General features: G+C 52.5%; 3 protein-coding genes, 4 long non-coding RNA genes and 1 other non-coding gene across 9 annotated transcripts; 3 read left to right on the top strand and 5 right to left on the bottom strand.

The window, feature by feature from the left end:
- Positions 1-20,591: 20,591 nt before the first annotated feature.
- GPR157 (G protein-coupled receptor 157) lies at positions 20,592-38,141 on the bottom strand. The gene is made up of 4 exons (XM_023635848.2): positions 37,580-38,141; positions 25,918-26,131; positions 21,706-21,900; positions 20,592-21,245 (listed from the first exon to the last, which is right to left on the bottom strand). The coding sequence occupies exons 1-4, from the start codon at positions 37,960-37,962 to the stop codon at positions 21,030-21,032; spliced, it is 1,008 nt and encodes a 335-aa protein (XP_023491616.1). The 5' UTR covers positions 37,963-38,141; the 3' UTR covers positions 20,592-21,029.
- Positions 38,142-53,979: 15,838 nt separating this feature from the next.
- On the bottom strand, positions 53,980-54,042 carry MIR34A (microRNA mir-34a). Its single transcript, NR_032803.1, has one exon. It is a non-coding gene; the product is annotated as a microRNA mir-34a (primary transcript).
- A 354-nt stretch (positions 54,043-54,396) lies between these two features.
- Positions 54,397-70,585, bottom strand: LOC111772457 (uncharacterized). Its single transcript, XR_002806340.2, has 3 exons — positions 68,862-70,585; positions 68,024-68,165; positions 54,397-56,032 (listed from the first exon to the last, which is right to left on the bottom strand). It is a non-coding gene; the product is annotated as an uncharacterized lncRNA (long non-coding RNA).
- A 3,635-nt stretch (positions 70,586-74,220) lies between these two features.
- LOC138923228 (uncharacterized) lies at positions 74,221-77,399 on the top strand. The gene is made up of 2 exons (XR_011436560.1): positions 74,221-76,842; positions 77,039-77,399. It is a non-coding gene; the product is annotated as an uncharacterized lncRNA (long non-coding RNA).
- A 31,268-nt stretch (positions 77,400-108,667) lies between these two features.
- On the top strand, positions 108,668-141,234 carry H6PD (hexose-6-phosphate dehydrogenase/glucose 1-dehydrogenase). Its single transcript, XM_023635847.2, has 5 exons — positions 108,668-109,306; positions 118,688-119,324; positions 120,442-120,559; positions 132,493-132,762; positions 133,975-141,234. Exons 1-5 carry the CDS (start codon positions 109,302-109,304, stop codon positions 135,336-135,338), a joined length of 2,394 nt encoding a protein of 797 aa, XP_023491615.2. The 5' UTR covers positions 108,668-109,301; the 3' UTR covers positions 135,339-141,234.
- On the bottom strand, positions 112,880-116,573 carry LOC138923227 (uncharacterized). The gene is made up of 3 exons (XR_011436559.1): positions 116,388-116,573; positions 115,432-115,849; positions 112,880-114,960 (listed from the first exon to the last, which is right to left on the bottom strand). It is a non-coding gene; the product is annotated as an uncharacterized lncRNA (long non-coding RNA).
- A 20,554-nt stretch (positions 141,235-161,788) lies between the features above and the next one.
- On the top strand, positions 161,789-230,459 carry SPSB1 (splA/ryanodine receptor domain and SOCS box containing 1). 2 transcript variants are annotated; one of them, XM_023635846.2, is made up of 3 exons: positions 161,789-162,037; positions 218,572-219,421; positions 228,412-230,459. In XM_023635846.2, exons 2-3 carry the CDS (start codon positions 218,728-218,730, stop codon positions 228,537-228,539), a joined length of 822 nt encoding a protein of 273 aa, XP_023491614.1. In that variant the 5' UTR covers positions 161,789-162,037; positions 218,572-218,727; the 3' UTR covers positions 228,540-230,459. The 2 variants fall into 2 exon arrangements, with proteins under 2 accessions (XP_023491614.1, XP_001494686.1); XM_001494636.6 differs by lacking the exon at positions 161,789-162,037 and adding an exon at positions 201,922-202,056.
- On the bottom strand, positions 183,791-201,853 carry LOC111770413 (uncharacterized). The gene is made up of 3 exons (XR_011436558.1): positions 201,720-201,853; positions 187,814-188,005; positions 183,791-186,200 (listed from the first exon to the last, which is right to left on the bottom strand). It is a non-coding gene; the product is annotated as an uncharacterized lncRNA (long non-coding RNA).
- Positions 230,460-247,876: the final 17,417 nt, after the last annotated feature.

Raw genomic sequence — 247,876 nt, 5'->3', positions numbered from 1 at the left:
TTTTTCTTATTAATTTTTAGTAGCTTTAATTACATATACTAATTAGAATTTTTAACCTTTAACAGACCCTAGTAAAAAACTAAAAAGGTAAGCAATTATGAACTGTCTTTCATATCAGCATTCTAAATACTTTTCATAATTTCTAGAAAACATGCTACTTCATAGTAATAAAACACAGGCATGTTTACTAATAGACCCAAACATCCTTTAGCCTCTCTGCAATAAGAAGCCCAAAGTAGATAACTTAGACATGTTCAGCAATAATGTTTCATGTTCCATCCTATCTGAAAATGACCCAGATACTCAACAGATTTTTATCATTTAACTTAACTTGGCAAAACTCTAAAGTTTTAAGTTACCAAAAATAATTTAGAAGCTGTTTTTTCACCACTTATACAGACCATAAAACATAATTATCGTACCCAAAAACTCTTACCCATTTTAATCTATCTAAATCATTTGTTTCCAACAATTATGTTCAGATTACCCCCCAAAACTTCATGAGACATTAGACAAAATTAGCTATCATTTAAAGCTATTATTTTGCTGATGAATTTCTAACAGACAACACGAGTTTATTTGACTAGTAAACCCAGGCTGCATGCCTGCATCATATCCAAATACCAACAGCTCTGATGACATGCCTATTTCAATCAAGCCAAGAATCTTAAACAAGCTTTTGTTTACCAAAGATTAATTTATCTCATGTTAACTTGAAAGACACTTGGGTTAATTTCTATTACATTTAGAATTTATGTAAGTGCTTACTTTAAGCCAATTAAACAGAGCTCTTGATTTTGGCCATACAATCTAGAGGTAAAATATCACACACATATAACATACATATAGACACACATACACAGAATCTCCACAGCTATTGTTTTAAAATTACTGCCATGAATCAGGTACAGTAATATAAAGCTCCCTAGTTATGAATCCAAATTTTGTTTTGAGCCTTTTTACTAATATTTGTGGAGAAGACATTTAAGATGCTAGATTTTTTGGCAAGGGCATGCTTACGGCTGTTTTTTGGCCTTTTCCCCTTTTTTTCCTTCAGTCTTAGGAATTAGTGATGGGCTAGACAGTCCCCAGAGGATTTGGGAGCTCTTTGAGATGAGGGAAATGGGTGGAACCTGAACCACCTCCAGAGCTGCATTTCCAGCCTTATAAGGATTTTCCAAGGACAGTTGCTCTTGATTTCTCAGAAACTGGGTTGTAACTCAAATGACAGTATAGGTTGATCTACCTGTCCAACGACATCATAAAGGCACAGAGAAACCCCTCAAGTTTTCTCCAAGATGGAGTTCCTGGGACATAACCCATCCAGTTGAAAGTGTTTCCAATTAATTAAAATGCACCCAAGGGGTGAGTCTCCAGGGATGCTTGGGGCATCCCCCATGGCAGTAAAACTCTGTCAGCATCTGACTGACAGTGGGCTGGAGAAGGGTGCAGAGCCTGACTGTGGGCATCAGTATAGTTATAAGATTTAGTCAAATCCCGCTCAACCTGGGCACTTAGTCCCTGAACCAGCACAACACAAGCCAGGGAAGCAGGAGGCAAAGGCCTGGAGCTGGAAGGAGGCTGGGTCTCCTAGTGCCAGAGTTGAGAGTTAAGTCCCTGGGAAAAGGTTTTCAAGTTTTTGATTTTACAGAAAGTCCAAGCTCTGCTTAGGTGTGGCCTGAACTTAACCTCGACTTGGTGACAACAGAGGAGGTGATGAACGAGACAGACAAAGAAAGGAAAAGAAGAGATCAGGCCTCGTCCTCATGGCCTCTTCCCAAGGGTTATCAAGACAAGGGTCACACGGGGCTGGCCCGGTGGTGCAGCAGTTAAGTACACATGTTCCGCTTCTCGGTGCCCCAGGGTTCACTGGTTCGGATCCCAGGTGCAGACATGGCACCACTTGGCAAAAGCCATGCTGTGGTAGGCGTCCCACATATAAAGGAGAGGAAGGTGGGCATGAATGTTAGCTCAGGGCCAGTCTTCCTCAGCAAAAAGAGGAGGATTGGCAGTAGTTAGCTCAGGGCTAATCTTCCCCCCCCCAAAAAAAAGAAAGATAAAGGTCACACAACAGTTCCCACACTGGAGCACACAACCCCAGTAGGACAGTTCACAGAATAAATCACAGGTTGCTTATCCTCATAACCGACTCAGTAGGCGCCTAAAATACTCAACGAGTCAACCGCCGAGAAAGGGCACCCCACTTGGGGTCGCCTGGGGTGATCAGGCCTGGAAACCAGGGGCTCAAAAGAAGCCCAAAATGGCCACTACAACTTTAAGAGAGTTGAAAGAAAAGGGTCCATTACCTTGAAATTCCCCCCTGAACCTAGGGCAGTGTCCTACTCATTGTTCTGCCTGTGGGGTTCCTATAGCAAGGGGTGATGGGGGCGTCCCCCTGCATTGCATCCATTGTATATGTTCCCTATTATGCTTGACAGTAATAGGGGCCTGGTGAATAGTCTTAGAGGTAAAAGAGTAGAAGAAAACAGTGAAGAATTTTCTGCCAGTCTAGGGGACATTCTACTCAATTGCATCCTGGAGCCGTTCTCCCAAGAAGGGGTTTCCATACTCAACCAAAGGTTAGAGTTCAGTACTTTTGTTGAACTGGAGTCCCCATTGGGACTTTCCTATGGTTCAGAGTGTGGCCAGGAGCCATAGGGAGGGATACCAATCCAACCTTAGGAAAAGAAACCTGCCATGGGAGTCTTGGAGATTGGTGACCATGCTAATAACTTAAGTGGTTGACCTGTGCCCATGTAAAATTTATATATTAGAGACAGCATTAGGAAGGAATGGATTAATTCATCTTCATCACCCTCAGGCTTAAGGTACTGATTCTCTTCAGGTTGAATGCCATGGTTTGCCCCCTAGAGTAGCCACGGGCAGCAAACGTGGATTCACACAGCTGTCCGAGAAGGTTTCTGATGAAGAAGTGAATTTAGATCCATCCTTGAAAAAGAGGAAGGCACAAGGAAGAAAAGTGCACTTACCAGAACTTCAGCTCACAAGCCAGTGAAGCAAGATCCCGGTATGGGCTACCAGAAGAAATGACGTGGGCTTGGTGAGCTGAGGAGTCAAAAGAAGGATTTCTTGGCCTCTCAAGGTCTGGTAGTAGTGCTCCTTTATTCAGAGAATAGCAGGGGGACAGGACCCATGGGCAATGAAGAGCTGCAATGGGTTGAGGGTAGAGTTAAATTTATAAGGCATAGGTACGTGGGTTATTTCTTTATATGACAAAGGAAAGATCACGTAAAAAAGTTGTGAAAATGGTATCAGTGCAGGTGGGGTCTGGTTATCCTGATCAGGTCAGGACGTCTTATACTTCCCGGATGGAGGATGCTATGGATCAGCATGTAGGCCAGAACACCTTGGGCTTCTCTCCCTAGGGCAGCCTTGATCCTCATCAGAGATCCTGCAGGATCAAGAGAAACTTTTACCTCTCCCTTAAAGAATTTAAATTGGAGGCCTTGCCTATACTAAGAGTTATTACCAGAAATAACTTTTTATCACCTAGCTATATGGCACAGCAAGTCTCTAATTATGGAACATCTGCTCTTCTTATCGTCTCATGAATTATTTTCCTCCCCTCTGAAGCCTCAGGCCCCTATCCCATTCCTGAGCTCAAGATGGCATACGTACCTCATTTTACCTTTTTGTCACTGACCCTCTCACATATGTGGGGTTCCAATACATATGAAATTAATTACGCTTTACTTTCTCCAATTAATCTGTCTCACGTCAATTTAATTCTTAGAGCAGCTGGAAGAGCCTAGAAAGGTAGAAGAAAATTTCTTCCTCCCCCACACTTTTTACCTCCACCCCATCATCTCACTGTGCCCATTAATCTGAAACTGTGATATCATGATTCTTGCCAATCCCAAGTGCATTGAAAGACCCACCTTAAACCATACCTCAAAAATTATCACTAAAGGGGCCGGCCCCCTGGCTGAGTGGTTGGGCTCACACGCTCCGCTTCAGTGGCCTGGGATTTCTCCTGTTTGGATCCTGGGTGTGGACATGGCACTGCTCATCAGACCATGCTGAGGCGGTGTCCCACATAGCACAACTAGAAGGATCTACAGCTAGAATATACAACTATGCACTGGGGGGCTTTGGGGATAAGAAAGGAGAAGAAGAAAAAGATTGGCAACAGATGTTAGCGCAGGTGCCAATCTTTAAAAAAAATTATCACTAAACATTCCAGTGTTGCCCCCCTTCCCCTCCTGCCCCCCGCCCCCGGCTCTGAGACCCTGCTGAGGCCCTCTTGCAAGAGTGCTTTTCCTGATCCTGGCAAGCAAGGAACAGCTTTGTCTTATCAATAGGCCTGGGTTGCTCCATGGGCCTGCACTGGTGCAGTCACTCAGTGCTCTGCACTGAGAGGGGCTACCTCATTTGGCCCCACTCACAGTAAGAGCTCAGTAAACATTAACTATTAGCTATTGACAATGTCCTGATCCCACAACATTGGACGAACCCTTTCTTCTTGGGGCCTGGATTCTGGACTCTGCTCCAGTAAGTGACTCTGAGAGGTTTTTTTTTTTTTTGGACCCACATGCTTCATTCAGAAAGTGGGTCACCTCTTCCCTAGAGCTTCTAACTTTTCAGTTGGGAAAGGCCTAAACCCCAGGTGCATGCTGGGCTGGTCCTGAGAGGGTCTCATTCTGTGCCGGGAACCCAGCAGGCTCTGGGGGAAGAGGCTCGTCAAGTGGTCCCTGGAACTTCTGGTTTCTGCGGACAGCATCATCCAGAGGCCTGCTTAGAAGGCCAAAGAGCAGAGGGAGGTGCCCTTCAGGGTGTCAGCTGGTTACTGGCAGAAGCAGGAAGCCAGGCAAGAAGGGAAAAGGAGAGCTTTCCAGGGAGAGGGAAGAGCATAGGACAGCAGAAACAGCATTGTGACATATAATAAGAAATATATTTGATCTTCTTCCCATTCCCAGCACAAAGACCCTAAAATCCTTGGAATTCCCTGAGTGTTGAGAGGCTAATAGTGTCTTTGTTATGTTATGTTTTGTCATATTATATTATGTTATGTTAATGAGGTGACTTTTGGAAAAGCCCCCAGGTAAGCTAAGTATGGTACTGGTTGCCAGGGGAAGTAACCATGTGATTGGAAGGTTGGAACTTTCAGTCCCACCCACCAACCTTCTGGGAGGGGAGAGGGGTTGGAAATTGAGTTCAATCATCAATAGCCAATGACTTAATCAATCCTGCCTCTATAATGAAGCCTCCATAAAAACCCCAAAAGAAGTGGTCTGGAGAGCTTCCCAGCTGGTGAACACACAGAGGCTTGGGGAGAGTGGCACTCAGAGAAGGCATGGAAGCCCCATGCTGTTTCCCCAGACCTCGCCCTGTGCATCCTTTCCATCTGGCCGTTCCTGAGTTACATCCTTTATAATAAACCAGTGATCTGGTGAGTAAATGGTGCTCTGAGTTCTGTGAGCCAATCTAGCAAATCAATCAAACCTAAAGAGGAGACCATGGGAACCTCCAATCTATAGATGGCTGGTCAGGGAGTGATGTCAGCATCATGGCAGAGCGAACTTGTCTGGAACTCTCTCCCCTCCACCATACAACAAAAAGGGGCATCCATACTCCAACAAAAGATACCCTAACAACACAAAAACCTTGGAGAGACATGCAGCCACACGATAGAGGGCAGAGAAGTGGGAGTCCCCTCAGAGGAGCTGGAACGGGGTAAGACAGATCTTTGCTCCCTCCCCTAAGGACTGAGATTGGGGCCAGGGGAGGATCCATGAAGGAAGAAGGAAAGGAGGGGTCACTCATTCGCAGGATCACCAAGGACAGCCTAGGGCCTTTGTAGCCTAGAGGGAAGCCCTCTAATGAGGTGAAAGCTTTCCCCGGGAGGGGTGAACTCATCAAGCCAAGACCCCAGGAGACCAGATAGCGAGAGCTGATGGAGAAATCCTGGAGTGCACGCAGGAGAAGGCACCCCTCCCCCATCCACCCCCAACCCACAGCTCCAGCGCCTGGTATCTCAGCTGAAGGCTGAGGGCTCAGACTGTGTGGCTCTCGACCCCCACCCAGTGGCGATAGGCTGTAACTGCAACCGAATGATATCAGAATGAGAAAGACCTGACCTTCCAACATCAGGCACTACATCAAATCTGCAGACCAGAGAGAAAATGATAAGCACCCAGAATTCAGTCCTGAGGACACAGAAAAATGTAAACTAAATGGCAATGAATTCAAAATAGCTATCATCAAAAAACTCAACGAGGTAAAAGAGAATGTAGAGAAACAATTCAGCGAGTTCAGGAACTACTTCACAAAAGAGATTGAAACTCTAAAGAAGAACCAATCAGAAATATTAGAGATGAAAGACACAATGGAAGAGACAAAACAAAATACGTATTCCCTCAACGCTCAAGTGGACATCATAGAGGAGTGAATCAGCATAATCGAAGATAGACATGTTGAAATGCTCCAGGCAGAGGAAGAGAGAGAACTGAGACTAAAAAGAAATTAAAAATGTCTCTGAGAAATATTCGACTCAATGAGGAATGCAACATAAGAATTATAGGTATTCAAGAAGGTGAAGAGAAAGAGAATGGAGCAGTAAGTGTGTTCAAAGAAATAATAGCAGAGAACTTCCCAAATCTAGTGAAAGAGAGGGAAATATATGTGGAAGAAGCTCCCAGATCTCTTAGATTTTTCAATGTAAAAAGACCTACTGCAAGGCATATAGTAGTAAAATTGGCAAAAATGAAGGACAAAGAAAGAATACTAAGGGCAGCAAAGCAGAAGAAAATAACCTACAAAAGATCCCCTATCAGGCTTTCAGCAGATTTCTCTGCAAAAACCTTACAAGCTAGGAGAGAATGGAATGCCATAGTCAAATCTTTAAAAGATAAGAATCTTCAGCCAAGAATACTCTATCCAGCAAAAATATCCTTCAAATATGAGGCAAAAATTAAATCTTTCCCAAACAAACAAAAGCTAAGAGACTTCATAGCCATGAGACTCCCCTTACAAGAAATCCTTAAGAAGGCCCTCATACCTGAAAAAAGAAAAAAAGGGAGATAGGGGTCACAAAACACAGAGTAGGAGATAAATAGGTAGACAGAATCAGAATAGGATAGCAAATATTCAACTATAGCATTAGGCTAAAGGAAAGGAAAACACAAAAAACAACAACAATCTTGTCACTTTAACCACAAACTCACAACACAGGTTGGATAAGATATGAGAAAAACAACTTAGGAGGGGAGGAGGAAAGGGACTGAATCAGCTTAGACTAAGGAAATAAGAGGTCATCAGAAAATGGACTATGTTATGCATGAGATTCTGAATACAAACTCCAGGATAACCACTAACAAAAAGGTAGAACAGAGACACAAAAAATAAATAAGGAAAAAACAAAGAAACATTATAAAAAACTACATAATTCAATGGGTAGACCAAAACACAGGACAAGAAACAAAGGAAATACAGGAAAACGGGAAAACGAGTGATATAATGACAGCATTAACCCCTCATACATCAATAATTACCCTAAACGTAAATGGATTGAATTCTCCAATAAAAAGACAGAGAGTGGCGAGATGGATTAAAGAACAAGATCCGATAGTTTGCTGCCTCCAGGAAACACATCTCAGCTCCAACGATAAACACAGGCTCAGAGTGAAGGGATGGAAGATGATACTCCAAGCTAACGGCAAACAAAGGAAAGCAGGTGTTGCAATACTTATATCAGACAAAGTAGACTTCAAGATAAGACAAGTAAAGAGAGACAAAGAGGGGCAGTATATGATGATCAAAGGGACAGTCCAGGATAAGATCCAAGATGGCGGCGTGAGCAGACTTCTTTGTCTCTCCCCCTTCTAGTCTACAACTAATTGGACATTCATCGCTTGACAAAGGATATCTATATAGCATCTCAGGACATCAGAGAGACCCACACTGCTATACATTGGAAGGCAGAGGGACTTCCCTCTGGGAGGAGGTGGAGATAGGTGAAAACTCTCTGACCCTGACCCCCAAACAGCCTAGAGCCTGCGGGCGGCTTTCGTCCAGCGGACGCCCCCAGAACATCGCCACACGCCAAGGGCAGGAGGGAGCACACACCAGAGGAGCGACAGTGGAAACAGGTGAATAGAGCCCTACCTAAGCCCCCCGCAATTACACCTGAGCCCAGAGGGAAGCTCCAGAGTTACACACCAGAGGCCATGGGGAAAACCCCTACCTGCCATTAGTGGAGAGGTCCCGCCCAGCATCCACAACACCTGGGGGCCCCCGGAGAGAATCCCAAGGGGCGCGCCAGCCTGCCAGCCACCGCCGTGGGCTCCTCTGACCGGGCTTTCGCCCAGGAGGGGATCAGGACTACCGGAGATCTCCTGGGAGAGGTCCAGGGCTGGGTGGAGCTCCAGCGGCTGGCTACACGGCCTGAGGGAGAAACTCTGAAGTCCCGTCTGGGCAGCAGCCAGGGTCTTTGCCTGCCATTAGCAGAGAGGCCCCGCCCAGCATCCACGACGCCGGGAGGGTCCCAAAGAGGAGAATCCCAGGCTGGGCAGCAGCCAACCAGCTGCCACTGAACTCAAGGTATCCGGCTATCCCCCAGTCAGGGAAATGGGCTCCCCGAGATCCTAGGGGAGAGGACTGGGGCTGGGTGGAGTTCCAGCGACCTGGCTCTGTGGCCCAGGGGGGAAACTCTGCAGTCTCACAGAAGCCTCAGCGATAGCCTCTGCACAGCACTAGTAGAGAGCACCCATCTGGCAACCACAAGGCTGGAAGACCCTGGGACAAAAGTAGCATAGCTAGGGGAGCTAACCACAGACTGTAGAAAATGCCCATAGCTCTTCTGTGACCCATAGTGGACAAGCAAGATTTTGTGGGCGCCGACAGTGACAGAGCTGCAAATATAAGTGATCCTGCCCCCGGCCGCTGGGAAAGCCCATAAAACCGCTGCAGAACCTAAGGAGGGAGCATGTCTAGGTGGTCTGCAACAGTAGGCACCAGCAGTCTGAAGCCCCCCTGTGACGGCCTCCACAGCTGAAGAGGGAACCCACAGGATCACTATGACTGCATGGAGGGGCCCAGGCCCAGTTAGCAACAGCTGATAGGGTTCCTGGTTGGAGCAGTATAAACAGCTGTCCCCCCACCACACCAGTAGAAACAAGTGGAAGCAGTAACTAAACTCTATCTCTATGCGGAGGCACAAATCTACACCATCAAGCAATATGAAAAAATATATTAAATCTCCAGAACAGAAGGAAAATGACAAACACACAGAAAACAATCCCAAAGACAATGAAATATACAACCTAAATGATGATGACTTCAAAACAGCCATCATTAAAAAACTCAATGAGTTAAAAGAGAATTCAGATAGACAACTCAACGTGTTCAGGAGCTATGTCACAAAAGAGTTCGATACTATAAGGAAGAACCAAACAGAAATACTGGAAATGAAGAACACAATAGAGGAGATTAAGAAAAATCTAGACACATTGAACAGTAGGGCTGATAATATGGAGGAAAGAATTAGCAATTTGGAAGATAGCAATATAGAAATGCTGCAGGCAGAGGAGGAGAGAGAGCTAAGACTAAAAAGAAATGAAGAAACTCCGAGAATTATCTGACGCAATTAGGAGATGCAACCTAAGGATTATAGGTATACCAGAGGGAGAAGAGAGGGAGAAGGGGGCAGAAAGCCTATTCAAAGAAATAATGGCTGAGAACTTCCCAAACCTGGGGAGGGAGATGGAACTTCATGTGACAGAAGCCAATAGATCTCCAAACTTTATCAATGCAAGTAGACCAACCCCAAGACATATAGTAGTGAATCTAGCAAAAGTCAACGACAAGGAGAGAATACTAAGGGCAGCCAGGCAGAAGAAATTAACCTACAAAGGAACCCCCATCAGGCTATCAGCAGATTTCTCAGCAGAAACTTTACAGGCTAGAAGAGAGTGGAATGATATATTCAAAAATCTGAAGGACAAAAACCTGCAGCCGAGAATTCTCTACCCAGCGAAAATATCCTTCAAATATGATGGAGAAATAAAAACTTTCCCAGATAAACCAAAATTAAGGGAGTTCATTGCCACCAAATCTCCTCTTCAAGAAATACTCAGGAAAACCGTCATTCCTGAAAAATCAAAAAAAGGAAAGGGACTACAAAACCAAGAGCAAAGGAGATAAGTAGAAGGACAACAACAGAGAGCAGCAGCTCTCCATCAGAACAGACTAAACCATGGGACGAGAAACAAAGGAAATTGAAGAGAACCGGAAAACAAGACATAAAATGGCAGCGGTAGGCCGCCACATTTCAATAATCACTCTAAATGTAAATGGATGGAACTCTCCAATCAAAAGACACAGAGTGGCAGGATGGATCAAAGAACAAGACCCAACAATATGCTGCCTCCAGGAAACACACCTCAGCCCCAAAGACAAACACAGACTCAGAGTGAAGGGATGGAAGACAATACTCCAAGTTAATAATGAACAAAAGAAAGCAGGTGTTGTTATACTAATATCAGACAAAGTAGACTTCAAAGTAAAACAGGTAAAGAAAGACAAAGTGGGACAGTATAGAATGATAAAAGGGACTCTCCACCAAGAAGACATAACACTTGTAAATATATACGCACCCAACACAGGAGCACCAAAATTTGTAAAGCAACTCTTAACAGAACTAAAAGAAGACATCAACAACAATACTATAATATAGGGGACCTCAACACCCCATTAACACCAATGGATAGAACATCCAGGCAGAAAATCAACAAGGAAATTATAGAATTAAATGAAAAATTAGACCAGATGGACTTAATAGATATATATAGAACACTTCATCCAAAAACAGCAGGCTACACATTCTTCTCAAGTGTGCATGGAACATTCTCAAGAATAGACCATATTTTGGGAAACAAAGCAAGCATCAATAAATACAAGAGAGTTGAAATAATATCAAGCATCTTTTCTGATCACAATGCTATGAAACTAGAAATCAACTACAAGAATAAAGCAGAGAAAGGTGCAAAAATGTGGAGACTAAACAACACGCTACTGAACAAACAATGGATTATTGAAGAAATTAAAGAAGAAATCAAATATTATCTGGAGACAAATGAAAATGAGAATACGTCATACCAAATCATTTGGGATGCAGCAAAAGCAGTCCTAAGAGGGAAATTCATCGCAATACAGGCTCACCTCACAAAACAAGAAAAAGCTCACATAAGCAACCTCAAATGACACCTAACAGAATTAGAAAAAGAAGAACAAACAAAGCCCAGAGTCAGTAGAAGGAGAGAAATAATAAAATAAGAGCAGAAATAAACGATATTGAAACTAAAAAGACAGTAGAAAGGATCAATGAAACAATGAGTTGGTTCTTCAAAAAATTTAACAAAATCGACAAACTCTTCGCCAGACTCACCAAGAAAAGAAGAGAGAAATCTCAAATAAATAAAATTAGGAATGAGAGAGGAGAAATCACAACAGATACCAAAGAAATACAAGGGATCATAAGAGAATACTATGAAAAACTATATGCCAACAAATTGAACAACCTAGAAGAAATGGACAAATTCCTGGACTCTTACAACCTCCCCAAACTGAACCAGGAAGAAATGGAGAATCTGAATAGACCAATCACAAGTAAAGAAATAGAAACAGTAATCAAAAATCTCCCCCAAAATAAGAGTCCAGGACCAGACGGCTTCTCTGGAGAATTCTATCAAACATTCAAAGAAGATTTAATACCTATCCTTCTTGAACTATTCCAGAAAATTGAGGAATATGGTGTACTCCCCAACACATTCTATGAAGCCAACATCACTCTGATCCCCAAACCTGACAAGGACAACACAAAGAAGGAGAACTACAGGCTGATATCACTGATGAACATAGATGCAAAAATCCTCAACAAAATTCTGGCAAACCAAATACAGCAATACATCAAAAAAATTATACACCATGATCAAGTGGGATTTATACCAGGGACACAGGGATGGTTCAACATCCGCAAGTCAATCAACGTGATACACTACATTAACAAAATGAGAAACAAAAACCACATGATCATCTCAATAGATGCAGAGAAAGCATTCGACAAGATCCAACACCCATTTATGATAAAAACCCTCAATAAAATGGGTATAGAAGGAAAGTACCTCAACATAATAAAGGCCATATATGACAAACCCACAGCCAACATCATACTCAACGGACAAAAACTGAAAGCCATCCCTCTGAGGACAGGAACAAGACAAGGGTGCCCACTTTCACCAATCCTATTCAACATAGTGCTGGAGGTGTTAGCCAGAGCAATTAGGCAGGAAAAAGAAATAAAAGGAATCCAAATAGGCAATGAAGAAGTAAAACTCTCGCTGTTTGCAGATGACATGATCTTATATATAGAAAACCCCAAAGAATCCATAGGAAAACTATTAGAAATAATCAACAGCTACAGCAAAGTTGCAGGGTATAAAATCAACATACATAAATCAGTAGCATTTCTATACACAAACAATGAACCAACAAAAAAAGAACTCACGAACTCAATCCCATTCACAATTGCAACGAAAAGAACAAAATACCTTGGGATAAATTTAACCAAGGAAGTGAAAGATTTATACAACGAAAACTACAAGACTTTCTTGAAAGAAATTGACGACGACATAAAGAGATGGAAAGACATTCCATGCACACGGATTGGAAGAATAAACATAGTTAAAATGTCCATACTACCTAAAGCAATCTACAGATTCAATACTATCCCAATCAGAATCCCAAGGACATTCTTTACAGAAATTGAACAAAGAATCCTAAAATTCATATGGGGCAGCAAAAGACCGTGAATTGCTAAAACAATCCTGAGTAAGAAAAACAAAGCCGGAGGCATCACAATCCCCGATTTCAAAACATACTACAAAGCTACAGTGATCAAAACAGCATGGTACTGGTACAAAAACAGGTCCACAGATCAATGGAACAGAATTGAAAGCCCAGAGATAAAACTACACATCTATGGACAGCTAATCTTCAACAAAGGAGCTGAGGGCCTACAATGGAGAAAAGAAAGTCTCTTCAACAAATGGTGTTGGGAAAACTGGACAGCCACATGTAAAAGAATGAAAATCGATCATTCTTTTTCACCATTCACAAAAATAAACTCAAAATGGGTCAAAGACTTAAAGATTAGGCCTGAAACAATAAGTCTTCTAGAAGAGAATATAGGCAGTACACTCTTTGACATCAGTTTCAAAAGAATCTTTTCGGACACTGTAACCCCTCACATGAGGGAAACAATAGAAAGAATAAACAAGTGGGACTTCATCAGACTAAAGAGTTTCTTCAAAGCAAGGGAAAACAGGATTGAAACAAAAAAACAGCCCACTAATTGGGAAAAAATATTTACAAGCTACTTATCCGACAAAGGATTAATATCCATAATATGCAAAGAACTCACACAGCTTAACAACAAAAAAACAAACAACCCGATCAAAAAATGGGCAGAGGACATGAACAGGCATTTCTCCAAAGCAGATATAAGTATGGCCAAGAGACACATGAAAAGATGTTCATCATCGCTAATCATCAGGGAAATGCAAATCAAAACTACACTAAGATATCACCTTACACCCATTAGAATGACAAAAATATCCAAAACCAAAAGTGACAAATGTTGGAGAGGTTGTGGAGAAAAAGGAACCCTCATACACTGTTGGTGGGAATGCAAACTAGTGCAGCCACTATGGAAAACAGAATGGAGATTTCTCAAAAAGTTAAAAATAGAAATACCCTATGACCCAGCTATCCCACTACTGGGTATCTATCCTAAGAACCTGAAATCAGCAATCCCAAGAATCCCATGCACCCCAATGTTCATCGCAGCATTATTTACAATAGCCAAGACGTGGAACCAACCTAAATGCCCAGAAACTGATGACTGGATAAAGAAGATATGGTATATATACACAATGGAATACTATTCAGCCATAAAAAAGGACCAAATTGTCCCATTCACATCAACGTGGATGGACCTTGAGGGTATTATGTTAAGCAAAATAAGCCAGACAGAGAAAGACGAACTCTATATGACCCCACTTACAGCTGGAAGTTAACATATAGACATGGAGAACCGATTGATGGTTACCAGGGAAAAGGGGGGGGTGGGGGGAGGGCACAAAGGGTGAAGTAGTGTACCCACAACATGACTAACAGTAATGTACAACTGAAATCTCACAAGGTTGTAATCTATCATAATCTTAATTAAAAAAAAAAAGGGACAGTCCAACAAGAAGAAATAACGCTTATGAATATCTATGCACCCAACACAGGAGCACCAAAGTTCATAAAGCAACTATTAACAAACGTAAAAGGATATATTAAAAATAACACAGTAATAGTAGGGGACCTCAACACTCCACTCACATCAATGGATAGATCATCCAGACAGAAAATCAACAAGGAAACAGTGGAATTAAATGAAAAGCTAAACCAGTCGGACTTAATAGACATATATAGAACACTCCATCCAAAAACAGCAGAATACACATTCGTCTCAAGTGTGCACGGAACATTCTCAAGGATAGACCATATGTCAGGAAACAAGGCAAGCCTCAATAAATTTAAGAAAATTGAAATAATAAGCATATTATTATGATTTTCCAATCATAATGCTATAAGGCTAGAAATTAATTACAAGAAAAAAGCTGAGACAGGGACAAAGATGTGGAGACTAAACAGCATGCTATTGAACAAGCAATGGATCATTGAAGAAATTAAAGGAGAAATCACAAAATATCTGGAGGCAAATGAAAATGATAACATACCATACCAACTCATATGGGATGCAGCAAAAGCCATATTAAGAGGAAAATTCATTGCAGTACAGGCACACCTTAACAAACAAGAAAAATCCCAAATAAGTAATCTCAAATTACACCTAACTGAATTAGAAAAAGAAGAACAAACAAAGCCCAAAGTCAGCAGAAGGAGAGAAATAATAAAAATCAGAGCAGAAATAAATGCTATTGAATCAAAAAAGGCAGTAGAAAGGATCAACGAAGCAAAGAGCTAGTTCTTCGAGAAGATAAATAAAATGTGGATGGTTGGTCAGAAGCACAGGTGACAATCTGGAGTTGCAGCTGGCCTCTGAAAAGGGGGAGGCAGTCTTGTGGGACTGAGCCCTGAGCCTGTGGGATCTGATGCTATCTCCAGGTAGATAGTATGAAAATTGAATTGCATTGTAGGACACCCCGCTGGTGTCAGAGAAGTGCTTGCTGGTGTTGGAAAAAACGCAGCCCAAGTGTGGAATAGTGTGCTGTTGACTGGTGTGGGGAGGGTGGAGAGAAGTCCAAAGAGGGAGACAGGCGCCAGGTCAGAGGCGGCCTGAGCGTGCCAGGGGCATGCAGCCTCTGGAGTTCTTTGGACCGGGGTCGCCTGGCCAGACCATGCTCTGGGTGGTGCACAAGAGCTCCTTAAGCAGGACGAGGCGGCCAGTGGGAAGGTCAGGGAAGAGGAGGCGAAGGGTCACCGGGGAGATAGGAGGGACAGGGGAGAGGCACATGGCACCTGGGGAGGAGTGGAGGCTCATGGGAAGGTGTCTCAGCACCAGCCAGAGAGGCTTCCTCCATTTTCTCAGAGATAAGCACGCACCATCTCGTTCAGAGACAGGGAGGCAAATGCAAGAGAGAACAGCTAAAACACCTCCAAAGTGGCCGCCTGGAAGAAGCAGGACAGGGCACTATTTTAGCATTATTTAAGTCTGTGCATGTTGCTTATTTATTTTTTTATTTTATTTTATTTTATTTTATTTTTGAGGAAGATTAGCCCTGAGCTAACTACTGCCAATCCTCCTCTTTTTGCTGAGGAAGACTGGCCGTGAGCTAACATCCATACCCATCTTCCTCTATTTTATACGTGGGATGCCTACCACAGCATGGCTTTTGCCAAGCGGTGCCATGTCCACACCCGGGATCCGAACCGGCAAACCCCGGGCTGCCAAGAAGCAGAACGTGCAAACTTAACCGCTGCGCCACCAGGCCGGCCCCATGCATATTGCATCTTAATAATAAAATTAATATAAAAAAGATGCATCCATTTCTAGGGCTAGTCAATGTATTTTTAATTAATTAATTAATTAATTTTATTGACTTTATTTATTTGAAGAAGATTAGCCCTGAGCTAACATCTGCTGCCAGTCCTCCTATCCTTGCTGAGGAAGACTGGCCCTGAGCTAACATCCATGCCCATCTTCCTCTACTTTATATGTGGGATGCCTACCACAGCATGGCCTGCCGGGATCCGAACCAGTGAACCCTGGGCCGCCAAATCAGAACATGCGCACTCAACCGCTATGCTACCAGGCTGGCCTGAGACTTTGTTTTATCAGGGTAGTTTTAGGTTCGTAGCAAACTCGAAGGGAAGGTACAGAGATTTCCCATATACCCCCTGCTCCCACACACGCAGAGCCTTCCCCGTTATCAACACCCCCTTCCAGGGTGGTACATTTGTTACCTACGATGGCACATCACTGCGAAGTCCAAAGTTTACAGCAGAGTTCACTCTTGGTGTCGAACATTCTGTGGGTTTTGACAAATGTGTACTGACAAGTACACATCATCGAAGTGTCATACAGAGTGGTTTCACTGCCCTGAAAACCCCTGCGCCCTGCCTAGTCATCCCTCCCTTTCTCCTCTCCCTGGCAACCACTGACCTTCTTACTGTCTCCATAGTTTTGCCTTTTCCAGACTGTCATATAGTTGGAATATACGGTATGTAGCCTTTTCAGACTGGCTTCTTTCACTTAGTAATATGCATTTAAGGTCCCTCCATGTCTTTTCATGGCTTGATAGCTCATTTCTTTTTAGTGCTGAATACTATTCCATTGTCTGGATGGACCACAGTTTATTTATCCATTCACCTACTGAGAGATTTCTTGGTTGCTTCCAAGTTTTGGCAATTATGAATCAAGCCGCTATAAACATCTGTGTGCAGGTTTTTGCGTGGACATAAGTTTTCAACTTTAGGTAAATACCAAGGAGCATGATTGCTGAATTATGTGGTAAAAGTATGTTTAGTTTTGTAAGAAACTGCCAAACTGTCTTCCACAGTGGCTGCACCATTTTGCGTTCCCACCAGCAGTGAATGAGAGCTCCTGCTGCTCCACACCCTGCCCAGCATTTGATGTTGTCAGTGTTCTGGATTTCGGCCATTCTAATAAGTGTGTAGTGATCTCTTATTGTTTTAATTTATATTTCCCATGATGTGGAGCATCTTCTCATCTGTTTATTTGCCATCTGTGTGTCTTCCTTGGTGAGGCATCTGCTAAGGTCTTCGGCCCATTTCCTAATCGGGTTGTTTGTTTTCTTATTGTTGAGTGTTGAGAGTTCATCGCATATTCTGGATAACAGTCTTTTATTAGACGTCTTTTCCCCCCAGTTCTATTGAGAAATGACTGGCGTACATCACTGTTTAAGTTGAAGGTGCACAGCGCGATGGTTTGCCTTACATAAATTGCGAAATGATTACTACAATAGGATTGGTGAACACCCATCATCTCACATAGGTACACAGACGTGTCTTTTGCAAATATTTTCTCCCAGTCTCTGGCTTGTCTTCTCATTCTCTTGATAGTTAATGTATTTTTAACTTCACAAAATCCAGAAAGTGGAACAAAGAAACAAGCAGCACTTTTGGGAGCAAAGTTCCCAAGATTTAGCTGTTTAAAAAAAAAAAGACTTGAAGGTGGGGCTGCACGGGCGGTGCAGGCCCCACAAACCAAGGCTGCCGTCTCCAGTGGGTGGTTTGGGAAGGCTGCTCCCTTCCGAGAAGAGCCCTTGTGCCCCAGTGTCCCTGACCACCAGGAAGCCCGCAGCTGCCACTGCAGTGGGTCTCGGTGCGTCATGATAAAACGATGCAGAAAGGGCGACGTTGGTTGGTAGCTCAGTGCTGAACTATCTCGCTCGTGAGTTCAGCCTCAAGCCCTGGGTCCTTGGAACTTGGACCTGTTGAGCCTTATATGGGACAGGGCCCAGGAATCTGTATTCTAAAGTCCCTGCACCCCCAATGTGATCCTATCAGGCAAACTCAGGAGCAGCTGGCTATGCCGAAGGGGTGGCTGCCCCACCTGACTACATTTGCCACAGAGAAGGGCCCAGACGTTATCTGTCTTCAGGTCTCGGCCGTGTGGAAGGCTTTGGAGCCACCCCCACAGCACACGCCAGTCTGAGTCACCTTGTCCCCCCTCCCCACATCACGGGAATCACTTTACCACACGTGCAAAAGGAACATAATTATTTTAATTAAAATAGCAAGACTTTGGCCTTGACCCAGACAGTCAGGGTTTTCATTACAATTTTGCATGTGCAAAAAAACCCTCACGCTATGTCATTATGCCACCACGGGCACGTGACAGGCAGTTTGTAAATACGTCTTTCCTTGTCACAGACCTATGAAGAGCCCCGTGGGCACCCTCAGCCTCGGCCAAATAATAATCTATATTAAAACACAACACAAACAGAGAAACAAAAACAACTCAGAAGCACAAGGAGGCGAAAAGTACCGGGTAAACCTGATCAAAAGACCGAAGTTTGGAAAGTACCCGAGAAGAAGGGGCGCAGAGCTGAGAACACATTGTAATGGGACCGCAGCACCTGTTCAGGCTGAGGTGACACATCTGTAACCAAGGGGTGGAGGTGGACAAACATTTGTGACACTGAGAAGAGAAAGAAATCCAGTGGGGCTCAGCAAACTGGAAGACAAGCACCTTCGTCTTGCTCTGATCAGAAGCAAGAGCCCTTTCTGGACCCTGAGGATGCGACTTCATTCCCATACATCTTCAGTTCAGAACTCTACCCACTTAGCTAGACTGATCCAAGAAAGAGGCGACACTGTTTTCAAAGTTGGCGGGCCAGACCTTCTGCCGCTGTCAGCACTGGACCTGGCCCCTGACCTCAGGCCCAGGTATTGGCCAAGCCCCTCCCCTGCCCACGCGGTCTCCACCACTCACAGTAACACACTCAACCGTCTCCAGAGACAGGGTGGGCAGCACAGGAAGCTGAAATAGAAATACCCAGGTGTAACTTCAGGGCATTACTTTTGGGAAGTTTTTACAAAAGCAGACAGCACAGCAGCATCAAATAAGTGGAATGAGAATTTGAGGGAGCCCTAGGCAGCCAGAGATACTCTTCTCTGAGTCCGTGACTCCCTCTGCAGGCCTTTCCTGGCTACAGGCTGTCTGAGGAAACCCGGTCTCGCTCGGAGGCAGCTGGCATTGCATCGTAGGAGCAAAGGACTCTGGGACCCGCTTCCGAGCAGGACTTATTCTAGCATGTCACACAAACAACCATCCATACTCTAACTCAGCTTATTCTAGCATCAAACACACACACACACACAAACACACACACGCCCACACTCTAACTCAGCTGTGAATCACTTTTTTTTTTTTTTGCAGGACACAACTTCCTGAATTTTTGCTCCATTCTAGAAGCTAACGTGAGGGTCTTTACCAGCTACGTGCCCACGATCCCCTGTAACATCTTTAGGAGAACCCAAGATTCCCCTAACAGAGGCTGTTTCTGTAAAGAGACTGCTTTACTGACAAGGAGCTTTCTGTGGGGCAGCCCAGAGCTTTCTTCGAATCCTAAGGGGATGTTCACCTCCTGTTGATTTTCATAAAGAATCCTTTTTTTAACAGGAACCAAAAATGAGCATTTTGGACCTAGTTCTGTAGATGACTATTCCTTTCAGATTCTCTTCCTGTTACAGATTTTGCTTTTGAGAGTAAAACAGGAATCAACAGGATGGTTGCCTTTGGTTTCAACTCAGAACCGTTTTCACTGGTTCTGAGAATCATTTCAGTTTGCAGAGTCCTTACGGAGTCCCACAGAGGGACAGCTGTGGGGAACAGTTGAGCTTTTCCTCCCCAGGCTCCCGCAGTGACCTTTACACCTTCCATTCTCAGCCAGTGGCTTCTGTGACATAACAGAGAAACTGTTTTCTGCAATAAGAGGAAAGTACTGGTGGGAGGGCCATAGAATACAGAGATGGAGATGCTTATTTCAAATCTCTTTTAAATGTAAATAATCACCCCACGACGCATGTGTCCCTACTCCCCACACCTTCCCCTTCAAGGGAGGACTTGGTGTTTGGACCATTCACTAACTCCCTGGTCACCTTTCCTATAAAAATGAAACTAGGCTGTGAATGAGCAGATGCCCTCCCCTCACCCTCGTTTCAGTCTTGACACGCACAGACCCAAGAGACAGTGGGGCGTCCGGGGGAGTCCCTGCAGTGGCCTCTTGTCCTCGCTCCAGCCTTGCCATGGAGGAGGGAACGTGTACCTTAACTGACTGGCCTGGCCTTGAAACTCAAACACCATCTCCATTGAGGGCTGGCAGCCCACAGAGGGAATCCGGAGGCCCCACGGAGCCCGGCGGCCCTGAGCAGCTGTGTTGGGCTGTGCTCACGGCGGTCACCAGAAAACCCAGACAGAACCTTCCACCTGGTTAAAGCACACTGGCTCTTGGAGTGACCAGCAAAGCCACCTAAGAAAAGCCGGGCTCTCCGGGGAATCTCCACACCCTGACAAAGCAAGAATCTGCTGCACGCTGTCTGGGTGGGGGACACATCTCTGGTACCCCGACATTTTATTCAGGATGGGGGCACAGTGTACATATCTCTTCGTGCTTTTCCCACGGCGGTGGGTCCCTTAATTGTAAACAGTGCTGTGTGGTCAAGAGGCCAGTGACTCCTGGACCACGAGGCAATGTGGCAGTGACCACAGGCCGCTGGTTTCCCTGAATCTCAGTGCCGACCTCACGCAGACAGACACCCCTGAGGGCAGCGGGACGCGGTGTGGGCAGACACGCCGCCTGAGGGTGAAGGAGGTAGGAGAAGCTGAGAGCGGCTGACCCCGCAGGCGTCCAGAGCTTCCACAGTGGACGGCTCTCAGTGCAGTGGACGGCCACCCTGCTCCCTGCAGCAGGGACTCAGAGACCACCTGTCCCCAGGTAGGCAGTACCCATGCACAGAACTAGGAAGGGAAGAGCTCAGGTGCTTGGAAGTTCGTCTGGGGTCCGTGTGGGGCCCTGAGGTTGCCCCGGCTTGGATGATGCAGGAGCCTTGGGAGGGCCAGCCGGGCTCGTGGCAGAAGGCTGCGGGGAGCAGCAGAAGCAGCAGAGAGAGAAGAGCCGGGTCCGGACGGCACGGGTGCAGAGGACGAACATGATGCAGTTGGCGCCTCCCTGAAACGTGTTCCCGATACCCTGTGAGGGAGAAAAGAAGAGGCATGGGTGCAAGGGCTGGTGTGGCTCCTACCAACACACACAAGGAGGCTGGGAAGTGCTGCGGACCCCAGAGCCTTGTCCTCCACCCCTTGAGCCTGGTCTGCAATGACCTTGGCCACGTGGGCCTATGGCAGAGCTCTGGGCAGGCCTGAACTTGCAGGCCTGGCCCAGACCTGTCTCTAGGTCTTCCAAGTTGGGAAGGACCCAGGATTAGTCAACTCCCCTGGGGCTACTCCTAGGCCACCAGACAGCACCCCAATGTCCTGGGTGGTGCTGGAGCCACAGCGACCCACCTTCTCTCCTCAAGGCTCCCTGTCTTGGGTAGGGAGGAAGGGACAGTGGAGCCGAGTGGATCCCCAGTTGGGATGCGCTCACTCCGCTGGGGGAAGGGATCTGACTCTGCCACCGGGACAGCAAGGGCTAAGGAGGGCAGACCTACATGCAGGACGACCAGCACCGGCGTCCGCACCGCTGGGGAGCCACAGAGGGTCAGGACGAATCGCACGGTGCTCCAGACCCGGAGGAAAATGAAGATGAGCGGGATGAGGACCAGCTTCTTATCGGCCACGGAGGTGTGGCGCTGAAGCTGGTGCGCCTCGGAGACGATGGGCCGGTACTCAGAGAGCGCCTCGTGCTGTGCAGGGAACACGGAGAACAGATATGAGCAAAACGGGCTGCCTGTCTTCCCAGGACTCAAACTAGCTGCAGACGGAAGAAGTGAGCTGTGCAGCGCCTTCCGACCTGGACGCTGGAGTCCCGGGTTCCCATCTCTAGCCTGGACCCTCTTCCTGAACTCCCATCTCCTCCATCCGTGTCTGCTCCACATCTCCACACGGACGTCCAAAACACATCTGAAATTTCTCATGGTGAAAACGGATCGCCCGATCTCGACCCCCAAGCCTCCTGCGCGCTTCCCCATCTGAGCTGATGGCAACGCCAGCCCTCCAGCTGCCCAGGCCAAAAACTTGGGAGTCGCCTCTGATTCCCCTTTTTGCTACAGTCCACGTCGCATCCACAGGCAAGTCCTCCGGGCTCTACCGTCAAGAGAGATCCAGAATCTGGAAGCCCTGTCCATCACCGCCGTCACGAGCTTGGACCAAGCACCATCACCACCTCTCTGGGGAATTGTTACTGCCTCTTAGCGGGTCTCCCTCCATCCCCCTTACCACCCAAGCCCCTCCCCACTACAGTCTTATTCTCAGCACAGAAGCAGCGCAGCTCCTGGAAAACCTAAGTCGGATCAAGCCAGTCTTCCACTCAAAGCTTTCGGTGGCTCCCCCTTCACCATTCCTTACAATGTCCCCAACCCCAGTCAGCTCTGACCTCATTCCTACAGTCTTCCTCCTTGTTTACTCTACTCTCGCTACACAGGCCTCCTCATTATGCCCCAAACATGCCAGGCACACGCCACCCCAGGGCCTTTGCACAAGCTGGTCCCTCTGTGGAGCGCTCTTCTCCATGAATCTATGTAGCTCACTCCTTCACCCTCTTCAAGTCCTTGCTCCAATGTCGCCTTCAGAATAAAGCCTATCTTGACAACCCAAGGTAAACTGCAAAGGTATTTCCCACGTAGTCCCATCCCATATCCAGCTCTTTATTCCCGTCTGTTTTTCTTTGCTCTAATCATCCTCCTTCCTAGACAGCATTCATCCTTGTTTATCAGGCCTATGGCTTATTACCACCCTCCCCCTACAGAGCACAAGCTCCCCAGGGAAAAGACCTGCTGTGTCCCTGGCCAGCCTCCCCCACAGGAGAGGCACCATTCAAAGCTGGAACAGAAAGAAAAGGTGGGCAGGCACCAGTTTTGGCTTCCCTGCCCCTGGGAATGCCCTTCAGTGAGAGGAAGGGGGAGGCTCCACTCCCAGATCACAACTGAGTTTGTAAAAATAGGTGAAACGACATAACAAAGATACGTTTTTGAGCCTGGTCCTGTGTCAGGGACGCTGAAGGCCCAGGGCAGGGGAGAAGCCACACACCTTGGTATCTCTGGGCACCCAAGCTGTGCAACTCATCTGCTCAGAGCACCTGCCTCCTCCCCAGAGCCTTCAGCAGCAGCCCAGAGAGCTGCGTGCCCAGCACCCATCCGGAACCCAGCCGGGGCCATGGGGGCAGAGTGGGGAGCTGGGCGCCAGCTTGGGCTGCCGGGCTGCCCCTCCGCAGAGCGCAGCCTGCTCTGGCTCCTTCAGTTTCAGCTCTCCTTTCAAGCCAGACACAGGGAGCACCGTTGTGGGGCATCAGAATTGGCCACCCCAAAAATGTGTCTCTTTGCTTTGCCTTGATTATTTTTTTTAATTAAGATTATGATAGTTAACAACCTAGTGAAATTACAGTTGTACATCATTGTTAGTCATGTTGTAGGTACACCACTTCACCCCTAGTGCCCTCCCCCCACCCCCACTTTCCCCTGGGAACCACCGATCAGTTCTCTTTGTCCATATGTTAACTACCACCTATGAATGGAGTCTTACAGAGCTTGTCTTTCTCTGTCTTTTGCCTTGATTGTTATTATTATTTTTTAAAGATTTTATTTTTCCTTTTTCTCCCCAAAGCCCCCCAGTACATAGTTGTGTATTCTTCGTTGTGGGGCCTTCTAGTTGTGGCATGTGGGACGCTGCCTCAGCGTGGTTTGATGAGCAGTGCCATGTCCGCGCCCAGGATTCGAACCAACGAAACACTGGGCCGCCTGCAGCGGAGCGCGCGAACTTAACCACTCGGCCACAGGGCTAGCCCCTTGCCTTGATTATTTTTAAGAACAAAAGACTCTGAAAGAAACTTGGACACCCATCCCCTGAACTGCCTAAAAGAATTTAAGATAAAAGGCCTGTCCCCAGGACAAGCCAGCACCATAGACAACTCTGGGTATGGCAGGCCGGGAGGGTCTGTTTGTACCAAAGTTCTGTCTGCCAAACATCTGCTTCCCCATCTCCGTGCGAATTGTCTTCCTCCCCTGTGAAGCCCCAAACCACTACCCGCACCACCCTCCTCTGTCTTTAGCTGAAGATGGTATTTACGATGAGAGCCTTCACCATTTTGGCAAGTTGCTCAGTTTTCCTGAGTGTCTCCCATGCATACATGTTATAGCTTTGTTTGATTCTCTCCTGTTATTCTGTCTCATGTCAACTTAATTCATAGCCCAGGAGAAGGACCCAGTGGGTAGAGGAAAGCTTCTTCCTCCCCTACACTGTCCTCATTCCCTGCCCACCCTTCTTCCTTTTTTCTGGTAACATTTGCAGAGTTGCGAGAGAGGACCCAGGCTTCCTGCCCGACTACACAAGGACACGGAAGCAGACAGACACACAGAAGGGCAGCTGCAGAGGGGCGTCCTGGGCAGAGCCGGGTGGAGCTGCTGGGAGCCTTCACCAGGGACTCAGAACTTCCCAGGGCAGCAGAAAGAGGAGGAGGTGAGCCAGGTGCCCTGGCAGAGACCAACCAAAAGACCACAGGCAGACAAAGAGGACTCAGACCAATGGGTAAGTCCTGGGGGCATCTATGTCAATAACTCCAGCTGAGTCAGAAGGTGGGGGAGCAGGGAGGGGTGAGGATTAGTTGAATTTCTCAGTAGAAAGGGAACCAGAAGTCTCGACTCAGAAGACACAGATGGGAGTACAGGGCGGGGATGAGGTGTCACAGACAGCTGCGAGGAGGGGTGGGGAAATGGCTGCTGAACCAACGGTACGCCCCGAAACACGAGGACACTCTCTCCCACAGTCTCGGCCTTGAAAACTCAGGGCACCGCCCCAGCCACCCTGCAAGTGAGCTTGAAGCCCGTCTTCAGAGCTTTTCTGTGAACTTGCCTGACTGCTCCAGCCACTGGTCCATGTCTGAGTTCTTGCTATAAACTCCCACTGCCACACAGAGCTGTCACGCGTAGCAGATGCTCGATACAAATGTGTTGACTAAATGACCCAGTGGGTCCACGGATGGGTTAACCTGAGGCTTGTTTGTGGCAGTTGTAGCTAGGGGGAAGCCCATACTCTATATTTGCATAACTGTAGTTAAGAACAAGAATAAATCTGGCCAGACTGTCAGAGGAAAACCATTCCTTCCTAGAATTTCTGGCCAGCCCAGCCTATTGATTTATGAATTCCTACGAGCCCGAAAAGTCTCCACTTAGGATATAATTTTAATCACCAAGGACGATGAGGAGAGTGACTGGTATCACTGATTATGAAACGCCCCGCCCTCCCCTCCCAGCAGCATCCAGTCTGTTCTTACTGGGACCTGCTCATCTTTCATCTAAATGCCTCTCAAGGCGGAGCACCCGCGGCGGTCTGTCCAGGAGGGGGCAGCAGAGGGCCGCGGCCGGGACGCAGGCTGAGCGCGCAGCCTCCCTGATTGCACAGCAGCTCCCTCCTCAGGAGCTGCGGGAGTTCGGGGAGCCCCTCCGAGTCCCCGCTTCCTCATCCACCAGCGGAGGAGCAACAGGACCCACCCCCGACAGGGCTGCGGAATTAAACCAGACCCCCCACGAGGCGTGTCATTCAGCGTACGGGACGGTGCCTGACGCACAGCAAACGCTCCATCACTCTGGCCTGTTACTAGTTCTGCCCCCAGAGTCGCAGCCTAAGGTGGCCGACCCCGAGGCCGGCACGCCAGGCACAGCGGCCACACAGAGCTTCGGGCCAGGGCCCCGGGGCGGCCGTGCACCTACCGCTCTGTTTATGTGCTTCCTGATGAGCAGGTAGAGCACGGGCAGCGTGACGTAGGCCAGCATCTCCCACAGCTTCCCGGTGAGCAGCATCCACAGGATGTAGTCCTCCGCCTCCAGGTCGATCCAGCACCAGCCCACGGACACGTCCGAGGCATCGTAGCCGATCTTCTTTAGAGCGACAGCTGCCACGGTGATGGCCAGCGGAACTCCCCAGCTGAGGAACAACGAGCAAACAGGAGGTCGTGAGGTCAGGTCCCAACACCCAGCAAAGCGAGGAAAGGGTGCACTGACTGCGACGCCCTGCGGAAAAGGAGAGCGGTGCTGTCCAAGGCCTGGATCAGACAGTGTCCCTGGAGAAAGAGGGGCAGAGTCCTTAAATCCCCCACGCCAGCCCCACCAAGCCCACGCCAGCCCCGCGGAGCCCAGGTGAGAGGGCACAGGGGATGTCCTGGCCTCCTGCCTGGACAGACACGCCCTCCCAATGCCCAGAGGCGGGGTTCAGCATCCCCGGGCTCCTTGGAGGCTGGTGCTAGGATGCTGTGGCATGGAGAGCCACTCCTTCCTGCCCCTAGGGGCCTGTGCACCAGTGAGCAAACACCAGCTACGCGTCCATGTCTCATCCACACACCCCTGCAGTCAGCCAGTCCCCGTGGCCAGCAGCCTAGGTCTAGGGGTGCACACAATGGTGGCTTGGGGTTGTCTGGGCGGGGAATTCCAGGATCCTGTGTACCTGCAACAGGATCTAGGAGACAGAACATGGGCTTTGACTGGACACATCTCCTTGGTCCTAAGGCCTCCTTGCTCTAGGGGAAAGGGGTGTCCCCTGGCAAGGGTCAAAGGGGGCCCTTCAAAGCACAAAGCCCAGGGCAGGGCCCTCCCTCAGGGCCTAACTTTTCTAGAGTTTACCCCGACAGCAAACCAGCCATGATTCGGGCTGAGCCCCAGGCCCCTCCTAGTCATCTCTGCCCAGTCTCCTTGCAAAGCATTTTAAATCGCTCAGGAGGACACACACAAGCTCCGTGGCGGCACAGCAGAGTGATGAAAAGCTTGGACTGTGATGCATGGGGTGGGTCCACATCTCGGCTGTCTCCCACTTGGCCTCAAGAGATCACTGTTTTTCTCTGCAAAGTAGGGGTGACAACAGTGTCTATAGCAGAGCATTATTGTAGGTCGTTAGGAGAATAGTGTATGTCCAGTGCTCAGGACTGGGCATGTCAGTACCTATGAACCCTGTTGTTAGTGAGCTGTGTCCTGCGGTCCCACGATTTGGGACTGTGGTGCAGGCGCCAGGTGTGCGTGAGGCCCATGCAGTTTCTGCCCCCAGGAACAGGACACGTGGGCTTATGTCCTAGGTCAGTCACCCGGAGGACAAGCAGTATGTAAGCAGGACAGTGTCATCAGTAAATATTTAGTTCAGAAACTGTCCTTGGAGGGTTCTGTGTAAGGGATTTCGGCTCTTTGTGAAGACAGTCGTAGAGTACAGACCACAGCCACAGCTCAGTCCGTTGGCAAAGCAAGGCCAGGAGAAATGCTGTTTCTCCCAGGGCTGCAGGGCTGTGCAGGATGCGGGGGTGGGATGGCGATAAAGGGAGAAAGTGAACTCCTTTTCCCTCAGCATCCTCTCCCCTAACAGCTGGGAGGCAGAGGCAGCATGTCCTCCCCAAAGTCACAGAGCCACAGAAGGGGCAAAAACTCCACAAAAGCTAGAGTTATGAGAAAGGGACCACGTTACACTCGGGAGTGTGTCCATTTTACACGCTTGTTCTAGCCGAAGTTATCTATCGGGTAAGTTAACATATATTTGTGTCAAACCGTCTTGTCATAATAAAAGATGACCGTTTTAAAACTCACGCCACCCCGGGAGTTTAGGACAATGTACGTCACAGCTATAAGCTCCGCCAGGGCGAGGCCATGTGGGCGCTCTGCTCTATCTCAGCATCCAGAACAGTGCCTGGCACATGGTGGCGGCCTGCCGAGCGAAGGAATGAAGTCTGAGCCACCCTGAGACTGCAACAGCTTTCCCTATTCACTCCTGAAATTTTCACTGCAAGGACACTGTTAAAAAGCAGATGAAGGCTCTTAAAGTGGCAAAACTGCAATCCTGAGGGTATACGTTTTCTCATTACCTTATGGTTTACAGGAGTCCTCCAAGAAATTTTAGGAAGGAGAAAAGCAGTGTGTGGGGACTGTCCCCCTGAAGGAGGCTGGACTGGAGTTGAGGACTCCCATTCAGGCTGGAAGGCAGGAACGGGCAAGGCGTGGCGAGAGGAAGGCCTCTGTGCTGGGAAATAGCCAGAACAAAGACCAAATAGGCTTTGAAAGAATTAACAACGTGGGTTTGTTCAATCAGAGTCACTGAACATACGCACAGGATGGCAGGGGTGTTGGGGAGGTATTCAAGCAGGAGGGGGTAAGAGGAGACAATATCAGGGAACCGGTGGGACTGGAGTGGGAGGGACCGTCTAACAATCCCACAGAGCAGGCTCAACCAGACTCGTAACTCCCGGATACGGGTCGTGGTGTGCTGGTAATGTTTAACAACCGGCTCTCCAGAAAAAATGTGTATGTATGTCTACACACGCCTCCAAGTTGATTACAAATTGTACTGATATAAAGGATGAGAAGCACTGAATTTGTAAATAATAATAAAATGCATAGTACTCGTAAATTCCACACAGCCAATTAATTCTCACAGAATGCTTTTGCTGATTCTTGCTGAACTTTGGCATCTGCAGCCAATCTGTGGTTGCAATTAGCAAATGAGAGAAGTTCTATGACATGAGGTTGGGTGATATTTTCATTTTCCTTAACAAGTAAGATGAAAGTGAAATAAGGAAGACACAGGGGACAAGACGAATGCTGGAGATGCAACGGTTCGATAGTGACGTGCAACTTCTTTGCAGGATCAGATAATAATTTTCCAACACTGGAAGAATATTTCTTTTTTTGGGGGGGCTCCATGGAACGTGTCATCACCTCCCCCTTAAATACCAGGCTTACTGCTCACCCCTATGGCTGCCACCTTGGCTTAAGTTCAGAGACAAGTAACACTTTTAACCTTTACTATTAACATTTTCTCCATCACTTTCTTAAATCTAACCAGGGGTCCAGCAAACTATAGTCCTCGGGCCAAATCTGGCCCAAGGTCTGCTTTTTTTTTGTGAGGAAGATTCGCCCTGAGCTAACATCTGTGCCAATCTTCCTCTACTTTGCATGTGGGATGCCTCCACAGCATGGCTGATGAGTGGAGTACGTCTGTGCCCAGGATCAGAACTCGCAAACCCGGGCTGCTGAAGCAGGACGCGCAGAACTTTAACTACTCAGCCATGGGGCCAGCCCCTCCTAAGGTCTGTTTTTTTAAATCAAGTTTCATTGCAACACAGCCACACTTGCTCATTTGCACGTTGTCTGTGGCTGCTTTCAAGCTACAGCAGCAGAGCTGAGCAGTTACAACTGAGAACACAAGGCCTGCAAAGCCGAAAATACGTAACTATCTGGTCCTTTACAGGAAGAGTCTGCTGACGTCTGCTCTACAATCAACAAAACGAGGAATCAAGCCCTGATTTGTAGTGTTTGCCCATTTCTACGGTGTAAATATTCCCACCATGGCTAATTTCAAGCCTCCAACACACGCAGTTGGGGACAGATGCACAGCACCACAACATCAAATAGTATTTCCATCACAGAGACACAGTAGATGAAATAACCTCAAGGGCAGAGATAATAGTAAAATAATTAGGACACAATGAGTTTTGAGTATTTTTATTACTTTTGTTTTTAATATAATTTATTTAACTGTAAGTTTATATAATTTAATTTTTTATCAATGGTTATACTTAACAATCAGCTCATAAAATGCCCTGAAATTTAACAATCCGGTCTCACAAGCTGGCTCCAGGACACTGCTGGAAAGAGGACAAGAATAGGGAGCTGAAGACCCCCAGGTTCTGATCTATAGAATGAGGAGAAGGTAGGTAGGTACTTTTGGCAACCTCAGATAAGCCGAGCTGTTCTCTGGTCTAGTGGCCACCCTGGCAGTATGAATCTGGAAGGCACCTGTGTGACATAATTCCTGCTTTCCAGAAATGTATACTTCCAATTTCTGACATGTATCATGTAACAGTTTTTTATCCCTCCAAAAGAAGCCATCAACCAAACATAAACAAAATCAGAACAAATAAGATACAGCTTAATAACAGCAAATGTGAAAAAGACCAAAGGCCTTAGTTGATTGTGACCAAGAAACTCATGTGGTCAGAGGGGGCACCCTGATGTCCAGATGTGGGCAGTTCAGAACGGCCAGTGAACTGTCCTGCCTCTGTGTGGCTGCCTGTGACCCACAGCCTAAACCTGAGATTATGTGGAAAACTACTCAGCCCTAAAAAAGACAAAGTTGTGTCATTTGCAACACCATGGATGGACCTTGAGGGTATTAGGCTGAGCGAAATAAGTCAGACAGAGAAAGACAAGTACTGTATGACTGCGCTCATGTGGAAGATAAACAAACACACAGAGAAGGAGAACAGATTAGGGATTATCAGAGAAGAAAGGGGCGGGGGGAGGACAAAAGTGGTAAAGGGGCACATGTGTATGGTGATGGATAAAAACTGGACTGTTGGTGGTGAACACAATGCAGTCTCTCTAGAACCTGAAAGAGAGTGACGCACATCTGAAATTTACACAATGTTGTAAGCTAACATGACCCCCTCCACCCAAAAAAACCAAACCTGAGATTGTGAAGTTGGCACCAGAGCCTGGCATGTAAGGAGATGTGGGGCCTTAAGCTAAGCTCAAATGTTTAAAGACTCTTGACGAGGTCCTGCCAGTGGAGAAGGAACCGGTTAGATGGCTGGAGGAAAAGGCAGGGTGTCCTGCTCAATCCTAAAACCGAGGGCTGAACGGGGAGGTTCCCGGGAGAAGCCTCATGACCACGTGCAGGGGATGCTATGAAAGGCACAGCGGGAGGGACATGACTAAAGCAGGCCACCGATACGGCCCCTTCTCTCCAAACCTATGACCCTGAGGTTGAGGAAAAGCAGGGTTGGGGTCACCTAGCTGGAGGGAGCCTGAAGACCACACTCTGAGCAGAGTCCCCCACTTGGAGGGGCACCAACAGCTTCTCCCTGAGGTGCCCAAGCCCAGCTCCCACGTGGTTTTGCTTGCAAACTGAGACCAGATTCCAAGTTGGCTTTCTCCCCCCTTGGAGGCTCTACAGGCTAAGCTTGTCCCCCCAAAATTCATATGTTGAAGTCCTGACCCCCAGCACCTCAGAATGTGACTGGATTTGGAGACAGGGCTTTTAAAGACGTGATTAAGGAGCTGGGCCGGTGGCAGAGTGGTTCGCAGGTTCAGATCCTGGGTGCGGACCTACACACTGCTTATCAAGCCACGCTGTGGCGGCGTCCCACATACAAAATAGAGGAAGACTGGCATACATGTTAGCGCAGCGACAATCTTCCTCAAGCAAAAAGAGGAAGATGGGCACAGATGTTAGTTCAGGGCCAATTTTCCTCACCCCAAAAAAATAAATAAATAAATAATAAAGAGGTGATTCAGGTAAAATAAGGCCTTTAGGGTGGCCCTAATCCAGTTTGACTGGTGTCCTTATAAGAGGAGGAAATTAGGATACAGACACACACAGAGGGATGAACATGTGAAGACACAAGGTGTAAATGGCCATCTACATGCCAAGAAGAGAGGACTCAGAAGAAACCACCCTGCCCGCACCTTGATGTCGGACTTGCAGCTTCCTGGGCTGTGAGAAAAATCGATTTCTGTTGTTTAAGCTGCTCGGTCTATGGTACTTTGTTAGGGCAGCCCGAGAAAACTACAGAGGCTTTCTACACACTGCGGGGAGAGACATGCTCCGGAAAAGGGGTCGCATCCCAGCTCCTGGGGACCCCCTCCCAGAAGCAACAGGATGAAGGGGAAATGTCCTCCCCCACCTCACCAGACTGGCAGAGCTGGCAGGGACCCTCAGCCAGCTCGGGGAGGGTAAACTAACCAAGAGCCATTCAGACTTGTCACACGCTTAGCTCTTCTTGGAAGCCAGCATCCTTTTTCTTTTTAATCTCCTCCAGAGAAGGGGAACTACAAATACCACAGGAGGAGCGAGGACGCGAGTGCGCCATCTCTGACCCTGAATTCCCTGGCATTTGTCAGATGACCGCAAGCAGGTTGCCTGTGCCCAGAACAGCAATGCTGTGGGTTTCCCTCAGAATTCCCAGCTCTGCCCAACCGGGAATCTTCTGAAACCTCTCCCACCAGAGCCAGGGAGGGGGACGCCCACGGTGATGAGAGCCACGTCCACCTCACGCACTGACGGGATGCCCTTCCCCACTGCTCCCAGGGCCGCAGGCTCTGCTCGGTCGTTTGCTCCCACTGTTGGATTCCTGCACCGTTCCCTCACCCCAAACCTCACCCTTCCCACAGATCTTTGTGGGGGGAGACTGGCACCTGCTGGGAAGGAAACAAAGGGGTCTCCTCCTTCTCCTGCTGGCCGGACAGCAGTGCCTGGTCTGCGTGCGGCCTATGGAAGACCTTGAGTGTGAACGTAACTCAAAAAATGCTCTGAGAACAAACCATCAGGCAACAATGTGCCCATTTAGAAAGCTCTGGGGAGCAGGACAGAGCGGGCCTGGAGGGGGCAGCTGCAGCGAGCAGGCCTGGTGCAAGGCGTCACAAGGCTGCGGCCACTGGAGCCTTCTCCCGGAACAAAGGGCACCTATTGTTAGGTGCGGGGCAGGACGTGGGAGGACTGCAGGGATTCGGCCACTGGCCAGGCCACCACGAGGTCACTCTGCAGCTCTGGCCACAGAAGGGGGGTGTCCAAAGGCACTTTTATACACAGAAACCTGAGCGGCCCTCTCTGCAGCCCTGGTTCTGGGGGCACCAAGGAGCCACTGCAGCACTCAGAGCCCACCTGGGGCCGGGCCAAAGGGGCCCCGGTGAGCACGGGCAGGACCTGACCTCGCCTTGGCAGAAGGGTTAAGGGGCAGCCTCTGCTCTCGGGCCCCGGTGCTGCAGTCAGCTTCCCACAAGTGCACAGACGCACAGAACCAACCCCGCAGCGGCGTCCTCTGGAAACTTTTTGCGGGGAACAAACAAAACGTTTGTTCATTATCTTCAGCTCTTGTTATGTTGGGGAGCACTGACCAACGTGGGGTGCTGTTCATGCAGCTACTGCGTCCCTCCCTCATTCAGAGAGCTCTGCCTGCAGCCTTGTCACGGGGCCCCACGGTGAGCTGGTTTCTGAGGAGAGGGCGCAGATGACCTTCTCTTTCAAGGCCACAGTTCCCCTTTTCTCTGCGCGGGAAGTTCCCACTCCCCACAGCAGGGTGGACCTGAGATGCCACAGACTCCTTCTTCCTCAGGAACCCCCAAGCAAACTCCAGAGAGTGGGTGGGCACGTGGGCCGGGGCACAGGGCCCATCCCTGCCAGGGGTCATGCCCACGCCCACTTCAGCAGAGCTGAAGGAAATCCTAAGACTGCCTGAGGTGGCCAGTTTGGCAGGACCCTTACTTCTGGGGAGATAAGGCAAGATGATGAAGCCCAGCCCGCCCCCCCGTGCTCACAGGACACGCTGGCTGATGCGAGGCACAGTGGTGGCCCGGGGTGTGCAGGTGGGGTAGGATGGTTCATGACCCTGCCCCGTATTCCCTCCGAAGGAGCCCACCAGCTCGCGGGGGAAGAGCGGCTGTCACTGCTTTTGAAAGGCAGGTCACCTCCCCCAGGGGCACAGGGATGGTTTCACGCCAAGTTGGCTTATGTTACTAGAAGGGAACTGACCCCACCCACAGCAGCTCTGGGCCCCGGGCTTCTCAGCACCTTCTTAGGTGAGTATTGTAAACAGATGGCCAGGAGCACATCCACATCAGTGTCAAATATGGGGCCTCTGCATCTTGCTGCCTCAACAGCCAGGATACAGGGTGGGACACCGAATATTCTCACACAACCTTAAAAAGGCAGCCACCACCAGGAAATTCAGGTCAGAATACTGTCAGACTCAGTGATGCTGAACACTTGGGTGGAAGTTCAAAGAGTAACAGGCTATTTCTCTCAACAAGATATGTAGCAATTGCAAAAGGAAAAATAGTAACTGCAGTGGAGAACTGGCAGATAACGCCTTAACCAGCCCACCCACCTCAACATCACCAGTAACGACACAAACCGGGAGGAAGCGAGGAGACGAACACGCTTCTGCGAGATTCCTGCCAGAGGCGCGGAACCTGAATCCACTCACGAGGAAGCATCACACGAGCCCAGCAGAGGCACATTCTACAAACAACAGGCTGCACTCTTCAGAAACATCAACGCTATGAAACACGAAGAAAGACGGGAGAGCTGTTCCGGGCTGAAGAAGGAGACATGAAGACTAAGTCAACCCATAAGCCAAGATCTTTCTTTGCTGTCGGGGACGTTGTGGGAAGACTGACAAGCCGCAATGACGTCCACACTCAGGTAACAGCAGGGTTCCAAGCTAACCTCCTGCTTTTGGAACGTGTATGTGGTTCCGTAAGAGACTTCTGAGGATACATACTAAAGGATTTACGGGTCTGAGGGCATCAGGTCTGCAATTTGCGCTTAAATGGGTCCAGAAAAAATAACTGGAGAGGAGAAAGCTCACATGATAAAATGTTAATAATGGGCGAAATCTGGAAAGTTAAAAATAAATCTCTATTGAATTTTATCTCAATTTAAAAAATTATTGTCAAGGCCAAGAGACAAGACGGAATCATAAAAGGAGGACTGACCTTGAAATTCTAAGGCTGACGCTCCTGCTTGGCTATGTGGCCTCGGGCAAGTCTCATCTGAGGGTCAAGTCTCATCTGAGGGTCACGTCCTGCCCATTCCCTTGGGTTTCTGGTGATCAATGAGCTAAGGAATGTGCCTCAGCAAGACCTCAGGAGCCAGAGGCAGCTCGTGATGAAATAAATACAGTTTCCCTGAGGATAAAGTCTAAGCTGCCCTCCTTCTCTAGGGGAAAAAAAAAAACATCTTTCTGTAAAGGGAACCATGTGTGCATTTCGAGGGAGCCCTCAGGGGCCCAGCAGGCACTTTCTGGGAACTTGTGTGACTGGTGCGTTCTCTCCAGCCTCCTGTCCTACACAGTTGCATTGTTTTACAGATGCTTTTTTCACTTAACATTGTACCGTACCATTTAAAATATGACTTTTGGAGTTCACAGCCAGTATCTAATGGCTACACATTTCCGGGTGAGGCGTAGTCTATAACTTACTGTTCCCCTATTTTGTGGATGTTGAGGTTGCTTTCAAATTCTCGCCAGGAATACAGTGCCACACAAACTCCTGTGTACACACAGCCTGGCGTGCATTATGGATTATCTCCTCAGACTAGGGCCCTATAAATAGGATTAATGGATCAAGGGGTATGAACCAAATACTTTCTACATGGATTATTCCAATTTACACTACCAATAATAATGTAGGAAAATACCAGTTTCATTGGCATTCTTCACGTTTAGTATTCTGCCTTATTATTGTTTTCTTCTAAATTAATGACAAAATGGTACCTTGTTGTTATAACTTGTATCATTTTGAGTATTAATGGGGCTAAACTTTTTCCCATATATATTTATCAACTGCTTGCACTATTTTGTCTGAATGTGTCCTTTGTCCATTTATCAGGATATCTATCGGGTTTTTTAAATAATCAATTCATAAAAACTCTTTACAGAATAGAGATAACCTTTTGTTTAAATACTTAAAACACTTTCCAAGACTGGAAGGTTTGAAGAAGAGTACTGGTTATCAGTAGTCTGAAATGGTTAACAAGCCGATGGCTGCAGCCCGCGTCTGAAGATGAGACTTCTCACACCAACCAGATCCTTCAGCAACAATGAACTAATACTTCAGAGAAAGACGCTGGAGAGCCCTTAACAAGGTCATTAGCAATATAGTCTGGGAGGATCTAGGTTATCAGATGAACCTGCTAGACAGGTTTTACCAATTCTCTTGGACTAGCACAGCCATGAGTGCTAACTTCTCAAAGGGAATGAATTATCCAAGTCCCTTTCTAGCTTGGATTCAGGTAATTTTCTTTTAAGAGGCAGGTGCATCACATTCAACAGACAAGACGAACAATTTGCTTTTTTATGGCCAGACTTTCATAGGAGACCTTTCCTAAACATCACAGAATACAGCCCTAGAAGTGAACAGAAAGAACTCCCTCTCAGGTCTCTTGGGAAATTTGTCTTTTCTATAGGAGCTGCACCAGGTTCTCTTTATCACTTAAAAACTATATGGTATTCAGTATCTTTAAGAAAGTGAGGGAAAAGAGAAGAGATTCTTGCAAAGAAAGTCTTGGGCTCCTTCTCCAGCACACATGAACTCTGCGGTACACGCTCCCCACCCACAGCCCACCAGCCTGCCAAAGACGGGGTCTCTGAAACGCCCCGACAGAGGTCAAGCGGGATGCTGCAGGGGAGGACCGGCAGCCTGCTCTCTGTGGTCTCAGCAGCGTCTGAGACACCGTTCAAAGGGCTCCTTGCAAAAACTTCGACCTGAACAGCTGAGAAGCAGGCCCCTTAGTTTTCCAGGGACCAGCTGGCCTCCATCCAACAGTTCTGAGACCTGGAGGTCAAGTGACTCTCGCAGGCTTGTGACCTAACTGTTGTGATACCCAGGTGACCTGTCTCCACCAAAGTGCTGACTGTCCTCAGTCCCCTGGAAAGCACTCAAGTATTTAACAGAGAGGACCTATAATTGGCAGCATTTGGTGCTCTCACTGCAGGGAGGCACAAGAGGAAACAAGCCCTATAAGATTCACCCTATAAGCCTCGGGTTCAGCACAGGACACTAACAGATGTTCCAGTCTTGAAATTACACCAGGAAAGACGCAACCCTCTTCCTCAGCTGAGGAAGGAGTCTCTGCTCTCAGAGACTCCAGGCAGCTGGCGGCCGTCTTCCAAGCAGCCTCTGCCACCGACCTCAACTTCAGAGATGCTGAATTCTAAAAGTCAAGATCACCTAGAACAGAGATAAGAACAGACTGGGGCCTAAGGTCTAGAGAGGGGCAAAGATTAAAAAAAAAAACAGAAGACAGTCCTTTGTAGATTTTACAGCTGAGGCACTGCATTTGGCAGAGACCTGGACGGACTGGCAGCCTGGGAGCGGCCACACGCACCACCTCTGCTGTAGCATGGGATGGGGGTGGGGGCATGCGATAGGGAGCCGCCTGCCCTCCAGCCTGGGGCAGCCACCTAACTCATCTCCCAGCCTGAGAACCAGGCGCTTCTCCCCATGGGCAGCAGAGACGGCCAGAGCGCAGTAAGTAGGAAACTAAGGGCCCAGAGTGTCCTCGCCAGCTCTCTCAGGGCTGGGCTCTGATGGGCAAGCTCTGGCCCATCCTCCAAGGAGCTGCGCTGAGGCGCCCACCTCGCTGAGGTTCGGGCTGGGGCAGCCACAAAAGGGTGTCCTCTGCGGTGATGCTCAAAACAGGACCACCTCCCGGAAAAGTCTAGCATCTTCCCTCTGGCCCAGGGCTGCCCTCGGGCAGGAGCAGACACTGCCCGCCTGCCGCCCAGCCAGGGGTCCGACCAAGACGCGGGCGCCAGAGGGGCGTGAGGGCCACAGGGGCAGCAGGCAGGGCCCAGACGGGACTCAGGAGGGCTCGAGGGAAAGCAGCGAGGCCACCACTCACCTGACGATGTGGAAGGCCCAGAGCAGGCGGCCGGCCCGGGGCCCACGCGCGGCGTGGACGATGCTGAGGTACAGGTAGAGGGCGATGGCCACCGTCCAGAAGAAGGAGCTGGTGTTGGCGAAGGTGGAGAGCGCACCCTGCAGCACGCAGTCCCACGAGGGGCCCGAGAAGTCTTGCAGCACCCCGTAGAAGTAGGAGGCGGCCGAGAGCAGGTCGGCCAGCGACAGGAAGAGCAGCAGGCGCCGCGCCTGGCTGCGCAGGTCGGGCCACAGGGCGTGCGTGGCCACCAGCAGGCCCGAGCCGAGCGCGGAGAGCGCGCACGACAGCAGCACCACGGCGCGCTCCGACGGCACCAGCTCGGTGGGCGGCGCGGGCGACGGCATGGCCGGACGGCGCCGGGGCCGGGGCGCGCGGGCGCCGAGAGCAGAGGCCGAGCCGCTCGTGCGGCCGCCGCCGTCTGGGCACCGACTCGACCGCGGCTCGCGTACTGACGCCCGCCCCGCCCGCGTGCCGGCCCCACAGGGCCCGCGGCCCCGCCGCCCGCCGCTGCTCCCGGGCCCGGCTCCACGCCCCGCCCACGCCACCAAGCCACGCCCCTGCGCCCGCCCCGCTCCACCCCGAGACCCCCACGTCCCCGCCGCCACCGCGGGCCCCGCCCACGCGCCCCACGCCCCGCCCATGCCCTCCACGCTCCTCCCCATGGCCCACGCGTCTCGTCTACGGCCCCGGGCCCCGCCCCGAGCCTCGCCCACGCGCCCCCACGCCCCGCCCCACTCCCACGCCCTCCATTCTCCACCCCGAGGCTCTCACGCCCTGTCCGCAGCCCCGAGCCCCGCCCTCGCGCCCACGCGCCCCATGCCGTGCACTCTGCACCCTGTAGCCACCGTGACCCGTCTGCAGCCCCGCCCTCCTTCCTCACCCCTCCCCTCTACTCCGCCCGGGGCTACCCCTGTTCTTTCCAGATGGCCAGGACATCTCGTCCTGGAGAGGGAAGGACTGGCATTTTTAGGGCTAATATTACCTTCTTTCCTTTCAGCCAGCTTGTGCGCGGGGCGTGTGCGGTGTGTATGTGTGTATGTGTATGTTGGGTGAGGGATGGAGGCATTATTTCCACTGGTAACAAAAGCACTCTAGAGTGTAAGCCTGCTTCCTTAAGCTGTAGTACCAGGGGCGGGGGTGGTTACTTTGGGAAGTGGGTGTTTCCAATTTTCTTTACGAAGAGCACACTTTTTTAAAATTAAACTTATTAGGTGTGATTTTTAAAAAATGAAACATTAATTCCCCAATTTTTTTCTTTTTTGAAAGTTTCATATTTCTTTAATTGAAATATAATTTATGTACCATAAAATTGGCCCTTTTAAGTGTACAATTCAGTGGGTTTTAGTATACTCACAAGCTTATCTCACCATCATCGACTAATTCCACATCTGCATCACCCCCAAAAGGAAGCCAGTTAGCAGTCCCTCCCCGTTTCTCCTTCCCCCCAGCTTTTGGCAACCACGAATCCACCTTCCGTGTCTACAGATTTGCCTCTTCTGGACAGTTCACATAGACGCAATCAGACAACAGGTGGTCTTTTGTGACTGACTTCTTTCACTCGGCATGTTTTGGAGGTTCGTCCACATTGTAGCATGTATCAGAATTTCATTTCTTTTTATGGCCGAATAATATTCCATGTATGGATATACCACATTTGTTTTTCCATTCACCAGTTGGAGGACATTTGAGTTGTTCCCACACTTTGGCTATTATGAAGAATGCTGCTATGAACATTCATGTACAAGTTTTTGTGTGGACGTGTTTTCGGTTCTCTTGGGTCTATACCTAGAAGTGGAACTGCTGGGTCACGTAGTTACTCTTGTGTTTAATTTTGGGTGAAACTGCCAGACTGTTTTCCAAAGTGGCTGCACCATTTTGTGTTACTACAGCAATGTATTAGGGTTCCCACTTCTCCACAGTCTCCTAACACTTTATTATCTGTCTTTCTGATTCTAGCCATCCTAGTGGATGTGAAGTGGTGCCTCATTGAGGTTTTGATCTCCATTTCTCTGATAATGATATGGAACATCTTGTCACGTGCTTATTGGCCACTGACATATATGCTTTGAAGAAAGGTCTATTCAATTCTCTTGCCTATTTTTTAACTGAGTTGTCCTTTTGTTATTGAGTTGTAGGAGTTTTTTATATATTTTGGATACTAGAATCTTATCAGATATATGGTTTATGAAAATTTTTTCCAGGGGCTGGCCTGGTGGTGCAGCGGTTAAGTGCGCCCATTCTGCTTCGGCAGCCCAGGATTTGCCAGTTCAGATCCCGGGTGGGGACATGGTACCACTTGGCAAGCCATGCTGTGGTAGGCGTCCCACATATAAAATAGAGGAAGATGGGCACAGCAGCAAAAAGAGGAGGATTGGCAGCAGTTAGCTCAGGGCTAATCTTCCTCAAAAAAAAAAAAAAAGAAGGAAAAGAATAAAGAAAAGGGGGGAACAAAAAAAATTTTTTTTCCCATTCTGTGGGTTATCTTTTCACTCTCTTGATAGTGTACTTTGACGCACAAAAGTTTTTATTTTGACGATGTCCAAATTACCTATTTTTTTTACTTTGGTTGCTGTGCTTTTGGTGTCATATCTAAGAAACCATTGTGTAATCCAAGCTCATGAAGATTTAATCCTATGTTTTCTTTCTTGCCACTACCACACTGTTTTGGTTACTGTCGTTTGTAGTACGTTTTGACGTGAGGAAGTGTGAATTCTCCAACGCTGTTTTTCTTTTTCAATATTGTTTCGCCGTTTGGGGCCCCTTGCAATTCCGTATCAGTTTGAGGATCACCTTGTCCATTTCTGAAGAAAAAGGCCAGCTGGGATTTTACTGGGGATTGCACTGACTCCGTAGATAAATTGGGGGAATGATGCTATCTCAATAATACTAAATCTTCTTGTCCATGTACATGGGATGTCTTTCCATGCATTTAGGTCGTCCTTACTTTCTTTCAATGATGTTTTGTAGTTTTCAGTCTACATTAGATTTGATTTTGCATTTGATTCATAAAAGGCAAAGGTTATCATAGGTGTAGATTATCTTTTTGTGTCTAACTTTTAAAATAATTGTATTGTGGAATAGGCATTCTGCAGAAAGCCTAAAATACAAATGCACAATTTAATAAATAATTATAAAGCAAATACTCATCCAGAGCAAGAAATATAACATTACCAGCACACCAGAAGCCTCTCCCTAAACCTCTTTTTCTTCCCTTTCAGTCATTTTCTTTCTTTCTTTCTTTCTTTAACCATTCATGCATTCATCCCTAAACAAAATACTACAGTTTGCCTGTCACTGAATTTTATATAAATGGAATCATACTCTATGTTCCCTTTGTGTCTTCTATTTTTTGCTTAACATTATATTTATGAGATTCATCTGTGTTCTTGCATGAAGCTGCAGTCCATTCATTTTCATTACTGTATCGTATTCTGTTGTAGAAATAATATATTTATCCATCCTACTGTTTTTGGACATTTGGGTTGTTTCCAGGTTTTGGCTGTTATAAGCAATGCTAGAATGAGCATATATTCTTTTTTAATAAAAAAAAAAGTTACTAAAAACAATTCTCTTGAACTTGAGCAAGCACATTTATGGGCTTTGCTCTGCAGAGAGCTGAAGAGCAGCTGTTTTCCTTCTGAGTCACTGCAGAAGCCCCTGACCCCCTCCTGAGAGGACCCCAGACCATAAACAGACCCGGGCCAAGTGCTGTCAGTGAAGCCTCTCAGCTTCTTACTGGCACGACTAGTTTCATGCCTGAATTGTGCAACCAGCCCTGGGCTTTGGCACATGGCCGGGCAAGAATGGACTGGGATGGACTCCCTTCCCTAATGATAGTCATTTAATCCTTAGAGTATTTGGGGGTGGGGGGGCAGCAGAAGAGGTCTTCTGGCAAGCAGCTCTGTCGGCAGATCAAGCCTGACTCCATCTTTCCTGCTTTATTGAGATGAAAGCACTCTGCCCGCCCCCCCAGGTGCGTGGTTGGCTATTTTACAGCTAAGTTTGATCGGGAGCTTACTTGGTGTTCAAAGAACTTTCATACTTCCCACTACTTGGGAAGAAATAGGAAAGACATGCAATGACAGAGCTTCAAATTGTTTCAATCTAAGTTTGAAGCTAATTTCCCATAGTCTGAGCTCACTGATGTTCCCGGGAGGGGGCCAGCTCGGGGGGCGGGGGGGGGGGGGGGCGCGTCCAGACATTAAGCGGGAGGCGAGAATCGTGACTCCCAAGTTGCTGGGTGACCTTAAGCCAGCCAGTGTGGCCTCAACCAAAGGGAGTCAGCGACTCGTGACCCCCGGGCTCTCAACAGAGTTCCTCGGCTCTGCTTCTTCCATCCCAGGGGCTGCTGGTCCTCTGGGGAGGCCTGACAGAGAACAGCAGGCCCAGAGAAACACCAGGCCCCAGCTGCCTCCAGCGGTGCCCACCCCATGTGGAATGCGATGGCCTGTTAGCCACATTTTTTATTTCTGGTCTTCTGGTACCCCCTCCCCCTCCTTGGGGGAATTGGTAAGAAACTCACTGGATTCTTCTTTAGACCCTGATTCACCTCTCTAGCGATTGTGCCAGGCCAGCTGGCAGTTGTCTGCTGCTCCATGTCCAGTGTCCAAAGGGGCCATGTCCACGGTCCTGACACATTGTGACGGCCTCCTTTGCACCCTAATTATCCAGTGGCAGAACTAGGGGCCCAGACCCAGAGAGGACCCATAACCGTGGCCAGTGACCTCAGCAGCAGATTGGCTTCAGTTTGCTCTTTCCTCCCTCCCCCCACCCCAGAAGCTAGCACAAGATTCTCCACCTCTGACAACTGCAAAAGGGTGACACTGTGAGTCTCTAAATTGGAGGAACCCTAAATGACTTCTGAGCTCAACTCCACCCTAAGTCACAAGCCACGTATGTGATTTTTAAAACTAGAACAGAAAAGAGACTTTCCTCCTGTTGTTGGTAGAAATGAGGGCTGGCCACCTTTCTCATTTCCCTGTTTGAGGGTGAGTAGGGCTCATCTTCCTACCCAGGTGCCATGACAAGCAAAGGCTGTGAAGAGGAACCTTGCCCCGGCAGGCCCCTGTCTGTACTCCCCCACCCCCAGCATCCCCAGAGGAGGTTGTGCAACCCCCAGCATGCTCATGTGACTGTTGGGCCCCACAGAGGAAAGACTAGGACTAGCCTGACCAGCCACGTTTCTGGAGTCAGAGGCCTTCTCTTCAAGGGACATCATCTAGTGGGTGTATTTTCCTTTAGAAGCTGTCAGGTCTCAGTGGGATGTGTTTAAACTCGCTCCCATCACTGAGCCTTCCCCTCCCCACTCCCACTCTGAAGGCTGTTGCCCCCACTTTGCTATGCATGCAGCCCTCCTGCCTGCAGAAACTCTGAAGACGCTGGTTCTGATGGGCTCTTCCATTGCAGCAGCTCCCAGGGTGGCCACGCCTCCACTTCCCAGCTGCCTGGGTCAATTAAAGAATAGCAAAGCCACTAAAGGGAAAGGCTATTTTCCTCTATATCTCCACCCAGATTCACTTTGCAGGTAGGACTGGCTTAAAGTACACGCTGGCACCAGAAGAGAGGTCTTACGATACTGTGAAAGACCCAAGCTCCAGTCTCTGTCCTGGCCACGTCTGGTGGGGAGAACTCTAAAGACCCCCCAACTCAAGATTCCTGTCCCTTGGTTATTTATTCAAACACTAATCTAGGTACTGCTGTGAGGGAATTTTGAAGATGTAATTAAAGGCCTGTTATGGACTGAATGTTTGTGTCCACCTCCAAAATCCAAACTAGCCCCCAATATGATGGTATTAGGAGTGGGGCCTTTGGAAGGTGATTAGGGTTAGATGAGGTCATGAGGATGAAGCCCCATGATGGGACTGGTGTCTTTGTAAGAAGAGGAAGAGATGCTAGAGCTTCTTCCCTCTCTGCCATTCGAGGATACAGCAAGAAAGTGGCTGTCTACAGGCCAGGAAGCGGGCTCTCTCCAGGAAACAAATCAGCTGGCACTTTGATCTTGGACTTCCAGCTTCCAGAACTGTGAGAAATAAATGTCTATTATTTAGGGTGCCCAGGATGTGGTATTTTGTGATAGCAACCCGAGATGACTAAGTTAGGCCCCATGTTGGCAGACCTTAAGATACAAAGATTACCCAGGTTGGCCTGGCCTGATCAGGAGAACCCTTTAAAAGCAGAAAGATTTCTTTGGCCAGGAGCAGAAGAGGAAGTCAGAGAAATTTGAAGAGTGAGGGAGATTCTGTATGAGGGGGAATGGGCGTGAGGATCCAGCAGCTAGATGCGACGTCGTGACAGGGCCTGTGATCGTGGGAAGGAAACATGAGTGGCTGCCAGGAGGTGAGAGCGACCTGAATCCTGCCAACCACCTGAGCGAGCAGAGCACAGCGGCCAGCACCTGGAGCGTGAGACCCTGCGCAGAAGACCCGGCTGAGCCACGACAGACTTCTGACCTATGGAAACTGCGAGAATAAGTGGGTGTTGTTTTATAAGCCACCAAGTTTGTGTAACTTGTTACATAGCAATAGAAAACTAATACACCACATGACCTAAAAGGGGCTGCATAACCTTACTAAGCTTCCGGTGCCTCATCCAGAAAATAAGGACAGAAAATGCACAGGGTGGTTGGGAATAAGAGGGCACTGGGCTTGTAGACAGAGCCTGGACTTGTGGCCAGAGGCCAAAATTTGCTAATTGTGTCACCTTGAGCAAGTTACTTAACTTCTCTTAGTCTCAGTTTCCTCACCTGTAAAATGGAGGCAACAGCAGCTATTTCCTGAGTAATTGAATAGTAGCTGGGCACATGGCCACCCAGCCAGAAACTACGTTTCCCAGAGTCCCTTGCAACTAGGTGTGGCCATGTGTCTAGGCCTCACCAGTGAAACATGAGTGGAGGCACATGGGCTCTTCCAGGCCTGGGCCTTAAATTGGCACCTGTTCTGCACCTCCTGCTCCTTCCTATGACTGGAACACTGAGGTGCCAGGCACACAGCTTCAATGTGCTCACAAGGAAGACAGCCTATGGGATGTTGGAGGGATAAGATGGAGAGAACCCAGGTCCCTGAATGACAGAGATTTCTTCACCCCGACTAACCTGGCATGCTCATCTTTGCTGGTGTGTGAGGGAGAAGTAAACATTCAAATCCTCAGGGCCATTGGATGCTGAGGGCTCTGTCACAGCCGCCTGGTCTCTGCCTGAACAAACACAAGCAACCAATGCGGGGAAGATAGGTCCAAGGGTCACATGGAAGACTTGGAGATGGCGTGCAAGCCTTAGCCCAGCGGTCCCTTTTAGTCTGAGGTTTTGTTTTGTAAAACAGAGCTATTATTCGTATGTCAAGTAATTTATTAGTGCTTATAAATAAGTATTAGTTGAAGAATATTCTAGAATTTCAGTGGATCAAGGGGTTCTAGTAATTTATTCATTTCACAAATATCTATTGAGCCCCTACTAATTGTCTGAAGATACAGCATTGAACAAAACAAAATCCCTGCCTTTGAGTTTACCTTCTGGTCAGGAGAGAGACGATAAACAATCCATGAATATGTAATGTGTCAGTGGCAATAAGTGTGGGAGAGAGCGAGTAAAGCCAGGTCTCAGGGCTAGGGTGTGCTAAAGGTGCTTTATACAGGTGTGCAGAGAAGATCTCTCTGATGGCATGGCATTTGAGCAAGATCCTGAAGTGAGAGTGAGTCCTGTGGACATCCAGGGGAAGAATATTCTAGACAGAAGAAACAGCATGTGCAAAGGCCCTGAGGGGGAGCATGGCCAATGTATTCAGGGAACAGCAAGGAGTTGCTGTGGCTGGAGCAGTGTTGGAGGGGGAGAGGAGGGCAGAGAGGCAGGGAGATCTCTTGGGGCCCACAGTCAACATGAGGAGTTTAGCTTTTACACCCTGAGTGATACGGGAACCATTGGAGAGTGTGCTATGAAAAGAATAAAGCCTGGCTTAGAGGCTGCTGCATCGTCTAGATGAGGGGTTGTGGGTATGTTCCAGAAGCAGAGATGACAGGATTTACTGAAGAGCCAGATGTGAGTGTGAGCACATAACGAGTCAAGGGGGATTCTAGACGTCTAAGAGTAAAGGACAGAGTTGCTCTTCACTGCGGGGAGCAGGTTTAGCAGGGGGCAACGGCAGGAGCTCAGTTCTGGATGCGGTAGATTCCTATTAGACAAGCCAAGTGGTGGTTGGGGGCCGGAGTTCTGGGGGAAATCCTATCTGGAGACAAAATTTGGAGGGGGTCAGCATAAAGATGGTGTTTAAGCCTCGAAGCTTGAGAGCGCCTGGGGCCAGAGTGTGGAGAGACGTGGAGGGAGCCCGGCTCTGCAGTGACTAGGGGTGGGGGATGGGTCAGCGTAACCAGAAAGATGTCTTTAAGCAGTGACTCTTTTTTTTTTTTATTGTGGTAAAATATATATCACATAAAAAACTGCCATTTTAACCATGTTTAAGTATACAATTCAGTGTCATTGATGACATTCACAAGATTGTGTAACTATCACCACTATTTCCAAAACTTTTCATCACCCCAAACAGAAACGCTGCACCCCTTAAGCAATAACTCCCTGTTGCCTCCCTCCCCAGCCCCTGGCAACCACTCATCTGCTTTCTCCCTAGGTTTGCCTGTTCTGGACATTTCACATCAATGGAATCAGACAATAGGTATTCTTTTGTCTCTGGCTTTTTTCACTTACCATAATGTGTTTGAGGTTTATCCATGTTGTAGCATGTATGGGCATTTCATTCCTTCTATGACCAAATAACACTTCGCTGTCTGAATAGACCGCACTTTGCTTACCCATTCATTTGTTGATGGACACCTGGGTTGTTTCCACCTTTTGGCTGTTGTGCATAATGCTGCTATGAATAAGCAGTGACTTACTACAGGTTTGGGAGGAGATAAATGGCACGAGCGTCCCTCCTTCCCAGCATCTTCTAAAGATGTGAGATTTCTTTTGCTTTATAAAAGAGACAATGGACTAAACTAGGTTGAAAAACGTGGCTTTGAAGCAACTGGGATTAAAAGAAAACTTTCAATAAGAAGAATTATACATCAATTATGGAAGAAACATTGTTAGATAATATATTCAATAGGAACATGGGACTTTAGTGCTGAGCCTGTAGAATCTGTTCTTTTGTTGTTTGTTAATCATTTATTTCTCTGCAGGATGCTCTCTTGATAAGGGCAGGGACCTCGTCTATGTTGTGCACCGTGTCCGTCAATGTTTGTGGAACCAATGATGGGAATATGGAGCAGTCAAACGACAGCCATTTGAGCTGTGGTGAGGGAAGAGCAGTGGGTCCCCAACTTTCTGAGGCAGGTTCTCACCTGCCGGCCAGTAACCTAGAGGGCGACCAGGTGCATCTGTTGTCACCAGCTTCCCACAGGAATCTAGCATTTCCTTTATTGACGAATGTGGGCAACAAGTACCTGGGATTCTGTCAACAATAGAAATTTCAGATATTTTCACAGCATGTTGCAGATTTCTCAAAATACCAGTCGTGCTCATCACCACTTTTAAATTATAGTCTTTATTAGACCAGCTATTGCTGGATCTTATTTAATGTGCTAATAAGGGGCACATATACTACCGTATAATGAATTTGGTTTTATGAACTAATTTGATAATTATATCACACTGTAATTGTTCTGCTTCGTAATCCCATACATTTCATTTTTTGCCTTTATCTTTTGGGTCCATAGACTTCGCTAGACTGGCAGAGGGGTCCGTGGTGTAACCAAGGTCAAGAGCCTGCTCTGAGGGCTTGCTTCGTTTCCCCGTCTACAGCCATCCCTGGGGGACACTGTGTCCTGGTCCCAGATCCACACAGCCACTCCTCGCCATCTTGACCTCATCTGTGTGCCTGGTGCCGCCTGCTCACCACCAGGAGGTGCTGCTTCCCCCTCAGTCAGAGGAAGCACAGGGGCCTTCAGGGCTTCCTCCCTCTCATCTTTGTCCTAACCAGGGCTGGCATCAGAACCTCCTGGGAGCTTGTTTTCCATTTTCTCTCTCCCTGTCTATTTTTTTTTATCTTGTTTCAGAAAATTTCAAAGGTGAGCAAAAGTATATGAACCCCCAGGGAGCCATCAACCAGCTTCGATAATTATGGCCTCATGACCAATCTCGTTTCATCCACACCCTGCCTGAGGAAGCTTTCTAAGTGCACAGATGCCCAGGCCCTGCCTCAGATGGGGGAATCAGAGTCTTAAGGCTTACGAAGCTCCAGATGTTGAGGAACCACTGTTATGAACCTGGCACCGCCTCCTGGACGCCCCAGGTACTGAGTGCGGGTCCCCAGACGACCCTCCCAGCTCTCAAGACCTCGGCCTTAGACCCCCACCAGCCTGAAGGTCTCTTCCCATCTCTGACCCGCATCCTCCTGCTCACACTCATTTCCTCTCACTCAGGCCCCACAGGACATGGGGAGCAGCTGGCTCTCGTCCTCTGTACAGTCACTCTTCCTGTGTCTCTCTGAAAGCCAGCATTAAGTAGCCCACGCCTCACGCCTTGAGCAACCACCCACAGCCACATTCTGCTGGCGGCCGAGCTGACATTCCCTCTTCCTGTGGATGGAGAACAGACCCTGGAGTTGACAACTTCTCGGCTTTTCAGACTGGAAAGATACTGTTAAGCTATTAATGCTTGATTGTGAAGTGTCCAGAAAAATCCCTGTGATGGGCTGCATTGCGTCCCCGGACTTAGAAATTCATGTGTTGAAGTTCTAACCCCCAGCACCTCAAAATGTGGCTGTATTTGGAGATGGGTCTTTCAAGAAGTAATTACGTTAAAATGAGGTATTAAAGTGGGCCCTCATGCAGTGTGACTGGTGTTCTTATAAAAAGGAGAGGGGCCGGCCCCGTGGCTGAGTCGTTAAGTTCGCGTGCTCCGCTTCGGTGGCCCAGGGTTTTGCCGGTTTGAATCCTGGGCGCGACATGGCACCGCTCATCAAGCCACGCTGAGCTGGCATCCCACATGCCACAACTAGAAGGACCCACAACTAAAAATACACAACTACGTACCAGGGGGCTTTGGGGAGAAAAAGGAAAAATAAAATCTTTAAAAAAACAAAGGGAATTTGGACACAGACATGTACAGAGGGATGACCGTATGAAGACACTGGGAGAGGACAGCCATGTGTAAGCCAAGGAGAGAGGCCTCAGAAGGAACCAACCCTGCCGACACCTTGATCTTGGACCTCCAACCTCCAGAACTGCAAGAAAACAAATTTCTGTTGTTCAAGTGGCCCGGTCCGTGGTACTTTGTTAAGGCAGCCCAAGCAAACTACACAACCCCCAAATGTATAAAATTCACAAAACCAACAAACCCTCCCTGAATTCTGACGAACTAGTTTCTGATCACCACCAGAGGCAGCCTCATTTTTGTGTGTCCCCCGGGCAGCCCTGGGTTCAGCAGGAGGGAGGATTCTGGTCCCACTCAGCCTCATTCATCCTGACTCTCCCTGTGAGTGAGTTGCCATCTTTTGCCAGAGTGCCTGCTCTGTGCCAGGCCCTCTTGGGGGAAGTGGGAGCCAAGTTCTGATCCCACACCAGGTTATGAGTTTTATGTGAAATGACAGAGTCCTCGTGACCTGCATCCTGAGGCCTGTGGAAGGATGTTAGGCAGAAGCGGCTACATTATTCATGGGGCCCAGTGCAAAATGAAAATGTGGGGTCCTTGTTCAAAAAGCATTACCAATTTCAGTTTGGCGGCAGCCCAAATGCAGGCCCTGTTGAATGCAGGTCATGTGACTGAACAGGTCACACACCCATGAAGCTGGCTTTGCCACTGGGGAACAGCAAAGGGAGGAGCAAGAAGGCCAGAATGTTCAGGGCACAGGGATGTCACCAGGAGCCACTGACTTATCACAAGGGCCTTGAATCAGCTGTCTGCCCCCTCTGATCTGAGCCTCATGGAAACTTCCAGATCATGACATGGGAGAGACAGTTTCTGCACTGCTTCTACATTGTGTCGTCTCTCCTCTCCTACCTGGATTCCATGTTCAGGACTGACTTCAAATAGAAAAAGACAACTCCTCAGTTACTCATTTAGAGACAAGATAATCTGATTTCCACGTGTTATGAAACCTAGACTAACACAGGATGTTTGCTGTAGAACGATGCAACATCAAGCGTCGTGGGGACGGAGAAAGTGGCACCAGCGCGAACAACTGCTACAGAAATACTTCTTGGCTAATGAGTAAAAGGCCTTCATATTTGGCAGTTTATTTTGACAATCCCAGTTCCAGCGAAGAAAGATGAAGGGCCTTGTCCCAAGTGGCCCCAGGTAATGTCCAGCCCTAGCAGATGGACACAATTGAGAGGTGTATGGGATGAAGAGTGAGAATCCTTTCTGCTCCTCCTCCTCCTCAGTGGTAGTCATATCAGTTAGTTTGTGAGTTTCAAACAACAGATGGGACTGGTGAACTCAAGAAAAAAGACGTCTAGTGGAAAATAAGGCAGCTCCTAGGATGGCAGGAACGCTAAGGCAAGGACGGGGACCAGGGAGCCAGGGGGACCCACATGGAAAGAGTGACAGGATCCCACCTTGAAGGCGTGCAGTGGGACCAGCGAACTGCAAGCATGTTTCATCTGCACACCTAGCTCACGGTGACTCACACTGCCCAGGGGCGGGCAGGCACCTTGGTGGGAGCCCCAGGCTGCGCCTAGTGGGGTGAGTGGTTCCCCCAAGGACTAGGCAGGGCTGCTAGGAGAGGATGCTGGGCAGCAAAATACCCGATGCCCACTAGTCCTTGGGTGCCCCTGGTAGCCCCCTGCCAGGTACAAGGCACAGACTAGGTGCTGAATCCATACTTTCATTTTGACTAGATTCCCCACCACACTCACCAATTTTAACCATCGATCACGAGGAGAGCCCCAGAAAAGAGTGGCAAAGAACCTATCTTTTTTTTTCTTAAACATTTAATAGTTATATAGATTATTTTGTATGTTTGCAAGCAGAAGCTTGGAAAACAGAAAAGAATTTGGTTTTAAATATTCCAGGAAATCTCGATCTAGTTACCTCAATTCTCATCCATGCTTCAGTTTCTGATCTGGAAAACAGAATTGTATGACGATGAACTCTCCCTGATGGGTAATTCAGAGGGGGCAGAATTCAGGGCTCCTATTGGGTTTTAAGAGCTCTGTCCAGTTCCCTTTGGCCATTCAGCCAAATTAGGGAGCAAAATGGTCCTGCAGCTCATTTGTTAAAAGGGCCCTTAATTACTGATTCACCTCAGGGGCATGATTTGAGGCCTCATCCAAAGAAAGAGTATGTTTTAAGGGCTTTGGGTGCCCAGAGGTGTTCAAATATAAATAGAATACACACATAAATGCGTATATATACACACTTTCATTTTTAATAACCTTTTTATTTTGGAATAATTTTAGATTTACAGAAAAGTTGCAAAGAACAGTACAGAGAATTCCATTATACTCTTCACCGAGTTTCTTTTAATGTTAACATCTTACACAACCATGGTACATTTGTCAAAACTAAGAAATTAACATTGGTATATTACTTTTAACTAAGCTAAAGACCTTTTTTTGGGTTTTACTAGTTTTTCTACTCATGTCCTTTTTCTATTCCAGGATCCAATCCAGGACACCACACTAACATCTAGTCAAATATAAATATATATGTTTTGATTTTTTATTTTGAAATAATCATAGATTTACAGGAAATTGCAAAAAAGAAAAATGTACAGAGAGGATCCTGTGGACCCTTCACTCACTTTCTCCCAGAGGTAACATCTCGTGTAACTACAGAACAATATCAAAACCAGGAAATTGATATTAATACAATCTGCAGAGCTTATTAAATATATATGTATATATATATATTTAAAGCAAATATATATTTTAAATCCCACTTTGCCTCACAGTCAAGAAGATCAAATACTTTCCCCCAAAACATAAAATTTGCACCTAACTCCACCTGCCTCCAAACTCAAGTCCCACCGCGAAATTCTCGATCCCTCTCTCCCACCCACCAACTACTGACGAAAATCTGCCCGGAAGTTCCCAAAGCAGAAGTGCACTCTGCCAAGGGTCTGGACAGATGTCCTCAACTTACTGGACCTCGAACTCCACAAATTCATGGCCAGTGGGCGTGTGTGTGCCTGTGTCTGAGTGAGAGAGAGAGATTGAGAGAAAGAAAGAAATAGCCCCTCTTTGTCCCAATCCATTCTAAACTCACTCCCATGGAGCCAGCGCTGCTCCTCCCGTCTCCACAGGAGTGCTGGGAAGATAAAGAGCCGGATAGACACCCGAGGACATTTCTTCTACTACTGTCAGGTAGAAGGATGACAGAATATATCCTACACATCTGCTCTGAAGACTGCAGAAGTAAACTGCCACAAAGAGATCAGTTTTATCAAAGACCTGAACTGAAGCACAGACGGTGCCGTTTCTGTTTCCTTCCTTATTATCCAGGAACTTCTACAGGTGAACTCTATTTGAGAAGCACCTTTTCCTCGTTTCTCGTTGGAGTAACCAACAGCAAAGCTAGAGGGGAAAAGGGGTTACTCAAAATGCTTTTACCTGAACTCCAATAAAGGGGCCTGTTAGGTCCTACTCCATGAGTGTAGTCCCTTTAATGTAAAAGTTCAAGACCCTGAATCAGCTGGTGGTTGGGAGAAGGCAGGCATTCTTTACTTCTGCCTAAAATTGGGAAAAATGCAAAGACTTCCGCTCAGAAGCCATCCCAAGTGCTGCCTTGGCCAAAACTCCCCTGAGGGATCTGAGCGTTGGTCTGTCACTGCAGCTGGCATTCCAGGCATTCCACCGGCCCCACTCCAGCCCACGCCTGGCTCCACGGGCCTGGGGAGCAGAGGGGAATGTGTGGCCAAGTGGGCATGGCGTGGTCAATCCAACATGCGTTACAAAGGGACCCTCTCTGCAGCAGGTTCTCTGAGCTCTGAGGAGAAATAGAACAATTCCCACAGGAATCCAGTTTGCTAAAGGGAGCCTGGCTGCCTGCTCTGCTCTCCAGCATTGAGAGAAAGAGGTGGACTGGCTTAGACTGGATGAGGGACCTATCAGCCGGTGTGTCAAGGCCAATGTTAGACTCCGAATCCTAGAAAACCTCTCTACGGGGCCTCTGACTTTCATAAAGGGGTCAGAATGGAAAGAGGCTCCTCTCCCCTCCAGAGTCAGGAAGCACCGAGATGGCAAACAGAGCAAAAGATGGGGTCTAGGCAGGTGGGCACGAGCAGGGGCGGTGGCTGGAAGGGGACAAAGGGGGCATTCGGAGGCTGTCCTTGGCCTGCATCAAAGGTACCAGAGGCCCCGTCACCTGATGGAACCCGGAGGCTTATAGCCACCGACATTTGGCTCTACCTTTCGGACTTGGGTAAATTCCTATAAGAGCTAGAGTGGAGAACTTGGGAAAAATCAGGGCAACAGAGAACTAGAGTACTCATGGCTCAAGGTCAAAGGGTACAAAGACACCAACAGGAGAGAGGCAAGGACCAAAGGTTGGTTTAGTGGGCTCTGTCAACGCGCAGGGCCCACTCAGGGGTTCTCCCAGGCTCACTGGAGGCCACAGGTGTGCCCTGTGGTCCAGGACTTGGAGAAGCCACCACTGTGTGCTCGTGCTCCCTCCTTTGGTGGCTTGGGTCCAGTTCCTGTTGCCATGGAAATCCAGCTGGCCTCACATTCACTGGACCCAGAGTTGGCATCTGCAGGTGGAGCTGGTGGGATCCAGAGAAGCGGACTCTCTTCTCAACCGAGCTCCCTTGGAGGAACCTTTCTCATCAGCCACTGGAGCAGAAAACACCACTAACTTCTCATTCCCGTCAACATCCAGGGCCTGGCTTCAGCTGAAAAGAAAAATTCTCCCCAAGGCAGACACATCTTCCAGTGCCCACACAGGCACATTCTCCAAAGCGAATGATTGCATTTGAAATTTGTCTCACGGGGAGAGAAAGAATGTACGTGCGTACAGGTTCAAGTCGCTCCGCAAAGCAGGTCCGCAGGGTAGCGATACCGCCCTACGCCCATCTCTAAGGACACGAGCTGGTGGTTAACAGTACAGATTCTCAAGCCGGACTGCTTGGGTTCAAAACTGCCCCCACCCCCCACTTTCTATCAATTGCATCTTCAATTACTTTTGCTCTTAGTACTTCTGTTTTCTTCTAAGAGAAAAAGAACAGTAGACTCTTGCTCATGAGAGAACACATTTAGAATGCTTAGAACAGCGCTTCCCACCGAGTAGATGCTCTGTGAATGCTGGCCACATGCGAGCCCCTCCCAGCCCGGAGCTGCCCATGCACAGCCTCCCGCCTCTCTCCTTCAGCATCTGTGAGCCCGGTGTCTCTCACCTGTCCCTTCCTCTCGGGCCCCACAACGTGCAGCAGTTCTAAGGCAGTATACTTGCTGATTGCTTCCCGCACTATTACTCACAACAACCAGCTAAGACACTGCCAAAGAAACACGCACAGCTGGCCCTGTCCGTGGCACAGCAGGCACACCCGGCCTGCCTCTCCCTGGGACCTGTGGAGAAGGACATCTGAGGAGGAAAGACAGGATGGAGGATAAAGTTAAGACCGGCAGCAGATCCCAACAGGGTTGGCCCACCACTAGCTGACAAAGAGAAAAAAAACCAGTCGGCACTTCCCTGGAAGAGAAAAAGTTAAAAAATGACAGTCATTTAAAATCCACATGTCTATGTGAAAAGGAAACCGTGGAATAAGCAGCAGTGACTTGTCCCCCATCCCGGGCACTGTTTAGAGAGTGTATCAGTCAGAGTTCTGCCAGAGAAACGGAACCAGAAGGAGATATAGACTAAGATTTATTTCAAGGAATTGGCTCACGTGATTGTGTCAGCTGACTAGGCCAGGCTGGAAACTCTGAGGCAGGAGCTGACACTGCAGCCCACAGGCAGAATTTCTCCTTCCTCAGGGAAACGCCAGCTCTGCTCTAAAGGCCTTCAACTGATCGGATGAGGCCCACCACATTATCAAGGATAATTTTTACTTAAAGTCAACCTATTGCAGGTGTTACCCACATTTGCAAAACACCTTCCCAGCAGCACCTAGATCAGCGTTTGGTTGAATTACTGGCTACTACAGCCTGGCCGAGCTGACACCTCAAACTCACCACCACAGAGGCTGCTTGAAGATCTAGTGACTAACTACTTTGGATGAAGACCACCGATGGGACAGTTCCTCTTCCATGTGGGTGTGGGGATGTGCAGGGGTGTTCCTGGGAGGGTCAATGTGACCTCTACCCCAGCACAGGAGGTCCCACAAACCAGAGTTCCAGGCAAGGTGGTGCAGATAAGAGCAGCTCGTGAGCCAGCACAATCTCTCTGCCCGGGAGGAGAAAGCCCCTCGAGGCTTTCCCACACGCTTGGCAGGATGCGGGGCACTGAGCCGTCCTCTCTGGGCTCCTAAATGTCCAGTGGGAGCAGATGGGAGTTCACTCTTACTTTAGTCCTCTGCCCCCAAGCAGGCAAATCCGTGATGCTCTGCCAAGAAGCCAGCCAGACTGGACTTGAATTACAATTTTTCAGTGTGGGAAAAACACTCCTAATACATCCAATTTTATCCCAAAGGTGAGTTCCAGCAGAGCACGTTTATCAGATTAGAAAGAGTCACCTGGAAGGTTGGTAAAGTGCAGTTTCCCAGCTACGCTCTGGAGCTTCTGATCCAGCAGGTCTGGGGGCCAAAGGCATCTTCTGCTGTGACCACATCCTCAAAAAGCACAGGGACAAGCAGGAGCCTGAATAAAGGCTCCCCCTCTCTCGACTCCCAGACTGGAGGACCCTCGAATACTGACAACAGAAGCAGACTTCCCAAGGTAAAGACAGCTCCACAGTGCAAACAGAGCCACAGGGGCACATGTGGTCTTGTGAGCACGGAGTCGCATTCGGATGGGCTGGCCCGTCAGGAGACGGGTGTGAGGGGCGGGGATGGCTCAGGAGCTCACTGGTTTAAGACCGGGCTCGTGGTACTGCTGTGGCAGAGAGCAAAGGCCGGGCTGTGACGGTGGAAGGGCCTGTGCATTCTCGGGGATGGGGCTCGGTCTGAACCCCAGCAGAGGTCTCAACAAGCACTAACGGAGTGTGAGAAGGATGAAGACAAGAGAACTGCCAAGTCCTCCATCCAGCCCCTCCTCCAGCTCAGCAACAGTCCCCAAGGAAAAGACAGCTCAGAAAGGCAAGACCAGATGCGCCTTCTACTGCCACACAGCCCCGGCCCCTGGTTTCCACAGGGAACTGCATTTTCTGAATCTAGGCAGTGACCCGAGGAAGGGTCAGCCTCCACAGGCCGGGCACCAGGGCTGGTCTGGCAGTTCTGGTGGCCAGGAGGGGGTCCCTCTTCCTCCTGAGTCCAGGATCCTCGGATACAGAGACAATCTTCCCAGTTAGACAGAGGAGGCCTGGACCTCAGGGACAATCTTCTGGTCAGAGGACTGTAGGAAAGGGCGAAGAATCAGTCAGTGCATGAAACTTCACTGTGTTCCATGAGACACAAAACACACCTAGTCAGCAGCCTTGAACCAAGTCCTGGAAAGCCGCACCCTGAGCTCAGAGTGAACACACGCAGACTGAAATGGACATTCCTTTCTACGCAAAGGCCTGTGGTTCAATCACCAGGCAAGCTTCTGCCACATGAACACAAGATGCTTAAAAGGCCTGGAGCTCAGTTCAGAGGCCCGATTTGCCTTCACTTCACTTCTTACAGGGGCCCTTTTGAGCCCCAGGCCCGACGCATCTTGCTGTGGAGCTGCTGGTCCAGGGAACCAGGAGAAATGCAAGAAAACCAGAAGTTATTTTTACCAGGAGAATTTTAAGTTCCTAGTGCTCAACTTTTAAGTGCTAAAGAAAAAGTGAATTGTCGTAACAAGGCTCTTGGATGTTACGACTCCGGGGAAAGCGCAGCCCTCTCCATCCAGGAGATGTGGAAATCCACTCTGGAAGCCTTCCTAATCCGACAGCATATCTTTCAGGAAGCAAGACCTCACCTTCAGGCATCCATCACCGACTGAGCGCCTGTGACGCACTGACACGGTGCTGGGTGCTGAGGACCAGACAGGGAGGACGGCAGCCGTCCAGGACCTTGGGGGTCCACGGAGACAGATGGGCAGAAATCGCAGACATGCAAAATTACATCTGCCAGCAGTTCCGAACCAGGAGAACAAGGGCTTTTGAAGCGCCCGTCTGGTGGAGAAGCCCATACTGAGAAGCATCCTCTGCGTTTCACAACGACGTCGAAAGCTATTAGGAATTTTTCTGCCATTGCATTGATCCCATCCAGAAAACCTGAGCCAGCGGAAGGAAGGTGAGGTGGCTCAGAGGAGCTTCCAAGACTGTCCAGGATGGAGCCAGGGGGGAGAGAAACCTGCCTTAAGAGGGGGTGTCCCAGGGACAGGGCCAAAAAAGACGGACTTGGATGTTTTCAGCCTCAAAAATTACCATCAGGTCTGTGTCTACTGGAACTAGCTTTCCCAGCAGGGCAGCTACCACCCTCATCTCTCCCACAGCCGCCTGTGCCCGCCCTGGAGAAAAGAGAAAGCTCCAGGAAGCCCCCAGTAGGTGATGGTGGTACATGCCTGTCCCTCTGCTGATCCCGCAGTGTCCTGGTGAATGGCAGGCATGCTTGTTGGTTCTGGGGAGCTGCCAGCCAGAAGGCTGCGGCCTCTCGCTCTGCAGAGCTGGGAGACCTGTTCGTCTAATGCCTCTCAATATTCAGAACTCTCATTTTTCCCTATTCTGGTTCTTAGGGATGGAGCCTTGAGCAGCCAACTCCGGGAGGCAGCAGGTGCATCAAGAGGGAAAAAAACTCAAACACTTGAAAACCACCAGTCCAGATGCTTCCTGGGAAGAGGGCCTCCCTGGGAAGTGAAAGGCTGAGTAGACACCGTGGTTGTCTAAAACTACCTTTGCATTAAGAATTGAGTATAGAGGCCGGCCCCAGTGGGTTCGTGCACTCTGCTTTGGTGACCCAGGGTTTCACTGGTTCGGATGCTGGGCATGGACATGGCACCGCTCGTCAAGCTACGCTGAGGCGGCATCCCACATAGCACAACCAGAAAGACCCACAACTAAAAATATACAACTATGTACCAGGGGGCTTTGGGGAGAAGAAGAATAATTAAAAAAAGAAGACTGGCAACAGATGTTAGCTCAGGTGCCAATCTTTAAAAAAAGAGAAAAAGAATTGAGTATAAAGTACACGTATTTTAGGAGTAAGAGTTACTGTCTTACCCCAAGTCAGTTAGAAATCTGAATAAATTTAAATTTTCCACTGTAGCAGATACTGTTGGTTGCCTGCCCCAAATTCACACCCCGTCTTCTCCAGCTCGGAGGCCCCGATTTGGTTCGGGTGATCCACTCCCCTCTCCCTAGTTATGTGCCTCATGAATTCCATCCCCACACCCTTCTGGTGCCTCTGATTGGCTGGGGCTGGGCACAAGGCATAATTCTGGCCAATGAGATTTGTAGGAAAGTGAGCAGGGGCTTTGGGAAAGGTTTCCTCACTCACAAGAGACCCCCAGGAAGAGCCGGACGGGAGCTGGCGGGAGATGAAGTCAGTAGGTGGAGGATGGCAGAGCGGAAATGCGGAGAGCTTACTCCTTGGCATGGCTGGGCCGCTGGATATTCCCCATCACAGGTGCCCGATCTCTGGGCTTACGTTTTATAACATTTTTAACGTTCTGATTACTTATATCGTTTCGAGTGGGGTTTTCTCTTACTTGCAGAGGAAGGAATCCTAACGATATATCCTATAATTTAAGCAATTTGAGCAAGAGAAATTACCTTGGAATTTAAAAAAAAAAAAAAAGCAAACCACTTAAGAAAAACAACGTTTCTGTCACAAAACGTTCAGCCACAGCAGAAACAGCTTCCCAGTCCTCTCCCCACAAAGTATAAGGTGCAAGGGCAGCTTTAGACAGCTGTGCTGTCTGCTCTCAGCCTCCCACTCCCAGGGGGGGCCCTCTTCCCAGTGAGCATCCGGCGGACACCCCATAGCGGCAGCAGGTAGGAGAGAACACGACTGGACTGTCGAGAGGAAGACAGTGAACACATCCTCAACAACATCAAATAAGACAAAACCAGTGCTTGCTTCAGGCGGGGAGTCCTGGCTTGGCTCTTCAGACCTGGGCTCCTTCCCGTCCTGTCCTCAGGCCAGAAATCCCCCAAAAGGAGGGCTAAGGGCACATTCACTGGCTAAACACAGCGCGAATGAAAATGCTGGAGCCTGGTGTTCAGAAGTCCAGTCTTAACAGGAGAGGTGATTTCAAAACTTCAAACAATTTCAAAATACAATCCAGCCCAAGGGGCTGTAATATAAATTTGAGTTTTGGAGGAAGCCCAGCACTGCCCGTGCTTCTCCGAGTAGGGCTTGAGGGAGCTGCCCCGATACAGCCGAGCCCTGGTGCTGAGCGGAGGCGGCACCCCCCACCCCCTCCTTATGGAAACGTAACAGTCCACCTAACCACAGCCAAGCCTTCCACGGTGTGCCATTTGCAGTTACAAAAACAATCTCGCCGTTTCTGGACCTTGTCTTACATTTGCCATTAAGCATCCAGGCTCCGTAAGAAACTTACTTTTCAGACCAAAGGACCAGACACTTAGAAATGTTTCTCTAACGCCAAGGCCAGATTTTGTACACAAAACTCTCTCAACAAATCCACGACTTTCCTCGCTAATCCCAAAAGCCTTCTCCTCAAGTGGTAAGTGTTCCCTGAAGTTGACCACAGACTAAACCAGCAGAAAAAATGAAAAGTGGGTTACCTGCTTTGTGGGCTGAGGGAGGACCCGGGATGAGACCTTCAACTGTGGCCTCGCAGCCGCAGGGCTGGCTCCACCTGTCGGACCTGTCAAGCCTGCTGCCACCTCCAGGTCTGGCACCGCTGCCAGTGGCCCGACTCACAGCCAGCGCCTCGGCCCCTCCATGGATGTGCAGTCACCTGCAGAGAGGTGCTGGCACACAGGGCCCCTCCCCTCCCTGCTCCCACCGTGACCTGCCCCTCCCCAGCCAGTCAGGCACTGGAACATCTCTCCTGAGTCACTTGGATTGTAAACCTAAAGCTGGTGGAAAGAAAGAACAAAGGGAAGAGGAAGGAAGGAGAGAGAGAGAGAGAGGAAAAACCCTGGCCCCCACATCCACCAATAGCTCCTTGGAGATGGTCAGGGAGGTGGGGCCAGGTGGGACCAGGAGCCTGGGCAAGGCCATCACGGTGATCACCAGGGTCGAATTCCAGGGCTGCTCCTTCCCTCTGGATGGCTATTTTGGGAAAGCAGCTTACTCCAGCAGTTGACAGACTGGCTACCGCAGACCCTGGAATCCGGAAGACTCCGAGCTCTGCCAGGCCCAGCGCAGGTAAAGGCAGCGAGCACAGCCCGAGGGAGCAAAGGGCAAGTCCCAGACGCCGCGAGACTCTGCTCTAAGCATGCATAGGCCCACCCATCCCTCTGTCTCAGCCCTTCAATAGGATCTCTGAGCACCCGCGGTACAGTCCGGTCTATAAGAGGGCTTGGCTCGATGTATTAACCAGGTGCTGGTGGGCAGGTGGTGGGGCCAGTGGCATCGGGTCCAGCAGCATCACTGCTTATTTTCCTGCCATTCAGGACTCAGAGCCCTTGGCAGCCAGATCTAGCTTCTCCGCCTTTTCACTTCCTGGTCCCTGATGCCCATCAAGTGCAAGGTGACAGTGTGCATGGGAGCTCACCGCCATCTGAATATAAGGTCACAGGTACTGCGTGGGGAGGGGCGGGCCCGGGCATCCCAACCACTGCTCAAGTTCAATCGCATGCTTCGGAGGCAGCCAATTAAGCCGAGCCTCTGGGGGCCAGTGAAGAATGGAAACAGCAATGCCTGAGAGGAGAGCTGTGGGCACAATGATCTTTTGATAACTAGGTTTTCAAGTACAAGGTGGATGCTAAGATATGAAGCCCCTACTGGGAAACCAGAACCCATTTCCCTAAGGAGACAGTGAGGCGGGAAAGGAGCCAAGAGAGGACCAGAGACGGAATTCAGACAGAACCCAGCCTCCTCCCCCTGGGGTTACAGCCCCACTCACCAAAGGCAGGAGGGAGAAGGCTGCTGTCACTAGGCGTGGCCTCCGACCTCAGGGTTGTGTCAGTCCTCAGAGCAACACTGTGCTTTGTGAAGCCCCATCTCAAAGCCAGCGGCTCACTCTGTGGCCTCAAGAGGGGCCAGCAAACAGGCTGGGTCTTGCTCAAGGGGCCTGATGCACAGCAGTGGGGTGTGACCCTTGGTTGGTCCATCCTGGGACCTGGCTTCTCCCCTCCTCTCCCTCAGGCAGCCCGGTCCTTTCCCTTCCTCCCCCCGCCAGTCCCGCGTCAGAGGCCTTAAGAAAAATCCCCCAAGCACTAGCCAACTTCAGAAAGCCCTGGCCTTTAGATCATCTGCTAGTCACTGGGCCAAGACCCAAACTAAGGGGAGAGAAATGCTCAGGGATTTCAGAAAATTGAACTGCAAAGGTGCTCACAATAAAATCGCCAGTGGCAGCTTGGCATGCCCTTAAACACTTTTGGGAAGTTATTTACCAACTGGAGCTAAAAAAGAAGTTGAGGGTTTCTGCCTCCAATTTAGTAGACAAGAATCTTTTAAATTTACATACAAAGTCCCATGATAAGTCACTTGGGATCCCCCAAAGTAGGAAGGCTGCTTGTGGTTAGAGCTGGGTGAGTCAACGAAACAAACAAATGAGCCCGATGAGGTCAGCCTTTTGGAAAAGGAACAAAGAAAACTGCACCCGAGCAAGAGGCAGCTTACGATGCCAAAGCAGGGGTCACAGAAAGCCCAGTTCTGAATCCTCAAATCTAGTCGTTCTCGATGGGGACAATTCTGTCCAGTGGGGGACATTTGGAACGTCCAGAGGCATTTTTGGTTGTCACAACATGGGGTGGGGGATGCTACTGGCATCCAGTGGGTCCAGGCCAGGGATGCTGCTGACCATCTCAGAGCACAGGACAGTCCCACAGCAGACAGTTATCCCTCCCCAAATGTCAGTAGTTCTGCAAATGAGAAATGGCTCCAAAACAATGAAAAATATTTTTCTCTCCTCTTTAAAAGTCCTGGGCAAATGGTTACCTTCAGTCACTGGACAGACATGTCCCTCAGCCCAGAGGGCCACTGGTGGGGACACCTCCTACCTGCAGCGAGGCCAGGCGATCACGGGGTCGGTACTTTTGGCGGGACCTCTGGGAAGGGACCCCAGCTTGGATGAGCTGCCTGGCTGCCCCAGGACTCTACTCGCCCTTGGCCAAGTGTTCCGGTCCTCAGAACTTAGACCCCTGCTGTTCAGCTCTGAGGAGCTCACAGTGACGCTATGGAAAGCTATGTGAACCTTGTCAGAGCAGACCACCTCCCTGTGGCACATGCTGCACAGGCATCAAGGACCTTTCGCATACTTTCTCTCGCCTGAATAAATAAGAGCCTGGGCCGGCGAAGCCGTCTTTCTGCGTTCCTGACCTGCCAGGCCAGCGGAACATGCAGAAGCCACATGGCCAAGTGCGCGGGGGGATAGGGAAGGGAGAGAGGGGAAGTGTCCACCTTCGTATCACATGAAGGCACAGCACAGGGGGAAGCTGAGAGCTGACCAAGACCCCCGAGCTGAGAGTGGCTGGACCCCACTCCGGACCTCCAGAGACAAGCTGAGTGTGGGGGGCACTTGAGTAACAGGATCCGCAGCCTGGTGAGCCCCCAGGGGCCAGAACTGAGTGGAAGGCAGCAGCATCTGGGGTCACCCTAGCTCTTAGCTCCAGGCCCCTGCCATTGAGGGTCTGGATGTGAGTCTCGCAGAGACCAAGGCTCCGGAATTATAAGGAGCACATCAGACTCCTGGAGTGTATTCTGGTCTGCCACAAGGCTCAGCAAACAGTTAACAAAAACCACCCCCAAGAGCTGAGTGGATGGGAAGGACACACAACCAGGGAGGACAGTGGCTGCCTTTGGGGAGTTGGGAGTTGCGGGGAGAGGCAGGCCAGAAACGGGCCCAACCCATTAACTTCATCTACCTCGGGACTGTCATTTTTTATGAACATTATTATGAATTTTATAATTTTAAAAGAATATTAAAAACCAAAAACCATGAGGGCAGAATATGTCGTATCCACGCCCAGTCTCCTGGGAATACATGCTCTCCACTGCAGTCTTGCACCGGCTGCTGAGCCAGGTCACCAGACCCCAGAAACTGCCCCAGGTGAGACTCTGCGAAGGCCGAAGAGAAAAGGCAGAGGCGATGAGAGAGCGCCCGGTGCTGAACGAGCATCTCCCTCCAGCTATCTCAGGAAATGAGAAAAACAAGCCGCCAGGAGCCCAGGGAGAAGGGAGGCAGCAGGCCTGACACCCCACATCTCCTCCAGCACCCCGAGTAGGTAGCCTGTCGCCACCGATGGTCCCCTCAGACCAAGACAAGGTTGTGGATCCATCGCTCACCCTGAGGTTTGCGACGAGGAAGAAAGTTATGGACAGCTAAAAGGCTTTGTCCCCCATCCCCACCTTTAAGCTTGGTGCCTTCTCACCACCCCACCTGCTCTCAGTTCCAAAAAGGCACAGCCTCCTTGAGCCGCCCATGCCTACCTCCATCGCACCCCACTTCCCTACCCTCGAACCTGAGCTCTGGTTTTCCATTGCCAGTCTTGCCTCAGCCTCAGGCCTGAGGCTTAGCATTGTTGCTACTGCTCAATCTCTCACTTCTCTCTACCCTGAGAGTTCTGGGCTCCCCTCTGCCAGCTCTGTTCCCTACAGCCTGGTGAGTAACTCTCACGGGTGTCCCCAAGACCTTCCACTTTCCCAGGTTCCCCCTCCTGCAAGAGGCACTCAGACATCCAGAGACAGGGCGGAGCTGGGCAGACAGGGCTGACCCAACAGGACAACTCGCATGCTCTGACATTCCTCAGGGCATCGACTTCCCCAATAACATCAAGAGCAAGACTAGAAATGCAACGTCTGGCCATGACAACATCACATTTTAACAATATAGTATACCCTGTCAAATGTAAAGAAAAATAGGTAAGTTGATAAAATAATATTCAAAATAATAATCTAAAGTTTGTGTGTGTGTGTCTTTAGCTTAAGAACATACAGGAACAAAGGCAAACAAAAGCAATATTCCCAGTGGGCCAGATGGAGAAGTCACTTTGCTGCCACAGCTCCCTGAGCCGCAGTCTGGGGTCCTGGCACTCTGTGAAGGCTGCCGGCTCTGGGGGTTAACTGGTGAGCTGGGATGCAGGAGGGAAGAGAGTCAGAAGCCAAGCAGATACGAATTCACTGCACCAGGCAGTAAATTAATGGAGGAACCTACTTCCTGCTCTTCGAAGGGAAGGCTCAAGCCTCGAGTCTGTTTCCAAGGAAGAGCACCAGGACCCAGCGTCCAAATATGGTCAGATAGCTCGAGGCTGGTGAGAGAAATTCTAAAGGAGGGATGTTTGTGGACCCCCAAGTGCTGTCCCCCCTGCTTCTGTCCCCACATACTGATGGCCACTCTCCACCCATACCTCAAGTATTCATCATCCTCAGACCTGCCTGACCCCTGGTTCACTGAGAAAACCTGTCCTTGAAGAACGCCAGACACCCTGCTACGTGAAGCGGCTGGCCGAGCAGGAGCCTCGTCCCGTTCAGGGGACTCTGCATCTGAGTGTAGAGTAAATTTGCTACCTGGCTAAGCCAAAAGAAGCTCTAATTTTTAAATTCTGACCACAAACCAGCTCACTGAAGGAGGCTGGGTGGGGGTGGCAGCGTAAGAGGAGATTTCCCAAGATCACAGACCAGGGCCTTCTCCTCACTCGGATGCTGGCTCTCCTGCCCCTATGAGGCCAGTCTCTGCCTTGAGCACCCTCCCTGCCAGCTTTCCCAAACCCTACTCCTCCTTCTGCCTCGGTCAGCACTCCCCTCCTGGGGAAGCACAGCGCACCCCAAGTACTGCCCTATTAGTGTATTGTTGGTGTCCCCCCGCACACGCTCAGGGCAAGTTTCTGTTTGCACTCTCAGGGGTTAGCACAGTAGATAGGACACAGCAGACACTAATGAAGGTGTGTTGAAGGAGCAAGGACTGCAGGGAGAAGGAAGACAGGCAGGGCTGCTGGCCAGCCTACGCTCAGAATCAGGGACCCAGGTTCCCCTGCTTCACTAGCTTAATGATCTGGCTGAGCCAAAGGTGTATCATCTGTACAAGACAATGCACAACACAGGTGAGGCAGCAGTGTTTTAAAAACTATAAACATAAGGAATTATGCTTTCACTTTAGACTGCCTTTGAGCACATCTAATTTGTAAGTTAGTGATTTGGACTTTTCATAAGTTTATTTGTACATTGGGTGCTTGGAACTAGGAATACCATGCCCCAAAGCAACAACACCGTGAAGGGTGGGCAGGCGCACAGACTCAGCCAGGTAAGTCAACTGTGTGCATGTGCTCAAAGTAGACCTCAGACATCTGGAAACACGGCTGGTGCCCCCTCGAGGGCATGGCCATGCCTCACTTCACTTTTGTATCCTTGGCACCCAGTGTGGTGGGGGGCCAGGGCAGATACCCAGACACTCAGTGAATGAGTAAAAGAGTGAGGAATACAGCAGCAGCAGTGGCAGCAATATCAAGTGGCTCCGTTATACACCAGGTACTTTCTAAACCCTTTAGCTGCATCCCTCACATAGTAGGCTGACAAACAGACCACCAAAAGATATCCACGTCAAGTCCCTGGAACCTGTGAGTGGGACCACATTTGGAAAAAAAAGTCTTTGCAGGTGTGACTAACTAAGGATCCTGAGATAAGGAGATCATCCTGGATAATCTGGGTGGACTCTATAAATCCAATGACAAGTGTCCTTACAAACTGAGGCAGAAGGAGATTTAAGAGGCAGAAGACACAGACACAGAGAAGGTGACAGGAAGACAGAGACTGGAGTGATGCAGCCACAAGCCCAGGAATGCCAGGGCAGCCACCAGCACCTGGAAGAGGCCAGAGAGGATCGTTCCCCTGAGTCTCAAGGGCGACTGCAGCCCTGCCGGCCTCCAGAACGCAGAGGGAAGAAATTTCTGTTGTTTCAAGCCACCCAGTTTGTGGTAATTTGTTAAAGCAGCCACAGGAAACCAACACTCTCCTGGAGTCATCAATTAACTCCTTAAACTGCAGCAGGAGGGGAAGGAGGAGGGTATGGATTTGGGGGGCCGGGGGAGAGAGGAGTAAGAATGAGGCTCTGAGCAGCCCAAACTCCTGTGACCAAGTTCCTGTCCTTCCTCAGAAGTATTGTTAGCCCTGCAGAAATTAATGAAGGAAACCTTAACTAAACTGGAGCCAAGAAGGCCTGCAGGGGGAGCCCTCACACCCTATCACACATCGACAATTACCCCAAACAGGAAGAGACAGATGCTTGCATCTTTCACAGAAAGTAATCCTACTTTCCTACTGCAAGATTTCTCTCCCTACCTGGGAACGGCCCAGCCAATGAGAAACACCACAGCTCAGCCAATGAGAAACACCGCAGCTCAGCCAATGAGAAACACCACAGCTCAGCCAATGAGAAACACCACAGCTCAGCCAATGAGAAACACCGCAGCTCAGCCAATGAGAAACGCCGCAGCTCAGCCAATGAGAAATGCTGCAGCTCAGCCAATGAGAAGCCGTTGCCACCCTGAACTGTTACTTTGCCCCAATGGACTTTCTTGAGAACAGTGCCTCCCTGCTCCTCCTTTTTCTCTATAAAAGCAGCTCCCCTCCTTTGTTTTTTGGATTTGCTTATGATTTCCCACAGCACGCACATCCAGAATTGCAATTCTTTCAGCTATTCCCAAATAAACTCATTTCGAGGGTAAAATAACAGACGAATTTGCTTTTTAAATGGACATCCCCAATACTGTGTTCATGTACTGTTAGTCTCACATCTGTTAACCAATATTCTCCTTGAATAAACAGAGTCACCCTAACGTTACAGTTAGCTGAAATTCAAAATCAAGTAAATGAATGACTAATATTAAACAAAAGCAATGAATCAAAGTAATGCTTTGTTTTCAAATGACACCCACTTCCTTATTCTGATACTGGGGTGGGGGCTGGCTTGCCCTTGAGATCCGCTTATTAACTCGCACCTGACACACAATGCTAACCTGGATATAGGGATGGGGGTTTCTGACTCCACAGTAATTTACAAGCAGCAACTCAGACAGGAGGAAAAGGTCTGATGAAGTGAAATTCACCGAGAAAACCAAGCAGAGACAAGTGAGGGGCAGAGAACAATAGAAGAAATGGAAATGCTATGAAACACACTCGCCAACACTAAAAAGCCTTGTGCTCTGAGCCTGGGGCCTTCAGGCGGTTGTTCCACGCTACACAGCCCAGCCGCGAATGTTCAAAGTGATATTCTGGCTCAGCAGGAAAAGGTAAATTGTGTTTACTCTGTTTTAAAAACTATACTGTTCCCTTTGTCTGCCTGTCCCTGCAGTGAACTCCAGGGTGGTCCCCTACGCACGAGGAGTGAAGCCGCCCAACATGTCCCAGGCAGAGGGTGTCCCACCCTCTCCTCTCTGTTAACTCTGCCCTGGATGTGGTGGAAGGACATGGCCACGTCTGTGTCAGTGGCCAAAACTGCACTGGACACAAAACACAGAAAGACTCACCAAAATGTGCTGGACATGTGAACACAGGAATGAATGAATAAAGAAAGAAAGAAATGAATGGACGAATTTTAAAGTTTTGATTAAATGTCTGAATTCTTCACTGGACTCTCTGTTCTCTCTCTGCTGATTCCTCCTCCTCAAGGTCCTGTGGCTCCATTTCTCTTTCATAAAATTCCTAGGACCATTTAACCATGGAAACAGCCAGGACTGTATTAATTCCCTGGAGGGCGGGTGCTCGAAATCCAGGGGGGGTCAGGAAAAAATCTAAGAAATGCTGCTCATGTCCTAACTTTTTTTTTAAGTTGTAAATTGCTGACATGATACCAAACCATAAGGACAAAAGACCCACAGATAGAATTAGAGACTGTGGTGGACAGACCCTCCGGTGGTCTCTGTGATGGTGGCCTCGTGGTGTTCACACCCTCGTGTAGTCCCCTCCCCTTGAGCATGGGTGGGACCCATGACTTACTTCTAACCAACAGAATACGGACCGCAGTTCTCAGAGTGCCTTCACACCCGTGTCTGCTCCCGGGGCACCCAGCAGTCACCCTCCATCTTGGCAGCAGCAGAGTGACGACTGCAGACTGAATCACACTACATGCATCCAAGCTGGGGCTCCGCCATAACCACACTTGTGCCCAGCGATGTAACCCCCCTGAGGCTCAGTTTCCTCATGTGTAAAATGGGGACAATAGTAGCTACCCCATCACGTTGTTATAAGGATTAAATAAAGGAAATATTTGAAACGTGCTTAGCACAGTGCACAGCACACAGCAAGAGCTCAATAAATGTTTGTTATTTATGCATTCCTTATTTACCTTCCGTTGTCGTGACTGGACTGGAAAGTCCGGGAGGGCAGCAGTGGTCTGTCTGGCCCACTGTTGCAGAACCTTGAACATGGGGTGGATCCAGGAGTATCTGTGAACAAATGAGGCGTCTCACACCATCCTCCTAGCGACTCTGTGAGGAAGACAGAATGGGGATGATTTATTCCAAGATAAGAAAATGGCTTGAGAGATGTTAAATTCTTGTCCAGTACCACCGAGGAAATGAGGGATAAAATGAGGACCATCTTACTCCCAAACAATCTTCTTTATATTTCCCCACTGACTTAACTACAACTCTAACGAAGTTAATTTGACACATATTAAGGATAAATGTAAGTGTTAGCCTCCAGTACAGTAATTAGGCTTAAACGGAAACAATTCACACAAACGCACATAATTAGCACTGTGTGTACACAGTCGAAGCTTGTGTTTCTGGAAGCATTTGAGAGAAGGTGTGATTCTTTGGTGAAGGAGAGAGAATGAGAGAGGCAGAAAAGCGTTTGCTTTTTTGCCTTAAACTCAGCATGGACTGATGTGGCTTATGAGTGGCTCTAAGGGAACGGGAGTTTTGAACTGTTCTGGGGTTAAACGGCTTTTGAGGGGTTAGGACAGACCTCAGTGGGTGCCAAAGTGGGGTGCAGGCTCGGAACTGTGGGACAGTGGGCGAGGGACATTATGCTTGAGACAGAGTGGAAAGGGGCTGAAGGCAATTCTCCCTGGTCTGACATATTCCTCTGGGCCTGTCCCGCCTTCTCTCCTGCCCAAAGGCCAAGGCAACTGTCCTCTCACCCTTGCTGAGTCTCTCTACGGCCCAGCCCACATCCCTCACCTGGTTCTGCCCTGATCAAGGAGGTGGGTGTTCAGGACAGGGAGATGGCTGGGTCGTACCCAGGGTGAGCAAATTCAGCACAGGTCCTCGAGCAGCTGTTTCTCAGCAGATTCTCAGGAATTGTTTCTCTGTCTCTCCGGGTTAAGGTGAGGGATCTGAACCTGCTTCAGGGTTTGGGGAGACAATTCTGAGAACCCCAACCCGCCTTGTGGTGATCCTGGAGGAGAGACTGTATGGATGAAGGGTCGACTGCATGCCTAGGATTTTAAACCTGCTTCACCCCAACCCCAGTGGTGGGCTTCATAATAAAAGCGGGTTATAGCAACAGTAGCCTCATCCACTTTCATTCCAAGACCATTTTAATTAATTTTGTTGTGAGAGGATGTGACAGCCTGGGAATATGTTTAGCCAGGAATCAATTTGTTTCAAATCCACTAACACTCCTCCCCCAAAGTGGACACACCCCCCTACTGTCAGGTCAGCCCTTTCTCGGCTGGACGGACCCTCCCTTCCTCCGCCCACTCTCCCAGCTACTGAGCTTGAAACTCCACTTTCCTCAGAGGGAGCTGAGGCACACCCAGCCTGCAGCTGATCTGGCAAGATGAGGATGAGCCCTCCATCCAGAGGAGGCGATGGGAATCAGACAGGAGCTGCTGCCCGGTGCTAGGGGAGGCTGGAGAAGTGAGTCAATGCTGTTTTCAGGAAGGGACAAGACAAGCATCAAATGACAGTGCTAGCACAGAGGTCAGGGTGGGGCCCCAGGGAAAGACAGGTCGGTTACCGGCTCCATGCATGGGAGCTCCCCACAAGCACTGGGTCAGTTACCATTGCCCACAGACATGGACGCGAGAGCAGAGTGTACTCTTTTTGCATCAGCCCAAGGCATTTTACTCCACTTAAATATCTGCAATACTAGTTAACAACAAGAAAAAATGAAAGCATCAATTTTTAGGAAGGGGAAGAGAGGGATATTTGCAATGCAAAAATCAAACAAACCCAAAATTCCAAAAAGTTCTCCAGATTATACTAAGGGTAGAGAAAAGTTCTTCTGACTTAGTGAAGGTATTCAATATCTGTGAAAGTGAAGCCCTTTATCACAGATGATACTCAGAGCTGCCACAGCACCCTGCCCCATGCTTACGTGCTTTAGGTAACTGATTTTCTACTGTGACTGTAGGAAGCGAGTCCGAACACAAGCCCAATTTTACAGATGAGGAACCAAACTCAGGAAGCCATACCATCCTCTCGTCCTCAAGGTGTGGTATAAACAGGTGTCTCGGTCCCCTGTCCTAACACAAGAGATGCAGGCAACTTCTTCAGCAATGGCCACAAGTGCGCACTCAGCAAGAACTGCTCGAAGGCTTTGGAGTGAGATGCGCCAACATCACTGCCTAACGAGGGGACGCCCGCAGCCTTCCTGAGCTTCACTTTTCATCTATCAAAAATGAAGATCATGGGGCCAGCTCCGCGGCAGAGCAGTTAAGTTGGCGTGCTCCGCTTCAGCGGCCCAGGGTTTCACGGGTTCAAATCCTGGGCGCGGACATGGCACCGCTCATCAGGCCACATTGAGGTGGTGTCCCACATGCCATAACTAGAAGGACCCACAAATAAAATATACAACTATGTACTGGGGGGATTTGGGGAGAAAAAACAGAGGGGAAAAAAAAGATTGGCAACAGTTGTTAGCTCAGGTGCCAATCTTAAAAAAAAAAAAAAAAAAAAAACACCAGTGAAGATCATAATCCCCACACCCTCCCTACCTCCCAGAGACCAGAGAATGTACCGTCAGATGCTACGCCTAGGCTGCTTGGCTCACCGGCGTGGGTGACAGGAGTGGGCCCAGTGTGCTTGACATGGTGGAGTCACCCAAGATCCGGCAGGGTGGAGGTCAGGGAATGAAAATGAGGCCTTCGGGGCAGGTTCTCTCACTCTCCTGCCTCTCCCCCTGCCCTCTAGCCCCTGGGAGGCCTCAGCCACTTCACTCCACCAACGCCCCCTTCGTAAGAACCTTCCACCCAGTCCAACTCTGTTATCTGTAACAGACTCCTAAATATGCCTCGTGCATTCCAAATTTGGCTAATGCCATTCCCTTCAATTTACCTTTACTTTCTCTACAAATGTCTCAGACCCTGGCTGCTCTCCCAGGCTCAGATCAAATCCATTCCACTTCCACAAAACTGTCTTGGTCTCCAGCCCCATAAGCCCCTGAAATCCCAAACATTTACTAACCTGTTACATTCCCCAGTTGGCCTTTAGGTATTCTGCACTCCACAGCAGTCCTACAACAATGCAGGTATGCATGCATTCGCCCATCCATCCATGCATCCACCCATCCATGCAACTACTCACCCATCCATGCATCCACTCAATAAATATTATCAATCACCTGCCATATGCTGGGAACTGTCCCACCACTTCCCTTTTCCATTCTCTTCCCGTCTCCAAGATGGCTATTTCCCACCTTCTACTCTCCCTCAAACCTCTACCACTCACTCCCTCAGCAATCTCACCCAGTCTCATAGCATTAGGTACCACCTTAGTCACTGAGACCCGCCCTGACCTCTCTCCTACACTCCAGGTTCCAACACCCAATACCATCTCCACTTGGGTGTCTAACGGGCAACTTAGTGTAGCCAAATCAGAACTCCAGATCCCACAGAAAACCCTATGGCCTGCTTCTCCCAGTTTTTCCCATCTCAGTAAATGACTCACCCACCTGTGCAGGCCACAAACTTCGGAGTCATCTCTGTCTCCTCTTCGTTTTGCTCCATCCCGCCATGTCCATCCAGCAGCAGACTATTGGCTCTACCTTCAAAACCTGCTGCCTCTCTGCCCTCCACACTACAGCGCTAGTCCAAGCCCCTGTGGTTCCAGTGGGACAAAGGACAGCCTCCAGTAGGTCGACCTGCTGCCACTCTTGGCTCTGTATATTCTTTGCACAACAGCCAGAGTGATAGTTTTAAAACACGAGACCACGACAGAACCCTCCAAAGGCCGCTGAACATCCCCTATTGGATTTCCTGCTACGTCCTCAGGGCATACAAGCCCTCCGTGATCCGGCCTCTGCCCGACTTCACCTGTTGCCACTCGCCTCCACCCTCACTGGCTTTCTTGAAAATTTGTCAAATGCACCAACACAGGACCTCTGCCCTGGTGGCCCTTCTGCCTGAAAAGCCGCCGCTCCCCTCAGTGACTTACCCGCCTGCCTGGCACTCCTCTCCCTCCTACCCCTTCAGAGCACTTATCACAACCTAACATTGCTTTAAATATTTATTTTGTTCATTTTTCACCTGTTTCCTCCACCAGAAGATCAACTCCACAAAAGCAAGGATTTGGCTATTTGGTTTGATGCTGTATTCCCAATGCTAAAATAATGCAGAGACAGGGTCGGGCCCAGTGGCTGAGTGGTTAAGTTCACGCACTCCACTTCGGCGGCTTAGGGTTTGCCAGTTCAGATCCCGGGCGTGGAGCTATACGCCACTCATCAAGTCATGCTACGGCAGCATCCCACATACGAAGCGGAGGAGGATTGGCACAGATGTTAGCTCAGGGCCAATCTTCCTCTCCAAAATAATAATAACAATAATGCTGGTACATAGCAAGGACTTGATAAATATCTACTGAATGAATGAATGAGTCCTGCCTAGTTGTTTCCTTACTAGATATGTCTGATCTCCCCTCACCTGAGGTTGAGCAGCCTATGACCAGGGGCAGCATCGTGTTCATCCTTTCATCTTCCTACGCCTCCTGGCCCGGGAGCCAGTTACAAGAGCAGGTACAGGCCTGGGAATGACAATCAGGCTGCACGATCAATGGGAAGTGCTGCCTGGCATGATGTGACGAGAAGGACCCAGAGGCCAGTCTAGGTATAGCATTATCGATTTCTGATGTGGGCCAAGGGCCGGAGGTGGGAAATAAAAGTGCAGTCTTTGGGGCTGCCAAGCCTGTTAACCCGGGGATCCTTGAGGCTGGAGAGAAAGCTGAATTGGCAGGGCAGGGCAGGCCAGTCCTGGCCAGTCCTCAGGTTTGGGAAGCTAAGGAGATAGGCCACTAACCCACAGGGCAACAGATGCCAGTGGGCCCCAGGATACAGGTGATGCTGCCCCATCAGCCCTCCGCCCCTGGAGAGACCCTCAAGCCCACCATCTCGGCCATTACTCCACAGCACTTGTGGCTCATGCAAGACACAGAAGCTGAGGGGAGCAGCCACTGAGCTAAATGTCTCTCAGACCTGGGGACAGAGGCAGAAATGGCCCCACATAACTTAGAGTGGGCCACTTTGGCCTTTTGATGTGACTCTTGGCATCTGATAAGAGTTCCACAGACACTTATCCAGGAGGTCTAGCCACTCCTTCCTGCAGGAGACCAGCCTGGATGTAACAGGAGGGGCAGGCCCTGGGGTGTTCTGCACAGCCATGCTATCCCCTTGCTCCCAGCCCCCCACCAGGCACAGAAACAGTCAAGCTGCTGGGGCACATGCCCTACATCCCCCTAACCTGGGGCCACCACACTGCCACCTGCTCCTCCCTGCCAGCAGGGTGAACTCCCAGAAGGCCCTCCCTTGCAGTCTCCATCCTGGCCTGCAGCTCCCTGGCTGGACAGTGCTCCGGCCAGCAGGGGGGCTTGTGGTCACTTGGGGACAGGAAGGCTGAAACCCCTTTTCCTGTTCTTCTCTTTCAAAGTTGGCAGACCTGACCTCTTTCATAACATTATTTTAGTGACCGAAGCACTTTTGCATCTGAGACTTTCCGCAACCACTTTGTGGAGCTGGTCTCAATGGCCCCACTTTCAGGAAATGGAGGTATTTGCTCCCTTCTCGCAGGGTAAGCAGCGGCAGGAAAGCCAAAGGCCCCGTTTCCACGCCCAGAGGAGCGAGCCCTCCCGCACCCACGACAGAGCTGGGAAGAAAGAACCAGCCATGCAAAAGCCAAAAAAGGAACCCTTTCTCTCCAGAGATTATGAAATCAAAGAGCATTTTGTTGCTTCTTGGAAATTACTCTCCTTATGACTTGGAGGCCACACAATTCAACAGGGCTTCCATCATCATCATCATCATCATTATTAAAACATTTGGTTTAGTTCCCGCCTCCTTTTCGAACTTTCACACAGAGAACACAAGCGTTTACCTGCGCTCACCCAGGACCGGACGAGCAGGTCGCGCAGGCTTCCAGCCCCCTCCTTCCCGGGGCTTGGCTGCAAGACTCCCGCAACATCTCGAAATCCCCCCAGATCTGCGCGGTCACTGTGGGAAGGAGGCCGGCTCTGACAAGCCCAGGCAAGCCCAGGCAGAGCCCGCTTCTGGTCCTCCCTCCTGCGCTCACCACCCGGGCCCGGGGAGGGAGAAGCCTCTCGCCCGCCCAGATCCGGGGAGTCAGCTCGCACCCGGGACGGGGCGCCGGCATCTCCTCCACCAGAAAAGAAAAAGGGCCAGGTGGGGAAAAGAGGAGCGGGTGGGGGCGGCGCCAGTTCGCGCGGGATTGGGGTGGCGGCGCAGCGGGCGCCGCGCTCACGTCGGGGGATGGGGTATGCTCACTGCCGGAGGCCAGGGCCGCCGCGTCGGGGCGCGCTGCAGGGCAATGGCGCGCGCCTGGCCGTGGAACAGGTTTCCCGGGCACAGGGTCCGGGCCCCGTGCCCCTCCACCGCCGCCGCCTGCCCGGGCTGGCGCTTCCCTGGCCAGAGCGCCGACTTTGCGCAGCGCCCCTCGCCTCCGCCCCCCGCCGAGTCCCGGGGCGCGCCTCCCAGAGCCGATGTCCGGGGCTCCACGGCCATCGCGACTCTTGCGCAGGCTCCTCGCCTGTCCGCGGCGGGACCGAAGCCCAGGCGGGCCGAGGGGGTCCTGTAAAAAAGCAAACGGAAACCACGGGGACGCTCGCCGCGACGCCCAGCCCCCGGGCCTCTCCCCGGGAACAGGGAAGAAGAAACCTGCGTCCCGGGCGCGGGTGACGGACGTGTCCCGGGTCTGGACCTGTCGTCTCCGCGACATTGTCAGCCTGGAGAGCTCAAAGGTCCCACGCAGCCCCAGATTCAAGGAGATAAGAAAGGACTTCTAGTGCCAGAAACGGGCACCCCACACGGCCACCGCCTGCCGGCCCGGCGCCCCGCCCCCACTCACCGCGCCCCCAAGTTCCGGCGCTGCGGGCCGCTGGGGTGACACCGTTCCGTGCGGCCCGGGGCGCAGGAGCAGGCGTGGGGCACGGCCGAGGCGCGGCGCTGGGGAGCCGGGTGCTCCAGGCGGGGTCCGTGAGCTGGGCAGGGCCCTGGCGAAGCGCCCCGCACCCGCCTAAAGGTTCCCAGAAACAAAAACGCGGACGCGGGTCCCAAACTTGAAGTCGCAGGAAGGCACCCGGCAGCGCGGGAGATGCACACCTCCCATTTCTCGCCGTTTCCGCGCTACCCTGCGCGTGGAGCTGGGCGCCCTCGGGTTTGGTGGGGACGCACGTGCAGGGGCGGCCCTGAAGACCCCGCCCCCCGCCCCGCGGTGCGGAGAGGGGTCTCCAGCCGTCATCCCGCCCCCAAGCATCACAGATCCCACCCAGTCCGACCTGGTCGGGACTTCGGGACCTTTGGGAGACAAACCACCACGCAGCCCGCCGCGCCCAGGTACGAAGGGGCAAGGAGTCCCCGGGTCTCCCTCTGCTCCAGGTGTTTCTGCCCTCGGGGTTGCTGTAGGACAGAAACCGCTTCATCAGGGGCAGACCCTCCTCGCAGACGCACACCTACACACACTCGCGGGAGTCTGCGGGATGCGCCGGCGACCCGGCAGGACGGTCTCCTCCACACGGACAGAACTGAAGGGCGAAGGCCTCCTTGGCCTCAGGAGGCAAGGGCTCCCTGCAGGGAGAGCGGAAACTCATTCGTCCTGCACTGAGAGAAAACGGTCCTGAGAGGAGAACTGGAAAGGGCTGTTGCCAGATGTGTAATCCCATTTGGGCACACCGGAGGGAGCGAGTGGAGGCCAGCTGTGAGCTGCCGCATCTGACACATTAGGATCCCGAAGCTCACAGGGATGAATCTGTGTGGAGCTCGTGTTTCCCAGATTTTTCCAGGGATTCTAGAACAGTCCTAGAGAAGGAGAGAGCCAGCCGGCAGGTGAGAATGTCCAGGTACAGGCGGATGGCTGCAGGTCAGGCCTACCTTTCCCCACCACCAGCAGTGCGGGGGAGGGGACAATTCCCCACCGACCCTTGCCTCCCGGGGTGGCCATCACCACAGGGTAGATGGGGTGGAGAAAGCCTTCAAAGATCCTCAAAGACTCAGGAGGATTAAGTGAGGCAGGTGGCTCTGGAGGCAGCACGTGGCGAGGGAAGGGAAAAGCAGGTTCTAAACCTGGCTCACTGTGTGACCTTGGGCAGTAATAATAATAACAGCTAACTTGCCCTGAGCACCCTGTGTGCCTGCCATCATCCTAAACCCTGCCCAGGGAATCTCACCCAATCCTCAAAACAGTCCTGGGAGATGTCCTAGCACTGCCCCATGTACAGATGAGGAAATGGAGGCTCAGAAACTTGGCTGCCATCACAAGGAGGAGAGAGAGGTGGAACCAGGACCCAGACCCATGCCTTTCAGATCCCCGAGCCTCACTCTTTAAGCACCTGCCATCTTGCCTCAATTTGGCAAATTGCTTAGCCTCTCCAGGCCCCGGTGTCCTCATGTGTGCAGACAGCGGTCAGGCTCATGGTATGGATTCAATAAATAATATGGAATGAATGAGTGAATGAATGAATGACTACCCCCCCCCCCCAGGGCAATTGTAAGGACTGCGCTCGAGAGAGCGTCTGCACACACGGGGCACTTTCAGGCATTCACCAGCTCATCTAAGGAAACTCTGGGACACTGGGCCCTGAGGAAGCTTGGGTTCTCTGCTCCATGTGTGTAGACACCTGGCAGCATTCACGTCCGAGAGCCTCTGCCCTCCTTTGTCCTTTCCTCTTGCTTTCCTTTCAGAGCCACCAAAATGCCTTGACCTGGACAGCTAAAAAGGTAAATGAATGCATTTGGAGACACCAGACTTTGGCAAACAGAGAACTGAAAGAACCAGATTCCTATCCACTTTTCCATCCAGAGAAGCCAAACCACATCCAGGCCTCATTTTTTTTTCTTTAAGCATTTTTGTGTGCGTGAGGACTGTTTTACAAAGGCCTCTCTCTGTGCCAAAGTCTGTCTCGTCTCTCCCCAGCCCTGCCAGGTGCACAGCCCATCTGTGTTTCCTGTAGAACCCATCCAGCACGTGGACACACATACGCCCCTGACTCACAAGCCGGAGAGCAACGGAGGTAGCGTGGACAAGCCTCAACTTCTGCCCCCCGCGGGGCGCTGCACCTGCGTCCCCAGACCCAGCGGTGAAACAGGGCACCCAGGAGGCATTCAGGTCTTAATTTAACCACAGAGACCCGAGGAGTCCTGCTTCCCAGTCAACCTACCGATGGATCGCGTCCAAAAATGTGAATGACAAAAAGGAAAACAATGTCCTGGGATTAGATCATGGTGATGGTTGCACAATTTCGTGAATATAATAAATCCCACTGAATTGTACACTTTTTAATGGTAGAATTTATGGCATGTGAGTTATATCTCAGGAGAAAACAAACAAACAAAAAGGAGCCCCCATTCCTCCTTACTGGCTAGACATACTCGGCATGAAGCCGGCAGGACGGAAAGCCCTGCACCTTGGTCAACGCTACCTCCCTCACTTAGAAGATGGAATCCTGGTTGTGGGTGACTCAGGAGGGTCAGCATCCTATGGCTGCAGTGGTTTTCAGCCAGGGCCCTGAGGCCAAAGCAGCCTGTCTCTTAGGCCCTTGAAGATGGGACTGTAGCTTCAGGGCCTCGGCCCGGACCCTGCAGAAGAAAGGGGTCTTGCGGGCTGGGGCTTTCTTCATTGTGGCCCCAACATCAGAGACTTACTCCGTGGGGTGATGGTGTACAGGCCAGTGTGTATTATGTGGCATGGGTGGGGGGGTGCTCCAGGGAGCCCATCTAGCACTGACAAAGCCCTGTGTCGGCAGGCACAATTTTCAAGGCCCCATCTCTGAAGAAGGAAGCACAGCTTGGTGAAGAAATCACCACCGGATTAAAAATAACAAATAAATGTAAAAAGTCAAAATGCTGTACAAAGGGGAGAATTGCTTTGAAGTATTTCCTCATTGCTATGCTGACTAGACATTTTAACTAAACATAGCTTTAAGGTTCTGTTTATTTTCCAGCTCCTAAAGTCACTCTTTGGCTCATGCATCAAATCAACCTTTTTCCTAACTGAAGACAGAGAGAGATCAATTCTTAGGAGTTATCTATACTTGGATGGACCGATCTACAGCTATTTAATACATATACATACATACATTATTTAGCTCCCATTTGTCAAGTCCTCATTATGCGTGTGACAGACTTACGGGTTTTGCAGACTTGCTCTCCTTCAATCCCCAGCAGCTCTATGAAACCCCCGGTGTTAGGCCCGTTTAGCAAGTGATAAACTGAGTCTCAGAGAAGCTTCAGTCCCTGTCCTTGTCTAAGGTCCTACAGCTTGAAAGCGACAGATCTGGGATTTGGACCTCTGCTGAATCCCAAAGGCAGGGTGGTTAACCTCAGAACACAGGAGCATGATTTGACAAGGTGGCCTGCACCGTGGGAAACTCCTCCATTGTTATTGGAACAAGTGAAAACTCCCCGACCTTGCGTGCGCGGAGAAGTGAGACTTGCCCAGGTCTCTTGGCTGCTGCAGCTTTCAAAACTACACGTGACTGGTACCTCCCATTTCTCCAGCTTAAAGTGGAACATAGGGCCAATATCCTATTAATGTCCAAACCGTTGATGGTCCCAAGGTCCCGCCCTAAGGACTGTGGGAAGGTCGAGGATCCCAGCTGCCCAAGAATTCTGGGAGCAGCAGCTCACCCCAAGGATGCCAGTCGTGGCTATCACCCCCACAGTCCCTTCAGAAGAGATCTGGGACGGTCAGGTAGCAATCGGCTGGTTTTCCCAGGTGCAGTTGGGCAGGGTGATGGAGGAGGATGTCCCCCTGTCCCAGACAGGGCCAACCCACAGCCCTCCATGTCACAGCTCTTTGGAGACATGAGTCTTGCCGATCCACACATTGGACGATTCAACAAACACAGATTAGGGGTCTCTCTTGGCCAAGCTCAGGCCCAAGTGCTTGCAATAGTATCTTGTTTAATCCTCACAGTAACCCTAGGCTTTTATTCTCCCTGTCTCACAGATAAAGAAACTGAGGCACGGAGGGGTTAGAGAGCTCACCCAAGGTTATGCTGCTAGTTAGCAGCAGAGCTGGGTTGTGAGCCCAGGCAGTCTGGCTTCAGAGTCTGCTGTCAATCACCAACAAATGCTGCCAGGGTGCTGAGTCCACCCCTTCTCTAGGACTTCCTAGTCCCTGGGGTCGGCTTCAGATGATTTCGTTCCCCAGACACCTCGCCCTTTGAGGTGCCCTCCCGCCTGTCGGCTGACATCGGGGCCATCCCAGTCTATCCGAGACGGTCCAAGGTCTGGGACTCCACCTTCTTTTCCCCCAAGGCCCATTGGCCCCACTTCAAATTTCCAGTCACCTTCTCACTGGGGGAGGGAACGCAGCTCACCTGGCTACAGCCCTTCCTCAGCCAAACACTTCCAGCCTTCCCCTGTCCTCAGAACCCAGTGTCAAAGGGACGCTTGAGTGGTTCTTCCTGTGACAAAGACGGCCTGCTCCAAGACAGCTGCAGGACTCCCCTGCCAGAAACAGAAGCAGCACACAACTTTTAAAGAGCAGTTTCTCTTGCTAAATAAAAAGGGCTGGGGGGCCCAGCCGGTGGCGCACTGGTTGAGTTCGCACGTTCCGCTTCTCAGTGGCCGGGGTTCGCCGGTTCGGATCCCGGGTGCGGACGTGGCACCACTTGGCAAACGCCATGCTATGGTAGGCATCCCGCATATGAAGTGGAGGAAGATGGGCATGGATGTTAGCTCAGGGCCAGTCTTCCTCAGCAAAAAGAGGAGGATTGGCAGTAGTTAGCTCAGGGCTAATCTTCCTCAAAAAACAAAACAAAAAAGGGCTGTTCTATCTCACCAGGTACTGTCCCACAACATATAGGATAATATCTATTACATAATATATAACACATATCATATTATATGTAATATACATGTTTAAGTATATATATATTATCTATTGCTCAAGATTGGTGGTTCTCAACTTTTTTGGGGTCACATAATCTTTTGAGAATCTGATGAAAGCTATTAACTCTTTCCAAGAAAAAAAAACACCAACTTACATCACACAAAAATTTATGTACAGCTTCAGAAGATTCCTCACCTGTCTCCTCCCGACCCCCTCCTCCCGACAAATTTAAAAGGTTAAAAACATCGTGGTGCCATCCAACAGAACTTCTGTAAGGCTGGCAAAGTTCTGTCTTTGCTGTCCAATACGGCAGCCACCAGCCACATGTGACTATCAGAATAACGAACTAAATAGATGTAACGTCCAGTTCCTCAGTGCATCAGCTCGTGTGGGTAGCAGCTACTGTAGTTGCCAATGCAGCTCTGAAGTCTATCCTGAATCATCAGAAAATTGCAAACCTGGGCCGTGTCACAGGTTGGCTTGTTGTCACTGGCTTACACTGAGGGGCCTTATGAGAAAGAGCCCTAGGACGGCAGCCTCCCACCACTGTGCTTGCTGTAAGACACTGTTCATTATGAAGCATAATAGGTTTGGTAAGAGTCTCTCCATGACAATCTACTTTTGGGGTCTGGGATCCCCAAATGCAACATGGTAAGGAGACTTTTATTTGGCCACCAAACTGTCCTTCAACTAATTGTTGAAGGTTGAAGGTCTTTCAGTATCAAGCCAGCCAATGTGCTTTGGTTATAATGCAGCTGTCTGCATATGAACACGAGTGTTTGAAAGGTAGTGGTGTGACTGAGTTTGGGCAAAATATTTTGAAGTCTAATGGGTCACTTGTGCCAGGCAGCCCAGTGCTGAATGCCTGGCAGCTCACAATAGGACCAGAACTAGATCTGGTTAGCCCTGTAGACTAACGGCCTGGGGGCTGTCTCTGCAATCGCTGGAGACAAGAGGACAGGCACCCTGGCCCTGCCGCTGCAGCTGCACCTGCTGAGACCTATGCAGAAGCGATGGGCTTCCCCTGAGACTGTGAGCCCTTCAAACTCTGAAGGCTGCTAGGCCAGTGCCACCTGCTTTTTGCTGCCATGAGCCTGAGTCTGACAGATCCTCTTTCTTGCCTACTGGGTCCAGGGAGGCAGCATTAAAGCTTGCTTTCGTTCTTCTCATACCTTGTCAAGGTCACCGATGACCTCCACATTGCTAAACCCGATGCTCAATTCCAAGTCTCCATTTTGCTTGACCCATCAGCATCATTTGATACAACTGGTCCCTCCCTGATCTTTGAAACTCTTTTTTCCTTTACGTTTTTGGATACCACCCTCTCTTGGTTCTCACCTACTTCACCGACCACTTCTTATCAGTCTCCTCTGCCCGTTCCTCCCCTCACCTCTACTGTCCTGGGGTTGGAGGACCCCACGGCTCCACCCATCCGTACACACTCCCTGGGTGATCTCATCCAGCCTCATGGTTTCTCAATCACATCTGTACGCTGACAACTCCCAAATTAATATATGTAGCCACAACCTCTCTGCTGACCTCCAGACTCTGATGGCTGACTGCCAATTCAAAGTCTTGTGGATGTGGACTAGGAATCTGAAAAATGTGATATATGCCAAATTAAAGTCCTGATTGCACCCTGACTCCCCAGATGCTCCTCTGAAGTCTCCCCCGTCTCCATACGTGGCAACTCCATCCTTCCTTTTGCTCTGGCAAAAGTCCTTGCAGTTCATCCCTGACCTGCGTCTCTCTCCCTCTACATTCAGTCCATCAGCAAATCCTGCTGGCTCCACCTTCAAAATACAGCCTTTCTCGGCTTTTTTCTCATCATATCGTGTCTTCCACTCGTGTCCAGCCACTGTCACTCTCGCCTGGATGACTGATGTTCAAGCCACTGTCATTCTTGCCTGAATGTCACGGCCTCCCAAATGGCCTCACCTGGCCCTCGTTCCCCAAAGTCTGTCCTCAGCGCAGCATCCAGGAGTGACCTATTTAGAATGAAGTTTGATCACATCGCTCCTCTGCTCAAAACCCTCCAGCAGCTCCTCACTCAGCTCAGAGTCAAAGCCAAGGTCCCTTCTGTGGCCTAAAAAGTCCCTTCTGTGACGCGACTCCCAACTAACTTTACCTCATTTCTCGCTGCTCTTTTTTGCTTACTCTGTTCCAGCCACACCGGCCTCCTTGCTGATCTTGGAACATACCAAGGAGTCCTCTCCTCCTCCCTGAAGCCAAAGAGACAGCACTAGGCCCCTGGGGGCTGACATGCACCATCATTAGTCACCACCTCCTCATCACCACGCGCAGTGAGGACCAGAGGCTGTAACCATCAAGCCAGTTTCCATCCCGGGCCCCCAGGTAGACATCAGAGGTAACAATACTAAGGAGGTCTTTAGGCCCATGGTTATAATACTTATTTCTTACAGCCAAAGGGCTATAGAGGCAACAAGTAACAATCCTCTCCTCATTCAGAAAATATTAACATAAACACTTTATTTCTATTGCAGATAACCACATTATTCTATTGATTAATCAGAAAGAAGAAAATAAAGGAAAAGTAACCCATGCCAGTAGGAAATGTGGATTGTTCTATGGAAGATAGGGTCATCCATTGGAGTGTGGGTTGAAGAGCATTCCAAACCTGGGCTTTGCGATCGTGGAGCAGGGAATGCTATAGAAATGCCAAGGACGGCTGGGGCCCTTGCAAAACAGGGCAGATGTTAAAGAGACACAGTAATTGGTGGACTGGGCTGTCCATCTAAGGTAAGTCTACTCTAAAAGATAGCTGAGTCAACAGAAAAAGAGCCAGAAAGAAAGGCACCCTGATCCTAGAGTATATAAATATTTCCACCATGAGGACCATGGGGGTGATTCTCATGAATGATGCAGGTCAGTGTTCTCGGTGGAACCCCTTTCTCTCTACCCAGCCACATCAACACTCATCCTCAATCCTTTTGGCAGACGCTACTAAGTTATGTACTTGTAGTCATTGCCCCTTCCATTGTAGTTAGCTGCGGATTAGCACCACCCAGGTCTTTCTAGAAATAGGAAGAAGGCTAACACAGCCCTCAGAAAACTGTGTGTTGCAGGCATCCAGATTCCTGGCTGAAAGATATAAGGTACTCACAGGACTTCTTTGCTGGAGCCGTGTCTCTTCCACTTGCCTAGAGGGAACACCTTGGGAGAGCAGCCACTTTCGGCCTCCAGGGACCTGAAGAAGCCAAGAAAAAAAGCAGTTATGAAAAGCAAACTAATTCCAGGGCCAGTTGCACAGGAGGTGGCTTGGAGACCTGGCAGGTCTGCTCAAGTATCCCTCAGCAGCCTTCACTCCAACGCGGGATTTTGCTGGTAGGAACCTCTCCTTCGAGTCAAGGCACTACGGTCTTCAGGAAATGGCTGAGAGGAGCCTGTGCCTTCCAGGAGCTTATGTGCACTTGGATCCCCAATAGAATTTGCAAACTTCTAAGGCAGAAGAGAGGGACGAGATGGCTCAGACACGACACAATGTGGTGCTCAGGCTGAGCAGAGGTGCTCAGAAGAGGTTCATTGGTGACCTGAGGTGCCTCTGAACCTACGGGGTGGCCTGGGAGGCCATCAGGGTGAAGGCGAGCATCAGAGACAAGCTTGGCCCATTTCACAATGCTATCATGAACCAGCCTTATCTTACTCCTCCCGTTTTGAAGGAAAAACAAATTTGTACTTTAAAAAAAAAAACAACACTTATGCTTGGTTCACTCCCTGTTGTGAAATAAGCACTTATTTATTACACTGTTGTGAAATAAGCGCTTATTTATTACACAGAAGGAAGCCTGATATCCCTGAGACCTTGAATGGACCATTTACAACCTTTGGGCCGCAGGGCAAGGGGACCTTCAGACCACAAAGGGGCGATGCCTTGCGGTGGCAGGGCCCTTCAGGAGGCATGAGAAACCCAGGCTACGGCCATGTCTTAGCAGACTTGGGAGTTTACAAAGTGAAGAAATAACAAAACAGGGTTAGAAAAATGCACATTTTAAACATTTAAAATTTAAAAACAGAACGCTTTTAGCGCGCACACACACAATCCAAATACAATAGAATCATGCTGTTTACTAGAAACGGTGTAAAAAATCTGAAGGCCCTTTTTGGACAAGAAGTTCAGGCCAAACACCCCACCCCCCAGCAGAGAGACCCTGAAGCAAGATGCCCCAAGAAAGCGAGCACCAGGCCTTCAGCTGGCCCTGCAACGGGACCCTGAGCCCCAGGACTGGATGGGGCAACTAGCGATCCTTCTAAACTCAAGTGACCCAGCACCCTGGCCCAATCTCCAAGTGTCCACTCTTGACCTGGACTTGGCTCAAAGAGGAAGGAGGAAAAGGCAGAACCGGGACCGTCAGCTCTATCATTGAAAAGTGTCCCCACGCCTTGTTGCTTTGCCACCCTTCTGTCACACAGTGAAATGCTGTTGATTTTTAAAGGCAGGGACCATATCCTGTACTGTTCGTACCTACTCACAGCCCACATTCTCACGTCAGTGGATGCCCAATAAATGCTTGTTGGGTTGAACCGAATTATCAAGAAGGTACCATCAAGAATTCTTTGGGGGGCCGGCCCGGTGGCACAGCAGTTAAGTGTGCATGTTCCGCTTCTCGGTGGCCCGGGGTTCGCCGGTTCGGATCCCAGGTGCGGACATGGCACTGCTTGGCACACCATTCTATGGTAGGCATCCCACGTATAAAGTAGAGGAAGATGGGTACGATGTTAGCTCAGGGCCAGGCTTCCTCAGCAAAAAAGAGGAGGACTGACAGTAGTTAGCTCAGGGCTAACCTTCCTCAAAAAAAAAAAAAAAAAAAAAAAGAATTCTTTGGCAAATCTAATGATTTTACACTGCCAGAGAGTCAAAAAGCTATAGGTTGCCTATGGTCCCATTTGAGACGACCCTTGTCAAATTTCTTGGTTAACTTTCTCCACTCCTGTCGAGTCAACCTAAACACCACCTACATCACCACAAGGGGTCTGGGAGCTCCCCTGCTCTGCAGCAATGACCTCAACAAGCATTTGCTGTGTACACACGAACACGTACAACACAGCCTTGTACTGCCCTAAACTGGAAGACTAAGGAGTTAGCACCTGTATGGTCTACACAATCTACGAAACAAGAGCAATCGATAAAATGTATTCTACCATGGAGAAGAGAGATAATCTCATGATACAGGAAAACAGGCTGTCTTCTGGATAATGGCAGAAATTCCCCCCGAGTAGCTGAAGGGTCTGAGCACGCAGCATTTTAGCTTCAAGGGTCTTCAAATCGGTTCTACTCACAACACCAAATCAACGTTAAACAAGAGGAACTGTTTGGGAGGAAAGAAGGAACTCACTGGGCACAAAAGTCAGCTGAGATTCCAAATAGAAACCCCCAAACAAGGACAAAAAGGCAGACCACCAAGGGAGAGGCTGGTAGGAAAGAAGGGGACCAAACCCAGTAGCTGATCTAAAGGTCTGGGTTTGCGACCATCCTTCTGTAACACTCCTCAAGCAAGAGACAGGCACAAGGCCCAACATGAAACCCAAGGGTGGCCTGAAGACCTTGCAAATGGACCAGAATGCTCAGGTCAGCATTGCTGGTGGCCCATCCCAATTGTCCTTTGGTACCCTGTTCAAGGATGGCCAGCCTTCCCTGGGAATATTGCTAAATTTCCTCAGATAACAGATGTACAAATGACGCATCAAGCCTACTCAAAGAAAGGATGACAATGAAAGCCACAGCGCACCCCTGTAGTGTGTTCAACAGAACTTTATAAGAGGCCAAAATGAAATGTGGAGTGACCTAGGAGATGACACACATCCTGAATGGCAAGGAAATTTCTAAGTAAACTTTCTGTTTTTACCAGTTGAAAATTCTTCTGCCTGAACGCATGGAACTAAAGAAAGCTAAAACCCGGGCTCTGCAAACCACCCAGCTGGGCAGGGATCACTGGGTCTCCTTCCTGCGTCCTCTGGAGCCCTCTGCTGGAGGAATTCTGAATTACAGCACCAATAACCCACCCGGGAGCCCCCAGACTCAAGGGGCCCGGATTTCGGAGAATTGAAAAGAGGAACAACTATAAGGAAGTCCCATGTTTTCTCCTCTTGGGACTTTGTACAGTGAGAGTTGTAAACCAGAGGTGCTGCAAACCTGCTCAAGGGCACTGTTCAGATCTCAGAGCAGAACTACCTGACGTCCTGTAAATTATGCCTCTGGTTCTTAGCACCCCAGGTCCATGTCACCTCCCAGTGCCCAATTTCCTTACCTTGTCCTACTTCACCTGAGTTGGGGCGCCTGATGGGTCCAGGGCTGATGATTTCATCCTTGTCCCACATGCCAGGTCGGAACATTTTCCAGGGACTCCCAGGTCTGCCCTGAGCGTCCCATGTCCTTGGGCAAGTCAGTTAATCTGTGAGCCTCACCATCCTCATCTCTGACTCTGGGCCTTGGACCAGATGATTTCTAAGTATCTTGCATTTGTGGGGTTAAAGTTCACATGCACAAAAGGAAAGACAAGTTCTGATCCTTAGTCAGATCTGCAGAGAATGAGAATAGCAGAGAAACTGCTGACTCTGCATTGGGCGAAAAGCAAAAACAGTCCATGGGGAAGTGTCATGGGTCAGGATCCGGCCCTGGAGCCCTGGGATCCCAGCAGCACCTGGAGCCTTTTCCTGCCCTCCCCCACCTGCCTCCCTGGTACTCCTTGTCTTCGGGATTCAGGGTGCTGCCACCTTGCCAAGAGAGCCTCACCAGTGTCCCATTTCCAGTCGATGCCCAGGCCCATCATTTGTTCTCAAGGCTCTCACCTTTTCTTATGTCTTAGTCCCCGGAGAAGCCACAGGGACTTGGCTGGCCAGTTGGCTCTGCCTGGAGGGTGCAGGCAGTCCCCCGGAGAGCGGCCTGTCCCCATGTCCTTGGCAGGAAGACTGGCAGCCGCAGTGCTGTGCCTGTCCCAGGTTGAACAGGAGGGCTCCTGGTGTCATTCTGGACAGGCCTAAAAAACTAATGACATCAGCACAGAGCAGGGTCTGCAGGCCCCACGACCCCTGCCATCCCCTGCCCCTTCTCCGCTTCGACCTCCCTCCCCCTCCCAGCGCAATGCAGGCTCCCAGGGCAGCCTCCAAGGTGAAGACACTAACGCGAGCGATGGGAAGAAGCGGCCGCCAGTGCCAAGGCTCTTCCTCTGGAAGTCCAAGGTCCAGGTCAGTGAGAGGCAACAGTCTCTGAACTGTGTCACACCCGTGAACATCCCCAGAAGAGCAGGCTCCTGTGCGCAGCGTGACATCACTTCCCATCTTGTCGGGAGACAGGGCTTCTGCCAAGGAACCAGCCCCTGGGGACAAGTCGGGCAGCATTTTCATGCTGCTGGCATAATTGAGACCTGCACCAGAGGCTGCTATTCAGGGCACAAGGTGCAGTCTGGACCCCCTGGGGCTGCTCTCTCTGTCCCTAGGCCCCTGGCTCCTGCCACCTAAGCCCCTCACATCACTCAGGAGGGTTAGCAGCTACTGCACCCCACCCACATTTGCTGGCTCAGCTTCCCTCTGCAGGGGAAGCTGGACTTCCTCTGGATCCAACCTTAACCTTCCACAACTAACTCCATGACACTGGGGACAAAACCTTCTCCCACCGCCTTTGTACCCCAAACTGTCTCCATAGGCTTTCCCAGGAATCCTGAGCGGGAGCATTCAAGGGTGTGGTCCCAGAGGGTCCCTTTGCCCTCACCTAAGAGGATGCCTGAGTTGGGAATCCTTTCCTTACCCCCCAACTGGAATGGCAGCCCCGCTTTCCAAACTGGCGTCCACGATTCAAAGTAGGAAGTCCAAAGCCAGGGCCCTGGACACAGCTTCCCTGGGTTCCTCGCAAAGCCTTCACCCTCCTAACCCTTCCGAGGAGCTGCACATCTTGTTCTTCTCCCGAGGTTCCCAAAAATCACGCCCCACACCTGGTGGGTGCTCCATACAGAAGCATTTGAGAAAACGGCCCGTCCAAGGATGCCCGCCCGAAGGCAGTCGGTACAAGAGCTCCGTTTGTCATCCTTCGCGCGGTGGAAGACTGCCTCCTGCCCCAGCCCTCAACTCCGGTGAAGTAGAGTCGTGAAGAAATCGTTGTATAAACAAAGCCAGAGTCTCACTCACGCACCAATCAGGGACGGGGTCCTGTCTCGGCGCGGGCTGCGCGCAGCCGCCGGGAGGTGGCCGTCGGGACGTGAGCGCGCCGCCGGCAGCCCGGAGCAGTGGTGCAGGGCCCCTGCGCCGCCCGCCGCTGCAGCCCCGCAGCCGCCAGCACTGCTGACTTGGCCCAGGAGGGCGGGGGAGGGCCCGCAGCAGCTTGGGTTCCAACTGTCCCTGCGCAAGGAGACCGAAGAACCGGCAGCACGGGCTCAGCTGGCCAAGGCTGGGGCAGTTGATGGGGTGCGAGAGGAGAGCGCTAGAGCAGCCCTGAGTCAGCACTGGTGCATTGCGAGGTGCCCAGGAGCCTCGGACCAAGACGTACACCCCGCTCCGTGCCCCTCCAGCGCACCCTCACCTAATGCCAGGACCAGGCCCGCCTCATTTTCTCCCCTCAGCAATTACTGGATAATAATAATGTGCCCCGCAGCAAGTACTCTGGGGGATGGAAAGATAGAGAATTCTTTTTAAAGACCTATCACCTCCTAGATGTTACTGTGGGGCAGGCACAAGGCCATGGGGATCTGACCTGCGGACAGCCAGGGGAAAATCTTGTCCTCACTGCCCAGTGGTTCTGACATGGGAATAGCAGGGTGTGGTGGTTGTCAGCAATGCGTTGGATTTTCTGCCTGGCAAGACCTGGGAAATGCTGGCCCCTCGCCGTCCAGGGCCAGCTCTTGCCTTACCAGCTCCTCCCAAGCTGGCTTTCCTGTTCTGTGGCCTGAGAGATGAGGGCATCCAGGGGCCTGCAGGGGCGGAGGCCCTCCCTCCGCCTATCCACCCCTGAGGGTCTGTGTCACCTTGGCTGCTTCTTCCCCGGCTGTCTTGAGTGGTCCCTTTGGTCCAGACAGCGCCTGCCTGAGGGAAGGAGCTGGGAAGCTTGTGGCAGCTTCTCGTTCAGCTCATCCTGGCAGTGTGTGCAGTTCATTTCACAAGCTCCAGTGACGTCACAGCGCTGGGCTCAGGGGTCACCTGCTCCCCCTCACAGCACATTTGTGAAGTTCCTGTCTCACCTGACCTCCCCATAGGGGACCAGAGACCAGTGGACATGGACAGGATGCTGGGGGCCAACAGCAGCATTTGCTTTGCAGTCATTGACAAGAGGTCTTTCTCTTGGCTAATTCCAGATATAAAGGAATTAATTCCAGATATAAAGGATGATTATTTGTCATCCGGGCTGGGTAGGGAGGCACTGAGTGGGAGATGAGTGTGCCTGGGCATGCCAGCCCTGTCCTCCAGCTCCCCAGGGTGGCAATGCCATGACACCTCCATCCTACTGATGAGGGGAGACTCATCGTTTGTCCAAACGGCACATCCTAGCAGCTTCCTAGAGTCGGGGGTCAAGCTCTGCCTGATGCACACAAATTCACAGATATCACGTGGTGCTGACCTCAAAGACCCCAGGGTGTGGGACCCTGATGACCTGTCTGGGTGCACTGGACATGAAATCTTTCACATCTAAGGATGGTAGTCTGAAAAATTAGAGTTCCGCATAACATTCAGGGGGTTCTGCAAACACCCGCCACAGATTTACGAGCAGAGGTCAAAGATGGTTTTAAATATACAGGGAATGTATAAAAAAATGGGTGGATCAAGACAAAGGGTTGTGAGGGACAGAATGGGGACTGCGAAAGTGGCAAGTAGAAAGACACTCCTAATTAGGGAAATAGGGGTTGCCTCTCCTAAATCCTGTAGGGCTCTCCCAGTCTAGGCAACTGTGTTGTCTAAGACCCTATAAAATATTTGTCTATGAGCCCGCATTTCTCCAAATGGCTACGGAAGCTTTGATTGGAGCACCTCTCACGCCCCAAGGAGCTTCAAAACCAGCAGCCCCAGGTGGAGTACAGGCACGGTCCTCTCCAGATGAGCCTTCAAGTCTGGCTCTACAGCAAGGACCAGAACACAGTGCAGGAACCCAAGGAGGTCACGGTGCATCGCCAGCCTCGGCCCAGTTGCTGTTTCGGGGCCTTGCCTGGATAATTTATCTGAGGGGTTTGCTGCACACCCTTCAAGCTGATTTATTGCAAGACCGAAAGTGGGTTTTTTTTGGTAAAAAGACACATTTTTGCTTGAGAAGGAATTTTGAGGAGCTCAGCCCTTCCAGTGCCTGGGACCACCTGGGTAGATGCCACGTTGGTCCTGCATAACGTCACCCCCAGTGCAGACCTGGATCCAAGCACGGCCTGTCTGGAAATGCCATGCCAGCAGTGCCAGACTGGGAGCTCTTCCAGGAGGCACCTACTGAGGCAGCAACTGCCTTTGGGGCAGCCCTTTTGCCAGGTAGGGGGGGAGTCTGGTCCCAGAGACCAGGGCTCAGGGGCCTTGGGCTGTTTGTGCCTTTCCCCAAAACAAGCTGCTGCCCAAAGTGGGCTTTCTGCTGCCTCTGCGCAATCTCCATCTGAATGAGCCCCTTATGGAGCACACCCCCAACTGCCTGGCGTCCCAGGCACCATCATTCAACACCTACTACTAACACAGAGGAAATTCATCCCTTCTGAAATGCTGCAGCCTCTGCCCCCATAGTCACAAGTCAAGTCCTTGTTTTGAGTTTCCCTCCAAAGCTCATCTCATTAAACCCAAAAAACAGAAAACCTCCACCCCCAATTAATAAGGCAGTGAAGACTGCGTCTGTGTTCCCAGAGTTCAAGGCAGACTGGAAAGATCACAGTAGAGATCAGACCCGAATTCTCCAGCCCAATTCCACAGGGCTGAAAAGAGCCAGTAACCAGACAACGCACGCACCAAGGCAAGGACCAAGCTTAAACTCCTCAGTAAGTCTGTGGAGTCCCCCGCCCCAAGCATGTGGGAGAGGGAAACCAACCCAAAGTAAGGTCCTGATTGCGTTTGGATATTGCCTGGGGCTGAGCGCTCCCCAGTCCGAGGTACCCAACGGGCTGACCCCGGGAGTGAGTATCCCTTCCTCTCTCCTCCTCCTCCTCCTCCTCCACATACTCCTCCTCCTCCTGCCTCCTCCCCATGCTGCTGCTGCGGTTCTGCAGTCACTTGAAGGAGAAAGATTTCGCAGTACGGCATTCTTAAAGCTGCAGTGTCCAAATTCTCCTTCAAACCCCAAGTGTCACAGACATCAGCTCACTTACCGGGGTCCTTTGCAGAGGGTGGGTGGGCAAGGAGATGGGGGACGGGGAGCTTGGAGAAGCCAGGCGGGCGGGAATCAGAGACTCAGACTCCAGCAAGGGTAAAGAGGAGAAGCCGACGGCACCGTGGTAGCCTCTGCAGTTGACCAGGTTGCTGGGACTGCAGCAGGACCGCAATGGAGGAGAATTTTTTCTTTTATCATAAAACCTCCACCAGAATTTCCTCCACAAACTTATATTCATTGTAGCTTAATTAAAACAAAGTGCAAACACGAAACCAACATGAGAATTAAAAAAATAATAATTCAAACAGCATTTAAAAATTATTTTGAAAAATGTACTCCTGTTAGCAACTGACTCAGCTTTCCCTACACTGCTCGGCTGGAAAGCCATGCGGGGAAGGACCTCGATGAACTTCACGGAGCCCAGAGTTTCTGCAAAGTGCAGGGAGAGGGCCACAGCTTCTTGGAGGAGAAAGCTTTTTAAAAACCCAAAGAAAAGGGGATATTTCTGCTCTCTGCCTAGGGAGCAAGTAAAACAAACTGATCTAGCATCAAGAAATCAACACACCCCTCCCTGAAAGTTACCTCTCTCCTCTGCTCTGTGGCCGCCGTCCTGCCTGGATGCCGGCAAGTTGCAGACTGCTGCTGGGGAGGCAGGACCCGAAATAAGAAGTGTCAGCTGGGTCCCTGCACCGAAATGATGCCGGGAGACAACGCTGCAGGCGGCGGCGGGATGGTCTCTCCCCCTCCCCCCGGTTTAATTTAAGCCCCTGACACTGCAAGATGCCCGCTCCTAAAGACACATCTCCAGACAACCTCCTCCCTCCCCACACTTCCTCACAACCAGGTCCAACGCTTTGCCCCACCTCCCACATTTTGTTCACCTGAAGATGCTTTTCTTGCAAAAAAAAAAAAAGACGGGGATTGCAGAATTCTTAATTCCTTCCTTTCCGGGACCACATTTTGGAGAAGGTGCGACTTGTTCAGAAGTTTGAGAATTGCAGCCTGATGCCCAGGAAGGAGCAGAGGCAACGAGTGACCATCTGCTTGGCTTCAGACAAGTCCACACCATCACTTTACTAAAAAAGGACAGAGGTAGACCCAGGGTGAAAAGAATAGGAAAATTCCTCTCTGTCCGCTGGCAAATTTTCAACAGTTTGGGGAAATCTTTAGTTTTGCTTTCCTTCAAGAAAATCCCATTTATAAAATCTGCATGCTTATGAAATGTACAAGATGGCCAGAAAGTGTAAATTTTGTCCTGACGTGTCTATGATTCCTAAACTTTTTGCTCCTGCCTCTATGTGACTTAATATCTTTTAAGATTGAGACAGGGATTTAATTAGGAAAATTCCAGGAGAGAGGAGCGCTTTAAATTACAGATACGGTTAAAACAGTGCATCCTAATATAATCCACAAGAGAGAATGCAGAATAGATGAACCAAAAAGTAGAGAGAGTGAGGAGACAAGAAGGTATTCCCAGATTTTGAATTTAACTCAGAGTCTGAGAAAGGACAATAAAGGAGAAAGTCGGGGCACCGCAACTAAGACTCCTCTTTTAAATAAATTGGTCAGAAGGACCAACTGCATCAATTTCGTGTACATTTCATTACTGAAGTAAGAGCTGCTGTGTGACTTGTTTCTAAACAGACTGGGAGGAAATACTCTGCTGCCTGCATCCTGCCTGGGACACGCGCGGCCACGCTGCTGCAGTGCACCACGGCCGACGTGGGCACCGCATCTTGCCGGCCGCCCTCACCCACCTTCCTCGCTCTCGGGCTTTGGCAGACAGGTAAGGATGGGCAGCAGGGCTATGCTGGCGGACAGAGCCAAGGACTGGCCACAGTGGGGCTGTCAGCGCTCTCCTCCTCTGCGCTGCATCCCCAGCTGTGGTGGAGGGTGGACACAAACTCACAGAGTGTCGCAGTGGAAGGGACCTCAGAGAGCACGCAGCCCATCCCTCCATTTCACAGACAGGAAACCTGAGACCTAAGAAATGGTGGGGCCTCACCCAAGGTCAGCCGGCCAGTAAGATGCAGAACCTGGATTAGAATTTGGGTCTTCAGATTGTTCATTTTATGATCTTCTTGCCATACCTGTCATTACCCCCTCTTAAGTGAGCCCTCTGCCTCTGCCACTTCCTCACATGACCATGAGGATCACCCCTCTGCTCTTCGACTCAATTTCCCCTCCCTTGATGATACGCAGACTTAGGCCAAGGAATTTCAGCTCTTTGAATGTGGGAAAAATACCAAGTCATTTTCTTGTTGCCAGAGACAAGACTATACATAAGGCTGAGAATCCAAAGTAGGCTTTCTTCAGTCTCCTCCAATTCTGAGACCCAGCATGTCACCTGCATCCATCTTCTAGGGCTGCTGTAACAAACTGCCACAAACTGGGTGACTTAAAACACCAGAAATGTATCGTCTCACAGTCTGGAGGCCGGAAGTCTGCAGTCCGTGCGGCAGCAGGTTGGCTCCTTCTGGAGGCTCTGAGGACAATCCAGCCCAGGCCCTCTGGGGGCCGCCAGCCGTTCTTGGTGTTCCTTGGCTTGTAGACGCATCACTGCGATCCCTGCCTTTGTGTTCACATGGACTTCTCCTCTGTGCATCTTCTTCCCTTCTCTTTTTGTCTTTTGTCTTGTAAGGACGCGTGTCATTGGGTTTAGGGCTCACCCTAATCCAGCATGATCTCATCTCAGAGATCCTTGATTTAATTACATCTGCAAAGACCGTTTTTCCAAATAAGGTCACATTCACAGATTCCAGCTGGACATATCTTTTGGGGGGGGCTGTCATTCAACCCACTACATCGTCCAATGAAAGCTTTCATATGAGAGCCAACAGCAAAGAAATGTGATGGCCGCAGCCCCACCTCCATCTTTAAAGATGCCATAAGCTGGGTCCCTTTGGTTAGACAAAGTTAGTAGTTACGTCTACAGAACGCTTGGTGTCTTTCTAAGTGCTTTCTCATGTTGATTTATTCCATTCTTACCACGGTCCTCTGAGGCCGGTACTGTCAGTATCACCACCATTTTATAGTCAAGGAAACCAAGGCCCAAAGAAGTTTAGGTCACACAGCTGCTAAGTGGCAGGATTTAGGCCACCTGGCTCCAGAATTTGTACTCCTAACCATGCTTCTGCTTAATTGTGCTGGGGTTGCAGATTCTTCCCTCTCTCAACTTGACACCATTGATTTTCTATCCAACCCACATCTCTGATTTGTGTCTTTTACGGATATTTATTGGGCATTTTTGGATGTGTGCTCTGTGCTGATCTAACTTCGGGCATCATCCTTTGCCCTCCCTACCAGGGACGGCTCCTCCAACCTTTAGACACACACGGGGGCTCAGTGAAGTTAATCGTGCAGATAAGCGCACAAGGTCATCCTATGAACGGAGGGAGATGTCACCACACATCTAACTCTGTCACTAGTGATTAACAAAACACCTGTCAGGTTAATAATTAACACAAAACAAGCATTCATTTTTAAGTCAATAAGGAAGAAGTAATGGAGGAATAAGGAAGAAGGAACAACAGTGGTCTTTTGGATCTGCCAACATTATGGTACTTGTTTTTTACCTGTTCTTTCCCATGCTGTTTTAGCAAATCTCATATCCTTTCCCTTTCTTCAACAACAAGTTCTAACACATGTTAGATTTCTTCTTAGCGCCTAAATCCTTGTAGCTTTGGCATGCCAATGACCCTGTCGACTTAGACCTTGAAAAAAATGCGTACTGGCTGAGTCTCCTGCACTGGCACTGAGCAGCAAGCATACACGGGGGTGGAAGGCAGACACGGTCCCAGTTTTTGCCATTGGCTCCCTTATGTGGAGTTGATAGGCAACGATCCCACTGTCTCTTATGTTCAGTAACAGCAGGAGAAAACTAGGTTAAACCTATGGAACGTGTTCATCCTGGAAGTTGTTCTAAAATGTTACCCTATAGCTGATTTCAGGGTCTTTCCCTTTCTGAGGATGAGGCGGAAACCCTGAAGGGCGCAGAGCAGTGCTGCCTGGAGAGAAGCTCTTTATGGCTATGTGACTTGGGAGATTCCCTGCCTCTTAAATCATAAAAAGTCCCTCGACCTTTAGATAGCAAAACATCTGGGTTGGGACTGGAGAACGTTGAACGCATCACAGGGGCTTTTCTTTCCGGATGAGTAAAGCTTTCTGTGATGACTTCCATGTGCTTGGCCTTTTCTGCACTGACACAAAACCACCGTCGCCAGGGAGGGGTTCAAGAGGGCGGCTTTTGTCTTCAACAGAAGACAGAGGCTTCTCCTGCCTTGAAGCTGCTCCACTGTTTATGTTGATAACTGCGACGAGGGGAGTTCATTCTGCTCTGAGCAATGCCGTGAGAGGACACAGGGAAGACAGAGCCGAATGCATTTTATAATTAGTAAGAACTGTAACCGCGGACCCTCTAGGCCCCGTTCAACTGACCCCATCTTATCAACAAAGTAATTAAGAGTTGTCTTTCAGGAATGGAGAGTCCCCCTCTTGTCCAGTACAGGCCCGTTGAGACCACCAACCCATTAACTGGGTCTCTGCAAATGCTCAATGCGACCTTTGCCATGTCGAGAAGCTAAAAATTCCCCCCTCAGATCATGGTAATGCTGCCATTTCGTGAACAGGCACCCTGTGAAGAGCCCTGGAGCCCCCTATGCTTGGCAGACCATCGATTACCTCACTCCTCACCTTTAATCATCTACCTCCGCTCTTCAGACAGCCCTGCCCTTCACCCCATACATTTTGCCCCAAGCCCTGGATCAGGGAGACAGATCTGAGAGCATACGCCCCTGTCTCCTTGCAGATCGATCTGGTGATAAAGCTGTTTTCTTTTCCCAAAAGCTGATGCTGTCATAATTGGCTTTTTTTACGTGCATTGGGCAAGAGAACCCCAATTTTGTGCAGTAACAGAATCTTTCCACCCAGAACAGTCTCATTGTTTCTTCCTTCTGCTTCTTCATCGTCAGCTATGGGATGGCAATCTCCTACCCTCTCAATCTGCCTCTTGGTATATTTAAACAGAACCATAAATGCTCAAATATTAGACCTGTGAGCTGACATATGCACTCTGTGGATTTTCTCACTTGTTCATTGAAAAAGTGTTTACTGAGCACCTACTAAGTGCAGGGCAGTGGAGAGAGACAAACCCTGTCCACACTGGACTAAAGCTACGGCTTGTTATGTGTCTCTGCCTCGACGCTGGAGGTTTACTGGTTTGAGCTAAGATTCTTCCCAGAAGAATGAAGACACTAACTGCAAGAGGGTGACAGGGCACCTTCAGACCCTGGCAGTCAGATGAAAAGTATTTTCAGCGCAAGGAAGCCTTCCTGGGGTCCTTGAAATTACGACCTTGGCCATAAGCACCTTTCAGTCTGCCCATGGAACCCACATCTCTTGGTCTGTGTCCAAATGTCCCCTTATCAGAGTCCCTCCCTTCTTAAAAACAGCACACCAGGAGCCAGCCCCATGCTCTGCTTCAGTGGCTGGGGTTCTCAGGTTCGGATCCTGGGTGCAGACCTACACCACTCGTCAGCTGTGCTATGGTGGCATCCCACATAGAAAATAGAGGAAGATTGGCACAGATGTTAGCTCAGGGCGAATCTTCCTCAAGCAAAAAAAGGAGGAGGATGGGCAGCAGATGTTAGCTCAGGGTGAATCTTGCTCAGCAAAAGAAATGAAAATGAAAATGAAAATAAAAATAAAATAAATAAATTTAAAAACCCGGCACACAAGTACTATCTTCCTTGCCTGGCTTTATCTCTCTTCTGAGCAGGCATATCAGCATCTGAGATTGTACACTTACTTGTTTATTTGTTGTTATTTGTCTCCCTGCTCTGGAATGCAACCTCCCCCAAAGCGAGGAATTAGCTGTTTCATTCACTGCTGTGTCCCCAGCACCAGAACAGGGAGCTAGGCTCCTGCTACCTTTCTGTCCTGTCATTCTTAGCATGTGACTTCCAATCTCACAGTCACCTCATGAGCCAAGAGAGTTGCTGGAGTCCCAGCTGTCATATCAGCATTCTAGGCAGGAAGCAAGGAGTAGCTGGAGGAAGAATGTGGAAAAAGCACATGCCAGCCACCTGTCTCCCTTTTCATCAGTTTTACTTGACAACTTTTGCTTACATCTCATTGGCCAGAACTTAGCCATGTGGCCGTCTTTAGCTGCAAAGAAAGCTTGGAAATGTAGTGTTACAGCTGTGTACATTGCCACACTGAATAAAATCAAGGGTCTGTTACTAGAAAAAGGAGAAAAGGATATTGGGTAGGCCAGTAGGCTCAATTGAACACCATGTCTTCCTTCTTCGTATATTCAGGACGCTCAGACTTTTCTACAGGAGGATGTTAGGGGCCCACTTTTTAAAAATATAGGCAAGTTTAACATGCCTGCCGTTTTGTTTTATAGACTTCACTCATGATATTTCTAAGCCACCAAGGGCACAATTTAATATAAGAGAAGAGTAATAAAATAAAGCAGCAGATTGATTTTTTTAATGTCTAAAATCTAATTTAAAAGAATGTTTTTAAGGAGAAGAGTGAACTCCTTGAAGAATAAACTCCTGGTCTCTGTGGGTCTCCCTGCTTTATCCTTAGATTGTAACGCAGTTCAGGCTTTGTTTAGATCCTATGTGCCAGGCACGGTGCGGGAGAGGGGATGGAATGGTCTCATGAAGGAGAATGCTGGTTCGTTGATGCTCCGAGTGGGGCTGTAAGGACCTTCCTTAGCTGCTGGAGCTGTTACCAGTGACGTGTTTTTGAGCAATTTTCTGGGCGTCTTGAAGTCACTCAATGATTTGTATAGATCCCTTGAGTCCTGCTGAGAATTTTTCACCTTTTAGACTTAATATTAAGCAAAACTCTTAAAGACAAGAAAAAGAAATCCTGGCTTTGCTCTCAGTGTTTTGGTCCTTAAAGACATGTGTCATGGGACGTCCAAATGGGGCCTGGGATCCATTTCAGTTTCGGGCCCAGTCTTTAGAGGCCACCATTCCCACTCCAGAGGGGGTGTGGACGACTGGATGAACACGCAAAGGAAGAGGCAAGTGATAGTTTGCAGCGATTAGCTCAATAACTGTTTTGAGGAAGTAAGAAAATGCAGCACATTTGAGGTTAGGGAAAGAAGGTGTTTCAGTGGTGGGTGTGTCGTGAGCATCGCCCAGGCGTGGAGGAGCAGGGGCTTGCCTCCCCCTCACCCCCAGCTGACTGTAAGGACCTTTATGGAGAGGACTCAGGGAGCAGGCACTTGTCCCCCAGGGCCAGGGACGAAATGGCCTGGGGCTCAACTCCCACCTGAGAAATCTAAAGGTGGGGAGGGGGCGCCTGGCTATGTGGCCCTTGGCAGTGACATCCTTTCCCTGACAGCCAGTCTAAGGTGGGAGGTTCTGGGGAGCAGGTGTGGGTCTTGGAGAGTCTTAGATCTTCTCAACAGGCGCCTGGAGGAGGAAGGCAACCTCAGAGGAAGGGGTCTGATCTCTGAGGGCCGGGGTGGAATTACAAATGACAGAAGACCAGCCAGAGAAGGTGTTGCCCCTGGAATCAGAAGGTCAGCAGGTGTGAGCGCTTCTCCAAAGCGCCTGGTGTGATAAGCTTGAAATACCTGCTGAGCCTGGGGAGCAGTGATGCCAGTGCACAATCTCCCAGTCCACTTAAAACGCAGCTGTCCCCTCCTTGTGTCTTCTTCCAGCCCGGCCGTCATCCTGGAGACTACAGCCAGCAAGCCGAGGATGCACCCGCGGAGAAACAGTGTCCCAGCCCCTCCCCACCAGGAGCTGGGGTGGGGTGGGGAAAAGCTGTAACTTTGGGGTTTTGACTATTACAGGAGAGTCGACATTTTAATCCCAGCTGGAGAGAGAAGCCAGGAAAGTCATCTTTCGCCCTTAGGTTTGGTCCAAGGGTGGAGCTGGAGCATCTCGGCAGGTGTGAACCGGCAGCGGGGGAAGATGAAGTTGTTCTCTTTTGTATCCAACGAGCCCCCTTGTTCACCAACTACACACAAAAGCTTTACAAAAAAGTCAGAGTTGGTCTGTCAATTGCGGAAAAGCACAATCAGCACATGCATTAATTAGGGCTCCATTTACACTTCCTGCCTCACCTCTAAATACTAGTTCTTCTAACGGCTGCACTCATTGGAATTCTATTTGTAATCTGGATTTCTTCAAGTACCTGGGAGCCTCGCTCTAACATTACCCAACATCCTGGAACTTAATACAGATAAGCTCATTTGGGGCCTCATCCATGAGAGGCTTAATTCTAGAAGAGTTGGGAGAACATCATTGTCGTGTTACACAATTGCACGGGTTCTGGGAGTGCCGTGCTCCAGAGACCCTGGTGTGTGTTGGAATTTCACATGCCTTTAATTTGTAACAGGGACTCACAGGAACTCAACATTCTTCCGTACTGGACTGACAATTAAGGCAAAGTGTCTGACTTAAGCTAACACACAATTTTCCTTTACAATAAAGTTGCAGCTGGACAGGCGTCGTTGAGGAGTCAAGAAGGACACAGAAGTGGAGACAAGATCTGGACATTTGAAGGGGTTCTGTTTTTGCTGCGTAGACATTGATTGCTGTCCCACCTCTGACAGGTGTGAGCCTCAGGGATAAACCTCCACGTGTCTAACCTTCCCCGTACACACACTGGCTTGTCCTTACCCCCAGAGACAGGCCAGCATCCTGGGTTAAGTGATACCACACAAGCCAAGCCCCTCTTAGCTCCTCAACCACGGGATGCTGTCCCAATGTGACTGTTTTGTTCTTTTTAGTGATTTTGTTTTTATTGAGATAAAGTATATATAACGTAACACTTCTCACTTTAATCATTTTTAAGAGTACAATTTGTTAAGTATTCATAATGTTGAGTAACCATTACCACAATTCATTTCCAGAACTTTTCACGTGTTCCCAAACAGAAACTCTGCACCCAATAAACAGCAATTCCCCATTTTCCCCTCCCTCTGCCCCTGGCAACCACCATTCTACTTTCTGTCTCTATGAATGTGCCTATTTTAGGCATTGCATATAAATGGAATCATACAACGTTTATCTTTTTGTGTCTGGCTTCTTCCACTTATAATGTTTTCAAGTTTCATCCATGTTATAGCATGTGTTAGAATTTCATTCCTTTTTGTGGGTGAATAATATTTCATGGTGTGGATATACCACATTTGTTTATCTATTTGTCTGTTGACTGACACTTGGGTTGTTTCCGCCTTTTGACTGTTGTGAATAATGCTACTGTGAACGTTGGTGTACAAGCATCTGAGTCCCGGCTTTCAATTCTTTTGGATACATACCCAGGAATGGAACTGCTGGATCACACAGTAATTCCATGTTTAACTTTTTGGGGCATCTCTAAATTATTTCCCACAGCAGCTGCACCATTTTACATTCCCACAAGCAACGCATGAGGGTTCCAGTTTCTCTACATCCTTGCCGACTCTTGTTATTTTCCCTTTTTTGTTTTTTTGTTTGATTATAGCCATTCTAGTGAGTGTGAAGTGGTGTCTCATTGCGGTTTTGATTTGCATGTGCCTAATGACTAATGATGTTGAGCATCTTTTCATGTGCTCATTAGCCATTTGTATATTTTCTCTGGAAAAATGTCAAAGTCCTTTGCCCACTTTTGAATTGAGCTGTTTGGTTTTTCTTGTTGAGTTGGAAGAGTTCTTTACATATTCTGAAAATCAATCCCTAATCAGAAATATGATTTGTGAATATTTCCTCCTATTCTGTGGGTTGTCCTTTCAGTCTCCTGATACTGTCCTTTGATGCACAACCAAATGTGACTTTTTGCAAATGTAAAAAATAATAAGTGGTCTGACAAAGATCTGCCAGCTAACAACTATGTTATATTAGTTAATTCATCCATTTAACCAACAAGTATTAAGAAGAACCTCGTGCTGGTTGCTGGGGAGGGGTTTATGTTCATGGGATATAACAGCCACCAGACAGCTCACCTTCAAAGTGTTTATAGTCCCGTTGACAAGACGCTTCCCATAAAACAGAGAGGCTGGAAAACAATAACAACGGATGTTTGTGGGTGTCCCAAACGTGTGAATTCCAGCTGATATGACAGAGTGCTCCAGCATCAAGGGAGGTTGGTCAGGGAAAGCGACACAACTCTTGTCATCACCTGGCCCAAACGACACAATCAGATTTCTCACCGGCAATCAATACATCCACCACCACAGTAGATGCTGTGTGACATCTGAGTTAGCAAGAACTCGAGAACGTTAACTCTAGCTGTTATAACATCCCCAGCTCACTTGGTCCCTTACCAGGTCAAGGTTATATTCTGGGGGAGAGCTTCCACGTGCCTTTGCGACAGATATGAAGGCATCACCAGTCCCCCCCTTTCGTGGAGGCTGCACCATCAAATCAAATCACAGAAAATTTTTTTATTGAGCACCTATTTTAGTGACCTACTTTAGGTCTTGGGTGCCCTGTTTGCTTAATCTTGATTTTAAAATAATAATAATAATGAGTTATTTACTGTTACATATAATTGAATTTAATGAAATTAGATCTTACAAAACAAAAACGTTAAAAGGCAATTATTTACATGGTCAAAGAGTCTATATTTTTGAAAGGCTTCATCTTAAATTCTTATGAAGACATTTTCTAACACAGATAAGATGGGGTTATAGAAGCATGAAATTCAGCAGAAACCCTCATCACAGAAGGGTCCAGGGCCTGGGATTGGAAAGCCAATCAGAAATCACAGTTGTCGAAATGATCATATAAGTACATGGGGGAAACATGATTTCTAAATGATTAGCATAAATTTTTGCATTATGTATTGCTTTTCAGCCACATTTCTGTTATTTAAGGCAAGCTACGCTCATACTTCAGGGAGCCTAATGCCACTGACTTGACTTGACAACTGTCCCTATTTGAAGCCTGCCTCCTGTATGAGAGTTTAAGGTCCCTGAGGGTAGCTATGTCTCCTGGTTCCTCAGACACCTTCTTCGAGATTGAGGGGACCTACTGGCTTAAGCCAAAAGCCTGGCAGCATCCCTGATTCTTCCTCCCCCCTCATCACCTACACCTAACCCATTAGCACATCTTGTCAATTTCCTCTCCTGAGCCTCTCTCCACAGAATACAGGTGCCCCTGTGTGTTAACCATGTGTTTCTGATGCTTTGACAGTCGGGCCTTGCTGACCCTTGAGGGACTGCCCCTCCCAGGGCTAGCCAACTCCTAGAGATAGGAAATGATTCACCCTGAGTGTGCCTTTCACATGCAAACCATCCAATCCAGAGCCCACATCCCAACCCCTCCTCTGTCAGGCTCTCGCACTCAGGGCTGCTGTCCACCTGCCCTCATCACCAGGTAACAGACAACTCGGGGGCAGCCCCTATGCCTTGGAGCCTGGTGATACTATTCACACTAACCAATGCTAACCTGCTTACCCTGCCTTGCCTGTGCCTTCCCACGGAAGCCACAAGAAAGGCGCTTCCCCACATTTCCCTTGGTTCCTTCTGCTCATGGCTGACCCTGGTACCCCGCCTTGGCACTGTGTGGGTGGTGTGCCGTGCCCCCTCTTCTTGGGTGAGAATTTCAAAACACCCTGGAGTTTTGCCACTAGCCAGTCTGGACCCTTTGACAACCCCCATCCACTCAATGTGCCTCTCCTCTAGGCCCACGGCCCAGGAGCCCAGGGGACTTCTCCAAAGTGAAAACTGGTCTTGTCGCTCTCTTATTTAAAATTCCCCAGAGCCTTCCATTACAAATTAGAATCAGATCCACCATCCTCGCCACGGCCTACAAGGCCCTGTGTGTCCCAGCTCCGTGACCTGTTCTTGGGCTATCTCTTGCTTAGTGCTCCAGCCGCACTGGCCTCCTTTCACTTCTTCAGAGATGCCAAGCTATTTCCTGCCTCGGGGCCTTTGTATGTGCCATTCTCTTGGCTTGGAACATCCTTCCTCCAGCTCTTGCACAACTGGGCTCTCTCCCTCTAGTGTCAGTCAAATGTCACCCCTTGGAGAGACTTTCCTCCGTTATTCTGTTTTATTTTCTTCATCTCACTTGTCACTCTGTAATTATTCTTTTACTTGTTTATTGTCCATCTCCCCACCACACCCCCCTCCCCAACTTGGAGTAGACTATAAGCTCCTTGAGAACAGGCGCCTTGTTTGCAGCCAAGTCCCCTGAGTCTAGCACAGCCTGGTGTGTGGTATTGGATGAACGAATGAGGAGTACCCTACCTGTATCTCCAGGACTGGAGAAGGGAGGAGTGGAAGGGGCTTATGAGTGCCCAGTTGTCCCCTGCTGTGACCCTGCAGCCACTTGGGAGCTGCTGGCTGACCAGAGGCTCCCAAACTCCTGGCCCGAGACCAGGCTACTGCAGCGTCAGAGCTGGGAAAGGCAGACAGTGTCTGCTTCCTGGAGAAGCCAATGAGAAGCCGGCCTCCGTGTCTTGAGGTCCTGCTGACCACCACGTTTCCCCTGCAAGCATACCCCATCCTTCCCCCAGACCCCAGGCTTACCCATTGCCTGCTCCAGAAGCTTTGCTGTCCCCAGGCTGCGTCTCCACTTGGCCTGAAGGATCTGATGCAGCTTTTGCTGGTGCAGAGATGTCTGGGTGGCTGCCAGCACTTTTATCTTTTCATTTCTTCTGCCAGCCAAGAGCTTTTCCCTGCTTTTGCCTCTTGAAGCTGAAGGCAAGAAATGTTGACCTTGAGTACAGGTGTCTGTTGCTTCGTTACTCAAGGTCCTCTGTCCTGGTTCCCATCCAGGCCAGCTGCTCCCCAGTGTCCTCTCTTCTTTTCCCTTGACCCCTTGTCCCCTGGGCAGCCTCAAAACAAAATTTGGGATTTTTTTCTGAGCTCTAGCTCAGGCAGTAGTAGCACTGCGAGTTTTCCCATTTTGCCCAAGGGAACCAACGCACCTCTTCAGATTGTAAGTGGCCACTTGGAGAAAATATTCCTAGAGTCATCATAGCCACGTGCGGAGCAAAGGGGACTTAAGCACTTGAGCTTGGTGGCTCTGGCTCCCCACCTGGCACCATATTCACTCGACAAACATTTTTTGAGGGTCTACTGTTTGCCAGGCATTGGTCTTCCAGGGTCTGTCCCACTGGACCGGGTAGGGACTTTGGTCACGTCACTGTTGCATAGCCATCCAAGTAGATGTTTTTGAAGCACACACTTTGTTGACAATTCAACAAAGTATGCTGGGACAACTGATATCCACACGCAAAGGAATGATGTTGGACCCCCTACCTCTCACATCATGTACCAAAATTAACTAAAAATGCATTAAAAGCCTAAATGTAAGAGCTAAAACTATTAAACTCTTAGAAGAAAACACGGCATAAATTTTCATGACACTGGATGAGGCAAAGCCTTCTTAGATATAACACCAAAAGCGCAGGCACTGAAAGAAAAAATAGATAAATCGGATATCATCAGAATTAAAAGCTCTTGTGCTGCAAAGGACACTCTCAAGAAAGTGAAAAGACAACCCACAGAATGGGAGAAAACTTTTGCATTCGTATACCTGGTAAGGGACATGTATCCAGAATATACGAAGAATTCTAACAACTCAATAACAAAAAGACAGCCCAATTGAAAAATGGGCAAAGACTCTGACTAGACATTTCTTCAAATAAGATCTACAAATGGCCAATAAGCACATGAAAAGATGCTCAATGTCATGAGCCATCAGGAAATTGCAAATCAAAACCACAATTAGATCCTACTTCAGCCTCAAGAGAATGGCTATAATCAAAAAGTCAGATGATAACACGTATTGGTGAGGATGTGGAGAAATAGGAATCCTTGTACATCGTTGGTGGGAATGTAAAATGGTACAGCCACTGTGGAAAATAATCTGGCAATTCCTCAAAAGGTTAAACATAGAGTTAGCATATGACCAAGCAATTCTACTCCGGGGTATAACCCCAAGGGGAATGAAGACATACGTCCACACAAAAACATGTACACATACATTTGTAGCAGCATTATTCATGATAGCCAAAAAGCGGAAAGAACCCAAATGTCCATGAACTGACGAGTGGATAAGGAAAACATGGTGTATCCATACAATCAAATATTATTTAGCAATAAAAAGGAATGAAGCACTGATACATGCTAAAATATGGACGAACCTTAGAAACATTGTTTATGCAACAAACATGTGTCTATATAACACATATATAACATACGTGTGTCTACATAACATACATATGCACAAAGGCCACATATTGTATGATTCCACTTACACGAAATGTCCAGAATCAGCAAATCTACAGAGACAGAAAGCAGACTGGTGGCCTAGGATTGAGAAGATTGGGAGGAAATGTGGAGTGACTGCTAATAGGTACAGGGTTTCTTGTTGGAGTGATGAAAGCGTTCTAAATTGATTGTGATGATGGTTGCACAACACTGTGACTATGCTAAAAATCATTGAATCGTACACTTTAAATGGATGAATTGAACAGTATGTGAATTATATCTCAGTAAAGCTGTTATGAAAAATTCATGTGATAAAGATCCTGGACAATTAAGAGGTTTGAGAAGCTACAAACTTATAATTTGTGGCAGGCAAAATAATGATTCCATAAAGATGTCCAGGCCCTAATGTCTGGAATCTGTGAACATGTCACCTTACATGGCAAAAGGAACTTGGCAGGTATGGTGAAGGGTCTGGACTCTGAGATGGTGAGTTTATCCTGGATAATCTGAGGATAATCCAATCTAATCACGCAAGTCCTTGAAAGCAGAGGCCCTTCCCCACTGGGTCAGAGAGATGAAGCTGCAACAGAAGGAGGAGAGACTGAAAGCATTCTGCCTTCCACTGCCGGCTTTGAAGATGGAGGAGGGGGTACAAGCCAAGGAATGTGGTAGTCTCTGGAAACTGGGAATGGCCCTCAGCTCACAGGCAGCAAGGAAACAGGGATCTCAGTCCTCAAATAGCAAGGAACCCAATTCTGCCAACACCCAAACGAGCAAGAAAAGGGCTCCCCTAGAAAGGAATGCAGCCCTGTGACCCCTTGCTTTAGCCCAGTGAGACCCACATCGGACTTCTGATCTATAGGACTATAAGATAACACATCTGCATTGTTTAAGCCACTAAATAGTGGTAGATTTTTATGGCAGCAATAGAAAACTAATACATAGCTACTTTATGTAGACTTTGTGAAGCCTATGTTAAAAAAAAAAAAGAGTTCTGAGCTTTCTCATGTCTGGGGATGAAAAGACCTACTTGTGGTTGAAAATCCACAGCGCCTGTTCTCTCCTTCCCCCCGACCCCATGCAGAAAGCAAAGAGTGAGCGAGTAGTAGAGCTGACTTAGTGAGTGGTGCCTGAAAATAGAAACTGCAACGTGATTTTATTTCTAACTCTGCAGACATCTCTTGTGAGTCATTCATCGCTCTGGGTCTCACTTTCCATGTCTGTGAAGCAGGCTGAGGTAACCCTGACTTCTGCCTAGCCCACAGTTTAGGAGGAGGAAAAATAGCTTCACGAAGAGAGCTCCAGGGCGCTCCTTGACAAGTGTGGGATAAGCCACAGATACAGTTCGGGTCACAGGACCCCCAAGGGGCATCTTTCTTCCGGCTTCCTTCAGAGGGTTTGGGGCACACGCAGATCCTTGCGATGTGGCCTGGCATGTCTTGCAGCTACTCTTAGTGCAGAAATGAGAAAAGCTTCAGGTAGGCAAATGTGCTGAAGCCACTCACAAGGCCCACACGCACGAGGTTTTAGATTTTGGGGGGCAATACTCTCACACCTGGATGAGACCAAATTGTTTTCATGATGGAAAGAAAGCAAAACAATGGTCCGGATCAGACCAGAAGGTACAGAGTCGGGGGGAGACTGAGACTGGCACTAAGGTGAGGGAGGAGGGCAGAGAAATGAAAACATCTCCATGATGTGTGCGAGTGGAAGAAACAGTGAGGAGAACAGCTGTGACACCTAGGCTCATTTCACGTCAGTCCTCAAAACCCACCCCACCTAAGTGACACCTAAGGGGACACACACATTTTCTTAATAAGCTGGTTGCAGTTGACTTGGCTTTGGGATATTTTAAAAGATGGCCTTGTGATGGCTGCACAGGGATCTGGGGAAAGTCCCCTTGCCTCATCTGAGTCTCTGCACGCCTGACTCCTCCCATCTCCCTAGGCCCCAGTTTACATAGTTGTGTGGGTGCCGGGTGCACCCAGGGTTATGGAGCATGAGAAGGGCTCTCGGCCAAGAGTCCTGGCATCGCCCAGTCCGGTTCTGCTGGCCCCTGCCCTAAACCCTCCTGCCTACTTGCAGCGTGGAGGCAGCCCAGCGGGCACCTAGCTCCTTGACCCTCTGCACAGGTCTCACCCAGTATGGCCCAAATCCTTTCTGAGGCCCAGCAGCCCGCTACAGGCCCTCAGATGGCCCCTGGCCTTGGTGATATGGGGGCCCAGCCCCCTCAGCTCTCCAGCTTTCCTGGAACCCTCTTGCCCAACATCCTGTGTGGTAATCACACCTGTTGGCTCCACTTAGTTCTGCTTGCCACTGCCAAGTTCCCTCTGCTGGTTGCCAACGCCCCTAGCTCGATTGTAAGCTTCATGAAATAGAAAGCTGCTATAAATTTTCTCTCTCTGGTGAGACTCCCCTCTCTTTGGTGGCCCAGCGTCAGCAGAGGTGACCATGCATTCATTCTCCTGTCTCCGGGGTGGGAGGAAGGTGGGTCTGGAGAAGGGACACATCTAAGATGCCCTAGGAGTAGGGAGGTCCAGGAGGTGGCCCTGGGTGGTCTGGCTGGTCAGTGCAGCAGTGGCCCTGTCTTATCAAACCCACAGTCACTCAGGGCTTCTGAGAGAAAGGGCCACGGCAGTAAGGAACAGCTGCCTCCCTAATGGCTGAGGCCCCACTGGGGGCACTGACAGCACCGTAGGGCTGGGAGAAAAGTGGGCACAAGGTTGCTGCAAGATGAGGGTCACACACTGAATGATAAAGGCAGGAGCGGGGAAGAGGATTGGGCTGCCATCCACTGAGTGCCGTGAGAGGCAGCTGACCATTTTATCTCATTTATACACCTCACCGCGCCATACAGAGAAGGCCTTATTCCCATGTACTATATTTCTATTAAAGCCGCACAGGTGCAAGCTACCGTTTCCCGAGCACTTATCAGAGGCCAAGATAACCCCTGAGGCGGGTACTCCCATCGCACCCATTGTACAGATGAAGAGACAGTCTCAGGTTAGCGTCTTCAAGGTCACAGGGTGTAAGCAGAGATTTGAAGCTGTCTGGTGGAGGCGTGGCAATAGTGTGCTCCCGGGACACTTCGATCACTACTTGTGAACGCTGAAAATGCGATGAAGTAAGCCGCTGGTTCTATAGATGGAGAAAAGCGAGGCCTGGGGAGGTCAGGTAACCCGTTCCAGGTCCCACAGCTGATGCCAGGTCCTGGGGAGGAGCCAGCAACCCGGCTCCAGGTTTCCTCCACGACACAACTACTTTCCTGGGCCACTTCTGGGGCTCTCGTGCGTCGCAGAAGACAGCCCCTACTATGTACAGCAAAACGCAGGGCCGGAGAGAAGGGCTGCGGCTGCGAGGGAGGAGGGCCAAGTGCCCGCCCACTTCACTCGGAAGTCCCGCCGACCCACGCGAACCAAGGAATCATTCGCTAGGCCCCGCCTACTACCCCGGCGACCCCGAGCTAGGGGGCGTGGTCTCGCCTGCACCTCGGCCTCCGTCTCCGCCGCGCGCCCCTCGCCCCCTGCGCGCGCACCCCTCGCCCCCTGCGCGCGCACCCCTCGCCAGGGGCTCCAGTGCGCGCGCGCCACGGCGCCGGTGTTCTGAGGCCTGGGCCGGTGGAGCCGCGGAGCTCCGGACGCTCCTGCGGCTCGGGCTGGGCAGGGAAGGGGCAGCCGGACTGGCCTTGGCCTCGCGCCCTCCCCGCTCGCGCCCCCGGCTCGGCGGGCGAAACCCGAGCGCGCGTCCAGCGCGGGGCCGCGTGACGCGCACCTGTCGGGCAGGCCGCGCCCGCGGAAGAGGATGCGCGGGGCCCGCGCTTGGCCCGCGCCCGGCCCGCAGCGCCGCGCCGCCCGCAGCGTTTCCCGGAGAAGCGGCCGGCTCTGACGGGCGAGATGAAGTAAGCTGCCTCCCCCTCTCTCCACGGCTCCTCTGGCCTCGGGCGTCGTTTCCAGCCCAACAGCGGCCGCGCGCCCGCGCTGGGCCGGCCCAGCTCGGTGGGTCGGGCGGCCGGCCCGGAGGCTGGCCACGCGCGGCTGCAAAAGCCTCGGGCATTTGCTGGAAGGTGTCACCTCGGCCACCACCCAGCTCCCGCCGAGCTCCGGCCCCGGCCGGGCAGAGCCCGCCCCGATTCCCAAGTCTTCCACTTTCTCCCTGCGGATGCGGGCGGCAGGAGGCAGCCCGGCCCTTGGAGGCTGGTCCAGATCAGGGTCTGAATTCGGGAGTTCAGTTCAATGAGAGGGGGATTTCAGGGCTTTTTTTCTGAGATCTGCTTCATCTTTGGCATTTGCCTTCGGGTTCCAATCAGCGTTTCCGATGCACGCATCCAGGGAATGGTGTTCCAGAAGTGAGCTGTCTGCATCCCTGCAAAGCAGCTCGCTCAAACTTGAATGTTTAGCCGGAAATGAGAACTTGTGGAAAAATCATAAGCCTAAGCTCCTTGTCGACCCCCCATCCCCACGCCAGGCCGTGGCTCCTGAGACCCAGCAAATGAGGCAAAACTGATGAAAGTGGGCGTGTTTTAAATTATGTTCTACGTTCTCTGCAGCCATGGATGGCTGATGGAACTTTTGATCTCATGAGGCTAATCTTTTGGAAAGTTTTAGGAGAGCCTGAGATAAAAATGCTCGGTGTTTGGCCTGAACAGAGCTCATTTTTCAGTGCTTTGTGTAACTTTCTTTGAGGTCCACGATTGCTCAACCAGTAACCGCTCTGGGCAAACATTAACGTTATTTTTATCCAAAGACTGGAGTTCTGCTGAGTGACTCTTCCAGTCAGGTGGCCTTTTAAAAGGGAAACCAAGGGGCACCTTTGGTCCTCTGTGGTCTTGTCGCTTCTCACTTTATTGATGGAATTTGAATGAGGCAAAATGTGGCTGAGTGTCCCGGGCTTCACCATGGGTTGGGCCGGGCCAGACCCTAACCCAGGGGCAGAGCAGGGAGTCTGGTTTTGCTTTTTGCTGCCCTGAGTTGGGAGCCAGGTGACAGTTTGTCCAGGAGAGTTCTCACCTCCATAGCCTCCCAGAGTATTTTCACAGCCATAATCTGTGTTTTTTTTGCCAGACATTAACATGAGGTGGATGACCCCCATTTTACAGCTGGAAAAAGGCCCTGAGCAGTTGAGTGGAAGGCCTAGGCCTACAGAGTTGGGGGTCTCCTCTTTACCCCGTATTCTTTGGGCCACATGATAAACCCCTCTAGGGCTGGGCTGGGGACTCTAACCAACTCAGCGTTATGTCCCTCTGGTTTTTCCTCTATAACTGGAAGGTCTTGAAGCTGTCGATGGAGCTACTCCTTGGCATGTTTTCTGTTGTGGGATGGTTGACTGATTTTGCAGCAGTTCCAAGAAGCTAACAAGAAAAGTCCCTTTATTCATGATGCCATTGGTTTAATGATAGAAGCTCACGCTTCTTGGGTGCTTACTGTATGCCAAAGCATCGTGCCAAGTGCTCTAGATGGATTATCTCATTTTGTGCTTCTTATCAACTTGTTTTTCCGCTCTGTGGTTGAGGTACAGAGAGGTTAAATAGCTTGTGTGAGATCACACAGCTACTAAATGGGAGAGCAAAGATTTGAACTCAAGTTCTCAACTTAAACAGTTCTCCAAGAAACTAGCCACGCTCTCCTCCCCCCACCCCCCGGGCCCTCCAGTTTTAGCAAAGCAACTCAGGCTTAAACGCAGGTCTTCATGACGTCAGAAGGAAGGAGAGTGAATCACTGTTAGGCGAAGTGGACACGTGAGGCCGGGGTCATTCACTGCAGTGAGTGTTCAGGGCAGCTCGACCTCAGGGGGCAGAGCTGCCTGGCAGCTTGGCCAGCTTACGTGAGAGAAATAGCCCATCTGTTTAAACCACTGTGGGTCCACGCCTTTGGAGGAGCAGTCAGTGTCCGCACTTAATACGGTGTTTTAGAGTTTGCCCTATGGGGTTGTCGTCACTCATTTTGCAGGAAGGTGGGAGGTGAGCGTTGGAGCCAGTCTGCCTGTATTCAGATCCCGTCTCCTCTAAGCCGCCTGCCTCTCAGTGAGTTACTTTGCCTCTCTGCACCTTAGTGTCCTCCCTACTCGTTCTAAGATGGGGCTGCTAATAGCACCTGCCTCACAGGTTGTGGCGAGAATTAAATGGCACGGTACGTGTCAAGCTCTTAGCCTCACATTTGGCATGTAGTTAAATACTTTATAAACACTTCTTCTTATTAATGGTGTTGTTGCAAGTAGTAAGCCGCTGCCACTGCGTGCTGTGTCACAGTGCTGAAGTCACCATTAGAGATCTATTCCTTTGTGCTGTCATTCAAATCCGGGTAGCTCATATACGAGTGACAGTGGTCTTGTGCAAATGGGATGTACTTGTTCATTCAGCACATATTTATAGTGCGCCTTCTGTGTACCAGGCCCTATTTTGGATACTGGAGATATGCAGTGAACAAAACACAAAAACCCCTGTCCTTATTGGCACTTAGATTCTAGAGGGGAGAGGCGACAGACTATAAACAAAGTAAATATACTTGTCACATACAGTATATTAGAAAGTGATGTGTGCTATGGAGAGAAGTAAGGCAGGGGATGAAATGGGGGTGGCAGGTTCACAGTTTCACACAGAGTGGGCTGAGAAAGCCTCACTGACAAGGTGACATTTCGGCAAAGAATTGAAGGTAGTGAGGCAGTGAACCATGTGGACATCTGTGGGGTAAAGTAGGTCAGTCAGAGAGAACAGCAAGTACAAAGGCCCTGAGGCAGGAGGATGGGTGGCTGGAACCTAGACAGGGGCAGAGTAGCAGGAGAAGAAATCAAAGAGGTAACAGGCCAGAATGTGTAGACCCTGCAGACCACTGAACAGAGGAACGACTTGACCTGACTGATGCTGTGAAAAGATCCCTGTGACTGCTGTATTCAGGCAGAGACAGAAACGGGAGCCAGTTAGGTGGTTCCTACAGTAACTCCGACAGGGGTGATGGTGGCCAGGACCGAGTGGAGTGGTGGTGGGTGGTGAGAAGCAGTCGTAGTCTAGGTAAATTATGAAGACAGAAACTATAGGATTTGTTGACAGACCGAATGACTCCAAGGTTTCTGGCCTGAGCACCTGGAAGGATAGAGTTCCCATTTACTGAGGATGGGGAAAATCTGCATTTGGAGCAGGTTGGGAGATAAGTCAGTTCAATTTTGAACACAGTAGGTCCTCTATACATCCAGCTAATGATGTCCGAATAACAGTTGATTCTATGAATCTGGAGTTTAGGGGGAGAAAGTCCAGACTGGAAATAAAGACTTAGTGTGTAGGCAGTTGTGTGCTGGTGAATATTTAACAACTAACTTTGCAGGGGGTGGGGAGCATTTGCCAATATCTGAGATAAGTATTCCCATGCTGGCCAGTTCAAAGACACCATTGTAGAGTATCCTCACCTTACGGATACAATAGATGTAAATAAAGTCAAGAGCATACGTAACAGCAAAATGTAGTCAAATCATTAGGCATTGATGAGTTTTGAGGGTTTATTACCTTTGTTTTTAATATAACTTATTTGGTTATAAATTTGTATCATTTGGCTTTTAATAACGGCACTGTTTAACAACTGTCTTGAAAAATTCTGGGAAATTTAGCGGTCCAATCTTGTGCGCAGGTATGAGGTGGCTCCAGCACTCCATTTGGGGCATAGGGACCCAAGACGGGTATCTAAAGAGGTGATGGGAATAAGGATTCTCCAAGATTAGGGAGGAAAAAGGGCGCTAGAGCCTGTGATCTCGCGGCTTTTGTGTCCAGTCTAGCCCTGAGGGGAACGAATGCAGATCACAGTTCTCTGAAGAAGGGTTTGACTTGCTTCTGCGTGGGTGTGTTTGGCACACATGGACCAGAACAAGAAGGAAAGAGTGCAGGAGAGATACTTGAGTTTGTGATTGTAGAAGGGACTGGGCACATCCCCTTGTACTTTAGCTAGAGATGATCTTAGTTTGAACTCTTGTTTTACTCCCACATATTCTTTTAAAAATTCCAAGCTAAGGGCCAGCCCAGTGGCGTAGTGGTTGGGTTCACACACTCTGCTTTCTCAGCCCAGGGTTCATGAGTTCGGATCCTGGGCGCAGACCTATGCACTGCTCATCCAGCCATGCTGCGGTAGAGTCCCACATACAAAATGGAGGAAGATTGACACACATGTTAGCTCAGGGACAGTCTTCCTCAAGAGGAAAGAGGAAGATTGGCAACGGGTGTTAGCTCAGGGACAATCTTCCTCACCAAAAAAAATAAAATAAAGTAAAAAATTCCAAGCTTATGGGCTGTCATTTGAAGAAAATTTCCCTTCTTCCTTCCTGCCTTGCAAATAGAAGGCAGAGGTCAAAGGTGCCGGTGCTGTGTTGGGAAAGAGCCCCAGCCTCTGACGTTCACCTGCCTGCTCCTTTCTCCCACCCTCGTCTGCTGGGAGTCGAGGACCAGAGCTGCTCCTCCAGGCTCACCGGAAGCCACTGTGCCGCCGGCGTGCCAGCACGAGCTAGCTCAGCTAGGACGCCAGGCACGGCTGCATGGGTGCTCCCCACATCTTTCTCTTCCCCTTGGGCAGAAACAGAGACTGGAACCCTGATTCTGACCCAGGCCCTCTGGCTGGCCAGGTCAGTGTTCACAGCTTGGAGGATGTTAGCAGAGCCGCACTTTAACAGGTGAGCCTCCCAGGAGGTCTCTCAGCCTGGAGTTGGGGGCAGTGAAAGGGGCCCTGGATGTGGACACGTGCCCAGCCAGCCCTGACCCTGCGCTGAGCCTGTCGGCTGATCGTCTTTGTGGCTCCCTGGAGGATGCCCCCCAGCGCCTTGTTTTGTAGTCTTGTGTATTTCCAGCAAGTATCTGGATTAAGAATTGTTGTAAATGAGATCCTGTCCTCCACACACTGAAGTTAGAGCATCAGAAAGTTTTACCCTAAGTTCTGGAGGGCGCCCGGTCACGCCCCTTGCTTCATGTTTTCGTCTTCTACCCCTGCCCTGCCGCGTTGGCCGCAGGCTTTGCGCACTTCACTGCCCTTACAGAAAGGCCGCGGGCGTCTCCCTGAGCCAGAGAGGTTGTCTGTCTCCTTTCTCTGGACACTAGGCCTTAGACGCCTTCCCGGGTGAGGGAGCTGAGGCCCAGCGAGGGTGAGCGAGTGTTGGAGGCCGTGCCTGGAGAAGACTGACCACGCGCTGCAGTTCACAGTCTCACACGCTGTCCTTCCGTCCCGGAGCTTCTCAAACTTTTCACGAAGGGTTTTCTTAGTTATTTATTAAAAATAGAAGCGATTTATAGCAGCATCAGCCCTTGGAATGCCACTTCCATGCTTTGGGCTAGCTTCGAGGATGTAATTTTGGAAGAGTTATTTCACAAGCCCATTCTTCTCAGAGCAGAAGGGAGGCGGGTGAAGCGCTTCAGAAAAGCCTCCGAAGCAGGGCCTCGCAGCAGGAGAGCGGTGTAGACCGCGGGAGTGGGGGCGCGGAAGGCTGGAGCCGGCTGGCTAACCTGTGACCTCATCTCTGCTCCAGGGGCCGGCTGGGCCCTGCTCTTGCCTTGGACGCCACTGGGCCTCTCCGGGCCTGGTTGGTTCCCTGTTGGGGCCGTGGGGAGGATAACCATGCAGTCTCCGTGCTCCAGGGCGGGGCGTGAGCGTTAGGTAACTATGGGGTGCTGCCAGGGGTGCTGCCTGCAGGGCCGGCTCGAGCCCCGGAGATCCGGGAACTGTAGTTCCTCCTGCCGCGATGGCGTCATGCCACCCCTGGGGGCCAGGAGCCACTTTACGGTGGGTTAACTTAATTAGCCAACATTCGGATAGGGTTTTTGTCACATGTATCCCCTCAGCTAATCTCGACCCCCCCCCCCGCCCCATTTAGTTTGGTGGTATTAGCCCCGTTTATAGATGAGGAAACGTGCTCCCAAGCTGACTAGGTGGACTTAATTAGGTCATACAGCTGGGAGGTGGCCCTCAGCCCGGGTCCTCTGACCCAAATGCCACGTTCCTCTAAGGAAGCTACAGTGACGGGGGGCTCGAGCTTTGTGACTCGACAGTCGGCTTCACCTACCAGTTTCCTCATCTGTAGATTGGGCATCGTTGCTGAGCCCCCTTCACAAAACTGTTTTGAGGAAAGATTCAGACAGTGCCTGTGAATCCTCTGGACACGCTGACGACTCGGTAAACGCTGGGTGTTTTTATTAGGCTCTCAGTAGTTAGTCTGCTGTTGCAGGGGGATGGGCAGGTCTAGAGCATTCGAGGCTGGTGGGAAATACCCATGTTTTGACCTACCGAGTCAGAAGTTCAGTGCCTGGAGAAGCGGGTAGGAGGCCAGGTGTGTGTATTTTGAAAAACCCTCCAGTTGATCTTGATGCCCCCCTCTGGTGGGAGCCACTGCTCAGTAACCCAGAGTCTGCTCCTCAAACTGTGGCTTTGAATGAGCTGTCAGCACCTCAGGCCCCTACCTCCTGGGCCCTCTGCATTAGAATCTGCATTTTAAAAAGATCCCCAAGAGATTTGTATGCACGTTAAAGTTTGAGAAACACCGTTAAGGTTAAAAAGCATGGTATTAAAGGGGCCGGCCCGGTGGTGGTGAAGCGGTTAAATTCACACGTTCTGCTTCGGTGGCCCAGGGTTCGCTGGTTCAGATCCCGGGTGCGGACATGGCACTGCTTGGCAAGCCATGCTGTGGCAGGCGTCCCACGTATAAAGTAGAGGAGGATGGGCAAGGATGTTAGCTCAGGGCCAGTCTTCCTCAGAAAAAAGAGGAGGATTGGTGGCAGATGTTAACTTAGGGCTAATCTTCCTCAAAAAAAAAAAACAACACAAAAAACACATGGTAATAGAAAGACGAAATGTGCACACACACCACCCACACAGTTTAGGAAAGAGTTGTTGCCTGGTTATGTAGCACCACAGAGTAAGCAACCACGTTACAACAACTGATGTTGCGGATTTGTACTTGTTTAAAGGAATTCTGGGGATGTAAGCAATAGGGGATGTAAGCAATAGGTAAGAGCAGCTAACCTGAGCACTGGGCACCTGGAACAGCACTGGTCAGGGAAGACTGCAGCAGACTTCCGAGTCAGCACGGGGTTAAATAGAGGGCCGGCATCGGAGTTCAGGCCAGGCAGCCATCCATCATGGCTTCCTGCAGTCTTCTGGCTGGGGGTAGAGGTGCGGGCCCTTGGGGCTCCCTCTTCTGCGCCAGGCGCTCTGAGGTTCCTGAGCTCCTCCCCTTGTACCAGGCACGTCCGGAGCCCTGGCCACAGTATCCCGTCAGGAGCTCTGAAATGCAGCTTGCCAGCTGGCGGCTCCTCCTTCTCCAGGCTGTTCTCTGGGCTTCACATTTCTTGCTGCCTCTCTCCCGCACTGACCTTGCAGCTTTTCCTTCCCTCCAGACAGGGGCAGTTGCCACTTGTGAAAGAAATGCTCGGCCAAGGACAGGGATTGGAAAGCAGGAAAAGAAAGTAGAATGGTCCTGTGGTCCATTTGTGGATTTAGGGGGGAGAGCCGATAAAGGGAAAGTGGAAGAAGGCTTGGAGGCCACTCAAGTGGTCCCTTGATCCTCCAGTTAAAGCTCCAATAATGGAAATGTCTGGTGTCCTGTGGCTTCTGGTGCAAACACTGTTGTTGGATCCTCTTCTTGGTTTGGCCAGTAACTGGGGCCATCTTGGGGATGGACCACAAGAGAGATGAGGAAGAGGCAAAGGGAAAGTGGAAGGAGGGGGTCTGATGTCAGAGTTGGGGGGTAGCTCTGGTCCCTCGATGTAGGGGATGATATAGGGATGCAGGAAGGAAACCTGGCCAGGTCTGCAGAGCCTTTTGTAGATTCCTGTTATCTCTTAAATCTCAATTTCCCTATCTGTATAGCAGCCTCATTGTTGAGGATTTTGTTAATTCTTTATGTGGTGGAATGCCTGCCATATAATAGGTGCCAAATCAGTAATCTTAGTTCCTTCTTCATGACTCCCTCCCGTGCCCTAGGCTGGGCCCCACTTCCCCCATCAACTTCTGAGAGCCCCGTCGCTGGCATGATTCCTTTCCTCCTCACTTCCTCTACCTTTCCCTCCAAGCACTGGCCTTGCTGGGACATTGGAGAATGGGAGAGCCGTGGGGTAGGAATTGGCACATCAAGCCCTACAGCCTTGATCAGAGCAGAAGTCCAGAGAAAGCAAATCCTCTGTGCGTTTGTGACAGGTCCGAGGCCTCTCGCCTTTCGAACTGTCAGCTGCTTCAGATTAGGCTGAAAACCAGCCAAGGTGTTCAGCTTCCCTCAGGGAGGCCCAGCATGCAATGGCCACGTGTCAGCCCAGGAGGCAGGGAGCCTGGTACCTGTCCGGCTCCCCCACCTTCTCGCCATGGGACCTTTACCTGCCTGAGTCTCAGCTTTTCTGTCTGCACAAGGGGGACCCTAATAGTACCCACTCCACTGGTTCTTTTCAGGGTTCTTGTCTAGATTCAGTGAGATCTAATGCACAGAAGTACTTAGTTCTGTGTTTGGCACATGCTAGCATTCAGTAGTCATTGCTATTATTAATATCCTGTAATAAGAGCCACCACTTATATAGTGTTTAATAGGTGTTAGGCGCTGTCCTAAGCATGTTATAAATATTAACTCATTTTATCCCTATAACAGCTCTATGATGTAGGTACCACTATTACCTGTGTTTGAGATGAGGAAACGGGGGTACAGAGAGGTTAAATAACTGTCCGAAGTCAAACAGCTAGTAAGGGGTTGAGCTGGGATTCAGACTCAGTCAGTTGGTTCCAGAGTCTGCGTTTTTACTCATTGTGCTGTGGCAGTTATTAGTGGTCATTTTGTGATTGGAGCCCAGTAAACATAAGAAAAGCAAAAAGAGAAGTGAGAGGAGGTGGTCACAGTTCCAGCCATCGTTTAAGGTCCTGCTACCATTTCTGAGCTGCCCCAGTGGTCGAGGCAACCTGTGCCCATGGATGAGACTGGCCTTGCTCGTAAAGTGGACAGCTCCAATCCCATGGCAGTCCCATGGGCCTCCCTGGTGGCTTGTGTCACTTTCCCATGCTCCTGCAGCAAAATGGTCCGTCTCTAGCAAGTGGCCTACCCCATTCCTGGGCATGGGCCCTGTTCACAGGGCAGGCTTCCTACCCACTGGCTTCCTGGCACAGGAGCCAAGCTGTTGAGGGAGGAGGGGGAAGCTGTGGTCCTAGAATGTTTTTCTGAGGAACACTTGGCTGTTTCTTGCCAGGCAGGAAATGTTTGTTGGCCTAGAAATGAGTTTACCCCCCACATCACAGCCACCTGAGCCGTGTCTGATCTTTCCTTCTTCCTTGTCTGTCTTTCCCAGGCACCCAGGCTTTTGGAAGATGCTCACAGTGGCAGTTTTCATGGCCCTTCTGGGCTGCCTGCAGGCCCAGGAGCACCAGGGACATGTCTCCATAATCCTGCTGGGAGCAACTGGGGACCTGGCCAAAAAATACTTATGGCAGGGCCTATTCCAGCTCTACCTGGATGAGGCAGGGAAGGGCCACAGTTTTAGCTTCCATGGGAGTGCTCTGACGACCACCGAGAAGGGCCAAGAGTTCATGGCCAAGGTCCTGGAGTCCCTCTCCTGCCCCAAGGATGTAGCACCCCCTCGCTGTGCTGAGCTCAAGGATCAGTTCCAGCAGCTGAGCCAGTACCGCCACCTAAAGACGAGTGAAGACTATCTGGCTCTGAACAAGGACATTGAGGCACGGGTCCAACGCGAAGGCCTCTGGGAGGCTGGCAGGATCTTCTATTTCTCGGTGCCGCCCTTCGCCTATGCAGACATTGCCCGTAACATCAACAGCAGCTGCCGTCCAGGCCCAGGCGCCTGGCTGCGGGTTGTCCTTGAGAAACCCTTTGGCCATGACCTCCTCTCAGCCCAGCAGCTGGCCACAGAACTTGGGAGCTTTTTCCAAGAAGAGGAGATGTACCGGGTGGACCATTACCTGGGCAAGCAGGTGAGCTTCAGCCAGGAGCCTGCCAGGTTGGAGTGAGCTGGGCACATGTAGACCCCATCAACAGGGCCACACCACTAACCACGGAATTAGGCCTGAAGGCACCGTGAGATCTGAGCTCCCGTGGTGGTCTTGAAGGTGGGCAGGAGGTGAGAGAGCAAAGGAAAAGTGGTGAGCAGCAAGGGCCAGACTGCTTGCCCCTTGTCCCTGTGTCCAGCCGCTTATTCTCTTGTGCATCCCGTCCTCTATGTTTCCAGCCAGGGTCTAGGTCCTGCAGCCTCTGCAGAGGTGGCCCCGAGACTCTAGTATCTGGGCCTGGCTTCCATTTGGGCCTGCTGTGGGAATGCAGTTAACTTCTTATTCCATACCTACCTGCCTTGTTTCAATATCTTTTTCTTCCTGAGTTCTGTTTTGAGCCAGAAGGCTGGTAAGAAGGTCTTAAACCTGAACAGGGACCCTAAGTCCATGCTTCTTAGTCAGGCCCTGTGACAGAGGATGGGGCCGACCTCCTGGGGGATGCAGGTCAGCTGGCCACTTCACTCTGAACGTGCCCTCTAAGCCCCTCAGGACATCTGTTTCCAGAAACCCCAGCAAGAAGGTGCACCTGTATTCTTGGGCCCCACCATGCTGGTGAGCCAGGGCCACGTGGGTGGGCAGCACCTAACCATTTGGGACAGAGGCGTTGCTTTCCATCCAGCCCCATGTGGAGTTGTAGTATTCCCAGAGAGTGGTCCTTAGACCAGTGCCTGTCCTGGGAAGGTTTTTCCCTTGTTTATGGGAAATGAGAAGAAAATGCTGAATGTATTCCATTTGAAGCTTTTCTTGCTCTATTTTTGGTGTTAAAATGTCTTTCTCTTATTAAAAGTCGATGGTAATAGAAGAGAAATAATCTTAACTATTTTCTTTCTTGGCAAAATAAAAAGCCGTAACCCTGTGGAGGTCACTTAAAAGTTCCTGGAGTCCTCACTGGGCTGTGAAGCTCTGGAGTCAGGGACCGTTGTTCCAGAGAGCGTCTTCTCTGAGCAGGGAGTAGAGAGGTTTGGGGCCCTTCCTGGGAGTCAAGATTCCTTCTTCATCCTGAGAAGAGCCTTGCAGCACAACCAGTCTCCTTTCCTGGCAGGCCGTGGCTCAGATCCTGCCTTTCCGAGACCAGAACCGCAAGTTCTTGGATGGCCTGTGGAACCGGCACTACGTGGAGCGGGTGGAGATCATCATGAAAGAGACGGTGGATGCAGAAGGTGCGTGAGTGGTCCTGCGCTCCGAGGCTCCTCAGCTCCCTCCCACCCCCCGCGCCGTGTCTGGTGAGGTGTTGGGCCCCGCAGGGCTGGAGGATCAGCCCGGCCTCTGCGCCTTGGCCAGTGCTTCCCAGAGGGGAGTTTTTGCAGGTGTCTTTCTCTAGGGCCTGCTGTGTGCAGCTCTGGACCGTGCTAAACTCCAGGGTGCCTGCAGGCACACCCGAAATAGTCACTGCTGCCCTTGGGGGAAACAGGCGGTCCAGGTACGTAAATGTGCCCCAGACGCTGGAACAACTGGCAAGCAGTGAACGCCGGAGGTTAACCTGGGTTTCACCAAGTCAGTGTGGTGGAGACCGTCAGAGTGGCCTGAGGGCTCCTCAGACTTTCCTGCTTGCACAGGCGGCACCCTCTGCCTCGAATGCTTCTCCTCGTCTCCTCCTCACTTTCCGATCCCTCTCGTTCATTAGTTCTCAGCTCAGTGGTCACTTTCTCCGGGAGCCTCTGCTGGCCGTCCTGACAAGGTCCACTCCCGTGACGCTATCAGAGCGCCCCATGCCGCCCTTTGTTGCCCCTCCTCACTCTTCTCTTCATCTTATCCCTGCCCAGTCTGTCTCTCCCACCAGACTGTAGGTTCCAGGCCACTTGTGCTCTGGCACCTGGCACACACCTTGGAAGTGCTGAATAAATTCCAACTGAATGAGCAGTGTTGGCCTGGGAGTCAGGACACCTGAGTGGTAGGCCCCATCTCTGCCTACACCTGGGTGACCTCAGCACGCCACTTCCGTCGTCTGTGAGATGAGCAGGTTGTGTAGATGAGAACAGCTAAGGTCCCTTTGAACTCTGGTATTCTGTGATTTCATCAAATTTTTTGAGCATTGTCTGTGTATGTTCAAAGCATCGGTTCTTACCCAAAATAATAAAAGCTGATTCTTACTGTGTCCTAATAGCTGTATGAGATGGTTGCTATTATTAGCCTCCACTTACAGATAAGGTTTGATGATATGCCCAAGGTCACATGGCAGGAAGTGGTGGGGCCGGGTCCTGGGGGAAGGCTGTCTGGCTGCAGCACCAGGCTCTGCACCACTTCCTCCAGGTCATTCCTGTCACTGCCCTCTGCAGCCAGGGCAGGAGTGCCAAGGCCACTGTCCCGACACCACAGTGTGTGCCTGGGTGGAGGAGGGCCCCCACTCCTCTGGCCTCCGTTGGGGGCCAGGAGGTCTGTCTGTTTCCCTTTGCCTTTTCCTCTTTTTCTTTCTCTTTTGCTTGGTTACTCTCTTTAGCTTTCTCTCCTTTCCTCTTTGAATGTGTGTTTAGTGCTGGAAGCTCTGTGCCAGGGCTGTGGGGATATAGAGAGGCATGACACCCAGCCTCTGTCCCCTGGTGCCTTGCAGATTCATTGGGGGAGATAATGGGACAAACTCCAGAATGAATGATGCAGGCAGGTGCTGCTGTGGGAGGCAGGGGAGGGGAGGAATGGTGGGCTGGGTGATCAGGCAGGACCTCATGAGCCAGACCTCAGAGGGCCTTGCTGTCCTTGGGAAGAGTGGGTGACTCTAGTCTGGAACTCTTGGCAGAAAAGAGGTCCTCTCCCCACTGCAGGGAGCCTTTGTGGCCTTGGGCACGCTCCCGAGCCTTCCACGTCTCCCATCCGCAGCGAGGGCTCAGACCTGGGTTTCCTCCTTGTGCCTGTGTGTGCCTGACGTCCTGGCGGCAGTGCTGGGCCTTGCCCTTCGTCTACAGAGAGATGAACTTCAGCTCTGGTGCTGAGCGAGCATGGGGCGGAAGGGGAGGGTGCCACTGCCACCCCTGCTGCGGGCTAGGGTAGGAGCCAGCACCTCGGCTGCCTGGGCTTGGCCCAGTCACTGGCAGGGCCGGGACCCCAGGGCTCCTCTCCTCCCCCATTTTGGGCAGCTCCATTCTGTGCCCCCCCCTGGGTTGGGGAAGAGCTGTGATGTTACCAGTGGGCACTGTTGCGTCGTATTTCTTGCAACCCTCCCACCCCATTTCCTTCTTGCTATCTGATGCTATTTGTGGGTTTGTTTGCAGGATCCCTATGGAGCCAGGGCTAGGCCAACTGCAGGCCTGCTTATCCTAGCAAAGGGGCTTTTGGATTTGGGAGAAAGGAAAACAGAAGGCAAGACCAAAAGGCGGGCAGAGGCCTGGGCAGGTCTGTTTGCCAAGGCAAGCCTGAGGCAGGGAGACCCTTGGGTTTGGACAGCAACTGATGGATGGCCCAGGTCCAGAAGGGAGGGCACCAGGGCTCTGCCTTCAGGGCTGCTGTGTGGGACCAAAGCTCAGGCCCAGTGGCATGTGCGGTGTGGGTCCTGAGGGGAGAGTCTCACAGCTGCGAAGCCCCAGAGCGCAGTACTTTCTCACTCCGCTGGGGGCAAATGAGTGAGCTGGGCACAGGGAGACGGGGCCACGCCACTAACTGTGGAATTAGGCCTGAAGGCATTGTGAAATCTGAGCTCCCATGGTCTTCTTGAAGGTGGGCAGGAGGTGAGAGGGTGAAGGAAAAGTGTCAGCAGCTCTCCCTTCAGCCCAGAGGCAAAGGGAGACACAGAGCAGGGCAGGCCGCCAGGGACCCGCCAGCCCTGAGGGGCTTGCAGCCAGTGTGAGTGTGGCCAGAGGGGCCAGCAGGACTGCAGCTGTCCTGGGGTTGGATCTCCCTGGTCGGGCTGTTCACCTGCCAGTTGTGTACACAGTGTTTGACAGGGGATGACTTCCTGCTACTGTGCACATCACCACAGCAAGCGGGGCCTCTGGACCGGGGTCTGTTAGCAGAAGAGTAGGTTCTCTCTCTTTCCTGGGCCTTGGGGACCCAGAAGGACAAGCATTCTCTGTATCTTGAGATGGCCTGGTGTAGCTCTGGTGGCCCGAGCACTGATCCTCACTGTCCTCTCCGAGTCCTGATTTGGAGCCTATCCCTCAGGGGCCCCTTATAGACTCTAGTTCAGATTGGAGAAAAAGGATAGCACTGTGGACCCTGCAGCCACCCCACTATGGCCAGTAAGCCCTGTGCTGAGCACATCAGGGCCTCGGCTGTGCCTTCTCCTGGAGTTGGGGTCACAGTGCCTTGCTGTGGTTTGGTGAGCTTAGTAAACACCCTGCTGCAGTGGGACCGAGCATGGTCAGGAAGTGTCCGAGGAAGGATTCAGAGCCCAGCAGTCTGACCTTTAAGCAGAAAGACAGTGTGGCTGGCATTCTCCCTCCACCTCGTCCCCCATCCCTTCCAGGTCCTGCCCCTGCCAACTCCTATGTAGTGGGCACAGAGGGACTCAGCTCCTGGTGGCAACCTGGACTGCACCCTGAGTGCTGGAAAGGGAAGGGGCTGCAAGCCAGGCCTGCGAAATGGAGCTTCCTTCTTCTGAGCTGCTGCAGGCCCTGGAAAAGGGACTTCTGAGCTGCAAGGTCATTTGTCTGTCTCCCCCACCCCCACTCACACACATCCCAGTGGGTGGAGGCCGGCTTCCCCGGCTCCCTCCCTCTACGGCTGGGTGAGTGGTTTTTTCTCCTTTTCTGCTGCAGCCTCTGGCCCAGCGGAGTTTGCTGCAGAGTCAAGGCTGCTGCATAGGCAAGAGGGGGAGAGAGAGAGACAGACAGACAGAAGGGCGGAGGGAAGGAAGAGGCAACCTCCTGCAGCCCCAGTACCCAGCTCCCTCTCAGTCTCACCTGGGGTGCTTCTCTGGGGAGTCCCTGTGCAGTGAGCCCTAAGAGTCACAGAACCCGGGTACCCAGGCCGGGGTCTCCTGAAGCGGCACCGGGGGCCATACGAGGAGTGACCTTGGCTGGGCCACTTACCCCCTGTGTGGAGATGACCCCTGCTGGCCCTCATCATAGCCATTGGGAAAGGCTCTGCTGAAAGGGGGGCGGTGTGGTTAATGGACTAAGGCTCACTGTCCAGGTTGGGCTGCCCCTTCTCTTGGGAGTGCTGGAGTGTGATCCAAGGTCTGTGGCACCTCAGAACCCAAGCTTCTAACCATCGCACCGACAGCTTCACAGTCTGTCCAGGCCCTCAGCGGTGGCCTTCTTGCCAGGATGTGCTCGGGGCCGTCTCTCTGCTGCCCTAGTTTCCCCTCTGGGTAGAAGGTGTTTTTTTTGGCAGGAGGAAGAAAGGAGACTTCCTGAGGACAGTGTAGCTGTCTCTGCTTGGGAGGGTCCCTGTTCCAACGTTGGGGAAAGGAGCATGATGCATGTTGACCTCTGAGGGTTGGAGTGACTGTTCAGTGCCTCTCACCAAGGGACCAAGGCAGCCAGGGTCCTCCAGATACACAGCAGCTGTCCTGCCTTCCAGCCTGGTGTGCCAGAAGGGCTAGGAGCTCACTCAGCAGGGCCGGCTCCCCTTCCCACGTCGGCAGGGCTGTCTGCAAGGTGAGCTCAGGGCAGCTGCCAGGCCTCCTGACCAGAGAGAGCGCCAGCCGGCCAGCCAGCCAGCCGAGTGCTCTCTCCTTGGCCCTCCTCCCTTTTTATTTTTAGTGATCCCAGGAGGTACTGGTGGGGATACAGCTAGGCTTCAGTTTTTTTGTTTTTAAATCTCGTGTTCTTGTGGGGAAAATCCAGATCTCCCACAACGTGGAGGCAAGAGAGGGGGGTTTCTGGTCCCAGTTCTGAAGGCTGCGGTCTTCAACACAGTCTCTGTAGAATGATGATGACCCCTGCCGCCTCTTTCAGGCTTGTTTTAAGATTAAATCAGATAGTGTCCACAGAAATACTTTGCAAATGGAAATGCTGTTCTCCTTCCAAGTTGGCAAGGACAGGAAGTGGCAGTGTCCTCAGCCCCTGGACTCCACGTGACCTACATGTGACTTGTGTTGGGTCATAAAAGCCCCGCAATTGGTTTGTACATACTCTTTTATGTCCATTCTTCACCTAATATTATCTCTCTCTCTCTCTCACTTATATACGTATTTAAATTTCCATGTATTGACAATCTGCATGATACATACCTTTTAGTAGCTCTATGTTTCTGTTCAATTCTGTTTATGCCACAGAATATGAATTATTCTATTATTAGGCATTTTGGTTGTTTCCAGTTTTTGCTGTTTTCAATAGCACTTTGCAAGCTTTAAAAAAAATTAAGAGGGGCCAGCTTGGTGGCGCAAGGGTTAAGTTCCCATGTTCCACTTCGGCAGCCCAAGGTTCACATCCTGGGTGCGGACCTAAGCACCGCTTGTCAAGCCATGCTGTGGTAGGCGTCCCACGTATAAAGTGGAGGAAGATGGGCACGGATGTTAGCTCAGGGCCAGTCTTCCTCAGAAAAAAGAGGAGGATTGGTGGCAGATGTTAGCTCAGGGCTAATCTTCCTCAAAAAAAAAAAAATTAAGATAGAATTCACATACCATAAGATTTACCCTTTTAAAGTGTATAATTCAGTAGTTTTTAATATATTCACAGAGTTGTGCAACCACTGTCTAATTCTAGAGTATTTATGAGCGTTTAAAAAAATATTTTTCCTTTAAGTATACTTCTGAAGTGGAATTACTAGGCCAAAGGGTAAAAACTACTTTGTAGCTCATTTATAGTTGTTACGTCTAATCAGACTGTTTTCCGGGAACTTTCCAGCAACAGCAGCATCTGTGCCTAGCAGCGTTCCTGCAGCCTGCCCGCGTCGGGTGCTGCTGTCTCCCTTCTTCCAGCCAGTCTGGTAGGTTTTTACGGCTCTTTCCAGGCACGTGGGTCACAGCCGAGGGGCAGCACGACCGAGGGGCAAGGCGGTAGATCTCTCCTGCTCTGATCTTGTGATCTTGGACGAGCTCTGCACCCAAACAGTTTGGAGGCCAAATTTATGGGGTCTTTCTTCCAGTTGTCCAACCTAGTCGTGCTTTTTTTAATCCTTGTTCATATGTCAGTGGGTTTTTAGCCCTCAACTTTCAACCTAGGAGAGGATACTGAGTCAATATAGATCATTTTCGGGAAAAATCAGTCCGCAATAAGTGGTGGTAACCAGAAAAAATCAAGTTTTTGGGTGTCATCAGGAGGCCTGGCCCCCAGCTTCCTGTCCTTATGGTTAGGCACACGACCTCTTCCCCAGGTGCCAGGCCTGGTCACTGCATGTTAACTCTGTGAAGACAGAGCTCACCAGGAAAGGCTCAAAGTCCACAGTCCGTGGGCTGTGCTGGACAGGGAGCACCCCCTGAAGCCTGAAATTGAGGAATAAAGGAAGCTCTCTTTACACAGCGGCTAGTAAACCTGTGAAAAGCATCCTCCCCACAGATTGAGAGAGGATAAAAATAGGAGCAGGGCCACTTAGGGATTTGCTGAACTAATGAATAGTAAGCAGACAGCAGGGCTTTTAAGGACTCCGCTGCGTTCTCGCCATCAAAAATTCATCTGTTCTCAAAGCTTTAACTAGCCTCTTTATACTCTTAAACCTACTGTAATTCATTGGTTCTAAGACAGACATTTTCTTCATATTTGAATGTCTCCGAAGTTGGGTTTACCATTGGTAGGGTGACATAGTTGAATTGGCAGCCGTTTCTTTCTTAGTGGTTATAAAATAATGATGTTTTCACCATCGTTGGCATTTTCAACTTGATGAAATCCAGTACATCTCCAGCAGTCACTGTCTTTCCAAGCCCTAATCTTATACCTCCAGCTCCTTTTAGATATTTTCGCTGGATGTCACATCACCACTTCAGACAGCTGATTTAGAACTTAAGCCATCATTGCATTTTTTTCATGAACTACCAACTGCTTTTTCTAACTTCTTTGTTTCCAGATGGTGACTCTTTTCTGAGTTGCCTGACTGGTAGCCCCCGCTTTTGCAGCCCCTGTAGTAATAAAACTACTGGCCAATATTTATCAGTGCTTCCTCAGCTAGGCAGTGTTCCAAGCCCCGTGTGTGTGTTAACTCACTGATCCTCGCAGCAGCCCCACCAGGGAGGGGCCGTGACTGTTCCTCCTTCGTATGTGAGATAGAGCCACTCACCCGGGGTCAGGGGGCTGACAAGTGGCAGAGTGGGTACTTGAACCCACGCAGCCTGGCTCCTGAGACCACCCTCCAGATCCCGACTCTGAACTGCCTTTGAAGAATCCAGCCAGTCACCACGCATTGTTCACTCATCCGCTGAGTAAGCTCTGTGCTTTCTCTGTCACTTCCTTTGATTGCAGCAAATGCTGCCTCGTTGATCTCATTACCACCCGTCCCCTCTCTGTCAGTTCCTCTTGCAGATTGTAGACAGCTTAATCTTCCCCCAGCGCCTCTTTCATGGTTCCACTTCCCTGCTCTAACACTTTTTTAAAAAACCGTTTTCTTGAGACATAATTCACATATCACACAATTCAAAGCATACAATTCAATGGACTTTAGTATATTCACCGAGTTGTGCATTCATCACCACGATCAATTTTAGGACATTTTCATCATCCCCAGAAGAAGCCCTGTACCCCTTAGCTGCCATCCTCATCCGCATTCCCCACAGACCTCTGCAACCGCTAATCTACTTTCTGTCTGTGGATTTGCCTGTTCTGAACATTTTATGTAAAGGGCATCGTACGACATATGGCCTTGTGTGTTTGGCTTGTCTCACTTAGCATAATGTTTTCAAACTTTATCCATGTCAAAGCATGTGTTGATACTTCGTCTCCTTTTACTGCTGAGTAATCTTCTCTTGTGTGGATGTTTATTTATCATCAGTTGATGGTCATTCGGGCTGTTTCTACTTTTTGATTATTGTGAATAATGCTGCTATGCACATTCATGTCAAGTTTTTCTGTGGGCGTAGGTTTTCATTTCTCTTGGGTATGTGCCTAGGAGTGGCATTGCTGGATCATACGGTAACTCTGTTTAACTGGTTGAGGTCAGGAACTTTTAACAGCGCCTCAGTTTCCAAGGCCCTCTGCATCTGCCGTCCGTTTCTGCTGTTTGGAATCGCACGCTGGCTGCTCCTGCCAGGCCAGGTTTACCATTGTCATCTGAGCTGTGTGTTGGGGCCTCTGCCCTCTGGCTTATGCTGTTCATCCCGACTAGGATGTGGCCCAGGGGCAGAGTCAGCCCACACGGATATTTCTTTGAGACACACAACATTTTCTGAAATCTGAATTATTTGTATACATTTAAAAATCGTGAGATTATACTTAATGATCCAAATTTTTATGTTCTCCTAAAAAATTGGAAGAGTTAGTTACTCTGGGCCCACACGCCTACGAGGCCACACCTGACTACAGACTACAGGTGCCATAGCGTTTAAACTTACTGAGGGACTCAAGCCCTGCCCATCCTCCTCCCACTTCTGGCCCACTAGGCCTTGGGGTCCCTGACCTTTGACCTAGATTCCTCCTCCTAAAGCCTGGCTCAGCTTGCTTCTTCCATTATTATGCACCACTTCTGAAAGCCGCTGATGCTTATGCCACTCAGCTCTGCACACACCCGAGTTTAGTGTTCAGTTTTAGGGTTGTTTAAATGGGAGTTGTAAGAAGTTAAAAGGGAAGTGTTTTGGTGGTAAGAATTGTAGGCTCTGAGGCCAACTGCTTGGGTTAGAAACTCATTTTTACCCCTTTACCAGCTGTGTGACCTTTGGCAAGTTACCTAACTTCTCTGAACCTCAGTTTCCTTATATTTTAAAATGGGGTAACAGTAGGACTTCCTTGTATATCGTTATTGTGAGGAGTAAATGGACTGATATACATACATTGTTATTGTTATCTTTTTCTTGATGTCTTCTCAACAGTATTTTAAGAACTTTGAAGACCAGAACCCTGTGGGGCTAGGGGAGCTAAGCCATTGTTTTCTCAATGGGGGCACTTTTGGCATTTTGGCTGCACAGTTGGGCTGGGCTGTCCTGCGCTTTCAGGGTTTAGCATCCCTGGCTGGAGCTGCACCCTCGAGCTCTGGTTGAGAACAAAAGAGTCAGACTTGTTCCACTGAGGACAAGGGTATCTTCCTGCGAGCAGGCCCCAGCTTCATTCTTGCCCCACAACCCTAGTGCCACCATCAGGCGTGGCATGTTGGGCTGAATTCAGGGCAGGGGGTTCCGCCAGTCACGGCCTGGGTCCTGCTCGCCGTCCAGCTGGCCGGAGTGAGCACTGCAGCCCAGTCAGGGCAGGTGGCTCAGGACTGGGGCTGAGGACCCAGAGTGGCCGCTGTAAAGGATTATGCTGGGCCAAGCATGGCTGAACGAGGAGCCGCTTGTTTCTGTTTGTTTGAATTAAATGTTGACTAGATAAAAAAGAATTCTTACAAAATACATGTAAAATATACAGAACTATGATATAACAAATACCAGTGTACCTACCAACCCGTTCTTGAAGAAGAGCCGTGCTGTCTCCTTGTGTCCCTCCCCAAGTTCTGTCCTGTCTCCTCTCCTTCGCTGCTCCAGGTTTTGGGCCGGTTACTCCACTGCTTTTCCTTAGTGTTTCTGTGGCCGTCGATTCCTTGAACAACCTGTCGTTTAATTTTGAAGAGGACTCATTACTGCGTGTGTCGCGGGGGGGGAGGGGGGGGAGGGGGGCCGTCTTTTTGTCCCTTTATCCTACTTGCAGGATAATCTCTTTAGATTTGTCTTCTGATAACTGACTCTTTTCAACTGTTTCTAATCCATAAAACCCATCCATTGACTTGCTAATTCCCAGTTGTATTTTTCATTTATCGAAGTTTTGTTTATTCTGGCCATTTTATATACTATTTCTAAAGTTAATTTTTATTTCATCAAAGCCACCATGTTTGTTTTTCTCGACAGTGTGTGTTGGAGATTGATCCGTGACGGTGCGTGCGTGTGTGTCTTCTCTGCGGTTCAGGGTTCCGCGGCGTGCCTGGCGCTGCATCAGGTGCTGGGCATGCAGCAGCGAGCAGACAAGTGTGGCTTCCACTCTGATGGAGCTTCAGGTGTAGCAGGGGAGAGAGATAATGGGCACTGAGTTAGTCAGGTGGGCTTACAGAAGACGGGGCCCCCGGGAGGGGAGGCCGAGAGGTCAGTAAAATCTCCTGGAAACTGAGACCTGAAGGACGGGGAGGAATTGGCTGAGTGAGAACCAATCCCGTGTTGTAGATAATGCACGTAAAGCCTTGGAGGGGTGATTGCTCCTCCTGTCCTGACCTCAGGCTTCCTGTGTACGTAAGGCTGTGAACTGGCCCGGGTGTTGGCAAGTCAGCAGAATATGAACCCCATCGTGTGTGGTGTCGTACATTTGAACCCAAGCTTTAAGACTGTTGAGTTGTGTGTATTCAAGTCACTGATGATCAGAGCTCACACTCAGCTCTGGAGGAGGGAGTAGAGTGTGTGTGTGGTCAACCAGCTCTTGACCCTGCAGGTACTAGCTGTCGGCCTCTGACTCTCCCCTCCTGTGTAGGGCGGATAATCATGGTGGCCGCCGTGCAGGACCTGGGAGTGTGAGCGGGGATAATCTTGGTTCCCGCACAGCATGTGACTAGGTTCCTGTGCATGTGAATAGGAGGGCACGTGGAACGTCTCAGCCCCGTGCCAGCCGGCAGTGGTATCGTGCTGTCATCGCCGCGTTCTGTGACTGTGTTCTGTACGTTATTCTCTTTTACCATCACATAACGCTGTCCACCTGCCAGCCTGACGTCTCCACCTGGATGTCTTAAGATTAAACACACCTAAAGTGGAACTCCTGGTTCCCCCTCCATCCAACGGTTCCTGTCGCAGTCTCCCGATCTCGGTAAATGCCACCACTGCCCGTCCTTTGCTTAGGCCCCAATTCAAGGAGTTATCTTTGGTTGTGCTTTTTGTTCTTGCTTACCCCCATCCGTCAGCAGGTATGGTCAGTTCTGACTCCAGAATGAATCGTCCATTCCCTCCGGCTCCTTTACTGCCCCTTGGTCCAGGCCCCACCGTCTCTCCTTGTGCGACTGTAGAGTCTCCTCTTTGGCCTCCTTGCTTCCTCAGCTGTTCTCCCCACGGCGGGCCGGGGATCTGTTCTGAATGTGCATCCAGTCTTGTCTTTTCCTGCTTCAGACCCTCCAGTGGCTTCCCCTGAACTTAGAAACAAGTCCGGCGTCCTCACCTGGTGCCAGGAGTCCTGCCCTCCCGTTTCCTCCCTCCTGCTCACCTGGTGCCAGGAGTCCTGCCCTCCCGTTTCCTCCCTCCTGCTCACCTGGTGCCAGGAGTCCTGCCCTCCCGTCTCCTCCCTCCTGCTCACCTGGTGCCAGGAGTCCTGCCCTCCCGTCTCCTCCCTCCTGCTCACCTGGTGCCAGGAGTCCTGCCATCCCGTCTCCTCCCTCCTCTCACCTTCATCTAGACCCTAGCAGCCCAGCTCTTTCCTGCCTCAGGGCTTCTGCACTGAAGGTCCCTCCATCCGCAGTGCTCTCTCCCCGGGTGTTTGCAGGGCTGACTCCTCAGATCTCAGAAGGGCCTTCCCATTACCCGCTGTCTCAGTCTCTGTCTATAGTTTCTGTATTGACTGACTGTTTTCTCCCTCCCATCTTCCCTGAGGGCGAGGACCTGTCTGACTCCTCGGCACCTGCACGTTGTGTTGCCCATGTGTGCACTTGTTAGCTCCATTTAAGGGCAGGATGCAGAAACAGAGACTCAGAAGTCAGGTAACACCCAGGGTCACACACTAGTAAGCGGCAGTCAGACCCCAGAGCCAGACCCTCACCACGATGCTGCAGTCCCTGCAGCATCACACCTGCTGGCCGAGGCCCAGGGAGGGGCAGGGCCAGAGTCCAGCTGAATATCTGTAAATGCAGTCTGGCCTTTGCTGGGACTGGGACCTTCCCCACACAGATTCCTGGAGAGGCCCAAGGAGTTTGACACTTTCTCTTGGAATGGTTCTCATTGAAGGGAGGTGTCTCAAAGACACACTCCTTCCTTCTCTTGTTGAGGTTTGCTGTGGCGTAAACTGTTTTTATAGGCTCTCTGGACTGGGGAATGAGATGCCAGGACCAGAGGTGCAGGGTGGGAGTCTTGGTGTCCATCGGGGAAGTGGGACATGTTGCCAATTCTTCACAACCTCTCCCTCCCTCTCTTCTCACTCAGGTCGCACTAGCTTCTACGAGAAGTACGGCGTCATTCGCGACGTCCTCCAGAACCACCTGACGGAGATCCTCACCCTCGTGGCCATGGAGCTGCCCCACAACGTCAGCAGCTGGGAGGCTGTGCTGCAGCACAAGCTTCAGGCCTTCCAAGCCCTGCGGGGCCTGCAGAAGGGCAGCGCTGTCTTGGGCCAGTACCAGGCTTACAGCGAGCAGGTGCGCAGAGAGCTGCAGAAGCCAGACAGCTTCCATAGCCTGACGCCAACCTTCGCAGGTGGGCTCTGGAGCCAGGCCCCAGCTGCGGGGCTGCCCCCTGTCCAGCAGCTGCTTTCCAAACTCACACACCCTTTGGTTTGGATTGGAAGGGACCTGAGGTGGGATTTTCACAAGAGTGCTCAGTGGCAAGGGAGAAATTGCCCTGCCTCTCTGGCCTTCCACCAGCTTAAAGTGCAGGTCACCTGCTGGCTTCCTCTGGGTGAAGGACACCCCAGTGGCGGTCGCAGTTTATTCCACATCCACAGATACTTCCAGGGCTTTCTGAGCTGGGCTCAGACCTGGTTCCCACCCTCCTGGAGCTTACATAGAGCCCCCCATTGAGGCTTCAAACCTGCCTGGCCACAGCCAGGGTACCTCCAGGGGGCAAGTACCCTGCTGGTCGGGCAGACGCCCACCAGAGCCATCCTCCGCACAGTTCCCTAGGCTCAGAGCTTTCCGGGAGAGGGCTGCTCCCTGAGACTGCAGGTAATAACCACCCCCAAAGCTGCGGCCGTTTATCAGGCACTAACTGTGTCCGGGCACTTGGTACACGTTGTCTCCCTGGATCCTGACCCGCACAGGCCCATGAGGCAGGTGTGACTGTTCTCCCCATTTGAAGGCGAGGAAACGAGAGGCTCTTGGAACTGCAGGAACTTGCCCGAGGTCGTGCAGAGATGTCCACGGGAAGACCAGGCTTGGGACTTAGTGAGGAGTGTGCTCAGTGTCTGGCTCTCACCCCTGGGCCCCCCAGGCCTCCTTACCTGCACACCGCCACCCGCGGGCCTGCAGCCGAGAGCTCGCCCCCCTCCTCACCTCCCCGAACCTGACCTTGCTTGGGCATGTCCTGAACGCTCTACAAACAGTAGGGAAGTGCCTTTCTCTGTAGGACCACTCCCCTCGCCCCACCGTAAGACTTCTCTTAGAGTCTCCAGGCTGGACACTCTCGGCCCAGTTTTCCTTTGCTTGGGAAACTGTGACTCTAAGAGGTGCCTCAAGGGAGGTGGAGTCTGAGGTGGCTCCAGAGGCTGCTTCTGGAGCATTGACTGGGAGGAGAAGGTCACAGGAGGGGTGATAGGTGGGGGTGAGTGTAGCAAGGCAAGGGGTCCTCCAGAGGCAGTGGGGGCCTGGAGTGGGGCTTGGAGAGGAGAAGGGCTGGCTGGCAGCAAGTCCTGGGTTCTCTCCCGGGTTCTCTGTGCTGGAGCATCACCTCCACTGTCCCCTGTCGCCTCAGGCATCCTCGCTCACATGGACAACCTTCGCTGGGAGGGCGTCCCTTTCATCCTGATGTCCGGCAAAGCCTTGGATGAGAGAGTGGGCTACGTTCGGATCTTGTTCAAGAACGGGGCGTATTGTGCCCAGAGTGAGAAGCACTGGGTCACAGACCAGAGCCAGTGCCTGCCTCGCCAGATCATCTTCTACATCGGACATGGCGAGCTGGGCAGCCCTGCCGTGCTGGTCAGCCGGAACCTGTTCAGGCCCTCCCTACCCTCCAAGAGCTGGAAGGAAGTGGAGGGCCAGCCCGGGCTCCGCCTTTTTGGCCGCCCTCTGTCCGATTACTATGTCTACAGCCCCGTGAGGGAGCAGGACGCCTACTCCATCCTCATATCTCATATCTTCCACCGCCGAAAGGGTTCTTTCATCACCACAGAGAACTTGCTGGCCTCCTGGGTCTTCTGGACTCCCTTGCTGGACAGCCTGGTCCACGAGGTCCCACGCATCTACCCAGGAGGAGCTGAGAATGGACACCTGTTGGATTTTGAGTTCAGTGGCAACCAATTATCTTTTTCCCAGCAGCAGCTGGAGCAGCTGGTGCCAGGGCCAGGTTCTGTGCCAAAGCCCAGTGACTTCCAGGTTCTCAGGGCCAAGTACCGAGAGAGCCCGCTCATCTCAGCCTGGCCCGAGGAGCTGATCGCTAAGCTGGCCAATGACATTGAGGCCACAGCCGTGCAGGCAGTGCGGCGCTTTGGCAAGTTCCACCTGGCGCTCTCAGGTGGCTCAAGCCCCATAGACCTGTTCCAGCAGCTGGCCATGGGGCACTATGGCTTCCCCTGGGCCCACACGCACCTGTGGCTGGTAGACGAGCGCTGCGTCCCGCTCTGGGATCCTGAGTCAAACTTCCAGGGCCTGCAGGCTCACCTGCTGCAGCACGTCAGGGTCCCCTACTACAACATCCACCCCATGCCCGTGCATCTGCACCAGCGGCTCTGTGCTGAGGAGGACCAGGGTGCCCAGATCTATGCCGAGGAGATTTCAGCCCTGGTGACCAACAGCAGCTTCGACCTGGTGCTGCTGGGCATGGGTCCCGATGGGCACACGGCCTCCCTCTTCCCACAGTCGCCCACTGGCCTGGACGGCGAGCAGTTGGTCGTGCTGACCAAGAGCCCCTTCAGGCCGTACGATCGCATGAGCCTCAGTCTGCCCCTCATCAACCGTGCCAGGAAGGTGGCGGTCCTGGTCATGGGCAGGATGAAGCGGGAGATCACCACACTAGTGAGCCGTGTGGGCTATGAGCCCAAGAAGTGGCCCATCTCAGGCGTCCTGCCTGCTTCTGGCCAGCTGGTGTGGTACATGGACTACGAGGCATTTCTGGGATGACGGCACTTTCACCCTTTTCTCACCCTGGGCTGCCTTTCACCTGTCCTCCCCCTCCCCTCCTAGTCCTGCCCCCTGCTCAAAAGCCCTGGCTCTCTGGAATCTGCTGCCTCAGGTTCAGGCTCGCAGAGAGGGAAGACAAGGCCTCATCCCAACCCCTGTGACAGTCCCTGTCTAGGTGTGGGGAGTAGACACAGAACAAGGGAGAATTGGCATCTCTGCTCTTGAGAAGCTTCAAATTCAAGTCAGGAGAGACATATCCACCTTCAGAAAAGGCTTGCAGCAGTTACACACTGACATCACCTGGCACAGAGTCGGACGGCACGAGGCTTCCAACTTCAGAAGGAAGGCAGTGGGCTGCCATCACTCGGGAGGTTTCCTTGAGGTGGAGACCCTTGAACTGGCTCCTAAGGAGAAGAGCATGGACGGTAGAGAGAAGGGCACACGCAGGGCCCTGTGCAGAGCAGGGTGCCGGAGCCATCCGGAGCCTCGAGCTGGTCGAGCCCCTCCTTCCTCTGTCTGTCCCCTTCCCGAGCCCCTGACGTTCAGCCTGCTGTCCTGTCCTCCACGTGGCTGCCTCCACCTGCTCCATGTCTCCAGGCTCCTTTCTGCTCAGTCCCAACAGTGGAGGAGGTCTTCCCCTCCTATCTCTGTTTCTTCACTATCCTTCAACCTGTCCATTTATAGGCAGATGAAGGGTGATGACAGTAACGCAGCAACAAATACTAGGCTGTTAAGACAGTTCAGGGATCTTGCGACTGTTTGGAGCTCGCTTTCTCCGGAGCTGAACTTCTCTGCAGCGAGGAGGCATTATTCCCCGGCTTCCTCAGAGCGGGCCCCTGACCCTGCCCACGCTCCTTTCTCTAGCCGATTCCCTCTGTGAAACACGCTGGGCGTCGATGACCAGGCCATTCCAGGGATCACTCAGAAGAGGGTCCTTTACGTCTCAGGGGACTTTCCGGTGGACGTTTCCACTCTCAGTATCCCCTCTTGTTTCACCAGCAAAGATCCAGTTATGTCTTTCTCTGATGGTGACAACTCATTCGAGGAGAGAGATGCCATGTCATCCAGACCCTCCAGGTGCTCAGATCTGACCAGACGGGAGCCGGGCCTCCTTGGCGGGCCAGCTGCAGCTCATAGGCAGCAGTGGCTGCCCACGACCCTCTGAGGGACTTGGCTGATTGGCAGTGCCAAGTGGGGACAGACCACAGCCCGCCCTTCTCACACTACTTTGCACCACATCGAGCCTACCGCCTCCCACTTCACCACGGGCACTGCTGACGCCGTGGGGAAAACAAGGGCGCAGCTTCTCTTTCAGAATAGATTGGGTGCTCTGCTGAGAAGCCGTGGGCCACTTATACCTGTTTTTCTGAAACCCTCAAAGGAGGTCTCTGAAATTCTTGAAAAATAAAATCCAAGTTCTCAAGACACATTTAATTTCTATTTCAACTTCCCCCATAGTCGTGCCCCCAAGATGTGACTATAAAGGCGTGACGGGTTTTTCCGTGTGACTGCTCCCCGTGTCTTACAGTCACACTGTGTGTCAGGCGGATGCAGAGGGCCCCCGTCACGCAGACGACTCTCCTTGGTGAGAGGAGCATCACGGAATCAATTTCTCTACCTTTGATTGTTCACACCTTCAACCCTTGAAGAAGGGGCTCTCCATATGAAGGCACTCCTGTTAAAATTCTGCTTCTGGCCTCCAACAACCCGGCCCAGACAGGAGCTCTCTCTTTGGACCAAGAGAGCTAACCTTGGCAGAGCTGACCGCAGTGCCAGGGCTAGGCGGTCTCCTCCCTATCGAGGGGTCAGCGTTTCCCTTTTCTGCATCTGGTGGCCGGTGCTCGCCAATGGACACAGGTGGTTGCAGTCTGGAGGCCACGTGTGGCCACGTGGGGGCGCTCTTGCACCATCCCTGTGGTCTCCACATCTGACTGCGGAGGACTCCCCTCTGTGGCAGGCTCCTGTGTTGGATTTCTTGCATTTCCGTGTTCTGCCTCTCTAGGCCTTGGCCCCCAGCACCCCCCTATCTGTTGTTTAGGAACTCTTCCAGAGAGAAAGGGACCCCCCCCTACCCCGTGCCCAAGTATCACTCTAGGATAAAGGGCAAGCAGGCCATGATGTCACGGTTTCTGAATAATTGTGAGTCACTGTGGGCCTGAGCTGGCTGTCTTGTTCTCAGAGGGGTGCCTGGCCTCAGAATGTGCCCTTCTTGTGTGGAGAGTGTGTGTGTGGGTAGGGGTGGGGGCAAAAAGTGCCAAAGATGAAGTTTCCAGAATCTCGTGCTGCCTTAAAATCACCTGGGGAAGTCCACTGGGAGACATCGTCGATCTTCCTCTGCTTCCCTCCCATGTCCTCTGCTGCGGAGGAGAGAGTCTCAGAACCGGGCCACCTCGGCTAGCAGTTTCTAAACTTTTAAAATCATGATCCACAGCAGGAAACACTTTATATCATTAGTCAGTGCTCTCGTTTGTGCTTAAATCTGTCTCAAGCAAAAGTTTTGTAAAAGAATTCTTACCCTTAAAATGTGAGATACCCTCTGTTTTCTATTTTTCACGTTTTTAAAAAATGTTGTTTGTAGTCTGCTAAATTGAGTTGATACACAGTTTGAAGAATGCTGCTGTGCTCCGACTTTGCCTTGTTACGTAATCTGAGGACCCCAAGGCTTGGAGGGGAGCCCATGTGCCCAGCTAACACAGGGGACGCTCGTGACCACATTGGGACGGGAACCCGGGCTTTCCATTCCTGCAGCTTCAACCCCCGGGCTCATCCAGCACAGGAGGGTCGCGCTGGTCCCAGCGTGGATGCTGCTTCTCCATGATGGGGCAGTCGGCTTCCTTCGTGATGAGGGAGGGGGAGCAGTGGGCGAGGAAGAGACTAATCAGAAGCCTGGAGCTTGCAGGGGTGACTGTGGCGTGTCCTTCCCGGAGGGGTTGATAAGCATCAGGTTGATACTAAACGTTTTGTAAACTTGGTCTTGTCTCATCCTTTCAACAACCCTTTGAGGTAGACAGAGGGATCCTCATTTACTGATGATTTTGAAACTGAAACCCAAGTTGTCTAATGGTAGCAGACCAGTTGTTCTAAGCCAGGCTTAGAACCCAGCTCTTCGGGATTCTAGACGCATGTTCCCAGCCACCCTGCACGCCCCCTTCTTCCAGGGAGCCCCGGGGTGCCGGAGCCACGGCAGTTATCTGGAGGCCAGCCTCCCCCAGTGGGGAGAGGACTCCAGTCAGAAGCGTCTGAGCACTGGTAAAAGGCAGAAGGGCCCTCCTCCGGGAGGCCTCATCCCGTCAGCATCTCTAGAGTGAGCGTTGTTACCATTTGTTGTAGGGAAAGAATGGAGGGACTTTCCAGGTTGTTGTAAGCTAGATTCTGATTTTGATTTAGGAGCAGCCTTTTCTGCTAACCACAAGTTAGAGGAGTCTCGTCTCGTTGATCTTCCCTCCTCCTTGTTTCTGTGCACACAGTGCTTTATTCCCACTCACGGGCCTCCACGCTAGCAGCATCATCACAGCTCTGCCAGTAGGCTAGTATTTCACAATATCCCTTCCAGAATGGACAGGCTTGGTCTCCCTGGTCTGGGGTTCCCTCCTTTTCCTGTTTGTACAGAGAGCCCATGCTGAGAGCTGGGGACTATGGCAGAGAAAGGAAGGAGAAGCTTCCACAAAAGAGGCGATTTCCTAGAATTTAGTTTTTAGGAAAAAATTTTTTTTCTACAAAGATATATGCAGTCTCACACAAGCAGCCTCTGCATCAGCTTACCCAGCTTTATTTTTATCTTAAGCAGATGGGGCCCTGCAGACCTTGGTCCACTTGTAGAGAAGCTGCCTGGCAGCATGTCAGCGTCAGAGAATGAACAAGTCACAGGAAATGCCACTGGAGACTGGTGACATGAGGGCGAGGTGGCCATGGTGGCAGGCCAACACGATCAGCACCCACCTGCCTGCCCTGCAAAAGACAGACTCCCGAGGGGCTGGGGCCTTGAGAGGCTGCTGCCTCCCAGCGTCACAGGCCGTGAGGCCCACGAGGCGCCGTTCTCCCCAGCTGTCCGCTTGCTGAACTGAGGAACGTGTGTCTACTGCAGTGTACCTGCTCCCCACAGCTCCCCCATGGCCGCTCCGCTGGGCACTGCAGACCCTGCAGCTGCAGCCTGTGCTAAGGTGCTGCCTGCACTGTGCAGGGGGCATTTCCATGAGGCAGAGGGTAGGTCCTCCAGCCTCATCAGCATTCAGCCGCTGATAGATCCGAGGGCATCTGGACTGGTCACAGTAAGGACGGCTCTGGTGGTGCCGCCCTGCCCTCGGGGCCCCTGAGCACTTTAGTGGCAGTAATTGGAGGATCGTGGTTGGAAGTGTGGGTTTATTCCTTTAATAGCCCTGCCTACCGATCGGCAAGTGTCTCCGCAGGTGTCAGCCTGTGTGGTCCAATGTCCATCTTGCGTTGCTCGCTTGGAGGGTTTGAGTTGGGCGCTGCCATGTTCTTTGCTTCCCTTGCTGCATGCCGCGCAGTCTCCATGAAATGAAAAGCCCTTCCTGCCCCTTCTGCTCTAGAGCAGAACACTGTCTCCCTTTAGATCTGCCTTCCCTACACAGCGTGAAGGGAGCAGGAACCCAAATCAGCATGTGTTCTTGGAAGACGTGCGATCACAGATGTCTTCCAGGAGCATCCACAGACCCTCCTCCAGGGGCGTGCGCTTCAGGCATTCTCCGGTCAGCAGCTCAAGGTGGGGGCATGAGTGAGAGACTCTGAGGATTCCTCAGCTCCTTGCTGAGCAAGGTGCAAACTTACTAATGTTGTCATCAGCCCAAGACAGAAACGGCAAGAGATTCAAGGAGGCATTTCTAAGATTATAGCAAGCTGGGGGACAATGATCTCTTTGATGAAGCTTCCTCTCCAGCCAATTTTGGGAGTGCATTTGTTTGCAAAGCAGGTCCCTGGGGATGTGTATGTCTGTGTGTGAGCCATAGACGGGAAAGGGTGGAGATCTAAATTAGTTATGCTTCTGCTTATTTGATTCCCAAGGATGGCCTTTGTTAAGACTTGCATCTCTTCTCTGCATCTTTTCTGTCCATCTGGCATGCGGAGGGATAAACACATTTTCATTTGCTGAAAGCTGTATGGAATATATTTGAATGGCTAGTAGTTAGCTTTGATAGTGGAAATAAACAGAACTACATGAATTTGTCAGTTTTAGTCCTTAGCGGTACCCCCACAGAAGTCTAGAGGGGTCAGGTATGAAACATGAGGTCCATAGCTCTAAGAGGAAGGGACCCTGGACGAGCCGGTAATCAAGGGCCCAGCTTGCATCCACTTCTCTGAGATGTGACCTGCACAGTCTGTTCCTCCCAGTCCCGTCATTTGGAAGAACCAGGGAGAACAGACACAGCAGGGCCTCTGCTGGGTCCACGAGCTGTTACTGCCCGTGCCTGAGTGAAGGGCCTTGTTTCCAGCCAGGAAGGCCAAGTTGGTACAGTGCTTAGGGGCTGTGGCCAGCAAGAGACTAGATGGGGAGTGTGGGGACAGCCCTGAAGTGAGAATGTGCTGCAGTCTGGATAGTGTCCCTGCATTCTCTGTCCCCTGCTGGGAACTCAGGACTGGGCTTCTGTCAAGCGAGGAGAGGAGAGATGGGGAAACTCCTTTCTCAGAGGGACCGTCTGTTCCCTCGTACGGTGGGGAGACAGAGGGCATGCAGACCACCCCCTGCCCTGCAGCAAGAATGTGCCCTGCCTTTCTGCAGTGAGAAACTGCCCTAGTTTTTATGGGAATCTTGGACTCAAAGATGCCTCAGACATCTGAATGCCTCTGAATGAGACACATTCAGAACTGTTTTTAAAATGCCTTTTTGTATGTCAAATGTAACATTTATTTTTTAAACAATAAAATGGTTTTGCCAAAATTCATGCTTTTATTCTTTCTCTGGAAGATGGAGTGTGGGGGCTGTGGGCCTTGTCCTTGTACTGGGTGTGTTCTCGGAGGAGGGAAGGTAGAGGAAGGCCCTGGTGTGGACCGCGTCCCCTCCTGACTGCAGATGTGGAGATGTCTGAGCAGTGCAGCTGTGTTCCATTGGCTCAAGGGCCCGTGGGCCTCCTGGGAGAGGCAGCGTGGGCAAGGTGACCAGAGTTCATAGATTCCCAAACAACCTGAGAAAAGTTGCCCCCCAACCTCCCTGGCAGCCCTCAGGATGGGGAGAGTGTATCGTGCTCTCTGAGAGGGAAAGGCCGGGAGGGGAGTGTCTTTGAAAGCACCAGTGCCTGATGCCATCTCTTGAGTTCTCTGCGTGATCCCCACCCCCAGCTTGTGTCATGTTCCCAGGAACGTAAGGGTCATAGGGAATCAAATAAAATCAACAGGGCCTCTGGGGTACAGGAGCCAGAGATTTGCTGGTCGTCACCAACAGTGAGCAGGACCCAAGCAGATCTGGTGACCCCCCAAGGCAGTGACAAGAGCAGCTTTCATACCCAGAAGGGGTGAGATCTGCCAGGGACCACAGGGTGCAGGTGACAGACACACACCCAGAGCCCCCTTGGGAAGCAGGGAGGGCCCATGGCAGCATGAAGCCTGGAACCGGAGGCTGCCTTCACAGCACTGGGTCGGGCCGCAGCCCGGGAGCAGCAGAGAACACGCTTCCTGGGAGGGTGGCCCAGAACTGGGGAGAAATGAGGGTTGACTCCCGCTTCTCTGGGGGGTGGCCATTGGTTGTGTGTCCTCGCAGAAGCATGACGAGGTGGGCTCACAGCCTCCTGAGACTTGAGACTGTGGGGCCCAGCTAGTGTCCACCAAGGCTCACTGAAGGGTCACTGGTACCCGGTCCCCCTTTGGGGAGCCTCCCTGTACTTGTGTTCTAGAGGGTTCTGGCTGGTCAGGAGATCGATGCCCACAGCTGCAGTGATTGGTTCAGGAGGGCCCGTGGCCCAAGTCAGTCAGATCAGTGAGTCCACACATGGGGGCTGAAGATGCTCCATGTCTCTGGACTCAAACCTGAGGCTCTGTCGCCCTGGAGCAACTGAGAGCCATCTCAGCACCACAGGAAGCCTGAGAATGAGGCGACATGGAGAGAGCAGAGCCCAAGGATAGCTTGCTCTGGAACCATCCCCAGGCCCAGATTCTTTCACACCACAAGTCTGCCTGCTGACCACTCATTTACAGGTGCTTGAACTCGTTAGAGTCGGGCTGTAACTTGTGACGGAAACTTCATAGGTATCAGAGCCCAGAGCTTGTTAGATATTTCAGGAGGCACAGACCTGAGAGGGGATCCGGCCTGGTCAGGAGGGCGATCTCTCCACCTGGGGCCGGGTTTCATCAGTCTGTGTGGGCAGCTCTGGTTGGTCCAGTGCTGTATGCCTTTGGCTGTTTTCTTATTGCTTAATTTGGACCGTTTTCCTGATTGACGAAAGTTTTGAAAAGCAGGGACAGAAAGAAGGGCAGGAAGGGAGGGATTGTGAAAATGATAAAAGGAGTTTTTGGTGGACAAGCTCGGGAACCGCTGGCCTAAAGTTCTTCTCCAGAGTCTCCTGCCAGCTCTCTGGACCCGCTGCCAGAGCCCTGGAGGGTGCCACTTGCCTGGCCGGCTCCTGGCAGAAGGGGACAGTGTGGCCGTGGCTCCACTGGATGCCCGTTCTCTCACCCACGGCTCCCCGTCCGCCCTCACCTGTCTAGCTGAGGACCAGCGGAAGAGACTCCATGTGCCTTACTCAGTTCTCGTGTTTCTGGTGCTTAGCTCAGATGTGTGAATGAAATTGTGAAAGCAGGGCGAGAACTGTGAACTGCAGCTGGCAGAACTCTGGGGTTGTCCAGTGTCGTCGTCCACAGGTCTACCGGACACTTGTATCTCCTGCTTCCTAAGGAGGGGCCGAGCAGAGCCATGTCCTTGCTAACCCAGGGAGGACACCCCACCCACGACCCCCCCCAGCAGGGACCTGGGCGTGAGTCACTGAGAGGCTCAGGGCAGTCTGCTCATGGGACAACAGGCAGCCTGAAGGACCCCAGTCGTGGTGTCTTTGGGTGAGGAGGGGAGAGTAGGAGCGGTTGCCTGGGGGCACGAGGTCTCCATGGGCATGCCCACAGAGCTTCTCCAAGCCAGGGCGGCCAGTGGGGGAGGCTGGACGGCGGAGGATGAGGCAAGTGTGGCAGCCAGAGGGGAACGTGTGTTCTCTCCTCTAGGGGAGACGGGATCTCCCGTGTTCACAGCGGGCCGGGGCAGCAGGTGCAATGGACGGTGGTCCAGCCATGTCAGGGGCCGGCACTCTTGTTGGCACGAGAGGGACGGAGGGCACGACAATGCAAGGCCTGGTCTGACCCCCATGCCTGGGGATTTTCCCACTTGCTGCAATGGAGAACAAGGCCAGGAGGTCAGTGCCGGCTGCTGGACACCATCAGGTGTGAGCCGCCAGGGGGCAGGGCCGGGAAGCCCCCGCTCTGCCATTTTGAGGGGCGTTTGCACCGCCCGTTCCTCTTTCCCATCCCAAATCCCGGCTTTGTTTGAAGAAGCATTGTTGGAAATAAAAATCATAAAATTAAGCTCATGCTACCAGTTAGACCCTCCCTGCTGCTCCATGAGCCTTTTTTTTTAAAACTGAAAAAAAAAAAAATACAGAAAAACACAAGAGGAGAATCCATGCAGATTACCTCTGCTCAGCATTAACCACTGCAAGGTCTTTGCATATTGGCTTTATTTAAAGAAAAAAAATCACAAATATTTTTTTAAAAATAATGCATGCTTGTTATAAGTGAATTCCAACAGTACTGAAAAGTGCACATATGAATGTAAAAGAAGTCAGTGCAGTCCCGTCACCCAGAGACCAGCAATGGTGGCATTAGGTGGACATCTTTCAACGTACAGATAACATAGAACAGATAAAAGATATTTTATAAAAATGGAATCCTTTTCTTGATGCTAATTTTAATGTTAATTGTGCATTAATAATTTTTCATGAAACTGAAACAACTGCTGAACTTTGCATAAGTATTTTACCAGATGATACGTATTTCCAAAAAGATCTCTTTAACATTAGAAGTGCATAAAAACACGAAGAGGCTGGAGTCCTTAGTGGTTTTTAACTCTGTGCCCCAATCTGGATTTGGGGGTCTGTTGACTTTGACAGGTCTAGGCATCGGCTCTCACACAGCTTCCTGTTGCCTGCCCCCCAGCTCTGGCTTTTTGTGGGTCTATGATTTTTATCTTGTTATTGTCCAGGGTCCTTAATTGTTCTTCCCTGTTGGTTCTCTGTCCGATTTTGCCTCCTGTGGGCTCTTTGCCAAGTTACCTCCCACTTCTGACCCTGGCTGACCACACAGCCTTTCACAGCCCAGCCTCAAGGGGCTGGCCCTGGAGAAGTGGGGGTTGGTCTAGATACTGAAAAGCTGTTGGTTCAGTGCCAGTCTCTGCTCCAGCCCAGGGGTCCCGCAGGGAGCAATGACCCTGTCCTCATGGAGCTTATGCCCCTCGTTCTCTTGAATCCTCATCTCTCCTTTATTTTGGGTTCATGCATCCATTTCAAGAAGTCCTGCCTCCTCCTCTGCCACCTCTGTCAGCTCTCACCGTTTTAACACAAACGCTGTGATGCAGGGATGGCTCCATGCCCTCTTCACTCGCAGATTTCTTAATGGCCCCCTAGCTACTTCCACCCCCACTGTTCTGTTAAAAGCGCTCTCGAAGGTCACTAGGTGACCTCCTACTGGACACTGCCACGGTTTGGAGGTTGTGGCCTTAGTAAGTTAAGAGGCCACCACCACAAAAGCACTGATACAGCGCAGATAAGAGAGAAACTAAGGCCTCAAGAGGTGAGATAAGTGCCCAAGGTCACAGCTACCAAGTGGCAAAGCCACTGAGGTCGGCCCGACCCCAGAGCCCACGCCCTTAACCATGGGTCATCTCAGGAGCAGCTGCTCCATCGAGAAGAGAGGCCACCAGCAGCCCACACACCGCCGGGCCATCTGTACTTCTCCAGCCTCTGTCAGACCCCCGGACCAGGGCTCCCCCTGGGAGTGGGGCTCTACTGGGTGCAGCTCTTGCTTTCTCCTCCAGAAAGCTTGTTCCTGCTGATCCACGGTGGAGAATATCATTAAGCCGGGCTGGGGTGGGGTAAGGGGTTGTCATTAAGACCTGCCAGCTGCCCCCAAATCTGGGAGACTAGGACAATGTCCGCCAACCTGAGAGCAAAGCCCGGGGAGAGGGGGGGAATCCTGTGTTGACTGTTGTCTTTTGCTCTTCGTTTCTTCTCTTCGTGAATTGAATTCCGGGACCGCAAAGCTCAGGTTTGTCTGCCTTCTCCCTTCCAACCAAGAGGGAAGGCAGTTTGTAAAGGTGAATTTTTCTCCCCTTTGGATTTCTATTTGTGTATAAAAAGCACCATAAAAAACATGAAATGGAGAATAATCCACAATGCCCATCACTCTGCCTACTAACGGTGTTTGTGCTCAGCAATCCCTTTCTCTCCTGGGACACTTTGTCCTGGCGATCTTTGTCGTCACACAGCATTGTGTCTGCTTCATTTTATGCGTCTCTTGTCATGAACATTCTCCACGCTTCCTTGTGGTCTTTATATTCAGTTTCCACGCATGTGTAATATCCTATGGAACGGAAGCATCCTGACTGCCGTTTCCCATCCTCTGTCGTTGACCGTTTAGGTTATTTCTAGCATTTGATTGCTGGAGATAATGCTGCAACAAAGGGTATTTATAGTTCGAAAAGCTTTTTTATTCTTTTAAAATTATGGAAATGTGAGGTTTAAAATGACCCAGTAAACATAAATTACTTTGTAATGGAAAACAAGTCCCGATATGATAATGATTATAGCCACAGTAATAATCAATGGACTAGGAAGGAAAGGAGGGGAGAAGTTGAAGACAGAGGAGGAGGCTGGAGAGCTCTGGGTCAGCGGAGAGAGAAGGGAAGCATGGGTCAGCCTGAGCCTTGAGCTGTGAGGGAAACGTAGCCCCTGAAAGAGAAGTGAGGAGAGGCCACCCTGGGCTGCAGACCAGGGCGCAGGCCCGGAAATCTTCCTCAAGAGTTCTTTTTTTTTTTTTTTTTGAGCAAGATTAGCCCTGAGCTAAGTACCGCCAATCCTCCTCTTTTTGCTGAAGAAGACTGGCCCTGAGCTAACATCCATGCCCATTTTCCTCTGCTTTATACGTGGGACACCTACCACAGCATGGCGTTTGCCAAGCGGTGCCATGTCCATACCCGGGATCCGAACCAGCAAACCCTGGGCCACTGAGAAGCGGAACGTGCGAACTTAACCACTGCGCCACTGGGCTGGCCCCTTCCTCCAGAGTTCTTGAGCCTCTGGTTGCACACTGTGGGTCTGCAAGCCCCAAGATTCCCAGGCCTCGTGTTATCTTGTTCCTGAGGTGCGGCCGCCATTTGCTATTTTAATCCACACTCTTTTGGTTGCAAGTGACAGAAACGCAACTCAGACTAAACCTGAAAGACGAAGGAAATGCCCGGCCGTCTCCTTGGAAGGCCCAGGGTGGGAGCAGCTCCAGCCGGGCTATGTTCAGGGAGTTGGCAGTGTCGCCGGGAAGCTGAGCATAGCTTCCCTTTCATTAGGGTCCCCAAGGTTTCCCTAATGGGTCCAGACGTTTGTGAAGAGCACCCTTCACAACTCTCCCCACATTATCCTAATCTGTGTGCCAGGGGCTGGGACGCAGGCTGATACACCCGCTCTGGGGTTCTTCCACCTGCAGCTGGTGGGAAAAGAGCGTTCTCTCCTATGACTTGGAGCTGTTTGTGTGTTTGCCTGGGGAGCAGGCAGCCAGGCCTTCTGTCCCAGAGAACAAAGCTGGTTAGACAAGAGGCACAAAGGTTCCAGCTTCCCTGTCACCCTGAGGCTTCCTCCACCCAGGCCTTCCCCAGTTCTGTGCCCAATCAATCCCACCTTTTTTCCAACTTAAACTAATGTGAATTGGATTTTTGTCATTCGTAGTTCAAGAGTCCTGGATGATACAGTGGACAGACATGAACCATCATTTTAATGTTGCATTAGAAGTGCGAAACTAGAGGTCATTATGGAGGACATGGGCAGAGCATTGAGCTCCACCTGAGGGTCCAGAGGGCTTCCTGGAGGAGGAGGTGCCGGGTCAAGCCTTGAAGGATGAGTAGACATTGGCCAGGAGAGGAGGGTGGGGGCTGCAAAGGGAATCCCAGGTGGAAGGCCTGAAGCAGCCTGAATTGGGTGAGGGGCTACACACAGTCCTGTGCCGCTGGTGAGGACAGTCCACGTGGTGGATGCAGGCAGCAGAGGTGACAGGGGCCAGACCTCAAGGCCTTAAAGGCCAGCCGAGGAGCATGGACATTATCCCGGGTCAGTCCCAGCTTCTGAAACTGGATCACTGTCGAGTTGAGGAGACTCGAAGCCAAAGGACAAAGGAAGCATCATCTCCTAGAACAAAAACTGTGCTCCAAGAATTGAAAGAAAATATCATTTTTACGCTAAAACAAACCTGGGGCAGAAAGCAAAATTCCATCCCTTTCCAATAAAAAACACAAGACTCCAGTGATATTCCCACTTGAGGTGGGCTAGGGTGTGTGCCGGAAAACTTTGAGCCTGACTTCACGGGTGGTAGGGAGTCATTAAGGGCCTTCTCACTGGGGAGGGGTCCAGCCAGGTCTGGCTGTGGCGTGAGGGCTCAGCAAGACGGGAGTTGGCCCAGCTGCCAAACCAGCTCACAACTGGAGTCATTCATTCAGTCCACAAATAACACTGAGTGCTGGGCGCTGGGGCGGTGCTGGGGACACAGCCGTGAACAAGGCGGGCAGGCTGCTCCCTTTCCCGACCACGTTATAACTTGTCTGTTGACACACCATCCCTGTTAGCCCAGCAAGGGCCAGCTACTCATCTCTACGGCCCCGCTGCCTGTACACAGTCGGCGCCCAGTAAGTGCTTGCTGAGTCAATGAATCAGTAGCGGGTTTTCAGGTTGTGTTGCCATGTGTTTCTATCAGCGGCAGGGGATCCCCAATCTTGCGGCTCTGCTGCCCACATGGCCCCCTCCCACTCAGGGGGGCTCCTGCCAGGGGCAATTTCCCTTCAGACCCAAGGCCTGTCCAAATAGCCAGGGATGACGACTTAGCCCGTGGCACATTTTCCACCCCCTCAATAGGATGTTGGGCCCAAGGACGTGGGATCCCCGCTGTCCTTGGCCTGTCAGGACACCTGGGAGGAGTCAGCGCGTTTGGGGTTAATAGCTGGGATCTGGAGACAGAAATATCTGGGTTCAGTTCCCACCCTGCTGTTCAGCTGCCCCGTGACGCCCGATCTTCCACTGTGAGCTCGGTTTCCTCCTCTGTTACGGGGACGATAAATGCTGCTTTCCGGGGAGGAGGCACAGAGCGGATTTCAGTGTGGCGGCACTGTGGGAGACCTGTGGCTCCCCTTGGCGGCCTGTTCCTGCAGAGGACGCCGGTCTCTGCTGTGCAGGGGCTTGTCTTATACAAGACGACCAGGACGCCGCCCTGCACTCAGGCGACGACAGGCTAGTGAGAGAATGGAGCCCTGCTGAGCGTTCTCGGGGGCTGCAGGTGTCCCGAGAGATCTCAGGGCAGGGACAGCGGGGCAATGGGGACTCAGGGCCTGGGGGGCCTCAAGTCAGGCATTCAGTAAACGCCGCCAACTGACTTCACATTACTCCACAAGCATGTGTTGAGCACCTCCTGTGTGCCAGGCACTGTGCTTGGTGTTGGGATAAACAGGGCACAGGACTGAGGAGGACTCTGCCTGGGGCTCCCAGTCTGGTGGGGAAAGAGACAAGGCCCCAGGAATCGCAGGCTGGCTGGGAGCTGTGGGGGTGCCTGTGGGGGCACCTAGCCACCCTGGGGAGCATCACAGATGCTTCTCCATGAAGAGATGCTTCAGCTGGGAGCCAGAAAGAAGAAAGCCCTGCTGTGGGATGCGGGCCAGCCCCTTCCCATCTCTGGGCCTCGGTCTCAGCACCCAGGGTGGTGGAGTTGCCACTCTCTCAGGTTCTGGAGGCCCTGATGGGGCTCCCAGGGGCTGGGAGGACCGACTTCTACTTGGTGCCCTGGAAGCCCTCTGAAAGCTCAGAGCCTTCTCAGAGTGCTCTCGTAACTGTGGGAATCATGGCGGTGGAGGCAGATTTACCAGCAAAGCCATCCGTCCAGCAGCCCAGCACCACGTGGAGGCCGCCCAGCCCTCTCCCCTGCACTTGCTTTGCCCAGGTGCCCAGGCTTCAGCACACGTGCGCTCCACCTCCCCGCTGGATGGCACCCCAGAGTGCAGAACCCCCTAAGGGAGGCAGAGCTTCTCTCTGTGCCTTTGCCGTAGTCTCTGCGTCCTTCCTGGCTGCCCTGGAAGACAGAGGTGACCCCCTCCCCCCACAAGCACCTCCTTGCAGCCAGCCCTCTGTGCCTCAGTGGGCACAGAGAAACACAGGTTGACAACCCTGCAGATGGCTCTGGCTTTAGGCCTCTGCTGCCGAGTGTCTCCCAGATGCAGCTTCCGGACAGAGCTCAGCCCACTCTTGGTAAGTGCCAGCCGCCTGGGTGGTCTGGGATCGGAATGAATTCCAGAGGCCAGAAGGAGCCAGGGTTCAAATTGCCACCAATTTCCTGAAAGTTCCTACTGGAACTCCAGGCAAACCCACTGGTTGAATGGGGAAAAAAACAGACCCCTCACTTAAAACCAGATGTCAGCATCTGTCCTGAACCAGCCCAGGGAGACGGAAGGCCCCCGCCCCGCCCCCTCCTCCTTCTCTCCCTGTCCTAAGTCTGCAGGCTGGGTCAGCCACCAGTCACCACCCACCACATAGCAGACGAAGACCCTGTGTGAAGGAAGCAACTTCTTAGCTGGCACCTAAAAATATTGACTTGGGTTTTTTCTTTAAATAGAAAGGAAATTTAACTCACTCCACCCCAGTCCTCCTCCTTCTGGTTCCGAGTGGGCACCCTGGGGACCTCACCCAGACTCGACTTCTCAGACCCAGAGCAGCTGTGGCTCTCGGGAGGATGGAACAAGGGCAGGGTGGAGGACAGGGAGGGGGCTCACCCACTGCTGAGGGGGCTTCCCATCCTGAGGATGGGAGGAGGTGACTGGCATTTGGCTGACCCAATATCCCAGAGCACCATTCACACAGAGGGGCCCTGGGTGTCTCTGTGGCATAGAGAAATCAGAGGACAAGGACAGCCAGATGACCCTGAAACGGGAAGGGGGACATGGAGGCTCTGATGCCCGGGCCAGCTGGCTTCCTGACCTCGCCTTCCTCCAGATCCACCCTGGGCCTGAGCCACCGTGGGCAGTAAGCCGGGCAGCAGCTCTCCCTCTGGGTCGGTGGCTGGCTTCCTGCGGGTCCTCAGGCACATGGGGAAGAGCTCAGCCAGTGGCTCCTGGCAGCTGAGACCTGGCTTGATTCTGAGCCACAACCATGCAGTGGACACTAGAGAGAGACCCCTGTGCCCTGACGGATGCCATCTCCTAGGCAGGCTGCTGCGGGGAGAGGCGCCAAGAGGGAGACCGTGTGTGGTGCGCAGTCCCATGTCAGAGAGCACAGACAGGTCTGGACAACACACAGGAAGCTAGCCAGAGGGTTACCTTGGGGTGGGGACTGGAGGTCCCTTTTGTATTGTTTGAAGCTCCTTTTCTTGATTTTATTTTACTTTTTTGTGTGAGGAAGATTCACCCTGAGCTAACATCCGTTGCCAATCCTCCTCTTTTTTTCTTGAGGAAGATGAGCCCTGAGGTAACATCTGTGCCAGTCTTCCTCTGCTTTGTATGTGGGATGCCTCCACAGCATGGCTGAGGTATGCAGCAGGTCTGCACTAGGGATCCGAACCCACAAACCTCGGTCCCCCAAGCGGAGCACACGGAACTTTAAGCACTCAGCCATGGGGCCGGGCCCCTTGATTTGTATTTTAATAAAAATAATGCATGCAAATAGTTTTTAAAATACCAGAGTGCTACAAGGAAAACAAAACACCCCAGCAATTTCCTGCCCCACCCCTCCCCACGCCCAATTGCTACACCCAAGAGGTGACTACTTGCAATTCTTTTTAGCTGCTGCTTCTGATATTTACTGCCATAGTCTCAATCGCCTGCGTACACTACTGTTTCATAATTTGTCCATTTTTGACATTACCTAAATGTCTAAAATCTAAGAAGCTACGTAGAATAATGGTTAAGATGCTGACTTTTGGGCTAGATTACCTGGGTTCTAATCCAGGCTCTGCCACTTACTGGTGGTACAACCCTGAAGAAGCTATTTACCTCATCTGTGCCTCAGTTTCCTTAGCTATAATGTGGGATAGGGGTCCCTACCCCGTGGGGCTCATGTGAGGAGGAAATGGATTGACACATGTACTTCAGGCCTGGCCCACAAGAAGCTCTCAATAAGTGTTGGTCATTATTATTATCTCCCATCTGTAAGAGATGAGAATCCACACTCCTCCCAACTTCATAACATAGTTATATCACTATTTTGATTAAATCAGTATCCAGTGTGTCCAGTACAGTCAGGCACAGTAAGCTATCTATTGGTTCTACTTCTGGAACCTTCTGGTCTCCTCTTTAGCCCAGCCAGCAAGGGCAAGGAGAAAGAAGACCCAGATCCTGGGTTCTTATATCTCTCTCCAGTAAAAGGAATCAGGGAGGGCTCCTTAGAGAAATGGTTGATTCCAGGAAAAGTATCAAATGAGCCTGGAACATCTTGCTGTAGGAAAGGAAATGCTCAGAGAATGGTGTAGATAAGTCAAAGGACGTGACAGAAGTCAGCTTGAAGGGGGTCCCATGGGTCAAAGCAGGCACAATTGGAACATCAAAATAAACCATGAATTATAAATTATAATCCTTCGAACTAGGGACCCATGAGTCCATACTGATATAAACAAATAAATAAAATGAAAGTTTGATCAGAAATGGAATATTTACATGGTCTCAAAGCACCTACCCACAAAATATTTATTAATTAAAAAGGGCAAAAGAGTAACTTCACAATAGAAAAGACTGGCAGAGACACTCCACCTTAATGAAGTGATCAAAGTTAATGTCATCCCCAGTAATGAGACAAATCGAAATCAAGGGCCACCTGATGGGAGGTAAGGAGCGCCCAGCATTGCTCCTACGATCTTCCTGCCAGAGATGCACAACATGAGTCTAGTCATGAGGAAACGTCAGCAAACCCAGGTTGAGGGACATCCACAAAATAACTGGCCTGTGCTCTTCCAAAGGGGCAAGGTCATGACGTCAAGGAAGGACTGAGGACCTGTTCCAGATTGCAGGAGGCTAAAGAGACGTAACAACTAAATGGGACAGAGGATTCTGACCTGTGTCTTCTCGCTCTAAAGGACATTATCTGGACAACTGGCAGAACTCGAGCGGGGTCTGAGGAGTAGACGGTGGTCACATCCCAAAGTGGATTTCCTGACTTTGATGGATGTATTGTGGTTAGATAGAGGAATAGCCTTACTTTGGGGGTTACGAGGCATCACATCAGAGCTCTCAAATAGTTCAAGAAAAAAAATTGTTTTTTTTTTAAGATTGGTACCTGAGCTAACATCTGTAGCCGATCTTTTTTTTTTTAACTTCTTCTCCCCAAAGCCCCCCAGGACATGGTTGTATATTCTAGTTGTAGGTCCTTCTGGTTGTGCTATGTGGGATGCCGCCTCAGCGTGGCCTGACGAGCGGTGCTAGGTCCACACCCAGGATCCGAACTGGCAGAGTCCTGGGCTGCCGAAGCAGAGCGTGTGAACTTAACCACACAGCCATGGGGCCAGCCCCAAGAAAAAATTCTTTACACTGCTCTTGCAACTTTTCTGTAAGTTTCAGATCATTGAAAAAAATTATTAATAAAGGTAGAGAGTCATTACAGCAACCCACAAGATGGTGGAGGCTCCTCGGGTCTGGGTCCCCCAGTGAGGACAACGTGGGGCAGAACTTCCTACAGTGAGATGAACAGGGAGTGAGAACGAGAAATAAACTGCTGTCCTTTGAAGCTACTAAGCTTTTGGGCTGCTTGTTCCTGTGCGTAACTCACCTCTCCTGACTGACGCAGAGACTCTCCCCAGATGCTGGTCATCCTTGGCTATCCATTCACGTCTGAAAGCAAGGCTTTCAAAGCTGGTTGGAAACTCAGCATGGATCTGGGGGTGCTTATTGACCGGTAGTGAGCACTCGACCCTCAAATATGAGGGTCCGTAGGTCTTCGCTTTGGGACGGGTCAATTTCCCAGGAGAAGATTCGTCTAGGCTCTGGTCTGTGGGGGAAGTGCTTTGCTGGTGCCCTGGGAACTGGGGAAGGGGCAGGGGTCCCAGTTCAGCGTGTGGACTTAGGCTTCATCCCCTTGTTTTCAGTAAGGTGCCTCATTCACCCACACTCCTCCACTCAGCTGGTGTCCCTGAGCCCAGGCCCCGCTGGTCGGTTTCTCGGCTTCCCCCAGGGTGGGTGGGCAACAGCATGGCTGCCCCGGTCAGCAGGGATCTGTGAATCCTACTCCTTCATGTGCATCTTCGGCCAGTTCATCCCTTTTCACCAGCCTCATGCCCACTTTTGGAGGGACCCATATCCCCAGTTCCTGAGCCTCCTGGGCTCTGTGGGCTGTGGTGGCTGGCTTCTAGGTACTTCCTCGCTGCCGGCACTTTCTCTGCTCTGCCTGGCCCACCACTACTTGCCCACTCTGTGAAATTTTGTTGGTATGCCTCATCAGTTGTCTTCTCTCCCATTTTCTTTGTCCTCCATGCATTTATCCTTGAAAAAATTTGTTTTAATGAGATTTGGGGACGGAGACAGATAAATATGAGCATTTGGTCAGCCACGTTTAATCAGAAGTCCCCTCCCTTGAATGCTGTGCTATGATGAGAACAATATCATCAAGGACACTAGTGAGTGCTGCCATCCATGGAGGCTCTGCGCCAGGCACTATGCTAAGGGCTTTGGGAATATTAACTCTCAGATCCTCTCAATGCCTGTGATCCAGGCCAGAAGTGAGCGGAAGGGGCAGGAGGGAGAGAGAACCATGATGCAGGAGCATTCCTGGGCTTGCGACCTACTGCTCCAGGGCTGCCTCGGGGAAGCCACTTGAGCTGCATCTCAGGAACAAGGATCTATCCTTTGGCTCCCACATCCTGTTGGCCAAAGTTCTGCCCCTGGGAGGATTAACCACTTGCATCTCTGGTCTACCCCCACATGTGTGCTAACCAGGGTCCCACGGTTTCCCAAGCCTCAGCATCAACCGGGAAGCCCAGGTTGACATGAACTGGGAAGACAGGTCAGAGGAGCTCCTAGGGGTCACTATCAGGTTACACCTGGGGGAAGCCGGCCGGTGCTCCTGGAGAGTGGCCGGGTTGTAGTCACAGTGACGCCTGGGCCCAGAGATTGGAAAGCCGAAAGTCTGCTACAGTACTCACGAGGGGTTCTCTGTCATTAACCCCATTTCACAGACGAGGAGCCGTTGGCCTGAGTCCACTCGGCCACCCTGCCTTTCTGTGAGTTACCAGTACAACAGAAATAATAATAATAATAATAATAATGGGCCTCCAAATAGGGATCTGGGGGCTGAGCTTGGGGCTCAATCTGGAGGAGGGGAGGGGGCTCTCCAGTGTGACATGGGAGTTGGCTTTGAGTCAGTGTGACAAAGAGAGACTTTACAAACATTTCTGCTTCCAGTTTTGGAATTTAAATCTAAGGCCTGAGGATAATTTCTGGCTTTTGCATGAGCTAGTTTCGAGGCCTTGAGCAAGTCACTTGTGCCTGTGTGCCTCAGTTTCCCTACCTGGCCATGATGGTGTTCAAGGATCTTCCCTTCCCCCCAGGGCCGACACTGGAGGATTCTGTGAGGGGAACGCTGCCCAGCTAACGTTCCAGGTGGACAAAGAAAGTATGGGGCCACCTCCTGCCTCCTCCTGGGGAGGGGGTCTGTGAGGTAACTTCTGGAACAGGTGGTTCCTCCCTGCAGAGAGGAGGGGAGAGCATTCAACACGTTCTCTTGGGTGGACTGCACCCAGGGCCGACTGGCCAGCCGGCTGCGGGCCGTGAGGCATCACAGGGTTAGTGGAACCAGCGGGCAGACCATGGGAGCTGCGAGCAAAGTGAGGCAGGCCCCTCTCCCAGGGTCCCCCTCTCTGGCCACCGGCAGGGCCAGCATTTCTCGCCCCGAGGTGCAGTTGGGGGGGCACCTTTATGCTCTTCCACAGGAGCTTAACCCTGACCTGTGCGCGGTCTCCTGGAGACACCTCCTGAGGGCCGGCGCCAGGGCCAGGACGTGTCAAACTGGCAAAGCACCCAGGAGCTTCCTGGATTCTTCATCCCTTTATTTCCATAGGACTAATCTTGCTCAAGCAAATATATTTAGTCAGCAAATACTGAAGACTGCAGGAGATTAGATTATTGCTTAGTAAATATTTACTGGGCCCCACTCTACCCACCGGAGAAGTGTCCTTCCCCATTGTGACCTGGGACTCGGCTATGTGACTTGCTTGGGCCAATGGGAGTGAGCAGACATGACTCAAGCAGAGACTGAAATGTGCCTGCACCATCAGGCTTTCCTTCTTGGCACCTCTCCCATTGCCAGGAGAACAGCGTCCCAGGGGTTTCCACACCTGTCAGCCCAAGTCCCAGGTGAACACACAGAGCAGATCTGTGAGCCAAGCCAGGCAGCCCCACATCCCCACAGCCCCAGGCGGGGTCAGCCAGTCAGAAGCCCAGAAGAAGCAGCTGGCCCCCAGCCACCCTGCAGAAATACGAGCGAGAATAAATGATTGTGGCTTAACGCCACTGAGTTTGGGGGTGGCTTGTTACACAGCAATGGCTGACTGATACAAGAGCCTATTGTGTGCTAAGGTCTGAGACAAGGAAGTGTCAAAATCTCCCCTGTGACATGTGCAAGGAGAGAGGGGGACATGGGAGAGTGTGCAATAGGAGGCAATGGTCAGGTCGGATAGGATGGGAGCTGGAGGAGGAACAAGGGAGCATATAGGGAGCAGGCGAGGAAGGGAAATCCGGGCAGAGAGGCCTCGGGGCAATGCTTCATGGCAGGCGGGCGCATGGGACTTGAAGGAGCTGTAGAAGGAAGGTGGTGGAGCCAGGAGAGGCGGGAGAGGTGCCACGTGGGGCTGACGGGGCAGGCAGGAGCCAGACACCTAGAGCCTGTGGGCGCCTTAAGAATTATGGACTCTATTTTAAGAGCAGTGGGTGAGGGTCCATGTGCGATATGCATTTTGAAAAGATCAATTCCATTGCTGAGTGGGAAACAGATTGGAGGGGCCGTGAATGCCAGCAGGCGGGTGGGCAAGGAGGCCGTGGCAGTCATCCAAGTTAGAGGTGACGATGGCATGTGTATCATTTCCTGGAGCTGCCCAGAGCTAAAGGACCACAAACTGAGTGGTTTAAAACAACAGAAATTGATTCTCTCACAGTCCTGGAGGCTCGAAGTCCAAGATCCGGTATCAATAGGGCCACGCTCTCTCTGAAGTCTCTAGGACAGGAGCCTTCCTTGCCTCTTCCAGCTGCCCGTGGTTGTTGGCATCCTTGGCATTCTTTGGCTGGCAGAGGCATCACTCCATCTGCCTCTGTCATCACATGACATTCTCCTCTAAGTCCAAATCTCTCCTCTTACGAGGACACTTGTCATTGGATTGGGGCCCACCCTAATCCAGTGTGACCTCATCTTGATGACATTTGTCAAGGACCCTATTTCCAAATGAGGTCACATTCACAGGTTCCCAGTGGGCAAGAATTTTGAGGACACACTATTCAACCCAGAACAGCATTGCACAGGGTAAAGGTACAGGAGGCGACAAGCGGTGGACAGTGTGGGAGTTAGTTAGGGGGTAAAATAAATAGAGTGTGGAGCCAGGCCCACTGCGGGCCATCTGGTATTCCACTCTTCTCTTGACCACCCTGCTGGCCCCCCCACCCGACCACAGAGCCACTCCTTAGAGGTGGCGTCACTCACTTCCTTGTCAGGCTCGTCTCCAATTTGTACAGGTCTCCTGTTTGTTGTTCTGTCCCTGACCCCTTCCAGAGACTGAAAAGGCAGCACTTACCCTTCTCTCTGCCACCTGGTGCTCCTGGTGCCCTGGGTTCACAGGGTCAATCTGACCTGGGCCACGTACAGCCTGGGCTTTAGAGTCGCTCTGGGTCCAAGTCTAGACTCTGCCACTTATTGGCTGGACGACTCTGTGCGATCTACTTAACCACTCTGAGTCTCAGCTTCCCCGTCGTAAAATGTAGGCAATCTTAGTACCAACCTCACGGGGGGGGGTGGGGGTCGATATAAAACACAGAGGCCAGCGCCTGGCATGTAGTAAGCATTCCATACAAGTTACCTTTACATATATCTACCTATGACCATCCTATAGGTTTGGATACCTTAATTCTTTCTCCTTCCAACCTCATCTCCTCTGGAGAAAAAGATTCAGGACATCTCCAACGAGGAAAAAGCTTGCCCAGAACTGGCATCACCAATTCCCAGCCAGAATGTGCCGGGCTCTGTGCAGAAGGGGGCCGGACCCGATGCTCTTGGATGCACTTTTCCAGGAGTGGGGCAGGATGGGAGCTGACTCATTCTCACTCTTCGAACCGGTCCCTTGTAGGATCAATGGTAACTTAAGCTCCTAGCACAGAGTGGCATACGGCTCACTCCCAATAAATGTTTGCTGAATGAATGGGGCATTTGACCCTCTGGCTGGGGACTGGGGCCTCCTGAGATGAGGATGGAGCAGAGAGCCTGGACGAGTGAGTTTGGACTCATTTTAAGATGTCTACCAAACACAGCAAGCCCTGCTATGGGGGACAGGAAGGAGAAATGAGTCCCTGATTAATGGAGGTCTCTGATCTGTCACTTGGGACAGAAGGGCAACCTTTCCCAAATCTTTATATAGAGTCTTAAAGTTTGAACTGAGGTCACTGAATACAGGTCTCTCTCTGTCTAAAGAAAGATAGACCGTAGAGCAAATTTATATTAAATGATTCTTTATTATCATTTGTTACTATCTGAAATGATCTCATTTACTGTTTATTGTCTGTCTCTCTCACTTAATTGGAAATTCTCTAAGCCCAGGAGGCTGGTCCATTTTGTTTACTACTCTCTCTCCAGCACGCAGAATAGTGCTGTTCAACATTTATTCATTCGGTTCCTTAATATTTAATCAAAAAATTAATAGTGAAGGATGAAATGAATAAATACTTGGAGTCGTGCTTCACTTCTATTATTTTAATGGGGTTTTACTATAATATTGAAGATGTTGTCCCATGAGAAAAAATACACTGAAAGACTTTTGAAAATGTCTAGTGAAGCCTTGACTGGCACTGAGATCATAGCCGGCTCCCTGGAAGTGTTTTTGAAAAACTGCAATAACTACTGTTGCAAGCCCAAGATCATCTCCTTATTAATTCCTTCTCAAGGTCTCAGGAACTCTCCGCATGCCTGGTTATCACCCAGCGTCTCTTCTAAAGCTGCTGAAACTGCTCTGCATCTTTCCCTGTGTTCTGATGATTAACAATGTCTGATAGAGCTACACTGCAATATCACATTTTGCCAGCAGGTGTCACTGTCTAATAAGATGTAACCCTTTGTGAAACCCACAAAAATTTAAGGGCAAAGAGTCTAAGAAATGAATCAATGTACTAATTCATGAACTCTGTAAGATCAAAGTTCTGTAAGGAAAGGTCCACTCTACTTAGTTTCACCTCATCAGAAAAATTCGTCTTATGTTAGGGATGCAGAATGGGCCTAAGTTGCATTAATATACTTCGGTGTTCTTTCCATTCTGGTGGATGCTGCCACACTTCTGCTATGGATCTCACGCTTTCCTAGCATGAGATCTTTTTGTCATCGTCAATAATGGTATCTCAAATGTACCTATTATCTTGAAATTCCTCTAACCCTAGATCGATGTCACTCTACCCCTGCATATGTCATGCTCAATTAACATTTGTTGAATGATTGCCCCCCTCCTCCCCAAATCCTGAGAAACACACAGAGCTATTCTACAGATGAGGAAACTGAATCTCAGAAAGGTTAAGTAACTTGCTCAAGGTCACACAGCTGGTAAATGGCAGGGCTGGGGTTTGCATTAGGCTTGTCTAATTCCAAACCCCTTGCCCACTCACTCTAATCAGCAAAAGGGACTCAGAGAAGATGGGAGCCTTGTGGGGGCAGCAGGGTTCTGCTCTAAGGGCTCAAAGGCCATCCAAGACATCTCTGGACAGACTTTCACCATCAGAAAAAGCAGCTGATGCTAATTTGCTATCTAATCATTTCTCCTCATCACTTTCCTGAAACAGATTAGAGAAATGAGCAACTTGTGCTGATGCAAGTGATGCAATGCGTGTGGGGGTGGGGGGCGGAGCTGGGGGCATGGCACCACCAGGAGCCCGGAGCCACCCCCTCCCTGCTCACCCCTGCGGAGCACAGATACTTGGTTTAAGACTTGAGTCAGACTTCAAATTCCTGGATGGTGTTTATCAGCTGATGTCACAATACTGCAAGATTATGTATCTTTTTAACAAACAATAGTATCAGCACTGATATGACAAGCATACACTCCTTTCACACAATCTGCTCTCCAAGATTGCGCAAAACTGCTCCGGCAAAACTGCTCCGTGACACAGCGGGTCACCCCTGGATGCTGCTTCCCAGCACCGTCTGGCCTACCTGCCCAGTGTCTCGGAGGAGAGGAAGGCTCACTCCCCAGAGATTCCTCTGGAAAATTTAGGTCAGCAGGATCTACTTACGTGACTGGCTCAGAGCTGAGATTGAAGATTCATGCTGAAAGAGGGTGGGGTGGAAGTGCTGAGGACTTCTAATTGGGAACCATCTGTTTCAGGGCTTCACATCAAAGGTGGGGTCCCTGGCCCCAAATGAACAGACCTTGCCCCTTGAATTACACGCAGTCTGCCCCAGTCTGCTCCAGAAGGCACCCTCCAGGATGAGGGGTGAGGCCTGGAGGAGTTCCACTCAGGAAGGCAGACAGCATCACAGCTCCCGGAGGACGGCACCTGGTGGAGGTGCACACTTGTCGTGTAACAAACCACCCAGAGGAAAGCAAAAATGAAGCACAGAGGGGCTGTGTTCTTCAGGAATTAGACTAGGCTGGGGTACGCCACTAACTTGGGACGACCCCCTGCCATCCCGGATGTTTGCACAGTTCTCCAGGTGCCCTAAAGTCCTGGGACAGCTAACTTCTCAAATTGCAAAATGGCTCAAGAGAATCCTGTGCTCTTTTAAATTCCAAGCACCCCGGGGTGCTGACAAGGGCTGCCCAACCCCCACCCCAGCTGGGTTCCACCTTCCTAGGCCACTGGAACCTGGAGTATTAACTGAGCGGCCAGAATCCCGGCTCAGGCCAGCCCTACCCAGCGCAGCCAGTTGAGCCTTAGTACTTTTTAAACTCAAAACAAAACAATAGCGATTTTCAGCACCACGAGGTCAGAAGACATCAAGCGGGAATCTAAGAGTCCAGTTCGGCTCCAAGCTCTGCCACAGCAGGGCCTCTGGCCAGTTACTGCTTCCTGGTCTTGTTAATGAGTATAACAAGAGCCCCGGCCTTACAGGGTTATGGTAGAGATGGAATAACTAGACATCACTTGTAACAGCTTCTCCAGTCCTGCTAACTCCCCATTCCCTTCAATGGACACTACACACAGTGAGGGTGGAGGACGTAAGGCGCTTTTGCTCTTAAAATGGTAATTTCTCTAAAATCTTCCCAGTTCTAGGATGCGAGTGACTGCTCTGCTAGGGCGGGGGAAGGAAGAGTGAGAACCACAGGACACTCTACGCGGAGAAGTCCTCAGAGCTGGGGACCTACCTGGCAGATTGCTCATTCACTCATTCAACAAACATTCACGGAGTGCCGCCTGCTGTATGTCCGCGGCCGTCCAGGCACTGGGGATGCCGAGATGCCCGGGGCCCCCAGGGTCTGGGAGTCCTAAGACCCCCGTCCCTACGGGTACCGAAACGGAAACGCATCGGGGGTGCTCCGGCTGGGCGAGAGTCCTTGGCTTATGTGCCGGCGCACGTCCTCCTCTCTCGTGCCCTAAAGCTACGGAACTTTACGCTGCTGGGAATTTCAGATGAGGCAAGCAAGGCCTCGCCCCCGAGGTTATTGAAACAAGCCCCAGCCTCCCAAGAGATTTCAAAAATTATTATTAGTAAGCCCCCCACCCGCACCCCCCGCTGGGGGCCTGGCACTGCCGCAGCCCTCCGAGTGTTGCAACCCCGGCCTCTCGCCCAGCGGAGGCTGCCCGGCGTTTCCCAAAGACGCCTCCGGAGGGACCGAAGCTCCGGCGCCGCCCGCGCGCCCCGGCGACCTGCGGGCGGGGCGGCGGCGGGGGGCAGCGAGCGGGCGCCGGGCACGTGACGCGCCGCCCGCCAGCGCCCGGCCCGAGCGCCCCGCGCCCCGCGCGCCCGCGGCCGCCCCTGCGCGCGCAGCGCCCGGCGCGGGAGCCGGAGCCGGAGCCGGAGCCCTGGGCCCGGGGGCGGGGCGGGCGCGGCGGGGCGGGGCGGGAGGACGAGGAGGCCCCGCCCCCGGCGCTTTTCTCCTTTTTCACTTTAAAGCCTTGGGTTGCTTTTTCTTCTTTGCACAGAAGTCGCGCTCGGGCAACCCGCGCGCTCGCAGCAGGAACCAGGCTCCAGGCGCTGGCGCCGGGGCCGCGGGGAGGAGGCGACTTCGCTCCCTGCGGCGGGCGCGGCCCGAGCGCCCGAGCCTCCTGGGCCCCGAAAGCGGGCGGCGGCGGCGGCGGCCTCCCCGGCGCGGTAGGCAGGGTCGGGCACGGGCGCCGGGTGGCGGGGTGTCCGGGCCGGGGAGTGGGCGCAGGGATCGCGGCACTTGGGGACCGAGTGGGTGGGCGCAGGGCGGGGCACTGGGAACCGGCTGGGGGTCCCGGCTGGGGACCTGGTTGGGGGTGTGAGGAGCCCTTCTCTCTCCGCGGGTCCCGGGAGAGGGGCCGGGGCGCCGCCCAGCGCCGCCGCCGCTGCTGCCTCTGCAGGCGCAGGCGGGTCGCGGCGGCCCCGGGTCCCACCTGCGGGGGCGAGGCGGGGCGGGGAGCCCGGCGGCCACCGCGCCGGGGGTTTGGGCCTCGGAGGCTGCGCGCGGCAACCCCCGCTGATTTCTAGGTGCCCAGGCGCCCCGGGGCCTCCGTTCCCGCGACTGCCCCCGCGGCCAAGACGGGGGCGCCGACCTGCCCCTCCCGCGCGGGGGCAGCGCGACCCCGCTCGGCAAAGTTAGTTTCGCTTTTCCCGCCAGTCGGGGCGCGGATCTGCAGAGCGGCCGGACTGGCCCCCTCTGGGCTCCTCCGCCCGGCCCGCGGCGCTTCCCCCGGGGAGCCCGCCGGGCGACTCCCGGGCGGCGCCGCCCTCCCCGCCGCCCCGGAGCCGCCGCGGCTTCTCCCGGCAACCAAGGGAGAGCCAAGGGTTATGTTAGGAAATCGATTAAAACAGACAAACCGGAGTAGCCTGGGTGCGTCGGTGGGACCGCGGGATAGGTCACCCCGGGCCCGTGGGATTGGGGACCTGGTAATGGTCCTATTTGAGTTCAAGGCAAAGGTTCCTTGGAATGCTAACGCCCCGGCATGACTTGGCCTGCGGTGAGAAACCGCTGCTCTCCTAGGAAGTTGTGAGTGCGGAGTGTGAAGTGTGCCTGTGAGTGTCTCTGGTGTCTTTGTGTAAGTGTCTTTGAGTGTGTATCTCTGTATGTTAGTGTGTGTCTGTGAGTGCATCTGTGTGCATGTGAGTGTGTCTCCATGCATCTGTGTGGCTCTAGGAGTGTGTCTTTGAGTGTATCTGTGTGCATGTGAGTGTGCCTCTGCATCTGTGTGAGTGTGTCTTCTGTGTGTCTGTCCATCTGTGCGTGTCTTTGTGAGTGTGTCTTTGAGTGTCTCTGTCAATCTAACTTTGTATCTGTGCATGTGAGTCTGTCTCTGAGTCAGTATGTCTCTGTGTCTGAGTGCATCCGTGTGAGTGTGTCTCTCTGAGTGAGTGTGTGTGCCGTCCATGGGAACCCAGCAGTGGGGCTGCTGGTTCCGAGAGCTGCTCAGCCTGACCTTCCTTGCTTGGTTCTCAAAAGTGGGCTGCGCTGCTGGTGCCAGCCGAGGGGGACGCAGGCTTGTCCGCCCTCCCTCTCTCTGCTTCTCTGAAAATGAACTGTACAGTTTGGGGGTGAGTTGGCAGACGCTGCTTCCTGAGTGAGTAATATTTAATTAAACGCTCCAGCCGGTAGCATCAGAAACTGGTCATGAGTTGAGTTTTAACAGGTGTTGATGGTAAAAGCGCCATCCCCAGTGACTAAGGTTTGGTGTCCTGAGAAGATTCTCTTCTGGGGTAGGACAGCTGGGGAGAGAGCCCAGAAGTCCTCCCTGGTTGTTGGGTGTGAGCAGGGGCTGCTCTTCCCTTCTCTGCTCCATCCTTCCCTGATTCTCCCCCTCTGGGTGGTGGAAGGTGCTAAATTAAGCATTAGGGGCATAGGCAGCCTATCTTACAGAGCATCCATCTAGGCCAACCATTCCTTTCCCAGCAGAGGCCCAGAGAGGGTGGCTGACTTACCCAAATGGCACAGCCAGGGCTATGGACCAAGTCTCCAGAGCACTAGTTGTTGCCATTGGTTACTGTGCCCAGTGCTGAGGTCATGGACCAGGCACTTCATGGCTCCCCAGCTGTAAAGTGATGGGCTGGATTAGATCATTTGAAGCACTCCTCTTGTTCTCTTACTGCTTTTTTCTTCTGCAGGGAGCGCTCTACCCAGCAGATGGAGACGGAGAGAGTGTGTGCATGTGTTTGCGGGTGGGGAGGTGTGGAGTGGCTTAATGCGATAGCTTTACAAATCTTCCTTGTCTTTCCCTGTCTGGCTAGCACCAGAGAAGCAGAGAGAATAAAAGCAGTGGCACATTGACCACAGTGGCTCTGACAGCCACGAGCAGGGGCAGACCTGGCTTCAAGGAGTTTGGGGCTCTGGCACGAATCAGTGGGCTTCAGGCTCTTAGGAAGGAGTGGTCCTGCCAGGGGCCCCGGGTGATGTCACTTTGGGACTGGGTGAGGCTGCGTTCCTTGGACGGCTCCAGCAAGCCAGAAACCACCCTTCAGTGGGCTCCCTGGGGCTGCCTTGTACAACTGGCTCGCCGTGGAATCAGCCAGATGTTTAATGTCTCCTACGGAGGAGCTGGGGAGTGGGGTGGAGGTCCAGCTGGTGGAGGCCAGCACTGCCTCCAGCTCACTGAGGACGGTGATGCCCTGCTCCCACGGGCTGCGCCGCCTCCCTTCCTGCACCTGCCTCTCCTCCTGCTTGAGCAGAGACTTGCCTGCCGATGCGTTTTTGCATTTAGCAAAACCTCTGATTTTTACAGTGTTCATGAGCTTAGTCCAGGAATTTCACACCAACTCTTCTCAAGAAAAAGGTTGTGGCTGGTGTGTGTGAATCAATTTATCTTTTCATTCCTAAAGAGTTTGAGAATGAGCATCTTTATCAGACAAAAGCACAGGGCAGGTATAGATGTGCCTCTGTCTGCCCAGGCGTGCGTAATCCTGTCTTTCCCCCCACAAGCCTGACCGACGAAATCCAGACTTAAAGGGACTTTTGTGTGTGTGTGAGGAAGATTTGCCCTGAGCTAACATCCATGCCAATCTTCCTCTATTTTATATGTGGGGTGCTGCCACAGCATGGCTGAAGAATGGAGTAAGTCCGTGCCTGGGATCCAAACCCACGAACCTGGGCCACTGAAGTGTGGAACTTGAACCACTCAGCCACGGGGCCAGCCCCCATGGGACTTTTGCTTTGGGCTTTCAGCCTAGAGCTGTCCCTTTTCCCAGTTATCTGATAGCATCCTTCCCAAATCTAAAAATCCTGCTCTAGCCAGGTGCCAGGCACTGTGCTGCTTCATGGACAAGACCTTGTATGATGATGATGATGATAACAGTGGGAGACAGTACCAGGCTCTGATCTGAGTCCTTCATACATTCTCCCTTGGACTCTGCTCAGGAACCCTCGGCAGCCGCTTCTCCACTTTCTGCACTTTCTGCAGAGGCTCGAAGGGCCCGGCAACTTGGCCCGGGTCTCACTGCTGCTGCGTGGTGGAGCACATCTCTACCCCAATGTTGGTGCCCAAGCCCTTAACCAGGACAGCATGCCGCCTCCATAATGTTTTTGTCAGTCATGTTGTAGGTGCACCATTTCACCCTTTGTGCCTTAGCCTTCTCTTCAAGAAGCATATATTAATTTTTTAATGAAAAATTTTTATTATGGAAAATTTCAAACATATACCAAAGGTGAAGAAAGAGTATAAGGTTCCCTTGTGAGCTTCAAGTGTCAAGATGCACACATATGCACACACCTACATACACATGGGCATGCACACGTGTGCACACACCCATGCTGGATTATTTTTTTTTTATTGAGTTATTGATAGGTTACAATCTTGTGAAATTTCAGTTGTACATTAATGTTTGTCAGTCATGTTGTAGGTGCACCACTTCACCCTTTGTGCCCACCCCCCCACCCCACCTTTCCCCTGGTATCCACTAAACTGTTCTTAGTCCACATTTTTAAATTCCTCATATGAGTGGAGTCATACACAGATTATCCTTCTCTCGCTGGCTTATTTCACTTAACATAATTCTCTCAAGGTCCATCCATGTTACTGCAAATGGAATGATTTTGTTCTGTTTTGCAGCTGAGTAGTATTCCATTGTATTATGTACCACATCTTCTTTATCCATTCGTCTGTTGCTGGACACTTAGTTTGCTTCCACGTCTTGGCTATTGTAAACAGTGCTGCAATAAACATTGGGGTGCACAGGACTTTTGGGATTGCTGACTTCAAGCTCTTTGGATAAATACCCAGTAGTGGGATGGCTGGATCGTATGGTAGTTCTATTTTTAGTTTTTTGAGGAATCTCCATACTGTTTTCCATAGTGGCTGCACCAGTTTGCATTCCCACCAGCAGTGTATGAGGGTTCCTTTTTCTCCGCAACCTCTCCAACATTTGTTGCTATTAGTTTTAGATATTTTTGTCATTCTAATGGGTGTAAGGTGATATCTTAGTGTAGTTTTGATTTCACCCATGCTGGATTATTTTGAGGCGCATCTCAGATGTGATGTCAGGTCATCTGTAGTTACCTCCTAAGACGCGTTTAAGGAAGCGTCAGGTGGAGAAGAGGTGGCCTGTGACTCCACTGCAGGCACAAGCTGGGGTGAGTGTGCTCTTCCTGACTTGGAGTTGAGGATCCTTCTTGGCTGTGACAAGGGGAGGACAGCTGATTGGGGCATCTGTCTTGTGGCCACCCCCCGGAGCCTTTGGGAAACTTCTTGCTTGTTTTATGTTTTAAAAGTTCTGTTCATTGCCCAGCATTACACATAAATGAGTCTACTGGTCATGAGACAAACCACATCGACAACAGGCACAGGCTCCCTGGCCTCCCCTGGATTCCAGGGGGAGAACGCGCCAAGGCGACGCTGGGCCTTGTGCAACGCAGGCGTGGGGATTCGAGGCAAGGCCGGCAGCAGGGTGTGTGGAAATGGTTTATCAGCAGGCTGTGCAGCCGCCCTAAACCCGAGCTTAAATTCACCACGCGGGCGGTAGTCGGGGAGTGCAGGTGCATCTGCGCCCGTGGGGTGCCTCTGAGAAAATGCAGGAGGCTGTGGGTGATTTGGACCCAAGACAAGGGCGTGTGAGGTGTCAACACCACACTGAGTAGAGATCTAGGATCTACCTGGTGGCAAGGTCTCGACAGCTGCCCCAGCTGTGGACAGCCCTTGCCAGAGAGGCCGCTTGTGGCCACACACGGCTGCTGGCTCCGCTTTTGGGCCTCTGATTGTTAAAATGTTTCCTTCTGTTACGTTGCGTCCCTTTGAGATGGAGACTGGTGGCATTTTCGAGGCGGGATCGGCAGGTGTGGTAGCTAGTTGGACGTGGGTGTGAAAAGGGGTGAAGATTAGGATGTCTGTCAGGTTGCCTGCTATCTTGGGGGTCAGAGCGGATGGTGACCCTATAAAGAGGAGTAGGGACTAGGGACACGGAGGTGCCTTGAACTCATCCCCGGTGGAAATGGTCTATATGGTTGTGTCCAGACAGCAGCTAGGCTTGGGGCTCGAGAGAGAGTCCTGGGCTGGAGACAGAAACTTGGAACTTTTGGTTCCAACTTTGGTCTTTGGCAGGGGGTTGATGCCATCAGCAGGAGAGTACTTGGCACGAGACGAGTCACGCATGGGGGATGGAACCCTTGTTTCTGGCATTTTCATCTACAGCTGGGGAAGACCCTTGCACTAGTGTCCTCAGGCCTGGCGCTCCTGCCCAGGCCTCCATGTTCAGGAAGAGTCCACCTCTGACAACAAGGGGGCATGTGCTGGGGTCTCCACGGTGGGCGCCAGGGTGCCCAGGAGCCGTCTGGGAAGGCCTCTCTTGGTGTAGGGGTGTTGTACTTTGCTCTTTTATTAATCATAGTAAAATACACATAACATCAAATTTACCATGTTAACCATTTTTTTTTTTTTTAGATTTTTTTTTTTTTCCTTTTTCTCCCCAAAGCCCCCCAGTACATAGTTGTATATTCTTCATTGTGGGTTCTTCTAGTTGTGGCATGTGGGACGCTGCCTCAGTGTGGTCTGATGAGCAGTGCCATGTCCGCGCCCAGGATTCGAACCAACGAAACACTGGGCCGCCTGCAGCGGAGCGCGCGAACTTAACCACTCAGCCATGGGGCCAGCCCACCATGCTAACCATTTTTAAGTGTACAAGTCAGTGGTGTGAAGTACACTCTCCTTGTACAGCCGTCACCACCGTCCGTCTCCAGAACTCTTCGTTTTGCAAAACTGAAACTCTGTCCCCATGAAACAGTAATTCTCCCATCCCCTCGCTCCAGCCGCTGCAGCCACCATTCTACTTCCTGCCTCTGTGAAGTTGACGGCTCGAGGTCTCTCAGATAAGTGCCATCATCCAGGATTGTCCTTCTGTGACTGGCTCATTTCACTTAGCGTGATGTCCTCAAGGTTCATCCGTGTTGTAGCGTGTGTCAGAATTTCCTTCCTTTTTACGCTGCATGATATTCGGTGGTGTGGCTCTGCCACATCTGGTTAGCCATTCATCCGTGGATGGACACTGGGTCTCTGGTTTTTATCGCATCCCTGAGAGTTACCGGCTCCAGGGAGGGGAATCACCATGTCCCTTGGGGTGCTTGTGGGGAGGCGGAGGAGGGGGCTCCCATGGTGGACTTCTTGGGCTCCCGCCCCCGCCGATGTGATGGGCCAGCCTCACAGCCTGCTGCCTCTCCAGCTGGTCAGAGATAAGGTGAGGCTGCTGGGGGCGCCAGCTGAGGCCAGGAGGCAGGGTGCCCGTGGGAAGAGCCCCAGGCTGTGGCTTCACTTGGCCACTGAGCCCCAGAGTGGCTCCCAGCGAGAGAAGCAGCCCTCCAGCCACCAGCCAGCCTCTCATTCCCAGGTCAACACACCTGGTCTCCACTTCCTGACTTCCCTGCCTCTTCTGGGTCTTTCCAGCAGCTCCTGGAGGTCACCGTCCCAACTGCCCACACTCACGCACAATTCTTAGTTCGCATCTGCTCCCTGTCTCTGCTGCTGCTGGGGTGTCGTTGTCCCCCCTCCCTGCTCAGAGCGCTTTCTCCACCCCTGGCCGCTGGGTCCCCTCCCACTTCTGCTGTGCCTCCTGGCCCTTCCTGCTTTGTCTTCCCCGCAGGGTCCTTCCCTCCCAGTCCCTCCCACTCTCCACCCCACCTCTCTCATGCAGGTCCCCCTGCCCCCCTGGTAGCTTCAGGACCTGCATCTCTCCGCTGCTGACCCCCACTGTCTCTGGCACAGACGCCCCCGCCCCAGACATTTCATGCTGACCAGTCCTACGCATTTCTACCTGGATGTCCTGCAAGCCCTTCTCACTTAACTTTTAAAAACCGAGCCCCTCACTTCTTCCTCCTCCCAGACCCACTTGCTCTGTGGTCTTCTGTCTCCACTTTCCATGCAGTAACCCACGCAGATGCACACTCACCCCCTTGGGCACCACGGGCAGCTGGCTGTCGTCCCATTGGACCATGGGCTGCAGGAGAGCAGACTGGGCCACTCAGTTCATCACTGCGTCCCCAGTGCTCAGCGCCCACAGTAGGTTCCTACTGGATACGTGGTGGACAAAAGCGTACAGGCAAGGCCGGTAGCTTGGGGGTTCCGAGCAGGGCTTAGAGAGACCTAACCCTGGGCTCAGAGGCGGCGCTGGCGTCCCTGGCTGAGTGGCCCTGACACGCTTCCCCTCAGAGCCTCGGCTCCCTGACCGCACAGGGTGGCTGCCACCTCGCGGGGTGGCTGTGAGGTTTTGGGGAGGTGACGTGCATCAGCACTGGCCACGGTGCTTGGCCCACGGTGTGCTGTGTGGGTGGCATTGCGCTCCCCTTCGCCCCCCCACCCTGTGGACTCTCCCTCACAGAACCCGACTGCCGGGTTTTCAGTTCGCAGACCAGAATGTCCCCATGATCCCGTGGGAGGTCAGGAATTCCAAAACGAACCACCTCTTGTGAGCTCTTCTTGGACTGCTTGTCATTCGTTCTTTCATTTAAACATTTATTGAACACCTACAGTATACAGCCAGTCTGCTGGGGCTGAGGATACAAGGGATGGGGGGTGGGGGGCGAATCTCGCTCTCAGAGACCTCTCTGTCTAGTCGGGGAGACAGTCCTGTCTCCCATGATCACAGTACCCAGGGCATTGTGGGGACGGTGACAGGGAGAAGGTGGGTGAGGATGGCAGGTAAGGAAGGTGAGCGTGGGCTCCTGCGTGGCCGGAGTGGGACTGAGTGAGGGCAGAGAGGCAGGAGGATGCCAGCACAGGCTGCAGGGGAGGACCTGGGGCTCCGGGGTGCTCCTGGAGGGCGAGCTCTGACTTGGCCTCCTCAAGGCAGTAGCTGAGGCCTCTGGGGCGATTACTTGTTCCTGCTGACTCTCTTCACCTTCTTGGTCGTGGGTCCCTGCAGTGGCATGGCTGAGTCCCTGGGCCTGTCTCGTGGTGGTTGCTGCTTCCAGCAGCAGTTTGCTCAGCGAGCCTTCACTATAAATAGCAGGGTTTCGACCATGGAGAGCATTCTGGGCACAGCGGAGTTAGTGTGACGGGGGAGAGAACCTGTTTTCCTGCAGGATGCCTTGTATCCTCCAGCCCAGCTGGGGAAGGTGGAGATGGGATGGAGCGTGGGGAACCTGGGCCAGGCTTAAGGGCGCCTTGAAGCCAAGCTGGGTGGTTTGGATGTGATGGAGTCACCATCGTAGGAAGAAGAGCCGTGCATGAGAGATCAAGTGGAGAAAAGGCAGTGTTGATGGGCTGGTCACAAAAACAAGACACACTGCTGGGCTCACAGCCACTCACCAGAGGCTGGCATGGCTGGGCACGCTTCCAGGTACTATACGTGCCCGAGGTTGGTCTGTCTTCATGAGGTCAGGGCTGCCTGTGGGGCAGGTACTACCCGTTTTACAAATGGGAAAACTGTCACTATTCGGGGCCATCCAGACATAAGGGGAGATGCTGGGAGCCGAACCCTACAGCCTAGCTCCTGGGTCTATACCCGTAACCACCAAAGCAGGAAAGCAGCAGAAAAGAGTGATCGGAGACAGGTCAGAAGATAAATGTCACCCCGATCAATTGGACGTCCAGGGCTGATGAGAGTCAGAAGTGGCCCCAGGTTTGTGGGGAAATGATGGCACCCACAGCAGAAATGGGATTGGTGCTTCGGTGGAGAGTCTTAATTCCAGGAGGTGTCTTACTACGCTGATGTACTCTGTGACCTTGGCTAATTATGGTTTTTTTTTAAATTGAGGTGAATTCCACATGACAAAATTAACTCTCTTGGAGTGAACCATTCAGTGGTATTCAGTACCTTCCCAGTGTCGTGCAACCACCTCTATCTAGTTCCAAAACATTTTCATCACCCCAAAAGGAGACTTTGTACCCTGTAAGCAGTCACTCCCCGTACCCCCTCCTCCGGCCCCTGGCAGCCATCAATCTGCGTCTGTCTCTGTGGATTTCCCTCTTCTGGACATTTCCTATAAATGGAATCATCCACTCTGTGACCTTTGTGTCTGGCTCCTGGCTAATTACGTTTGGCCTGGAAGTTTGCTGTGTTTCCTAGATGGCAGCTGGATTTCCCTTCCTGGCTCACTGGGGGCCACTCGAAGATGGGAGCAGCCTGATTCAGACAGCTTGTCTGAAGGCTCTCGTAGATCTGTAGACACCTGCTTTTCTCTCCATATCCATCGCCACCGAAGACCCAGCCACTGTCCTCTTGCAGCCAACGATCTTTTTCATTACTTTTAATTTCTTCCAGTGATCTTTTTAAAATGAACACCTGATGATGTCAACTCCCTTCTTGAAGCCCATTCTTTGCTCTTAGGGTAAATCTCAAACCCATGACGTGGGCTTCAGGGCATGACCCCAGCTCACTTTGTGCAGCCCCCCCCCCCCCCCCATTTCAAGCTGTGATGGCACATGTGTCCCTCTGAGGCTGGGGTTGGTACCTCGTGGAGCTCCTTCTCCCCGGCCTTCTGGGGTGGGAGCTGTTTCCGGGATTGGTCTCTGACAGTATTGCAATTTGGTGCCACTTTCAGATCCTGTTGGCCTGTCTGGGACCAGAGCTTCAGCTTCAGCCAGTCACTTTCTCTTCTCTTTTCCTCCCGGTGTTTTCTGAGACCTGACTGTCAGGCCCCGAAGTGGGTGGACTGTCTGTGTCTCATGTGAAGGATAACCAAGAGCTTCCTGTCGGGGCCCTGGGGCAGCGATGCCCTGACCAGGGTCAAGGAGCAGTCTCCCCCTTTGCTCTGTGTCCACCCTACACTGGGTCGCTGGCACTCTAGCAGTGGGTCCTGGCACGGGGGCCCCAGAGCCGTGGGGTCATGATGGCAGGCGGGGGACAGTTTGTAGAGGAGGCTGGTGGGTCGCCCCAGGAGGGGAGAAGACCTGAGCTGTCACCGCCTGAGGGAACATTGGCCCCTCAGTCGTTGGAGCCCCCTGACAGCTTTTTCCTGCCTTTTCCTCCCGTTCTTGGGCCAACATTTAGTTAAGGGTCTTGATTCCTGTCTGCTCTGAGCATGATCTGCCGGAAATAGTCTGAACCTTCATCAAATGCCTCCCTCGTGCCAGAGCCGTGCTTCCACGTAGATGGATTTTGAACCCTTCAAACAACCCTATGAGTTACGTGTTACCTCCCTGTTTACGGCTGAGAAAAGTGAGCTGCAGAGATGTTTCTGTGTTGCTGGCGGTGACACGGCTGCGTGGATGGCATGAGGTTGGGCTGATTCCACAGCCTGTGTTCTTTTTGCCGTGAATGTCGAACACGCCAGCATCGTTTGCTGGGTAGTTACTGTCTGCCAGGTGTGCTGCTGGAGGTGTGCGGAGCAGCCCTGGGCCCTGGGAGTCTGTGATCAGGCAGGTGCGGACGACAGGTGTGTGCAGCAAACCTCGGCTAACTGCCGGCTGTGCTGGGTGGGCGCAGAGGGCCTCGTGTGACTGCTCAGGGGGGTCTGTTCTAGGCTGGGGCTTTTCATGGTGGGGGTGGAGTGACCCCGAGGAGGAGGGTCATGGGGAAGCTGTCTATAGCAGGGAGGCCTCGAGTGCCCGGCCCAGGGGTTGTCAGTGGGTACGGGGTGATCTCGCATCCCTCCCTGACCCTGTTCGCCCCAAACGTTGTTCCTAAGACGTGTGGACAAACTAGACATTTTTGTCTCCGCTTGCATTTGCCAACCCGGCCGTCTCTCTGAAGAGCCCTGGTCCTTGCTCCCGGATGCACTCGGGGCCCTCCTGGCAGATCATTACCCGTCTACTGGGCGACATGGCTGCAGGTTTGATCAGGGCCGGGGTTTCTGGCTGGGGTGTGCTGCCCTGTGGCCCTGAGTCTTTCCTCGGGTGGCAGTGATGGGGAGGCTCGTGAAGCTCCCGCACCGCCGTGGGAAGGCCACGTGGGAAAGCAGCCTCATGCGACCCCGAGGTTAAACACAGGGTCCCGAGGACAGCAGTTTTTTTGCAGGGTGAAGGGCCTCGTGCCAAGTTCTCAGGGCACCTCATGGATTTTTGAGGGATGAGACGGGACAGGGGATGACCTGTAAGGGTTTTTGCTCCTCTGAGGGTCTCCGTTTGGAACTTTTAAGATGCTGTAATGAGAAAGGTCGCCTTGCATTTGTGACGCTTGGAAAAGTCATCCTAAGGGCCAACGCCAAGGTGAAATGTGTTCTAATTATGTATAAATTATATATAAATGTCAGGGTCCCTTTAAAAACACTTCCTCATCTTTGAAGAAATGTGATGTTCAAAAAGATAGGGTTTTTCCCCCCTCCTTCCAGTTCCATCCAATTGGGCCAATTTTGAGCCATTTTGTATATTTAATATGTTTTGTCCCTTTTTTTTTTTTTTTTTTGATGGAAAAGATTAGCCCTGAACTAACATCTCTTGCCAATCCTCCTCTTTTTGCTTGAGGAAGATTGTCCCTGAGCTAACATCTGTGCCAATCTTCCTCTATTTTGTATGTGGGATGCCACCACAGCATGGCCTCATGAGCCGTGTGTCCACACCCGGGATCCAGCCTGAGAACCCTGGGCAGCCAAAGCAGAATGCGTGAACTTAGCCACTACACCACCAGGCCGGCCCCTGTTGTGTCCTTTTTTATTCCCCCCGGCCTTGTTCCCTCCAGGGTCCCAGAAAGCCCATCTTCCCCACCATCATGTCACACTCGGGGCGTCTAGACAGCTCGGGATGAAGATTTTTGGTTTTTTTAATTCCTTCATCGTTCAGCCAGTGTTCTGTGAATGCTGCTCTGTCTCGGCTGTCACGGTGCCTACCCCGAGAGAGATGCCCAGACAGCACCGACCGGGAGGCCATGTCTGCTGAGCCCTGAGCTGTGGCTGGGGTTCTCTCTCCCCTACCCGCCCGGGCGTCTCACCACCGCTGAGGCTTTGCTTTGCCGTCAGCGTTTACATGGATTTCCTTCATGGAAAATTCTGAACGTATGCGAGAGCAGAGGCGGGTATCATGAGCCCCACGTCTTCATCACCCGAGTGACACTTACACGCCTTCCCTCGTCTCCTTAGTGCGCATGGGACACCCTCCCTTCAGACACATCAGGCTTAGGGATGGCGTCAGTTTCCAGAGAGGGTCCGATGGGGTCCTGTGCTTGGGGTTTAAAACTCTGTTCTGGTTTTCCTAGGCAGCTTCTCAGGAATGCCTGCTCGGAAGGCAGGGCTAAGGCAGAGCGGGCGTGTGGATGCCACCCCCCCGGCCCTGGGTGACCTCAGAGCCCCAGAGCGGGAAGACAGGCCATTTGGGGAGAAATAGTTTGAACTGCTGAAAATAAATTTGGGGGTCACTTTCCTAGAGGCAGACTGGTGATGGTCTTCTCCCGCCCCTTCCTGCCCCTGTCCTCCTCCCAAAGTGCTTTGCTAAGCCGTAGGAATAGGTGGAGGTCCATCCCAGGGTGAACTGGCACACGCAGGACGGTCCTGCCCTTTATCCACCACGGGTTGGGTTTTGGGATGTGGTCTCTGCTTTCTTCCTGGGAGCGTGTGTTTGGAGGATCCATGGGGAATTTTCTCGGTGTTGCTGAACCATGCTCCAGTCCTAGCCAGACCTGATAGCTGTGTTTAGACAAAGCAGAAAAGTGGGACTGGCTCGTTCTCCTTCAGCCGGAGAGTAAGAGAGCCCTGAGATTTGGGAGGCCTTGTGATGGCCAACTTTTGTCTTAGTGGGACCGTTTCCCCTGAATTTTTTATAAGACAGAGCAGATAGCACCCATGCTAGCTGGGTGTTCTAGCCATGGGATGCTGTCTCTTCCAGACTCAGAGTGTATACAGCGGGAGCTAACGCGGGGCTCATTTCTAGCCATCTTCTGCAGTGTCATTCACGTGCCCCTTGTAGATGTCAACAGTGATTTTCGGGAACTGTGGACAATCCGTCCGCCTCACTGCCATCCTAGATTCATTTCTTCTTGCTTCTTCAGCATGCTCTGCAGGCGGGAACCGGGCTGGGGGTAGGGGGTGGCTTTCCCGAGCCCCGTAAGTGTTGGCAGTGAGGCGGGCAGGTGTGACCAGGAGGTTTCCTGGGCGAGCAGCTCATGGGCTGAATTTTGTGAGGACTGGACGGTCTCGTGCCGTGTTACCGCACTGAAGTGGCACTGTTTTGGAAAGTACCTACAGAAGGCTGCCCGGGTGGAGTTTTGGGCTGTGTGGAGGACGTCAAGTTGAGGTGACCTGCAACAGCGTGTGCCGATTGTCCAAAGCTGGGCCCAAGGCCGCGTGTGTCCTTGTGGATCTGTGCGCGTTGGGCACCTTTTCCTTCTGGGTTTAGACCAGTTCATTTCACGTTCGTTGAGCGCTGCTGTGTGGCACCGTTCTCAGCACTTTCCACGCATTAACTTATTTACTGCTCCCTAGAACCCTGTTGAGTGGTGTTTATTATGCCCATTTTACAGGTGGGAAAACCGAAGCACAAAAAAGTCAAATAACTTGCCTGGGGTCACACAGCCAAGAAGTCCAGCTGGACGCAGACCCCATCTGTGCTCTGAATCACTGCCCCTGAGCGGAAAGACTCGTGTGATCCAGTGGGGTGGAGAGAGTGGGTCAAAAGGCAGCAGTCGCTGAGATCCCGCACAGTGTAGGTTCTGTGATGGGGTGTTCCTGGGGTGCTTTGGGGGCATGGTGGGGGAGAAAACTTTCTGGAGGAGAGAAGCCTTAGCCAGGCAAACGAGAGGGTGCAGGAAGGGTGCCCCTGGTGGGGGAGGCACAAGAGCAAAACCAGGGAGGTGAGAACTGGGTCATGGGATGCTGCAAGGCGGGGGGGTCAGGGCGTGTCCAGCCTGCCCCCTACTGTGTCCTGTGGCCGGCCCCTAGCAGGCACTCGCGTAGGCTGAATGAGCTGAGTGTCATTGGAGAGGCAGGAAAAGTGGAGATCCTGCATCTTCCGTTTTCCCTTTGGGAATGACCGAGACAACTTGACAATGCCCTCAAATGCCACTGGACGTTTTCAAAATCCCTGCTGGGCTGTCAGTAGATCCAGACGTGTCCGCTGAGTCCTATGCGCCCTGACCCCTCAGATAAACAAAACACCTGGCCAGCTCAGAAAGCTGGGGCTCCCCGTTCTACGAGCAGCCCTCCTGGAACCCTCCCGAAGGGCCTGCTTGGCAGCATCTTGACTCCCACTGCCTGCTTCTGCCTGTCCAGAGGGGTGGGGTCCCGACTGAGGCCCCTTTTAGTTCAGAAGCTGAAGGAGAGGGAGGGAAGGTAGCGAAGAGAAGGGCAGGGCCCCAGACACTCGCTTCTGCTCTCCATCCAGTGAATCATGTGAAGAACTTCAGAAAATTCCTGCCCCATCCCCTGGGCTGCCCCCCGCCAGACTGGGGCGTAGGTCTTGCATCGCCTTGTTTTTCTCCGGGAAAAATCAGCCGTAAGCATCAGACTTTAATTACCTTCCCAAGGGACACTTCCTGTGGATATTTCGAGGGACAAGTGGCTGAGGTCTTGCTCCTAAATAAAATTGGGGTTTTAAACTGGGTCACAAACTCAGATGCCCCCAGGGGCCAGGAAGGAGGCACAGATGAGACAGCCAGTAGAAGGCTATTGGGGGGGGGGGTGTCTGTGGCAAAGCGGGTTGCTGTGTCCTGTGTAAGAGGTGGCCTCTCTTACCCAGAGGGGTGGAGTCCAGGGCACTAGGGCGTCCATTTCTTTTTCCTTCTAAGAGAAGCCAGGAACCCAGATATTTTAAAACGTAGGCAAATAACTTAGTGGGTTTTTGTTTGGTTGTTTTTAAAGAAACAACACAGAATAAAATGTCTGTGTCCTCGCTGTACAGATGAGGAGAGCAAGGCCAAGGAGCCCAGTAGGGTCACGTAGCTTGGGGCTTAGGGCACTGGGACTGGACCTGTACCTACTGGCACCTGGCCTGGCCCACTTTCCACCTCACCATGCCACCTCCTGGGCAAAGCAGCCTGGCTGGGGGCCAGGCGCGGCAAATCCCACTCCACCGAGAGGGACGGGGCTCCGGGGGTAGAACCCTGAGACAGCACATGCGCCCACCTTAGCTCCCCACGGAAGGCCTGCTCAGGAGTCAGCATCTGCGGCTGCTGTCGGGTGCCAGGTTCACGTACATCATCTCTGGTGGTCCTGGAAGCCCACCTGACAGGCTCTGTCATCCCCACTCTACAGATGAGGAAACGGAGACCCAGGGAGGTTCAACTAAGTGGATGGGGTGGGATTTGAACGTGAGTCTGATTCCCGAGCCAGGGCCTATAAATGTCGTGTGTTTTATAAAGTCATGATGGTGGCCCGTGGTAAGAAGTACATTTCACTTGCTGCCTGGTGCAGGCCACTCGCCCTCAGGACAGGCAACCCACTCCCAGGGCATCGCCTGCAGCTTGGGGAACATGGCCTGGAGGTTGGGGCCGCCCTGCTCCCCTCCTGGATGGGAACCTCGACAGCCACGGGTGGCTCCACCTACGGAGGGCTTGTGCCTCTGCTCACAAGGTTGCTGACTAATTCTCTTTGCAAACGGTTCAGTTTCACAGGCTTGAGTTTCCAGTAACTACGTGGGTGGATTTGTTTCATTTAAGGGGAAAACAAAACAAAACAAAACATGGAGGGGGTTTTCTTTCCCAAGAAGAAGACTCGCCAATTATGGGTTTAGTGCGTGCGGCTCCGGGCATCCTGGTACGGTCCTGCAGCCAGCGGGCCGCTTGGCAGGCTGGCTCCGAGGGAGTAATCGCTTAGTCATTTACAAGCCGGGACCAGGTGCAGGAGGTCAGGGAGGTGCGCGGCCACCAGTCCTGCAGAGAGAGCAGCAGCCCTGCCTGCAGTGGGGTGGGGTGGGGTGGGTGGAGGAGCTGGGGGAGGAGGGCGCTAGGTGACACACCCGCCCTCGGGCTCGCCACACCTCCCAAGGGACCTGGCCTGGGAAGAAGACACTTCCCAGCTGGCTGGGCCGCCTGCTGCAGGTGAGCTGAAGATGGTGGTGTGCCCAGGCACGTTAGATTCTGCTGCGAAGGGGTGAGAGGGCCACGGGACAAGGGAGAGGGGGGTGTGTGTCTTCCCACGCAAGCTCCACCAGGAAACATTAGCATGCTGGTTTGGCATGGGTACTGGCCAAGCAGAGCAGACTTTGGTGTTGGCTTTGGGCAGGGTCCTGGGGCCTCTGCCATGCCAGGCGTGACCCCTTTAGTTGCTGGATGATGAGGGGGTGCAGGTAGTGGCAAAGAGGCTGATCGATGGAGGGGGGCACCAGGGGGCTCCAGACTGTCGCTGTTTACCAACAGCTCTGGGAGTATTTGGGTGTCCAGAGCCCATCGCGTCCCACTCCCCAGAGCACAGCCACAGGCGGTCTGCTGTGTGACAGCTCTGGTTTGTGGGCTTCTGCTCTGGAGGAGGCCGCCCGGGAAGCTGTGTTTGTATGGGCTGGAGCAATTAGAGGGAGGTGGCGGGGGTCAGATGGAGGGGGCTATGGTCCCGCTCTGGCACTTCCTGCCCGTGACCAGGGCCTCAGTTTCCCATCTGTGAAATGGGAGTGTGAGAGTGCCCCATGGGGGGAGGAGTGGACGTGGGTGAGCTGCCAGGTGCTGCCCCTCCCAGAATGGACTGAGTAGGGTGGGGCCTTACCGCCCATGTGCCTTCCTGCTCCGAGGAGGGAACACGCTTTGGAATTTGTAATCCTTAATCCTGGTTTGGAGAGCTTACTTTGTGTGCTTTCTGGAAGGGAAGAGGGCAAATATACAGATAACTCAATATCATGTCAGGGAGAGGGTAATAAAGGCAATGAGAGGCGAGCGGAATTCTGGAGCATTTTGGTGGAGTTTAGGGTTTACTCTCAGCAGGTGAATCCAGGAAGGCTTCCTGGGGGAGATGATGTTGAAGCTGGACCTTAGGATGTATAAGAACTGGAAAGAGAAGAGAAAGGGAAGAAGGGAAGACATCAGGCATTGGTGGAAGGGGATGTATGTATGCAAAACCGCCAGAAGCTTACATGGTACCTCATGTGTAGTAAGTACTTAATAAATATCATTCTCAAAATCAGTATGACTCCAGGATTTTCAGTTTGGGTATCTGGGAACATATTTTTATAGATTTGTTCTGTCTGTTTTGTAGATGTGGAAACTGAGGCTCACAGGGGCCAAGTAATTTGTCTGGCATCCAGGTCGGAAGCCGAGTCGGACTCGTGGAGTGGCTCCTTGGGTGGGTGCTTTTCATTCTGTGTTGACCTTCCACTTGTTCCACATTTGCTAAGGCTCTGTGTGCTGGCCTCCGTCCTGCCCTGGTGGCCTCGTGGGACACGCAGACAGGAAACGAGGACCCGGGCAGAGGCTGAAGGGGAGTCCCGGCCCCACGTCGTTGTCCTTGGGGTTTTAAGCCCGTGCTCTTCTGAAACTTCCCAGTGCCCTTGGCCTGCCCCAGAGAGTGCAGGCTGGCGCGAGGGTCTGACTGAGCCTCCCCCAGGAGCCAGGGGACGCAGGGTGGACCGTCGTGGCCCCTTGACAGCCAGGTAGGACCACTGGGAGCACTGCCCTCATGCTCCCTTTCCGGCAGGTTGGGAAGTTCTGGGAAGCTGCAGCGTGGGGAGAGATGGTGTTTCCTGTGGCCTGGCAAGGGGGGCCGTGGGGTTTGGGCTGGCCGCGGGTGAGGGGTGAAGGTGGGTGTGGGCATCCACAGGCCTGTGATGCCCCGTGGTCCTCGGCTGCCCCGTGGAGCATAGGTCTGGCCACCCTCTCTGGTCCCTGCCTGGTCTGCATGCCCTGCTGCCTCTTCTCTCGGGCAGCCTCAGCCCTTCCTGAGGCTCAGCGTCTCCAGGCTGCCGTGGAGACAGGAGGCAGGGAACGAGGGCCTCGTCCTGTGGCCCACGAGACCCTCCCGCCGCGTTCCTCTTTGTCCCCGACACTCAGGCTTCCAGCATCCTGGGGAGACCGTGAGTTCTGATTTGGCTTCTGACCTGAATCCCAGAAAAATGACTTTGCTTCTTTGAGCTTCAGCTTCCACACCGATGAACCTTACCGAATCCCCCAGAGGACTGGACGAAGCCAGTGGCTGGGGCCTCGGAGGCAGCTGTTTCCTTCATTCGGAGAATTGTTCTTTGTACATGTAGCAATTTGGGCGGCTCGCCGTCTGTGGTGGGGATGGTCACATGAGCTGTAACTATAACTGAGTGTCTGGTGCAAGGGAGAGCTCCAAGGAGGGACCCTGAGCCCGGGGACCTGAACTTGGGGGGTCCTGCAGGGAGTCCTGAAGAGTAGTTAGGGACTAGAGAGGTGGGCCCCGAGGGGCAGTGCAAGGAGGGCACCCAGCAACAGTGTCACGGGGCTGCAGATCACTGTGGCGAGCTGATGAGAGGGGAAGCTGGTGGAGGCCAGGCCGCGTAAGCCACCACGGCCACAGTGTGTCATTCACTATGGCCGTGGAACGTGTCCCACCCCCGTCAGATCAGGGCCTCACCCCACGTGGCTACTCCTTGTCCGGGGCCTTGAAATGCAGGGGCAGGAGGAGAGGCTGGCCGGCTGGAGGGACAAAGGCCTGGGGGCCCTGCTGCTCCGCCCCTCCTAGGGACCCCCGGCCCCTGCTGCTCCCTCTGAGGTGGAGTTGAGGAGGAGATGGGAACCGTCTTGGGTTAGGGGCTTGGTGAAGTCGGCTGGCCTGCATGGCTGATGTTGAGTGGGCACATGGCTTTACTGTGAGCAGCCCCGGAGCAGGGAGAGGAGCCCGTGGGGCCAGGAAGGGGCAGAGGGGAGATTGGATCGGGGTGGCAGGAGGTGGTGGGTTTCACATGGCTTTGACACGCAGGCTCCTTGCCGGCCCAGGCGAGGCTGGTGCGGTTCTGGTGGGGGTGGTGTGGGTAGGGCCACCTCTCCGAGGGTGGGCTTCTGAGCAGCGTCGTGGTTGGAGGCAGGACAGCCCACTTTGAGTTAGTTCCTGTGTCCACACCCACCCGTCTTTGGCCACCTGAGCTGCTGGCCTTAGGTGGAAAGCTGCCTCCCCCTTTCCCTGTCCCCAAGCATCCAGCCCCAGACCTCCTGGGAGGACCCTGGCTGGGCCTGGCCCTGGGCCGGCCACCTGCCTGCCTGCTTCTGGGCTCAGAGTCGGGATGCTCTCCTTCTCAAAAGGGTGGAGGGGAATCTGTACTTTCAAGGCCAGTGGGTCAAAGTGGCTTCTGTTGTGGCAGCCAGCCAGACTTACCTGCTCAGGACAGGGCCGGAGTCCCCTGCCTGGGACTCCAGACATCCAAGTTGGTGTCTGTTTCTCACTCTTTCTGGGTCCCCCTCCACCAACTTTGGTTTCTATTTGCCTCCCTCTTGAATTTGCATAGCAGTAACTTCCTTCTACAAGTATTTACTGGGCACCCGCTATATGCTAGCCATTTGTTTGGGCTTGGGGGTGGGGGGTGAGGGTTGCAGCAGGAACAAGACACACTGGAGGGTGATAACCGACCATCATTGTCTCTCAGGCCAGGACTGCCCTCCATGTGCTGGGTGCGTCTCTATCTTCAGATCCATCTGCAACTCCTTCTTTCTCCCTCCCGCAGCCAGGTGGCTTTAACCTCCTCTCGCCTTTCCTCCCCTGGCCCTACCCCAGGCATGTGGCAGATGTGGGGAGTCGCTGCCTCCCCTGTTTGGTTGGAAGGTCCTGGAGAGCCGGGAGAGCCCCTTGTGTCTTGGTGTTCCAGAGCACACTATCACTGGGGTGTTTTCCACACAGCTGGTTCACCCAGTGTTTCTGATTTATTGCTGGATATCGAGGAAGCATGCACCCGTCCCCTTCCTTTCGCGAGTATTTCAGGCATTGGAGCAGGAGAAGCGGATTCACCCCACGTCTCGAAGGGAGTTGGTGAAACGGAGCTGGGGCTGGTGCCCACACTCGGTGCCTGGCTGGGGCCTTGTAAGAAATCCAGGAGGCGTTTGGGAGTTCTGGAGGACGTGGTGGGAGTCGCTGAAATATCCTCCAGGGCAGAGACCTTGGTCGTCCCCATTGGGTCCTGGTGCCCGCCTAGTACAGTGCCTGGCACATGGTGGGACTGAACTGGCCAGTTGTTTTTCCGCCATCACTTTATCCCAGCTGTGGAGTCTGTGCCCGTCCCCCGGTGGCTGCCCCTGCTCCGGCTGATCACAGCCTTGCGTCTGAAGGTGCCCTGGAGAGTGGGCTCCGTGTCTCTTGTCTCCTTGTGGGGACTTTAGTTTACATCACCAGTGTTTTGGAGGCCACACCTGCTGTTGTGGCTGGTTTTAGTGGGATGGAATTACCGGAAGCTCTGCTCACGGAGGGTTGGCATGACTGAGCGGGGTCACCCCAAGCGCCAATGGAAGATGCTCCCCACTTTTAAAATAGGCGTCTTGCTTCTCCTCCACTCCACTGACTTCTCTGAATTCCTGAGTCTCTGACCCACTCCCCAGGCCACGGTCATGGGACAGGCTGGCTGAAAGTCCTCAGTGAAATGACGGGTGCTGGAAATAGTTTTGTTTCCCTTAGAACCTTCCCCTTCCCCCCTTTGAATACACACAGACACACACACATGCACGCGTGCCTGCACACACACACACGCACACAGCTGCAGAAAGCTCTCAGACCTGCTTAGTTTAGTCTGCAGAGGCACCCCCGGCGGTGGGCCTTAAACATTTGCATTCCTTGGGCTTAGCTGCTGCTTTGCAGCGTCGAGTTTCTGGGTTAGCGGTGCGCGGAGGGTGAAGCCAGAGCTCTTTACAAAGAAAGCACTTGCGTGTGGTGGAATTCCGAATATCCTGGATGGCTCGGCCTGGCCTCCCAGCTCCAGGGCCCGTTCTTGGGAGAGAGCAGACCCTGTGCAACTTTTTCTGGACCTGCCCTGACCTCCTGGGCGTCACCTTGGTACCTGCTGGAGAGGTGTTCCAGCTCCGTTCTTCAGACCTCTAGTGAACACTTACTCTTCAGCCACAGTGGCCAAGAGAGCCAGTCGAGCAGCTGACACACCGGTGAGGGAGACAGACAGGAACAGCTCGTGAATGCTCTGCTCATCACATCTGAGACCCACCGAGAGGAGGAGTGGCTGGTGTCTAAGAAGCTGCCGCTTGTTGCTGTGGCATGCGTTTGACTCCAGGACCAGCTGATTTCAGCAACATTACCATGCGAGTCGTACTGAGTCACGAGAGGCAGCCTGGGGGCATTGGGCGGGCCAGGGCATTGCCGAGTTCTGGGAGGATTTGGTCCGCCGCAGGGTATCTCGGGTGGCAGTTTATGGGGAGGGTGGGCTGGTGCTGCAGCAGCAGCAAGGCCGTGCCCATGGGCGCCGTTGACCGAGTGCTCACTGCACGTGGCTCTGTTGGGCTCCCGCTGTTCATGTACTTACTGCAGCCTCCGACCCTGTGGGGGAGCAAGCACGATGCGTCTGTTGTACAGGTGGGCAAAGGCTGTCCCGGATGACTCACTCCTGGGAACAGCACTGGGCAGAGGATTTCAATGCCTGCTCCCCCTGGGCTCCCATCCCATGAGGGCCTTGCTTGGCTCTTTCTTAATGACCCAAATCCCTGGGGCTTTGTCCTTGGTGCCTGAGTTCCTTCTTTTTTGTCTTGGACCCGTCTCTGTAGCTTTTCTTTAACAAGCCCTCGGTGTGTCCCAGGCCCCGGCATGCGTGTGCACTGACTTCGTCCAACCCTCAAACCATCCCTGTGAGGTTATCGTCCTCGTTTTGCAGATGGGGAAACCGAGGCTCAGAAACTGCCAGGCCATAGCTGGGGGAGGGTCAGATGTGGGATTCCAGCCCAGGGTTGTCAGCTCCCAAGCCCCTGCCTGGCTCTCACTTTCACGAGTTTTCAACAGATTCTCCTTTGTTATTTCTCCCCAATTTGTATGGTGACTTGACCTGTTGGCACGCAAGGTTTAGAAGTACCGGCTTGATGGTTGACTGAGAAGGCGTGTCTGTGGAGAAGGCCAGGGTGCAGGTGTTCCTCTCAGAGCCTGTGAGAAACAGAGAGATGGGCGGAATCCTGGGGAGGCCAGGACCACCTCTGGTTCCACCGAGGCTGAAAATTGGCCGATATTCTGAAGGATCAGGAGAGCTGGCACCAGGTGGCAGGTGGTGGTGTAGTTCAGTCCTGCTCTGGCCACTCCGACGCTCGGCAGGAGGCTGCCGTGTGGCGGGGGTGGGGAGGGCCTGTGATGGAGGGGAGGGCCGTTTCGGGCCATCAGACACCTCGAGCCCCCACCCTGGCCCCTCTTTCCTTTGTTGTCTGGCTGCGTCAGACGTCTGGCCTACAGGGAGGTTCCTGAACGGGCCTTGGAAATAGGTCACTCCCTTCCCGTGCCGCCGACACTGACCTGCATGTGACCTTCCCCCTGGTGACAGTGTCTAGCTGTCTCTCTTTGATGCTGGCTGTGGAGGGGCAGCGAATGTCTAGGGGCAGGGTGGCCGCCGCTCCCCTGCTCTGGCCTTCGAGGACTTCTCAGCCTCCACAGCGCCCGCCCGATGCTCCTGCCAGTGGCCCCTCCTCCCTTCTACCATGTTGGAAAGGGGAAACCCACACTCCTGACCCTCTGTCTGAGCATCCGACCTTTTCCGCTCCGTGAAGTGCCCTGGCTGGGCTGGCGGCTTTAACTGTCTCAGTGGAACAGACTAATGCCTGCTGGGCTCGAGCCGAGGGGGCTGGCGGCTCGACTTGGCCCCTCTCCGGCCCCCCAGTCCTTCTGCCTGGCACTCAGCAGCGGATGCTCCTTCCACAGAATTGCTGGGGTTTTCTGTTTCTCCCCCTGGCTGGCATGGGGAGTCGTCCCTCAGGGCCTGTTGGCGGAGACCATGGTGGATCTCGGAAGATACTTGCTGGATAGCCCGGGTGCCAAAGCTGACCTTCGAGGGTCTGTTCTGCCATGTCGCCCGGTGCCTGGAAGTCAGTGCTGGACCCCATTGCCCCTCACCTGGGCCTGGAGCCCTGTCTGCAGTGGACAGCTTAATTTGGGCTTAATTTTTAGCCTTCGTGGAATCCAGATATGCACAAAGCAGAGAAGGGAGAACGCTAGACATGTCTCCATCCAAGGAGGTGGTTTCTCTCTCACACCTGGCTGCCCCGGTATCTTCAGGCCCTGAAAGCCTGAGCTGGGCAGATCCTGAAGATGCGGCCTTTGCAGATCGTTAAGGCTTCCTGGGCCTGAGCAAGACAATACCGTGTCCGCACCATCGACATCCCACTGCTGGGCTTCCGGGATGATAGGGAATAAGTTTCTGCTGCGATGCTCACAGATAGCAGGGGCCATGCGGCACGGGACCTGAGAAGCTGGCTGTGGGCCTCTTCCCTCCCTTCCTCTCGGGTCCTTCCTCCCTGTGGCTAGTGGGAAACTCAGGGGGACTTTTCCTGCAGGAAGGAGAACCAGGATGCAGCCCCCAAAGAGGATCACATGCAGGCTTGATGTGTACCAGCTCCCCTTGGCCACCTGAAATCGAGCTCCAGAATGCCTCCTCAGGGTGTCCTGGTTGCTCCATTCGGTCACAATTCCTAGGGTTTTTTTCCATTTCTTTTTTCCTATGTTTTTTAGGCCATATCTTTTTTGTGTGCCCAAGTAGGGGACCAAGTCCCTGGTGCGTAATCACACGTTCATGCTTTTCTTAGGAGGTTGTCGCATCTGATGCAGCTGGAGTGGGCTCCAGGGGGCCAGCTCTTTGAGCTTCTCACCGCCATGGACCCGCTGCGGGCACAGCACCAGCACATAGTGGGACAGCAATCCCCTGCATCATTGAATTGTGTCCTCATTAGCTGTCGTCACATCTATCACCTTCCTCTGTGGCGGGTCCCACTGCGATTCCATTGCTCAGCACGTAGTAGGTCCTCAGTGAGGTTTTGGTGGGGAATGTGGATTGTGTTCAGTGCTGGATGCACGTCCCTTACTATCCTCTGTGGTGTCTCTTTGTCCCCATTCTCATAAGAGTCGGCTTGGAAGGACTTGGGTCCTAGACGCTGTGTACACAACAAGGAGGCCAGCCTGGGAGGGGTTGGGGCAAAGTCAAGACAAAGCTTGATTATGCCCTTGGAGAAAACCCAAACCTGGGGTTCCCTAAGGCTAAAATCGCCAGTGCCTGGCCTGCCTCGTTCCCATAAAGGGAACTTTGTGTGTGGCTCCTGGCAGGACGAGAAGGCAGCCAGCGTCTCCTGGCGCCCAGACTCTCCCTGGGAATGGGCAGGACCACCTTGGAGCCACAGCTCTGTGATGATAACTCCTGTGACCCTTGACCCCTTAGAGCTGAACCCATTTCAGACGGTCATTGTTGGATCCAGACCAGACACATTCTTTCCTGGAAAACCAAGTGGGTGGGGGTGGCAGGGATGGGGCTGTGATGGGGGCACCTTGTGAACAGGTCTGTGCCAGGCGGGCAGTGGGGGGCTGCAGAAGCCCTGTCTGGAGCACAGCCGCCCCCCACCTGCTGCCCCCTGAATGGAGGGCTTGTGTGGACTCTCAGAGCTTGGCCCCCGGGCTCAGCGTGTGGCAGCTGTTGGAGCCTGCTGTGCTGCCACTGCTGATGGGGTTTTCCAGGAAAGGGCGGCCGGTGCAGGCTGAGAGAAGGGCTGCGGCTTCCCCCTGCTTCCTGGGTCCCAGCCAGCCCTGCACACTGGCCACAGTTTGGTCTGTGTAGGCGTGAGCTCTTGTCACATTTTGGGACCGAGTGCTCGAGGAATGAGAGGCCTGGAGGGCAGGCTGGGGGCAGAGGTGCTGCAGATCGGTTAGAGAAGGTTCCAGAGCAGGTGGGAGACAGACAGATGGACGCCTGACTGACCCTTCAGGAAGGCAGTGTAGGAGGGGAGGCCCTGGGTGTTGCTTCCACCAGGTGGCATTTCTGTGGAGTGTGGCCTTGTGGGCAGGTGGCTTCATGGAATGGAAAGAGCTACTCACTCATTCAGCGGGTATTCACAGAGCACCTGCTCTGTGCCAGGAGCTGCTCCAGGCCCTGGGACACAGAGGGGAACAAGACATCTGCCCCTGTGAAGCACATTTTCTTGTAGGGGGGTAAGTCTTAAGCAGATGGCCAAGTGAATGTCGTTGGAGAGTGCTGTGGAAGAGGCTGAGTCAGGGACAGGGGCAGGAGTGCTGGGGGCAGAGTGGCTGGGCAAGGGTCTGGTGATGAGATGACCTTTGAGCAGAGGCCTGATGGAAGTGAGGGAATAGCCAACTGGGTACCCAAGCCCAGTGTCCCTGGTACCACACAGAGGTCTTGGGATGTGCAAAGGCCCTGAGGTAGGAACTTGGCATGTGCCAGGAACAGCCAGAGGGCCAGTGAGGCAGGGTAGAGTGTGGGAGAGGAGAGGGGAGAGGAGGTGCAGGAGGCTGAGGGCCTCTGGGCCACAGAGGGCCACCTGCTTTTCACTGAGTGGAACCTCTGGAGAGTCAGGGCATAGGAGATTGGTGCCAGGGCCTGGGAGGGAGCAGCGAGGTGGTGAAGGTGGCTGGATTCTGGATAGACTGGAGGTGGAACTGACAGGGTTTGCTCCTTGACGGGCTTGGATTTCTGTACCCCACCGCCGTCCCCTGGCACATGATGTGACCACGGATAAGGTGCGCCACCGCGAGGCAGGGCTGCTCCTGTCTCCTTCAGCACTTACCTGGTACCTGCTGTGTGCCAGGCTCTGGGCTAGTGACAGAGCAAGTTGGTCCCTGCCTCCAAGGAGGGAGAGACAGGTGAGAAAAGCAGCGGTCACAGCGTCTGTGCATCTAGGACTGCGGTAACTGGGGGGCGGGGCCAGGTGCTCAGCGACTCTGAGGAGCAGGTGAATGAGTGGAGACACACACAGGTCCTGGAAGACACAGAGGGGCGTCTGCATGGCACAGGAGAGTCAGAAGGCTTTCCAGAGGGAGCCTGAGTCTGATTTCAGAGTCTCTATGGGAAGAAGGCTGATAAGAAAGCCAGGGCGTTCCAGGTGGAAGAAATAGCATGAGCAAAAAACTAGAGTCTTTAAAAAGCTTGACGTGTCAGTTTTCCAGTAGCAGGGGACAGAAAACCCAATCCAAACAGCCTCAAGCAAAAATCGGTTTGCCAAACTGTAAGCAGCTAAAAAGTCAAGGGTTTTCAGGCACGGCTGGATCCAGAGGCTCAAACCCTAGCATCTGCAGTTGCCTCTCTCTATTTAATTATCTGTTTTCTTTCTTTTTGGCCTTATTTTCAGAAGGTCATTTAAGCAAAAGTTTCAGGATTGGCTATGACGGGCCTGCATCCTCACTGTCACAGGAGTGGGTGATGCCCCACTGCAGCAGACTGAGGCCGTGTGCCCACCCCCAGGGCCTGGGGTAGAGCAGGACCTACCCACAGCCCAGGGCCAGGAGTGGGGAGAAGGGGCCTCCAAGACAGAATCGAGGTGCATCCCCAGGACAAGTGGAGCCAGGGGCTGGGCAGAGCAGTCGGATGCCCACCCCAACGTGTTAGGGACACTGTGTGGGTTTTCGCCGAGTGATGGTGTGTTTTGGCGGGGGAGGGTGGTGGCAGGGGAGGGGAATGAGGCCAGAAAGGTCATCAGAACTAGCTCATAAAATATTTTTATATGTGAGACTTTGACCATTGTCCTTGAGGGGGCGCTGTGCCTGGTCCCTCGTAGGCAGTCAGTAAACTTGCCAATGGGGCCTGTGTATTTCACGGATGGCTACCAGATGGTCTTAAGCAGGGGACTGGTGCGATCAGGTGAGCGTTTGGGAAGGCCCTGTGTGGAGCCTGGGCCGGGCTGGAGGCAGGCTGGGGGGGGTCCGTGTGGTCAGAACCTCAGGAGCGGGCTCAGCACAGAGCCTGGCCCAGGGGAGGCCCCCTGCTCCCGCTTCCTCCCGCGCAGGCTCTCGCTCGCTGCAAGGCCCCTCTCTGTGAGGCCGTCTGGACAAATTTGGGTGGCGGAGTTGAATCCTGTCATTAGCTTTCCACCAGCATCCTCTCTGCCCTCGTCTTATCCGGAGAGCCGGTGCGCTCACTTCCCTCTTTTAGCTGCCCGCTAATGTGTGTGGGATGAGCAGGGTGTGTTTCTAAAAGCAGCCAGTTGCCTGGTGGGGCTGCCTTTTCGCTTGGGTGGCCCTGCTTCCTGGGCTGGCATCAAGCTCCCTGCAGATGAATTTCTTCTCCATAGAAACTGGAGGGAAGATGTGGTCAGGTCCCTTTGTCTCCCCTGACTCTGCCCAGGAGCAGAGAAGATGCTACAAGGGTTCTGGGGTCCATGAGGTCACCCCCCACCCCACACCTCCTGTATTCTGTCTGTCCCCAGGAGTATGGCTGGGCCGGCCGCTGGCATTGGCGGGGGCAGGCAGAATGTTCTCCATGGGGCTGAATTTGCTCTTCCCTGCCTTCGGTTGGTTGGCCTTTGGTGCTCATGAGATTTTGGGATAATGAAGTGACACCCCATGGGACTGCTGGAGAAGAGCTGGGTGTGCTCCCAGCACTACCCTGAGGGCTGCTCATGCCGCTTTTCTGAGCCTGTTCCTCACCTGTGTGCCATGGGGGCCACCTGGCTTGACCCTGTGGCAGCACTTGGAGTGGCCAGAAGTGCCCACAGATGGTCAGTGGGTGCTGTCTGAGTGGTCGCCCCAAACTGCCCCTTGGACTGTGGCTGCGGGAGCAACGTGAATGGCTGAGAGGATGAGAGATGGGACGTCGCTTTCCGGGGTCACTGACTGCTTGTGGCCCAGTGTTTTCCTGGTGGGTGGGCTGGCCTGGGAGGACCGGACTGAGGGCTGGAGGGCCCCGTGCGGGAGCTGGGCGGGGGTCTGAGAACCCCTCAGAGCGGCTGTGCCCACAGCTCATCCTGCCTCTGCCGGGCGCACCTTCCAGCAGGGAGCCAGGGTGGGGTGGCCCTTGCTGTCCTGCCTGCTCACGGCCCCATGGCCGGCCGCAGCCTCTCCCCCGCCTCGCCTGGCCGAAGTGGTCACCCTGAGCCAACTGTTTCCAAGGGGCTTTCCTCAGCATTGCAGTTTAGTCTGCCTTCGTTTAAATGGAAAGACTTATTGCCTCTGAGTCAAAACACAGAAATCCCCCTGGATGTGCTGTCACTGCCACGGGAGCTGCTGGCGCCTTCCCTGGGGGGTCCCTAATCCTTCCCTTCCTGCCTACAGCAGGGTGGGGGGGGGTGTTCCTGGGTCCCGAGGTCTGGCCGCCCCCACCCCGGGGTCTTCTGGGACAGGTGTCAGGATGATGCTCATTCTTCAAAGAACCCGCCGCGTCTGTTGGGGAGGAGCCGAGCGCTGAGGGTGCGGCCGATGCCTGAGCCTGTGGCCTCTGGAGGGGCCGCTCCCTAGACGGGCCGCCGCGGGTGAGAAGGAGTTCGTGGCTGTGTTTTTATTTTTATCCCCTCCTGTTTGGTTTCTGTTTTTTGGTGTGTGTTTCGTACTGTGTCTCGTCTGTCCCTGGAGAAGCGTGGGAGCAGAGTTGTGCCCAGTTTGTCTTTTGGGTGACACGTGCTTGGAAGTTTGCTAGTCAGCTGCATAGCTAAAGAAGGGGGACGCGCTGCTGTAAATGAGGCTCTGGGCTTGAAGGGAAGGGGGTCCCTGGGGGTCCAGGGAGGCTGTGGTGGGAGGAAGTGCAGGTGCAGGGGAGGAGGGAGTGGGTGGGCGTGGGTGGGCAGACGGCAGGGTCCTGGCACATCCTGTGCTTTGGGCGCTGGGTGTCATCCCGGTGCGTGTGGACATGGGGGCCTGGGCCTGGTGGGACAGGCTCTTGGAGGAGTTTGGGGGAGAGACTTGGCCCCTGTTTCTTCCGTGGTAGACACCATTTCCTGAGGTCTAGACCAGGGGTCAGCAAACTCTGAGGCCAGATGGTAAATATGTGACTTCATGGACCATATGATCTCTGTGGCAAGTACTTGACTCTACCATTGTGGGGAGCGGGAGTGCCAGAGACAATATGTACAAAAGGGCATGACTGTGTGCCAATAAACTGTATTAGAAAAGCAGACAGTGAGGGGCCGGCCTGGTAGCATAGTGGTTAAGGTCGTGCGCTCTGCTTTGGCAGCCCAGGGTCTGCAGGTTCGGATCCCGGGCATGGACCTGCACGCTGTTCATCAGGCCATGCTGTGGTGGCATCCCACATACAAAGTGGAGGAAGACTGGCACAGATGTTAGCTCAGCGACAGTCTTCCTCAAGAAAAATTTTAGAGGAGAATTGGCAACAGATGTTAGCTCAGGGCCAATCTTCCTCACCAAAAACAAACAAACAAAACCCCAGACAGTGAGCCAGGCCCATGGGTCATCATTTGCCAAATCCTGGTCTAGATTAAGAGGACAGGCCCCACGGGGCTCAGAACCAGCCTTGGTTACCCACCTAAAAGCAGGCTCCTGACCTTGGATTCACAAATGAGTGCTCTAGTCAGACCTACACTGGGGGGGATCAGGGGCGTGGTGTGTACCCCGCAGAGACTTTGCACAGCTGGAGCAGGTCAGGAGCCCCGTAGGTCACACTGTACAACACTCACCTCTGCAGGACACTTTTGCACGTCCTTTGGAGCCAGATAAGCGCGGAGGCAGGGGCCCTGCTCGTCGCAGAATCGAGAAGCAACAGAGCTGAGAGATTCAGAGGCCTCCAGACTGGCGCCCCGTGGGCTGCCGTGGGAAAATGTGGGGGAGGGGAGCCGCGTCCCCTTCTCTTCAAGCGTGGGAACCATTAGAGCTGAACAAAATCTGCCAAGCTTCTGCCCTGCAGGACTCCTCAGAGCCTTTAAGATGCTCATGGGCTTTGCGGCTCTTTAGGAGGAAAGACAGTATTTCCCCAAACTCCGAAACGAATTTTCAGGGGCTTAAGGATCTGTCCAGCCACTTAGGGGAAGAGCTGATCTCCTTTGACCCTTCAGTTTATAGGAAACCTGCTGCCCAGAGAGGCTGCTGTCTTGCTCAGGGCGATACAGATGGCTGGTGACAGTGTTGGAATGCACACTGAGTTCCTCCTCAGCCACTTGCCTGCTGGCTCGGCAAAGCATGGAGTGGAGGTGCCTCCCTAACCCCCGTCCTGATACAGAGTCACAGATGTGGGGGTCCCAGGTTGTGCTTCTGGCCTCATTCAACGGTTTTGCCAGGGGATGCGCTGCAGCCTTTCATCTGAAGCTCGCTCTGTCTCCGGGCTTCTCAGCCGTGGCACTGTCAGCGGTAGGGGCAGGATAATTTTTTGATGTGGGGGGCTGTCCTTGCACTATACGATATTTAGCAGCATCTCAGGCCTCCATGCACTAGATGCCAGTAGCACCCTCCCACCCCCAGTCGTGACCACCAAAAATGTCCCCAGGCCTGGCCAAATGTCTCCTAGGGGTAAAAATCACCCTGGTTAAGAACCACTGGTCTATCTTAAGCCAACATGTGTGGAGCCTACATTTGCTGGAATTCGCTGGTAAATGGTGGAAGGATTTGCCCGAGCTCTGATGGAGTGTACAGGAGTTCTCTCGGGGGCACGGGGCGGGGAGCAGCCATCCCAGGAGGGTTGCTGGAAGAGTCCTGAGGGTATGACACAGTACGAGGGGAACCACGGGTGCTTCTGCTCTGCTTTAGGGCCAGGGGCCCCCAGTGAGGGCTTCCTGGGTGGGGAAGGGAGAGGGAGGCAAAGCCAAGATCCTGAATGGATGGAGCGCGTGTGTGCCACAGTCAGGGGACTTCACATTAAGGCAGAAGGGAGATGACCTTGCAGGTGGGAAGTGAGGAGGGAGTGTTCTGGAAAGGCGAGGCAGGATGGTGGGTGGACAGGTGGCAGGCGTGCAGAGGCAGTGGGCGCAGGGATATTTCAGGAGGTGAGCCTAACAAGCAACCAGAACTCAGTGCTGGAGTCCCAGAGACCTCCCAGTTCTCAGCCCTGGACCAACAGCCAGGAGGACGGGCAGCCTGGGTGTGGATGTGTTCAGTAGGAGGGATGCAGAGAACATTCTGTGGGTAGTGTCACCCTACAGACCTTTTATTCTTGAAACTTTCATGCTGTGATGCTTTTGGAGTCTTTTCCGGGGCTGATTCCCAGAGTCCAGGGAGGAAAATTGCCCTGGATGATGGACAGCTGATCCAGGAGCCCAGGCGCAGACGGCCACACATTTGTGCAGGGAAAAAGAGAAGCCTGATGGTCTGCGCAGGTCTTGTTCCACCAGTCGGGTACACAGGGCGTGCTTTCTCACCCAAGTTTGTCTAACCATGGCTGGATGTCTGGGTTGGGGCAGGGGGCGCATACCAAGGTTCTGTTTCAAAGTCTGGCATGCGGTCGTGGGACGGAAAGGGACGGCCCCTGCGCTGGGTGGTGCATTGGGTAGGCGTTGTTGAAGGTGATGAGGAACTTGCAGAGGGTTCAGAGGGTCTGTGTGGTTCTGTAGTGACGGCCTGCCGGGTGGGTGGATGGGGTGGACTACCACAGGTAGGTGTGTGAGCCAAACTGGGGGAAGGAGTAGCTCTTGGAGCGAGTGAAGGGTTCCAGAAAGCCTTTCTGTACAAAATGGGCTGAGGTCAGCATGGGAACGGCCTTTGGTGCTGTCTCAGAAGTTTGGACCCGATCCTACGGGCAGGAGGAGTCCACTGAAGACGCTGGAGCAAGACCGTCATGATGAAAATCACGCACGTTTAAAGGAGAATGCACGCACGTACTGGAGAGCTTTTCCCGCAAGATCTCCCAGGAGACGTGCCGCAGCCTGCGTGAGCGTTGTTAGCAGTTGTCAGTTCTGCACAGAACACATAGGGGGTTTGGTGCTGTCAACCTTCGTGCTTTTCTGTAGTTTTTTCCACAATGAAAACAGCTTTGTTGTTGTTCCTGATTACGTTGCACACGCGTTGTGAAGACTCTGAGTGAAGCGTGACACGTGAAGGTGCAGAAGTGCCGGCCACCTGAAATCCTGCCATGCGCACGGTAGCACTCTGACAGCCGGCCGTGTTATGTGGTGATCCACACGCATCCGTAACTTCGCGGGGACACATTTCGTGTTTGTCTCCCCGTCCTTCTCCTTTCTTCCCCTCTCTCTCTCACTCCTGCCCCGCCCTGATGTTAACCTGCAGCCTGTCGTTCATGGTAAAATACACATAACAAAATTTGACATCTGTCTTCGTCATCTCGGGCTGCTATAACGAATACGATAGACAAGGTGGCTTAAACAGCAGACATTCATGTCTCACAGTCCTGGAGGCTGGGAGGTGCCAGATCCAGGCGCTGGCAGATCTGGTGTCGGGTGAGTGCCTCTTCCTGATTCGCAGACAGCCGTCCTACTGTGTCCTCACCAGGCGGAGGGAGATCCTCTCTCTAGGGTTTCTTCCTAAAAGGGCGCTAATCCCATATTGAGGGCTCCACCCTCATGACCTGATCACCTCCCACAGGCCCACCTCCAAACACCATCCCGCTGGGCGTTAGAGTTTCAACGTAGGAGCTTTTGGGGGATGCAGACATTCAGTCCGCAACACCATCTTCACCATTTTCAAGTGTAGAATTCAGTAGCGTTGTTGCAGTGTTACAGTGTCGTGCAGCAGACCAGCATCCATCTCCCCCACTCTTTTCGTCTTGCAAAACTGAGACTCTGTCCCTATTAAACAGCTCTCTATTTCGCCCTCCCCCGGCCTCTTGCAGCCCTGTTTCTACTTTCTGTCTCCGTGAATTTGATTATATGAGTGGAATCATACAGTGTTTGTCTTTTTGTGACTGGCTTATTTCACTTAGCGTAATGTCCTCAAGGTTCATCCATGTGTCAGAATTTCCTTCTTTTTTAAGTTTGAACAATATTTATTGTACTGATAGACTACATTTTGCTTATCCATTCATCTGTCGATGGACACTTGGGTTGCTTCCACCTTTTGGCCATTGTGAATAATGCTGCTGTGAACACAGGTGTACAAATATCTGTTTGAGACTCTGCTTGCAATTCTTTTGGATGTGTACCCAGACATGAAATTGCTGGATCATACAGTAATTCTATTTTTAGTTTTTTGAGAAACTGCCATACTGTTTTCCATAGTGGCTGCACCATTTTACATTCCCACCAACAGTATACAAGGGTTCCAGTTTCTCCACATCCTTGCCAACATCTGTTATTTTCCAGTTCTTTTTTTTCCCTTTAACATAAACCTTTTATTGAAGGTTAATACACCCGAATCGTTCCACACCTTCCTGCCTGCCCAGGCATATACATGTGTGTATGTTCGGGCGCATCATTGTTTTATTCAAATGGGCTCACCTTTCACATTCCACCTGCTCTTCTCACTGCATGCATGTGGAAACGCCCCCAGGCTCCAGTGTGGTTCTACCTTGTTATTTTAATTGCTATCTAATGGTTCATGGTACAAACGTACCGGAGTTGTCCACCTGTTCAGTCGATGGCAATACACTTAATTTGGAGTGGCTGGAAATGGCAGTGACTCTGTAACAAACGCCTGGTACAGGTGTCCTTAGGATGGGTGCTATTGTTCCTCTGGGCCCAAGCCCCAGACTGGAATTGCTACATTGGTTCCCAGTTTGTTTCCCAAAAACCACACCGACTCAGATTCCGCCCCCGCCATGCGGGCGCATGCCCCCACCCAGCCCAGCAGCAGGTGCTGTCTCTGTGTTGACTGTGTAGAAATCTGGGGCGTGCAGAGTGATAGCTCGTTATTACTTAATTTTGTGTTTCTCTGATTACCGTGGAGCTTGGGCGTCTTTTCCTACAGGTTTGTTTGCCGTTTGCATTTCCTTGTTTTCTGAACGGCCTGTTCACAGCCTCTGGCCATTTGATTACTGTGCTATAAAAGGACCAGAAGCAAATGTGACAAACTGTTGACAGCTGTTCATTTTAGGTGTTGAAAATGTGTCTCGTTTGTACATTTTTGAATGACAAATTTTCAAAATGAAAAAACTGCCTAAATGAGATTGTTTTTGGAAGATCATTTGGGGTCAGAGACACACTGTGGTCGGGCAGACCAACTTGGAGGAGTTCAGTGACTTGAACAGTGAGAGTGGGGACGGATTTGGGCAATTGTGGGGAAATTTATACCTTTGGATGGTAATGTGGGAAGACCAGAAGAGGAGCCCGGGGAGATGAGGGGTTTGAATCTGGCTGACCGACCAGGAGGATGAGGACAGAAATTGGCAGAAATATCGAGGCTGCAAGAGGGCCATGTTGGGGTGTGTGAGTGGGGGCCAGGTTGCCATAAGAATGATGCTGTTGGGTGGATGTGTCAAGTTCAAGGGGAGATGCCCCCTGAAGCCACAAGAGCAGAAGAGCCCTTGAAGGGAGGGCCCCTCAAGAACATCTGTGTTTAAGGGGCAGGAGGAAGGGCTCGCAGAGGAGCTGGCATGGGAGCCTTGCAGAATGGGGAGTATACCTTCACGGAAACCAGTGTCTCAAGGTCAAGGACGTGGCCAGGATTTTCAAACGCTGTTGAGAGTTAGAGAAGATGCTTTTTTAGGCTGTTCAATTTATCGATTGCAGGCCATGACTTTGGAAGAGCACTTTCTTTCCCCAAAGTGGCTGGGGCCTGAAGTCAGCTTGCTGGGTTCTGCAGCGTGAGTGTGTGGAGGGTGACAGAGGCCACAGGAAGTGTGGGTGGCAGCAGGAGAGGGTGTCGGGTCCACGGGGCGGTCCTGGCACCCCAGGCTCCGTGGCCCTCACTCCAGCTTGGTTTCAGTGCTCCTCACCAGTGAGTGTGGCTAGAGCTGCCCTCGTGGACCACGCTGGGCACCAGCCACCGCAGGTATCCAGGACAGGCCGGCAGGTTCACAGTCCATGGGAGAGTCTGCCAGAAGCCGCCTTCCTCGTGAGAACCTTGAGAACCTCGGTCTGCCCTGTTCAGTGTCTGTTCCCGGAGCGGCCCCGAGGGACCAGGGGAGACATGAGTCATTTCCTGGACAGCAACCTGTCCCAGCTTCTTAGCCATTTTGGGCTTGGCCTTTCGTAAATTTATCTTTTTCAAGTCCATTTCTGTTTCCTGCCAGTTCTGTCTCCTCGTCAGGTTTGTGAAGCACCCGCAGTGTGAAACAGCACGTGAGCATGCTGAATAGGCTTGTCCCCGAAGCAGCCTGCAAATGAAAGGAAGGGAGGTCGGCAGAGAGACTGAGAGCCTGGTAGCAAGTGAACGGTGGCCTTCTCTCTGCTTAGGTGGATTTCCCTCTTCTGCATGGCTCCTGGGAAAACAGCTCTGTGCTCGGACGCCCTGGGCCATGGGTTGGCTTAAAGATGCAGAGGGAGCATGGCCAGGGATGGCTCGGCAAACATCCTAGCATGGCTCAGCCTTTGGTCCAGTCGCGTCAGGGTAGAGGGACCCCTCTTTCATCACTTACTTTTTCCATGCCTCAAGTTTTTCTTCCTTATTTTCATATAAAATGAAGCATTTTTTTCTTGTGATAAAATATACGTAACGTAAAATTTACCTTTTTAACCATTTTTAAGAGTACAGATCAGTGGCATTAAGTACATTCACATTATTGTGTAACTGTCACCACCATCCACCTCCAGAACTTCATCTTTGCAGACGGAAACTCTTCCCTTTAAGCGACAGCTCCCCACTGCCTTTCCCCAGCCCCCGGCCCCCGTCATTCTCCTTTCTGTCTCTGTGATTTGGACTGGTCTAGGTACCTCATGTGAGTGGAATCATACAGTATTTGTCTTCTTGTGACTGGCTTAATTCACTTAGCATGATGTCCTCAAGGCTCAGCCATCCAAGTTACAGCGTGTGTCAGAATTTCCTTCCTTTTTAAGGCTGAATGATATTCCATTGTATGTATATACTCCATATGGCTTATCCATCCGTCTCTTCACGGCCGCTTGGACTGCTTGCACCTCTTGGCCGTTGTGAACAGTGTTCTCTGGACGTGGTGTACAGATACGAAGTGATTCTTATAAGACACAGGTCACCATGACCGTCCACGGCTGCACCATTTTACAAAACGAAGCGTTTTTATTGGATAATCTTTAAGGCGTGTTTGTGCTTTAAAGGAAGTCGCGGTTCCCTGGCTCTGTGGTCAGGGGTTGGAAGACAATCTTTGGAGGTGAGATTTGACACCTGAGCATCGCATAACAAGGGTGGTTATAGCCGCCGCCTAACACATACATACAGGCAAAGGGCAAAGCGCCCACAGGTGGCCCACGTGCGGGGAGGACCGTGGAAGCACCCGGCATTATTTGAGGACCTGCCGTGTGCTGGGAGCTGCTGGCCTCATTGTGTGTGTCCATTTATCGCCTCTGATGCCCTCGGCAATCTTGCAGAGTGGGTATTTATTGTTCTTCTTGTTTCTGCGAGTGCAAAATTAGCAGAGCTTTCTCTTGCTGGTGGTTTGAAGTGGTATTTCTTGGTGTTATCACACTTCAAATTTGCTGTTTACCTAAAAGAAATTTTCTAATTCTCTCTTCCTGGGTCTTAACCTACCTCCCCCAAAGTAAAAGAAAGAGAGAGAGAGAGAATGAGACAGAGAGAGAGAGAAAGAGTGTTTTCCCACAGCGTTTGAGGAAGTGTTTGGAGGAGTGCTGTGCGGAGGCCACCCCCTCGCTGTGGTCCCCTTGCCTTGAGACAATAAAGGGACATCAGTTGCTGTGCTCAGGGAGCCGCCGCCCCGACTGGCACTCTCATGGTTGCTGTGCTCAGGGAGCCGCCACCCCGCGTGGCACTCTCATCGTGCAGAGCGACTGTCACTGCTCCGTGAAAGAGCACCTGAGCTCTCCATTCAGAGTGCTTTGTCTTCTGGCTCTTCTGCAGAGGAAGCTTTCTGAACTGTCCCCTCCCCAGCTGGTCCCGGTGCCTGAGTCCTGACTCCCTGTCATGGCATTCAAGGCCCTTGCCTCATGACTCCAGACCATGCCTCTCTCTCTCTTGCTCTCTCTCTCTCTATGCCATTATTGCACTCAGTGTTCCTGGCGTTCTAGTCACCTGAGCGCCCTCCGGTTCCTGAGTGCTCCTCCCCTGCTCCAACGGCGAGGCTCTCCTGCCCGAGTGTCTCCCATGCCTGCTTCCTCCCTCAGCTCATCTCTGTTATTGAAATCTCAGCCCTTGGTCAGGACTCCTCCCTGTGAGTCCCCCCCATCCTCCTCTTGCACCTGCCCGGCCTCCCCACACCCGTCCTAGCAGCCCCCCAGGCCCCCACTCCCCATTTTAAGCATCCTGCTTCTCCTGGAACTCTGTGAAGACTTCGTGTCTCCTGTGAGGCTGTGGGCTCCAGGTAGCTTGTCTGCCTTGGTCTCTCCACCCCAGGCGCTGCCTTGTGGGGCAGGCCATCAGTTTGCTTAATGGATCGTTAGTGGTTAGAAAAGAGCCAGGCTGGGTCAAGAGGCTTTTTACTTTTTCCTGAAGGTTTAAATTTTTCCTTGCCCGTGTGAGAAGAGAGACTACAAGGAGAAAGCCAGTGTATGGATTTTTAAACAGAAAACATCGCTAAGTGACTGCTTCCCTGGCTGGGCTCCCGTTGGGTAAAGCGGCAATGGTCGCCTTGCCCCGGCAGGGAGTCCTCAAAGGGAGGGAGGGCAGGGGGGACGGGCGGTCCAGGGAGGGGCTGGAGTCCTAGTCCAGTGGTTCTTGGCCCCTTCACCTCCCTCTCCGAGGTCAACGTCCACACCTGAAAGTCTGGAAGAAACTTTTCCATCAATTCAAATGAGAGGGAAGAGGGGGCTTTCCGCCAGTTTCTGTCTGGTGGTTCTAGAAAGGCTCCACTTCAGTTCTCAGCATGTCAGAGTTGGGATCTGAGACTCTAACCCCCCCAGGCTAACTCCCACAGCTCAGTGCCCCCCTAAAGAGCAGCTCTCCGTAACAGGGGCAGGGTGGGTGGTGGGAGTGGGCACCCAGGTCCCTCTGAGACAAGCAGGGTCTCGGCCAGCGGGACAGGGGGACGGGGAGGTTGGCTCCTGATACTTGGGGTGGCCAGGTCTTCGCCTCCAAAGATACTGATTTGTTTTTTGTTTTTTTTTTTTTAAAAAACAACAAGGTGCTCGGCCCACCCGGTAGAGCTGCCACTGCTGCTGTGGCCGCCGCTGGTGTCCCCCCTCACTCCAAAGAGCACAGCCCAGGCGGGTAGCTCGCCCTTGGCCGGGTCACCATTCTTCAGCCCTAGAGCCACAGGCCCGCCCGGTCACTGAGGTTGTTGACTTGTCTTACCTTCCAGACCTCCCTGGGTTGGGGATAGGAAACCCTCTTTGGGAGGGTGGGGGAGCAGGGCAGGGCTCGGGGTGGGTGAGGTGCGCCCCAGCCTCCTGCCCTGCGTCCCGGCTCCCTGCCCTCCTCCTCCCCTCTGGTCGTGAGTGCTGAGCCTCAGCCTAGCTCAGAGGAGGGTCGCCTGCTTGGCAGCCACTCTGTGGGCAGCTCCCACTCAGAGCCTCAGCCCTGCCCTCCTGATGGGGACCCTCCGGCCACCTGGAGCCCCAAGCTGACATTTATTGGGGCTGTGGGGCCTCCACCCTCCTGCCTCCCATTCCTTCTGCTTCTTTTCCAGCCACATTCTCTGTTTCTCTCTCTGTCTCTGTCTCTCTCTCTGTCCCCTGGGAGGCCCGTGATGCCAGGGTCGTCTCTTCTAGCCTGAGACCAGCGTGATTTCAGTAAGACTGGGGAAAAGCTGCCCCGAGTGCCTTGCAGGGCGGGGCAGGGCGATTCAGGAGGGTGGGACAGGTGTTCTGGTGGCTCTTCCTGTTTGTCAGAGTTTTGAACCTGCTGTCACATCCCTGTCCAAGGTCAGCATTCTGTCCCCAAAAAAGGCTTGGGGGTAGATAGGAGATGCTCCCACTTTCTCAGTGAGGGAGCGCAGAAGAGAGAACCTGGCTTGAATCGGTGTCTGGAAGACGTTAGAGTCTCAGGTGTCAATCCACGGTGGGGGAGGGGCAGAAAAGCTCTTCCTGCATGTGCCCCCCAGCCCGGGGGACACCTGGAGACTTGTGGGGTGGGGAACACTCATCTCTTCCCCTGCCCCATTTCCACTCGGGCCTCCCTCCAGTTTCTGCTCCAGGGGACCTAGGACACAGCCAAGGCCCCAGCCGTGGGGTGCCTCTGATGGGGGAGACCCTGTTCCCGGGGAGGAGGTATGCGACTGAAGGAGGCGGGTGGGGATCAGTGCCAGGCTGTGCCTGAGGCTCCCACTGAGGACAGCCCTTGGGGGGGATGGCCGTGGGCAGGGTGCAATCCTTGCCGATCTCTGCCGGCTCCGGCTAGAGCCTGGTAAGCTGGGCATTTTATCCTTTACTGCAGAGTTTCTGTTCGTTTCATGACGGGTTACAAGAGAGCTGGTCATTGCTGGAAAGGGGGCTGGGAAGGGGGCTCAGGGAACAGTGCTGTCATGAGTCTGCCCCTGTAGGCCGGGCTGGGGTCTGCAGGGACGTCCCCTCCATACCTGCCCTGCTGGGCCCACTGGTTGTTTGGGAAACTTGACTTAGTGGCTGCTGCTATGGGGACAGTGTCCACCCGTGATTCTGCATTTGCCCGGCTTCCTCTGTGACTTCCAGCCTGGCTTTTCTGGGCTTCCCTGAACTGGATGGAGTAGGGGTCCCCGGGCCTTGGGGAGGGTGCAGCCTCAGCAAGAGGAAGGGAATGGGTTACAACTGGCCTCCCGCTGGGCCCGCAGCCTCCCTTCTGGAGGGCTTTTAAGAACTGGCCGATTACCTTGTAATTGTTCCCAGCAGTGAGGAGCGAGTCCACCGAGGAGCGGCTCCAGTGTTTGTTTTGCCTTCTGTGTTCTCCGGGCCAGTGGTAACCAAGGGCCGCTTCCCCTTGGTGACGGCGGAGCTCACTCAGGCCAGGGCTGATCCAGCCCCGGCGAAGGAGGCCTGGGGGACCCGGCAGGGCCCGGCCACCGGCAGGCAGGGCGCCCTGCTCCCGGGGCGCAGGGTGCTGCCTTCACTCCTCCTCAGCCCTCCCCTCGGGCTGAGGCCCCCGGGGCTCTCTCCTGGCGCTTTCCCCAGGCGCTGGAGGGAAACATTCCAGAACTCCGGAGCCTCCGGTAGGTGTCTGGGAGACCGAGAGGCCACTCGCTGCCGGCCCTGGGGGGTGGGTCTCTGGCAGGGTTCTGGACCTCAGCCAGGATGCTGCTTGGGTCTGAGTGACCGTCACTCTAGGTTCTGGCAGGACTCAGGGTCCTGAGGTAATTCTGGGGGAGCTTCTGCTGGGAGATGTGCTGTGAGCAGCTTCAGGCGTGGAGGCCGACTAGGAGGCTCCATGGCTGAGAGGGCTGGTCAGGTCTTGGATGGACAGGATTCCAGTCAGGGGGGCTGGTTTGAAGTGAAGGGAAATGTGTTATAACAGGTGTGGCCGGGAGAAAGCACGAGGCTCCTGGACGGTGGCAAGGCTGGCTTGGCTAGTTGGGGACCCAGGGTGTTTGGAGCAGCAGAGAGCTGAGCAGGCTTGTGAGGAGCTCGGAGGGTGGGCGGGGGGGACCTGACGAACTGTGAGCAGAGGAGGGGCCTGGAAGTGGTGCTGCCGTAACCTTGGTCTTCCCAGACCCCTAGTGACCAGGGGCCTCTAGAAGGACTGGGCCAGGGAATCCACAGCCCGTTTTCATGTGCCCCTACTCTTGTGGGTCTGGCAGAAGGACGGGTCCCTCTGCCCAGCACTTCTGTGAAACGTGGCTTTGAGGTTCGGTTTGTTAGGAGTCAGGTGTGTTTCAGGACTGGCTTCCTGGAGAGGGATGGACCCTCCTCTGTTTTCTTTCTTTCTGGTGTGTTCCCTCCAGGCCTCTGCCTTGGGGAGGACCCACAGCACAGCCCCCACACATGGGCACGCGGATCACCTGAGACCCGGTTATAGGGCAGTTTGGAGGCAGTCAGCTGGGGAGGGACCTGGGACTCTGCATTTCCTACAAGCTCCCAGGCGAGGCCCATGCAGGAGCCCGTGGGCTGCCCTGGGCATGACCAGCTGCAGGGCTCGCAGGGTGACTGGCCCCCTCGTCCCTGAAGGGGCTGTTTCTCCAGGGTGGAGATGGGCTGCTCGCAGGCAGGATGTCAGTCGTGTCTGGTTTTCTGTTTGGGGACCAGGGGAGGCGGTGCTGTCAATCAAGAGAGGTGGGATAGCTGGTGGGGCGGGGGGGGGCGGCTGGGGCATGGCGTGCGGGGACCAGCTGAGCTCCGCTGTCCGACTTTCACACGGATTCCTTCCACCGGCCCAGCTGCCGATACTATTAGACCTCAGTGATTCATTGTAGCGCGTTTCAAGGGAAGGCGTTGTGTTACAAAAACGTGGGTCCCAGAGGCTTGTTTTGTTGGCAGGTCTTGCTGCCTCAGCAGAAAAGAGGCGCTTTTGATATGGGAACGGAAACTTGGGACAGCGTTAGAAATGCTCAGTGCGTTCCGCGGGAGAGGACCTGTAGTCGTCCTCCAGCCGTGGGGACGCGCTGCCGACCGTGAGGGCAGCCCCAGGCCTGGCTGCAGCACATCGGGGCTAGGCGGGGGTCCCCACACCTGGGTCTGTGGTCTGAGCCGCCCGCGGCTGTGACGAGGCAGGCCGTCCTTGACACTGAGGAGTGTGGGACCCGTCCTCGGCTCCCCGTTCCACCTGTGAAGGTAGCATGCTGCTGTTTTTTATTTTACGGAAAGTCCAGCCTGCAGAGGAGTCAGAATTCAAAGAGTCCTTTCTAAACGCAGTCTGTCTGATGTCGCAGAGCAGCCCTGCGAGGCGAGCACGTGAACTGTGCATTTGTCACCCTCACATGTAGCCAGGACTAGGGGACCTGCCTGGTCTAGCGCGGGTGGCCGATCCTGGGTTTGCTTACGTTTCCAAAGTCGGGCTGACAAGTTTGCTGAACAAGCACGTGCCTTCATGCTTGCTTCCTTCTCCCTCTGCTCTGATTGCCATCCTGGACTAGCCCATTCAATGGATATTGGGCCAATTTCCCTTTTTTCCACTTCCCCTTTCTCCCTTTTGTGTCTCAAAACGTGATAAATGGAACAGACTCACCCCAGATCCAAGCTGCTTTCCCGAGAAGCTTCTCCGGATGTGTGTATCCCGCTGCCTGGCCTCGGAGAGCACAGAGGCATGGCGGACCATCCCTCCCCCACAGGACGCACGGCTGCCGCCCCTTCCCGGAGCAGGCACAGCGTGGGAACGTGGGGGGCATCAAGGAGAGTTTGCCAGAGGGAGGCAAAACCACTGCCGGCCTTCGGTGCACCTGATGGCTTCCCGTGGAGGCCGCTGTCGCCATCAGTGAGCTGGAAATGGCGAGAGGCAGCCACAGAGCTGAGTCACGGACACCCGGAGGCGGTTGTTCTTTGGGCAGATTGCTGAGTTTGGGCTGGGGAATGGGCTTCAGGGTTTGCACAGCTGCATTCCACCACTGGGGAGCCGCCAGGGACCCCCTTCTCAGGAAACCCTCTCCCTTCCTGCCTGCCTTCTCAGACATCAGTTACAAATTCACCCCCAGTGTTGGCTCTTTATTAAGTGCTAAGCTTTCCATGGCCTCCTCATTTAGCCCTTAAAGCACACCAGTGAGGTCGAATAGTCATCACCCTTATTTCAATGGATGAGGAACCTGAGGCTCAGAGAGGTGAGAGAGCTTGAGCAAGATCTCCCAGCTTGTGGAGCTGAAGTTTCAGCCCAGGCGACCCAGCTCTGGGCCTGCACGAACTCTCACCCTGTCTCCTTCCACAGCCTCTCCCTCCCTCTGTTTCAGCCACATGGCCTCTCTCCGGTTCTTCCAACATGCCAAGTGTGCTCCCACCCCAGGGCCTTTGCACGTCCTGTTCCCTCTGCCTGGAATGTTCTTCCCTTTAAATCTTCACATGCTTTTCTCCCTCCTTTCATCCAGGACTCTGTCCATATATTACTGTATCAGAGAAGCCGTCCCTTACCTCCTCCCATTGCTTGCTCTGTCTGCACTACTCTGCTTCATTTTCCTTTGACACTTGTTAGCTGACCCTATATTAGATATTCATTCAACACTTGTTTATTGAGCACCTACTGTGTTTCCAGCACTGCTCTGGGCGTTGGGGCTGCCACATGAACACACAGATGAAAGTGTCTGCATTAATTGTTCAAATGATGGTTGTCTGTCTCCCCTGCTAGACTGTGAGCTCCATGGGGACGACAGTTTCTACCTGTTGTATACAGTAGTGAACACACAGATGAAAGTGTCTGCATTAATTGTTCAAATGATGGTTGTCTGTCTCCCCTGCTAGACTGTGAGCTCCATGGGGACGACAGTTTCTACCTGTTGTATACAGTAGGTGCCTAATAAATATTGTTGGAATGAATTCCAATCCCAAGGCATCTTATTTGGACTTGGGTGTTCTCATCAGCTGAACGTTTGCAGACCATCTCTCGGGTTGGGTCCCTTCTGCAGGTGCCTATCTCGTCCATTGTGTTGGTTCCTACCAGTTTCTGCCTGGGGAGGATGCCGCCTGGCAGTGTAGACAGAATGCCATCCTACTTTCCTAAACACCAACCATGGGTGGCACAGTTTTGAATCATCCACTTTGTTGCGGTTCTCAGGGATTAAGGAACAGAGGAAGGGTCTCAGGAAGCCGTGCTGCCCCACGGGGGCTTGGCAGATGCTTGTGGGATAGGTGAGTAAGCAACCCAGATGTTTATTGGACTCCTGCTATATACACACAAAGCCTCAGCACGGTGCTTTTCAGCCAAGTTTCCATGTTTTACCCGAGTGAGTCTGGCCAGAAAGGGTCTGTGGGAGACAGTGGCACCTGCGTGAGAAGCTTGGGTCTGTCCAGGTCCGTGAGTGACAATCCTCCTGAGAACGCAGAAACTCGACCCGTTAGAGCAGGCTTTCATGTGGCAACAGGTCTAGTCAAACTGCGTTAGCCTGGGGCCCTCCTGGCCTGGGCGGAAGCCCGGTGGTGTGGCATCATAGCTGGCAGGCAGGCAGCGACGTCATCAGCAGAGGGAGCAAGCAGGATCTGAGTGGCTGGGATGGTTTCCTGATATCACAAAGCAGGGCCTTTGCCAATTTGGAGTGGCCTCGGGGTGCGGACCTGCCCTGTGAAAAGGCAGGGGCCTGCGAGTTCTAGCGTCTCTCTGCCCTCCCGCCTCGTTTGCAGAGTGGGGAGCGTGCGGGCCAGAGATGCGCCGTGACGTTGGTTCTTCCGTGTCCTCGTCCTCAGACCGGGGGTGCTTGTGCGTGTGTTGGTCATCTCCTCCCCACACCGCACTTTGGGTGCAGGCACTGAGACGCAGGCACACATTCCAGATTCCTCCAGAGAAACTCGATCTACAGGTGCTGGCTCGAGGCAGCGGGGTTGCCAAACCGCAGCTCTGCACTCCTTCTTTTGGAGGAAGGAAAAGGAGGGCAGGCGGGGAGCAGAGAACTCGATTGCAGCAGCTCGGCTCTAGAAGGCTCCCAGCTCCCCACATGTGAATGTCGTCAGCCCTGTCCCCATGTGTGACCCTGGCTGAAAGGCCCGGTCCCCCCGCCAGGCCTCTGCCTGCTCTGTGCTTCTCTCTGCCCCACACCCCCCTTCCTCACCCACCTCCTGCCATGGGGATTTTGGAAAGGTGGCTATTTTTCATCCGTTTGTGTTTTTTCATTTGTTGAGGTGAAATGCACAGAACATAACATTAACCTTTTTAAAAAGTACAGTTCAGCGGTGTCTAGAACATCCTTGGTGCTGTGCAGCCGCCCCCTCTGTCTAGTTCCAAAACATTTTCATTCCCCCAAAAGAGGCCCTGACCCAGAGCAGTCACTCCGCATTCCGCCTCCCCCGGCCCCTGGCAGCCCCTCGTCTACTTTCTGTCTCTATGGATTACCTGTTCCAGCCATTTCATACGAATGGGATTGTGTAATATGTGCCCTTTTATATCTGGCTTCTTTCACTCAGCATAAAATATTTGAGTATGTACAGTATCCACATTGTAGTATGTATCAGTCCTTTATTCCTTTTTATGGCTGAATAGTATTCCACTGTGTGTGTATTCCACGATCTGTTTGTCTATTCATCCATTGATGGACATGTGGGTTCACCTGTTTATGTTTTTGCAAAAGTAACAAAACTATAATGAGGAAATTGGAAAGAAAGGGACAATCCTAAGCTTGTCACTCTGAACACAGACATTTTCATTTTTCTAGGTTCCTTTTCATCTCTTGTCCTGCATCTGCCTGTGTAATTTTTTCTGAATTTTACTCTTAGGGCAGGTCCAGTTGCGTCCTTCATTTCAGTTGACATACAAACCTCTTTCCTGGCCTCTTGTTCAGGGACCCTTACAGCTAGCATCTTTGATGGCCGTGTCAGACTCCATCGATGCCCCCTTACCTTGTCTCCCACCGGATGAGCCGGCACCCTGGGACTCTGGCACCCAGACCTTCCACTTGCCTGGAAGTTCAGGATTCATTTATTCCCTGCCTTAGATGTGCTGAGGCTCTGTCTTGTGGAGTTGTTGGCCCAGGGGTTCAAGACTTTCCATGTTGACGGGATTGGAGGAGGACGGCCATCACCGTGGATGAGGAAGTTCCGGCAGGCTGTCATGGCTTTCAAAGTATGTTTAAGTCTCTTTTGCCCGACTGGCCCGTGGGGCCCGGGGATTTACCTCTCCTTTGGCTTCCTGTTGAGTTCCGTGAAATCCCACACGGGGAATGGCGATTAGGTTGCACTCAGAGACGCACTGCCCAGTTCCTTTTAGAATCCTTTCCAAGTTTGTTGGCTGCGGTCCGTTTGAGGTCCGGTTGACAAACTTCAGTCCAACTAGCTGTGCAGAAGCTCCCGGGCGCCTTCAGCCACCACGCTCAGTTCAAAGATCAGGAAGCCTGGGGGCAGGTTACATGGACATTTGATTTTCTTCTACCAAAATTGGGCAAGGGGCAAATGAGGTCCAAGATTTTGAGGGTGAGGAGAGGTGGCCGTGAACTGCATGAAAAGAGACTGCTCTGAGGCCATCCTGTTACAGAGAAATTCTTAACTCCTCACACATGACCGTCATTACAGCCGAACAACCTAGCTGTCCATCTACAAAGGGGAGTTCCAGAAACTCTGATAATGGAATATTATGCAGCTACGAACACATAAATGGACGTGGGAGCTAAAGCAAACCTGGGAGAGCGTGGGTAGTGAGATTCTTGGCTACAAGAGGACTGTTCCCGTATCTGCACTTGTGTATATGCCTCGGGGGCACTTTATGCTTTCTACATTTCTGGATTAAGATTTCTTAGGAGCGTGTATAACATTTGAAATATTCCAAATCCAGATAGAACAAGAAGTTTAAAAGCATTGTGGTTATAAATCCAAGCCTGGCAGTTCTCGTTTATTATGGATTTGAGATTCCAAAATGTTGAGCTCAAATTCCTTTAAACTGGTAGCATCCTAGTGACCTGGAGGACCTATCGGAATGCAGACTGCTGGGCCCGCCCCCAGAGTTTGGGATCCAGTGGATCACAAGTGGGGCCCAGGCATTTGCATCTGTAACTGGTGGTGCTGATCTGCTGGTCTGGGGACCCCAACTTTGAGAACCTCTCCTGTGAACCTCATTATAGGAGAACGTCCCTACAGCCTCTTCCGCCTGTAGAAATTTTATGAGACTTTTGTCCCTGCGCTTGGCCTAAAGGGTTTACGTTATCGAATTTGGAGTTTTTGAGGTTGAGCACCCACAGGCCGCTTGGCTGGAGCTGTGGCCTCCCACGGGGCTTCCTGCCCCGTGGAGGGATGCCCGCGGGTCTCCCTGCTCCAAGACACCCTCTTGACAGGGCTGGGCTCCTCGGGCCGCCCTGTGAGGTCTTAACCTGTGCCCGCCTTGGCATTCCCTGGCTAAGTGCTCTCCTGCACTTGCCATTCAAGAGTCCATCCTTCTAGGTGTCCCCTGGTGTTAAAGGGAGGTGGCGTGGGCAGGGAGCAGCATGTACTAAGCACCTACTGTGCACCCGCTGCTGTGCTGAGCACTTTAGCTACACCATTGCACATTGCAATCGGGGATGCCGCCTCCCTCTTCCCCCTGCACCCCCAGGGGTTTGAGCGCCTCACCTGGGCGTGCAGGGGGAGAGGAGTGGACCAGCCCCTCGCATCTCTGTGAGTTGATTCCTCCCAAGGCCTTAGATCTCTGCCTGGTCTCCCTTCTGCTCATTCTCCCTGGAGGGACATGGGGTGACCCATGGGACCCCTCTCAGAGGTAACCTTTCCCACTCGGCACATCCCACCGGAGGAGGCCAGTGTACCACTACTCCCAGGCAGGCCTCCTGACCCTAAAGCCTGGGCCTGGTCAGACTTCCGTTCCTGGGCCACTATGATGGAGGCCAGTGGCCGGCGGAGTTGCTCCAGGCCTCTTCTCGGGCCAGTCAGCTCTGGAGGGAGCATCCTGCGGGAGGCTGGGCCGCGTGTCCCTGTGGAGGCTCCTCTGGGCGCCTGCCTCAGGGAAAGTGAGCCTCGCCTTCTCAGGGCTGGAACGGGCTCGCTGGGGCCACCCAGTCCCCCTGGGGACTTCTGCCGCCAGCCAGGTGGGTGAAGAGGGACCAGCGTCCCTGAGCCTTTCCCTTGGGTTCCCGTGGGCTCTCCCCATGGAGGTGGCCATGGCGCTGCTCTGCTCCCTGTCTTCCTGCCCCCCTTCTATGGGGCCCCTGCCCCAGCTCCTACGTGGACCAGGCAGGCCCGGTTTGACCAACACCCAACCTCCAGGCTGGGTGATGTCGGGTTCGCCACCTAGACTTCATTCCCACTGCCACTTGAAGCGCGTCTGCTGCGCCTCAGTAAACTTTCAGGAAAGTCGCTGTGTGTCGTTGTGTGTCCCTGAGGTCCCTCCCAGATCAGGGCTTCTCTGAACGACACACGGCCCTTCCGTCACAACCTTGATGGGGCTGCAGTCGTGACTCTTTATTTTAATTTTTAGTCTCTGTTTGAATGTAATGCTGATTTCCCAGGGCCGGGGCTTAACTGATTCGAGCCCTTTCTGAAAGTGCCATGAGTAATCTGGGTCCTTCCGTAGGTGTTTACGGCAGGTGCATTTTTGGTCTTTTGAGGTCAGAGGCTAGAGCTCTGGACCGTGTGGGATTTTCTCTCCAAAATCACTCGTCAGAACTTTCCAGAAGGGTCCAATACTTTTTGTTGATTCTAGGGGCAGAGACTTGCTTTTGTATCTCTGCTTGAGCAAGAACACAGCTCCCTGGCTTCTCCCAGGCGTCTCTCCTCAAGTGGGCAGGTGGGATGGGCTTGGTTATTGAAACCATGTGACACCTGTCCTGCCGTTGGTGGCACCCTGGCCAGGGATGCCTGGCCAGGCTTGTGTGGCACACAACCTGAGCGCTCCTGCCACCGAAGCATGTTCCCGGGCTCACGGGAGCATGAAACCCTAATTAGCAGGCAGAGCCAGGCAGCCGTTCCATGGCTGCAGAGGCTGCCTCTGATATAATAACAGATCGCTTGGGGCGTGCTTCTCTTGCAAAATCCTGGGCTGTACCCAGCGATGTGTGAGGCGGGAGGGAGGCGGAGGGAGGAAGCTCATTTGATCTTCAGGTGAAAGGAGGCTTTATAAATAGGTCACCTTGTTCCACATCCTGAATTTCATTCTTTCCCCATCTTGGGTCAAAACAATGGTTTTACTGTTCTGGGGTCAGTCGGACGCACTGAGGGGGAACGGAGCTGAACGAGGTGAGTGTGGGTCTGCTGCTCTCCCGTGGCCTCCCTCTGTGCCCCCTTCCCCCACCCCTATTCCATCCATTTGTCACCAGTCCCCTTGGACGTGTCTCCAGCTGAGGGTACTGCTTATTCAACAAACTTTTTCTTAAACAACACAACAGAAGGATAATGTTGAGTGGAGATGGGGCTCCAGGGCCAATTGATCCCAAAGTGCCTTTTTTAGAAGGCTGAACTGCAGAGTTGTGGCTTTCGTTGAAGGGGCAGCGTGGCGTTGCAGGAGGTGCTGAGCGCCCTGTCCTGTCTGAGCCAAGGGTTGAGATTCTTGTCCGCCTCCAGTCTCTGCCTCCTCACCCGGGCTTTGTGGGCACAGAACCGATGTACAGCCGCCGTGGCTGGGTTTCGGCTTTGGGAACGGAGCACTTGCTCTTTTCTTGTTTGGGGCCAGTGGAGACAGATAGGTACCCCATTTTTACTGGGGACATTAAAATATGTGATGTACAAACAGTGTAATTGGAAGTCTTAGGACAAATTATTGTGGAAATAATGTCCCTCTTTGGGATGGCTCCAGAGCAATACCCAGAAATTCTTGTCCTTTATTTTATTTTATTTATGGTTTTTTTTTGAGGAAGATTAGCCAGCCCTGAGCTAACATCCGCTGCCAATCCTCGTCTTTTTGCTGAGGAAGAGTGGCCCTGAGCTAACATCCGTGCCCATCTTCCTCTACTTTTTTTATATGTGGGACGCCTGCCACAGCATGGCATGCCAAGTGGTACCATGTCCGCACCCAGGATCCAAACTGGTGGACCCCGGGCCACCGAAGCCGAACGTGTGAACTTAACCACTGCGCCACGGGGCCAGCCCCTTGTCCTTTATTTTAACTGCGCTTCTGTTCACTGTGGGTTCTTAATGTGTATGTATCTTCCTGGGTAAATTAAACCTTTGTCCTGTGCTTGCTTTATAAGAAGTGACACACATGGAGATCCTTTAGGAATTGCTTTAGAGACAACTTGTTCTTGTGAATGTAGTGTGTTAAATCAGTGTATTTCGGCCTTTTACTCTTTTTCTGTGGGCTCAAAAATCATTTTCATTACAAAAGTCAAACATACTTATTTTTTAAATTTCTGTTCAAAAAGTGTTTAAGTGAACATCTCTTTCCTCCTGCCCCACCCTCCAGGATTAACCGTTGTGAAAGGTTTGGTGTTTATTCTTCGAGACCTTTCTGTATGCCTACAAACAGATAAACGCGCACAGATAGAACCTTTTTAAATTCTGTTCTTACAGAAATGGGATCACGCGCTGCATATCGTTCTCCAATTTGCTTTTTAAAATGTACCGGTGTCTCGTTACACGTTATGTGATGTCAGCGCATCTGAGGGGCTGCCTCCTTCTCGCCACAGCTGCTGGAGTTCATGGCGCCGCCGTGAGCCTCTTTGTCCACGTGTCCCTGTGCAGGGGTGTAGGGTTCCACAGACGAGACCCCTGGAAGAGCAGTGGATGGGTGATTGCTGGGTGTTTTGTTCCTGGGGGGGGACTGCCGTGTGGCACCTGCACGCCGAGAAGTGTGTCCCAGTTTGGGGTCTGTTGGAGACACACCCACAGCTGAACATGCGGGCCCTTTGCCCCACGTCCTCGTCCTCGCTAATCCTCCTCAACCTTTTTTAACCCTGTGCATCCCGCAGGACTTGCTCGCCCCTCTCCCTCTGCCGGCTCACTCTTCTCTGTGACTTGTACCGTGAAAACGGGATGTACCCAACAGGCGTCCTCTACGCACGTGTGCCCAGGAGACAGGGATCTGGGTGTGCTCGTTCCCTCACCTTCAGAGAGAAGCCTGTGATCATTAAAGGCTTGCGTTAAGACGGGCGTCCTTTGCTGGCCCAGGTCTCGGACCCCCAAACAGTGCACTTCAGGGGTGCTTGTGACTCCTCCCCACCCCGTAGGGATCACTGTCAGTCCTGGGCGTCCTTCCCCGCGCATCTGCCAATTCCAGATCTGGCTGCCCCTCCACCTGAGGGCACAGAGGAGCCCACCTGAAGGAGCCTGGGAAACTCAGGGAAGGTGGTCTGTGAGGTTCTTTCTTCCAGTGGAGAGCTGTGACCCCCAGCAAGCCTTCTCTGAAGCAGGCCTTTGTGGTAGGAGCTCTGGTCCCTTATGCTGGCCCGAGGCCACCGTAGTTGGCTGTACCTGTGGCGGCAGTGGGAGAAGGCAGCTTTGGAAAGCTCATTTGCTTAAAGGCCGGGGGTCCACCTGGAATTCCTTTGAGGACACGTGGCTCTCATGGAGTCTTGGAGTCCCAGGCCACCCCGTCCCATGGCAGCTGCTGGGGACACTGGGTGGGAGGCTTGTGGCCATCAGAGGGCCTAAGAGGCATCTTCTTTTGCAGTGAAGCATGAACCGACTTTTGACCCAGCGAGGGTGATGTGTGTGGGGTGAGGGCTTCTCAGCAGGGGGGAGGGTCCAGCCAAGGCAAACCATGGGCCTTCATGGAACCTGGCCTGATCGCAGACGGCCCTCCCCGTCTTCCCAGAGCTTTTGATCTCGTTTACTCTATTGTAAGTAAATGCAAAGTCCTGAAGACTTACCAAGCTTCTAGGGTGTGTGTGTGTGTGCATGTGTCTTACTCCTGCTTGAAACACATCCTGCTATATTTGAGCCTGTTGATGAGGGTAACGACCCACCCACTAGTACAGGAGTCCCCTGTCCCCGCCGGAGCGCCACGTCTGGCTGGCGTTTTCCTTCTCACCCCTGCTCCTGGGTGTCATTGGTCTTTGGGAAGCACCAGGCACTGGAAACCTGTTTGCGACAGCCGGCCTGTGCAGCCCCGGGGACCAGGACAGTGGGAACAGTTTATTAATTGGCCAGTCAGAGGTTGGTGGGGCAGGAGGGGTACGAACCAGGAATTTGTTTGTCTTGAGGGTAGGCCTGAGACAGCCGTGAGGGGGAACAGCAGATGCCATCTTGGGGACACTGTGGCTAACGTGTGAAAGTGCTTTCTGGGAACAAGAGCTCCCACCGAGGGAATGAGTGGGAGCCACCGGCCGGGGTACTGGCTGAACTTGCACGCCTCTGTCCCCCAGATGCCACTGCCGCCAGTGCTCTGAGTGTGTGCACATACGTATGTGAGTGTGCATGGCTGCGTGAGACTGGTAGGTAGTGTGGCAGCAGCAGGGCCGTCTCTGTCCTCTGCTTCTCCCCTTCCAGCCCTGCGGGGTGGTACACAACCACACTCTCCATACCCTTTGTGTCTTTGCTTTTCCTGGGTCAAGGCACGGGCTGGGGTCCTCCCACCTCGTGGAGACTCACCAAGGACTTGCTGAGCTGTCCCAGGCCCTGACATTCCTGGGGCAACTCTAGGCCCTGTAAGGCCCAGACATCTGCACTTGTCGCTCAGAATAGCAGGAAAGGGGGGTGGTCTCAGAGGTGGGGCTGGATTGCTTCTCCCACTTCCTACCTAAAGTGTGATGTCCACTGGGCACTCCCTCCTTGGCACAGTGGTAGGAGATGTGTCAGCCAAACCACTGTCTCTGTCACTTGGCACCCATGGCTGATGCAGTCCCTCCCCACCCTACCCGCCCCCAGCTCCATGTCCAGGTATTTGGGTGATAGTGTCAGCAGTGTTGCATGGGTTTAGAACAGGGGTCAGGAAAAACTATGGCCTCTGGGCCAAATACAGCCCACTGTCTGTTTTTGTAAATAAAGTTTTATTGGAACATAGCCATGCCCGTTGATTTACGTATTGTCTGGAAAGCCTAGAATATTTGCTATACGGCCTCTTACTGAGCAAGTTTGCCGACCTCTGGCTTCAAAGGGACCTTAAGCTTGATCTGCTCTAGCTCAGCATTCCAAGCACTTGGGTCTTGGCCCAAAGACAGCATCCATTTGTAGGACCGGGTGTGGTACCAAGAAGATGCATAACGGGGGTCTTTTCGTGTCCAGAGCGTGGTCTAGAAAATAAAAATAAGACAAAAGTGAAAATGCCAGTTATCCTCTCTGGAACATTCACTCAGTAGAGCATGGGACACCTGTCATACAGAGGAGCAGACAGAAGCTCAGAAAAGCTAAGGGCAAGTCCTAGGCAGTGCTCCAACCCACCATTCTGTGCATGAGGTTCCCCCAGGATTGCAAGGCCCAGGAGCAGGGCTTGGCAGAGGAAAGCAGAGTGGGGAGGTGCACGTGGGGAGGGGCCTGGGGGAAGCACCCTGCCAGACTGCAGTCCCCAGGAAGGGAGTTAGTGATGCTCCTGGGAGACCCCAAAAGGGTGGATCTCTGCAGCCACATTCAAAAATAGAGCAGAAGGATGAGAGCGGCTGGATGGCTCCAGTGGCCTTGCATGGCAAGGAGGTGGCTAGGTATGGACAGCAGGAAGTCGAGAAGGAAGTGCTGCTGGACACAGGGTGGGGATGGGCAGGTGAAAGGTGAGTCAAGAGTGGCTCTAGGGTTGCCACAGCCATTGACCACCTAGGAGGTGACTCAGATGGCAGAGTGGCCCAGAAGCAGCAGAGTGGGTGGCCCAAGTGCCCTGGCCGGGCCCTTGCATGCCCTTGTGCAGGAGTCACCCTGTGATGCTGTAGGCACCTTTACCTGCCCTTCCTGCCCCTCTCCTGCCTCCTTCCTCCCAGGGACTCCCTCCACTCAGGGCCACGTGGTCCAGGGCCAGGAGGGGCCCTCCCTCTCCTATGGTTCTGACATGGGGCCGAGGGAGGGGGAGCTTAGCACAAGGGCCACGTAGGTGGATCTGCTTGGCAGGTGGACTCAGAGGTGGTGTAATCTCAGAACAGGAGAGCATATGGAGCTGGCCACGCAGACAGAGGGTACGCCACCCCACCACGAGCTTCTGCTGTCTTCTCTGAGCGCTGTCTGAGGCTGCACTGACCCTGCTATGGGGAGATTCCCTCCCACAGCATCTTCTGTGGCACGATGGCCGTGCTCTGTCCCTCGGAGACCAGGTGTGGGGCTCTTAGTCTAGCTCAGGGTCAGCCGACTATGGACCAGCCTGTGCTTGTAAATAAAGTTTTATTGGAATGCAGCTGTACTTATTTCTGGATGTACTGTCGGGCTGCTTTCACATCACGAGGCCGTGTTGAGGAGTTGCACAGAGACCTTCTGGCCCACAAGGCCTAAACATTTACTGTCTAGCCCTTTACACAGAGTTTGCTGATCCCTGGTCCAGCTGAAGTAGGAGGTGTAGATGTGTACAGGCCCAGATTTACTGGCCTGAGAGCTCCCTCCCATCCCCTCCCCTCCCCTCCCCTCCCCTCCCTTCCCCATCGCCCTCCCTCTCTCCCTTCCTCACCCCCAACCCCATTGCCCCTTCCCCGCTCTCCACCTGTACCTTGTCCTCTCCTCTCCCCCTTCCCCCTTTCAGCCTCCCTGAATGGTCCTTCCCCATTCCCACACGTTTCTCTCCAAGTATTTTAAATTAATGTCTTGGAAGGACTTCTGCCCCACCACCTTCCTCTCCCATACGTCCCGCCTGCCCCATGTCTCCCCGCTGCCAGCCTCCTCACTCTTCCCACCTGTCCCCACGGGTGGAGCTGGGACCTTCCACGCCGTGAGATTCTGGGAGAGAGGTCCTTCCTGCTGGGACAGAAAGCAATGGCTGCTTCACTCCAGGAAGCAGTAGAATGAACTCTCTTGGGAAGTCGAGTCCCTCCTCGTCCTCCCAGGGAAGCTGACATGTGTCCTGCACAGAGAGGTCCGTGGGCACCAGCCAGAGGGGGGTGTCCAGACAGAGATGGGTGTGGATGCTTCTGACTTTGAGAACTGCCTCGGACCAGCCTTCCCCAGCTCAGAAAGATGCTCAGAGGGAGGTTGGGGAGGCAGGCGTCGAAGAGGCGGGTCAGGGAAGGCTGCAGCCCAGGGCCAGTCTCTGCAGTTACCAGGACCACATTTCCACACCAAAACCCAGGCTCTCCCCACCCCCGCTTACCCTGGCGAGCAGGTCACAAAGCCACAGGGTGCCCCTCAACAGGGCCAGGGGAAGTCCTGGAGGTTTCGATGGCTTTCAGGGGTCCAGGGGACTGAAAGCTTGAAACTGAGATTATCCTGGAAGATCCAGGAGGTGAGGTCACGATATCCACAGAAGTTTCCAGAACCCGGGTGTCCCCCCGGCTTTAGAGGGCATCTCAGCTGTGTACCAGCTTTGCATACATTTGACACAAGGGGTCCTAGTCTGCCTCTGAAGCAATGGCTGTGCCTCAGGGAATGAAGGAGCCTTCCATTCCACACCAGAAAGGGAAGAGCGAGGAATGTGACCTCCCCACTGAGATAAGGGGGTCAGGGTCAAGTGTCCCCACATGGGAACGCTGTACCAAGAGCCAGCCTCCTGGAGGCCTGGCCGCCCTGAAGACGTCATCTCATGGGGTCTCTTTCCAGCTGAGAGGGAGGCAGCTCCAGGTCTCCAGGCAGCCCCTGAGAGACTGCACCTGCTTGCCCTCCTCCTGGCCCTGGGCACCCAACAGGGAGCCAATGGTCCCCGGTTCCCAGATTTCCCCCAGCCCTCCCTGCCGTCACTCCCAGCAGGGGCTCTATCCTCTGCCACAGTGGAAAAGCAATACGCCAACTGCAGGGGGAGCCCTGCAGCCCCCCTACACCAGGCTCCTTTGTGTTCTCTTCGTCCCAGGCTCCTTAGTCTCCTTGGGACAATTGACCGGCATGACGCTATTCCCAGGAGCCTGGCACCAATGGCCTCCGCCCGGCTCCTCTGCATACATTAGTTAAATTTGTTTAGCCAGGAGCCTGTCCTCTTCCTGTCTGGTCAGTGCTGGGAGCCTGTCCCCCAAACCTGGCAGCCAAGAGTCCCTTCTGCAGGCCCAGGAGGTCTGTGATGGCAGAAAGAACCTTTTCTCTTGAGTGGGGCCCAGGAAATCAAAATGACGTGTTACTTGCCCTTGTCCAAGGCAGGCACCGAGGACAGGACTGGCACGGGTGGTCAGAGACCTGACAGTCCCACGTGTCAGCCACCTTCTCCTTGGATGTAACCCTGCGGGTGCTGCTGATAGAAAGGACGGGCCAGATCCAGTCAGATCTCTCCTCCAACCCCACGGCCCCATCTCCTTTAAAGGAGCCAAGGGATGGTGAAGCCAGAGTGGGAACGAGGCGGCTTGAAGTCAGACTTCCTCCCCAGATGGGCTCTTGGGGTCTGAGGAGCCAAGCATTGGCTGCTAGTTCAAGGGTGTGGGTGGTCGTCCAAGTGTTGGTCCAGAACAACCCGGGGGGTGGGCGAGAGCCTCTGTGCCCACCTGGCTCAGGGTCAACCCCTGGGCCTTCAGAAGAGCACAGCTGGCAGCCCCCAGTCCAGGCAGGACTTGGGACCTGCTGGGGAGGTTGCCACAGCCTCAGGGAATCTTGGGCCTCCTGGCCGAGTGCACACACAGACCCCTGAGTTGAGCTTTCTGCCTGCCCCGGGTTCCCTTGCCTCACGTGATCCAGTGGTATGTCTCCTGAAGGCGGCTGTGCTGGAAAACAGAGACGAGGAGCTGGGGGTAGCATGTCAAACAGCTTCTGCTGCCTCTCAGGGCTTCACCTGTCCTGAACGGCAGGCGTGGGAAGTAAGCTTCCCCTTGCTTTAACCGAGGAAGATGCCCACTGCACTGGGGCTCATTTCAGGATCTGTGCCAACTTGGCCTTCTGCCTGGAGAAACTGTGATTAGGGACTTGGTGTGTGTCGGCTGCATGTCTCAGCCCCTGCACCAGACACAGTGGAGGCTAATGCCTGGCTCCCAAGCCCTCCTCTCCACGTGACAGCCAGCCGGACTGCCCTCTCCTTTATGACAGCGTAGCCATGGGGACAGAGCATGGTTTCCTTCTTTGCCAGGACTCTGGTCTGCCCCGTATCGGGTGTGATGGGAGCTCACAGCCGGGCTGCTGGGACATGTCCGCGTGGTCAGCCTTGCGCTGCTAGTTAACCTTTTCCCCTTCTTCCCACACCCCGTGCTCACCCCGCCTCCTATTTTTCTTTCCAGCCATTAGGCAATACTGACTGCTCTACAGCTTGCAGAGGTCGCCTGGCAGCTGTCCTTCAGAATTCTGTCCGGGCCTGATTGGAAAACTGGAGAAAAGGCCCCGCGATTGATGAGTTTGTCTTGGGAGTCAGTGGCGAAGTGAAACGGACGGCAAACATGGGTCAGAAGGTCACCGGTGGGATCAAGACTGTGGACATGAGGGACCCCACGTACCGGCCCTTGAAGCAGGAGCTCCAAGGTCTGGACTATTGCAAGCCCACCCGTCTGGACCTGCTGCTGGACATGCCCCCCGTGTCCTATGACGTCCAGCTGCTCCATTCCTGGAACAACAATGACCGCTCGCTCAATGTCTTTGTGAAGGAGGATGACAAGCTGATCTTTCACCGGCATCCGGTGGCCCAGAGCACAGATGCCATCAGGGGCAAGGTCGGGTACACACGCGGGCTGCATGTGTGGCAGATCACGTGGGCCATGAGACAGCGGGGCACACACGCCGTGGTGGGGGTGGCGACAGCAGACGCCCCCCTGCACTCCGTTGGGTACACGACCCTCGTGGGGAATAACCACGAGTCCTGGGGCTGGGACTTGGGGCGCAACCGGCTCTACCATGATGGCAAAAATCAGCCAAGCAAAACATACCCGGCCTTCCTAGAGCCAGATGAGACATTCATTGTCCCCGACTCCTTCCTGGTAGCCCTGGACATGGACGACGGGACCCTGAGCTTCATTGTGGACGGACAGTACATGGGAGTGGCTTTTCGGGGACTCAAGGGCAAAAAACTCTATCCTGTAGTGAGTGCCGTCTGGGGCCACTGTGAGATCCGCATGCGCTACTTGAACGGACTCGACCGTAAGTGTCTTCTGCACTCTCCAAAATGGCAGTGTCCCTAGATTCATGTGTGTCCCTGTGGCTGGGCTATCGGGGCCCAGCAAAAGTTTACACAGTCGTTGGAATTAAAATGTCTATAAATAGACATCCCAGCATATTCAGATCCTCAGAGGCAACACTTGACCTGCCTCTGGTTAAATTAGGAATTCTAGCCAGAGTCTGCCAGATTACCTGGCAGCACCTCATGGATGAGTGGATGGATGGATGAGTGGATGGGTGGATAGATGAATGAATAAACAGATGGAAGAATGGATAGATGGGTGGGTGGATGGATGGATGGATGGATGGGATGGATGGATGGATGAGTGGAAAGGTGGATGGATGGATAGGTGGATGGGTGGATGGGTGGATGGGTGAATGAGTGGGTGGATAGTTGAGTGGATAGATGGAGGGATGGATGCATGAGTGGATGAGTGGATAGATGGGCAGGTGAATGGATGAATGAATGAAGGAATAAATGAATGGATAGATGGGTGGATGGATAGATGAGTGGATAGGTAGATGGTTGGATGAGTGGATGGATGAATGGAGGAAGGAATAAATGAATGAATGGGTGGATGGATAGATGAGCGGATAGGTAGATGGATGGATGGGTGGATGGATGGATGGTCTTTGATAGACGTGGTTTTGTTTCTAGTTGACCTGCTTCCAGATTTGATCAGCATTTGACCAAATTCTAGCAAAGTAGCCAGCATGTTACTGAGCTGGGGTTTGCGGCCTTGAGGGTACTAGGACCTTTCATATACATGAAAGCCAGTGGCCTCTCTCATTTATTAGACAGGTTAGGGTCTTTCTCTCTGTGCTGGAGGCTTCTGAGTGGGCTCCTTTGGGACACAGTCACCTGAGAGGGGCTGGTTCAGTCGTGATGTCAGGAGGCCTTTGGAGAAGAGAACGTGGATTAGAAACAGGCTGAGTCAGCAGCGATTTCCACCTGTACCTTTGGAAAAGGAAGTGTCCTTTCTCAAACTATGCATGAACATAGCCCACGTGTGGCGGCACTGTCCTGGTTTGGGAGGTGGAAGGCTCTGTGGCTTCTTTGCTGGGAGCCCATAGTGGCAGGAGGTCCTAGGGTTCCAGAACTATCCATCTCTGTGCTTGACCCTCACTCCTTCATGGGTCCCTTCTACCATCTGCAAATCTCACCTTGGAAAGGGGGTGGGCTGGAAGGCTTCGTCCACACACCAGCTGTCCGTCTTTAAGGGCCAGGTCTGCCCTGGCACCCCAAGGTCTAACCCCACCCTGCAGGCCGGGGGTCAGGAGCACAGATGCTTACTCTGGTCTCGCAGCCTCCACACCTTCAGGTTGTGCCTCTCCTCCTCCTCCCTACTTCAGTCTTTGTAAGGTAGCAGAGAAAACATCCAGGCCATCAGGCAGAACGAACTCCTAAACGTTTTTCTTGGGAAGCCTCTGCTGCCCGTCTCCCACACTCCCCCTCTCTGGTTTTGGCTGGATAATGACAGTGAGCCAATAGCCAGATGGGGCATCTTCCTCACCTGTGCAGCCCAGCACCCCTGGGTCATGGGACATCGGCAGGGACAGCCAGGTGTGCATCCAGCAGGTAAACGCCCTGAGGAAGTAACCTCAGGCCTGGTGTAGGGAACCAGCAGGGTGAGTTCTGTGAGTCTGTCTCCCCAGGTGACAGTGGTCGAAAGTCCACAGGCAAATCTGCCGTGCGTGGTGATGGGCAGGGGTTAGGAGCCGTAGGATCTCAGGGGACCCTTGCCCATGGGCCTCCCTCCTCCTGGCAGAGGGGTGACCCTGGCCCCAGGGAGTTTACTGTCCGTGCTGTGCAGACAGGTGAGCGAATTGCTGGGCTTGCTGTGTTGCCGCCAGGCCACTGAGACTATTGGTGTCCACGAGAGTGCTGCAGCCCGTCTCCTGCGGGAACGGGTCCACCAGCGCTGGAGTGCGTTTGCATGGCTTCACTGTTCACCTTGCCAGCTCCAGTCAGAACACAGATCCCAGGATGGCCTGGAGGGGCCTGGGGCCTGTCACCCACGGCAAGTCAGGACACGCTCAAACAGGACTGTTGCCCTGCAGAGTCAGGGCAAAGCTTGGCAGAGGTTCTGCCGAAACAGTCCTGGAGGCCCAGACGGGCGTCTTGTAAGTAGATAGATGCCGGGTCGGCTCCGCATCAGAGGGGAAGTTGGCTGCTTTCATAATTGTTCTCATTTAGGAAATTTAAAGGGTTGAGGGGAAGAGGAGTAGCGTAGGAATGAGTTATGAGACCCACACCTACAGCTGGACCCTGCAGTGCCCAGTGGCTTAAGCCCACCCCACTGCTCCTGGTTAATGAGGAGGACCCCTCCCCACCGGAATCGTAACGCCAGGGCACCCTTGGCTTCCCGCCTTCCCCAGTCCCCAACAGACATGGACGGGCTCCACTCTGCACCGCCCCTTGACGTTGGAGGATCCAGATGGAAAAACCCGTGAGGGTGGCACTGCACACATGGGGAGCAGGGTCAGTTGTTAGAACTGCCAGGCTCGACCTGCTTACTGACACCTCAGTTCCACAGGGGAGAGGTGACGGGGGTTAGGGGCAGAGTGGGTGCTGTGGAAGTGGGGAAGTTAAATTGGAGATGCTTGCTCAACGGTCCAGGGGGCTCTCCAAGTGTGGAGACAGGACAGCGTCCAGAACAATGGTCAGTGGAGGAGTCACCACGGCTGGATGGTGTTTAGAGCCGTGACCTGTGGATGAGACCACCTAGGGAAAGAGGGGGAGAGGGCTGAGGCCCAGCCCTGGGACGCGTCCACGTTTAGAGATTGGTGGACAAGGCGGAGGGGAGAATACTGTCCTGAACACCAAGTGAAGAAAGGACTTCAAGAAGGACAAAGTGATGCCGGGTCAAATTGTTGATGGCTGAGAACTGTCCATCAGCTTCAGCAACAAGATGATCGCTGGTGACCTGGACAAGAGTCGTCAGTAGGGTGGGATCAAAAGCCTGAGGGAGTGGCAGGTCTAGAGAGGAGGACGAGGGTGGCGTATTGTTTCTTAGGGCTGCCGGAACAAATGGCCACCAACTGAGTGGCGTAAAACACCAGGAATGGGGCCAGCCCTGTGGCCAGGTAATTGGGTTCATGCGCTCCGCTTTGGCGGCCCAGAGTTCCGCCGGTTCGGATCCTGGGCACAGACATGGCACCGCTCATCAGGCCATGCTGAGGCGGCGTCCCACATAGCACAGCTAGAACCTACAACTAGAATATACAACTGTGTACTGGAGGGCTTTAGGGAGAAGGAGAAAAAAAAGATTGGCAACAGATGTTAGCTCAGGTGCCAATCTTTAAAAAAAAAAAAAAAACGGAATGTACTCGCTCACCGTTCAGGAGGCCGGATGTCCGAGATCAGGGTGTGGGCAGGCTCAGTTCCTCCTGAGCAGCATCCGCCCCATGTCTTCTCCCAGCCTCTGCTGGTTGCCTGCGAGCCTTGGCTTGTAGATGCCTCTCAGGCTCTGCCTCTGTCATCGTGTGGCTCTCTCCTTGTGTCTCTCCTCTTTAGGACACCAGCCATTGGATTCAGGGCCCACCCTACTCCAGTATGACCTCATCTTAACTAATTACATCTGCAAAGATCCTGCTTCCAATAGGGTCACGTTCTGAGGTTCCAAATGGCCCTGAATTTGGGGCGACACTATTCCACCTACTACAAATGCGGAGACAGCAAACACAGACCCTTCCCACAAGAACTTCCCCTCCCCATGCTCCTGCCTGGGGGAGACAGGACAGTGACAGATGAAGCCCAGCGATCAGATTGGGTGAGGTCAAAGGGTGCCCAAGTCCTCTGCCCAGAAGGGTTTGCTTTCCCTTCCAAGGCAGCTGAGGAAGGAGGAAAGTCAGGGTGGGACCGGGTCTGAGGTCCACCCAGGGAGCAGGACTTGACAGGCGGAAGCCCAGCTCTGGCTAGGTACATCTTCTTGGTGTGGGCCTGGCCTGGGCTTTGCTCTTGAAGTCTTGGAGGTGGTTCTGATCCATTACTGCTCCCTGGGATGTCTGGGACGTCGTCTGCACCCTCCTTCCTTACCCCACCCCAGCCCGGCCGCCAGCTCCTGACCTCAGCAGGGAGCAGCTGTTTGAGAGCTAGTCAGCCAAAGCTGCGTGTGCACCCTCCCTGGGCGTCTGTTCCCCAGCCCTTCCCCTGCACGCCAGGCGGACCCTCCCCAGCAGAGTCCCTGCCCCTGTGCTGGGGCCGTAGGCCGAGCTGGCCTGGGCCAGAGCAAAAGGCAGTTATCAGTGTGTCCCTGTGTGACCTCCCCCACCGTCCAGCCACCAGTGGCCACTGGCCACTTGTTCTGACTCTTCCTTAGGGCTTGAGACCTCTGGGGCTGAGGCTGCAACCAGAGGGGCTGCTGTGTCCCCTCACTCTTTCCTAGGGCAAAGGGGTGGAGATGGTCAGTGTCGTGGGGAGACAGGGCCCGGCTGGGCCCCTAGGCCTGCCTGCCGCCCTATGGAGAGGCAGAAGGGAAAGGCCTATTTGCCTGCTGCAGACTGGCTGTCACCCAAGGGAGGGTCCCAGACCCATGGGTCCTCCCTGCCCCCGACTGCTTTTAACAGCATTCTCAGCTAAGGAAGCATTTTCCCTGCGGTTCAGCATTGTCAAATTCTCCCTTTTAGAGCTGCCACATAAGTTTGGTGTGGTTTGTAGTGATTGTGGTTCAGAGAAGGCTCAGCTCTTTTCCCCAGGAGCCTTTCGACTTGGTGACCTCCTCCTGGGGCCCTCCCAGGGCGCGTCACCCGATGGTGGCTCCTTCCTGCACCTCCGTTCCAGCTGGGCTCTTGGGAAGCTCCTTGTCGGGGAGGCTGATCACCCCACCCTGCAGGGGCTTCCTTCTAGGGGAGAGAGGCCGTGTGGGGGAAGGGGTCGTTCCAGACTCCCTGCCCGCCAAAAGGCTTGTCATATGAGGACAGCAGGCTCCCAGAGTTGGGGACAGGGAACCAAGAGTGCTGGCATTGCGTGGCTGGGTGTCCCTCCCCAGTTGGCCAGGACAAGGGGTTGGTGTTCTGTTTTGTCTCTTTTATCTAAGAACTGCTTAATGTAAAGGGAAAATGTACACGTGTCCTGGGATGTCCATCCTTGACAGACGACTTTCTCGAATCCATTTCCTGGAGCAGCCTGCAGTGAAAATGCTCTAGGACGGGCCCCTGAGTCAGCGACGTTCAAGGGAACATCGATGAATCAGGGGCACTTCCTGACATGAGGCGTCGTCCTTGACCTACAGACCCAAAGTTCATCCATTTAGCCCATGAACTAGACACAGCACCAGGCTCTGGAGGCTTGAATGGGGTCGCAATCTCTCAGTGAACTGAGACAGAGCCACGGGTTGGGGTGCTGGGGCCACGCGTGTTCACATAGGCCACCAGGTAACCGTTTCTCCTAGAAATGTGGAAGTTGGCACATGGACTTGTCCAGTTCCTCAACCTTCTGCTCCCATAAATAGCGCCTGATTCACTTCCTGATTTCTGTGCCGCCTTCTCAGCGCCACCCCCCCCCCATTCATATAAACTATGTAAATGAGTGAGCGCCTCAGCTTCCTGGAGATGGGCATAGTGGCCCTCGCGCCTCACCCTGACAGGAGTCATTGAATAAACTCTGCCTTCTCCGTTTGGGAGCTTCCTCAGTGGAATTTCAGTGGGCACTGAATTGGATGGAGCTGGATATAGAGCCTGCAGCCCCCAGTCGAAAGTATTGAGGTGGGGGCCTTCTTGGGTCCTGTTAGTGACCAACTGAAATTGGTGGGACAGATGTCTTCCATGGCACAGTGCCCATGTCCCATTCTTTGGCCGGTGCATTCTCAGCCTCCGCCCAGCCATGGCCCTGTGCATCATCATTTGCCTCCTACAGGATTGGAGGGGGGATGACCTGTTTGTGACCTCGAGGCCCCCAAGAATAGACCCATCCATGGGATGCCTGGGTGAGTGGTCCTATTTTCAACTTAGAACACATCACTGCAGCCATCAGCTGCCACTTCCGGAGCCCATCTTGGACGATCTGCCGTGTCCATAGGACATGTCCCTTCTGTTTTCATGACCCGTCCCTGAGTTATTCAGTGTGATCCAAGGGTGGTGAGGGTGAAGACCCGTGTTCAGCAGGGGCGGAAGGAGGCAGCTGTAGGTCTTTGCCCCTTTGGGTAAACTGCGAAGGGCTGTTGAGAACTCCCTCTTCATGTTGGCGTAAAAAGAGCCAGACTCTAGAATTTGATGGACCTGGGTGTATGTCCACATTCTAGCCTTTGGCTCTCATACCTTGGACCCCAACTTTCACATCCCCAAGCCTGTTTCTCCATCTGTAGATTGGGGCCACCGTCCCTGCCAGGCACACCATAGTTGCTCCACAAGCCACGGCTGCCGCTGGTGCCTGATGTTAATTTCAGGCGTGATCACCAGAAATATGGGAGCTGGAGCTGGGGGCTTGTGCAGGCCTCTGCTGTTTAGAAACGCTTTTTCATGAGGATATTCATGAGTTGACCTGAAACCCATTAAGCCAAGAGGACATGATGGGAACTCCCTCTCTGCCGTCACTTCACAGCCAGGCAGGGCTCTCAGGCCACATTCGATGACTCTTGATGTTTTCTCAAGTGCCTTCAGCCACCAGGGGAAGCCCCTGCACCTCCCAGTGGGGGCTGAGCCACGTCCTTGAGGGAGAAGGGGCTGGCCCGGTTCAGGGCGGAGGGAAAAGGGCTCCTGAGTGAGGAGAGGAAGCACCACTGAATTCCCCCACTTAATCCTGCGGCAGGGCCTCGACAGTATGTCCAGCCCGAGAGCTGCTGGGAGGCATTTCTGGCCTTCGCGATCTCAGCTGGGTGGGACTTTGGGGAGCATCTGGTGTACATTCCTCACCTTGCAGATGGGGAAACTGAGGCCCAGGCAGAGGGAGTGATCCGCTCGAGGTCAGGGTGCTGTGCAGGGCAGAAGTGAGGAGCCAGATGTGGGGCCACGGGGGCAGGATGCTTTCTGATAAGGGAGCCCCAAGGCTCTGTGCGCAGGGGGGGTGGGGGAACCCAGCCCCAACCCCCAGGAGTCTGTGGACTCCTTGACCGAGAGAGTGAAGGTCATTTAGGTTGTCCTCCTGCCTCCAGACAGGGCTCCCCTTAATCATCCCACACCGTCTAGGAAAGGCCCCATCTCAAAGCTTTCCATGAAAAACATTTACCGTTTCAGCTCCTCCTCCTCTCTGGCTAGGGCCGTGACCGCCCAGGGGACATGAAGAGGAGTTGTTTGTCTTTTTTTTAAGCCTGGAATTTAGTAAATGCATTTTCAAGCCTAAGATTTATTTTTTTTGTAATGACAGCTTTGTTGAGATATAATTCACGTGCCGTTCAATTCACCCATTTAAAGTGTGCAACTCAGTGGCCTCTAGTGTATTCACAGTTGTGCAACCATCACTGCGATCAATTTTTGTGCACTTTCATCACCCCGAAAGAAACCTGTACTCCTTAGCAGCCTCTCCCCATTTCCCCCTGAGGCCCCAGTTGTAAGATTTGGGCTTCAGTAATTGAGTTTTTAATGTTGTTTTTAATATTCTGAGACATTGATGAATATTTAAGAACTTTAATCCACTTTTTATTAGTGGAATGCAATGGGGTCTCAAGGGAAATGCTGAGTTTTCTTTAGTTTTTTGGTCTCATCTTTATTTTGCTCACAAAGGAGTCTCAGCATTAAGGGGAGACCATGGATGAAGCCACAGATCCATTCATTTCATCTCTTCCTTTGTCCAGAACCCTGGGGTGGCCTCATGCAGCTCCAGGTGTGCTCACCTATACCTGGTTTCAGGGAAGAGAGCAAGGAGGGGTCCACTCCAGGGAGGCAGGGTGAGCAGGGCCCCTGTGCCCCTGGCAGCCTCTCGGGCCTCAGGGGAATAACTTTCGGACTCCTGCTGGAGCTGCTGGTTTATCTGAGATGTGGGGTGCACAGAGCCCTCCTTGCAGGACAGCAGGGCCCAGGCCCTCCAGGGACACGAGGATAGAAGTACCCTTTGCAGGCTGCAGCTGGAAGTCATTCTAATCCTGAGGCAGCTCTGCCTGAGCCCTGGCCCGGTTCCCCTGGCTGTGAGATGCCCTGGCAGTGCCTGGCGCGGTCCTGAGGGTCCCCATTGCTGCGGCTGGGCTGGCATTTCTGGTTTCCCTCTACCTGGGCCCTCAGCTTCACTCTGTCAGGTAGAAAGAAGTACAGGCACCTGCTTTCTGTAGACACCACACCTGCAGGCTGTGGGGTCAGCTGGGCCTGGACGGCCCGTGCGCTCTGCTTTCTGTAATATGTGCCTCTAGGCTGCATGTCTTACATCTTAATTGGCAGCAAGATTTGGTGGCTAAGAATGTGGATGCTGAGCCCAGATGGCCTGGACTCAGATCCCAGCCTGTAAACCTGACACGTTAGGACCTCTCTGCACCCCAGTGCCCTCGGCTGTAAGGTGGAGATAATAGAACCCACGAGCAGTTGGGTTAACATAAAATGGTTCCTTTCCTAAAAGCCTGTGTGGGGTCTGGTGCTGGGGGCGCATGCCAAGAGGGCTGGCCTCCATGTGCCCTGTGGATGCACACTGAAGGCCGCTGCTTGCCCCGTGGGCGAGAGCAGGGATGGCCTGGGTTCTAGTCCTAGCTCCACCTCCTACCAGCACTGTCACCCTGAGCAGCTTATTTGGACTCTCTGTCGCTGTTTCCTCCTCTGTAAAATGGGGATGGAGAGGATGTTGTCTCACTGTGATGACGAAATCATTCATAATAACCATTGCGAGGATTCAATGAGTTAGTGTTTGCAGAGGGCCTCCAAAGGTGTCCGGCCCCGGATGGGTTCTCTGTGTTAGTTAGTAATAATCAATTTAAAGTATAAATGTATTTAATTATTAATTGTGTGTGTATTGAAACTAATATTCATGATACTTTTGCTACTGTTAATATTGTTTGTTCTAGAACCATCCAGAGCTGTGCTAACCTGACGCTGTCTCTCTTCTGTTTCCCCAGCGGAGCCGCTGCCGCTCATGGATCTCTGCCGCCGCTCGGTGCGCCTGGCCCTGGGGAAGGAGCGTCTGGGCGAGATCCATGCGCTGCCGCTGCCCGCCTCCCTCAAGGCCTACCTCCTCTACCAGTGACCCTCCGCCCCAGGACGCCAGCACGACAGCCACCGGGGCCAGCTCACCGAGCCGCCGCCGCCGCGCCCTGGGCCTCGGAGGGGCGTCCGCAGCCGTGGGAGGAAGTCCCCGCTCTTCCTCTTCATCCTCCAGGCCGCGCCTGCCGGACACGGACAGCTCTCGACACAGGCTCCTCTGTTCCTCTTCCCGACATTGGCGGAAGCTCTCTCTATGCCGAATCACAGCCCCTCCTTGGAAAGTGACACATGGAATAAACTCCCAGGAAGCCCTACACTGAGTTCCCAGCTGCTCTCGGGGTGTCGTCGTCCACCTGCCGGGTCCCACGGTGGGGGGCCAGCAGGAGGAGCCCCGGCACCGAGAGCAGACCCTGGAGGTGCTAAGAGGTGCTTAGATGAGGGCTGGCGCCCAGGCCAGCAGGGCCATGCCGTGGCAGACAAAGCTCAGGACGTCAGAAACTCAGCCCGGACACCAAGGCAGAAACCAAACTTGGACCTTGCGCAGGCACATGAGCACCCAGCATCAGTCCCGGCCGGTGCCCCCTGTACCCTGTATTTATTCTTTTTAACAATAACAAAAGCCATTTATTTATTCCATTTAGAAAGGAAACCTTGTTTCAGTCACCTCTCCCTGTTGCTTTTCTTCCAGCTGCCCCTCCCTGGGATGTGTGTGCCTCACCTGTCCTTCTTGCTGGGCCGGGTCTGTGGTGTGTCCCCACGTGGCACAGGGTGTCTTTGTCCTTGACCTACAGTTTCCAGGGGGTTCTGCTACGAGTTCCCGAGCGGGCCCCCCCAGAGAGCAGTACCCTCACGTGCAATATGAGAGTCTCGGGGGACCTGTCTGCATGGTCCATGGCGCTCCTCGTGTCTCTCCAGGAGCCACTTACACCTGGGCTCAGCCATCTTTGCATGTGGTCTTATTTCTTTAGTCTTCTATGGCTTCTTGGTGTGGGTTTGCTTTTGCTTTCCCAGCTGAGGTTTTCCACGTGGCTCCTCAGAACTCCAGCTTCCCGGAGGACCACTCGAACCAAGAGGGAGGAGGAGTGGGTCTCCCTCCCTTGAGGAGCCAGGGGCAGGGTGGGGTAGGGGAGACCAGAGCTGAGTCGTGCCTCCCAGAAGCCAGTGCAGGTCTCTGCTGAGTGCCCGTGTCTGGGCTCTGGGATGAAATGGAGCAGCCCCAGTTCTTCACGACGCCCTGGAGCCAGAGGGGCAGGGTGGTGCGGGGCGGGGCAGCCAGCAAGAGAGGGGACAACCCTCCCTCCCCGCAACTCCCCCACGACACGTAGCAGACCCCAGCACCCTGCCGCAGCACTCTCCATTTCTTTTGTCTTGAAGTCGACTCTCTTAGAATCTGACTTCTGTTATTTCTGTACAGGTACAATAGATGACTTTATTTGTTTAAAATGTTTAATATATATGCATATATATTTGTCCGTAAGAATTATGTTTTTAACAGCTGCTGTAGGGTACCTTTTTTTAAAAAAACAAAAAAGTCTTCCAGTGGAGTATATTTTTTAAACACAAAATTGGTGCCAAGACTGGGTGAGGAATGTATATTGCCCCCTTATTATTTCGAGGTTCTTTGTCGGGGGGCATGGGGAACCTTACCTGTAAGACTTAAAGATTTCCCTCACTCCTGTGTCAGGGTGGGTCCTGTTCTGATGAATGTTGCACACAAGAGTCTCCCTTACACGGATCCCAGCCTGATCGCCTTGACCCAGCCGTCTCCCACGGACGCGGGATGAATCGCCCATCCTTCTGTCATCCTTCTGCACTTCCTGCCCCCCAGCTCCCCACACCTCAACCCCACCCTTCTTTCCTCTCAGCCCAGAGCCTTGTGGCCTGTACAGTTTTGAAACTGCCATTCTATTTTATGATGGTTGATAATAGTAACCTAATAAAGGAAAGTTTATTAAAATACAAAGCCGCTTTCAAGTCCCTCTTTGTCCCTTGGGGGAAGGGAAAGATGCATGGCCGACCCCTCCTTGGTCCAGACAGCTCACCACCCATGGTTTTCAACAGATAATGTGATCCCCTTGGCAGAGGCTGGGATGCCAGCCGGAGCCCAAGGAAGAAGGAGAATCCTTCAGAGGGGATCCTAGAACATTTCCATCCTTTCCAGACGTTCGTGAGCCTGCAGCCCAGACTAAGGGACTTGCTGATCCAATAGAAAGGATTCTGCCATCCACGAGAGTCTCTGGCTCGTTGGTGTGTGTTAAAAGTTTGAGTCGACAGTGGGCTTTTAGGAGCAGGGTGTGAGCTGGTATGGGTGCCCTCAGAGTCCAGGCTCTGGGTACCCCTCGGAAACAGCTGGTCCCTCCTTCATCTTTGTGTGTGCAGTGCCAAGTGCACAGAGATGCGGCTGAGCCTTGGCCGAGAGAATCTGTTCCACCCGTCACTATGGGCAGGGTCCCCCCCACCCCACCTCCCAGCAGAAAAGACAGGAAATTCTGGCTTATTGGAGGATTGATGAGTGATAAAGTGAATAGTCAAGAAACTTACTAGATGTGATCACATGTCGTGACTGGTTTCCAAAGAATTGGCAAGAATGCATTCGGTTCCCTGTGGGCGTGTCAGAATCTGGTGGTGCTGGGAAAAGTGCCCTGGCCTGAGGGCCCAAGACCCCTGGGACCAAATGCCATGTCCCTTTCTCTGAGAGTCTCGTGGCCAGCTTCCCTCAGGCTGTCTGCACCAGCCTCACCAGGGAGGGGTTTGTTGACATGCACGTTTCAGGCCTGCCTGGGATGGACTGAATCAACATTTCTGGGGCCAGGCCCAGGAATCTTCAGTTTTCTCGAACTCCCCAAGTGACCTTGCCTAAGAGTTTGGAGACCGTTGTTTGCAACTGTGTCAGCTCTTTCTCTCAAAAAGCTGCTGGGAAAGGGAAGTTGTCTCAGGGTGTTAGTGAGTTGGCTCAGCAACGAGCACGTGGCCTCCTGAGTCAGACCTGGGTTCAAATGCTGGCTCTGACCCTCACTAGCTGAACCTGCACAAAATGGCTGTCATCACAGTGCCCATCCTGGAGGAGAGCAGCCAGGGTGAAATGAGCCTTTAGGACAGGGCCCGGCATGTTAGCAAGCATTCAAACAAATGCTTTAATAGTTCATGCACTTCTGTTCTGGAAAATGGCAGTTCCTGGATTGGAATTGGTCTCTGAGAATGGACCAAACTTTCCTAAACCATCTTCCTGATGAATATTCTTTCTTCCTGGGCAATGTCTCCAAAGATCAAGGTGGGTATTGGGAAAAGGGACCCCCAGCTGCCTTCCCCAGACGCGGTTGGAGGAAAGGGGTGGGCTGAAATTATTTTTAGGTTGGAGTTCATGTCTGGGTTGCAGTTGGAACTCCAGCTTGCTTAGAAGGGGGTGGCAGGGGGAGGAGTGGGGTCAGGCGGTGAGGGGAGTGGTGGAAGCACAGAGAAAATAAGGTCCTTTGTGCTGCCGGGAGACCTCTGGGGGAGCAGGGTTTCGTGTTGAAGGGAGCGGTCTTAATAAAACTATCTTGCAGACTGGCCCATGTGGTTGTAATTAATACCCTGCCTTCGAGCAGGTAGCAGGCTCTCGGGCTTGGCCATAGATGGGAAGAGCCCTCCCTCCTCCCTCCACCGTCCATCTCCTGCACACGGCTCCCCTCCCGCCCTTCCTCCCGCTCCTCCTCGGCAAGATGAGGAATGTGGACTTTACTGAACCATAAAGTATGCCGGGGGAGCTGGGGAGGGGGCCGAAGACAGAGCAATTAGTTCATGCTCCAGTCCAGACACCCAAACATGGTTGGAGTCCAGCTGCAGGGAATATTTGAAATAAATGAGCTGCCCGGGGCCAGGAGTTTGCTGTGTTTTCTGTACGGGGCCATGGCAACCAGGGAGGAAACCATGAGCTGGGATTGGGCTCTAGAAACAACAAATGATGTCCTGGCTGAGCAAGCCCAGAGGAAGCTGCTCATGGCTCTCGGCGGCTTCTTGGGGCTCAGCTGCTGGCGGGCGGGACGGCCTGACGGTTCTCCCCGCGTGCTCAGCAAAATCCTGTCCCAGCTTCGGACCTCTGTGTCCTCTGAGGGGCTCTGACTTTTTTTTCTTTTCTTTCTTTTTTTTATAGAAAAGAGAAAGCTAACGCTTCTCTGGAACTTTTTTTCTGGGCTGAAGAACAGCTGCTGCTGCCACTGCCGGTCTGATAATGATTTTCCTGGGCAGAGGGACTGTTCCTGGTGGGAAAGCCAGGCTGAGGGCAGCTGGCTAGAGGGAAGGTGGCACTGACCTTGACCTGGGTCTGTCTCCCCACCCGGCCCAGCTGCAGCCTGTTCTGGGTTCACTTTGTAGGCAGAAAAGGCAAAGGCCTCATTTGTCTTTTCCCTGACTCTTCTGAGGGTGGGCCTTACAGCCATCCCTGAGAATGTGTCTTACAGAAGCACGTGAGTAACAGGACCTAGTTTGGGGGCCCTAACTTGAACTTCTACATCTGAAGCACCAGGGGACCTTGGGGGAAAAGCAAAAGCCCAGAAACTTTGATGCAGTAGGTGAGGCCTGAAAACCTGCATCTTAAAACACCCGTAGCTGATTCGGATGCGTTGCCCCAGGGGTCCCTGGGGCCCAGAATTATATGCAGAGGTCTGCAGTGGGCTGTGACCCACAGCAGCTTGGAGACGCTGGGGTGGAAGGTTCCATGGGCATCACCTCTGTCCGCTCTGTGTTTCAGAGCACATGCAGAAGCCTGGGAGAGCTGGGCCTGCAACGCTGGCATCTCACCCAGGCACAGAAGGGCTTGTCTTAGAGGACAAACAAGGTGGGTCCAAGGAGAAAGACTGGAGCAGAGGCAGAGAAACTGCAGCCTTCGGGACTTCTCCTGAGCCTCAGTTTGCCCAGGGAAATTAGTCCCTGGAAAGCTGAACCAGGAGCTGAGAGACGCTCGCAAGTCTTGGAGCCACTGCCCAGGTGCCACCCAGCAGGGCCGTCCACTCAAGAGCTGCTCTCGGCTCTTTCCCATGACCTCAGCGCCCACCCAGGGCCGCGTCTCTCCCGGCTTGTGTCTCTTCAGTCTCTTCATGGTGTACTCCCCCCACCACCTGGGCGCCTAGGCCCTACCTTTAGAAAGATTTTTGAACCAAAGCCTGTTTGTGAAGTCCCTTCTCCCTGATTTCTCTTATGCAAAGCTGCCATTGCGGGTTGCTGATGGCTGTAGGGAGAATGAACTTCAGCCAAAAAGCAGAGAACTTCACCCTCCAGCAGGTGGGTGTGTTGGGGCCGCATGACTAGGGAGAAGGGCCTGGGCTCTGGAGCCAGGACGGCCTGGGAGTCATGCTCCCCTCCTTATTGCCCAGGACGGTAACTTTGAGCAAGGATTTCAGGAGACTTGCTGTCCCCATCTGTGAAGAGAGAATAGTGCTTCCCTCCCCCGGGGCCACGATAAGCTCAAGGCTGGGCACATCAGGGTTCTCAGTACAAGGCGTTCCTAACTCACCCTTTTCCAACTGGCTCTTTTTAAAAATTGAGGTGAAATACACATAACATCAAATTCACCATTTTTCTGTGTACGCCTCAGTGGCATTTAGTACATTCATGATGCTGTGCAACTGCCACCTCTGTCTAGTTCCAGAACGTGTTCATCGCTCTGAAGAAGACCCCGTACCCACTAGCAGCCACTCCCCGTTCCCCGCTCCCCAGCCCCTGCTTTCTAATTCTATGGATTTGCCTGTTGTGGACATTTTACATAAATGGATCATGCACTATGAGACCTTTTATGTCTGGCTTCTTTCACTTCCAATTGGCTTTTTAAGAGGATGTTGCCTGCTACCCTCCACCATGGCTTCCCTGTGCCTTCGTTTCCTCATCTGTAAAACGGGAAGAGTATTTCCTCTTATTAGGGTGGTTGTGAGGATCAGTGAGCCAATGTCTGTAAAGAAGATAGAATGCTGCCTGGCCCTTAGAAGCGGTGGGTAGAAGCAGCCAGCGTGAATGTACACACGGCCTGGGGCTCCCGGAGGCCCGTTTCTACGCTCCTAAATTTGCCGAAGCTGCCTTGTCAGTGAAGGAGACTTTCCCAGGAGACATCTTGCAGGGAAATTGCCTGGGCCCCGGAGCCTCTGTCCTTCTGGATGGAAACAAAGTCAGTTTTCTAAAAATCAGTCTTGTGATCAGGGAGGCAGAGTACGGAGCAGTTAAGAGCCGTGTGCCTCACTCAGTCTCTCTGACCTTCAGTTTCCACCTTGTATTAGTTTCCTGTGGCTGCATAATAAATTACCACACAGCAGGTGGCTTAGAACAACACACATTTATTTTCTTACACTTCTGGAAGCCGGAAACCCAAAATCAAGGTGTGGACAGAGCTGTGCTCCCTCCGGAGGCTCTAGGAGAGAACCCCTCTTGGCCTCTTGCAGCTTCCGGTGGCTCCAGGCAGTCCTTGGCTTGTGGCCACATCACTCCAACCTCCAGCTCCGTCCTCACACGGCCTTCTCTCCTCTGTCTCCGTGTCTGTCTTATAAGGACAACTGTCATTGAATTTAGCGCCGACCCGGATTAGCCAGAATGAAATCATCTCGAGATCCTTAATTCAATGGCATCTGCTAAGACCCTTTTTCCAAATAAGGTCACATTCACAGGTTCCAGGGTTAGGACGCAGGCATAGCTTTCTGAAGGCCAGCATTCGACTCTCTACACACGTCTTTAGAACAGGGTTCATAATAGTACCCACTCCTAGGATGGCCATGAGGATTTATGAAACCGTGAGAGTGGAAAACATCGCCCAGTGCCAGGCCTGTGATGGGTGCTGCCAAAAAGGCAAGGATTCCCCAAGGTATTAGCTACAGTGCCATCTCTCTCCTGCCCCAGCCTCTTACGACCAGTCCCACGAGAGCAGATCTGCCCTAGAACGGATGGATGTTCTTCTGCAGGGCAGGCGCCCAGGCTGTGCGTGGAAGCCCTAGGGCCAGGCTAAGGCCAGGGTGTGGAAAGAACTTGACACTTGTCAGCAGACAGAGGTCTTGGACTCTCTCTCTCTCTTTCTCTGAGCCTCCTCTGACCAGCAACAGTGAGCGCATCCTGAGGTCTGGGAAGACGCAGGCTTCGCTCAGGGGTCATCAGAAACAGGCTGAGCCAGGGGCATGATGTCCCAAGTGCCAAGTTCCAGGAATCTCAATGCCCACCTCCCTCCACCTTTCTTTGGGACAGAAGGAGGTAGCTCGCATCCCTGCAGCTTCTCCAGCCAGGCCCGCTCTGAATTGATCGTACAAGGAAATGGAATGTGAACCCGGGCTATTTAAAGAGCAGGAGAAACTGGAGGCGCGGCTGGGCCCCGGCCAAGCGGGGTGCCTCCGGTCGGCGCACGGCTCCTCTTTGCACATGGTTTGATTTACTGGAGGGCCGAGAGCAACTCCAACTTCAGACAGAGAACTATTTGAAGCAGCTGCCAGATGTTGTGTCTGAGTTGGGTTTTTACAACTTGCTTACTGGTTAGCAGCCTGCCTCCCGCCGGAGTTCAGCTTGCCCCAGCGGGTTCAGGGCCCTGGCACTGGCCCACGGGCCTTTGCTCAACCGCCTTGCTGCTCCCTCCTGCGCAGCCCAAGCCTGTTCTGCCTCGAGTGGAAGCCTGGTTTCTGAAGCATCCAGCGTCTCTGGGGTGGCAGTGTGGCCCTGACTTCGGGGTGTCCTGCAGGCACCCTAAGCTTGTGGAATGTTCTGTCCAACATTTATTTCGGGACCCTCTGAGATACGCAGGGTCTAAAACAAGTCTTCAGACCTCAGGGACGGTTTTGCAGTAAGGCCACCTCCGAGCAGGCCCTACACCAGGGCTGTCCCGCAGCACTGGGCATGGCCTGGGGGGTGTGGACAAGACCTCCCCCTTTCGTTCCTGTTCTTCCGTCCTGGGCCCACCACTCATCTCACTTTGGCCACCTGAGGCCAGCCTCTTTAAGTGGAGCACAGAAGGCCACAGGGCACGAGGGCCAAGACCACAGTTCACCCAGGGGGTTCTGGAAGGTTCCCAAACCTCTGGAAATCCCAGTGAAGTAGGGAAGTTCCAGGGAGGCACCAATAGGACCGACTTTTGGATCAAGGCCATCATGTCAGGCCAGAGGCCAACCCCATGGGGCGGGCCGGGATGTCCCCAATGTGAGGCTGTGGGGGTTCACAGAACTCGGATTGGGGGTGTTTCTCAGCCCCTCCTCCCAACAAGGAGGCCTGTGGCCAGAGGCACATGACTCAAGTGTTCACTTCCTGAGGCCACTTGGAATGACTCCTCAGAAGTTTGCTGTGGAGCAGAGCGGGTGACAAGGGAAAGGGGTGGGGCTGGGGTGGGGCGGACGGGAGGGCGGGAGTTGTGTCATTAATCTTGTTGCATGTGAAAGCACACTTGTGTCCGTCCAGGAATCCCAAACGCCGCCAAAGTGGACAGAGTGTTCAGTCCCCTTCTGAAAGCGCCAGAAATGTTTTGTCCACTGGGCAGGAAAACATCCTCGGCTAGCGCGCCGGCGTTTGGCTCTCCCCAGAAAGAGACGCCTCTGAGGGCCCCTGGGAGGAGTGGGGCCTGGTGGCTGCGGGGCTGGGGGAGCAGCACGCTGGCGGGGGGACCCTGCCTGGCTGGAGTATAAGGGGACACCCCTAGCCTGCCCTTCCTAGCAGCCCTAAGGAACCCAACTTCTCTGTGCCACTCGCCCCCAGCCTTGCTACCCTTTTCACTTCTGAATCCTCCAGAGAATCAGAAAGAGAAAGATCACGGGCAAGATGCCTTCTCCCAAGAGCCCAGAATTGGTGGCGGAATTTAGGAGGTTCCCAGGCCGGCCCACTGCAGGGTGAAGCCCATAGCAGCCCGCAGAAGGGCAGCGACCCAGGCAAGGGGACAGGAGGTCTGGGGTTTGGACTCAGAACATCAGTCACCAATCCCGTGACTCCAGACACCATCTTTGGGAGCCTCAATTTCCTCTTCTGTAAAGTGGGAGTCATGCTACCTTCCAGCCAAGCTCGTGGTTTTGCAAAGATCACATGAGGCCTGGGGATGGGACAATGACTCAAAAAGTCGCAAAGCCCACATATGCCCAAGGTCTTGTTACCATAACGTGTATATATGGGAAAGTGGGGAAGATAAGCAACTTAGATATGCCTGCCCCTCCCAGAAAGCACCCCTCCCTCTGGTCCTATGGCTTCTCCTCGGGTACCCTGCCACCATCCCTGGAAGCTGGGGACCCCCTCTGAGTGTCCCCCACCCCTAGCTTCCTGGAAGGATGAGTTGGGGAAGAGCTGAGGCGGCAGCCCAGTCCAGAGTCGCCTTTGGAAGACAGGCCGTTTAGAGCGTCCTGGCCACCTACGAGGGAGACAAGCAACCTTTTCCTGCACGAGGCCCTGTGGGACTGAGAAGAGGGACCACAGCCTCTGTTGTCCCATTTGGCAAGCACTTCTTGACCCCTTGTCTGGGCCAGACATGTGGGGATGCCAGGGATGCAGACTCAGAAAACCAGGCTTCTGAGCAAGGAGCTCAGTGGGTGGCCACAGACCAGCAGACATGGGAGATGGGGCACCAAGGGATGCAGAGGGGCGAGTGACGACTCCATCACATGATCAGGGCAGGGAGGCCCTGGCAGGTTTTCCAAGGATGAATGGGCGTTTTCTAGGGGGAGGGAAGTGAGCTCGTTTGTGTAGGCTCTTCTATAAAATGTGGATGGTGATAGGACCTGCCTCGTTGAGCGGCTCTTTATAAGGTGCTGGGAATAGTGTCTGGCACATAGTGAGTGCCATTGAAGGGTGGGTGGGTATAGTAATAATATGACTATACGAATATTGATAATGTGGTCTAAGCTCACAGCCTCTCTGCCTCCCACGGCAGCCCCTTGAAGGAGCCTTAAACCCAGAACCTCAGGAGCCCAGGGTCATTTACTCTGCTCACTTACAGAAGCTCTTCCATCTCTTGGCAGCTCCTGGTCCAGGCTCTGGCTCTGAATCCCCCTGAGTGCTCCAGTCCCAAAACACCCCAGCCCTCTCCCCTCCCGGGAAGAGGCCGGACCTGTCCTTGTGGCTCCTTGAGCCCCTCCTTTGGTGTCTTATTTTTCTGGGAGTGGTCATGGTGGCTGCTTGGAGCCCACTCGAGTGAGCACAGAGCATCCTGGGAAGGGTTCCCGTGTTCCCAGCCCCCTCTGGGCATGATGACCATCCTCTCGGGCACTCCCGGGGTGTTGGTGCTGCTGCCGTGCCATGGAGCATGGCCTGGGGACAGGGCTCCAGCACCCCCAGGTAGATCAAGGCTGTCTTCTCCCTAAAGTCATTCCTGGGCAGGAGTCCCGGAGGACTTGAGGCCTGCTCCTCCCGAGGGTAGTAGGTTTGAAAAAGGATTCAGAGTGAAGACCTGGGCTCCAGCTGCAGCTCTGCTACTCATCGTGGTCCTGGGAAAATGATCCACTTCTCCGAGCCTCCATAGCCACCATCCAAAGTGGGTGTGATCATGGTATCCATGTCTAACGAGTAACGCAATGCGAGAACTCGCCGCATGCCAGCAGAAGCTCTTTGCAAGCATGAACGTGTGCAATCCCCTTGACAGTCCTCTATGGCAGATACTGCCGTGACCTCAGATACTCAGAGAGGCTCATTCACTTGCCCAAGGTCACACAGCTAAAGCGGTGAATCAAAACCATGCCTCGCTGGCACCAAACCCTGGGCTCTTGGCCCCATGCTCTGCCACCTCCCTCAGGTGGTTGAAGGCTTTCTGCCACCCTGCAGTCACGCTCTCATTCATTCAGAAGGGTCACCAAGCCCTCGCTCAGTGCAGGACACTGTGCTGGGCCCTGAGTGTGGCCCCTGGGAACGGAGTGGACTCTACCCCAGAAATGGGAGGTTCCTACTTGATCCTGGCACTTGGTAGGTGTTCAATAAATACCTGTGGGCTAAGCGAGAGACGAGGCTGAGCAGCGGGGCTCGGCTCTCCAAGGTGGGGCTGCATGCTGGGTCGGGTGGGCCAGCAGGAGAAACCCTTGGGCTTTCTGAAGGTGAAGGAGAAGGTGGCCAAGGCTTCTCTGACCACAGAGGCCCCAGGCCCAGGGCAGGGCAGGGGGCCATGTTAGGATAGAGGACTTAACCTTGAAAGGCCAGGGCAGCCTGCAGAGCAATGGAGAGGAGTGAACCACAGCCTCAGCCAGCGCCAGGGTCGGGGTGGGAGGGCGGGACGCACTTGGGACAGCGCTGATACCAGGAGAGGCCGAATGCCTTTCTCCCCCAACCCAAAGGATCTCTAGCCTGCTTGCCTGCAGGTTTCTCTGACGTGGGCTCTGTCACGCCCTGGCCTTCTTGTTCATAGGAGAAGCCGGGACCCAGATGTCCACACAGCATCTGGTGCTCCCTGAGCACTGGGTAAACTCCATCCCGGGTAAGCCTACAGGGGAACCACTAGTGTCCCCACCTCTCAGAAGCAGAAACCGACGGGGCCCCCGCCTTCCCATCCCACACACTGTGACTCCGCTGGAGCTCTCTCCTGCCCAGATGCCGGCCGCTCCAGTCCTGCCCCGCTGTGTCCTCGCAGAAGCCTCCACTGCAGCTGCCCTGTCCCTCGGGAAGGGTTGGGCCAGGGCCGCACTGGCTGCCTTCTCTGCCTTCTCTTTGCCAGGAGCTGGCATTCCTGTTTGGAGCTTAGAAATTGATCCCGAGATGCTAACAGAGAGGGGCACTTCCTGGCAAACCTCCCTCTCTCACTGGGTTCATGCCGTCAGCAAAGCCACCCACCTTCAGTCGGGCTGTTCTAGGCTCCGAAGGTGGAAAGGAAAAAAGGTAATGACTGAGCCTCACTGTGCTTGCCTCCCTAAACTCTTTCTGCCCCTTATCCAGGAGTCCTCCTCCTGACACAGAGGTTCTGTGCCCATCCCCATTTTCCAGATGAGGACACTGAAGCACAGGGCAGCTGGGTGCATCTTCCAGAGTCCAGATGGGACTGGCAGGGTCAGGCCCAAGCCTGTCGGGCTCAGGTACACACGGTGCTCCGCTCCCAGCCCCCGCCTCCCAGTCCTCCAGGGAGTGAGGGAGACACTGCATCTTCGAAGCCACAAAGGCAGCTGTAGGCCCCTTGCCTGGGCCAGGGGTTGACAGGGCTTCTCCGTCCTGGGGGCGTCTGACATGGGTGCCCCAGGTGAGACCTAGGGAAAAACCATCCAGAACAGAGCAAGCAACTTGTGGAGAGGCTCCAAGGAGGGGAAGGGGGCCCCTGGGGAAGGTGGGGCAGCGCCATCGGGCTGGAGGGTGCAGACAGGCAGGAGAGGGGCTGGCCCTGAAGAGATGAAGCTGGCAGCACGGGAGCCTGGGCTGGGGTGCCGCCTCTCTCTCACGGGCACCGGGCAGCCCTATAACTAAGGGAGGGATGAGATCAGACCATTTGGGAATCTCTAGCATTTCACTCTGGGACATGAGTGTGTGTTTTCATGTCCGTTCCCCTCATGTCCTCATGGAAGCCTCTTGAAGACAAGACCTGACTCTCGATGCCCAACACATTATAAGTGCCCAATACACATCTGTGGATTGATTGAGCAAATGAATAAATGAACAGATAAAGGAATGAACGAATGAATGAAGGAGGTGGTAAATGTGTGACCAGGACTTGCTCAAGCACTCTGAGCCTGGCTCCCCCATGAAACCCAGCTAACTGGGGTGACCAGCAGTGGCCTCTGTGCGAGGGCGGGAGTGCCAAGAGAGGGCAGCTGGGTGCTAGGTGGCCCTAGGGGGCCAAGATTTCTGCAGACAGAGTCCCAGCTGCTCCAGAAGGCCCGTCCCGGGCAAGGCGGCGTCTCCTTCATCCCCTCCTGCCGCCCAGTGCTTGAGGCAGAGACTCTGTGGCCTCCCCACATGTGGCTCGGCCGAGGGGCACCAGCTGGGTGTGCTGGCTTCCCTGGGGCCACATCCCTCTTTGTTTTCTCTGAAAACATCCTCGTGTCCAAAACAAACAGGACAATTGACCTAGTCGGGTTACCTTGGTCTTCCTGGCCCAGTGTCGGTTCCCAGCTTATTTTTATGAGCTGTTTAATCTGCACACTGTCTTCTGTTCTCAATAAATGGGGCTGCACAGTCCAGGATGGCCTCGAATGATAACACCAGCTGTCTAGACGGAGGCCAGCCCACTGACACTATCATAAATAAAAATAGCTTTGTGTTCTAGTCTCCCCCCAGAGCCCGGGGAGGGGCGAGCACACTCCCTGCGGGCTGGCTGTGACAGAGCTGCCCAGGCTCCCTGCCTGCCTCTGTCCCCAGCCCCCAGCGCCCAGCCCCATACCCGGGGGCCCGGGGAGCCCACACTGCCTGTGGAGGGAGGAAGGAGGCCAGCCATTCCTGGAGGGGCCCCCTGGGGCCCTGGTAAAGCATCCACCCCCTCCTTGGTACTTCCGCCTCCATGTGGCCTTGGCAGGGCCCCTGGGAGCCGAGCCAGAGGAAAACAGGGTCACAGGTAGGATGGGAGGGGTCAACGCCACAGGATTCTTGCACCTGGGCCCCCACCCAGCTCCCCAGGGCAACCGCCAGGGGGATGAGGGGTCTTGTCTGTGGGGTCTCTGCTGACTTATCTGATCTAAAGGGCATCTTTAGGCCAGAACATTCATGAGGAATTTCCCAGACCATGCCAAGCAGCTCTGCGATGGGGAAGGACTGTCGCCCTTGTCCCTGTGGCAGCAGACAGGCCTCTGCCAGACCACCTCAGACAAACGGGGCCCTGCACCCCTTCCGAAAGGGGCTGTGCACACCAGAGATTCAGCCTCCGCCACCCTGCCCTCTCCCTTCACACTGAGAGTGAGCACAAGACAACTTCTGCTCCCGGCATTTGATCGACAGCAATGCCGATGTAATAAGGGAGAAAGGGAGACGCTTCCTGTTACTCCCACCTCAGTGACACAGACAGACTGACCTCTGGTCCCAGTGTCCCCTCACCTCACTAGGAGGCCGCCCCCCAAGCATCTTCCTTCCCTAGCTGCAAGGAAAGGGGCTGGGAAATCCTGGGGAGGAATAAAGAAGGGGAGACCAGCCGTTTGTCCTCCCGTTGGATGATTCTCACACATCCGACTTGATGCTCAAGCAGGAGGGGAAGAGTCCGGGGTAGGGCCAGTGGGGCTAACAGATGCTGTGGGAGGTGAGAGGCCAGCGTTCCTGCTTTGCACCCAGGGAAGGGCCAGGGCCAGGGCGTGCCTCCCCTCACCAGGGACAGAGTGAGGGTAAGGACGGAGGGGACAATGGCCCACCCACTGGCTCCACAGAGAGGACAGCAAGGGCCAGGGGAGGCGAGGCCGCACGCCTCGTGTTTGTGTCCACCCTGCCCCCACACCCAATCCAACACACAGGAGGAGCTGGAACAGAAGCAGAGAGGAGGAGGGAAGAAGAGACCCTGGAATCAGAACGAAGAGGCCTCCGATTTTCAAAATTGAAAGTGATTGAAAATCTTTGAGTCAAGGGCCAGGAAGAAGCGGTTTGACTGCGCACAGCTGGGGGGCAAGGGACTGGAGCGCAAGCAAACCACTCTGGACCGTTTGACAAAGCGGCTGTGAAGCCTACGATAGAGACGAGGCCCCACGCACGGCACTGGAATGTTCCGCCTCATTTAGCTCTCACAGGCCTTTCACAGGGTCGGCTATCTGTCCTCATTTTGCAGAGGAGGAAACTGAGGCACTGGGGGAAAGGTTTGCCCAAAGAGTGACTTGCAGCTGGGTGGAGGCAGGGCCCGGCCTCAGATAGAGACCACTCTGATTCCCAGCCCACCCAGCCCCTTGGCCTCTCGGGGTCCCGCACCGCCTGGCACCGTGTCTGCACAAGACATGTTTATTCAACGCAGGACCGAGAGAAGGCAGAGCCCTCCCAGCCTCGCTCCCGAGTCTCCACAGCTCGCACATCAGCCTCCACAGGCATTTATTGAGGATGCTGAGCGTGGTGAGGACAGCATAGGACCAGCGGCCCAGCCTGCATGGGCCTCCAGTCTGGTGATCAGAGAGCACACAGAGCGACATGAAACCACACGACCAGCTGCAGAACGTGGGCCCCACCGCCAGGCCCAGAGACAGACTCAGAGGCCGGAATCCCAGATTCGGACAGGCTGCTTGTCAAACATCTGCTGAGGCCTGGGCAACCTTCTCACGTCCAAAGGCCCATTTGATCCTCTTGACAAAGACAGAAAGCCTCCTTTTTACAGCAAAGGAAACTGAGGCCCAGAGGGCAAAGGGGCCGGTCCAAAGTCACACAGGTAGGATGTGGCAGATGGGCCTCTGGCCTGCTCATTCACCGCATTGGAGCCTTTGTGGGAAGCAGCCAGGGAGGTCCGGGGCTCGCAGAAGCTGCAAGGGCAGATGCTGAAGTAGCAGCCCCGTCCCTTGGGAGGGTTCATGGTGTTCAAGTCTTGGGACCAGGTGAGGTCCATCTGCACACGGCACCCAAGTGCTCCCCCGCACCCGCCCCTGTCCCTCCACAGTCTGCCCACCTCCTCCTTCCCAGACCTCTGGCCGGGGAAGACACCTGTGCTAAGGAGGAAGAAGCCCCAGTCCCCCATCTGCCAGCCTTCCCCCTCCCCCTCTGCCGCAGGTGATAAACGTCAGCTCCACCACGCTGGAGCCCCGCCACCCCTGCCCTTCACACACGTCTCGGCAGTACCCTCATCTCCCTTTGAGGAGCCACCTGCTCGGCATGTGACCCTATCCACCAGCATCTTCGCTGGGACTGCTGCAGGCACCGTGGGGAAAGCAACTCTCTTCTGCTGGGAACCTAAAGCTGGGAGGACGAGAGCCCCCTTGGCCCTACCCACCCAGAGCCGCCGGAGGATGGAGCCAGCACGGGGAGATGCAGAGGAGAAAGGTGCCCACTTTGGGCCATCAGTGGCTCACCTGAATCCAGAGGCGCCTCAGGCCAAGCCACTCCCAGGGCTGCTGAGGCACAGGAGCCAATAAACGTTCTCTTTTGCTGAAGCGAATTGGAGCTGAGTTTCTGTCACCCGCTGGAGCAGACCTGGTGGTCAGGGCCCTCTCTCCCCATGTCTCCACACCCCAAAGGATCCCTCTCAGAGGCAGAAGTGGCTTTTCCTGGGATTTTTTTTTTTTTTTTTTTTTGAGGAAGAACGGCCCTGATCTAACAGCTGCCAATCCTCTTTTTTTCTGAGGAAGACTGGCCCTGAGCTAACATCTGTGCCCATCTTCTTCTACTTTATATGTGGGACGCCTGCCACAGCATGGCGTGCCAAGCGGTGCCATGTCCACACTTGGGATCTGAACCGGCGGACTCCAGGCCGCCAAAGTGGAATGTGCGCACTTAACCGCTGTGCCACCGGGCCAGCCCCTTTCCTGGGATTCTGAGAGGAGGACATTGCCCACGCCAGTGAAGCCCAGTGGTCATGAGCAAAGGTCTGGAGGCAGACCACCGGTGCCACATAGCTGTATGGTTTTCAGCAAGTAACTTCGCCTCATTGAGCCTATTTCTTCATCCATGTGGGAATGATGCTAATTGTACAGATGGGAGGAGAAGGGGTAAGTGCTCAGTGCTGGTCATTGTATCCATCAGCATCTCAATAGGAAACAGATGGCACCTTCAGGATCCTTCAAGAAGGGCTTATGTACAAGGTGGGGCATAGGGAAATCTCAAGAGAGAAAAGGCAAATGTAGGAACCCAGGGCTGGCTCTGGTAGAGCTGTTACCACCCCGAGACATGAAAGGACGATGGTGGGGGCAATAACCCAAGCTCAGAGTGAGAGAGAGTCATGCAGAGCAGGACACCTTGAAGGGAGCAGTGACCTTCGGTCAGGGGACACAACCAGTCCAAGAGCAGTATCCCCCAAATTCATGTCCTCTCAGAACCTCAGAATGTGACATTATTTGGAAATAGGGTCTTATGGATGTAATTAGTTAAGGATCTCAAGATGAGATCATCCTGGGTTTCGGGTGGGTCCTAAATCTATAACTGGTATCTTTTATATTTTGATTTCTCTCTTTTTTTTTTTTTTTTTTTGAGGAAAATCTGCCCTGAGCTAACATCTGCTGCCAATCCTCCTCTTTTTGCTGAGGAAGACTGGCCCTGAGCTAACATCTGTGCCCATCTTCCTTTACTCTATATGTGGGACACCTGCCACAGCCTGGCTTGCCAAGCGGTGCCATGTCTGCACCTGGGATCCGAACTGGCGAACCCCAGGCCGCCGGAGCAGAATGTGCAAACTTAACCACTGCGCCACCGGCCCCGCCCCGATAACTCATATCTTTATAAGAAGAGGAGAAACACAGAGAGACACACATAGACAGAGAGAAGAGGCCCCCTGAAGATGGAGGCGGAGACTGGGGTGATGCTGCCACAAGCCAAGGAACACCTGGAGGCCCCAGAAGCTGGAAGAGGCAAGGAGGGATCCTCCCCCAGAACCTTCAGAGGAGCATGGCCCTGCCAACACCTGGGTTTCAGACTCAATGACCTCTTGGACTGTGAGAGAGTAGATGTCTCTTGTTTTAAGCTGCCCGGTCTGTGGTACTTCGTAGGGCAGCTCCAGGAAACTAACACAGGCCTCGAAGGGAGGGGTGTGGAGAGTGAATACCCCGTCCTCACTCTCCTCCCTCCCTCTCGCCTGCTGCGGTGTTCCCCAACCAGAAGGTGGAGGGCACGGGAGCCCCTTGTGGTCCACTCAGAGCCGCCTCCAAGGCAGGAAGTAGGGGAAGGTGGAGCCAGGATCCGGAGGTGCAAGCAGAAGATACTAGATAATAGTTATTATTACAGTGACATCCCACCCAGATCCCAAAGGAAGAGTTGTGGCTCTTCTGTCCCCAGGGATGTGGAAACTGAAGCCTTGGCGACCTTGATGGACCCCAGCCTGCCAGATGCAGGGAGCTCTGCCGCCCGGTTTCTGTGCTGACAATGATAACGCTAATGTTGGCATCTCTGCACATTTACTCTCTGCTCGTTATCACATCGGCATCCACGAGATTTGCCAGAGAGCCACCATGTGCATTCTTTCCCATGCCCCCAGGCCCTCTGTTCCAGACCATCATGGAATAAAACATCAGGAAAGAGGGTCTCCATTTGCAGGACGGTGTCCAGGAGAGTTAAGGTAGCGGCTGCCTGGGGAGGGGTATTTCTCCATTTTCTCCCAGGCGATACAATGATGGGTGGAAGACATTCAGGCAGGGGGCACCCTCAGGTTTTCATGGAAGGTCACAAATAAAATTGCTCAAGGGGTAGCACAATACTTCACAGCTACCCCCAACAAACACTCAAGTGGCCATAGTCGAGAGAAGGCAGGCCGGGCTGGTGGATAATGCCCGTGCTGCTGGCTGTAACTCCAGCCCTTTCTGTCCCACCTGAGAAAATGGACCTCAGTACAAACGGCAGGACGTGATGTTATTATAGGACCATGAGTTGCAAGTGACAGACTCCTACCTCAAACCGGGGTAAGTGAAACGGGGGATCTAGTGGTTTGTGTGTTAGGGAGTTCAGAATCAGATTGCTGGGGGCTTGATGGGGTGGCAGGAGGCACCCGTGACCCCTCTCAGTTCTGGGTTCCTGAGTTCCTGTGTGGGCTCCATCTCGAGGTGGCCCCCACCCCGCAGAGCTGCTCCAGGCCCATGTTCATCCTCAGCCACCTCAGTGGAAAGAGTGCTTCCTTTTCCCATGGTTTCAACAGAAGTCCCAGAAGGGAGCTTGTTGACTCCAGGCCACCTGCCCTGAGGCCGGGGAGATGCTCTGTTCCGATGTTGTCATTTTCTGGTCCCCTGCTCCATCAGGGGCTGGGGGCTGGGGCCAGCTCCACCCGAAGACAGGGAGGGACTGAGAGCAGCGAAGGGAGGTTCCCAGAGGACGGTCCAGGAGCTGCCCCCGGGGAAGGGAAGGCCAGACAGGGCGGGCCAGACCTCGGGTGGCCCCTGTGTTAGCCTCCTGTGGCTGCTGTAACAAACTGCCACACAACGGCTTAAAACAACACAAATTTATTCTCTCACTGTCTGGAGACCAGAGTCCCAAACTCAAGGTGCTGGCAGGGCTGCTTCTGCAGGCTCTGGGGGAGATCTGTCGCCTTGCCTTCTCCAGCTTCTCGAGGCAGCCTGCATTCCTTGGCCCCTTCCTCCACCTCTCTCTCTCTGTTCTGGCTGCCATACAATACCATTGACTAGATGACTTAAACAGTAGAAATTTACTTCTCACAGTTCTGGAGGCTGGGAAGTCCCCGATCAAGGTGCTGGCCAATTCAGTTGCTGGTGAGAACCCTCCTCCTGGCTTGTAGCCGGCCACCTTCTCACCGTGCCCTCACAGGGCCTTTCCTGTGTGTGTGCACATGGCGAGGGCAGGGGAGGCAGACGGTGGGGGGCATCTCTAGTGTCTCTCCTTATAAAGACATGCATCCTATCACATCAGGGCCCTACCCTTATGACCTCATTTAACCTTAATTACTTCCTTACA

Source organism: Equus caballus, chromosome 2, assembly GCF_041296265.1.
Source record: "Equus caballus isolate H_3958 breed thoroughbred chromosome 2, TB-T2T, whole genome shotgun sequence".
Classification (NCBI taxonomy): Eukaryota; Metazoa; Chordata; class Mammalia; order Perissodactyla; family Equidae; genus Equus; species Equus caballus.
The sequence above is the reverse complement of the archived record's forward strand: the minus strand, read 5'-3'. Positions and strand labels throughout refer to the sequence as shown.

Bases quoted from the DNA above. Each gene is read 5' to 3' on its own strand.
- GPR157 (XM_023635848.2), bottom strand. From the start codon at position 37,962: ATGCCGTCGCCCGCGCCGCCCACCGAGCTGGTGCCGTCGGAGCGCGCC. The intron at 21,901-25,917 runs GTAGGTGCACGG...TTCCCTGCACAG, and splicing joins GGAAGCACATAAACAGAGCG to CACGAGGCGCTCTCTGAGTA. The intron at 21,246-21,705 runs GTAGGTCTGCCC...TCTCCCTCACAG, and splicing joins CGGTGCTGGTCGTCCTGCAT to GGTATCGGGAACACGTTTCA.
- H6PD (XM_023635847.2), top strand. The intron at 120,560-132,492 runs GTGCGTGAGTGG...CTTCTCACTCAG, and splicing joins AGAGACGGTGGATGCAGAAG to GTCGCACTAGCTTCTACGAG. The intron at 132,763-133,974 runs GTGGGCTCTGGA...CTGTCGCCTCAG, and splicing joins CCTGACGCCAACCTTCGCAG to GCATCCTCGCTCACATGGAC.
- SPSB1 (XM_023635846.2), top strand. From the start codon at position 218,728: ATGGGTCAGAAGGTCACCGGTGGGATCAAGACTGTGGACATGAGGGAC. The intron at 219,422-228,411 runs GTAAGTGTCTTC...CTGTTTCCCCAG, and splicing joins CTACTTGAACGGACTCGACC to CGGAGCCGCTGCCGCTCATG.